Below are 288358 nucleotides of genomic sequence, written 5' to 3'. Positions count from 1 at the left end.
GCAAAGGCATTTCTAGCTTTAAGATTAAATAATTTTTAAGTGTATACTATGACCTGAAGCAGATAAAATTTAAAAATAAGATTATAAATTATGTCCTTGAAGGCTTGAGTGAAATTTAAAGTATCTAGATCTGGTGTCTATGGTCAAGATTGTAATTCTGATAATTTTCCGTGTTTTTTTCCTAGGGTCCATTAATATTTTATCTTTCTTATAAATACTTAAATTTGAAAATTTTTCTGAAAAGTCACCCATTAATTTGGATTGTCTAGGGTGCTATAGTTTTTATGTAATTTTCATTCTCATTTTTAAAACCTTTTATGTAAATGCTTTTGTGATGCCATTCTTATGACTAATATTTATGTATTTGTGTCTTCTTGTATATATCCATATTTTGGCCCTTTGGCAGACATACCAGAGTTTTAGTACTCTATCAGTCTTTATGACTGGATTTCATTTTTTATTTATTAATTCAACTATTTATTTCTTTTGGTGATAGATTTGTTTCTAATTTATTTCTTTCTCATTTCACGTAATCTAATCATTCCTTTGTGGGGAGAATTCATTTTTACTTTAGTTGAATTATAGAATAAAACAAAAGAATCTAGGCATCTATGTTTTAGAATGTGTTGAAATTTCCATGTGATGGAACATGCCCTATTTTGTAAATACTGATTTTATAAATGTTGCAGAGAACTTAAAGATCACATTTTATTTCTATTTATAATCAAGCTAGACATTATGAATGTCTTTTTAAGTTTTTGATATTACTTTAAATTAGTAATACAATCACATTTATTGTCTTTTATTTCCAACAATTTTTTGCTTACACATTCTTATGCCATGTGAACTAAAATGTAAAGATTTATGGCCGTTGCATGAGATTTATCTGCATCTGTGGTCATGATTGAGGCTGGCCTACATTTGTGTCCTTTTTATACTGCTTTTGTTGGTTTTTGGTAACAAGGTTATGTTGGTATCATAAAATAAGGAAAGATCAGAAAGAGCTCTGTCTTCTTTTTCCTGTTCTCTAGAAGGCTTTGTGTAACATTGGATTTTTAAAAATATATTGGATAGAACTTGCTGGAGAAGCTGTATGAAGTCATAGTTTTCTTTGTGGGAAAGGTTTTATTGCGCATTCAATTAATGAATTCAATTCCATTTCTAACTGTACTTTCTTAAATAAATGTTTATACTTGCTCTGGCTTCCAAAATCACTGTCAAGGTGTCAGTTATAGTCTATGCTGCTCCTATGAATTTAATCTGCTCCTCTGCTGCATTTAAGATTTTCTTGTTGTCTTTTCTCTTCTGCGGTTCCACTATCATGTGAATTTGTTTTTTTCATTCTGCAAGTGCTTTTTTAGAACTATTGAATAGGTACTGGTTTCTTTCATCAATCTGAGTTCAAATACCAGTTTTCTTAAGCATTGCTTCTGCCTCATTTCTCTTTCCTTTCCTTCTGAAACTCAACTTTAGTGTACATTGCGCTGTCTTTTGAGGTCTGTTATCCTCTCCCATATGTGTCCTATATTTTTGTTTCCTCATGCTTCATTCCACATGGATTCTTCTGAGAGATCATCTAGTTTATTAATTTTCTCTTCAGTAGTGTTAAACCCTATTAACACTATTGAGTTCTTAATTTTTATTATTAATTTAATTAAATCTATTGAGTTCTTAATTTTTATTATTGTATTTTTCAGTTCTATTATTTTTAGTTCATTGGTTTTTGAATCTTCAGTATCACATTTTACTTTCTCCACATTTGCTATAATCTTAAATCCAGCTGATATTTCATTGGTTGTAATAACTATAACTACAGTAGTTTCTACATTTGATGATTCACAAATATAGATTTTCTGTGTTTCTGTTTCTATTGACAATTGTTTGTACTGATTTGACTATTGTCCTCTTTTTATGTCTCTTATTGTCCTTATAGTCTTTCGTTGTTGCCTAAACATTTTGAGAAATTATTTATAAGAAATAATTTGAGACTTGGAATATACCTTCTTCCAGATATTCGGAAGAGGCTTGAATGACAGGTTAGATCATCTGAAAAAGAAATTTTCTTTTTTGTATTCCAGGTACCTAGGAGTGAAAGCAGTCCCAGATTAAGGCTTGAGGACTTTATGAGCTACCTAGATGATCTGCCAAAATACCTCAGTTTAAGAGTACAACTCCTGAGTGTCCCTACCACATTAGGGTATACGTTACATTAGGTTTTTACCTTTGTTGGGCATTACATTCTGACTTGTCCTTCCCGGTCCTGAAATTTACCCAAGAGGTCAGCTTGCCTTCAAGCTGTTTCCACAAGTATAAGCATGTCGGCCAGAGTAAGAATGACATCCAGGAAGAGGGGATATTCTTCAGGTTCTCTATTTCTGGTGCCTTCAGGACCTTGAACCTCACACCTTTTCACCTTAAAGAACTCCACCCCTCTCAGGTGCTTTTTCTACAAAGGCAATTACTCCCTGAAAAGGAGGGCTCTAGTTCATCTCTTTTCATTCTATTGTCTTCGCAAAAAATTCCCTAATATCTTAGGTCTTTGATGTTAAGTAAGATCTTTTCTGACTTTTAAATCAAGTTTTTCAGTCGTCTTCAGCAAAAGGGTTAGTGCAAATCACCTAGTATGCCATTATGACAGTGAAAGCCTATGTGTATGAATATGCATGTTTGTGTGTATAATTGGATTTTTTAAAAACTTCTGTTGTAGTAGGAGCTATTTCTTCGGTTATGCAACTTACTATTCTCTTTCTAAATTGTGAGTTTTCATCTTATATCTGATAATTTTTCATTGGCTTCTCATATAACAGACTAATCCGGATAGTTGTGTACAGGTAAAAGATCATCTCCTTTTTTTTTTTTTTTTTTTTTTTTTGAGATGTAATCTTGCTCTGTTGCCAGACTGGAGTACAGTGACACAATCTCTGCTCACTGTAATCTCCGACTGCCTGATTCAAGTGATTCTCCTGCCTCAGCATCCCGAGTAGTTGGAATTAAAGGCATGCATCACCATGTCCATCTAATTTTTGTATTTTTTAGTAGAGGTGGGGTTTCACCATGTTGACCAGGATGGTCTCGATCTCCTGACCTCATGATCCACCCACCTTGGCCTCCCAAAGTGCTGGGATTGTAGGCGTGAGTCACCGCGCCTGGCCAATCATCTCAATTTTTGATGTTGTTGACCTTCACCCCTGTACGGGTGAAATCTTCCTGTGTGTATCAGATTAAAACAGACAGACTTTCCAGCCTCTGGAGCTGTGTAAATTTCTGTTGTTTAAGCTACCCAGTCTGTAGGATTTTGTTATGGTACCTTGAGCAGAGAAAGACAGTTGACAGGCTGGGTTCAAGTGATTATCCTGTCTCAGCCTCCTGAGTAGCTGGGATTACAGGCATGTGCCACCGCACCCAGCTAATTTTGTATTTTAGTAGAGAGAGGGTTTCTCTCCCTTGTCTAGAATTATACAGTAACTGGTGCTCCTACAGTCGGTAAGCTCAGAATCATCAGCCAGTCAGTGTTATATGCAGAAGATACCCATGGACAGAACCCTGGAGAATACCAAGGGCCAAAAGAGTAGAGGGAGAGGGTGAAAAGCCAGTTTAAAAGCAATTGTTCCAACCATTGTGGAAGACAGTGTGGTTATTCCTCAAGGATCTAGAAACATAAATACCATTTGACCCGGCAACCCCATGACTGGGTGTATACCCAAAGGATTATAAATCATTCTACTATGAAGACACATGTACACGTATGTTTATTATAGCACTATTTACAATAGCAAAGACTTGGAACCAACCCAAATGTCCATCAGTGATAGATTGGATAAAGAAAATGTGGCACATTTACACCAAGGAACACTATGCAGTTGTAAAAAAGGATGAGTTCATGTCCTTTGCAGCGACACGGATGAAGCTGGAAACTATCATCCTCAGCAAACTAACACAAGAACAGAAAATCAAGCATTGCATATTCTCACTCATAAGTGGGAGCTGAACAAGGAGAACACATGAACACATGGAGGGGAACAACACACACTGGGGTCTGTCGGGGCATGGGGAGCAAGGGGAGGGACAGCATTAGGAAAAATATTTAATGCATGTGGGGCTTAAAACCTAGATGATGGGTTGATGGGTGCAGTAAACCACCATGGCACATATATACCTATGTAACCTGCACATTCTGCAAATGTATCTCAGAACTTAAAGTAAAATAAAAAAAAAAAAAAAAAAGAAGAATACTCAGAGGGTAGGATGCTTTCTAACTAGAAAGGGTTCATGGTAAAGCACAAAACATTTAGACATCATCAACAAGTTTTCCTATGCTGTGTTTTATTCTGTTTTAGTTTTTCTCATTTGATGTAGATTATTATTTTATTTCTAAATTGAAGTTTTCTTTTTCTCTGAGTAATGGTTGCACAGAGATTTGAGGTAAAATCATACAATCAGCCAATCAATAAATGCAATTGTTCTTCACTATCCTCTCCCAATACTCCTTGGCACCCACTAACCTGCTTTCTGTCATTCTAGATATTTCATACAAACGATGTTATACAATGTGTGCTCTTTTGTGTCTGGCTTCCATTACCTAGCATAAGGTTTTCAAGGTTCATCCAAGTGAGAGCATATATCAGTACTTCATTCCTTTTTATGGAGTGAATAACATTTCATCCTGTGTATGTACCACAATTTGTTTAACATTTGGGTTGTTTCTACATTTTTGCTATTGCAAATAGTCCTGTTATAAACAAGTGTTTACATGTAATTGTTTGAATACCTCTTTTCAGCTATTTTCAGTATATACTTAGGAGTGGAATTGCTAGGTCATATGGAAATTCTGTGTTACACTTTTTGGGATTCACTAAACTGTTTTCCACAGACCAATTTTACATTCTCACCAGTAACATATGAGGGTTTCAATGTCTTGACATCTTTGCCATTACTTCATATATATATACACACACACACACACATATATGTCATAATATTTTTGATAGTGACACTTGTGGGTGTAAGATGGTATCTCATTGTGGTTTTGATCTTCATTTCTCTAATGACCAATAATATTATGCATATTTTCATGTGCTTGTTGTCAGTTGTATATTTTCTTTGGAGAAATTTCTACTCAAGTCCTTTGTTCATTTTTTAATTGCATTGTCTTTTTGTTATTGAGTTGTAAGTATCTTTATATTCTAGAGAGTAAACCCTTATTAGATATATGATTTGCAAATATTTTCACACATTCTGTAGGTTGTTTTTTCACCTTCTTAATAATGTCCATTGACACAGAAGACTTTATAAATTTGATGAAGTTCAGCTTATTTTTTTTCATTGCTTGTGCTTTTTGTGTCCTATCTAAGAATCTATTGCCAAAATCCATATTTACCCCTACATTTTTTCTGAGAGTTTTATGATTTTTGCCCCTTGCTTTGCTCATTGACCCATCTTGCGTTAATTTGTGCACGTGGTGTAAAGTAGAGGTACAACTTCATTCCCTTGAACGTGGATATACAGTTTTCCCAGCACCATTTGTTGAGAAGATTAATCTTTCCCCCCATCAAATGGTCTTAGTGCCCTTGTTGAAAATGTATTAGTCATAGAAGTATGGGTTTATTTCTGAACTCTTGGTTCTATTTCACTGGTCTGTATATTTATCCTTATGCCAGTACCACACAGTTTTGATTGCCATAATTTTATGTTTTGAAATCACAAGTACAGGTCCTCCAATTTTGTTCCTTTTCAAGATTATTTTGGCTGTTTGACTAGTTTCAAGATTGCTTAGCTTGCAATTCCATATGAATTTTAGAATCAACTTTTTTTTTTTTTTCTTTTGAGACAGAGTCTCACTCACTCTGTGACCCAAGCATGGAGTACAGTGGGGCAATCTCTCTGCTTAATTACCTCCGCCTCACGGATTCAGGTGAAACTCCTGCCTCAGCCTCCCAAGCAGCTGGAATTACAGGCGTGCACCACCACGCCTGGATAATTTTTGTATTTTCAGTCAAAATGGGGTTTCACCATGTTGGCCAGGGTGGTCTTAAACTCCTGTGCTCAAGTGATCTGCCCGCCTTGGCCTCTCAAACTGCTGGGATTACAAGAGTTAGCCACCGAACCTGGTCTGAATCAACTTTTCTATTTCTGAGAAAAGGACTGATGAAATTTTGATAAAATTGCATTGAATCTTTAAATTGCTTTGGCTAGTACTGCCATCTTAACAGAATTAATAGTAAATCATTAACATGGGAAGTATTCCATTTATTTAGATCTTTTAAAATTTCCTTCAGCACTGTCCTATAATTTTCAGTGTACAAGCCTTTCATTTTCTTGGTTAAATTCATTTCTAGGCATTTTACTCTTTTGTATACTATTGTAAATAGAATTATTTTTTAAACTTCCTTTTTTGGATTATTTATTGCTGGCATAAAAAACACAAGTGTGCTGTGTTTTGCTCTTGTACCCTGCAACTTTGCTGAATTAGTTTATTATTCTTAAAGGATATTGGCCTGTAGTCTTCTCTTCTTGTGGTATCTTTATCTGGACTTGGTATTGGTGTGGCCTCATAGAATGAGTTAGAAAATGTTCCCTCTTATTCTGTTAATTTGGAATAGTTTGGGAAAGATTGATGTTAAATCTTTTTTATAAGTTTGGTGGAATTCACCAGTGTAGTCTGGTGCTGCACTTTTCTTTATGGGAGGTTGGTTACTGATTACATCTCTAGTTGTTATAGGTGTGTTGAGATTCTCTATTTCTTCTCAAATCAGTTTAGTAATTTGTATATTTCCATTAATTTACACTCATACAGGTTATTATATATAATTTGTTGGCATATGATTTTTTATAGTATTATAATCCTTTTTATTCCTATAAGGTCAGTAGTTATATACCCAGCTTTCATTTCTGAATTTAGTTATTTGCATCTTCCCTCTTTTTTTCTTAGTCTAGCTAAAGGTTTATCAATTTTATTGATTTTTTTAAAGGATCAACTTTTAGTTTCATTTATTTTCTTCATGATTTTTCTTGTCACTATTTCATTTATCTCTAATCTTTATTATTTCTTTCTTCCTGTTAGCTTTGGCTTCAGTCTGCTCTTCATTTTCTAGTTCCTTAAGGTGGTAAGTTAGATTATTGATTTGTAATGTTTGTCTTTGTTAATGTAGGCATTTGTGAGCTACACATTTACCTCTGAACACTGCTTTTGCTGTATTCCGTAAGTTTCTTTAATGCTATGTTTTTGTTTACTTTTTTATCTCTAAATATCTTCTAATTTTCCTTGTGGTTTCTTTTCTAGCATATTGATTGTTTCAGAGTGTGTAGTTTAATTTCTACATGTTTGTGAACTTTTCGATTTTCCTTGTTACTGATGTCTAGTTTCATGAAGCTAGAACCATGTTTTATATGGTTGCAATCCTTTTAAACTTACTGAAACTTGTTTTGCAGCCTGACATATGGTTTATCCAGGAGAATGTTTCATGTACACTTGTGTATGTATTCCGCTAGAATTATGTTTTGTACATAAAATAAAGTATACAGGATTATAAAGGAAACTATGATAATAGAATAGGAAAATTATTACAAGGAAATGTAGTTATTAAACTATTTTAAAATGTGTGATATAGCAATATATGAGCTTTTAAATTAAAATTTGAAATAAGCTACCATAATCCCAAAGTAGTAATGTGCATAAACAGTATTTCAAGATTCCTGTATAACCTAAGGTGCTATGAAAATATCTATAATTTCTGTTGGTAATAGTCATAAGTACTACCAATACTACTGTGGTATTATCGGTATTAACAAAAATAAAGATGTCATTGTTTTCCCCACCTAAGCTCATAGATACACTGTATTCTATCCCCAGATTTTCTGGTGGTCTAAAAAACCTAGATTAAGAACCATTGTTTAATGAGTTTGTCCTTCGGTTTGAAAAACATTGTTCTAAGCCATTAGATAAATAAATAGATTTTCTGAGTTAAAGGAGGGAGAATAGGTAACCTCTTATAGCCTATCAGAAATCATCTCCAACCTGGAAAAGAGACTGATTGTCCCCTCCTGGTGGCAAACTGGTATCAAACAATGCGAGTTCATCCTCATGTCTGAAGACCATACTGATGGAAGGAAGAAGCTGGAATCTTGCCTCGGCTGCTGATGTCATTGCTTATGCTGAGAATATTGCTTTAGGGACAAACCCTTAGGCATTTTGTAAGACTAGAAGAGAAAATCTTATTTCTGAGGCTTAATTAGTATTTGTGAAACACCAAGAGGTCTCTGTAGAAATGGCCTTGGGTAACAGCAAATTAGTATTTTTAATTATTATCATTAAAAATGAATATTTACAAGAAATTGGGCTGAAGGCCATCTGGCCCAAACACATTCCTAAGGGAGGCCATAAGCACTAAAGGAGGGAGGCAGGAGCATGGTGCAGAATGGATGGAACTATTTATAGCTTCTCAAAGCTTTCGTTTAGGTCATCAACTAGAAAGGGCATTTAAAAGTTAAGCTAAGCACCAAGAGACCCAATGGAAAGAATAAGTAAATATTGTTTGTTTGTTTTTAATTTTTGAGAAACATCTTCATATTTTGACATTAAAATGTGACAATATATATTTCTTCCTTTTTCCCATGTATATATTCTTCACTGTTTCTCTTAATTGAAAGATACAAAGCAAACATTTAGACATAATTCTGTTTACATGCAGCCTTGGCAGGTCATTTTCTTTTAGGGGCTCTCTGTGAATATTTTCTCCTTAGCTGCTTGCTTGGTATTGTACTGATGAAAGAATGAGTATTTAAAAAGTTGTGTAGTATCTGAATTCTTTTAAAGTATAACTAATTTATTTCTGTAATTCAATATAATGTTTTAAATATAGGATTGAATTTTCAGGTATTAATTTTACTATTCAGATAATTTATTCTATCAATATTTTAAAACTGTGGCTGAACGTGGTGGCTCATGCCCATAATCCTAGCTACTAGGAGGCAAAGGTGGTAGAATCACTTGAGTCCAGGAGTTGGAGGTTACAGTGAGCTGTGATTGCACTACCGCACTGCAGCCTGGGTGACAGGGCAAGTCTCTGTCTCTCAAATAAAGAAATAATCTTTAAAAATAATTTATTAATTATAAAATATAAAAGCAAATCAGAGTTTTGTTATTGATTCAACATATTAATGAAACAATATATTGAATATTGCTCTTTATCATCGGTGACAGAGAAAAGAATGTTGTACTACTTGATGATAGTGACAGTTCAGTGAAAGAGGAATCTCTCCTACTTTACATTAGGTATGTAAATTGGTACATCACCTTTGAAAAGTAATTTGCAGTATAACCCAAGAGCTTTAAAATAGTCATACCACTAAACTTCATAATACTACTTCTGAGAATGTATCCCTCCCAAAACTGTAAATACAGAAAAATCTTTCTTTGCAAATATATTTACCACAGCATTATTTATTAAATAAAAGAGTGAAACAATCTAAATATTTCATAATAGAGGTTGGTTATATAAAGGATATAATATTGATTTAGTAATTAAAATAATATGTATTCAGAGTTTTAATAACATGAAAAATGTTCAAGAAATTATGTATTATATAATAAGTTTATAGTATATAACAAGGCTTGTAACACAGTGATAAAAGCCTAAGTTTCTTAGCTGTGTCCTTGGTCAAGTTATTTCACCTGTGTCTCAGTTTCCTTATATATAAAATAGAAATAATATTCCATTCCCTGAAAGAAAATGGAAAAACAAATAAATATAAAATGAAAATGATGGACTGTAAAATGACAGTACCTACTTTGTATAATTACCATGAAAATTAGAAGTTAGTGTATGTCAATTGCTTAAACGGTACCTGACACTGAGTAAGTGGTCCGTAGACGCTAGATGCTGTTATTATCATCATCCACTGTAGGGTTGTCACAACAGGTTCAGGAAAAGAAACCAGCAGACACTGGCAAAGAATATACGTTCTTTAATGTGGACAAAAGATACCACTTACTGCACAGAGATGACTCTGCTAGGAAAGGGACACAGAAGTACTCTCAGTTGGAGGACCAAACTTCTAGTGCCTTCTCCCTCCACAGGGGCACCCTGCTCCATAGATGCCACAGACAGTGTGAAGAACCACCAGGTCATTCAGCAGCCTGGTGGACCCTGCTGGCCCCTCCCCGCTCTTCTCATCAGTCAGCCAGGGCCTGCTGGCTCACCAGTTTCAACACTGGTGGCAATCCCAGCATACCCTAAGTGATCACCAGGAGATCAAAAACCAAAGTTAGGTCAGTTTTCCAGGCTTTAGGGTTTGGGAGTTTATTCCTACAACTGCTTGTTAGGTGAAAAAAATAGGATCCAAAATTAGGATATAAAATATCATCACAAATACTCTATAAGTAATAATCCTGAATAGAAACCTAGAATCAAATTAAGGAAGTCAAAATATACCCAGATGTTGCTTTGGGGTAGTAAAACCATGGGTGATTAATTTTGTTCTTTTTCAAATTTTCTGTTTTCCAAAATTCTAGAATTCAAATGCACTATTTTATAAACAAAAATGTAAACTAACAAGTAATAATGGTGGTGAGGTTTCTACATCATGTGTGATCACTCTCTTTTGGCTTCACTTCAGGTATAGTGTTTTTCATGGGGAATCTCTGTAACAGGCTGATAAGATATAGCCAAGGCAAATTTGATCACTATCAGTATACATTAGGAAATGCAGTTGAAGCTATCAGAAACACCTGACTAAACCTGAATAAAAAATAGAGAGAATTTATTAGTAATTAACCCAGCAGTGGGGCTGTTTTCAGGGTGGAGGTTAATTCAACAGTATAATAATGTCACTAAGAAACCCTTTCTCCCTAATCTCCCTCACTCCTTTTCTTTCTTCTTTCCTCTCATTCTTTCTTTGGTTTTCTTGTTCTTTCCATCTCTGCATCTATAAGGCTGGTTTTATCCTAAGCCTGCCTCCTCTATGTTTGTCAGCAGCACCAAGACTACAGGTCTTCTCATTCACACATACACAAATATCCTGTTTAGAGCAACTTAGGTCTGATGGTCATTCCTGAACCAATTACTTTGGCTCAGACAATGCCATACACTAGTGACTTAGGCTCGAATTTCAGGCTCATTTCTGAATCCATTACTGTGCTAAAAGAGGTAGGATTTTCCTTATCGGTGCTGAGTGCAGCCCTATTTCTAAATGTTCAAAAATTGTAAGCAAATATAAAATGTAAAGAGCTTAAACACAATTCTCGGAGTTCTCTCTTTTTCCCTCTTCCTCCTTCTACTCTTTCTTGGGATTCAGTTTCTTTCTGGGGGGATAGGTACTAATGTGTCCTACTATCCTCTGGAAAGGATGTAACATCTGTGTCGTCTGTCCTCAATGACCTCCATAGAGACACAGCCTGTCCCATCTAGTCCCATCCCTGGGCACTGGCAACCACTGCCGATAGCTCTAGTCTCAGCCAGTGCCTCCAGTCATGTGGTCCTTGTATTCTGTTGCAACTTCAGGTCCTTTGAGTCTTCCAGTTTATCCTCAGCCACCTCTGTGCTCCTTTGAGGAGGCCATGACAACCCAATTAGGTTATGTGGGACTTTGTGAAGGTATCTCTAGGTCTATCTACCCAGTCATCTACTACCCTCAGTCATTACTCCCTACACACAGGGTCCTATTGGAAATCACCTCCAGTATGAGATGCTGGTTACCTGGGCTATGCCCCAGAAAGTCTGGTGGTGATTCTTCCAAAAATGGTGTTTTTTGTCCACTCCTCCCGGGTACTCAACCCTCCTACTCTCTTCATAGTAAGACGCTCCTTCCCCTTCTTACAAAACTATGAATTCTTTAATATTTTATTTTTGGGGAAACTATGACCTCTTCCTTCAGGCTTTGGCTCTTGGTTTCCAAGCCAAGTTCTGAAAATTCCCCAAACCTTTTTACTCTTACCTCTTTCATAAAAGTTACTTTCAAGATTATTGTCTCTACTATATGTTTTTAAAAGTGTACTTTGGAGTTAAAAGCATGGAAATCAACTCTTTGTTCTCATTGAGTGCTTTTCTGTTTTTTTCTTTCCAGGGGCAATAGTCTCAGCCTCCAGACCTTATTTTAATTACAGAAGGGCTTTAGAGTAAAATACATAATTAAGGCAATTACATTGGAGAATATTTCAAAACGTTGTCTCGCTACTATAATAAATGTCAAGAATGATGCAGACATTAAACACTATAGAGGTCTAAGGAAAAGAGAAATTAAGTTATAGCAATGGAAGATCAGATATTATTCATAAAAGTAGTGAGACTTGAGGTAATTCTTAAAGAATAAGTAGAAGTTTGATAAGAAGAAGAAAAGGAAAAGAGAAATGGAGTTATTCTTGGTGATTTGCTTTTATTGTAAGGGATTATATTGTAGAATATTTTCTCTGATGAGCTGCTCCTTTCGCAAAGCTCTGACAGGAGTGGATCCACATATTGTTAAGCATAAATGTGGATTACAAATGACATTTCCCTTAAGAGGGTACTTCACATAATTCTCATCACCTTCAGAAAATACTTTAAAAGCACATATTTGCTGCTCTAAGGTCAATGAACTGTCCTGAATTTTAGTGCTATCCACATGACTGTGTTGGACTGGATCAGTGTCTCTCAAAATGGGGGATCACAAGAGTTTTATTTCATTTTCCTTTAGATGATGGTGTAAAAATACAAGCGAAAGCTAAAATTTATTATTTTTAGTGATGACTTTTTTGGAAAATATTTTCCAAAAAGTAAACTTTCCTTTATTAAATCTTTTTCTTTTTTTAATTTTACTTTGTTTTCTAACTGGGACCTATAGACTATTCTTGAGAGTCCTTACATTACTATATAAATAAGGTCTCCAATAGCACTGTTTTCTTCCAGGAGTGATTCTTGCTGGTTCCTAAAGTTTGAATTGCGGCTTTACTGTTTATTAGCTCTGTAACCTTGGACTTCTATTTAATCTTTGTCTTTGTATCCTTTTCTATAAAAGGGGAATGAAAAACTTTATCTCACTATTTCTTGTGAGGACTAAATAAAGAAAATTAAAACTGGATAGCTACCTTCATTATGGTTAGAATTATTATTTGATAACATAAATGTCCACATTGTCATGTCTCTCATCACATGCCTCTCTAGCACATGTTTCTTGGGTCTTTTCTCTGTATACAAAAAGCTCTCTTGTAATTTATTTCTACCCTAATGTTGGTGCCATGAAACACCCTTTTAGTGTCTGTGTCTGGACTTGCCATTCTCCCCATCTCCCTGGTGGTCACCTTTCTGGGAGGTGAGAGCTGTTTCCAGCTACCCACTCATATCTGCACTGAGGCTCTGGGAACAAGCCAGCATGGGAGCCAAACTGACATAATTTGCCCCATTGGCTCCAGGCAGCACTTCTGCCAGACAGGAGTCTGAGTCCTGGGTAGCCTTTTGGCTGAGAAGTTATGCAATAGAAACCTACAGAAGACTGTAGGATTAATCTACTCAGCACTGAACAGATTTGAGCCCATAGAGTAAGACAGGTTTTATGCTGTGTGAAACTACATTTGCTTATTTGACTAAATCAGTGTAACAGCTGAGGTTTGTTAAGTGGCCAGGAAATGTAAAATGCTTTACTTACATTATCTCTAATACCCCTTCAAAAAAAAATCTGTGCGAGATGTGAATTACTATCCTTATTTTAGATTTGAAAATGCCGATGCTTGGCATTAAATGACACCAAACCAAAGTACTGTCTGTGTCTGTCAAACTTGAGGCATAGTCTATTTCTACCATTTTGTTCTACCTTCCTAAAAATTGGAAAGTATCTATTAGAACTACTTTCGATAGAGGGTAGGCTGCTGATCAAAAGTAATCTTAGCTGGATTGCTGATCTCACCTACCATACCTTCTTTTCGTACTATTGAACTTATAATCATGCTTGACTTTGCATAGTTATTAACAGTACATTTGTAAATAACTTATGTCTCCACCTACAAGATAAATTCCTTGGGGATTAGCACAATACAATGAACATGTATTTGTTCATTCCAAAAACATTTATTTAGGACCTACTATATTCAAGGTACTGTATTAGATAGATGCTGCTGCAGAAAAAATATAGAAGCACAAGGTATCTAATCATAAGGAAATTCTCCATCTAGTAGGAGAGCTACCTGGAATAACAGTTATAATGGAAGAAATTGAAGAAAATGATAGTTATTAGAGTTTTGGAAGTAATTAGAAAAATGACAATGGTGGTTGGCAAAAGAAAGAAAGACAAAATAAAGAGCAATATTTTATTTTGTTTAACACTGCATCCCTCTTAGAGGAATAAAAATCAAAGAAGATTTTTCCTAGGTCTTGTGATACTACCCTTGAATTTGATAGTTCCGAGACAATTAGAAGTAGAGCATTCTGGAGAGCTTGGTGCCTTCTGGAATGAGACCATTGCAAACAATTTACAACCAGGCCTGGGTTTAGAACAAAGTTTCTCTGAAGTGCCTCAATAATATAGCTTCCATAAGAAGGCTGAATAAAGTACCCAAGCAGGTGTTACTCTGCATTTCAGGGGCATTATTTGTTGCACTTAGGTGAGAGATAATACAAGCCACTGTGGAATTTCAAATGTGAGAGAGAAAACTTCTGGTTGGAAAGGACCAGAAGAAGCTCCATAGACAAGAATATGAAGGCAGATAGAACAATCTTAGCAAAGCCCAGAGACAGTAAACTTGGATATATGTCAATGTACTGAAAACATTTTGCCAAGAAGACAATTCAATTTGGCATTCTTGCCATTGAGCAAGTTGACTTTGGAAAATTGGCCTGCTTCTGAAAGCAGGGATAAATATACATCTTGGGACAAATATAAAAAGGGAGAAGAAATCAGTAGACCATATTTATTGCTCTCCTACTAGGTATCAGAGACTCTACTTCATGTTTTATATGTATTATTTCACCTTTTCAGCAAGGCTTTATGGTACGTATTAATTATACTAATTTTTAGATGAGAAACGCTGAACATCACGGTCAATGCACAGTGCATAAAGGTGTGTCCCAAGATCTCAGTTACTTAGCTGAAGGGCTGCGATAGGAACACAAATTTACTTGGCTTTAACTCTCTGTAGTTTCTGCTTTAATACACAGCCCAAGTTTGTGTTGAAGTAGGAAGACTTTATGAAGGGAAATTGGTGAAAATTGGTTTATAAAGGCAGGTAGACGCCAGAGCTTGCATGCTAAACCAATGAGCTTGAACCTGACAGCTCGGAACCACTGATTCACTGGAAGAAACAGAATGACAGTACATTATGTGGGCTTTTTTTTTATATATATACTTTAAGTTCTAGGGTACATGTGCAAAACGTGCAGGTGTGTTACATATGTATACATGTGCCATGTTGGTGTCCTGCACCCATTAACTCATCATTTACATTAGGTATATCTCCTAATGCTATCCCTCCCACCTACCCCCTCCCCACAATAGGACCCAGTGTGTGATGATCCCCTTCCTGTGTCCAAGTGATCTCATTGTTCAATTCCCACCTATGAGTGAGAACATGCGGTATTTGGTTTTCTGTTCTTGCGATAGTTTGCTGAGAATGATGGTTTCCAGCTGCATTCATGTCCCCACAAAGGACACGAACTCATCCTTTTTTATGACTACATAGTATTCCCTGGTGTATATGTGCCACATTTTCTTAATCCAGTCTGTCACTGATGGACATTTGGGTTGATTCCAAGTCTTTGCTATTGTGAATGGTGCTGCAATAAACATATGTGTGCATGTGTCTTTATAGCAGCATGACTTATAATCCTTTGGGTTTTTTGAAAATAAATCTTATAATCATGTGCACAGGGTTAAGGAGACCACGTAAAAACCCATTGCAGTAGGTCCAGTAGCAATAAAAATATATTTAATAACTTAAGTTGTAATGCAAATATTAGAATAAAACAGATTTGAGAGAGGTAGAATGGCAGACAATAGGAATTAGGGATTGATTGGTGGTAGGGCACTAGAAAAAGAAATGAGATTGTAATGGAAGCATAACTACTGAGGAAGTTTGGAAGTTATTATAAAGAGTAGATTCAGAAGGAATGATGATATATTTCTGACATGTAGAATTCCTGGAATCAGTTGTATACACAGCAGAGATGTCCTCTTGGCAGGTGGACTTGCCCTTGGAAAAAGTTTTGGCTGGGATTGAATTTAGGAATCATTTACATAAAAAGAAATTAACTGTTATATACTTCATTTTGAATAAAATTACTTAGAGAGGGAAAGTATAGTTAGAAAACAGAGTTAGACTGAGCTCTGCCCACTGGAAGAATTTCCCTTCATTACTGTTCTTTAGGGCTACTCCTGGTGGGAAGGATATAGACAATAGCAACCTGTTTTGAGCTAGAGCCAACGTAGTGGGCCAACCCATCTGTGAAACAGGCTTGAGGTTTTTTTCCTCCATCAGTTGGTTATAAGACACTTTTCATGAGGCCATAGATGTAAATTATTGGAGGAGGGTTGGTGCAAAAAAGGTAGGTGTCATAGGATTCTGGGCCACCTTATCATGCAACTTCTTTAGGCCTTTTGGCCCCACTCAGACTGAACGTCAATGTACCATTTTTGCAGTGCAGTAGATTGCTACTGAGCCTACCCACCCTTATGATTTGGTGAATCTTATAATATCCAGCTCATGATAGGAACTTGGATCACACAGTCACTTGATGGTCCATCATCAAGTGCTTCATCTTAATCAGGGCAGACTAGTGTGCCGGAAGCTGTTTATCAAATGGCAAGTAGTTCTCTGCCTTAAAAGGTGTGGCCTTACTCCAGAATCCTAAGGGTCTGTGCTGCAATTCTCTTTTTAGGGTTGAGACTTCACATAGCATCCTCAGCCCTAATAGTAGAACTCCTGTCAGAATGGCAGACAGCTTGTACCACAACCTGAACCTGAAGCAGAACCCCTTCTTCTATGGAACCCCCTCAAAATTGAGAACTTTTCAAGTCTTCAGAAAAATAGATCAGAGAGATTTTCCCAAGTAGTGTACATGTTACCTTCAAAATCCAATGATATCTACCAAGTGCTGTGCTTGCTTTTGAGTGTTAAGGGTTTTGAGTTGCAACACTTTGTCTTCTACCTTGGAGAGGCTGACCCTGCCTGCCATTTGACCATTGGGCCTCTGAAGTATTTGCCAAAGTAACAGATTGCTGATTTTTTTTAAGATTGTATCAGTCAGGGTCTAATCGCAAGATGGAAACCACACAATAATTTGAACAGGAAAGTTTAATATTAGAAATTCTTGCTTGTAACAGGAGACTATAAATATTTAAAGAGAACTGTACAGGATAGCCTAGGGTTGAGGGAAAATATGCAAGGAAAAAATAATCTTGTTTGGTAGGAGCAGGGGGTAGTCTCCTCAGCAAGGCTGGGATTCAAATTCTCAGAAAAGGTGCAGTTAGTTGCAGCTTCCTGGATGGTAGAGAAATTCGCAGGCTTGCCTTGGCCAGAGGTGGTCTACAATCTCTGAGCAAACAGGAGATACCTCTCCGGGATGCAGGCAGGCCAAGGCAGGCTGGTGGGAGGGCTCATATAAAGTGTTAGGCTCAGGAGCCTGCTCAGCATGGAGTGGGGGTTCCTTCCTTGGGATGTATGTTATCTTTGTGGTGGGGTACCAAGAGAAATAAACCTCCAGGCTTTGGAAGGGTCAAGGGAGTCAGGGCATCAGGAGCTTGCTCACTCACAGGGTAGCACAGAGCCTGAGGTTCTGTGTGTACATCCAGAGGGCCTCAGCCACATGGTCTCTGGGCCATGGCTAGGGCTGGGGCTGCAAGTTCCCAAAGGGATTGTGTGTACTGGGGGTGCTGCTATGGCAAGGCACTGCTGGGTATGCACACATACATACACACACACTCTCTTCTGCTAGTTGCACAGTAGGAACAAAAAGAAGCAAAACAGCAGCACAACTGGACCAGGAAGAGAAACCCCTTTCTCCTGAAATGTCCCTCCAGTGCCCTCTGTCAACAAAGATTAACATGCTTACTGCAAAGGAGAGATTCTTAAATGTTTCCAGTCCACTACCACAAAATAGGTTTATAGGTCTAAAAGGGTAGATAAAGCAATATACTTGTAAGTGACAGAGGGATTCAAACACTACCCTGTAGCATGCATATTTTTTATTGGTGTAATTTTTGTTTGCTGATCATCAGGTCTAATAATGATGTCATCAACTGTAGTGAAACAGCATAATATTCTTTGGGATTTCAAATTGATCAAGGTCTCTATAGATTGCATTATGACAGAGAGAAGTAGAGTTGTCATAGCCCTGGAGCAACATGGTGAATTTGAACTGGTATCTTTACTGCATAAAAGCAAACCGCTTTTGATTTCCTTTACTGATGGTGATTAAGAAAGATACATTCACCAGCTATATAGCATTCACCAGATCTATGGCTGCCTGCCAAGTGCCAGAGTCTATGTTGATCTCTCCAATGAGGATAGCACATTCAGCACAGCAGCTGTGACTGGGGCTACTGCTTGGTTAACTTTATGGGTGCCCGCTATCATGTATCATGCTCTAGCTGGTTTTGCAGAGGCCAAACAGACAAATTGAATTAAAGTCCTTGATAGTGATACTAATCTCTGCAATTCTGGAACATGACATTGTTTCTAATTTTCTATGTAATTGGGGGTGGGGTGGTTATAAGGCTCACGTTTGGCTCTTTCTACAAACATGGTTCATGCTTTACTGGTCCGAGAACAAACGTAAGAGTTCTGCTAGATACTAATGATATGTAGTTCAATTATACTTTTAGGGACCAGGAAAATAACCACAGGATGGGTCTGAGGACCCAGTGGAAATGTATTTAGGGTAGAAATACATTTACTACCCACCTTTCATCAGTTCACACTTAACTGTTTTTTGTTGTTGTTGTTGTTGTTGTTGTTGTTGTTGTTGTTTTTGAGACCGAATCTTGCTCTGTCAACTGGCTGGAGTGCAGTGGCACAATCTCAACTCACTGCAACTTCTGCCTTCCAGGTTCAAGTGATTGTCCTGCCTCAGCCTCCTGAGAAGCTGGGACTACAGGCACACGCCATTATTCCCAGCTAATTTTTTTGTATTTTTTTAGTAGAGACGAGTTTTTGTCATGTTAGCCAGGCTGGTCTCGAACTCCTAACTAGCCAGGTGACCCAGCCGCCTCGGCCTCCCAAAATGCTGGGATTACAGGCATGAACCACCACGCCTGATCCATTCACACTTTAATAAAGGGACGGTGTTCATGTTTTGGTTCCCGTAGTATCAGTGTTATACCCTGTGTTCCATAGTCCTTGCAAAATCTGTATATTATCTTTGACCCAGTGCAGTTATCTGTAAGTGACTTTAGGTGTTTTCAAGGAAGGATAATGATAATATTTATTTACGCATTTATGGTGTCATTGTGTTATCTCAAGTTTTCCCAGCCTCCTCATCAGTCAGTGGGTTCTCAGTCTGTGAACTAACTAAGATCTGGAGACTGAATGAGGAATCCTGATTAATTCCACTGCAGCAACTGACATTATAATTCTGCTCACCAACCCCTGGTTTAAAAGAAATAAGCAACACACTAGTTATGTATGTTTATATATGTATTGCTCCTACTAATGCTAGGTCCCATGGATCTTATTGCTATTCTGGTCTGGCCTTGTTGCCCATTATGATAATTCTATCAACCTTTCCTCTGATGCTTAAGTGTCACCCACCTTACTTTTGCCATTCTAGAATATATCCTCATTGATACTGCAAAACCCATTCCCATGGTCACATCTCTTATAGTAAACTGTGTCCTATAAGGGACAGCTCTCACTGGGGTCTCAAAGATGTCAGTGTTCTTTCACCAGTGCATTCCTGATGACCTTAATGAAAGGACAGTTCTCCAGACCTTTCTGGAAATAGTCAGGGGTGAGTTCTCTGATTGTATATAATAAATTCATTCTAACACCTCTACCTCCTCAAGCCATCTACCCTCAGTAATCTGCCAAGACAGTTTCAGCATCTCCACCTTATTTAATATTGACCATCACTGAGGCCAAGCTTCAGTGAACCATCCAGCAGCATATTAGGACTGGATCCATGGGTGCCTGCCAGGACATTAAACATCAACTTGATTCCTCCCCATACCCCAATCTAAAATCCTCATGATCCCCTCCCATACATAATCTACTCATTCCTTCTGATACGTACTTACACATACACATACACATATATATGTATATGTGCATATGTCAGCCAGTCTCTTTGTTGTGTAAATTATTTACTCCTAGAGAAGGAACTGTGATTTTCCTATCAGGCTTTGCTAAAGTTTCTCCTATCTATCCCATCTCAGTTTATTACAGCTGAGAAGAATTGTGATGCCACCACATACTGGGTATTACCACCACCCACTGACCACCAACAATGTGATCCGCATTGCTATTTGACTGGTAGGGGATCTAGCTCCAAAAGCCCGTTGTCATATCTTTATACAGCCAATGCTGATACCTGGTATTTTTTCCTTGGTGTCCCTTAAAGTCCAGCTTGAGATGAAGACTTGTATACAAGCGGTTTAATTTGGAAGTGATTCTAAAGAGTGGGAATGAAGGAGTTGGGAAGTGAAGCAGAGAAGAAGAGAGACTATACAATATTGCATTATCAAGTTGGCCATGTTGCAGGTGACTGATGCTTGATCTGTATTTGTCAAAAGTAGCCTCATGGTCATTTATTCTCTTGAACTTCTAGGTTACATATGTGTATCAAGAGTGTTACCACACCTCAGTGTCAGAGAACCACTGGAACAGGAAGCAGTAGCACACAGTTCGGGTTGAGGTACTGTCATAGCATGTGTGAAGCTGGCCGAAGCCAGTGTGGAATGGGTGGTAATGGTGATGAGTATAGTGAGAGTTGGAGCTGAAAGATGCTAAATGTTGCATAATAGTTGTGCAAGTCACCAAGAGAGCCCACAGCTAATGGCTCACACCAGGATGGATGGACAGATGGATGGATTAGGACTAAATGAAAAATTTAAAAATCCCAATTTCTCTGTTTCAAGTCTTGATTTATAAAACCAAAACGTTATGCTACATTATTCCTTTCTGAAAAGTGAAATTTTGCTAATTATAATTTATAGAAAACTTACTTTTGTGTTCTAACAACTCTCTGTCAAAGGAATTGGTTATTGTACAGCTTTATTTACTCCATGACTCAAAATTATTAAAGAAATTGGAATGTTTAATTCCAACACTTGATTTAGGCCTGAAGGAGCTGAAAATTAAATTAATCTTATTGTCTGATTTATATTCTTATCACAAGTGAACTAGCTGCAAATCTATTTAATTTGAAGAATGTTAGTAATTATATTTATTAACATGTGTATTTGAGAGCTTGTGTATTACCTTTTAAATGCTTCATATGGGCCAACCGTTTTACCCAAGGCAGACAAAATTGGGACAATATTTTTCAGAGGTAAATAGCAATTCAAAATTCAATTCAAGGTCCATAACATTACTAGGCTCAATTATCAAGGCCAATTCCAGCATTCAGCTTTACTGCTCACGAGAAGCACTGTAGTAACACAACAGCAGGTTTTTAAGACTGGATTTTCCTTACAAATTATATATTACCCTGTAAGAAACCAGCATGTAAATTACAAAGCTCATGCCCTGAGTCCAAATTGCTTTGTGTATATGGTGAGTTTTATACATTTTCCTCAAATATTAGAAGATGAGGCAACAATTGTTTGGGTCATTCCTCTATAGGAAGGGCAGGCAAGTGACACTACAGGCCTGTGGATGTAATGAAGACAAAGGCAGAGAAAGTTATTAATTCATTTGTCAGAGAGACCCACTGGGGGCCTATCATTCATGCCAGGCTAGGTGCTAACAGGGATATGGAAAGTGGGGAAGAACTAGCTGTCTAGGAGAGTCAACCATAAAACACACAGACAGGTGTAATACAAGTATGATGGATGCCATAGTGAAGTGCAAAGTGACTCCTGGCTCAAAGAGTGAAAAGACAATATGAACAGGTACAGGTGTGACATTGGGAATGGATTTACAGATAGCCTAGAGTCCAAGCTGAACCCTGAAGGGATAGGTTGGATTTTGAAAGATGAAAATAGAGGTGGAACGGCAACAGGTGGAGAGCACAACTCTGCTATCCTTCAAGTTTCAACCCAAATGCAGCTTCTTTCACAAAAGACTTTCCTTACTCCTCTCAAGTTACAGGACCTCACCCCTCTTAAAACTTTTTGTGCCTCTTCTCTAGCACATACAGCTTACACTCATAGGTTATTGTTGCATGCATATCATAGTGCACATTTTGCAAATTCATATTCTCTTCACCTTGTGAGATTTTTTCCACCAGTGAAGTCCTTTCCACCTCTTGCCAAAGTGCCCTTCTGTGTTTCCATACCAACACAACAGAGAAAGAAGGAGAGAGAGGGGGAGAGACCGAAAGAGAGAGAGATGGAGCCGCCATGATGCACAGAAACCACAGTGCTCCCACCCCAGTGCTCCACATGGTAAGTGGAGTGACCCACGCAAACACAAGGCTGCCTTTCAAAAGTGCCTTTGTGAAAGAGCAGGTTAGCAGTGCAGAAGCAGTGCATTTAATTTCCTTTTCTCTACTGAAAAAAATTTAAACACATTAAACTGAGGACCAGATAAACTAAAAGTATCTGTTACTTGAATAATAAACAGAGGATAGCTCATATTTGTAGAATGTGTCATTTTCTTAGAAACACAGTTCCAGGGGACTGTGCAGGATCCCCACTGAAGTACTCCAAAGGTTATTTTTTTTTCAAATGACCATTTATTAAAATATGTTCAGAGAATACTGGGAACTTATGAACAGAGAGATAGGACATAGTAACTGAGACATGAATATTTCATAATTTATAAGTTCTTAGGAAGGTGACACTTGGTATGAAAATGGGCAGATAAAATTGCACTTTCCTGTGTATTAAGCACAGTTGGAAGCTGAGGGCGAAGTGGGCCATATGAAATGGGAGTCTGTGTTCAACTCTGTTCCATGTGTCTAGTAAAATGTTCTGTTTTTAAAAGCAAAACTCATTTCCCTTTCTCTGGGAACGAGTGTGTACCAGGAAATGAGGTACAGCACTATCTGAGGTACAATATATCCTGATGATTTGGGTTTATTCATCAAAGTCTACCCTCTTTTGCTGCCTCTTGATAGTTTCCTGCCTCATACAAGCCTAGAAACAGGGGCACTTTCTGGTGGAAAAATCTGGCTTTCTGCAAGTTTGGGCAGTGACTTGGTGAGATAAGCTTATATTAACGTGAAACCTAAGTGAACTTTGTTTAAGCTGACCTTGTGTCTCTTTGCATCAAGCTTATTTTTTTTTTTTAATATTAGGTGTTGGTAAATTTCCTCCTAAAAAGATAGTGGTACTGGCTCAAAGTGACTTAGTCCAGACATATTTTTCGTACTTGAAGAAAGAGTTAAAAATGTAAATAAAATAGCCCTTCATTTACTGTCTCATTTGTGTTTGATGAAGCTACTCTTTAGATTCTGGAAATTAAAGTGATTCTACTAGCAATGACTACTTTATAAAATAAGAAGCTCAGCAGTTTAATAGCCATGACCATGAATGTGGAACCTATCCAGCGAACGGCTGCATTTGGCTACTGCCCCTTGGCAGAGTCTTTTTCTTTTATAGTTGGATGAAATTATAATTTTCCTTTTAAAAAGTTCATTTTCATTGTTTTTGGCAGGTTCCCTCTCTCTCAGAAAATTATTCTCGTGTTATCTCTTTCTACCTTGTGCCTTGCATTGATCTGAAGATTTCTCTTTTCTGTTACTTTGGTTTTATCAAGCTTTTTTGTGCAGGCTACCTAGCACAGAGCTAGGTGCCATTTACCTAGCCATTTACTAGACGCTCAGTTTATTGTTGTTGTAACTAATAAGGTCTTTCTGCATGGATTAGAGATGAACCTTTGGTTTCATTTTCAGTACATTCAATTTGGGTTTTCGAGTTCTTGCTTTGCCACTTACTGTATTTGAAAGGTTGGACCAGTTACAATTTCTCTGAGCCTGAGTTCCTCATCTATAAATGAGAAAACTCATGCCATCTATGTGGCGTCATGAGGCTTAATACAATGATGAATGCAGTAATGCTTTGGATTCTGAAAGTGCAGTACACACAGTAGCTATTAGTATGGAAAGAAAATCCAAACCTCAGTATGAATTATTTACGTGTGTTATCCACTTCTTTACATATCAGTGAATCAGGGATCTACCTCTAATGGGTGGATAGAATAAATGGAAAGGAAGCTCTTAGAAGACTTGGTAAGAGAAATCTCTCTGGCTTTCTGAGCCTCCTGATGAGTAGGGCCATTGTAATGCTAATTCACAAGAGGGGTGCTGCCCCAGCTCTCTTCTTGCTTCTTGGCATGAGTTTTTGGAACAATCTCTTTTCTTCCTGCTGCTGGCTTTTTGAACAGGCTGTCCAGGCATTTTCAATTTGGCAACAAATGCAATAAATCACTTCTCTTAAAATAACTCAAATCACTTGATTTGGCTTGCCCCTAAGCCTTTTCTCCTTTGATTCATCCTGTCAAATAAAAAAGGAGATACACACACACACACACACACACACACACACACACATATATATGTGGATCCAGCCTAGTCCATCTTCTCTTGTACAAACCCCCATATGGTCAAGAACCCAAGTGTTGCCTTTTTCCAGAACAGCTTACTCTGCCCAAAATTCTTAGCAGTAATGTCTAAGCCCTTCTAAGGATTGAATGCAACCCCTGGAAAATTTTTATTTGCAGAGGTATGTAAGCTATCCTTGTGTAAATTCCTCTAGGGGTTAAGCCCTAATGATTGTGGAAGAAATAAAATGGAAAAATCAGACATAACTAGAGAAGATTGCACTTGACATAATTTCCTAGCAACCTCCCAGTTTTCAAGGCAATGTTTATTTTATGTGCTGCTTTTCAAAGTGATGTCTTTAATGTTATTGCTATGTAACATGGCTAATTTTCTCAGTAACATATGTAGCCCAAGGAAGATCTATGGTAAGTCTGGAAAACACAAGTTGTCAGTAATTGCATAGTGCCTAGTTAATTACATTTTAAGCTAGAAACATGTTTTTCTCATTTGCTGTATTGCTATTATATTTATAAGCTACCCTGCCTCTCTGGAATCTTGTTCTGATCTCTTTAGAAAAGGAATATTAGTCTGAGTCTCTGTTATGTTTTCCCTTTGTTTTTGTTCATTTGGCTCCCACTTACATGGCTCCTGTACATTTAGCTTCATCATTCAAACATTTATTCTGAAAGCCATAGATTTTTCATTTCCCTGTTTCCTTCTGCTGGAACATTGAAGATTGTCACCTCCTTCAAATTAAAGTAGACCTTTTCATTCACAAGGGAATCTTCCCAAGGTCTTCAAGAATCCTCAGTTGATTAACTTCAAGGAACATTTAATTCCCCCCTCCACAAAACAGTTAACTATAGCTGAAAATTTTAATTGAACTCTTAAGACCTTTAATAATTCTAGATATACAAGCTCAAGTCATGTGTATGTATATAACTGTAGAAACAAAGCCAGGAACTAAAATAAGCTCAATCCTGTATTACATTATATTCTTTTGCTAGTAACTTAAACCAGCAAAACTGCTACAGTGATGATAAAAATGTGCTGACGTGTGGACGAAGATGAAGATGAAATGTACTCACAGAAGCATGAAGTTCGGTCACAGCAGCTCACTCGGGAAGGTGACCCTGAGATCTGGGCCAATCTACAAGATATCCAAGGAGATGTTCTGCCTTCAGCCTCTTTAGACTATAAATCATCTTTTTCCTTCTTGGATAAGCACATTTGCAAAAGGCATCTTCCCTTTAATATATGTCTGTTTCCTCTCTTTAACTCTGAAGACAGGCTTTGCAGCTAAGTGGTTTTCTCCTATTAATTTCATAGTATGGAATACCTCCTAAAGTTTACTCATGGAAAAGGTCAGTGTAATTCATAAGAATCAGTCTCAAAGTCTCACTGGTTGCTTCATGAAATATTTTTACAGGCTTTTTGCTTCTTCTAAAATCACTTTTTAGTTAAAAAGTGTTTTTTTGTTGTTGACAAAACCAAATAACTGATCAACTTTGATGAACATTTCTTTTTCTGTTTGATCAACATCTTTGGCACAGGCAGTAGCACTCCCTAAAATGATTTCATGGATCACTTTTCTTGTTTCTACAGTTTTTGTGTAGCTGTTCATGTTGTATCAGACATGAACAAAATGAGGTGGGAGCCATCTCCTAACAACTTTTTAATAAAATTAATAGACTTTATTTTTGGAGCAATTTTAGGTCATTAAAAAATTGAGCAGAAAATACATACAGAGTTCCTATGTACCACTCTGCCCCTGCATAGTTTCGCTATTAACATCTTGCATTGGCATGGAACATTTGTTACAATTGATGATCTGATATTGATGCACTTTGGTTAGCTAAAATCCATATTATGCGTGAGGGTTCTCTCTTTGTGTTGTACCGTTCTATGGCTTTTAACAAATACATAATGTCATATATCTACCATTGCAGTGTCATCCAGTTTTACTACCCTAAAAATGTCCTATGTTTTACCTATTCCTCTTTTCCCCACCCTTAAACCCTGGCAACCACTGATCTTTTTAATCTTCTCTATAGTTTTGCCATTTCTTGCATAACTTTTCACTTTTAAAATTTTTTACTTTCTGGCTGAGAAGCATGCTTTTTACTTATGTTATTTTCCCTTCATTTTCCTCACTGAACTAGCAGAAGATTTTCTCTTCAGAAAGAATATGAATTTTACCACCAAAAAGTTATTGTACAGGCAGCCAAAGTGTAGAACAATGATAGCCAGCCTAAAGTGTAGGTGTTTAGAGACAACCCAGGCCCACTCACTTGCCAAGTGACTCCTTCTTGCACATTACACTCTGAAGCATAAGATTCAAACTAATTCCTTTACAAAACAAAAAATTGCTACATGGCATGGACCTTCAGGTGCTCTTGAGGACCCTCTAAACCATGAGGGTTAAATCCACAAATGCCAAAATGAACTAAAACCAGTATATTTGAGCATGCCACTGAGGCTAGTTCCTCTAACAAGATCACAGAGGTTTGATTACTGCCTCCTCACTCACAGCTGAGCTTGATTCATAGGCTACTAAATCAACAGCATCTGATGGTAATGGTGACTCCAACCTAGGTTTCTTATATTGGGAGCAAACAGGAACCAGAATCTATGCTTCACTGCTCTCAACCATCCTTGTCCCAGGAAGACTTGAGCACCTTCCATTCTTCTGTTCTTCTGTGGCCTTGTATGCTGTATTGTGGGTTATGTTTCTCATAAACTATTATACCTGGCGAATTCAATTAATTCAAGCAACATTCTCACTAGTTACAGGTACTTAATAGTTTGAGTTCTTTGGATATCTGGTCAAATATAGGGCTCACATTTATTTTATAGAGATATCAAAGAGACAGGTTTAATGCATAGCATGAAAACACACTAAAATAAACAGCCTTAGAGTGTACCACTCATGGAAGGCAGAAACTATATATATATAAAATATATATGTAACTTTTGTTTTAAAATGGGCTGTTCTTATTATTTGTGATTCATGTTCATATTTTATTACTTATTTTAGTGGTTTTAAAATAAATTTACTATATTTTCCCATTTCACAAAATCAGTAACATTGATTAAATATAGGCATAGTTGTCATCTCACATTACCGAAAATTCAGAGAACTATCCAGATTTCTTTATTTTGTTGGATTTGTTGGATTTGAGCTAATCAAATATTGTGCTTATTGAAATGATGGGTTTATTGAAATAGACTAACCCTGTTAACATACTTTTTAAAGGTTGTATCAAGGAAGATATAATAGAAACAGATAAAAAGCACTTTGGAGTTCTCTGAGTCCTTGATAGAGAAGACTTTCTGTGGAGTGACCTTATTGGAACATTCAAATCCTAGCAGCAGAGTTACCTAAGTTATGCTGATATTTAGAGCAGGGAAGCTGTCAGGAATCAGGTATTGTCCTGAGGATGGGAGTTGGAAGGAGGCAAAAAAACCATTTGGCCTGGGCCTTATATTTACCAAGGAACCTCAAATTGAGAGACTATCTTGAAATAAGTTTACTCATGCAGCAATAAGAAACATGGCACTGAAAGATATCCATCACACACGTATATAGTGTGTGTTTTGTAACCTGTTTTGGCATATCTTCCATCTATCAGGAGCCCCAAAATTGAATGGCCAGGAGCTCTTCTGAGTTATAGGAGATGCAGCATGGTACATTATAAAATTAATAGGTATGGATTGTTATAAATTTATTTTTAGTAATAATTTTTCCCATGACATTCTGTACGGAGTCCCAAAATATAAGACAGATAGAAGCAGAACTATTCTGTTAGAATCAAAGGTCATTGGAGCCCCCTCCTGGCCCCTGAGGTTGTATCTAAGATACATCTGAGGAAACTTAGGACTTCAGAAAACAAGATTTCGAAACCACTAGACTGACCTAACCCCCTTGATTTACAGATACCAACATGTACGCTCAAAGAAGGTAGGTATTGTACTCAACCTTGCCCAGCTGGGGAGAAGCAGACCTGCAGATACACAATTATTGGGTACTTTTCCAGCAGTAGGAATTGCTGAATAATAGTTTCACTTTGATCCTGTGTTATTCTGGATTCAGAAACCCAGAGTCCTCAGAAATAATGATAGATGAAAAGCAGTTATCATGGGCCCCAAAATAAATCCATATGAAAAATGTAACCTAACCAGTCATATTACAAAACCATATGTCTAAATAGTTAATACATATCACTATCTAGTTCAGCCATCATTTAAAACATACTCTAATTCAATTATAATGTTAAACCATATATGTGTGTGTACGGACTCAGGTCTGGTCATCTATACTCATCTGTGAATATAAGCATAGGTAGTCACACCTGAGTCCACATGCACAAGAAAAAGGCAAGGAAAGGAACAGTCCAGGGTGTTCTTTGAAAACTGCAGTCATTTGGTAAATGTTTATGGAATAAATTCCAAATCCTGAGTTCATGCTAAGGCTCTTTGAGATCATCTAATGCTTTCCAGAAGGGGCTTTTCAGCAAAGTGACATCCTTGCAGCTTTTTCTCAGATTTTTTTTTTCATTTCCTTCAATTCCTTCATCTGTCTTCCTAGTGAACTTCTACTGGCCCTATGCTATTACTATAACTTTCTGCTTTTGAGCCATGGGCCCTTGAGATCTTGGAAAAAGAAAAAGAAAATAGAGGCTTCTCTGGACTATAGAAATTTGGAAGCTTATTGATCTGATTTTTTTTTTTTTCCCTCAGGAAGCCAGTTGTGTAATGTCTCAAGCCTAGCTTAAGGAAATACACTTTTTTACAAAGCTTGTATCATCAGACCTGCAGTGTCTTGTTAACTTGCCTTTTAGTTTAGGCAACCCCTCACAAGGTAATTTTGACTTCAGAGATCCCAGCTTCTTAATCAAAATAGCGGAAATAGCTCATGCCGATTACATTATTCATTGTTTAAAGTGTGCAATGATAGCAAAAATCATCCATTCTCCCTTAGACTATAATTACTGATCTCAAATCTGTTTTACCTGGAAATTAACCTCTTTCTGACTTACATTTTTTGGGGGATTTTCTGATTCCATTCCCTCTTCTGTTTTTGGCTTTAGCTTTCCCATGGTGGTGTTGACCATTCTGAAGAGTCCTGCCTCTCCGTGAGTTATGTGCTACAGAAAGTCTTAGAGTGAGTGGGAATTTTGGAAGTAGGTCCTATGTCACAGGAGAACTCAGGTGACGATTCAGAGCAAAGAGGTGAAATACCAGTGGAAATAAAAGTAGCTTACATATTAGCCATTATACTAAATTCTACAATACTCACATATTTAGCAAAGTGGGCACGATATGTTTCTTAGCAACTGCCTGCCGCAGGCAATGTGCCTGCCCATCTTCACGGCAGCACAAGTATGACTATGAAATGAGTTGTAAAGCACTGAAGAGAGAAGAGATAAGGGACTAGGAGGGGGCAGGGATAATGAGCAAATGAAAGCAACAGACCAACAGTACATGTGGATGTTTATTATGGTGTACTAGAAGGATAAGTCCATGCGCGCTCCCTGTGTTTTTTTGTTCCATCTCTGCACTATACTGATTGTCTGCTCTTCACCTGACAATGTCCTGCTCATTTCCTGTCTGCTCCTCAGTTGGACTCTTTGTATTTCTACTTTCTGGAGATGCTTATTAGTTTAGTTTCCTTTTTGCCTAGGCAGGATAATGCTGTGTTTTAAGGAAAAGGTAATACAGTTTAAAGATAGGTTCTCTAAGTGCCCTACCTTCAGATTTTTCCCGTAATTTATTTTGGAATATTTTCAAATCCTTATTACCACTGTCAAATCCTTATTACCACTCATTGTTGTTTGTTTGATGTTCTCATCAAAAATATTTTATTTCTTAGTAAAATCTGAAGGATGGCCACTTACATATGTATTGATAGAGTATGTATCTTGTTTAAGGTATGTATTTATAACCCCAGATCTGAAAAAGTTGAAACTTCTGATAATGTATAAACTGTAGCTATATTGTACTATATTATAATACCACTATATATAATAATACACTTATCATAACAATGAATATCATAATGTAATTTTGCATATATAAGAATACATAATTATGTATAATTCATATATAATTATTGTGCATAATTTATTATACTATATTATCGTTCACAAGTTGGCAGGCACTGTAATTACATTCTTTCTGTAATCTAGATTTACTCAGGGTTCACTGACTAAATTTATACACTGTGAGTATAAATCATGGTTATAGTTTAGATTATCTTCCTTTATAAATGTTCTTCCATAATCCTTGGATTATGCTTCTGGGAAAGTCTTGTTTCCTATATAAGCATCTATTATGTTCATGTTTTGATTGTGTTCCTTTTAATTATTCTCACTGAACTATTTAAGTATTACAGCTGAAAAAGACATTGGACAGTGGTGATTGAACTGTGGGTAAACTGAGGCTCAAAGATACTGAGTGAGACATCAGCCATTCCACTCTGTGATTTTATCATTTCATTTTTCTTTCCTCTGTGCCCCCAACATACACAGACCTCTGTATAAATCCTGAGGCTAAGGGGTATATTCAGGAATATCCTCATTCCCGCCCAGAGAATGAGTGATTGCCAAGAATAGGGGAGACAAAATAGATTAAGGATGACCTTCATATTCTGAGCAGGAAAGCAGCTAAGCCCACTGGCCCCTTCTTCCAGTCAGTCTCCCACCTCTGGTCTTCTCTGCACACTGAGGACTTCCAGCCCTCTCCATTGTTGTGTCTACCCTGAATCTCCCTGCAGAGAGGCTTCTTAAGGGGATGAGCTATTTCCCTGAAGAGCCCTGTGAAGACAGAGAAAGCAGAAGCTACACTGGTATGTCTCCGTGCAGTTCAGACCCAGCCTTTAGTACTGCCTTTCTGTCATCAGTTGGCTGTTTGCCTCAGCACAGTGGAAATTCATCGTAGAAATGAACTCTGTCATACATAGCAATTTAGAATACAGCCTGAAGCTCAGAGTGATAAAGGAGATGGTTTTATGCCCATAAATATATTTAAAGCTGAGGTGAGTTGCTACTAGAAAATCATTGTTTTATATGTAAATCTCTACTCCTTTATCATGATTATTATAAATAAATCTTTATATATTCAGGCAAAAATCTGACTTAAGTTGCACATCCAGGTTAATCTGAATGTAGTATAACACAATTGCTCCTCGCTTCTAAATCAAACACTGTAAGATATAATGCTTGATAATGTTTCATTATTATGTCAAAATGTCCATTTTTTTTCTTTTATTAAGGTAAATTTAAACCAAAGATGCTTTGTCCCATCACACACTGTCTCATTCTATAATATTTTTATGTGCTAATTGTGACTCTCATAATCTGCTTACAGAAACTCTCCATTTTCTTCCTGGTTGTTAGTCAAAGGAAGGAATCCAGTGTTTCTTTGATACAGAGCTTTGAGAAAGACTTCTATTTTCAGTTGTGTATTTCCCTTCCTTGAAGCTCATGGGAATTGTGGAGAAAATGTTTACCCATTGTTACTCCACCATCTTTTTTTTAAATGGAAGTTTTAACACGTAAATAGAAACAGATCCCCTTCTTCATGCCCCAAAACATGAATGAGTAACCATAAAACAGGAAAAGATTCAAGGACGGTCATATAACTGATGTATTAAATGGGCGAATTTCATAGAGTAAAATCAGCATACCCTGTCCTTCTTTCTTCCTTGGATCTGGATGTTATCACAGCCATGTCCCAGATCTTTTTTTGGTTCTATAGGGTATTAGATTAGTGAAAGTTAAAACAAAATTCAGTCCAATTTAAATGAAATATTCATCCAGGCTGGGTACATTGGCTCACGCCTGTAATCCCAGCACTTTGGGAGGCTGAGGCAGCTGGATCACGAGGTCAGGAGATCGAGACCATCCTGGCTAACATAGTGAAACCCTGTCTACTAAAAATACAAAAAATTAGCCGGGTGTGGTGGCAGGCTCCTGTAGTCCCAGCTACTGGGGAGGCTGAGGCAGGAGAATGGCATGAACCTGGGAGGCAGAGCTTGCAGTGAGCTGAGATTGTACCACTGCACTCTAGCCTGGACAACACAGCAAGACTGTATTAAAAAAAAAAAGTTCATCCAGTCCCAAGCGCCTCCCTCTCCACCAGATCTGGCCCCAACTAGTTATCCCACAAGCAGGTTTGGAAGGGTAGGGTGCATGGTTTGTTCCTCTCTATCCTTCATGTATCTCCTTCTCCATTCATTCCAGAGAAAGCATAAGGATAGAGATAGTGACAGGTAAAAGAATAGTGTTGTTTGTTTGTTTGTTTTTAGTTGATGCTATCTTTTTCAGTTCATTTAGCTGTCAAGTATCTTCTGTCATGGAAATCATTGAAATGTTAGCTTTTTCATGAGGTTCAAGAGGAAATACCCCATCCACAGATCTCTGATGTCCCCACATTGCACAGATCTCTGATGGAGTGCGAAAGGCTCCAGCTGAGCCCTTTAGAATCCTCCCATGCTCCTGCTGTCCCTGTGGGTAGAAATAAAAGTAGCTTACACATTAGCCATTTCACTCAATTCTACAATTGTTTCCCACATCTTTGCATAGGGAGATCCTTTTAGGATGCCTTTGAATCTAGATACCTTCTTTAGCATTGAGTTGATTGCTGGGAAAATCTTGCTTTTCCAAACCATAGAAGTGCAATTTACCCTCATTGTTCTTCTTTCTCCTCACCTTATATTGAAGGTTTGTTCTACTCAATTTTTCACCTTAATCTTCTCTATATAAGGAGTCTTGTGTTCATGTGTGCCCCCAAATTCCAAGACTGCCAAGTGATGCTAAGAACTCTTTTGTGCCCTTCATCTTCTGGTAGTAGCATGGGCAGGTCGCAGGTCTACATGTTTCTAAAAGCTCAGGAACTGTGGTACAGGTTGGGGGTTAAAGGATATACAGATCTCCTTATCTGGAATACAGCTCTACTGTCTATGAGTACCTCTCTTGGAGCCTCCTCACTTGACTTGGTGGCAGGGAATGAAAGCATAGGGACGGAAGGGTAAATTCCAGTGTTCTTAGCCATGAAAAATCCTTCATTGTTCTCTCTGTAATGGACCTCTTGCCCTCTCTTACATCAGTTCTCAGGTATAATGGTCACTGGATTTGTTTTTTTGTTTGTTTGTTTTGAGAGGGAGTCTTGCTCTGTTCCCCAGGCTGGAGTGCAATGGCGTGATCTCGGCTCACTGAACCCTCCTGGGTTCAAGTGATTCTCCCATCTCAACCTCCTGAGTAGCTGGGATTACAGGTGTGTGCCACCATGCCCGCCTAATTTTTATATTTTTAGTAGAGATGGGGTTTCACCACATTGGTGACCTCAGGTGATCCGCCCGTCTCGGCCTCCCAAAGTGCTAGGATTATAGGTGTGAGCTACCGCGCCCGGTCGTCACTGGATATTTTACAGAAGCTGTGAAGATGTATTTAGCTTCTGTCTTCAGAATGTGGTAGAAATTATTACCCAGTTTCCTCAGCTTAGAAGTTTTCAATAACATTCTAAGACAACTGGAAGTTCTCTCCCATATTCTGTTACAGTAAAACTCACAAGCTGCAAATAACATAAAGACACCAGTTTAAATTTTCAATTTCTTGGCTGTATTTCAAAATTAGTTCATTTGTAGAATCTACTGGAATCTACTGTAGTAAGAATTCCTCAACCAGAAAATGACAGAATGTTGGGGCTTAAAGAGACATTAAAATTCTTCTAGACCAACCATTTCACTTATCGGAAGACAAATAATGTCTAGTAAGTAGAAAAATAAAGGCTTGGAATTGTTTGTAATGATCTTCGACTAAAAACTAGGATTCTTCTTAATGTATTATCTGAAGTCTATTTAGAAGGTAAATTTTCAGAACCTGATGGAGACTTAAATCTCATGTAGTCATATCTATTTATTTTATAAGTGAAAACACTAATTACAATTCAGAGATTATAAATAAAATATTTTCATTCCCAGTACTCTTTTCGTTGAACTTCAGGACATATTGCATGCATACACATGCACATATGCACACACTCCCCTGTATACACACACACACACACACACACACACACACACACACACAATTTGATTCCAGGACAGCTGAGTAACAGAGTATTTTAATTGATGCTGCAGCTAAGCATGTGAAAGGTTTGAAAGTGACAGAAACTGATCTCAATGAACTTTTATGGTCTTGTACAGTCTCTCCCTTGTTATTTATTTGAGAGGTTAAGTATAACTTTATGTTTTGACGGTAATATATTCTAAAACATAAAATGCTTCTTTTTTAACTTTTATTATAGGTTTGAGGGTACATGTAAAGGTGTGTTATATAGGTAAGCTCATGTTACAGGAGGTATTGTACAAATTATTTCATCACCCAGGTATTAAGCCCAATACCCAGTAGTTATCTTTTCTGCTCCTCTTCTCTTCCCACCCTCCCCTTCAAGTGGACTCCAGTGTCTTTTGTTTCCTTCTTTGTGTTCATAAGTTCTTATCATTTAGCTCCCGCTAATGAGTGAGAACATGCAGTATTTGGTTTTCTGTTTCTCCATTAGTTTGCTAAAAATAAAATGCCTATGCTTAAGTGAGTCCATGCTCCTACTGGAAAATGAGGAACCCCAGTTTATGTTAGAGTTACCTAATTTTAAAGCTACCATAAACAGTAAAGCTCCTCAGTAGGAAACTGCAAAGCGCAGTGGTTAAGAGCATTGTCTCTGGAGTCACATTTCCTGAGTTTAAACCTGTGTTTGTTACTACCCAGCTGTGAAACTTCAATAAAGTTGCTTGATGTCTCTGTGCCAGTGTTTTCTCATCTATAAATTAGAAATAATAAGAGTGTACTCATTTCATTTTGGTACCATCATAAGCACCAAATCCTGCACTTATCATGAGTTCACATTTCAAGTTCAGCCACTTAAGCTCTTAAATTTTCAAAGGTAATAAAACTTAAAAAGTAATGAGAAAAAATGTTTATTTTGTTATGTATAGTATAAATTGCATTAATTTAATAAAAATTCACATCTACTGTAAGACATGGTATGATTTGTTCTTTTCTGTTTGGAAAACATGACAGAAACCATGTTTAGTATAGAGAATAAGTATCATGATATAAACAATCAATTTTTTAATTTTTTATTTATTATTTTCCTTTTCTTTCTTTCTTTCTTTTTTTTTTTTTTTTTTTGCTTGGGAGATGGAATCTCGCTCTGTCACCAGGCTGGAGTGCAGTGGCCCGATCTTGGCTCACTGCAACCTCCACCTCCCCGGTTCAAGCGATTCTTCTGCCTCAGCCTCCCGAGTAGCTGGGACTACAGGCACATGCCACCAGCTAATTTTTGTAGTTTTAGTAGAGATGGGGTTTCACCATGTTGGCCAGGATGGTCTTAATCTCTTGACCTTGTGATCTGCCCGCCTTGGCCTCCCAAAGTGCTGGGATTACAGGTATGAGCCACTGCACCCAGTCTATCAAATATTTTAATATGTGAAAATCTGAAAGCACATTGTGTTCTATAAGGTCTTATAAAATGTTAAATGTTATCACTATTACTATAAACCCAATCTTCCTAGAATCTAACAGATTAACTAACAGGTATTCACAGAGTATGAGCTAAAAAGCAATACATCAAAATAATTGTTAATTTGACCATCTTTTTGTCATCTTCATTAAAGAACAACTTTTATTATGATGTATTCTTCATATGTTGTACCAACACCTATGAAATATAAAGTAAATAGTATTGTGGTAAGCCGAATAATGCCCCCCTCCCTGTCCTAATCATGAGAACATATGGGTATGTTACTTTATATGAAAAAAAAGGTCTTTGCAGATATGATTAAAATTAAGAACCTTGAGATATTGGGCTTATCCTAAATTACATGGGTAGGCCTAATTTAATCATACACATCCTTAAAAATAGAGAACCTTACTGGCCATGGTCAGAATCAAAAGCAGATGTGACTATGGAAGAAGGAAAAAATAATGTCATCTTGCAGGCTTTGAAGATGAAAGAGGGGAATCAGAGCCAAGGAATATGGATGGCCTCTAGAAGGGTGGAAAAAGGCAAGGAAACAGATTCTCCATGTCAGCCCTGCTAACATCTCGATTTTAGCCCAGTGAAACCCATTTTGGACTTCTACAGACTTTTACTATAAGAAGCCACTAAGTTTGTGATAATTTGGTACAGTAGCAGTAGACAAGAATCCAGATTTTGGTACCCAGAAGTAGGATGCTTCTATAACAAATCCTTGAAATGTGGAAGTGACTCTGGAATTGGGCAGTAGGCAGAAGCTGGAATAATTTTCATGAGTGTTACAGAAAAAGCCTAGATTGCTTTTAACAGGCTGTTAGCAGAAATATGAATGTTAATGGCTCTGCTAGTGAGAACTTAGAAATAAGTGAAGTACAGGGTAAAGAAAACATAAATGGCCTTAGAGAATACCTAAGTCATCATGAACAGACTGTTAGTAAAAATATGGATGTTACAAGCACTGTTGGTGATAGCTCAAAAAGAAATAAGGAACTTGTCATTGCAAGCTGAAGGAAAGAGGATTGTTCATATATAGTGTCATAAAACTAAGCAGAATTGTGTCCTACAGTTACGTGGAAGGCAGATTTTTTAAATGATGAGATTTCCAAATAAAATGTTGAAGGTACAGCTTTTTTGTTACTTATAGTAAAATGCAAGAAAGATAAATGAAGAAAGGAAAAGGAGTCAGGATGTGATGATTTGGGAAATTCACAGTGTTGAATGTATAGCCTGGGTTCTTTTTGCTGCTTACAGTAACATGTAAGAAAAGAGATATAAAGTGAGGGAATAAAAAAGAACCAGGATGTGATGATTTGGAAAATTCTCAACCTATCCAGATTGCAAAAGATGATAAAATTAAATTATTTACTGTCAGAAAAGCATCCATTAGAGAAAAAGCTGAGAGTGTGGCTGCACAGCCTTTTGCTAATAGTTCAGAAACTATTCAGACTAAGAGTATTCAGTCACACAAAAGGCACTTGAAAGGGTTTAAGAGTGTGACTTACAGATACCCTCAATTAAACCAGGAGTGTCTAGGAAGCTTAAAAGCCTTAATCATCAGCCATCTCAGCAAAAGCCAAAAACAGAGATGGAATTATCTTGGAAAGACCTGTGGACAAGCTTCTTCTCTAATGGAGTAAATTCCTATGACATACACCGACATAGACACCATCTGGTAATTCTACAGTGCTTCAAAGGAGAGAAACAGGAAGCAAAGTTCATGTGAGTCTGGATCTGTGCCCGGGTCTGGCATGCACCTGAATTCCCCACTGGAATTGCATCCCATCTGGTTCTGTGAACTCAAAGGAGGAGGAATAGAGTAAATTTACAGGAGTACTTCTGGTTCCTGGAGTCCACGTGGGTCTTATGGCAGTACTATATACATCAAATGTTGTCTGATACTTCCAGTGAGGTCTGGGTCTGTGGTCAAACACTTCAGGTTTTTGGTTTTTGCAGTTAAATGCATGAATTCTCATATTAGTGATATAAATCAAAATTACAAAGTAACTTCAGTTTGGGATTTTCTGCCAAATGAATTATGAAAAATATTAACACTTTCAGCTTTCAGAATTTGGAAGATTTTGAAATTTGGGGATTGCAGACAGGTGTGTGTGGTGTTTTTGAGAAGGAGTGGGAGTTTGATACAGACTGAGGAAGAGGGTGAGAATATTTTAGAGGGATGGATTAATTCTGCCTAGGTACATGTGAGGTTAGACCTAAAGTAGTGGGTACATTTTCACAGAGGCCACGGGGATAGGGAACATTCCAGATTGAGGAAACATCATGGACAACGGGGCAGAAGGCTGAGAGTGGAAGGTGCGATCTGAGGACAATAAGAAGGATGAAGTGGCTGGACCTTGGGTGCTCAGGCATGAGTAGTAAGTGATGGAGTTTCTGCTGGATTGGGAAGGCAAAAGAGTGTGACTTTTACTCTATACCAACATGAGCCCTCAGAGGCTTCCAGATAGGGAGTGCCATGGCCAGTTCTGCCTATGGGCCCATGTTCAAGGCTGAGTGCCTCTAGAAAACTGCTTCTCCACAATCCCTCTGAAAGCCTGTGAAAGACCAAACCTTGCCACACCATAGTTAGAATTTCCTTTATGGACCCTGATTTCAATTCAGCTTTCTCCATACATCGGGTTGCCTTCGTAGACTTCTGGACACACTGAAGCATTCCAATAAAGGATTTTTATGAGAAAGTTCCATTTTAAAAGAAATTTTAAATTTTTTTCAATCTATTGTATATTCCAAATCCTTGGTCCTGTTTTTGCTTTTCCATTTACTATAAGAGAATATGGCTATAGCAGCCATTTTTCAGGGATACACCACATTCTGTTCTGTTGCTAATAGTGGATTCTGACTTGGAATAGAGAAGATGCTTTTTAAAGGCTAAAGGAAAACACAGCCAAAAATGAGGTACTTTACTACCTCCTCCACCTGGCTCCTCCTATCAAATATTGTTCAAAAAGCAGACAGATTAAAGGTGCTGTGAACAAATCACTGTCTCTAACACACAGACGTAAATGAGAGGTGAAGTGTGATGAAAACAGGAAACAAAAACAATGTTTTACATCAATAAAATGCCACATTTTCCCTGATCCCAAATGAAAACAATTCTTAGTTTTGATACTGTGAGAAGTAGAGAAATGATCCCAGGACTTACCCTGCAAGACAGATTGTGAGCATTCAATTGAAACAAAGTCTTAGTGTGTACTAGAGTATCACTGGTTTTAATTTTCTCATCTGCCTCACTCAAAATCAATATTTAGAAATTGGTCTTCTTCAGATCAACCTATGCGGCAGCAGAGTGCCACCCACAGATTCCCTGAACCAAGCTGCCCTTCTGGAATGTCCTTCACTAGACAATGGGATTTGGATAAACACTTTCGGTGCATTGCTTTTTGATCTGTTAACATAGATGTCATAATTACATCACTTCAAAGCACAGACAAAAGTCAAATGTCTTTTCTGAAAAGAAAAAAAATGCTGAGTTAATTTTAACTATATCATAAGAGCTGAGAAATAACTGGCCAGAAAAAAATTGTGTAGGACACAGAAGGTTAGAATTAGATAAATTATTTAAATCCATATCAAACTAAATTTGTAAAATGAAAGGCAATTTTCTGATATTGGCAGTGAGTCAGTCATCATTGCATTCTAAGTGTTTCAGTCTGTGCTTTCTCCTTCTGTGTTATGTCCTCTTTGGGACCAAAGATGAGACATAACTTGGGCAAAGGCATTTTTGATATTCACTTTTAAATAGAGTGTTCAGGTAGTCCGATTTAGTAAATCAAACAGATATATGTAAATATACAATGAGGACATGACAAGCAGTTAGTACTCTTTTAATTCTCTTCTAGAAATACTACTATCTAAATCAGCTACTCTATTAGTATGTGCTTGACATATTTATGCTCACTCTACTTTCACCAGAAAACCTGTGGTTATTACTAATTGAAGAGGCAAGTGGTCTTTTATATAGAGGTCGATCCTGAGGTCTTTGGGCACATTAATAAATGTTATGTACTTTATTAAGGCTCATATTGGTTTCTGTGGGAACTCTTAGAACCTTTTATTCTACATCACTGTCATGTAAAAGTCAATTTATGAGTGGGTGGCTTTTGTTTTTTTGGTGAGTCTGTGGTATAACCAGAATCCTAATTGTGTGGAGTGTTATGACTACAATTTATAACTCCAGGTATGCTAGCTGCTGCTGAATCATTCTTAAGGCTCTACCCTAGATCACGCTAGGTGGGTTCCTTAATGGGTCTCAGGCAGATCTACAGCAGCACACATACCATGGGTTAAGGAATAGATTTAACTGAGGACAGAAGAAACTGATAAAGCCATGAAGTAGCAGGAGAAGAGAAGGCAGAGCCTTTGCCCTACCACCCACCCCCACCCCCACTCATCTTCCTACTTTCCTGAGATGCTTTGCTAAATGTACAGGAAAGCTCATATTTCCATCTCTCCACTCTCATCCTCCTTTGTTACAGTACACACGTGAGTGCAACATTGTCAGTGGAGGGGATAAAGATTTTGGTACCAAGCAGTCTGTTCCAGTGATGGTTGTTTATAGGTATGGTCTGGGAAACCAGCTGCCCAGTGCCTGGTCACCTTGAGGCCCATGGGAAACTGCTTCCCCCTTCTTCAGGGAAGAAGCCACCTTTCCTGTGGGAAGCTGAACTTTGGGGCAGCCCTTCCTTAGGGAACACCTTCCTCAACCCCACAACTCATCCCAGCTAGATTGTTTAGGCAACCCTGAATGAGAACCAGGGGTCACTTTCAGATCCTTCTGATCATTGCTTCTCATACTGCCAGCCCTAGAATAGTGAATGCCAGAAGACAGTTATGAAAGGTCCCTTTAGCTGGCCAAAAAAGTGCATATTTCTGCTTTCTACAATCCTTAATTATGTTCTCACAGCCCTGTTCTCTGTTCATGCCTGCCCTCCTTACTTATTGCCTTCCTTATTCCTTACATTGAATGTTCCAACAGCCTTGTAACCAAAGTGTCTATGTCTCCTTCTTTATATTCCTAGGTATATGTTCTTTCTATAGCCTACATTTCCCTGATAACTCTCTTCTTCATGGATACAAATGGTATTTATCCTTGAACGGCCTTGGTACCTTACACTCATCAGCTGATGATGCGCAGCTCCCAGCCCCTTGCCAAGTCCAGCGTGATTGATGGTTAATATTGAGTGTGAATTTGATTGGATTAAAGGATGCAAAGCATTGTTCCTGGGTGTGTCTGTGAGGGTGTTGCCAAAGAAGATTCACATTTGAGTCAGTGGACTGGGAGAGGCCGACCCACCCTCAATCTGGGTGGGCACCATCTAATCAGCTGCCAGTGTGGCTAGAATAAAGCAGGCAGGAGAAAGTAGAAGGACTTGACTTGCCAAGTCTTCCAGTCTTCATCTTTCTACCGTGCTGATTGCTTTCTGCCCTCAAACATCAGACTCCAAATTCTTCAGCTTTTGGACTGTTGGACTTACACCAGCGGTTGGTCATGGGCTTTCGGGCCTTCAGCCACAGACTGAAGGCTGCACTGTTGGCTTCCTTACTTTTGTGGTTTGGGGACTCAGACTGGCTTCTCCACTCCTCAGCTTGCAGATGGCGTATTGTGGGACTTTACCTTGTAACCCTGTGAGTCAATACTCCTTAATAAATCTCCTTTATATATACATATATCCTGTTAGTTCTGTCCCTTTGGAGAACCCTGACTAATACACTCAGCTCCCTCAAGAACTTGGAATTCCCAGAAGTTCTCTTGCATCTGTTCTTCTTCCTCTGCCCCTACTTACTACTGCTTCTTTGCTGGGCCTGGTGGCCCTGATGCTGCTGTGTCCTGCACTTAGGGTGACATTATTCCTCCTGTTGCTCTGCTGTGCAGAATCTTTCTCGGCAGGCCACAACCCTGAGCCCCCAGGAGAGCACCACCCTCTAATCTAGGTTTGCAACAGTGAAGGGGAAACTCCCTTTCTTTCCCCTTTGAGCCTGGCTCTCTTAGACACCAAGGCCCCTGTGTGTTATAGAATGTGTTGAAATAGCCCATTCAACTGCTTTGTACCACTCATTCTCCTGTTACAACCTTGACCTTTTTCTAGTTGCCTGAAATAGAGGCAAGTTCCAGTATGAGATATAATGCTGATGCCGCACTCAGATTCCCCTCCAGCTAAGAAGTGGGCATTGTGTCAAGCTTACTGAGCTTAGTTCAGGAAGTTCCTAGGATGAGATCTGTCCTCAGGTACTTCCTGCCAACAACCTCCATAAGTCACATGCACACACTCACTCCTAACGGAGTGCTCCACGTGTTTTTCATTTATGCCCCAGACCATTTTTGAACCCCTAGCAATGCCCAGACTTAATTTAGATATTCATTACATTTCTGAAAGTTAGACTGTGTAACTTTTCATTTTAAAGACATTCAGTTGTATACAACATATCACTCAGAGCTTTTAAAATGGCTCCTATGATCATACAACATTTTTTTTTTTTTTTGGCCTATTTCCTGCCACCTTTAAACACTCCACCCACCCTCTAGGTAAGAGTCCAATGTGTGCCTTTCTCAACATGTTACACTTCTCATACCTCCAGGCCTCCACAAGGCTGTCCTCTTCCTGGAGCACACTGCTCTCAATCTATTTGACAAATTCCCACTCAACCTTTGGAGTGTAGTTCAAAAGCCAATTTTTGCAAAGAATTCTTCCACACCTGTAGTTCCGTTCTCCTCTGGCTCCTGTGGGCACAATACCACACTGAAGGACTTGCTACTTATGTGGTAATTGCCTGTGAGCAGAGTCTTTCTCATTAAACCATAGCTCCCTGCCAGATGGGATGACCTTGACTTATTCAATTCTATATCTCAACTGGATGTAAAGAAAATGAGCAGGGGTTCAATGTTTATTAAGTAGATGGCAAAGTGTGAAGAGAACAACTACACATGCATCTTTAGTTACAAAGCAGATCCACCTTATCACTGTGAATGAACTTCTCGCTACATTTTCAGGTTCTCTAGTGGACCGTTTGTTCTCCATCACTGGTTGAAGCACTGCAGAGCCAAGAGGAATTCTGACAGCTCTGTTGCAACGGTTGAAGGAATAGTCAAGTTTCTAAGTATAAGCGGATCATAAGGCAGAATTTTGAGCCATAGATAAGAACAAAAGGTAGGGTTGGAAGGAAGAAAATGAAAAATGAATGAAGAAGTTTGAGAGGAAAAAAGAGCCAGTAGAGCTCACAGTTTGGAGACGTGAGAAGAAAGAACTGAAAGTAGAAGATGTGGTGGCCACAGGAAGGGGCTGCTGCTCTATGAAAGTTCTGTTTTCCCCTCTTAGTGTGAAGAAGGCAATGTGGCTTGGGGTAAGCTTCACATAGCAGTGCATCAGCCACATGCAGGCCATGGGGACATGTTGGCATTTTCTTACTATTAACATCAGGAAACAAAGAAGCCTCATTAATTTGGATTTTGCTAACATAGAATTTGTAGTGTTAAGGGGATGTGATAAAATGTAGCTTTACACTCTATGCAGAATGCCCTATGCAAATTCATAGTATAAATAATCTACTTAAGAAAATCAACTGCTTTCAAGTACCCTTAAGTACTTTTGAAGCACTGATTACATAAAAACAGTGATTAATTTTCCTCATTAACAAGTGACCAAGTATGTTCTCTATAAACATATCATCAGTCTATTGTTGGTTAACTTATTTTAAATTATAAATATATCTGTAAGTAACAGGACTGATTTTCTTGAAAAATATTCATTTTTTCCTCAAATGCAACATGATCTTCTACTCAGATAATGCCCTTTGATGGATTTACCCTGTTCATTTTTAAATATGTATTGAGCATCTGCACCTGAAAGGCTTGTGCAACCAGCTGGGGCTGTAAGAGAACCAAGCTCAGACCTTCCCTCAAGATGTGCAGAGTTTAGCTGGAAATTTCGATGTATCCAAAATATCTATAATATAAAAGATAAAAACCAAAAGGTTCCATGAAGGAGACATAGATGTGAATTATTTGGGACTTCAGAAAAGACAAATATTACAGTAATTTATTCATTTGTTTATTCTTTTAAGTCTAGAATTTTTAATTTCAAATGCCACGTAGATTAAAAGTATAGAATGTTCTCTGTCCTCAAGGAGTTTACAGTTAGTATCAGGGTTGAGTAGAAAAGGATGTGTGACAGACACAGACTGATAATTAATTAGTGCAGAAAGCGGATGGCCCACAGCCTGCATGGGAGGTGCCAATGCCCACACTAGCAACAAGCTGTGTCTTGAGAGACAGTTAGGAGTTTATTAGACAAAAGAGAACTCCCCTCCACTAACCTCAACCCTTGCAAGGTATTAGAACTAAGTGAAAGGAAGTAGCATTAAAGATTCTGGGAAAATTTAGCAACTGGCAAGGTTAAATGATAGAGAAATGCATAGAGCAGTGATTTGGCCAACAAAGCTGGGAATAGATTATGAACTGACTTAACTTTCACAGTAGAGCTTTGGTAGTTCATTTAGGGTTGATATTTAACCAAATCTGAAGAAATTAAGATCTTGAGGTGGTCCTGGGCTTCTGTCTGGCCACCCTGCAATTACAGAACTATCTGTATATGGACCCAGCAAGCCACGAGCACAAGCTGTTTGTTACCACACTTGCTGAAGTAACTACTCACACACTTTTTGTTGGTTATGGGGTGAGGACATCAGCTGAAAGCCAGGGAGGGGAACTAATACTTGTTTTAACTGCTTTAATATATTGAATTAAACAGTCCCAGAGTTCAAAGAATTATTCTTTCCTACCTCTCCACCTGCTTATTCAAATGCTACTCTTTTTTGCCTACTTTCGCTGGTGTTTAACCCAAAATATAACCTGGGAAGGAGTCCTCTCAGTGTCAGTTCACCTAATTGCTCCTCGGGGAAATTCCATTTCTTCCTGCCTGGATTTACACAATACCTGGTTCCACCTCACAATAGTCTAGGCATTGTTAACCTTAGTGGATGCATTTTTACCAATAAAAATCATGTTTATTTGGCAACATACAGTGATTCATGCCCTCTAAAAGTTTACAATCAGAAAGAATAAATGCCGATATAGAGCACATGAAAGAAGTGGCATAATTGTTTGTTTTAAACTGAGTAACAAAAAAGGAAGAATGGAATGTGAAGATAAAACACGGGAGTTGGGAAGGCAGAAACATGGCAAACCTGCCACCAAATGAAAATAGGACAGGCTAAAACCTTACAAGACGATAAGGTTGATGTGAACACAAATGAGTTTTCTTTATCCTTTTGTTTGTTTATATATGACTTATGTTCTGCATTTCATTCTGCCATTTTCTCTCTTGTTGTTTATATTGAAGGTCATTTTAAAAATAATGTTTCTTGTAAAACTTACAAACAGACATCCTTTGTTGTTTTGGGCAATTTATTACGTACAAGCAAAGTCTATTTGATTTGTCTGGGGTGTCATAGGGACTGGCTTCCAATATTTTCTATGTAGGTGACTTTATGAAGAGTCACCAGCTAATGTAGTTCTACATTTCTGTAGATGGCAGTTACTGTTGTTATAATGTTAGTAAAAAAAATTGAATTTACCAAAAATCATTCAAAGAATTTCTTGAAATGTTCTTATTTTAAATAGTTTTCTAGATTTATAAATAAAATAAGAAATAAAATGTTTATAAGTTTAAGGGGTTAAGGAAAACTACATTTTAAAAGTTCTAAGTTAATAAATTCAACATGAATTTCAAATTCAAGGAACAAAAAAGTTTTTTAATAGACAAAAGTTCGCCTTACACATAAAAATGCCATTATGCTTAACTTTAGTTATCTACTCATAACTGTCAACTATACTCAACTGAAACTGAGCCCATTGTTTTTTTCTTCACCTTCTTTAAATTACCTTAATTTTATCCCAGTCATTTAGGGTGGATAACTTGGAATCCTAATTGATATCACTCTTCTTATCCAGTAATGCAGCAATCAAGATTTCTTCACATGTTTTGTGGGTTCAATTCTTTCTATTTCCAAAACTTCTGCTATATTTAAAGCACTTATTATTTCATACCTAAATCAGGGAATAATCTGTGGATTCTGGGCCAGTCTTTTTACCAACTCTTAACAGGTTAGTTATTATTTTATTATTTCCCTTCTCAAATGAAGAAAGCTTACCTCCTAGAGACCTCCCCAGACAACTCTGACCCACTGTGTGGTATCTACTCCAGATGCCTGATATATATGTATGTGTGTATGTATATATATAGGTATATATACACATATATATACACATGTATATACACACATGCATATATATAATGCCCTTTATTACATGTTCATAATTTTAATAAATTTAGTCATTTTATGACTTTCAACTTAAAGTCAGAAGTATAAAATCACTTTTACATTTTATACTCTATTTTATGGTTAAACTTAAATTTTTAACATTACTGAAGTTTCTCATACATTCCAAACACTTAAAAAATCAAATATAAAAATGTTCTTGTCCTGAATACTAAAGTACTAATACTATACATTTAATTGTTTTCATTTCTGTGTTTCTAAACTATTCCATGAGTAAAAACTACCGATTAAGAAACAAAATTGACCCATGTGAATTATGTAAGGTTGATTATTAACCAGCGATGTTTGAAGAGGACAAATGCCCTGAAATTCATGTGTTTCAAGGGTGATTCCACTTGTGCCACTTATGGGCACATTGCATATTTTTTATGCCCAATATGACCACTGGGGACTCAGATTTCCTCCCCTTCAGCTGTCTGTTTTCTCCCAGATTCCAGTTCCCCTTATGCACAGCTGTATTCCTACAAAGGTTGTAACAAACATCCTTTACTACTAGATAGGATTCTGCCTCTCTTTAGCTTTCAGGACACGTAAAGGCCGTAAAATACTACCTACTCCTTTGCAGAGGGAAGCCTGCATTTCTTGCATGATGACAGCTTACTGCCTCACAAAGCTAAATGCTTTCTGAATTCCCTATTTTTAACTTACTTTCTTACATCGTTTCTGTTGTGTTAGGCCCTAATTCTGAGAATATTAATGTCATCCATTGGGTTGTACATACTCCACGTGCCATCATTTGACTCAGCAATCTAAAAAATACAGACCGACTACTGACAAATCTAGAGAGAGATTTGGGCTGGTCTTCATAAAATGTGCAGTTTTCATCTATTAGAATGAATGCATGTGGAAATAAGCAGAACAAACAGTAGAGTCTGAGTGTTGCCAAAGTTCAGGGCTCAAGAGAAATAGAGAGAAAAACATATAGAAAGAGTGGTTAGAAATATGGGAAGAGGTACAGAATCACATGGAGCCCTAAGAAGCAAGAATGAAAAGAGTTTAAAGAAATAGAGTATGATGGATAGTTTCAAAAACTATGAGGTCACGTGAGATTAAGAATGAGAAAAAATCTTCAAGATTGACTGGAAGAAACCTAGTTGAGCCTGGTTTTGATTCAAGTTATGTTTCTAGTATTACTGTCAATCTACTCCCTCAAAAACTAAATGATGAAAGTGATTGAAAATTGATCCCTTGAAGACATTCTAAAGCAACTAATTGATGTGGTTCAAAGCTGAAAGATGGTCATAACTGCCTTTAAGTACATGCATAAGGAAGATTAGTTGTTTACCTTGTTTTGCAAAGTGCTTAATGGAAACAAACATGTTTAAAACACAGGACTACAAAAAATAATCATTAAACAAAAAAAAACATGTTGGGATCTGACAGAGTATCTGGCCTTGGACATCTTCAAGAAGAACATAGGAAATTATTATAAACATATGTATGTATGATTTGTTCAGGAAAGCAGAAAAGTGAAATGATATCTAGGTTTTTGAAAAAGCTTTGTTATGAATTCTCTTGTAAAGGAATTGAGTATTATATTTGAGATGCCTACTAGAATAGCTAGAACATGAACAGTGCTCAAATAATAGTCATCTTGTCGCCAGTTGTACTTATTCATTCATTCATTTCTAAGTTTATGTGCATCACTCTACTAGGAATGCAACATTGAACAAGATACTACACCAGCACTCACAAACCTTGCATTCTAGTAGAAGAGGCAAATGGAAAAGATAAACACGTATGAATACAATAATTAAAATTTGTTTATCGTTATGAAGAACCCAAATAAGGGACAGTAGTGCAGAACACCTGAATGGGGTGCTGGGGATGGCTATTGCAGAAACAAATACCTCTTTGAGAATGTAATATTAAGCTCAGGGCTGAATGATGAGGATGTGGCAACCATTCAGAGTAACAGAAAGCACTTTCCATGAAAAGGAAATAGCTTGTCCAGTGATCCTGATACTAGAATGAAGTTGGAGTTTTTAAGGGGCTTGTGTAGTAAAGGTACACAGAGCCAGGGGAAGAGAGGCACAAGAAAAGACTCAGAACCCAGACCATGGAGAACTTTCTGGGCCATGATAAGAACTTTTGGATTTATTCTAAGTTTGATAGGAAGCTGTGGAAAGATTTTAAACAATGGAGTAATATGATCTGATTTTTGACATTTTTTTAAAAACACCTCATCTTCTGTGTAGTGAATATATTGGAGGATGGCAGGAGTGGAAGCAAGAAAACTACAAAGCTAATGCAGTGGTAAGAGCAAGAGGGGATGATCACTGGAACAAAGATGGAGATATCTGAGGTAGATTTTGTGGACAGTGTTGATAGGACCTGTTGAAATATTGGATATGATGGGTGAGGAAATGTATCCCATAAGTAAGTGGGGGTTATAAATAGACATAGAAAATTTAGGAGGTAGGTCAGGTCTAAGAGGGGTATGGGATGAACAGCTGAGACAGTATTTGAACTTATTGAGGTTGAGGTTCCTAGAAGACATTCAAGTGGTGATACCAAAATAAAAGAAAGGTGTCCCATGTAGCTGGTGAAAAGAACATTTACACGCAACTTGCAGTTATTTACAGTACAACCTGTTGACATATGAAAAACTGAATCCAACCTATTTAAATGTCAAGAGCACAAAGTTTCTTTACTGGGCTTAATCAGGAAAGGTTTCTTATCTTGCATTCTCTATGGCAGTATAGCTAATGGTTACTTTGAATGAATATTCAAAGTTCAAGAATGTAGCCAAAGTTGTTCTTATTCTTCGTCTTGCCACAGGCTGGCTGATTTGTGATAATTTCAAGTTGGTCTTGGTGAATGACCACAGTCAACAGTGTTTTCATCCAAGAAAAAATTCCCACTCTTGGCTTGTCTTGAATTTTTACCCTGTAGAACTCAGTATGAACTCATAACTTCAGTCCAACTAGATTTGTCTTTCTGGGACAAATAATCTCACATATTAAAAGTTTTCAACGTTTTTGCCTGCTGTTAGTCATTAGGCAAAAAAACATAATGCTATATGTCTGGATTGTACCTTTGATAAAGCTAGTCATTGGGCATAAAATACTAAATGCACTGAATTTGTTTCAGCTAGAGAGGCTGGTTATATTTTCATTTTTTGTCAAAAGCTTTGAAGTCATTTCCTTGAGCAAAATCAACCAGCTATGCACTTTGAGTACCTTTTGCAGGACATTTTATGAGTAGGGTTTTTTAAGGTGCATTAAGCCAACATTGTGCTTTAACGACTATATTTTAAGTCATGCTTTCCTTTTTATTTTTCAAGCCCAATTTGGTAGGTGAATACAAATTATTCAAATGCTATTTCTGTCTTAAATCTTAATACTGAAAACTGGTTGGAGCTAAGAGTACTTGAATTAGTAATAAGCACAGGGACGTGATGATAAAGATCTAAGCTGCCACTGATTTCTTCTAAATATGTACACATATGTAGGGACAAATAAATAGAGTATTCTTATTGCACATGTAAAAAATTTTGAATATCTGGGGGCACGTCAAACTTGTGTTCCAAAAGTCCTTTCAATATCCTTTAGTAAGTACCAAATATAGGTCATTCTCATGACACTCCAGAGAGGTATGCACCATCCTCACTTTATAGATAAAAATGTTGAAACTTAGAAAACATAGGTAATATGCCAAGAAAATGGATGGATCAAGATTTAAATTCAGGTCTTCCTTCCTACGTAGCTCTTCCTATTATTCTGCATCACCATATGGGGAGGTTTGGTACCAGAATCAGCCCACAGAAGTGGATACAATCCATGAGCAGGGTAAAGAATAGCACTGCAATGATAGCTTTGGAAAACTCAGCATTATTCTTGGGTTTAGGGTTTCCCTATGGGAGTGGAAGCCTGTATTGCCCTGTCCCCAAGCCCTGCAGCCTGATCTTAGCAGCCTGGGACAGCACCTATACTAGGCTGAAGATGGGGTGGCTAATGAGGTAAGAAGTAGATATCTGTTGATTTTCAGTGCACCCTGTCTTAGAAGTTACTGAAGGATGTGTTCCAGCAAAATGAGAGAGAAAACCCAGAAAAAGAAAAATGTGAATTCCTGGAATCAAAGAGGGTCTCTTTGACCTTGGGCCATTAAAGAACCCTGGGAATTATGTGGTCAGTCATTGGTGGCAGCCTTCGCTGTTGCTCTGTGCTTAAGACCGTTGGCCTACTAAGAGGTAGACAACTCCTTTGGTGGTTTTTCTCTTTCTTTGCCAAATGCACATAAGAGGAATCATCACAAAGGTTCCCTAAACAACAATACTTGATGTGGTTCCTCAGGGTCACCTCGACAACCATCTCAAGCTGGGGAGTTGCGGCCCCCTAGTACCATGTTTGTGAAGGCCAAGGTCTTGTCCACACAGAAAACCCTGGCCCCCTTTCCAGGCTTCATTTCTGGTTACTGTCAACCTCTACACCCTTGCTGGATAATGCAGTTTCAGTTCCTCATGGTCCTGGCCAGAAGATGCAAACTAGTGTTATTAGATGAGCTCTGAGCAGCAGACATGCCCTACCCACACTTCCTTGTATTAAAAATGAAAAAAACTACAAATATTTAACAACTGGGAGAGTTTAACATAAAATACTGGATTTCATGATTCTCTTTAAAATGCAGGAGATGGGCTGAGTGGTGTGGCTCACGTTTGCAATCTCAGCACTTTGGGAGGCTGAGGTGGGCGGATTGCTTTGGCTCTAGAGTTCGAGACCACCTTAGGCAACATGGAGAAACCCTGTCTCTACAAAGAATACAAAAATTAGCCAGGCATGGTGGTGTATGCCTATAGTCCCAGCTACTTGGAAGGTTGAGGTGGGAGGATGGCTTGAGCCCAGGAAGTGGAGGTTGCTGTGGGCCAAGATCATGCTACTGCACTTCAGCCTCGGCAATAAAGCCAGACCTTGTCTCAAACAAACAAACAAACAAACAAACAAACATAAAATGCATGATATATGGCAATATTGAGCCCATAGACCTCCATGACAACAGAAGGATGGTGCTGAATTGGGCCAGTTTCCTTTACGAAGAGTGAAAACAACAGGCAAGTTAATTTCTCACTCATCCTGCCACAGATAGCAGAACTTTAGCTTGGAAAAATGAAAAACTTGCCTATGGATCTATGACTCAAGTCAGGATTTGAATTCAGGACTTTCTGTCTCTAAAGTCCAAACGCTTTCTATTGCATAATGAAAGACTGTTTAAAAATAAAGTAGAAGCCAATTTTTTTTTTTTACCAAAAAGGTTAAAAATGTTAATTGAGTCTATCAATTTTGTTGATTCCATCTCCCAACATTTTTCACCTATAAAAAGAGAACTCCAAATAATGACTTGCGTAAACATGAAGCAGATTGTCATTGTTTAATTGTATTCTATTTAAGTCTCCCCAATCTTCCCCTTGACAACCAAATTACAATGTACTGTATAAATATTTTCATAATTTGTAGCCCACTGACTATGTGCCAAATGGCTGTGATCTAAAAATTGTTATAAAATATATGTGTGTATATACTATAGATTATATATATACATTCATACACACATAGACATGCACATTTCCCTTGCCTAATTTTCTTTTTCAAGTAGCTGTCTTCCATTAAAATTATCAATAGCCAGAATATAATCTAGATTTCTAGAAGTAAAAATGGTATATATTTAAGGTATAGAACATGATATTTTGACATATGTATACATTATGAAATAGTTACAGCAGTAAAGCGAATTAACATTCCATCACCTCAAACCACTATGTGTGTGTGCATGTGTGATAGGAACACTTAATATCCACTCTCTTAGCAAACTTCAAGTACACTATACAATATTAATATCAGTAGTCACTGTGCTGTAGTCTCCAGAAGTTATTCACCCTGCATAACTGAACTTTGCACCGTTTGACCAATATCTCCCTGTTTTCCCTTGCTTCAGCCTCTAGCAACTGCCATTCTACTTTCTGTTTATGAGTTTGACATTTTTGATTCCACATATAAATAAGGTCATGCATTGTTTGTTTTTCTGTGTCTGGATTATTTCACTTGGCATAATGTTCCCCAGAGTCATTCTTGTCAAAAAGGGCAATATTTCCTTCTTTTTAAAGGATGAATATGATATTTCATCATCTATATGTATATACCACATTTTCTTTATCTGGTCATCCATTGGCAGACACTTAGGTTGTTTCTGTATTGTGGCTGTTATGAGTAATGCCTTCATAAAGCTGGAAAAATATTTACTATTAAAAAGACTGACTCTATATGTTAGTATAATCAAAGACAGCTAACTGTAAATCTCCAGTATTTGAAGTGCTATCCATAGGAATGTAAAAGTTGTTCAGTGTGCTGTCAAGAAGGGAAATTGGTACATAGACATTAAATTCATGGAAGATGAATCTCATGCAAGCCATATGGTGTGTGTGTATTAGAGGTAGGGTTGATGATTATTTGTGGATTGTAGAGGAAAGATTCCCTCCAGAAAGATTTCATAGACTTTAGGTCACTAACATTTGTGACCTGAAAGTAGGCTTCCCACAGTAAAGCCTTAACAAAATCAATTACAATAAATTCTTAGAAATCTAGAATTGTTCATAGAAAACCAACATTCTAAGATAAAGGTTATGGCCCAATAATTTTTTAAAAATAATTTTGAAGGTAAATTCTTCTTGAATATCATATTATAAGTATGTTCTTTCTTAATAGACTATGGTATACATAATTTAGTTTTCTTGATCACTTAGGATCACCATTGAAACATATATTAGCCTCATCTTGAATTCAAGGATGGCACTGGGGCTTATTCAAGTATAAATGACCACTTGCCCCGATGTGGTTTTTTCCCCCAAACTTTTAAGTTTAGGGGTACATGTGCAGGATGTGTAGGTTTGTTACATAGGTAAACACATGCCATTGTGGTTTGTGGTACAGATCATTCCATCACCCAGGTCTTAAGCCCAGCATCCATTAGCTATTCTTCCTGATCCTCTCCCAATGTGGTGTGTTTTTTTTTTTTTTTTTTTTTTTTTGAGCTCTTATGCTGTGTTAAGTTCTGTTTATAAATACACCGTTAGTTTCTCAAGGAATCAATTGTCACATTTTCATTTCTTGCTACCTTTAATTTATCAAATTCAATAAGCCTTTCTTCTTAGTCTTAAAGTTTTGATATGTAGTGGGTCAGGAAATCAATCAGGATTACTGAAAGTCTGAAGGCTTGCTTATGAATAGCCAACACAGGCTTCTTGACATTGATTTTGTCTCCAAAGAGCTGTGGTTTGTTCTGTCTTTGGCTAAATTATGGAATGATGGGATGCTTGGTGAGAGAGTGCTATATAACTGAGTTCTTGTCTATATCTGATTATTGAGATATACTATTTTCCAAGTTCTAATAAATATTAAAGCATAAATGAACATAGGTAGAAATGAATGAAAGGTAGCTTGTGGCCTGAATACATCTTTCAACTATGACTTAATTAAAATAAGAGGTAGGATTTAGAGGGAATTTTAGGTGCATGTAAGACCCTCAAGTTTTCCATAAAAAATAATACATATAGAGTTTTAGGGTCTACTTTACTGGGGGTTGGATACAGAAAGGAGAGAGGGGCAAAAGAATGAAGTCAGAGTGGCAGAAAGAAAGCTCATCTCTCCAAGTGGGCTTTGGACAAAGACTCAAATACCATGGCTACTAGGGGACAAAGATGCATGGTGTGGGGGAACAGCAGGGTGTGGTGAGGGAATGAGTGGTACAATCCTAAAGACAGCAGTGAATCCCTGTGGTGGGTAGAGTATTTATAACCATCTGCTTTTTGTATAAAGTGCTTTGAGAAGCTGTCTGACCCCTCTGATGTCTGATGTGCAGGGATGCCTGATAGTTTGAGTTTCTCCTATTTATGTGATCCTAGGGGATTTTCTCTTCCTCACCTATACCTGGAGACATCTGAGAACAGAGCCTTTCTCTTCACTCTTTGGTAAAGGATTCTAGTTTATATTTAATTCTTTAAACATCCACTGGAACTGAAACTAACATTATCTTCCAGTTCTCTCTCTGTTAACCCAGAGATCTTGAGTTTAGCCTGCAGAAGTGCTGAACCATCCAGAGTTGTTAGCCAAAGTGTGAGGTTGAGGGCATGGTCTTCAAGACTGCCAGGTTGGCCCAAACTTCTGACAGCAACTGCAAGGAGTGTGGGTCTAACTACAAAGTAAGGAGCCCAGTCACCAAGACTTCCCTCACTTCTGACATCAACTGCAAGTATGAGGGGTTCCCAAAACCATCCTCAGGTTCAATAATTTGCTAGAAGGACTGACAGAACTCCCTGTAGACTGTATACTCACAGAAAAGGATGCAGATGGAAAGGAAGAGTGGAGGGCAAGGTCTGGGAGGGCAGCAAGTGTCTTCTGTGTCCTCTGGATGTGTTACCCTTTACAGCATCCATGTGTGACCATATGCATGGAGTATCAACAACCTGGGAAGCTCTTCCAAGCTTCAGTGTCCAGAGTTATTGGGGCATCATTACATAGACATGATTGATGGATTTATTTTCCATGTGGCTGAACTCAGTCTCAGCTGCCCCCTTCCCAGGAGTCAGCTGATATGTGACCCAAGGGACTGACTGTGAGTCATCTCTTTAGCCCAGACAATAAGGTATGGTCTGAGGAGTCCATCATGAATAACAAAAACACTCCTATCACTTGAGAGAGTCTACGGGTTTAGAGGTTACCTCCTTGGAGCCAAGGACAAAGGTCAGACCTTTCTTGGCCAAGGCTAAATTCTTTACTACACATGAAAAAACCCAGATTGTAAATTGCCACAGAAAAATTACAGCCCATTTAATTTTGATTAATTGAAAAGGAAAGTCAGGGTAATCTATTAGACTAGGTGCTGCTTATTTAGGCAGAACTTAATCAAGAGACAATACATATACACTTACATTTTGACCTAGAAATATCCCTGCTAGGATTTTACCCCGAAGATACACGTTCATCAATTTGAAAACACATATGCACAAAGTTACTCATTTCAGCATTTTTTGTTCTGCAAAACATTGGAAACAACTTGAATGTCCCAAAATAAGAGAGTGTTTGAATAAACAATGCTACATCCACACAGTGATGTACTGTGTAACTCTAAGAGTGAGAAAGATCTCTACGGATTCATATAGATACATTTCCAAAACATCTTGTTAAGTGAAAAAAATAAAGGGTAAAAGAATACACTACTCTTTGTGGAAAAAAATATACACGTGTCAACTTCCTGGTACAAAAGAAATACAAGCAGGATAAAACAGAAACTAATAAAATTGGTTTTCTACAAGGCATGGATGGGAAAAGGGCAAAAAGAATAACAGAATGGCAATGGATTAGGGACCTTCCTGAATTCAGATTTCTCTGAGTATACCTGTTTGCATAACTCTGACACTTAGAATCATTGCACTGTTTCACAAACCCCAAAAGACAAATGAATGCTAATTAAAATCAACCAGGATGTAGGTGAAATAAAAATAGAATACAAATAGCAGCAAATGAAACTAGCTGTATTACAGATAAGAACAACACTGAAGGAGTTGGGGGGAAGAAAAAACCTACCTACCTAACTTTGAAAAACATTAATTATGACGTGTGTTAGTCTGTTCTTGCATTGTTATAAAGAAATAACTGAGACTGCATAATTTCTAAAGAAAAGAGGTTTAATGGACTCACAGTTCTGCAGGCTATACAAGCATGGAGGTAGCATCTGCTTGGCTTCTGGCAAGACCTCAGGGAGCTTTTATTTTTTATTTTTCTTGAGATGGAGTTTCGCTCTGTCACCCAGGTTGGACTGCAGTGGTGCGATCTCAGTTCACTGCAACCTCCACCTCCCGCATTCAAGCGTTTCTCCTGCCTCAGCATCCTGAGTAGTAGCTGAGACTATTGGCATGTGCCACTGCACCTGGTTAATTTTTGTATTTTTTTTTTTAGTAGAGACAGGGTTTCACCATGTTGGCCAGGCTTGTCTCCAATTCCTGACCTCAAGTGATATCCTACCACAGCCTCCCAAAGTGTTGGGATTACAGGAATGAGCCACTGTGCTCAGCCCTCAGGGAACTTTTAATCAGAAGGCAAAGACAGAGCAGGCACATCACATGGCCAAAGCAGGAGTTGGGGGCGGGGCGCATAAACTTAAATAAACACAGATCTCTTTAACGCTCACTCACTATTGTGAGGACAGAACCAAGCCATGCAATGACAACACCAAGCCATGAGCAATTTGCCCTCATGATGCAAACACCTCCCACTAGGCCCCACCTCCAACACTGGGGATTACATCTCAGTATAAGATTTGGCAGGGACATAGATCCAAACTCTGTCAACATGTACTATAAGGTTAAGGACAAACAGAACTGGACACAAACATCATTTGCTAGTAAGTAAATGTGTTTTCTGTCTGGGAATGTACTAACTATTCCGTAACTAAGATTGAGCAAATAAATAAATATATTGTGAGTAAAGAGGGCCAGATTTTTCGTTGTTAAAGAGTAACAAGGAAAAGAAAAAAGCAAAACTGAACTCTGTGGTATTACATTAGAATTGGGTGTATGAATATGAATTTACTTCTAAATATATATATACATAGATAGGCATAGATATTAAATATAGTTGTGTGTGTATGGGTTCATATACATGAATATATTTGTATCTCTGATAGCTGAAAGGGCCTGTAAAAATGACATGGCAGTAACAATGAGTATACCTTTGTATGCATATCTTGGTTTTTAAATTCATTCTCCAAAAAAAAAAAAAAAAAAGAAAGAAAGAAACTAAGCATACCTGGAAAAATAGTTGACTCCAGGGCTGGGACAGAAAAAATACTAAGTTAAGCCTTGAACATCTTGTGATGCCAGAGGATGATGAACTGCTCAACAAATAATGGGGCCATGCCAAAACGACACAGGGGCCAACCTGAAGGAGCTCTTAATGACCAAGGCTGGAATCATTTGAGAAAAAAATAAATAATGATAATGGATTATCACTCATAGAATAAAACACCCATTACCTTTACACTGTTATAATAATATTTCATTGAATAAATAAGTACATTAGGAAGTAGGGACATGTCTTTCTTTAAATATAATTTAGCTAATCAACATAGAAGATACTATTAAAGGAGGACATCACCATTAGGTAAAAAACCATAGTTATAATTGTTACAGAAAATAATCATTGATTGGTGCTAAAATTACTGGGTGAAATTATGATGAGTAATGGTATGTTTGCATAATCTCAAAGAATCTAATAAGATATTTATTAACTGTGGAGGGAGAAACAGTAACTTTACAGTGGAGAAATCTGGAAGACACCATCATCACCAAGTGATCAAGGTTAACATCACCAGTATTAAGAAAACCCTAGAATGGTACTCATCAATTGCATCAGATTCCACCACTTATGGGGAAAGCCCACTTACTAGGCTGCCTGCTTTATGTGTTCTCCAAAGTCCAGATCGTGGGATAATCAAAATATTGAAATCTAGACAAGGAAATATGAGTTCTTCATCATGGAACTATGTTTAATAACCTAGACAAAACTTTCATTAATCTTATTTCAATGGTTTGGTATACTTCACATAATTTATCTTTGGGAACCAAGTATTTTGTTTTCTATGTCTTTTTCCATTGCCTATGTGACCACTAAAAACAGTGTTTTTTTAAATTCTTAATAAAATATGTAATATATTTAAATAAAAACATTACCTTTACCTTGGCTAAAAACACAAACCAAAAGAAAAACCCCATGAGTAAATTAGTTCTTCATAATAATGGGAAATAGTCAGGGATTATATGTACTGCTTCAAAGCTATCCTCACCTCTAAGTGACCCTAGATAACCATCTATGAGACAGTGTTGAACTATTGGCTCAGCTTTCCCAAGAGAGTGGGAAGCCTCCCACTCCCTTAGCTTCTCTTTTGAAGTGAGCACTCAAGTAAGTCTGATCCTAGTATTACAACCACCTGTTAATATCAAGTGAGACCCTTGCTAACTACACAGTGCCTGCCCATGTATGTCTTCTTGACTACTGAGTCCTTTCAGATGTGTGCTTCAAACAAGCCAAACCATATGCAGCAGATTGGGTATTGAGTGCACTTTTGCTGCTGACTCTCAAAACTGAGAACATATATTTTCTAAATTACCACCGACAACCTCTACAAAAGGCTCGGTCTCACGATGCTGTATGTATATGTCTGAGATACCAAAGGGTGTTAGGAGAGCTAAGAGGTTACAAAGAAAATTAATTAATGGCCACAAGTAGCCAGTACCAGTCATCTTCAGAGAATGCTTTAGTCCCACTTTTTTCTCACTGTTAGGATCATTTCATGACAGTGATTTTTAACTGCAGAATTCAGTACAAACTATACTTGATCCTCTCCTTACATATCATTAAGAGAAATCTAAATTCCACAATTAAAATGCCACAGCTTATTCATATACTAAAATTCTTATTAGGACATTCATTGAACCATGATACTATTTGGATTTACAAACCCTCTGGATAGAGACTGACAAGAAAAAATCTTGAATCCTCAATTATCTTAAAATACATAGATGATAGTCACTTACACCACCTCGAAAAACTTTTTCTTGTTCTTCCTAATCTTATAGGTCAAAGGTTGCCTAACCAATATTCATTTTAGATTGATACTTTCATTTTAGCATTCAGTTTTATTTGGGCATTGCTTGCATCCATTTTTAACCATTTTCTTAAGATATAATTTATATACACCATACAATCTACCTATTTAAAGTGTATAAATCAATGGTTTTTAGTGTGTTCCCAGAGTTACATAACCATCACCACACTCCAATTTTAAAATATTTTTGATCACATCAGGAAGAAACACTGTACCTATTATTACTTACTCCAATTTGCTGCTTTCCTTCCCCCCAAGCCCAAGGCAACCGATTTTGTAACTTTTGTCTTTAGTTTTGCCTGTTCTGGACATGTCCTATATATGGAATCATGTAACGTGTGTTTTGTGACTGGCTTTCCTTTATGTGTTTTCAAGGTTCATCCGTGTTGTATCATGTATCAAGACTTCGTTGGTTTTTACTGATGAATAATATTCCATTTTAAGGGTATACAGGTGGAGTATCCCTAATCTGAAAATACAACATTTGGAATGTGCCACAATTTGAAACTTTTTGAGCACCAACATGACACCACAAGGAAAATTCCACACCTGATACCTTTGTTTTCTGATGGTTCAGTGTATACAAACTTTGTTCCATGCACAAAATTACTTATTGTATAAAATTACCTTCAGGCTGTGTATATAAGGTATATATGAAACAACAATGAATTATGTGTTTAGACTTGGGTCTCATCCCCAAGATCTCTCATTATGTATATGAAAATATTCTAAAATTCAAAAAAATAAAAAATCAGAACCATTTCTGATCCCAAGCATTCTGGATAAAGGATACTCAACCTGTACCACATGGTAGTTACATACTTATCAGTTGATGGATTTTGAATTGTTTCTACTTTTTGATTATTATGGATTATGCTGCAGGGAACATTTATGTAAAAGTTTTTGTATGGATGTACATTTTCATTTCTCTTGAGTACTTACCTAGAAGTAAACTGCTGAGTAAAATGGTATGTTTACATTTAATATTTTGAGGAGTTGCTAAACCGTTTTCCAAAGCACCTGTCCCATTTTATATTCCCACTAGCAGTGTATCAACCTTCAAATTTCATCACATCCTTGACAACACTTGTTATTGTCTGTCTTTTTAAATGTAGGCATCCTAGTGGGTGTGAAGTATCTAATTGTGGTTTCAATTTGCATTTCTTTAGTGGCCGATGATGTTGTGCCTATGCTTTTCATGTGCCCATTGACCATTTTTATGTCTTCTTTGGAGAAATGTCTATTCAGAGATTTTGCCTTTGGCTTATCTATTCTTTAAAAATAATTTGCGGGGCGCGGTGGCTCAAGCCTGTAATCCCAGCACTTTGGGAGGCCGAGACGGTCGGATCACGAGGTCAGGAGATCGAGACCATCCTGGCTAACATGGTGAAACCCCATCTCTACTAAAAAAATACAAAAAACTAGCCGGGCGAGGTGTTGGGCGCCTGTAGTCCCAGCTACTCAGGAGGCTGAGGCAGGAGAATGGTGTGAACCCAGGAGGCAGAGCTTGCAGTGAGCTGAGATCTGGCCACTGCACTCCAGCCTGGGCGACAGAGCGAGACTCCGTCTCATAATAATAATAATAATAATAATTTTTAAATTATTTTTATTTGTGTTTGACACAGAATTGTACGTATTTATAGCGTACAGTGTGATGTTTCGATGCATGTATACGCTGTATTATGATCACATCAGGATAATTACCATATCCATCACTTTAACATTTATTATTTCTTTGTGGTGGTAACATTCAAAATCTTTTAGTTATCTTGAAATACATATTACATATTTATTAGTTTTATAATTGAGTTATAAGAGTTCTTTATATACTATGGATACCAGTCCTTTTTCACATCTGTGATTTGCAAATACTTTCTCCCATTCTGTAGGTGGTCTTTTCACTTTCCTGATGGTATCCTTTGAAGCACAAGTTTTTATTTTGATTAAGCCCAATTTGTCTATGTTTTTCTATTGTAGCTTATGCTTTTAGTGTTATATTTAAAATACCATTGCTGAGGTCACAGGTTCACAGTGATTCACTCAAATGCTTTAAGAGTTTTACAGTTTATTCCTTACGTTTAAGCCTTTGATCTATTTTGAGTTAATTTTTTTGCATGGTGTAAGGAAAGCGTCCAGGTTCATGTATTCGCATGTGAATATTCAGTTTTCCTGGCACTTTTTGTGGAAAAGATTGTTCTATCCCCCAGTGAATTATCTAGGCACCCTTATTAAAGGTCAATCTGTCATAAATGTAAAGGTTTATTTCTGAACTCTCAATTCTGTTTCATTGGTCCTACATATCTGTATTATGCCATTACCACACTATCTTGATTACTGTCCCTTTGTAGTAACTTTCAACTCAACAAGTGTGCATCCTCCAACTTTATTCTATTTAAAGATTGTTTTGTCTATTCTTGGCTACTTGCATTTTTACATGAATGTTGGGGTCAGTTTGCCAATTTCTCCCAAACCCTATCGGCTAGGATTTTGATAGGGATTTGATTGTATCTATGGGTCAATTTAGAGACTACTGCCATTTTAACAATGTTAAGTATTTTGCCTTGGGAACATAGATTGTATCTTCATTAATTTGTGCATTCTTTATTTAAAATTTTTTTTTTTAGTTTCAGAGTATCAGTTTTGTAATTTTATTGTTACATTTCTAATTACTGTTTTCTTTTTCATAACTTTACAAATGCAATCATTTTTACATTTCATTTTTAGATTGTTCATTACTGGTGTATACAAATACAGTTGGTTTGTATTGATGTTGACCTTATAACTAGAAACCTGTTGACCCTGTTTATTAGTTCTAAGAGCATTTTAGTGAATTCCTTTTGATTTTCTAGATCCACAGTCATGTCCTGTATGAAGAGATAGTTCAATTACTGCTTATCTATCTGAATACCTTTTGTTTCTTTTTCTTACCTAACTGTACGGACTAGAATTTCTAATATAATGTTTAACAAAAGTGGGAAGAACAGATATTGTTCTCTCATTTCGATCTTAAGGGAAAAGCCATTTAGTCTCTCACCAGTAAGTATGATAGTAGTAGTAGATTTCTTCAAGGATGTCTTCTATCAGGCTAGGGAAGTCCTATTCAACCTCTTCCTGGTATTCCTACTTTGTTGAGTGTGCTTATCATGAAAGAGTTTTGGATTTTGTCAAATATTTTTTCTGTGTCCATTGAGATGATTATATGGTTATTTTGCTTTATTGTATTGATAGTTTGTATTACACTAATTGATTTTATGACACTAAACTATGTGTTGTTATGATAATTCCAACTTGGTCATGGTATATAATAACTTTTTATGTTGCTATATATGGATTGGTTGTATTTTGTTGAAAATTTTTGCATCTATATACATAAATGCAGTTTTCTTGTCTTTCTTTTTTTTTTTTTTTTTTTTTTGAGACGGAGTCTCGCTTTGTCGCCCAGGCTGGAGTGCAGTGGCCAGATCTCTGCTCCGGCTCCCGGGTTCACGCCATTCTCCTGCCTCAGCCTCCCGTAGCTGGGACTACAGGCACCCACCACCTCGCCCAGCTAGTTTTTTGTATTTTTTTAGTAGAGATGGGGTTTCACCGTGTTAGCCAGGATGGTCTCGATCTCCTGACCTCGTGATCCACCCGTCTCGGCCTCCCAAAGTGCTGGGATTACAGGCTTGAGCCACTGCTCCCAGCCTGTGATGTCTTTCATTTTGATATTAGGTTAATACTAGCCTTTTAAAATGGGTTGGGAAGTGTTTTTCCTCCTCTATACTTTGGGAAATGTTTGTGAAAAATTACTATTAATTATGTGTTAAGTATACTATAGATTCACCAGTGAAGCCAACAGGGCCTGGCCATTTCTTCATAGAAAGTTAAAAAATTTCTAATACAATTACTTTACTTTGTACAGGCCTATTCAAATTTCTACTTAATCATGGGTCAGTTTTGGTATTTTCTAGGAATTTTCTCATTTTATTTAAGTCATCAATTTGTTGGCATATACTGGTTTACCTCATTCTCTTATAATCCTTTTCATTTCTGTAAGGTCAGTAGTGATGCCCTCTATTTATTTCCAGATTTTAGTAATATGCTCTTCTCTCTCTTTCTCTTTCTTTTTTTTTTTTTTTTTCTGGTCAGTCTACTAAAGGTTCATCAATTTTATTGATCTTTTCAAAAACTAATTTTTATTTTCAATGATATGTTCTGTTTTTTATTGTCATTGTTAACTTCTAGTCTTTATGATTCTTTCTGCCTTGTTCTCTTCTTTTTTCAGTTTCTTAAAGTAATATATTAGCTTATTGATTTGACATATTTTATCTTTTTCCAATTTACATATTTCTGGCTAAGAATTTCCCTTTATGCATGGCTTTAGGTGCATCTTGTAGGTTTTTGCATGTTGTGATTTTGTTTTCATTTATCTTTAAATATTTTCTAATTCCCATTGTGATTTCTTCTTTGATTCTTATTTAGGAGTGTGCTGTTTAATATTTACATATTTCTGAATTTCCCAAGATTTTGAAAAATCTGTATAAATATATGAGGTACAAGTGCAATTTTGTTACATGCATAGATTGCATAATGGTCAAGTCAGTCTATTTTGGAGAATGTTCCTTGCGTATGTGAGAAAAATGTGTGTTCTGCTGTTGCTGAGGAGAGTGTTCTGTAAATGTCTGTGAGGTACAGTTGGTTTATACTGCTGTTAACATTTTCTGTATTCTTGTTAATCTTCTGCACAGCTGTTCTAACCATTATTAAAAGTAGAGTATTAAAGTCTGTAACTATTATTATTGAATTGACTAATTGTGCTTTCAATTCTGTCAGTTTGCTTAATGTATCTTGAGATTCTGTTTTTATGCACATATGTATTTAAAACTGTTGTATTTTACTGATGGACTGGCATTTTGTCCTTATAAAATTGTCTTCTTTGTCTCCAGTTACATTTTTTTTTTTTTCTTAAAGTCCATTTTGGCTGATACTAATGTAGCCACTCCAGTACTTATATGGTTGTTGTTTGCATGGTATAACAGACAGTAGATATGTATTTATAGAACTTATTATACTAACCTATTTACCTTTTCTGGTCCTCTTCATTTCTTCCTGTGATTTCAAATTACCATCTGGTGTCATTTCTGTACTTCAATATGTCTTTCTCCTACCTCAATCCTTTGTGCTGTTATTGTCAAATATGTTAAATTTCTATATTATAGACCAAACAGTATAATTATACATTCATTATTTTAAGGTATTTCATTTAATCAGTTAGGAGAAATTAAAAAATATGAAATTGTATTGTTTTTTGTAGTTACCCACATAATTACCACTGGCACTCTTTTTCTGTGTGTGTATAGATTCAAATTGCTATCCGATGTTATCTGCTTTCAGCCTGAAAGTTTTCTTTAGCATTTCTGGAAAGGCAAGTCTGTTAGCATTACATTCTCTCAGTTTTTATTTCTCTGGGAAAATATATATGTTGTCTTCATGTTTGTTAATGTTATTAAATATTTTCTTAATTGACAGATTTTCTTTTTTCTTTCAGTGCTTTGAGTATACCATCCCGCTGGCTTCTGGTCACTATCGTTTAATGAAGAGAAGTCAGTAGTGGATCTTACTGGGGTTCTCTTGTACTTGGCATGTTATTTTTCTTTACCTATTCCAAAATTTTCCCTTTTTGACTATGATGTTTCTGGGTATGGATTGCTTTATGCTTATCCTAAAGTTTGTTGAATTTCTTGGAGGTGTAGATGAATTTTTTTTTTTATAAAATTTGGAAAGTTTTCAGCTATTATTTCTTTGAATATTTTTTCTGTCTTTTTTCTCTTTTTTCTTTTGGTCTTCCATTTCATGTCTCTTGGTGCATTTAGAGGTGTCTCACATTTCTCTGAGGTGCTGGGGGTTTTCTTATTATTATGCTTTCTTTTCTTATTCTTCAGATTGCATAATCTTCATCAGTGTATTTTTCAGTTCATTGATTCTTTTTCTGCTGGCTCAAATCTATCATGGAATTTTTCATATGGTTATTCTGCTTTTCAACTCCAAAATTTCAATTAGATTCTTTTAAATAATTTCAGTTTATTTATCAATATTCTCTGTTTGATGAGTCATTCCCATCATACCTCCCTTTAACCATTCTTTATAGTTCAGAGTTGGGTATGGAGGCAGGTTCAATTAGATATACTAGAAAATTATTTGAAAAGTTGGGGCAGAGGATGACCTCCTACCCTCTGAATGATTTGGGTATGGATATGAGGCCTAAAACTGCTACAGCTCTTTTTGCTACCATGAGGTAAGTTAACCTGAGGATTAAGCCAATATATATGAAGGAGGAGAATAATAAAATACCTAAGGAAACTGAAACACTGGTTGAAACACTGATGATGTCTTAACCTCTGAATCAAATAGCATTGAAGTTTTACCTAATAATACTTTCAGTTATATGAGCTAGGAAATATTCCTTGTTAAGATAATTTAACTTGTGAAAGTATCCAGTAGTTTCAACTAATTAAACAGGTTTTAGGAAGGACTCATCCTAAGTAGTGAGAGAAACACATTGTATTAAATAGTAAGTTTTGTCATTAAATTTGTCTAGCATATATCTGTTGTGCTTTTCCCCTGATATTTTACTTAATGTATATTGTTTTGTATGACCTAATTATTGTACATTAATAATTAAAACAGTAGAACAAAAGTGTTAATGGATTTACAGCCATAAGACAAAAGAGCAATAATCTGGAATTAAACTCATTTTTAAGACAACCCTGGCTTAGAAGATAAATATGAATATGCAAACCTTGTTAATTTATTTATCAAGTTATCTAGAGTGTTTGGTTGCTGGTGACATTGTTATGTTTAATTTAACTTAGCAAATTGTGGTTCTTTCCCTTTGTATGAGTAGGCACAAACTCTTGGCACTAAAACAATTATTAGGGGACTGGGATTTACAAATTTTCCCAGAAAGAGAGAGAATAATATAAAGTTAGATGGAGAGTAGTAGATTTTTTGAGCCTGTTTGGCAAGAGGTAGATAAGAATAAGGCAAATATAGGAAGAGGGAGTTCATGAGGAACACATGGAAAGAGAATTTACAGGGCTGTGATCAGGAAACGAAAAAAATGAGTCAATATATCTCGTGCCCTAACCCTGTATGGAAGAAGAAAATAATTATGAAAATATACACTGGATTTCAGAGAGAAAATAAACCTTCAGTTTTTAGCCTCCCTATGTTTTAGCACTGAGAAACCAGAGAACTTTTGAGATTACCAAGTGTAAGCTTTGACCTCAATATTTAGGGCTAGTTTTAATATCTTTGGTTCCACTTTTGCTAACTCTTTAAGCCAGCTGTGGGGCACACTGGTTTTTCTCTCCTTGTGGCGTGCAGCCTGGCCTCCTTTCTCTGGTTCTCTCACTCTTTGGCATAAAAGGAGAAGCAATGAGAGGACCAGTCTGCCAGAGTAGGAGCCAAGGAACCAAGCTGGATGTCTGCAAGACTGCAGACAAGTTCCTCTGAGCTGCAGGGTGAAGAATTTGAGCCTGCTCCTTCTCCCTTATTATTTGAAATAACTAAATGGCATTTGCCAGTGTCAATATTACCAAAAAATAAGAATCTACAGGCTGACAGCAAAGTAGATAGAAGAGTGTGTCTGAATACATCAGTATCTCTGTTTTTTTAACACATTTTAATTAGGTACCTTGGACCTGCAGGCATACAGCACTGCTATTTCATCTACATTTGGATTATATCTTCACAAATTATTCTGTTGATCAAGTGAAGTCAACAAGAGGACAATAGTTAAGAATCACAGAAACCAAAAAGCCAGTGAGGAGATGTCTGTGAGGCCCTTCACAGGCAGTTTCTAGTAATTAGAGGCTACTATAGTCTTTGGCTGTGAAGAAGAGCTAGCAGCGTGTAAAACAGACTCACTGAAAAATTCAGAAGATTGTATTTGAAGTCTGGCCTCTCTTTGCTACTCACTAGCTGTATCACCTTGGATAGGGCAGGCACTGAATTTCAGATATTATCTTTACTTGTAAAATGGAGATGATGATAAAACCTTTTCCTGCCTTCCATGTGGTTTGTTGTGAGATGCAAATAAAATAAACACCTGAGAAACTACTTTATAAAGTAGAATGTGCTGTCTGCTAAGTTTTATGACTTTCCAGATGCGAGCGATGTGTTTCTAGCCGCCAAAGGATATTTGTTCATGAAATCCACAGATTATTTTAATAAGACTTAGCATACACAATGATTTCTACCTGTTCACCCATTTAATTAACATAAGTTAAGTTCTAGCAAACTCAGTGTGAGTTTTACCTTTGTCTTTTTTTGCTGGCATTGCGGAGACTTTTATAGATATACTAACTATCTAAGAAACTGTAGGAGACGAGGGTGAGAATAGGAAAAATTGAAAATTTAGGAAGTGAATGGATAGGCCCTAACACAATAATCAGCCCCTAAAAAATAGAGGTATTGCTAAAAATTTATAAGACCCTCACCAATACGCTCATTCATATCTTGATACTTTATAATCATAATGCGGAAGTATGAAGAACCACATATAATAATTATGATGTTTATGTTTTCTTCAAATTAGTAGATTTCTTATGAAGTGGGGCAATGTGTGATTTAAAAATAATAGTGTTTTTAGGGCCTTTTGTTATGTTTCCAGAAACATGGAATTGTTATTGTGCTAAGGAAATAATTGATACTATCCTGATTTCCCACTTGCATTTATTGCTAAGGACAGTAATTCAGAGTGGCAGTGTGTCGTCACAACCTCTGTGTTTGGCACCACCAAATATTGTAGTTGACTTACCCAGGCAAAGAAAAAAATAATTATCAGAAAAACATTTACTTTGTAGGTCAAAATTTTCCTTCAGACCACATAATGTGGGAAACAGATGCCAGGGACCCCTGGTCTGATTGCCTTTGGAAATATGCCAAAAACACCCAAAGTCAAGAGAACCCTGCTTTTTAAGGTACAACAAAAAGACATAGCATAGACAGTCCTATAAAGAAGAGAATTATAAACAATGGCCTAATATAAATTTGAGTAAAATAAGGGATTGGAGTACAAACAACATGAAGTTTTTTCCCAAGCTCTTGTGGTCTGAAAAAAGACATTCTTCTAAGAAAATGTGTGTGTTTGTGGGATGGGTGTTTGTGTGTGTGTGTTCACAAGCTTGAAATTCAACAAATATGGGAAAGCAATTGTTGTAAGCCATAAGAAAAAAATAGGCAATTTTTATTAAAAAGTGATGCTGGAAATAGATTTAATTGATTAGATTTCAAATACATTTTGTGGATGAGTATGACCTCTGGTGTTAATCTAGGGAAATTCTCTCACTTATATGCCTTAATGGAACAAAAAAGCAAATTTAATTTTCTGAAAGCTTATCACTGGAAGTCATGGCCCTTGATCTGCGTCTTTTTATACCCCCAATGTTTCTTCATTTCCTTCCTCTCTTCTCTCTATAGTCACAAGTATAAATAAGTATCTCCTATGTGCAAAGGACTATCCATGTGGAAGAATATTGCCTTTGTTGCTTCATTTAACTTTACATGTTACATGTATCTCTACAATCCTGTATAGGAAAAAAAAAAGAAAAAATTATGTCATATACATTTTAAATGTCTACATATAAACATAAAATTTGTTGACTTTATTAAAAGAGAAATGATGAAAATAAGAACTTCTTAAATGTGCCTGTTATAACCTAATAGTGTAAAATGTCTTAAACAATGAAGTTATGATTCAGACTAAAAATGAAACACAAAATTATCTTGTGTTTTTTCATCATAGTAATACAGGTCTATCACACTCTCAATATACAGATATTTATTAGCAAGATGGCTTTTCGAGTGTGTGTAATCAGTTGATTTCTTAACAGAAAGCCGATAAATGTCTAATTGATTTGCTGTCTGTCCAATCACAGTGAGTTTTACATTATTAAATTATTTTATGAGCTTTTTCAAAAAAGTGGCTAGCCGGAAGTACTATTAGTCTGAGTTTTGGTGTTCCGACAGTCCCTCATGTTGTGGATCAAATTTCCACTGTCTTCTGAATTTGGTGCATTCTGTCCTCCTGTGTACCCCCTTGGAGAGAAATGAGAACTCCATGCAACCTTGTAATAAATCTCAGTAGGCAATTTCTGAGATGATTATTTCTACATGATTTCTACATGATTAATGGCACTGCAACTAATCCCATGCTAAAGCATAGAGAGATACATGGCAAAAGATATATTTTTGCCTATTATTTTGTTTTTGGAGCCTCTGTTGAAGCACTGAATTTGCTATTTGACAAAGTCAGTTTGACACAAGGGATGCAGCCATTATTTTTCTTATGACAGTTCAGAAACTGTAGAACTTTGTATCTAATTTAATGCTGGCAACAACAATTGTGGTATTTCGGGGGTGGAGGCTATGTAATCTTTTTTCTAAATTTATGCATCGCTAATAAAAATATTTATTAATTTATCATAATGTTCCTTTGAAGTATTTAGATTTCTAAGGATGAATCAAACATTTTCACTCAATTGCTACTCGTAGCAACTGGAAAGCTATATAATTTGTTGAAAAGGGTCCTAATACATGTTTGATGGATTTTCTGCATGAGTTGAATTTCTTTTTCAGACCAGAAGGTTAGTAACTTTTCATAGGGAAACTTCTATTTTAATTCAAATTACTTCTCAGAATTGTTTTTAATAGTTATGCTTTCCACACAATTCATGCAGTATCTACTCAGCTGCCTCGAAGACTCAATTAGCTTCGTGATCCTAAACAAGTTTTACTGAATTGTCATTTTGAAGATACAGAACAAAAATAACAATAGGTGATAAAAACAAAATGCTGTCTCTGATTGTTAGCCACTAAATTATATTCTTGACGAAGACCATTGAGAAATTCAAGTCCGGACAGTATTCATTATCTCAAGTCCAGGGCGATGGGACTAACAGCAGCTCTGCGCCCCCCACCCCTTTTTTTCTGCTGAATGTTTATTTGCACGTACAAAAAAATTAAAATTGTTTAACATGTGTCCAAAGAATATCATAAAATGAATTATTCACTCCGTGACACTGAAAGCACACGCACGCACACTCTTACAAGCAGATACACCAGGTAAGCAACTTTAGGGCAGCTGCCGAGTAGAATATCAAGACATCGGATCCAGCTGAGAATTCCAATTACCTAATGACCTAATAAGGGTGATCCGCTTTCACTCTAATTTCTAGGTCTAATTCGTTGTAATAGTCTCTATCATAAAAATCAGGCTTTAAAATAATTTAAAATGGAAACAAATATTCAACGGGCCAATTTCTTTCATCTTCTTTAGGGGGAGACGGGAATTTGAATTCACAAAGAAATGCCAATGTAAAGACTTAAGATGGAGCAGAAACAAAGAACCTTCAAAAGGATCACCATGGTGTTGCTGCATCTCCTAGAAGAACACAGCGCAGGGAGTTTGTGAGACACCAAGTGCAATTTGTGTTAGTTTATTAGGGAGTAAATAAAAAATGATACCGAACTCCAACAAAACTCCAGCACTGTCCGTGGGCAGCGATTATTCAGCCCAAGCTATCATTCTTAATAATTTCTCTGCCAGGCTGCGACTACCGGGGTGAATCAGCCCGTCCCAGGCCCCTTTCCCACCCGCCGCTGCAGTTAGGACTTGGCAAAGATGCTCGATGTTTGCGTTATTTGTGACCGGTCTTTGCTTTGTGTCTGCGCTGCAGGTGAGGAGGAGGAAGAGGAGCAGAAGAGGAGCTGGAGGCCGGCGGTGACTGAGCAGCCCCCACACCTTTGAGCGAGCCGCCTGCTTCTCCACCGCCTGGAAAGCCCTCGGACCTCCGGATTCGGGCTGCCGGAGGGCCTGAGCGCCAGAGCCCAGCACCCGGCGGCCGGGGGCGCCAGCCCCTCATGTTCCGGAGAAGGCGCAAATGTGAGCTGGCTGTAGCGGGGAAAGCCCTCCGCCCCCGCCAGGGGGACCCGGGAAACCCTGCCGGCTCTGCTGGCTGACTGCGGGGATCCCCTCCTCCGGCCCCGCCCCCACCCTCCCCCAGCCCGGGTGCCGAGGCTGTTAACCCTACCCGCGCCGCAGCGCACTCGGGCTAGAGCGCCGCGCACCCAATCCAGACTCCAGAGCCCGCCGGCGGGGAAAGATCCGGGCGCGGGGTCGGCTGTGATCCCGCAGCGGCCAAGGCAGGGCTCAGGCCCCGGGATTCTCCCCACACGCTACCGCACTGGCGTAGCCGGCCGCCAAACTTTTTCTTCCCAAAGCCAGTGCCCCCGCAGTTACTTGGCGGGCAGCCGGCAGCCCACTCTCGGCGGGATGATCTGGGAGAAGCGGGCGTGGGACGAGGGGGCTGCTGTTTTGCAGCCCTACGAGGCATGCAGGCGGAGAAGTGGTCGGGGTTCCACACCGTCCCTGCCCCTGCCCCCTGGCCAGGATGGCCCGACGTGCTGCAGTGGCTGGCGCAGGTGATCCGGGCAGCGCATCCGGCACTAGTCAGGGGGGCAGCGGCATGGGAGGGAGGGGCGCCTTTCTCTTTTCTCCTCCTCCTGCAGCCCAGCTGCACTGCGTGGGGGCTCGCCATCTCCGGCAGGGCTGAGGGGCGCAGGCAAACAGCAGGTGGAATCCCTGCCCTGGAGCGCCCTGGCTCTGGACTGCACCCCCCAGGGTTTCTGTCCTGCAGATTCCCATCCCCATCTTTCTCTGCCACACACGCTTCCCTAAGCCGCGCGCGCCGCAAACTCAGTCTCGGTCCCCGCAGGTGATGTCATGCCCATTGTTTTGGTGCGCCCAACCAATCGGACTCGCCGCCTGGATTCTACCGGAGCCGGCATGGGCCCTTCCTCGCACCAGCAGCAGGAGTCCCCGCTCCCGACCATAACGCATTGCGCAGGGTGCACCACCGCTTGGTCTCCCTGCAGCTTTAACAGCCCTGACATGGAAACCCCATTGCAGTTCCAGCGCGGCTTCTTCCCAGAGCAGCCGCCGCCGCCGCCGCGCTCCTCACACCTGCATTGCCAGCAGCAGCAACAGAGCCAGGACAAGCCGTGCCCGCCCTTCGCGCCCCTCCCGCACCCTCACCACCACCCGCACCTCGCGCACCAGCAGCCGGCCAGCGGCGGCAGCAGCCCATGCCTCCGGTGCAACAGCTGCTCCTCCTCCGGTGCCCCGGCGGCGGGGGCGGGGGATAACCTGTCCCTGCTGCTCCGCACCTCCTCTCCCGGCGGCGCCTTCCGGACCCGCACCTCCTCGCCGCTGTCGGGCTCGTCGTGCTGCTGCTGCTGCTGCTCGTCGCGCCGGGGCAGCCAGCTCAATGTGAGCGAGCTGACGCCGTCCAGCCATGCCAGTGCGCTCCGGCAGCAGTACGCGCAGCAGCCCGCGTCCGCCTCCCAGTACCACCAGTGCCACAGCCTGCAGCCCGCCGCCAGCCCCACGGGCAGCCTTGGCAGCCTGGGCTCCGGGCCCCCGCTCTCGCACCACCACCACCACCCGCACCCGGCGCACCACCAGCACCACCAGCCCCAGGCGCGCCGCGAGAGCAACCCCTTCACCGAAATAGCCATGAGCAGCTGCAGGTACAACGGGGGCGTCATGCGGCCGCTCAGCAACTTGAGCGCGTCCCGCCGGAACCTGCACGAGATGGACTCAGAGGCGCAGCCCCTGCAGCCCCCTGCGTCTGTCGGAGGAGGTGGCGGCGCGTCCTCCCCGTCTGCAGCCGCTGCTGCCGCCGCCGCCGCTGCCGCCGCTTCGTCCTCAGCCCCCGAGATCGTGGTGTCTAAGCCCGAGCACAACAACTCCAACAACCTGGCGCTCTATGGAACCGGCGGCGGAGGCAGCACCGGAGGAGGCGGCGGCGGTGGCGGGAGCGGCCACGGCAGCAGCAGTGGCACCAAGTCCAGCAAAAAGAAAAACCAGAACATCGGCTACAAGCTGGGCCACCGGCGCGCCCTGTTCGAAAAGCGCAAGCGGCTCAGCGACTACGCGCTCATCTTCGGCATGTTCGGCATCGTGGTCATGGTCATCGAGACCGAGCTGTCGTGGGGCGCCTACGACAAGGTACCGGCTTGAACCCTTGCCCACGCTACTGGAGTCGGGCACTGGGTGGTTGGGATGGGCACTGGCGGGGACCTTCTGCCTGCGGGTCCCAGCCACCCCAGAACTATCAAGGGAGACAGCCAGGACAGCGGGCGCGTCTAGGACGCGCATCCCTAGTCAGCTAAACAACTCAGAGATGAACCCTTTCCGCGTGCAGCCAAAGTTCTCGAGGCAGTTAAGAGTGCCCAGCGCATTCGCGCACCTTTAGTAAGTGGTTCTGGGAGTCGGTGGAAACCATCTGTGTTCATCCCCTGGTGAATTATGTTTAGGAGGGCCCTTTCAACCCGCTCTCTTGAACTCAGGAGTAAGTTCCTCTCTGGTTTTGCTAGCCTGGAGCAGCAGCGCTTCGTTCCTCTGTGGCGTGGACCCGGCAGCCCAGCCACGCGTCTTTCCAGTCTTTCCAGGTCTACTCTCATCTCTTTTGGTTTTGAGGCTGAATGATCTGACAGATCACAGAGCCAAGACAGGTGCACCCCTCTCCCCTTATCTTCCTTCTGTGAGTTCAGGTCCACCTACGGGGGACTGACTGACTCTGGGGGCCTGGAAGGTGGTTAAAAGTGCTTCTTTCTTAAAAGTGCTTCTGTCTGTGTTGCAGGCGTCGCTGTATTCCTTAGCTCTGAAATGCCTTATCAGTCTCTCCACGATCATCCTGCTCGGTCTGATCATCGTGTACCACGCCAGGGAAATACAGGTAACTTAGGTCCTGCTGTTTATGAATGACCCAAAGCCCTGCAGTCAGCCTAGAGAAACGCGAGGCAGCAGAGGCTTTTTCCAAGCCGTCATGTCCTTGCTTGAGGTTACAGAAGACACACGCTGTATTGTTGTGTTAGCACCTGACCTGTGCTTTCAGGAAGTGGAAAACAACACAAGGCAGGGTAGCATATAAGCATGCACCATTTTCGGAGATGTATTTGTTGGACTCAAGATTTTTACTTCCCCTCAATAGGTGGATCCTTTTCTCCAGATCAGTCACATTTTGTTCCTTAAGGCCAGTTATGCTCTAGTTTTAATCTAGAATGAACTTTTGTTCTTGTCTGAGATACCTCTTCCTAGTGGGTGCGTCATTATGGGAGATTGTATCTATATAATCTTCTATAATTTAGCATAGAGAAGAAAATTGAGTGATGAGTTGCTGACTAATTTATTAAATGAGATATGGGAAAAGATCTAACCATTTCCTAAATCCCCCACCATTAAAAAAAACTGTTGTAAGTTTAGAATGCAAATTGTGTATATCCAATCATTAAGTATTTTTTAAAATGTAATTTAACAGTTAAGGCCACTGTCCTTGTGAGTTTTTTTTTTTTCCCCCTAATATTTATTTTGTTTAAATGCAGCCAGGAGCTCTATATTTGGCTGTTAGTATCCATATCAGAATGCTCTATCAAACTTATGGGTCATCTTGTCAGTTGTTAGCCTACAAAGGAATATTAAGGCTTTTAAATTAAATTAAGTATAGAGTTTTTGAAAATTAGATTGGGATTTTTTTCAGCTTAGAATTTGCACTGTGTGGGAGGCGTGGTGGCTCAGGCCTGTGGTCCTGGTGCGTGAGAATTTGCACTATGTATTTTCTGATTTTTTTTTCTTTTTGAGCAGTTGTTAGACATTTGGTGGTACTATGAGACCCTTAATTTAGGCCATCTTCCTTTAGACTGCCTCAGTTTTAAGCTGCCTTTCAATTTAAAACCTTATATAGGATTCGCCATTGAAGTCATTTAGTATTAATTTAAATTGAATTAATTTTAAATTAGTAACTAGCAAACACAAAGTAAATATGGGAGAAATCATTTTTAATGATTGCCCAGACAAAATAATGATGCACATTACTCCAAGTGCGGAGGGAGAAATTACTTCGCCTTGCCTTTATATTTGTAAAACTTTGAAAAATGTGTTTTTGAAGGGATGAGGTTGGAGAATGATAATTAGAAAGAGTGAGACTACTCGGGAAATAAATAACAAAACTGCACTGCCAAAATGAGATGAACACATTTAAATTTTTTAAAGTTTTAACAGTTTACATAGATTCATCTTTAATTCAATACTTGGGATGGTGGGCTTTTGAGATTCTTTTTGAAGATTTTAAAGAGATACTAAAATATAACTTAAACATTAGAAATTTGTCTTTTCATTTTGACTTGAAGAGTAGACAATTAGAGCTGGAAGGAACAAAATAGGTTTAATGGTCCTTTGACTCAGTTTACAGATAAGGAATCTGAAATCAGCAGAGGTAGCTTGCCGGGCCACACAGCTAGACAGTGCACAGTGAGAACCAGCCCTGTCCTAGCTTCCAGGCCATAATGCTTCCCTCTGCGATCTGCTGCTACATGCCAAAAACCCTGAAACATGGATATTTCTTTTTCTGCAGTTTCCCTCTAAATCCAAAAGTTAGGTATATAAATTCACTTAAACTTAAAAGATTATTCCAAAACGTTCTTACATATTTTTAAAAATCAAGTTAACTTGAAAAATGTTTTGCTTAGTGATTCTGAAATGAGAGACCTTGCTGGGTTTTATTAAATATCACCTTTGTGTTATTGCCTGTTCCTTGTGAAAATCACACAGCTAAACAAACATTCATGGGGGAGGACATTTGCTGGTATTAACATCAAGAACAAAGTGTCTTGAAAACACTGACTCTTTAAGAATCACTGGGAGATTTTTTGAAGTAATTCATAGGAGTCTAAGAAGAGCTACGAAATGTTAACTATTTATTTAAAGAAATTGATATCATATTAGAACGCTTGAAATTTACGGAAGTTAATAAAAAAGCATCATATTTTTATAGATTAATGCTTGAAAGCATTCCACTCATTGAGTAATTTTGAGGATGATTTCAGTTATGCATGTGCACATGTATTTTGATTAGGGTATGTATTGCATGGGTGAGAAAAATGACATGGAATGACCCTCCACGGCAAATATGCACAGTGAACTTCCTTACTGTTGGGCAACATAAACGTTATAGAATGTTATATGTTTTAAAATTGGGTTTATTTTATATGATATGTGGCTTCTATTAAACTCACTACACTTAAGATAATTTCAAAATAGATGCTTGGGTCATATCATTTAATTATTTTGGATGTAGATTTTCTACTCGGTATATTATGTAGAGGGATTTCTCCTTTAAGCTGAAACTCCAAATTCTTATATGAGATACTTTTATTTAAAAAATAAAATAAAATGGAGAAGGGTCAAATAAATGTGAAGACCCTGAAATAGAAGTCAAGAACCAGAAAAAAGTAGAGATGTTCTAATTCGTCCAGAGAAGAGCGTCAACAGGGCTGTCAAATACCTTACTCTGAAACGCAATGAAACCAACTGCCCAGGCTTATGTATATGCGTGGAAAATGATGAATTACGCCTCCCTCCTTGTTTATTTATTGATGTCACTGCTGTGCGTGTATTTTTTTCATAAAAAGTTTTAAGCTAATGAGCACTTCCCAACTCATGCTAAATGATTCCAAATATATCAATTAACTTTGAGTTAAGAAACTAAATGCAAGGTTATGCTGCCATTCATCGCATGTCCTTGGATGTAGCATATAATCTAAAAGAACAGTTTTGCTTTTTCTTTTTAGCATATCAGTATGATAATCAGATAGTTAAAGCTAGCCAGTGTAGATTTCTGGTGCATGATATGATTTCTCACTGCATTCAGGAAAAGTAAGTGTTATAACTGACTTTCTGGCTCTATGTCCTCTGGAATTGCTTAATGAAGCAAGAGGAGGCCCTGACATTTTCATGGAGAACCTTGGAAAGCAAGTCTGTGTGACCTTTTATAAAATGTTTATACACACTCTGGCAAAATAAGATGGTTCAGGTGAGTCATGGACGGAAGTGCTTGAATTAAAACAGTATGATGGGGAGGCTTTGTAAGATACCAGCTCAGTAAATTTCAGCTTTGGTGTCATTTTTCAGTACCACAGACAGCTCAGTGCACCGGGCAACAATTTTGTTCATTTTACTAATTACTTTTATACCTCCCTACCAAAAATGAAATCACATTTTTGGTCGTAATACTTATAAAATATCAGATTTAGTAGTAGTAGTTTTTAGCTAAGGAGATACTAGACTTTTTCAGGTGATAATGAACTTGTTTTCTCTATCAGTAAAGCTAAAAAATAAATGAATGAACGCATAAAGAAATTGTAATAAATGCCTATGTATCATGACCTTCTGACAAAAGAAAACATAATAGGGATTATTTTTATACAGTTTGGAAAGGTCCCTTGATATTAAGTAAGTAGCCTCCCTACCTCAAGTCTCAAGGTCAAATTATAGGTAAAACAGAAACATGCTTTTCAGTGACTTTTTTTTTCCCCCACCCCGCAGCGGGGTTGGGGATATGTCTCTGACAGAATAAGTACAAAACGAAGTTCAACTATTCTTTGAGATCTTCAACATCAGAAATTTTCAGTGTAGCTTCCATGTCATCTTTTCAGCTTTAGTATACTATTATTTTTCTTATAGAGGTAATTTTAGATGAAAGAGTTGTTTAGTATTTTGAGGTAGGCAAACATAAGATTCTAAGCGGGGACAGAAAACCCACTGGACTAGTGCCTGATCTGTCTGGATCTCATGGGTCTTGGAAGAATGGCAGATGATATACTTTGAATTGGAAAACATTTTCATTTGTTTTTGTAATATACAGCTGACTTTTGAACAACATGGGTGAACTGTGTGGATCCACTTATACACAGATTTTTTTTCAGTAAATATAGTGGGCCCTCCATATCCGTGGGTTCTGTATCAGCAAAAGTACAGTATTCACTGGCTGTAAAACCGTCATACAGAGGGTTGACTTTTCATTTATGTGGGTTGCAAAGTGCTGAAAGACTTAAGTATACCGGATTTTGGTGTCTGTGGGGTTCCTAGAACTAATCCCCGGTGGTTACCAAGGGACAACTGTAATTATATAATAAATAGCGTAGGGAAAGCAGTGATTTTATTTGTTATGTTTTATGATGGAATAATGCTTTTCATCATCTTTCAAGTTAGCTTTTCAGAGATGGACTCTATAGCTCTATAATCGGAAGAACAGAAATGAAAATTTCTCTTCATTCATGCACCAAGGCCACAGAAAAGAGGAAACAGTGAGTGAAGGTGGGGGTCTCACCTGGACTGGTTGGGGGAGAGGTGGTCCCTGTCTACTAGTAGGCTCTGTGGTTTGCTATATGAAGGCTCAAGTCTGAAGAAGAAGGAAAGAATGTTCCCTTTTCTACTTCTACAGAGAGCAAACAGGTGTTTGCAGACCATGCAGGAAATACTGCATATAGTTACTATTTTTATTAATGAAATAACCAATACACATAATAAAAGTAATTCAAACAGTACAGCAGAGTTTGGAATAAAAAGTGAAAGTCATATTCTCTCAGTCATGTTTCTCAGAGGTAACCACTTTTAAGTTATATATGTATATGCCTTCAGAACTTCAATACAGAATATTTAGGTATACACTCATAGCTTGCTTATATTCTGTAGTGTATCTTGGAGGTTTATCCTCAGCAGCAGTGGGGACCTATTTCTTTTTTTTTTTAGCAGGTACATAAGATCCTATTCTATGGAGGTACTGTGGTTTACTATCTGAGAGCTGATAGGCAATTTGGAGTTTTCTAAGTTTTTGCTGTTACAAGTAATATTGCAGTGAACATCCTTATATATTTATTTTAATCTATTTAGAGTATGTACATATGGTAAATTTTCAGCAGTGAGACTGCTGAATCAAAGGGAGTTTGCATTTTAAATGGAAAGGTATGGCCCGCTAGTCCTCTAGAAAGGCCGTCAGAGTTTATGTCTCTGCTTTCTCACACATTATTCCTCCACAGCATTGTCAACACTGGATGCTATAAAAAGATTTATTAAAGAAATCTAGAAAGTTTACCATTTTCTTGCAAAACATTTTTTGGTGACAGATTGTTTAAGGACAAAGCTCAAGGTCTCAGGCTTCTTTGCATCTATTTTGTAGTATCTAGCAGTGCGTTATCTAATCTGCTGGCAAATGGAGTTATCAGAAGCAAATGTTTGTCAAAGTTTTATTATTTCAGTTAAAAAAAATTGCATCCTGGCTAACACGGTGAAACCCTGTCTCCACTAAAAATGCCAAAAAAATCAGCCGGGCATGATGGTGGCATGCACCTGTAATCCCAGCTACTCAGGAGGCTGAGGCAGAGAATGGCTTGAACCTGGGAGGCGGAGCTTGCAGTGAGCCAAGATTGTGCCACTGCACTCCAGCCTGGGTGACAGAGCAAGACTCTGTCTCAAAATAAATAAATAAAATAAAATAAGAGGAGGTTGTTGAAGATGAAGGAAGCTAAAGAAGTAGAAGAAATTATCTTGGATTGGTCTTAAGTTTTCTGCTATGGTAGTTTCATGTGCCTATGAGGTAGATAAAAATTATAGCAACAGGTTGAAGGTAAGACTCCAAAAGATAGTGAGGTAGAAAACTTGCCTGAATTCCTTGTTGAGTGGTTTTCAGCTCAGTGACTGATGTCTATATTGCCAGCAACCTCTACATCAGAAGTAATGAGATGCTCAGTCCCTTTGACTTTGTGTATACACTGTAGTAACGAAATCACTCAGGACTAATTTTCTCTGCCTGCCTGTGTAAAGATCTCTGCATTATTAATGGGTGTAACACTAAATAAAGCGATCCTGATGTGTTTACAGAGCAGCATCACAAATGAATGAAGAGTGGAACTTTAGGTTTACCACAAATGGGTTTTCTAGAGCATCCAACCTGTTTCTGGGCCATGTTTTGTACAGTTCAGAGATAAAGGCACTGTGGACTGTCATCATCCCAAACCACACTTGGCAGGGAGCACCATGGCAGCCTGCACTGATTTAACTTCAGAGAAGTTATATTCAGTTAGGATAGGAAGTGGTTTTGTGGGGTTGTTTTAGAGAGAGTTTCTACTCATTAAGAAATAATGTAATATTTGCTACTTTGGGAGTATATTTTCAACCTGAAAGTCCTTAAGAATTCTATTTATAAAACTAGAAAACACACAGAGGGATCTTAATTATTATTGAACCCAGTATCCCACCCAGCACGAGAATGTCCTTTATGTCATTTTTAATAAAAGTGAGTCACCAGTTCCTGCTTAAACTCTTTTCCCGAGATTGTCAGTTCATACACATACAAGGCTGTTTCATTCTTAGCTCTTATTTTTAGTAAGATTTTATGTTCAAGTGAAGTCTCATTTTTATTTATTCCGTAATCAACATTTTAAAAGTTTTCGAGGTCTGCAAATGCAATGAGGAATAAGACAGGAGGGGCCCTTTCCTCTTGGAGCTGATATTCCAAGGAGGAGGGGTTAAAGAGAAACAAAAATCAATAATAAACAAAATTTTTGGAAGTTGTGATAAATTCCCTAGAGGAGAGACCAAGAGATGAGATAGAAAGTTGGGAGACAAGGGTTGCATACATCAGACAGGACCATCAAGGGAGGACTGTCTGAGGAAGTGACATTTAAACTGAGACATAAAGGGAAAGGAGTAGCCAGTATTGCCAGAGTCTGGGAACTACCTGTGTGAAGGTCTCATGACCAGGAATTTACTGTGCTTAAGCAAATGAGAGCAAACCAGCATAGCGTAGCCCAAGCAGGAGCAGAATGGTACCAAATAGAGTAGGAGGGGAGAAAGGGACCTGGTTTTCAAGGATCTTGAGGCAATGGTAAGGATTTATGGATTTTTTTCTTTTTCCCCGACCTGCAGGAGGGAAGTCGGTTAAGAGTTTAAAGCAGGCAAGGCTCATGATCCAGCTTAATGTTTAAGCAGGCCTTATTTTGATGCTGTCAGAGTTGGCCTGGATACTATTAGGAAGTTGTTGGCAAGCTGTTTCATAGAGAGAGATGATGCTCACCTGGCTTAATAGCATTCTTGCTTGTAGCAGCCATAAAGATGAGAAGTGGGCTGATTGGAGGCCTGTGTTAGAGGTAGAACAGACTTAACCATTGGACAGAATGTGGCAGGTAAGGGCAAGGGTCAATACAAAGATGATTGATGGGGTTCTGGCTGGAGCAGCTGAATGTATTGTGCTGAGAAGGGAAGACTCAAATTGAGGAGTAGGGTGTAGAATCAGGAATTTCTTTTGGCATAATATATTTGAAATTCTGCTGATTGTATATGAGAGTCTGGAGTGCAGAGGAAGTCTGTACCGGATATTTAAATTTGGGAGTTATCAGCACAGAGACTATTTAAACCCACAGGAATTGATGAAATCACTGAGAGAGAATAGAAAAATGAGAAGGTTGAGAGTAGATCATTCTCTGACATCTAGAGGTTGAGTAAAGTAAGAACTAGAAAGAGGAGACAAGAATGAATTGTCCCTGAGGTGAACGAGTCTAAGAGATAGGAGTGTTTTAAGGAGGGAATAGCACTCTATATTGAATGCTACCAAGGTCTGTTAATATGGGGTAGAGAAGTGCTTTTTGGATTTGGAAAATTGAAGGTCATTGCTGACCTTGATGAGCCATGTCTGTGGAGTGGTAGAGACAGAAATAGACTGTAAGTTCTAGCATAAAAGAATAAGTTGATTTCCCTTTTCACAGGATCACAGAGCAAACATTTTAACATTAGATCCATTTAAATGCCCTCCTAGTTAAATAGTCCCAATTTCTTTGAATATTCCTTCTCAGACATTGAATGTACCTGATCACAACCTTCTGGATTTACTTAGTTATGTTGAATTTCCTCTTCAAATGAGAAGGTCAGAAATATACCCAACACTTTCAGATAGGATCTTCCAGTGGGGTTAACTCTCTTCATCAAAAATGCTATATTATACTGACTCTTATTAGTCTAAAATGGTCATTGCTTCACAGAAATTTGCCCAGTGGCACTTGTAAAATTGTTATTGAGCTAAATGCTCAGCTTTACGTTTACTAACCCTTTTAAATAGTACCTTGATTTCAGACCAACATGTCAGCCTGTCAGAGCTAATGTTTATTTGAAAATCCTGTGTATGGATGATCTATAGAATTGGAAGACTCCAGAGTTTAAACTGGTGCTAGATTCTGTTCCAGAAACGTGGTCAATATTGGTGGCTCTTACTTGGTTTGGATACCTGTCATTGACGTATTTGACTCTTCTTTCCTACTTTTGTGCTAGCTATGAGTCTGAAAAGTGAACCTTTGGACAAGACAAGGTCAGAGTTTAGAAGTAGGCCCTTTGTGTTGTTGTGAGCCGTCTGCTCATCCATGATGCTTGAACTCTGTGAACTCTGTTAGCCACCTCACATTTCTCTAGTTTGTTTACAAGAATTGTATGAGGACTGTCTGATCCCTTGTTAAAATCCACATTTTCTGTGTATACTGCAGTGTCAGGATCTTTCAGTCTATTAGTGATATCCAAGAAGGAAGTAAGACTGATTTGCTTGTAATTTTAGTGTATAATATAGGCTTCATGACCTAATCCCTTTACTCTTAAAAATTTTATTTTTTCCCTTCAGATTATAAAATTAATAACTATTCCTGTTAGGAAATTTGTGAAACATAAGAAAATATGAAAAGTAATATAAATTAGTCTAATCTTACCACCCAGTGATGACTATTATTTATGATATTGTGTATTTATATAAAGTATATGGACATGCTATTTGATATGTTGCTGTATAAGGAAATTTTATATTCTCTTCATATAACTTTTTATTGTTTTTTCCTCATGTTTAAACATTCTTAATATTGTAGGTGCAAGTTTTCTTTCATTATGTAGATGTTATCAATTTATTTTCCCTATTTTGGACACTTAAAAATTAGAAATAACATATTTTAAACATTTTTATAACAAATACCCTTGCAGATTAACTTTTGTGAGCATCTCTGGTGATTTCCTAAGGATAAACTGCCAAGAGAGAAATTACTGAATTAAAGGGTATTATTTAAGACAACTGATAGCTTGTAAAATTATTCTCCCAAAAGTTTTTATCAGTCCTTTTATTTTTAAAGTGCTTTCAAACCACTTTATGAAATGTGGTTTATTGAACTAATGTAGCGATTTCTGCAGTAGCTAGGCTCAAGAGTGCCAGGTAGCATTGAGTACCGTGATGTGTAAATCTGGCAATTTGCTTCCCTGTGGTCTCCTATACTTTTCTAATTCTCCATGATCTTGGTTTTGAAATATTGGCTAAAAAGGCTTCTAAAAGGGTATCCCTTTTGAATAGTTAAAAACAATTATATAGAAACAATGGGAAAGTAATATTGGAAGATAACTTTGTCTCCAAATATTCCCAATTGTTTTCATTATGGGAAGCTTTAAAAACCATGATTTCTGACAATTTTTCTCTCTAAACTTTCCTGCTGAGCAGAGCAATAGGACTCTCCTTTGTGTTGATTGTTTTTACAACACAGTCTTGTGGCTTTGTGCATTCATTCTCAGCTCTGCCACTAATCAGCTGTGTGACCATGGACAAGTTACTTAATCTCTCTGAACTTCAATTTCCTTCTCTGTAAAATGGGGAATACAGAGTACCTCTCTCATGGGGTTGTTATGAAGATTAAGTTTTATATATATAAAACTTAGAACACTGCCTGGCATGTGGTAAGGGCTATTTACATGTCAACAGTTGGTTATTGTTCACTATTTTGGAGTTTGTTGGGGTGGAAGGGGTGGAATTGGAGCCCAGCTTCTCTGGGCTTTAGAAAACAGTGATTTTTTTTTTTTTCCATACGAAACTTATGAGAGAGAACAGGAAAAAAAAAAGGGGGCCATTCAAGCAGTGTTTATTAGTTTATTAACACTTAATCTAGGGTGTGTGTGTGCAAGCACGTGCGTATTTTTAAATGAAAGCTTTTGCTGTCTATTAAGGACAGCCATTTGTTTTTTTAAACAGATTTGGTTCTGAGTCTTCCTGTGAGGAGGTTGACTATCTTAGGAGAGAAGTAATAATTTTGTCCGTTAGGTTTCAGATCTGTAATGAGTGTTCAGGTACTGTGATGTTAGGCTAACAGTTTTTACTAAAATGGCCATTTTCCACATAAACTTACCATGGGTGTGGCTTCATCTTGGAATCAAGGCCCTTTCTATGCTACATTAACTTCTTTTTTTTTTTTTTTTTTTTTTTTTGAGACGGAGTCTGGCTCAGTCGCCCAGGCTGGAGTGCAGTGGCGCGATCTCGGCTCACTGCAAGCTCCGCCTCCCGGGTTCACGCCATTCTCCTGCCTCAGCCTCCCGGGTAGCCGGGACTACAGGCGCCCGCCACCTCGCCCGGCTAATTTTTTGCATTTTTAGTAGAGACGGGGTTTCACCGTGTTAGCCAGGATGGTCTCGATCTCCTGACCTCGTGATCCGCCCGCCTCGGCCTCTCAAAGTGCTGGGATTACAGGCGTGAGCCACCGCGCCCGGCCTATGCTACATTAACTTCTTCAGGCATCAAAGCTGACTGCCTCTCCTCACCACTAATTAGGACCCTGGTGACTTAAAAGAATTAAGTGAAGCACTCCGGAAAGTAAGCAAAGGGAATAATTTGGATGATGGAAAATTCTGGTATTAAACTCCTGCTGAAAGGGGATAAGAGGTAGTAAACAGCCTAAGGCATACATGCAAATGACTGTAGTTGGCAGTATTTCTGTCTGTATTCTTTGTAGGTCTACAGGATGTTTAAATAAAAAGTGTTTTTTTCTTTTTCTGGACTGGGTTTATTTCTGGTGAGAGTTTTGTTTTCTTTGCTACCCTCAAACACAGTGCTTGGAGTACAGTGGTCTGAAAGAACTGGGAAGAATTTCTTTGTGTAAATATGACAAATAACATCTCGAAATATTCTGGGTACAGTGATTGTTTTGCTTTTTATCAGGGAGCTTGTATCTTTTCTGTTTTATTTCAAACAATCATTAATTGAATCTACATTCTGTCCGTCCTTTGTTTAGAATAATGTGTTATCATTGAGTGAGTTTTGGACTTTGCTTTTCGAATTTATAGGACACATTGGGATTTATACATTGTAAACTTGGAATGAATTATGTAGACCATTCTAACGACTGATATTCTATATCAATAATGTGTCCTTTGCTTTCTTTAATATTCTGGGCATTTTTGCCTGATTATGTAACTATCTGTAGTGATTATCTGGTTTTAAGATGGGATTGTTTTCAGGTAATTTGGCTGCTGAGACTTTATTGTCTAGTTACTGAGTTAGTTGTCTTCTGTCAGGAAGCTTTCGTGTTCCAGGGAAAATTCTATGTGATATTTGCATATTAGTTTTGACAAAGACATACCGATTTTTCAGGAGAAAGCATAAAACACTATAGTATGCTTATCAAGCTTTTCACCTTGGATAGTACTTTTCTTAGAATAGTGTCTCCTGTCACAGGGTTAAAAATTGCATGGGTGCTAATTCATGAACTGTTTAATTTTTAACTGTGTGGCTAAGGGAAACTATACCCTAGCTTTGGATGGTAGAGTATTTAAGAAATTGATAGTAGAGTGTTTAAGAAATTAAAAAGTGCTAATGAGACTGAGTATTGAGGTTGTATGCATATAATGTGACGTAAAAGTGATGGCTGTGGGATGTATAATAGTAATCTCATGCTTTTTCAAAGATACATCTAATACTTTTAGGTATGTACCCAAGCAAAAGTATTGACTGAAAACTTTGTTTTATTTATGTGGAATTAGCTATGAAGTTTTTAAGACTTAAAAGTCTTAGCTTTTAGAAACTTGCTGTAAGTCAATTTTCATAAAGGTAAATCTAATCCCTCACTTGGAAAAAGTCATGTCAGTTTGTCTCTTGAGGTAAGAATACCTGAAGATATGTTTATTTAGTTTTACATGTCATTGGTTTAAAACCTTTAGCTTACTGCTTGAAACTCTTGGCAATGTTGCAAATGTATTAGTGTTGTTGAAAAATGTTTTGAGTTATAATTTTACTTCATCAGTAGTATTTTAGTCAAGATTTTACTAGTTGTTCTTATTTGTCAACATCAAAGAGAATATTTGATGAAAATGCGTTGGAGCAGGTGTCTACAATTTAAGCATGGGTGATACAAAGAGAAATCTCCAGTAGGCTTATTATTATTATATTGCAAAAAGAAAGCAACAACAACACAATTTGGGGATGAACACTATTTTTTAAAACTGTTTTTGATTTTATATTCACTGGTTCTTGTGGAGTTTTTATATCATTTGAAAAAAAGACTCACAGTGTATATATGTATCTTTCCTTTAGCATATCTATTTCACACAGTCTCTTTTATCTTTTTTCACAACTGTACCTATTTTTCAGTTGTTAAGTTTTGACCAAATTCTGCTTCATGTCTGAAACGTGTCCTTTGGGTGTTTCTTACACTGGGGAATGAAGATCCAGCCCACTCACTGTCATGTTCACTGTCTCAGTCTGATGCTGTGTGTACAGATTGCTTCAGTGGCAGCTATTTAGAAGTAATGTATCCATCAAATGTGTCTTATACAAGTAGCCACAGAAGGAAAGGGGACATGTGTTTAGGACTTAGTCCCTCAAGCCCATGTCAGAACATCCTTCCTGCACAGAGACTGCACAGAGCACTCAGTGGGCGAGCATCTGCTCTGCAGCATTTACCCAGCAACAAGAGGTCTCCTCTGCACTAGTGTGCAAGAATGCAGGTGGCCGCAGCGAGGTGATCAGTGTGATGGAAGGTGAACAGAAGCCTCATCTTCAAAACCCCAGTTATGACCTGCTGCCATATGGGAACACAGTTCAGCAAATGAAAAGCAATAGGATGGGGAGGCTGATGGTGAGAAACGATAGGCTCAGATGCCCTTGCGACATATGCTGTAGCTGCATTTCCAGGCTGAATGCAAATTTTCATGAATTTTCTCACATTTCCTCTCTCCTCTGTTGTGTGAATGATGACTTGTGCATTCAATGGGGTCCAAGTCGTTGATGATTTTTAACCTTTTTCTTAAACACAATGGGGGAAATTACAATGAAGTGTTACAAGGTACAAGTGTACTTTCCCTTACTGAGGAGATAGAGAGAACAGGTTTTAAAATCATCTCATTGGCCAGCCATGGTGACTCATACGTGTAATCTCAATGCTTTGGGAGGCTGAGGAGAGACGATTGCTTGAAGGAAGCCAGGAATTGGAGACCAGCCTGGGCAACATAGCAAGACCCCATCTGTGCAAAAATAAATAAATGAAATACTTAGCTGGGCGTGGTAGTGCATGCCTGTAGTCCTGGCTACTTGGGAAGATGGCTTGAGCCCAGGAGTTCAGGGCTGCAGTGAATCATGATTGTACCACCACCCTCCAGACTGGGCAGAAGAGTGAGCCGCTGTCTCCTAAAAAAAAATTTTAAAAATTATCTCATTGACTTTATTTTAAATTTGCCTATTGGATCCTTTTGAGGAGCAACTCTCCCTACCCAGTGCTCACTGAGACCACCACTGGCTGTGTGTACATAATCTCTCCCTTTTTCGGCTTCCCCAGCCTTGTTTTCATTTGGGAATATTCCTGGGAACATCTGCTGTGTTTTGAGAATACCAGCCATGTCAGGATTCCCACTCTGATCCCGAGGGACATACTGAGGATCCCTGATGCTCTCTAATCCCCCTATGTGCATCATTATGATGGGAGGGTGGAAAAATAAGCCTAAGTGTAACATTTTCCAGTCATGCTGGATGGTATCTGTTGCTTGTACTCGTGTTTATGTTGAATGTTAAAAGCTTGTGAAAAGCAGAAGAGCTGCTGCTTGAAGGTGATAGATGCCACCTGGCTGGGCCTGTCACTGTCCAGCAGGGTGTGGGTGGCAGCACAGAGTGTAGACCCCAAGAGGACAGTATAAGGGGAGAAGCCCGAGGGATGCCTTCTATCTAGACAGACATTTGTGCCTCTGAAAGCAGCCCAGACACCAGTTAAGAACTTTGGCTCTGGATCCAGACAGATTTGAATTAGAACTCAGTTTTACTCTGTGTGACCATAAGAAGACAGTATTACCCCTCCCAGGCTCAATGTTTCATCTGTAAAATGGAAATGATCATTGTACCTATCTCATTAGATTGTTTTTGGGATTCAGTGAGACAGTGTTTATGAAGAATCTAGCGTGATACCTGCCACATCATAAATGCTCAATAAGTCTTAACTTCTGTTATTATTATTCTGTCATTGTTACTGCTCTGTCATTATTATTATTAAGTAAATACTGTAGCCTTCACAAGGAAGCAGAGCCTAGAGTCTAGAAGGATCTCAAGGTGGGAGGAGGGAAAGGCAATAATGACCACGTTTCAAGGTACCTGAAAGTTTTGGTAAGAGGGACATTGGGCAGAGAAGGCAAATATTTGCTTAGTTAGAACAGGGATTGGCAAACTGCGGCCCATGGGCCAAATCCGCTCCCTGAACAAATCTGGCCTACATGTTTGTATATGAAAAAACTTTTATTGGAACACAGCCATGCTCACTTGTTCAGGTATTGATTATTGCCACTTTTGTGCTACAGTGGCAGGGTTGAGTAGTTGCAACAGAGGCCATATGGCTGGCAAAATGAAAAATATTTGCTTTCTGGGCCTTTTACAGAAAAAGTTTGCCAACCTCTGAGTTAGAGAAGAGGATGGTCAGCAAAGGCAAGAAGAAACATGCCTGAAAGTGTTTGTTCTGCCTTTGCATCAAAAGCTATTCTTGGTTCTGATTTTTACTAAGGAAAGTGTGTGGTGGGCAGAGGTTCAGGTAGATGCTGATTGGGAAGTGCAGATTTTTGTAGGTAATAGACTTTCTGTTACGGCCCATATCTCAGTCTTCTGTGTAGGAGTTTGTACCCCTGGGATTGAGGTGGAATCGTGTGTTGAATTAGATTGACATCATCACATGCAAGTGGAATGGCTGTAGTTGAAACTTCTGGTGCCTCTGGGTTGGGAGTCATTTTTGGGAGGGGCTGTAAGGAGAGAATGGCCTTGTTTGACCCTTGGTGCTGCGTAACTTAGTCTCAGAAAAGCGAGGCATCTCACTGTGGCTTATGATGTTCCATGACACTGTCGGTGTGGCTTGCCTCAATCATGAAGTGAGACTCATTTGTTTTATGTTGTGAAGAAAATATTTTATAGCTAACTGTTCTCTAACTCTGTGTTTTGCCATAAGAAAGCCACAAATTAAGGTGGGAAGCAGTAAAGAGTGTTTGTTATTTTCTTTTGGTCTGAAGTTCTGGCAGCATGTATAATTTATTAATTTCCTTATTGCTGTTTCTAGTGATTAAAGTTATATTTCATGCAAATAATCTCCATTCTGAGCTGCCTACGGGCAACTCCCCTTGGAAGTCCCTCAGGGCTGCAGCTCAGCACCTCCCAGCCTTGTCATTCCTCTTAGGCCTCCTAGTGGTAGCTGACATTTGCTGTCTTAGAGAAGGGCACCACGGTCCACCTGGGGCCCCAGGGAGGACCCTTGCCATCCCTTTCCTTCTGCCCATCTCCCCACACACTTGCAAGAGTCATCAGGATACTATGGCCGTTCCCTCCTTAGTGTCCTTGGCATTACCTTTGCTCTCTGCTGACAGTCTTGTGCCTTCGTTCTGATTTCCAAACTTACTGACTCTTCCCAGGTCCTCCTGCAATCTCTTCTATGAATATACTTACTGAATATTTTATAAATATTAGATAGCATATTATATATTTATAGCGCATATTATATAGCTTATATATTATATAGCATATTAATATTTTATAACTGTTATATAGCATAATTATATTGTGACGGTATAATGAATAACAATATATACCATCTATATTATATGTAAAGTGTAAAAATATATAAGTATAGAAAAGTAATGTGTTATACATGCCATTTACATAATTTATTTTTCAATTTATATCATTTTATTTTTAGCTTAGACTTAGTATGTTTTTTAACTCACTTATTTTAGTCCCATCTTAAGTAACAGTTTCCATGAGATTATGAGTTGTAGTACAATTACCTGTGTTTTCTAATACACAATACAGTAAAACTGTAAATAAACAACATGCAGCCTGGACTCATCCCAAGGATTCCTTTTGGGAATTTCTGTCAGTTGTTGCTGATTAATATAGTCTCCTGCTTCTCTCCCCCTGCTTCTTTCTGCTGGTCCATCTCTGCTGTTGCAGAAATTTCTGCCACAGACACAAACATGGTGCTGTCACAACAATTCTAAAATGATGCCCTGGCTCTCTCTCTTGTTTCATGGCAATGGTCTGTAATGTAGATTCCTGCAGTTCAATACAGAGCTACAGAGCATCAAAGAGAAAGGGATTGTGATTCAGTCCCAGGTTTTCCTAACTTCTCACCAGTGATTTCCCATGACCTGTTAATAGGTGTGAGCTTCAGTTTGTCATCTGGAAAATAGGGTAATAGGGCCCATCTCATGAGCTACTGTGAGAATTCTACTATACTTAGCCCATTGCTAGACACATAATAATCACACACACTGTAACATTAGTATTTTCATTGTTGTGTTCACCATCATGACCTCTGTAATCCTTAGTTTCTCATATGTAACTGGGGATGAGGCATCATGAGGTTTTTGTTAGGATTGCATGACTGGTTTGGGGGGCAGTTAGGGTGGGAGAGAGTAGTAAAGTGCCTGGTATGACATGTGGCCTTTGGGGTGCACTAATGCAGGCCATTATTACCATAGCACTTATCAGACTCTGTCTCTCAGTTGAGAGGGCAGTTCCCTGGGGGGAGGCATCATGTTCAATTCTGCTAGACATTCTCAGGGCTGAGCAGCCTAGTGAACACTCCTGAAGTGGATAAATCCAAGGTTTTCACATCTTGTGTGTCGTGCCATTTAAATTGCCACTATGTTTTCATCTGTGGTGTGGGGGCAGCCTTCCTTGTTCCTTCTTCTTGGTTTACCAAAAGCTAATTAAGAATGTGGATAAAATAACCTATCTTAGAGGAGGTGGTATGGCAATCTAATAAGCTAATAATAGTCTAATTAATGTCCTTTTTCTTAGCATAAAATTTGTCTGCTCTTTTTCTGCCATAATGTTCTGTATCACTAAAGAAATTTAGCTTTTAACACTAGTTGTATTGTCTGACTTTAAATTATTAAAATAGATAATGAAATGACTGGCAGTACAGTCAGAGATCATTGGTTGAAATCACTGCAGTGAATTCGTTTCTATTTTTTATAACTGTATTGAAAGAGACAGATTTCATAGTTTGGTTGTAAGACTTGGCTGAAAGAAATACAAAAACAAATGTGTCTAGATGCAGTAGTGCTGTGCTTACAATGCAGTGGTAATTTTAGGAGAGCCATGAGAATCTAAGGGCTCCAATAGTGACAGATTAGCTTTAGGTATCTCACTGGTATAATAAGACACAGAGACACTTCTTTGGGCTCCCTTGTGTCCCTCCAAGAGGATCACAGTATGTCCTACTGTATTCGTCCTCTTCTAATTCTTGATTTTACAAAATACCCTCTCATTTTTCAGCTCATCTCTAACGTCACCTCCTTTGTGAAGCCTTCTCATTATTTCAGACGTTTCATTCTCTTCCTTTCCTGAGCAACATTTGTGTTTGGTACTGGTTTTTAAGCCTCCTCGAGTGGTTTTCTGTGGCTATGCTTTACCTTCTCAAGGGCAGTTACACATCTTTTTGCTCAGAAGCAACATAAGCTATGCCAGTGTATGCTGCCATCCAGTGTTGCTGTGGAACTGCGCTAGGAGAGGGGCAGGACAGGAGCCAGTCCTCATCATAGTGCTGGGTGATGCAGGGATGGGGCGTTGGATACCTATCTGTTGATGGTTCAGATTCTTTTTTAACCTGGAATAATATGACAGTATTCATCGATCTGGACAATTGTACTTCCAAGAGAATGACAGATTGTTATCCTGTTAATGGATTAACCATAAGGTTAATGTTCTCTCCTGTATATGTTTCCTATATTTTAATTATGGATCAGAAATAGGCTTTAAAATGGTTGCACAGAGGGTAGCAACATAGAAGACCTGGCATATGTTTTCTTTTTGTTTACCATTACTATTCTGCAGTGCAATCCATGCTTTCAGGAGCTGTTAAAATGGGATTTCCAGCTTTATCAGTTAGTCTTAAAAGTGACCATCCCTGGCATCCATCGTCTCTAACTCCCTTCAGTGTCACCTCTGTTCCTTTCTGTGATATACAACCATTGGAGAGGTTTACTAAATAAAAGTAAATTTTTGTCTGTAGTGGATATTCCCCAGCCTGAACTTGAGTCCTAATTGTTCGACGTGTAGATATCTATGTGAGGTTATTGCTTCTTTTGGGAAAATAGTTAATCTCTAATCTCATTTTTACTCATATATTGGCATTTATATTCTGTGTGCCATGTGATTACATTAGGAGATGCAAGTAACTCTGCTTTGAAGCGTTAGACGTAGATGGTCTCTTTCTGTGGGTGCTGGAGACAGAGAAAGAGTGTTAATGGAGAAAAGCCACCCAAGACAATACTACTTTTCCTCTCAGGAGTCAGTAGTTCTCTTGTCTTAGAGGAGACTTTTATTCCATTTTTCCATTTGTGCCACAAAATAAACTTTCTACTGCAAAATAAATGGATGCGTGGCATTTGCTCTCACAACTCCAGTCATATGCCCAACCCTGGAAATTGGCCACTCCAAGGATTAGCAGCTTGCTTCAGTTAAATCCGGGTGATTGGGCCTGTCTGCTCATGTTCAGAATTTCTGTCTGGGTTGTTGGTGTTTAATGTCACACCTAGTTTACAAAATTGTTTCAGTGAACTTTTTATCAATGTGTGAACCGTCTTGAGTATAGCAGATGAAGTTAATAGAACAGATTAGTATCTTAGTTAATATGTGTCAATTAAGAATCACTCTAAAGACTCAAGGGAGGGGGGTACAAATTAGTAGCTAAGAAAAGTGTTTTCTAGTTTGCCCAGGTACTAAGCTATGATAACTTAACCACTCTGTGACCTTTAGTGGAAGAACTGTTTAGCTGGGTTTTGTGAAGTTATCTGATGGGTTTGCATAAGTGTTTCTTAGTTTAAGTCCCCTGTTTCCAAATTTGACCCTCCTCCTGACAGTGTACTCTGTGTGTGTAGACCCCGTACTTTTTTATTGCTCTCTCATTCATACAGTATTTGGTGATTCTCTCAAATATTAGATGTGGCTGTAAAGCTAACAAGAGGAAAGTGATATTCCTCAAGGAATATGCTAAAAGATTGACTGTCTGGGTGTGAATATGGTCTTAGAGGGGAAGGTGAGGCAAAGGGAAGATACTCGAAGACATACTAAGCCCCAACTATGCAAGAAAATGCTGTCAGTCTTGAATCAGGAGGTTAAGATGGGAATCCCAGAGTGAAGCACACTTATGGCACAGACTCAGATAACATCAAGATTTTATTACAGTCATCAGCATTCTTTCCCATCTTCCACTTCACTTTCATGGGTAATTGAGTATTGGCTTCTATTCTATCACTGTGGCTCTTTCTGAACAACCCCTAGAGTCAAATGAAAAAGAATAAATAATACATATTTCATGGAACAACTAATTATGGATAAAGATTGTTCTACAAGTCTCCTTAAATCAACTGTGGTGAATTGAAGGTAGCATAATGTAAAATTCAGAGGAAACTATCTCCCTCATCTGTATTAAAGTAAATCAAGTGTTTGAATACCACAAGTTTTTAAGAGGTATTTAGTTTGTTTTATGATTACAACTGACAGGAAAAAGTGGTACAACTTTTCTCATACATTCCAGATAAAACCACACCTAACAGTAAAGGCCCTACTGCACAAAGAAAAGAAAAGAACCTTTAAAGTCACAGATCTGAATTTGATTCTCAACTTTGCTACTCACTGGCTGAATAAGAATTACAATGTAGATGAAATGAGACGATGTGTGTAATGTACCCAGCACAGTGCTTGCTCCCAGTAGGCACATGATACATATTAGTTAGCTATTTTAGCTTTCTAAAAAATAGCCATAAAGCATGAAGCAAACACCTCCTGACTTCTTTTATACTGCACCACAATTTTCCTCATTAGTCATGTTGGTGGCCTTTGTTCCTGTGCCACATGCATTTAAAAGCATTAAGTGGGCCAGGCGTGGTGCTCACGCCTGTAATCCCAGCACTTTGGGAGAGGTGGGCAGATCACTTGACGTCAGGAGTTTAAGACCAGCCTGGCCAACATGGTGAAACCCTGTCCCTACTAAAAATACAAAAATTAGCCAGAGTGGCTGTGCACGCCTGTAATCCCAGCTACTTGGGAAGCTGAGGCAGGAGAATGGCGTGAACCCAGGAGGCGGAGGTTGCAGTGAGCCGAGACCATACCACTGTACTCCAGCCTGGGTGACAGAGCAAGACTCCGTCTCAATTAAAGAAAATAAAAAAATAAAGAAAACGTAATAAAAATTAAAGTTATTCAGTTTCAAAAATAATCATTAAGAAACTGGTCTTAATTATGTTTTTTCTACATGTACAGATCCGTCCCTGTCTAAGAAAGTTTATTTTAATAAATGTGAGATGAATGTGGTGAGTTGAAATGCTCTATCTTATAACATTAAAGGTATGCAAATGTGTTGCCCTATTTTGTTTCTGTTAAAATTAGTGAGTCTGAAGTGTTAATAAACTGTCAGGTCACCAATTTCTCTCTTTCCTGCCTATATTTACTTCCTTCCTTCATTTCCTTCCATCTTCCTCTTTTTTCTCTTGCTTTCTTCCTTCCCTCCCTTTTGCTCTTTCTCTCCCTTTCTCCCTTCCTTCATAACATTGCAGAAGTTAGTCCCCAGCCACCAAACCTTAAATTTTTGTTGTACTGTTGTATGTTTCAAATTTACAAATACTTCATTTACATAACTGACGTCAACCGTAGGCATCATCATCAATGCCTATAGTGTTGCATACTGTGAAAGAAAAGCCAAATTCTTTCTTGTGGCATATAATGTTCTTTGTGATCTTACCTCTCCCATTCCTTCAGCCTCATTGTTTATTTACAGCATGCACACACACACACACACACACACACACACACACATTATTGGAATCATGTTGACTTGTTTGGAGAGCTAGAGCCAAAACTGTGCCATTCTTTCTGCTTTCTGTGCCTTTTACCTAGAATATACTACTTTCACCCAGGTGCCTTTGGGCTCAGCTCAGGTCTCCCTCTTCTGGCAAGCTTTTCATGACCCCAAAGGCTGACTTAGTTGTGCTTCTTCTGTATTAGTATCCTGTAATAATAATGTAATGTATGATAAATAATAATGATGATGCACATGGGTAATTGTTCAGCCTTTTTTTTTGCTAAGAGCAATACCTGGATTATCTTGTAATTATACAACAGTTTCATAAAGTAGGTATTATTATCTTATTGAGAAAAGTGAAGCGTAGAGTGTTTAAGTGACTTGCTCACATTGCTTAAGAGTGGTGGAAACTTTTCAAATGAAATAGTGATTGTGTATTTACACAGATTTTGCTTTCCTTGTATTTTGAGTTCTTAGACATCATGGACCATTTCATTGATTACTGTGTGTCCAACAGGGGCTGGCATATGATACAGGTAGAAAAAAACAATTGTTCAATCACATTTGATTGAATTATTATTTATAATGGATATAACCAGTCTTTCTATCACTTCCCCAAAATTTGGTATGTAGAAATATGTAGTAAAATGGCTTTCTTTTTAAAAATTTACTTCATATCTTTTATCTTGTTTGCCATTTAAAAATCAGGCAGCCTCAAATCCCAACTTTTTAGTAGTATCCTTAGTTTTGAATTTAATGTGATACAAAAATACAGAATTTAAAAACTCCCGCTATCTGAAAGGTTGAGCCAGGATTTATTTCTCTCATTCTTATTGTATGTGTTTGTAATATAAGCACCTATGGAGGAATATAAGGAGGGGCAAGGGTTGCTGTAAGTTAAGGGAGTAGTTGACCAACATGTCAGCAGATATTCTGTCTGCCTCTCAGAATTCTGAGAGATTTCGGTCTCTATTTGCTACCCTCCCATTTATCAACAGGTTGGTTATTCTTCTTTTTGATGGAGAACCCTCATTAAGACGTGTGTAGATTTTTGCTGTCTACTGTCCTTACTTTCTTCATCCTACCTTTAGGATGCCGTACTTTTATGTTAGGCCAGTTCGCAATCTTGAAATACTTCCTGGATATGTGTCATTCCCCATAGCATTTACGGTAGAGAAAAATGGAGCCTAACTTGTGTTCTAGAGAAAACCTAACTTCATTGTGGCCACTTCATTATTTTTTCTTTAATCAAGATATAGCATTGAGAAAGAATATTTGTCTAATTCTGAAGCCAAGTGATACAAATGGATAATCTTTATTAAAAATCATCAAAACCAGCCGTGACCAACAGGTCTTACCATGTGAGTATTCAGAGCTAGTCCCATGATTTGTGCTTAATCATTGGCGTGGCTGCTTGTGACAGACTTGCCACTTAATGTCTATTTTGTCATGTTATTTTAAAATCAGGGAAGTAACTATTAATGTAACAACATATGGCAGCCATTACATGGTAAAGTAGAATGTTTTAAAAAGGAAGTTTTTGGAATTAAACACTGAGCTACAGCTTAATGCATTTTTGCTTAACCTTGACTGTTATCAAACTGAGTTTAATGTGTTTCATAATACTCTATTCTAACTAAGTTTGAGAGCTTCAGTTAGAAAAAAATTTAAAAACTGCTAAAAAAAAAATTCCCTGTGGTTTTTGTTCTTAGACTTTGGGCTCATGTATCACATGCTTCTGGCATGTGTTCCCAGTTGCTAAGGCTCTGAGCAGTTGAGCCTGAAGAATCATTCTGGTGACTTTCTTCTTTGGTAGCTTCTTCATTGGTTTCAGCTCCAATAGAGCCTCTTTGTTGTACATTAGAAAGGACGGAAGAAAGGCCCTCCATCCTGTAGCTCTGAGGGAGACTCAGACTAGACTTCCTGACATTTCAGAGCTGTTCATTCTCAGAGGCTCTCTAGCTTTTTGCCAGTTGGCAGTAGAGGGCTTTGCTCTCCCGCTCTGTTCCCACCCAGATAATATTTATCATAGGAGAAAAAGAATATTACAGTTGAAATAGCCTTCATTTTCTTCCTAGTCTCTTTACCCTCCTTCTGTCTGTAGAGGCAACTGCCATTCAGAAACTCATGTGTATCCTTCTAGTCCATGCTCTTATGTGTTCACTAAATAGAATCGTATTTATAAACAATATAGTATTTGCATTCTTTCAATTTCATAGATGCTATACTGTACCTGTTATTTTACAACTTGCTTTTTTCTACTCAACATTATATTTTGGATGTATAGTTTAGTTCATTTGCATTTTTATGGCAACTGTTATTTTTGTACCTATTTCTGACATTATTTTGGGTTCGTAATGTTTTCACTGCTTCTATCTTTCGCCTTTCTTTCCTTATTCTGGGTGATGTGAAATATTTAAACATTCATTTCTTTCTCTGGCACTTTAGATGTTATGCAATTTATTTCCCCTCTTCTAGTGGTTACTCTTAAATTTTTAGCATATATGTATATTTAACAATGTTTAAGGTTGATCAGAATTTCTGTTCTTCTGTACAGTGTGACAACCCTTGGAGGCCTTCATTCTTGTCTCCCTTCCTCCTTCCATCATACTATTGATGTCCAGCATTGTATTCATTACCTTGCTTTTTTGACTTCCTCCAAATTAATCATATGGTTATGTTGATAATTATAATTATATATGGCCAATTTGTGTTTAGACGTACTAGCATGGTTACTTGTTTCTTTCTTTAGCTCTTTCTTTGTGGTTTTTGTTTACTTCTTGCTGCACGCAGAGCACTCCTTAGCAGTCACTTCTGTTCTCAATCTGAGTGTGTCTCAAAATGGCTTTCACCCTTTCCCCCCGAGAGATAGTTAATTCTGTATAGACTTCTAGACTGACCATGATTTTGTTTTAGTACTTTGAAGTTTACAGTGACTTACTCTGTATCAATTTTTTTTTTTTATTTAACAATCTGGATAGGAATAGTTCTAAAATTTAGACATAATTTAAATAATGATTTTACACCCAACCCCCCTACCCCGCATTCAAAAAGAGAATCAGTTAGGTCCCAGAGAGTCTTTGTTGAGGTCAACACTGTTATTTGGAATATGAGGCTTTGCATTGTGTTGTAATACAGTGATGTTCTCTGGTAATTGAGGTATGTAAGAATGTTTGATTTTTCATTAGATGAGCTAAGACTGTTGGATTTTTTGAGACCTTGTATCTGCTTTTTAGTGGTGTGGGGTGTGTGTGCGTGTGTGTGTGTATGCGCACGTGCGTGTGTCTTTCCTCTCCGTCAGTGCTTACTGCTATACCTCATTTACTTAATGTAATAATTGTTTTCCTTTAAGCACTTGATTTTTTTCCCCATTGTATATGTTTGTTTCTCCTTTGCTGAAAGCAAGGGCCTTAGATAACCAAACTGGTCAAGAATATATGGGTTCATTTGATGTTGTCATTGGCATTGTCTCTGTGTTCTTCCTAAAAAGATTTTATACTGGCTAAGTATGTGACAAGTCGCAGTGTGCTTATTATGGACACAGGCTCTGAAACCAGATTGCTTGGGTTCATATGCTAGCCCTGTACCATGTAACCCTGGCAAGTTCCTTAACCTCTGAGCTTCAGTTTTCTCTTCTCCAAGATGGAGATAATTACAGTATACATCTTCTGGAATTGCTTTGTGTTTTATATGAGTTAATAGACACAACAGGCTAGAACGGTACCTGGTCCTGTTAACATGTGATGAGTTAAGCATACTTTAAAACAGCCTTACAAGTTTCATCCCAAATACCACGTGGACTCTGAGGTTCTATACAACTGAAGTTAAAAAAGTTTTCAGAATGAAAAATATCTTTACTTGGAAAAAGACTAAACTAGGACGTACTCTATTTCTGTTACCATGGGGCATTGAATGTAATGTGCAAGTTTATTTAAATATTTGCTTTTGCCGGAAAGCAGGAGGTCATCTAAGACCAGCGATGAAGATGTGACATTGGAGAAATCATAATGTAAATTAGTGGGTAAGCATTTTTTTGCTTTATAAATATTGATTTGCTTCCAACTTTTCAGTACAGCCTGATGCCCCCATCAAATGATGTGAATGCTGGAAGACCTGAACTTTAGCTTCAGGTTTTTCAATAACTCACACTGTGACCATGACCAAATTCTTTCAATTGCCTGGGCTTTAATTGGACTCTTCTAAGGGCAAATGAGATAATAATGGTGACCTAGCTTTTAGCCAGCTTTTTAGGTGCTTAAAATAACTAAGATGATGCTAATACATTTTAGCAATGTAGCAATATTACTATAATGCTTCAAATGAAAATGTAGTTTTTATCATTTCAGATTAAACTTTTAGAATCAAACACATTGGCTTATATTTAATTATTTCTTGGTTTGAGGCCTTGCCAGGCTTATTTTATTTATGACTGGTTCCCCATCTTCTTGCAGAAATGATTTGATGATACATACCAAAATTTATAAACCATTAAAATAAGTAAAAAACTGACCTTGGAGGAGCTTTGAATTTCTCATTTCATCTAACCTTGATTTTCATCCTTTCCAGTAGCTACAATCAGTGATGTTTTTCTTTGTGTTCATCCCTCCTTATTCTACCTGTAGATAGTTAAGGTTACATTGATTGGAGGCCAGATTTTGACACAGTGCTGAAGTGAACTATTATGAAAGAAAATAACATTTGTTGAGCACTATTCTAGTAGTCCTATGACGAGGCATCCTTAACAGATGAAACTGGAGCTCAGAAAGTTTGAGTAACTTTCTGCAGTTACAGAGCTCGTCAATTGTGGCATGTCAAAATCAACTCTAGATCTGCTTAACTCAATTAGAGTGCAGGCACATAATCCATACAACACAGTGCTTTCTGTGATGTCAGTTCTGTTGAGAGAACCAAAAAGGGGAAAATGATTATCTTAACAGTTAAGTTCAAAAGTAATTTTTAGAGGCAACTTACATAAATTCCAAAGTAATGTGAATGTGAACATAATTGCATGATAATATGTCAACATGCATGTAGTGCCTTTTGTGGGACCACAGAAGGTGTGGTAGCTGTAAGAAACATGTGAAAGGGGAGTAAGTTTCTGATTAAGTCTTAAGGGCAGCAGAACATGGATTTATTATACATAACCTTAACTATCACTGCATCCTGGTGGATGATTCTAGGATTTTTGACCTGTAGATAAAGCTCTTGCCTAAGTCAGGAGAAGACAATTTCAGAAACTCATTATTTTAGCAAATGGCAAGAATACTTCTTTCAAAAATAGGTGCAGCTGGAGTTTCTAGAGCTTTTCCCAATACTGATGTTGGTCTAGATCTGTCTTTCCTTGCCAATTTCCCTTCTTCCTCTTCCATGGCTAATTTTCCTGTCTTTATATCACAAGTTATTTAATTCATCTACTTGTCCCTCTTTGAAGGTCCATGGAATGCTAATAGTTATTCATTTGGTCACTTTTACTAGGGACAGCAGAGCTGGTGTTAACACATACTAATCATGTAAGGTTGATATTATTTTTATTTTTATTTTTTTTGTAGCGGAAGAAACTGAAGTTTAGAGAGATTAAATATATTGCCCCAAACCACTCAGCTAGTAAGTGGTCAAGCCAGAAATTAAATCCAAGCTTCTCTGGCTCCAAAATGTATATGTGTGTGTGTGTGTGTGTGTGTGTGTGTGTGTGTTTCCTGTGAGTCACACTACCAGATATTCAGAGCAGTTGGTTGATATTTAAAAGGCATGAACAAAAGCCACCCACCCCAGAAATAACTCTACCACTCAATGGTTATTGTACTTTAAATTTCAGTATTTGAGATGCGTTTCTTTTGCATTGTTGGCTGCTCTCTCCATAAAGTGTTTTAAGTTAATAAATGTTATTTTTCTTTTATAAATCTTTACATAGCACTTTAATGACTATTAAATTAAATGCAGGCATACTTTCAGCTGCTCAAGTAATAGAAAATCCACCTGATGGTGACTTTAACAAATGGGATAGGTGGCTGCTGGTTCAGTGGCTTAAGATATCAGGGCTGGAATTACTGTGACTCTTTTGTCTCTTTTTCACGGTCACAGGGTGGCTACTGCAGATCCAAGTATCACCTCTATTTAAGGCTGGAGGAAAGGAAGGAAGAGTTCTGTGTCAGCCATGTCTGTCTTTTTTTAATCCAGAAAAGCAAATATATTCTACTAAGTTCTCAAGCAACCTTTCGCTTATGATTTCAGATTGGAACTGCATCACATGGCTACACATAACTGCAAAGGAGTCTGGGAAAACTGATATTTCTGTAGTGGAGATAGGCAAAAGAGAAGGATGGGAATACCTCTGGGTTAGCCACTTCATAGTGTTGCCTACAACATATGATATATGTTCATTTTGTTATTAAAATGGCTTTATGAAACAGCAAATAGCATCTCCATTTTTACAGATAGCAGAAATAAGGTCAGCAAAGTTTGAATGACAAACTTTGTTACAAGCATATCCTAGATATGCTACTAACTTGTCACAAGGTCATATAACAAGTTAGTAGCATATCTAGGATCTAAGCCTTAGTTTTCTGCATTCCAACAAGTTTTTTCTTCATACTTTTCTCCCAGAGAGGAGTTGACAGTTCAGTGATGAATACTTAATTAGTTTCACATTCATCCTCCTTGGATGCAGAGAAGTTTCAGGGTGGCAAGAGTGAACAGGGTTGCTGGAAGGGACATGAGGCTTCAAGAGAGAGGAAGGTTCCAGGATGGATGGTAAGGGAATGACAAACATCAGCTTTGCTTGTTTCTTTTGAGTTTTGCTCAGAATTGGTGATTTCTGAACATAGCTCTTCTATTTCTTTCCCTCCTGCAGTTCTGGGCTGACGATCTTGGACGAAATCTCAGTGAGACCATTGAAAAGTCATCTCTCCCTTTCTGTTGGTCTTTTGACATGGTCGGTGATGGGCAACTGTAGTCTCACTTCTTTGTTAACTGAATCCTAGCAACACATTAATAAAGAAAACCTCATTATTTGGCTTTCTTCTGTAGTGTTTTTTCTTTTGTGTGTGTGTGTGTCTGTGTGTGTGTGTGTGTGTGTGTTTCACTTTGTTACATCCAAATGCTAGTTTCTAAGGAAGGAGGCTTTTTTGCTTTTTTGAATGAATACATTTCTGTGCATTTTTGTTTAGGGTCATGATCCCAAAAATATCCTAAAAATGATATTGAAAGTTCCTTGTCATGGGTTATGTGAAGATTCTGGTGGAAAAAGCACCATACACTGTTCCATGATGGAGCCTCCTCTGACCTCCTCTGTATTTCCTCAGCACTTTCTTTGTTTCTCTGTTGTAGTACTTACCACAAGGAAACATTTGAATGTAAATTTAAATATAAATCTTTCATGTATATTGCTCTTCCGCATCAAAAACTGAGAGGCTTTTTAATCCTTGTATCCACAGAACCTTACAAATAGAAGCATTCAGTAAGTGAATGAAAAAAAGAGAGCTTGGTTTTATTGAATATTTGGCTTAAAGGTTAACCAAGAAATCTTATTTATTTTTGTTCATGCTGTTGAAAACAGTTATGTAACATAATGGCTCAAGGTTTTGTCTTAGTAAGCAGAATATTTTAGATGTAAGTTTGATTCAGTGTGTTTGGCTGTGTACACTGTCATTTAGAAAGTCGATGATTACTTTCTAGTTTTGAAGTTGTGTACATGTATACTGTTAGGATTTATTTGGATGTCTGACAACCTCGTTTATTCTCATTCTTCCATCCTCTGTTTTTTAACCATAAAAACTGCTTTTATTATTAACTAACTTATATTCATTTACTCACATCTGCAAAGTAAAAAAAAAAAAAAAAACATTAAATATTACATAATTAAAAGTCTCCCATCCATTTCTAGTGCCCAACCACTCAGTTCACCTCCCCTAAGTGACTTTTATCATTAATTTCTGGAGTATGCTTTCAGAGGTACTTTTTGCACATACAAATACAAATATACCATCTCCCCTTTAACAGATCTGCACAGATAATAGCATCTACTTTGCTTAAAAAAAAAAAACTCAGTACTTACCTCATATCTCTTTTTAATAGCGTATAACACCTTTCTTCATCTTTTGTTTAATGGCATACTATTCATTTTTTGGCCATTCATAATTCATTTAACCCATTTCCCTGCTAGATTATTCATATTATTTCCAGTTTTTTGCTAATATACAAGCAATGCTGCAACAAATAATCATGTACATTCACTATTTTTCATTCTTGCAAATATATTGATATGACAGATTTTATTCTAAGGAAATTGAATTACATTATAAAAGAGAATGTATGCTTATAGCCTGATAAATTGCTCTCCTCAGATTGTACCAATTTACACTTCTGCCTGAGATATATGCGAGTACTGTTTCCTCATACATTCAATGGTATAACATGTTATAAAACTTTTACTGCCTATTCAGTCTGACAGGTCAAAAAATGGTATCTCATTTTCTTCTTATGATTGAGGTTGGGCATCTGTTTCCATAAGTTTAAGAGCCCTTTTTATCTCATTTTCCATGACCTAAGGCTTGTATCCTGCATTCATTTTTCTACTGTGCTGCTTGTCTCTTCCTTAATGTTTAGGAACTTCTGCGTATTAGAGAGATTAGTCCCTTGTGATAGGTGTTGTGAACGTTTTCCCCATGGTTTGGTGTTTGTCTTTTTACTCTCTTTATTGTAGCTTTAGTTAGTTGCAGAAAACAAAAGTTTAATGCAGTCAAATGCATTAAATACATTAAAAGATAAAATGCAGTATTTTATCTTAAGTCTCTGAAGTTTGTAACCTTCCTTTCTCCAAGGTTACAGCATAATTCTTACCTGATTTCTTTTAATATGTTAGTATTTTCATTTTCATATCTAGATCTTTCAAACACTTAGAATTTTTTTGGGGTGTGGGTATGAGACATGGGTTTAACTCTGCCTTTCTCTAGGTGGTTACTTAGTTGTCTCTGAATCATTTTTCCATAAGCTATATTTTCCCCACTGATTGAGAGTCTACCTTTGTATTATTATGAAATTCCCAGTATATTGGGTCTATTTTAGACTTTCTGTTCTGTTCCATCGGGCTTTCAGTTATATTAAGTGCCAGTACCACCTGGTTTTAATTATTAATTTGTTTTAAAATTTATGTGGCTGCTTCTCCCTTGTTACTCTTCCTTTTCAGAATTTTTCTGGCTATTCTACTTACTTTCCTAACAAATACATGACTACAATTTTTTTTTTCAGTGTGTAATTTTTAAGCCCCAGTTTTATGCTGAGCAATGCCCTGGATTATTTTTTAGAAAGTAAACCCAATGTTTAATGAATTGTCCCAGACTGCAAGAGCTTGCAGTTACATTGCAGAGGAAAAGCACATGCAGAAGGTAGATAGGAGAGGGGTTCTGCAGCCGAGCTCCTTCTGGTGCACACAGGTTACCTCTTTGTGGACAGGCCCCTCCTGCTAAACTCCAGCCCCTCTTCATTGATGGCTGGTCAGTGCTCACTAATCTGTGATGATGAGCTTGAAGTATATTATATTTGGTTATCTGAGCAAATACAAAACAGTTGCACTGTAAAGTTCGTGCTCGTAGTGGGACATATTCTGAGGTCATATTCAGCATTATGCCTTCAAGTTACTTTAGACCTCTGGCCAAGACTGTTAACCATCCCCTAGAATTAAGGTAGATTAAACTGTTCTTTTGACCTAAAATCTTTCTTCTCTTAACAGCCTCAGAATTGAAAATGACTATAGAATAACTAAATAAGATTAGTTCTTCTCATTACTTTAACTCCCCTAGAAGTGAACTTAGATCATATATATTCCAAAGATTATATGGAATATAATGAGAATATTTCTACAGTTAGATTTTCATACTTGACATTGTATGAGTGTTGAACACCTGCGATGTTGAGAATGTTTTCGTTTTCTTTATAGAATTGAGTGCATTAACGTCTCTCTCAACCTGGTAAATACCACTGTACAGTTTTTAATTGACAGCACTTACCCTTGTCTCCTAGGACAGTTCTTTCCTTCCTGCTTCACTGCCTGCTGCTTTTCAGATCCTGTTAGGTCCTGACCTTCCAAATATCCTCCGCATTTGGGCTTCCTCAGGACTTGGCCTTGAGTACGGTTTTGTTCTTTTCACTTTGTCTGATTTTTCCTTTGATCTCATAAAATTACCCAAATAACAATTTTCTGAAATTTACTTCAATAGTTCAGACTTCTCTTCTGAGTGACCTGCACTTGGCGTATATACTCGGATGTAAGTGGCCAAAATGAAACCTTTTATTTATTACATTCCTGGTCTCCCTCCGGCCCTGGGCCCATTGTACCTAGGAAATGGCACTACCATCCGCTGTGTTTCTCAGGGTAGAAACACAATAGCCATGTTTGCATCTTCTCTTTTATTGCTCCCACATTCAGTCCATCAGCAAGTTCTGACAAGATTTCTACTTTTGTTGTTGTTGTTTAGATGGTAGTCCGTATTTTATTATTTGGTGAATCAGAAGAAAGGGCTTTTGTTTTCTTAAGGGAGACTAGGAAAACTAATTAAGAGGGAGAAACTGAGAACCTTACTTAGGTGTTTTTCTATGCCATACAGCAGTTTTCTTTGTGGAAGAATTGAAAATTTTATGTGTGCCTCTATGAAATGGATTTTTAAAAACTTTTTTTTTTTTTTTTTTTTTTTTTTTTTTTTTTTTTTGAGACGGAGTCTTGCTCTGTGCCCCAGGCTGGAGTGCAGTGGCGCTATCTCGGCTCACTGCAAGCTCCGCCCCCCGGGTTCACGCTATTCTCCTGCCTCAGCCTCCCGAGTAGCCGGGACTACAGGCGCCGCCACCTCGCCCGGCTGGTTTTTCGTATTTTTTTTTTTTTTAGTAGAGACGGGGTTTCACGGTGTTAGCCAGGATGTTCTCGATCTCCTGACCTTGTGATCCGCCCGCCTCGGCCTCCCAAAGTGCTGGGATTACAGGCTTGAGCCACCGCGCCCGGCTTAAAAACTTTTATTTTAGGTTCAAGGGTACATGTACGTCTTTGTTATATAGATAAATTGTGTCTCCGGGGGTTTGGGTTATATCATGTAGGTAATAAGCATATAAACATAGTATCCAATAGGTAGTCTTTTCTTTTTTTTCTTTTTTTTTTGAGATGGAGTCTTGCTCTGTTGCCCAGGCTGGAGTACATTGGCGTAATTTTGACTCACTGCAACCTCTGTCTCCTAGGTTCAGGCGATTCTCCTGCCTCAGCCTCCAGAGTAGCTGGGACTACAGGCATGCGTCCCCACACCCGGCTAATTTTTGTATTTTTAGTAAAGATGGGGTTTCATCATGTTGGCCAGGCTGGTCTCGAACTCCTGACCTCGTGATCCACCCACCTTGGCCTCCCAAAGTGCTGGGATTTCAGGCATGAGCCACCACGCCCAGCCTAGGTAGTCTTTTGATCCTCACCTTCCTCCCACCCTCTACCCTCAGGTAGGCCCTGGTGTCTATCATTTCCTTCTTTGTGTCCAAGCGTACTCCCTGTTAAGCTCCCACTTAGAAGTAAGAATATGTGGTATTTGATTTTCTATTCTTGGCATTGGTTCATTTAAGATAATGGCCTCCAGTCCCATCCACGCTGCTGCAAATGATATGATCTTATTCTTTTTATGGCTGTGCAGTATTCCATGGTGTATACATACCATATGTTCTTTATCCACTCTACCAATGAAGGGCATTTAGGTTGATTTCATGTCTTTGCTATTGTGAATACTGCTGCAGTGAATATATGCATGCGTGTGTCTTTATGGTGGAATGATTTATGATCCTTTGGGTATGTACTCAATAATGGGATTGCTGGGTCTACTGGTAATTCTATTTTAAGTTCTTTGAGAAATCCATCAAATTGCTTTCCACAGTGGCTGAATTCATTTACATTCCTACCAGAAGTGTGTAAGTATTCCCTTTTCTCTGCAACTTCACCAGCATCTGTTAATTTTTTATTTTTTTGAAACAGAGTTTTGCTCTTGTGCCCAGGCTAGAGCGCAGTGGTGCAATCTTGGCTCACTGCAGCCTCCACTTCCTGGGTTCAAGTGATTCTTCTGATTCAGCCTCCTGAGTAGCTGGGATTACAGGCATACACCATAACACCTGGCTAATTTTTATATTTTTAGTAGAGATGGGGTTTCACCATGTTGGCCAGGCTGGTCTCGAACTCGTGACCTCAGGTGATCTGCCCATCTCAGCCACACAAAGTGCTGGGATTACAGGCGCGAGCCACCATGCCTGGCCACATCTGTTATTTTTTGACTTTGTAATAATGGCCATTCTGACTGGTGTGAAATAGTATCTCATTGTGGTTTTGATTTGCCTTTCTCTGATGATTAGCGATGATGAGCATTTTTTTCATATGCTTGTTGGCTGCATGTATGTCTTATTTTTGAATAGAGTCTGTTCATGTCTTAGCCTACTTTTTAATGGGGTTGTTTGTTTCTTGTAAATTTGTTTAAGTTTGTTATAGATGCTGGATATTAGAACTTTGTCAGAGGCACAGTTTGCATATATGTTCTTCCTTTTTATAGGTTGTCTGTTTACTGTATTCAGTTTCCTTTGCTGTGCAGAAACTCTTTAGTTTAATTAGGTCCCATTTGTCAATTTTTGTTTTTGTTGCAGTTGCTTTTGGTGTCTTCATCATGAAAGATTTTCCAGGTCCTATGTCCAGAATTATATTTCTTACGTTATAGTTCAGGGTTTTTATTGTTTGGGGTTTTACATTTAAGTCTATAACACATCTAGAGTTGATTTTTGTATATTGTATAAAGAAGGGATCCAGTTTCAGTCTTCTGCATGTGGCTAGCCAGTTTTCCCAGTACCATGTATCAAATAGGGCATTCTTTCTTCATTGCTAGGTTTTGTCAATTTTGTTGAAGGTTGTAGATGTGTAGCATTATGTCTGCACTGTGTAGAACTCTGTATTTCTGCTCCATTGAACTTTATATCTGTTTTTGTACCAGTGCCATGTTGTGTGGTTTCTGTAGCCTTGTAGTCTAGTTTGAAATTGGGTAATGTGATGCCTCTAGTATTGGTTGGGTTTTTTGTTTCTTTGTTTTGTTTTGTTTTGTTTTTTGCTTAGGATTGCTTTGGCTATTCAACTTTTTTTTTTTTTTTTTTTTTTTTTTTTGGTTCCATGTGAATTTTAAAATAGTTTTTTCTATTTCTGTGAGAATGTCATTGACAGTTTGATACAAATAGCACTGATTCCGTAAATTGCTTTGGGCAATGTGGCCGTTTTAACAATACTGATTCTTCCTATCCATGAGCATGGAATGCTTTTCCATTTGTTTATGTAATCTCTGATTTCTTTGGGCAGTGTTTTGTAATTTTCATCACAGAGATCTTTCACTTTCTTGTTTGGTTGTATTCCTAGCTATTTTATTCTTTTTGTGGTTATTATGAATGGGATTGTGTTCTTGATTTGCCTCTCACCTTGAATGTTGTTGGGGTATAGGAATGCTACTGATTTTTACAGAGTAATTTTGTTTCCTGAAACTTTACTGAAGTTGTTTATTAAATCATTGAACTTTTGTGCAGAGACTATGGAGTTTTCTAAGTATAAAATCCTATCACCTGCAAACAGGGATAGTTTGACTTCCTCTCTTCCTGTTGGGATTCCTTTTATTTCTTTCTCTTATATGAATGCTCTGGCTAAGACTTCCTGTACTATGCTGAATAGGAGTGGTAAGAGAGGACATCTTTGTTTTGTACCAGTTTTCTAGGGGAATGCTTCCAGCTTTAGCCTATTCAGCATGATGTTGGCTAGGGGTTTGTCATAGATTGCTCGTATTATTTTGAAGTATGTTTCCTCAATGTCTAGTTTGTTGAGGGTTTTTAACATGATGGCCTATTGAGTTTTACCAAAAACTTTTTCTGCATGTATTGATGAGATTGTGTGTGTTCGGGGTGGTATGGCCGTAGACCTTTTCTGCATCTATTGAGATGATCATGTGATTTTTGTTTTTACCTCTGTTTATGTGATAAATCATGTTGAATGATTTACATGTGTTGAACCAACCTTGCATCGGAGAGATAAAGCATATTTGATTGTGTTGGATTACTTTTTGATATGCTGCTGGATTCTGGTTGCTAGTATTTTGTTGAGAATTTTTGCATCAACGTTCACCAAGGATATTTACCTGAAGTTTTATGTTTTTGTTGTGTCTCTGCCGGGTTTTGGTATCAGGTTGATGCTAGCCTCCTAAAATGAAATAGGGAGAAGTCCCTCCGTCTCAATTTTTTGAAATAGTTTCAGTAGGAATGGTATCAGCTCTTACTTACATTAATACATCTGATAGAATTTGGCTGTGAATTCCTCTGGTCCTGCACTTTTTCTGGTTGATAGGCTTTTTATTACTGATTTTATTTTGGAACTTGTTATTGGTCTGTTCAGGCATTTTATTTCTTCCTGGTTCAATCTTGGGAGATTGTATATTTCCAGGAATTTTTCTATTTCCTCTGAGTTTTGTAGCTTTTGTGCGTAGAGATGTACATAGTAGCCTTTGAGGGTTTGCATTTTTTAATTTATTTCTGTGTGGTTGGTGGTAATATCCCCTTTGTCATTTCTGATTGTGTTTATTTGGATCTTCTCTATTTTCTTTATTAGCCTAGCTAGTGGTCTATCTTATTTATTCTTGAAAATAGCCAACTCCTTGACTTGTTGATCTTTTATATGGTTTTTTGCTTCTGAGTTTCCTTCAGTTCAGCTCTGATTTTGGTTATTTCTTGTCTTCTATTAGCTTTTGGGTTCGTTTCCTCTTGTTTCTCTAGTTTCTGTAGGTATGATGTTATGTTTTAAATTTGAGATCTTTCTAACTTTTTCACATGGGCATTTAGTGCTATAAACTTTTCTCTTAACACTGCTTTAGCTGTGACCTAGAGAATTTGGGATGTTGTAAGATCTCCAAACTTTATGTCCAATGCACTTATTGTCTGCATTTCCATGACAGTCCCCCATTTTAGGTGATAAGGTACCACAACCAATCAAATGAGTAGAGCTTCCTAACTTTTATCCTTCCTTCCACACTTGCCCCTCTTCACCCTATTTTCCCCGGAGCAGTATGGATGAGCTCTTCAGGCTATAAATCAGATGACATCATTCCTCTGCCTAATACCCTTCAGTGGGTTCCCGCTGGGCTTAGATTGAAATCCTGTCTGGATACTATGGTCAACAAAGGCCTGCTTATATGGTCCCAGTTGGTCTCTTCAAACTTATTTGCAAACTGATCTCCTTTCATGCTGCCCCTTGATCATTAAGTTTCAGCCACTCTGATGTTCCTTCATTTCTTTATGCATGCTAGGGCTTTTATAAAGCCCAGGGTGTTTACATATGCTGTTTCCTGTGCCTAGAATATTATTCCCCTGGTTGTTTACATGACTGGCTTTTCTCTTAGTCCAGATCTTACATCAAATGGTACTTATCCAGAGGTTTTCCCTGATGACCACATCTACTGTCATCTCTAATATATTATTCTCTGTTTCATCTCTTGTTTCTTTCCTTCATAACAGTGTCCAAAAGCATAATTACTTTATTCAATTTCTTTAAGTCAGCTTTCTTGATTATGTTGTTTTTCTTTCGTTCTTTTTTTTTTTTTTTTTCTCCTAGCAAAAGTTAGTTTCAATGGGCAGATTCTCTGTTTGTCATAAATGCTGCTGTATGGCTGGTATGTAGACCAATACCTGCCACATAGTATTTAGTATACTGGATAAATAAATGAATAAACAAGCAACATTGAGGGTCAGGATTATTTAGAAAATACAAGTAAATTTTTTCCTCAATTTCAGCATTAAAATATATGCTATGATAAAATAAAAAAATAAAATCATTTCAGGTGTTAAGACCTTTGATAGTAGAAAACAACTATGTAATAGAACATTTTTCTGCAGAAGTTACCAAAGAGGAAAGTTATCTGGACTCTATGGAACTGCAAAATTATGCTGCTGCAATGACTTATTATTTAGGTGAATGTGTCGTACATTCACTTGCATTATGCTTTGATATTCTCAGCTTCCACAAGCACATTTAATTGATATTAGGACCTATCTAGTGATTAGGATAGTCACTGTTAACTAAGAAATAACAAGGAAATTTATTTATCCAGCATTTCTTATCCTCCACTAGTTAGACATGGAGTCTCACTAACACGTAGGGTAGACAATCTTATGAAGAAGTTTTTTATTGTCCTTTATGTGATAGCATCAATAAGAGGCACATATGAAGATCATGGTGGAACAAAGGAGGGAGTTTCCAGATGTTTATAGGGCATCTACTGCATGCTAGAGGAGGTGATGTGGAGTGTGATCTTGAAGGAATGCAAATTTGCTAGATGGAGGCTTTCCAGGCCATGGGACAGAATGTACAAAGACCCAGAAGTGTGATTAGGTGGTGTGTTCTAGAATCTCCAACCATAGGAAGATGTAAATAGAATAGTAGGCAATGAAGTTGGAGAGATAAGCAAAACCAGATTGCAGAATGGCTTGTATGCTATGGGTATAGATTAGATATTACCTATCAGGCCATGGTGGGCCTTTGAATGGTGTTAATCTTGAATTACATTTTAAAAAGGTTATTAGAAAATGGAAGATGTTCTCCAGTAGGAGGAATCTGGTAATGGAGAGTGAAGGATCAGACCACCCAGGGAAGTAGAGAGTGAGAGAACAGTCAGAGAGGGACTCCAGTAGTGTGATGGTTAATATTGTGGGGACACATCCAAACCATACCAAGTAGGGACACAGAATGGAGAGAAAGACAGTGACATCCTTAAGAGTTGCAGCAGATGGAAAAAGCAACATGTCACAGAAGCCAAGGAAAGAGATCATTTTTAGGGAAGCAGGAATGACAGGACAAATAAGATGATAATTAAGATGGAAGGATCGGATTTCATAATGAAGATGTCTTTAGTGACCTTAGCAAGAGTAGTCTTGATAGGCTGATGGGAGCAAGATCTGCCTGGAAGTTGTTTGAGAATGAAGTGAGAAAACAAACACAACCTAGGCTAGGCATGGAGCCAGCTCTGGTTCTCTTTGTTTGGGTGTTTTGTTTTTAGTAAACAGTAGAAGTTTGACTTTGTAGACTCTGCTGAGAGAAAAGAGGTATAGGAACTAGACTATAGGCTATTGATGCAGGAGAACTGGATTTTAGTGAAACATTGCTTTAGACACATGAAGCAAAAGAGAGGGGAAATAAGGAGGAAAGAGTGTGGCTGTAGGTAAGATTGTGGCTAAAGTATCAAATAGAGGGTGTTTCCTCTGATAGTGTGGGGAATGTGCGTGCTGAGAGAAAGGGGAACAGTGGTGGCCCTCAAGGAAAACAACCCATGGTGGATGTGGGAATGATCACAAGGTGATTCTAAGGGTTCAACTGAGCTTGAAGACACAGGTGGGTGGTGGCCATAGGCCACCTGCAGCAGCCTGGATATCAGGTTCCAGACTGGGAGTTACCTGGACAGGATCACCTAAAGGTAAAGGATGATGCTGCTGAGAATGGCAGTAGGATTATGGTTGAAGGAGTGAGACTCAACAGAGAGAACCAGCCTGGTTAGGGAAGTGAGCAGAGGGGTAATGAAAAGGGGGCTAAAAAAAAAGAGAGTCGAGTGAGGTGAGAGGAGCAAGTGCATTGGGGAGAATGGAAGGAGGGCCAGTCCTAGAAGGAGGAGGCTATTTGTAAGCAGTATATCAGAGTGATACATCCAGATTGACATTTCTTTATCAGATAAATACCTTGAAAGGTATTTATCCTGAGTTTGCAGTGTTGTCCAGAACATTATGGGGAATACCTTTATTGGAACTCAACTGAGACTTTGCGACACAGCTTTTGACTATTTGGAGTCTTGGTGATTCTTAGCCCATTTGGAAGTGGATTTGATTTTTGCACACTGCCGGGTCATTCAGGGCCAAGTTTGGTGAAGAAAGTAGACAATGAAGCTGGATAATAACATTTTTGGTAAGAATGGAAATGTGGATTTAAAGAACAGTACTATTTTATTTATGTGACTTGTAATAGTCCCTGATAGTAATTTCCAAGGACAGCAATGACAGTATCTTTGGAATATGTATAGCTTCTCAAAACAAAGGTCTTCCTAATTCATGGGACTCTCAGCATTGCAGCATGGTTGGCACCCCTGGCTTCTGGGACCTAAATGTCAGTATCCCTTGCAAGTCCTTGTGGCAGTCAGAAAAGCCACGACACATTTCCAAATGCTTCTGGTTGTCTCTAGACTGCCAGGGCCTGGAGGACTTGTTTACAGAGAGCCAGGGAAGAGAGGAAGATACTCTTTTCTGTCCCTTTTACTCTTTATCTATATATCTATTTATTTACTTTGCTTTCTGTCTGGTTTTTTCTTCTTAAAAATTTTTGTTTGTTTTCATTGATTGTAGTGTGAGGAAGGACAGAAACAGGAGGAAAAGGGGATCTTTATTAAATGAAGATTGGAAATAAATGAATAATTCAAGGGAAGGCTATGGACGAATAGAAGAAAAGAGACAGAAAATAGAGTAGTCATGGGGAAACTGGAAGAAATGTTTCTGCCACATTTGTCTGTGGTCTCTTGTGATTTTCTCTGAAGCCAAGAATAAGATTTCCTGTAAGAACGCTCATGTGTTGTTGCATTATAGGGTATAACTGATTGCAGAGGCACCCTAAATAGATTTCACTGAGAATATAGTTAGAGTTGTGTAAGGCTTTAAATCCAGACTGAAAGAGGAAAACAACTTGTTATAAGGCGAGTCCATTTCAACTTCATCTGAGGGGGTTTTCATAACTGATAGGTCCAAGCGCCTGTTTTAAAATGATGTTGTTTGTATGATTGTCCAAGAACGTGAACTTCAAAACAGTTTTAGCTCCTGAGTACCAAGTTTTTAATTTTATTTGTACAAAATGAATACCAATACGCTTTACTAAAAATAGTGTACCTGGCTAGCATTTAAAAGTTATAACCTTTAGCTTGCCATGATTGCTAAAAGTCATCTGTTGTGTGTTTTTAAAATCTGCACTAACACTTGTGGACCATTCATGCCATACTGAAGCTGATTTTCTACTTTATTTTTTCAGTTGTTCATGGTGGACAATGGAGCAGATGACTGGAGAATAGCCATGACTTATGAGCGTATTTTCTTCATCTGCTTGGAAATACTGGTGTGTGCTATTCATCCCATACCTGGGAATTATACGTTCACATGGACGGCCCGGCTTGCCTTCTCCTATGCCCCATCCACAACCACCGCTGATGTGGATATTATTTTATCTATACCAATGTTCTTAAGACTCTATCTGATTGCCAGAGTCATGCTTTTACATAGCAAACTTTTCACTGATGCCTCCTCTAGAAGCATTGGAGCACTTAATAAGATAAACTTCAATACACGTTTTGTTATGAAGACTTTAATGACTATATGCCCAGGAACTGTACTCTTGGTTTTTAGTATCTCATTATGGATAATTGCCGCATGGACTGTCCGAGCTTGTGAAAGGTAAGTTTGTTTCTTTTCCTGAGAACATAATTTACCATATGGTATCTTCACAAGTAAGAAAAAAAAAAAAATTTTAGACTTGAGATGCGTAGTGACTCACTCTTGAAAATTTTGGATTTTCTGACAGGCTTCTTTGAAATGACTGTGATAAAAGTTTTCTGTAGATTTTTTTCATAGAGCAAATGCTTTCATGCTTGTGTGTTTTCTTTCTAATTTGTTCAGTTTTCAGTAGAGGGCTGCCTTTATAATTTTGTGCCAAAATTTGGAGACCTAGAAATTGTATAGGACACTTTTATTGGAAATATGAGTTTAATGGTAATATTGATTCATTTTCGTGCCTGATTGCTTATGAGCGTTGTTTGTTGTTGAGACAGAAATCCTGTGAAACAGTGTTGATGCAAGATGCCTGGGCTTTAGGGAACATCTTAAAGTGGTTTGTTTGTTTTGGTGCCTGTTTGTAATAGTGTTCAAATGATTACTTGATAAGGAGGTTATGGGTATACATACTAGTTTTTATTGAACTTTGAACAATTAGTAAGAAGAGGCAATGTGTATTCATGTTAATGTCTCAAGCGCTCTGGTGGTCTAGATCTAGGCATATATTCTCAGATTTCAGGAGTGGCTCAGTGATCTTAATCAGTTATACACTAAAATTGTTAACTTTGCCATTTAAGAAAAATACACTTATGACAAACAGGAAGAGTTGTATCATAATGGTTTACGGCGTACCCTCACATGATCTTGGTTAAGAAAATTCAAGTTGAAATTAACAATAGAGATACAGGAATGATTTAGAAATTTCTAGGAGTGTTGAAAGTTCAGATGTTAGTCTTTGTAGAATTTTTTCTTTTTTTTTTTTTGAGACGGAGTCTCGCTCTGTCACCCAGGCTGGAGTGCAGTGGCGTAATCTCGGCTCACTGCAAGCTCCGCCTCCCAGGTTCACACCATTCTCCTGCCTCAGCCTCCCAAGTAACTGGGACTACAGGCACCCGCCACAATGCCCAGCTAATTTTTTGTATTTTTAGTAGAGACGGGGTTTCACTGTGTTAGCCAGGATGGTCTTGATCTCCTGACCTTCTGATCCTCCTACCTCAGCCTCCCAAAGTGCTGGGATTACAGGCGCCAGCCACCGTGCCCAGCCAAATTTTTTTTTTTTTTTTTAATTTGGCTTTTGAAAGTCAAGGTTATACACTCAGATAGTTTAAGGAAGAAAAACTTCTGTATGAGAGTTGCTGCAAAAAAAAAAAAATCTATATATTTATACATAGTGAACCTCGAACACCCCCCAGCCCATTCCAGCTTTCCAGAAGCATTCACTTTAAATCTTTTTAGCCATTCTCTTGGTAACTGCTTTTCATATTTTTAAATAAAATTGCTTATGTTGCTGCATCTAGATTTTTTGTTGTTGTTTTGGAGCTATTAACTTCCTTCTGGGGAAGTCGGAGATTTTGCTTTTTTCACGTATATAAACACACTCTTTTCACAACTTCACCCCTCCCCGGAAAAGTGATTTTTGTCTCCCTATCTGACAGGAAGATATATAAACCCTAAAATCTATATTCTATATTTACATTGTTGTTACTGTATAAACTGCATTTGTAGATGAACAAGATAATATATCATAATCATTTTTCCTTTCCTGCACATTTTTTTTATTTTTTCTGGAAGAAACAGTTGCCTCATTTTTTATTTGCTTAGTTTTCTGTATACTTATCACTAAATCATCTCTAAATTCTCTGACATTATATAAATACCTTTTACTCTTTTCAAATATATTCAGCAATTTGTCAATTTCACCTTGAAGAAATGACTCTCAGAACATTCTGACTTGCACCTCTATCATATTGGGGACTTTCTTTGCCTTTTTTGTATGCTGAGTAGCCCCTTTCTTCAACCCCATTTCACCTTCTTTCTTCATTCTTTATTTTGGTAGAATCTGTCTTCCAGTAGTTTTGAAGCAAAGGTAGTGTGTAAGAGAGATATTTTTGAGATCTTGCAGATATGGGAGTCTTTAGTCTTCTCTCATGCTTAATTGGTAATCAGCGGGATATAAAACTCTAGATTGGAAATCACTTTCCTTCAGAATATTAAAGGCTCCATTTTCTTCTGTATTCAGGGTCTAGCAGTCTGATGCCATGCTCCTTTTTTATTTATTTATTTTTTTTCTGGAGGCTTTTAGTATTGGTATTCTAAAATTACACAAGGATGTATCTTGGCATGTGTCTATTTTAATCCATGGTACTGGGAACTTGGTGGACCTGTTCAATCTCGAAATTTCATGTCTTTCCATTTTTGGAGATTTTTCTGAATTGTTTAATGATTTTTGTTCCTATTTTCTGTTGTGTGGATAATGACCCTCCTATATTATTCCCTAATTTTTTTATTATTTGTTTATAGTTTTCCGTTTGTTTTTGCTCTATATATGGAAGATAACTCAAATTTATCTTTCAGACTTTCAATTGGAATTTTATTTCTTCCATATTGAGTATTAATTTCCAGTGTCTAACTTTTGATCCCTGAATGCCTTTTTTTAAATAGCATCATGCTTTTCTTTCACAGAAACTTTTCTCTGGAGATGTTAGTCATAACTTTTTGAAGTTTTTTTCTCTTTGCATTTTGTTTCCTCAAAGGTGCATTTTTCTTTTGTTTTGGCTTCTGTTTTAGGAGCTTTTCGTACACATTTCAAATTTGTCAACTGCAGGCTTCATTAAAGGGTGATTTGGTTGGGAGACATAGAACACCAATTTCAGTACCTTTACATATTTTGTGTCTTCTCTGACCATCTGACCAGTGCATCAGAAGTCTTTTCTGCTCTCCTGCCATGAAAGGAGAAGTCTGAGGTGACAGCGTCTTGGGAATTGAAACACAGGGCAAAGAAGAGGTCTCAACAGTTACTGTGCAAGCATTTGCTTGTTTTCCTGATATCGGTACAGTAGCTTGCTACCTGCAGTGTCTGATGTCCTGCAGTAGGTCCACAGACCTTGTGTTTTACTGTCTCCAGATAATAGATTTTCAGACTTCTGCCAGGTTGCCAAAGAACAGTTAGTGTTTCTACAAAGCAGAAGAGGACACCTATGTGTCTAACTGCTTCTATGCCTTTTTTGAACCTATCATCCCATTCGAAGCTCTATGGTTATCCCCACCTGCAGAGGTACTGGTGCCAACAGTGCCTGAGTCATGGGTGAGGGGGTTGGTTCTCAGTGCATGTGCGGTTGCCTCTTGGTTTTTCACCACTATTGCCATAGAATTCTGCATTCTTATGTCAGGTAAGTCAGTGGCCATCTGTGGATTGGCTGTCTAGCTTGGTTTTTTTTTTTCTTACTACTCTTTTGTCATTCATTCTTGTTGTCCTTATGGGTTTATGTTGCTTTGCTGTCCGCTTGTTTTAGTATTATTTATAATCATTTTAAGGTTGTTAAGGGAAGGAGCTGAGGCCAGCATGTTTGTTGAGCCCACCTGCTTATAACAGAAATTTTGTAGTGACTAGTTTTTAATATCATGTCTCTAAACCTTTTTTAGAACTCCTCCAGATAACTATGCCATTTGAGGGATTAACGTTTTCTTTTTAAAGAAAGGTAGACTCCTTATGGTAATGCTTTGTTTCCTAGCAATCATGGTATTTAGAGGCTTATGATATTTTCTGAAGCAGATGTACCTTATGATGGTTGAAGAATAAATATGCAAAACTCTAGTTGACATACCTATTTATTTAATAAAGATAAGCCCTAATTAAAAATTTTGCATAACAATGTAACAATGAGGGAAACAGCCAGGTCTAACAATATAGACACCTCCATGGGTGGTCTCTAGTGCATCTGCTTCCAAAGGCCAGTTAAGAAAGCCTCAAAATTGTGCACATGCCATACATTTTCTTTTCAAAAACAGTTCATCTTAGCTGTTTTAACCCATTATCACTAAATACAGAATGCCAAAGGCAAGCTGTGACACATTTGCCTAGCAGCCCCAAGTGTCTGTGTTTTTTAATATGCTCAGATTGTGAGGTGATGACCATTCCTGTTTCCATGTAAAGAGGCAATCAGAGGTGAAAACTGTTCATTTCATAGCAAGAATGAGAGTGTGTAGCCAGCAGTTACATAAAGGAAACAAATCTGTGACAGCGTGGTGGGGAAGAGACAGAGGCCAAAACTCTGGATTGGGACACTGGGATTTAGTCCCAGTTGTGTAATTTAGGGGCTGAATGACCTCAGGCCAAACATCTCCGGTCGTTTTGCCTTAGTTTATTCATTTGCCAACTAAATGACTTGTTAAGACTTCTTCCCAAGGTAATGTTTTATCATTACACAAATGTGTAAAAGAAAAAAAAATTATTAACCGGCATTTTGTTAATAGGAGATTTTCCACATTTGGTTTTTATTAAACTTCCCATTTTACTGCACAAATTCTCCAGATTGTGATTTGTAAGATACAAAGATAAAAAAAAAATTTGTTTTTCCATAAATTTACAATTTGGAACATGATGTCATCAGCATCTTACACTTCCTTGATGATTGTTTTCTGACCCCTTTTTTCCCCTGTTATGTGAAGTTTGCAATACTAAATATAACACACAGCTTTTCTATTTATTTGGTTTAGGATTTGGATTTGAATGAATCCTACCAGTTCCATCTTTGGTCCATCCAAGCATCCTCTCCATGTAAAAAGGGGAGACTCACATCTGATAGAAATTTATATTTTTAGTTAATTAGAATCTAAAAAGAGACTTAGAGTTTTGGATTTTTTTAAAAGGAAAGAGCTAGAGAAAAAGAGAAACAGCTTTCTAGAGAAGTTTGCATTAAAAACCTATTCCTGTCCTTCTAGGAGCACAAGATTCAGGATTTCTAGAAGTTTCTAGATATTATTGTTCTGTACTAATGGGGACAGCATCCTATGGGAGGAGGTATTTATTCCTTGTAGTATTATATTCCCTGGCATATCAGGCATCTCTGAAATTTTTTACCTGTAGGTAATAAAAATTCTCTCTTTTTTTTTTTTTTTTTTTTTTTTTGGTGAATGATAGGAGGAAGCAGAGAAGCAAGGATCTAGCATTATTTCTGTAGCCTATATTTGTTAATAAGCAGCTTCCCCACACCAGACCACAGTAATCTACTCTTTCTCTGGTTATGATTTGGCTTTGTGCTAAGGTAGGCATTAGTCCTAGGAAAAACACTGTCCCCTGAAGCAGCCCGAGAAGTGTGGCCTAGTGCTGCTAAGCGATCTCATGTTCATGGGGTCCCAGGCCAAGGCATTTAATCAGAATGTATTAGCAGAAATTTCAGGAGCATTTATGTTTTAGAAGAAACCTGAAACACAGAGCTTGGGGTCCTGAAAATTGGGAATTATCCAATCCTGACTTGTACCTTTTGAGACTTCTCTAAGATAGCATAAATAGGCAGCTATTCACACCGAAGTGTGTTTTACTGGGCACAGTTTCTGAGCAAGAATAGTAGCTATTTTGCAAGAGGTAGAACTGGATATTGTGGGTCAGTGCTGTGTTACACAAAGGAGTTTGGTTTCTTTTTCACTGTAAAAGTTCTCAGAGCATTTAATGTATGTATATGCATTAGAAATACCCAAGAGGGGAAAGAAGTATTTATTTGGCCATGCTCTCTGGGAAACATACTTGACATATGACGATACTGAAGTTTTGGAGATAGAAAGGAATTGAACTTTCTGATGACAGTTTGGAAATTCAAAATAATGTTTCTGTGTTCAATGGAATCTTTTCCTTTTTGACATAGTTTTGTAATGCTGGTAGGGGGCCAAATTGGGGATGGAAAGGAAAAGAGCAAAGGTGAGTTAGGAATTTAGGTGGTAGTGTTCCCAAGCAGAAAGGCAAACATTGTGATAATACGTAATAAATTGGAGATTCCAGGTAATGTTTGGAATGGAAAAGGGTCATTTGGTTAAAAAAGTGGCCAATAATTGTCCTTTCTTTTCCCATTATTTTATCTCTCAGGGCACTTAAATATTTATTAACCAGGTATCATTTGTTACGAGGGAACGTTTTCTAAAAATGACAACAATAGATTGCTCTTTTTGAAAGTAGACAAACTGGAGAAGCATAACGCAACTTTTGAATAGCTCTGGATAATCTAAACTGCATTTTAGATTAATAAAGAATAAATTCTCATCATCACTGAAAACTAATAGATGAAGATAAATTTGCATAGAGAACCTGAGGAATAGAGACTTCAATTTCAGTTGTGTTTAGAATCTACTCTTCAGTGTCTTAAAAGTATATTTTGTTCTTTCATTAGAATAATCCAGGTAGATTTCACTCTGTTTTGTTGTCACCCTGTCACTAATACTCTCCTGTGTTGTATTATTTTGTTTTCGTTTTTAATTTCCTGGAAGATGATTCCTGAAATGCAGTTGAAACATACTTTATTATTATATGATCTGTTAGAGAAGCAGAACCAAGAGGATATAGATATAAATATATGAGAGGGGATTTATTAGGGGAATTGGCTCACAGGATTATGGAGACTGAGAAGTCCCAAGGAGAGGCCATCTGCAAGCTGGAGACAGGGGATGCTGGTATTGTGGTTCAGTCCAAGTCCAAAAGCCTCAGATCCAAGGAAGCCGGTGGTGCAACTCTCAGTCCAAAGCTGAAGGCCTGTGAATCCAAAGAGATGCAGGTCCAAGTTCTGGAGTCCAAAGGCTGGAATGCCTGAAGTTCTGATGTCCAAGGACAAGAGAGGAAGAATGTCCCAGCTCCAGGAGAGAAAGAAAGAGGAACTCACCTTTTCTCTGCCTTTTTTGTTCTCTCCTAGCCCGCAGCCAGGATGGTGCTCACCCACATTGAGGGTGGATCTTCCCCACTCAGTTCACTGACTCACACACCCATCTCCTTTGGAAACACCCTCACAGACACTCAGAAATAATGCTTTACCAGTTATCTAGGTATTCCTTAATCTAGTTAAGTTGACACCTAAAATTAACCATCACATATGGTATATTGTGGAATATTACAGTCAAATCATGCCCCATAATAAAACTACATACAACATAAGTTTTATATAAAATAACTACTTTTAGCACAAGGGTTGGTTATGTCTTCTGACATCAGTAGTATGAAGGAGTTGCTAAGGGGAAGCTCCTGTGGGATGAGAGAATATCCCGTTTTGTAACTAGACAGATTTCTAGTCTCTTAGCACTATTTTATAGAGGATATGAGATGTGGGGTCCCAGTTTCTCTATATCCCTATAGAGAATATGTAATTTGGGGTCCCTCTTGCATATGGAATATGGACATTGAATATAATTTTGTACATACTGGTTAAAATGAATACCCTTGTCTCTGAGCACCAATAAAACAAAAAATTGGATGGTAGTTGTTTACATCTGGTAAATTAATTTAGCATTGCAGTGGATGTCTTTTAGTAACTCAGTATTAGTCTGTTGCCCTAACACCATGTGTGTTCATTACTTCTCTTTGTAGAACATGCTTTTAAATGAACTAAGTTTCAATATGTGATCAACTCTGTATAGAGTTCTTAAATGATCTGTGTTCTAATTTTCAAGTTTTCCATTTCAAAACAGTTTCAGTTGGTTTTTATCTGTTTATATAACATAAGCCAGTTGTCATGGAGGAAGGGATGAATGGCATCTGAAAGTTTCACTTGTTCTATTTGTGGTTTTTTATTATTTACATAGGATGAATGTGAAATAGGGAGCTACATATTAAAGTGCTAGCTCATTATCCTGGTCTGCCAGCCATGATTTTATTTTGTATTTTCAGGAGAATCACCCAGAGGCCTACTCTTTTTCTAGCACTGGCCATTACAGGTGCCAATTTCCTGATGATTTACTTGAATTTGAAACATGTTACTTGGGATCAAGTTTCTTTAATAGTTGTAAAAGTAGTCATAAAATATGCATTGCAATGTTGGGAAAACATATCCACCTTGATTTATTACGGAATATTGGATAATTATTGGATAATGAGATTATTTCTTACCACTTGAAGACTCAGCTGTTGCCAAGTAAACCCTAAGCATTTCATCAATGGATTTGTAATTTGTGGTTGATGGCAATGTAATACTTTGTAAACTTATACTTCCAAGTGGGTCTGATTCATACATACAGATATAGCATTTTCAGGCTCATAAATGAGTCATAACTTTAAAATGGGCCCTTTCAAGTTATAAAAGTTGGCAGTTTGAAAGCATTCATCCTGCATCTGTGACTTGCAAAACATCAATGCTAAGTATAATGTTTGCCAAATAAATTGGTCATTAAAGTCTTATGGAGAGAAAATCCAGTACTCTCTCAAATTCAATTTTCTCTTCTTTCTTATGTAGATGTGCTTTTTGTTTTGTTTTGTTTTGTTTGTTTTTTGTAGTTTTATTTTTTGAGTTAGAGTCTTGCTCTTGTGACTCAGACCGGAGTGCAGTGGCGCAATCTCGGCCCACTGTAACCTCTGCCTCCTGGATTCAAGCGATTCTCCTGCCTCAGCCTCCCAATAGATGGGACTACAGGTGCCCACCACCATGCCTGGCTAATTTTTAATGTATTTGAAGTAGAGATGGAGTTTCACCATGTTTGCCAGGCTGGTCTTGAACTCTTGACCTCGGGTGATCATCCGCCCACCTCGGCCTCTCAAAGTGCTGGGATTACAGGCGTGAGCCACCACGGCCGGCCTTGTTTTTATTTTTTAACTTTTTTGGTCTACCTCCTGAGAGAATAATGAGGAGTAATATTTGTTGGCAAGGGGCTTTGAGATCCTGGTTTAAAGCATGCAGATTGAAAATACCAGCAGGGTTAAATTCACGTAGAAAAAAAACATGAAAAGCTCTGCAGCTCAGGAATTCAACCTCAGTGATCTCATAGTCAGTTCATTATGGTCCTCCTCATCCTGTCACCCATGCTGATGTACAGATTTCGTGGAATAGAGATCCTAAGTGTCTTCTGACTTTGAAAATTCCTGTAATTATCTATATAGTACATTAGACAGCATGCATGTGTGCACTTCTGGGCAGCATTCTAATGTGATTCAGCTTCAGAACGACTGGGCCAGATAAAAAGAAGGAACATAAAGTCTAAATGAAAACATGCTGACATTCAAGCCATTTTGTCTTTAAGAAAATTAATACATTTCTTGGACATAAATCGGGCTTGGTTGGAGAAAATGCAAGAGTTTCCTACTTCCTGCTGGATTTTCTGCATTGTATTTTTTTAAATTTTTTACCCTTTATTTTAAAATGTTTCTTTAATTGTATTAAAATAACCATAGAAATGCAAGACAAAAGTGTCTTTACATGCCATAAAATGTACAAGTTTTAAACATTTGCTGAGCTTGGACAGATCTGCCTTCTATTATAATGTTAAGCTTTTATAACCTTAGGCCATGTTAATGGACTCACTTACTATTATGAGAATTGAATGGAGAATGGGGTAGATTTTAGTACTGTATCCCCAAGCTGGTGTCAGGTAATAAAGCACCTACTGTCTTTCAAGGGAGCCTCTTGGCTTGAGTCTCTTAGGAGGGACTATGTGAACTGTTTCTCCACTGCTTGCTGACTAGTAGAGCGATGTCTAGTCTATGGATGGTTCCTGAGGCACTGCGGAGAGGGGCATCAGTCTGTCCCACCTTGCTTGTTCCAGTGCTGTTTTGTCTCTCATTCAGAATCCCATGGGTCAATAAACAGTCTGATCACTGTCAAATAATTAGGGATACTGAAAAAGGCCCAGTCATCAGATATTTAAACCATAGTGTGGTGGTAAAGTCAAAGCCATTTTGAGTTTGTGGCCATTATTCAGTGATTGATTGGTGAATAAATATTAGAATTTAAAAACAGTCATCAGATATTTAAACCATAGTGTGGTGGTAAAGTCAAAGCCATTTTGAGTTTGTGGCCATTATTCAGTGATTGATTGGTGAATAAATATTAGAATTTAAAAACTTTATGTAGAATTTTATCATGATTTTTGGCTACAGTGTAAAAAGAAAAAAAGGATCTTTGTCATTTTTTGAAACAATTTTATTGAGGTATAATTTATGCATCATAAACTCCACCTATTTAAAGTGTACAAGCCAATAATTTTAGGGGCTATGCAGCCGTCACTACAATTCAGTTTTAGAACAGTTCTATCACCCTCCAAAACTTTCATCATCCCTGTGCCCAATTGCAATAAATCCCTGCTCCCTCCTGCAGTCTTCCAGGTGACCACTAATATGCTATCTGTCTCCATAGATTTGCCTTTCTGAGGCTGTTATATAAATTGAATCAAATGATATATAGTCTTTTACATCTGCTCTTTTTTACTTAATGATTTTGATGTTTGCCTATGTTGTAGTATGTATTGAAGTTTGTTCCTTTTTATTGATGAATACTATTCTGTTGTAAGAATATGCTACAATTTGGTCACTCATTCACCAGTTGATCTACATTTAGTTTGTGATTTGTTTTTGGCTACTAAGAATAGGGTTGCTGTGAACTTGTGCACACAATTCTCTGGGTGAACATGTTTTTTTTTTTTTTTCTCTTAGGTAGCCATCTAAGAATATTTAATTTTACAAACCCACCAGCAATCAGCAATGTATGAAGGTTCCAGTTTTATCATATCCTTGACAACATTGTCAGTTGTGTGTGTGTGTGTATATTAGATCATATATATGTCATATCTGGATATGGATATATAGAATGCCAGTGTGTCTGTTTATACCCATATGCATATGTCTTGATGTGTATATATAAACATACAGAAATATGTGGTCTTAATATACATTTATTTATAGTCTTATAACCATTCTACTGAGTATAAAGTGGTATCTTATTGTGGTTGTACTTTGCAATCCTCTAATGACTAATAATAATGGTGAATATCTTTTATGTGATCATTAGTTCTTTGTGTATCTTCTTTGGCAAAATGGCAATTCAAATTGCCCATTTTTAAACTGGGGCATTTGTCTTATTAAATTTTAAGAGTTCTTTGTATATTCTGATTATATTTTATCAAATATATGATTTGCAAATATTTTCCATGGCTTGTGTTTTAATTTTCATTCTCATTGTTTTTGAATGTGTTGAGGCTATGTACACTTGGCTTTCTCTAAGTCAGTCTTGCCTTGCCTCCCAAAGCCATGCAGGCAAAAAGCCAGCTACACGCGCACAGCTGTCTGTGAGCTCTTTGAAGAGGCTTAACTCCCTTGTTCAGTTCTGTGCTTCACATGCCACTCCTTGCTGCCCTTTTCCTACCCTGAACTCTTTCTTTTCAAGTAACCACTATTTTCTAGTAACAGCAAAGAGAGGAAAGAGCAAAAAAAGACTGTTTTTCAATCCTGCTTTAAAAGTCTTTCCAGTTCTTGCATTGCTTTGATGGTTATAGTAGCTATGAAAAATGAAGCCCAGAGAATATCTGTCATTTTTTCACTTAGGATTAAGTGTTCCTGAATTGCCTCCAATGGGAATTTTAAGATTCTTTTTATTTTCTCTCCTAGTTGAGGTAGTAATTTGTTTTGATTGATCCACAGCTTTCTTGATGACCAAAAGCAAACATATGTAATGTGTGTGACCCTGTTTTAGGGATGTAGCTAGACATTGTGAAAAACCAAGCTCCTCCCTCCCTTTTAGGTAACCTTGCTGGGTTTTGTGACCGTCCACAGTCATGACTTTGGAAGGACGATGCTCTAGCCACAGGCTGCTTGACCAAATGATCACTCTGTGACCGTGACCATTCTTTGTACTGTGCTTTGTATCACAGTGACAGGATATTATAGTACAGCTCATAGGGATGTGGCAATTGATTTTGACATACGATATTCTCAATACCGCAGGAGCAAAAGATGTTTGAGTGACTACTGTCTAATATCTTTGCCTTCACATCTCTGCTCATGATTTAGTCTTCTAAAAGCTTTCTGTGTCATATGAAATATACTGTTTCAGTTTATTAAATTGTATTTAATATTCTAACAGAAGATATAATTTAAAAATAAGATTTTGCAGACTTTTGGTATTTAATGTTGTGGTTTTAGAACTCTATATAAAACCTCATGTAAGAATAATGGTTTGTAAATATGAAAGCCACAAAATAAGGCGCATATTATTTAGAACCAAGTTATTAGCAGAAAATATCTTTTATATCAGTGATCATGGGGAAAATTAAATTTAGTGACTTTCTTGCTTTAAAGAAATGGTTGTGATTGAGCATATTAGTAATTATAAGCTCCTATTTTTGAACAAAACTGGGTTATACTAGGCATATGTGGAGAATCATCCTAAATGCCCACTTGGTATTATTTGGAATAACAACTTTTATACCAGAGGGCACCTTACGAAATGAAACGTCCAGTAGAGAAAGATCAGTAATTTTAATCTGGTTTAAATATTCATCTGCTTTTGTCCTAGAGGACATAATGTTATCAAATGAAATACCCAATATAAAAAGATCAGCTTTGGTCATTAGTTTTAATCTAATTTAATGGTGATCAGCCTTAGAATTTCTGGCTTACTACATGACTAGAAGGGAATGAGTATTCTTATATTTATTGTCATTATGATAATCTGCCTACTGTGCTTTCTACTATTTAGTAAGGTGTTTTTGTTGTTTTGTTTTATTTTGTTTTGCTTTTAAGATGGGTTCTGAGAAGTTTGGAGGTGTCAGTGTGGAGTGAAAAGCCACTCTGCTAGGTTTTTTTAATCCCTGTTTAAAGATTCCATTTTTGAAATATCACACTGATACCTTTTGTTCCTCCTCTTATCCATCATTCACCTACTGTATCATCTAGATCTCTGTTCTTTCAGTCCTACCAAGGTCACTGGCATTTATTGTGATGTAGGTGCCTGATAGATAGTTGGGTGGTAAAAGGGATGAATGTGCCACAGTAGGCAGGTTTGATGCGGTCAGAAAAAGAACCAGGGAGACTGTAGTCAGTAGTCAGTGGTGTAGTTGCTTGAAACTTTTGTCTGGCTCTGATTAGGTTAGGAGATGAGTTCTCTCTGCAGGTCAAAGGTGTTCATTAAGTGCTTATGGTATTCTATACCATGTAAAAATGGGGTACAAAAGCCTTATCTGAACCAAGCTCCTCAATGGTAGAAGGGGTATTTGATACCATCTGAATAGCCACAGAGCCCAGAGCCTTTTAATATCTGGGTCAGATAAAACCTTACAAGTCATCTAATCCTATCAGGCCAAGAGGAACACCAACTGCTGTCATTCCATGAGGACTTGTTGGGTAAATGTTTCTGCACAGATGTGTACCTATCAGTTATAGCAATAGAAGAATGCTAATTAACACTTAATGAGGGACTTAAAGTGTTAAAATTTAACCCTACAAAGGGTCGTTATGAAGAGGATTACTAATGGGAATATTATCTATTAAATGTGAAAATAATTCTTACATCTTTATTTTAACTGGTTCATTTGCAAGTACTTAGGGTTTTACCATTTAATAAGTTAACAAAGGTTAATAAGGAAATCTGCGTTAATTTAAAATTTCTGTGATTCAGGAGCAAAAATAGCACTTACTGCATATCTGAAAGACTGCAGACAAATTGGTCTTGGAAATCTAAAGCCTGTCTTATGTGCTGGACTGACAAGAGGAGGGCTTCACAGAAATGTGACAGGCATGGTTCAGCACTGCTTGAAACCCTTCTCTGTGTTCAGCCTGGAAGTATTTCCATTTACTCTGCTGGAGCACACAGACTTCAGAGTTTTCTTCGTCTTTTATCTTGGATGTTGCCTTACGAGCTCTCAGCAACTATGCAGCTGCCATCATTGTCTGAGATTTGCAATGGGGCAAGTGGGGCTGGTGTGGATTGGGGGGGCCTTGGCAAGCAAGGGAACCCTGTTCTGAGGCAACAGTAGTGACAGAGCTCCAAGTTTTCGTGACTGTTGTGAGTAACCCTTAAAGCAGCATTTCAACTTTCCTTTCATGAAACTGTCCATGTGCTAAGATCACTGCCACTCAGCTTAGGTCTGCTGTGCATTTAATTTCTTGGGTATTTCCTAAAAGCCCCACTAATAGGAATAGCAATCTAGCATTTCTCCTTTTGGAAATGCACTCTGCAAATGCTGCTCACTAAGGTCTGCAGAACTTCTGCTAATCCCCACCACTGCCTCTGGGAAAAAAAGGATCATGAGTTTTAAACCCCCATGTTTCACTTCCTCATACAAGCATATCTTCAAGTAACCACATAACTGAATGTGTCTGAGTAGACTAAATTTGAAAGTCAAGAACATAAGAATTTTTTTTCATAGCTCTTTATCCAGTTTAACTTTTTATTAGAGATTTTATCTGGTTTAGACTTTGTCTTAATTTGTGCTTCTTATTGATAATGTTTTGTAGGGAAAAATAGCAGCAAGAATTAAGAAAATGAAAATATTCTTTTTAGTGTGGTACGCTAGTTAAAGCAAGGGTTGGTAAACCATGGCCCTTGGGCCAAATCTGGCCCACCACTTGTTTTTGTAAAGCCTAAGAGCTAAGAATAGTTTTTACATTGTTTTTATTGTTTTGGGGAAAAAGAGAATATGTGATAAAGACTATATGTAGTCTACAAAACCTAAAATATGTATTACCTAGCCTTATGCTGAACACGTTTGCCAACCTCTTATCTAAAGTAGCATCATTTTGTCAAATTTGTTTTAAGTACAGTGTGATATTTTAAATTACAAGGCATTTTAAAATTTTTACTTTGGGGTCAGACAATGGATTTCTATTTGTTATAGCTTAAATCTGGAGGTACCACCCCCTGCCAAATAATCACTATAATATCTTTAGGACTAAATATAAACTACTTTTGGTACCAATGATCTAACATTGACATTAGTTCCAGTGATGATAGGTGCAAGTAGCATACTCAGTAACTTAAGTCTTTCTGACTAGTACTAGCTAGATGCATGAGTAGTTTATTTTTACATATACTAAATAAAAACTACCTGATTGGCCTGTGCGGTGGCTCATGCCTGTTATCCCAGCAATTGGGAGGCCAAGGTGGGAGGATTGCTTTAGGCAAGGAACTCAAGAACAGACTCCCATCTCTGCAAAAGTTAAAAAATAAAAAATTAGCTGGGTGTGGTGGCATGTGCCTACAGGCCCAAGTACTTAAGAAGCCGAGGCAGCAGGATCTTTTGAGCCCAGGAGTTTGAGACTGCAATGAGCTATGATCGTGAGTCTATACTCCAGCCTGGGAGACAGAGTGAGACCTTGTCTCAAAACAAAGCCACCTTCTCCATTCATCTACAGAGAATGCAGTTAGATATGAAGGAATTGCTCTGATCTCTTGAGGAATCTGTTCTCCTAGATTTTAACTTCATTGACCTTGGGTAACATCAGTACAACACTGAGTCATTAAGAAATCTAATCTGAAAGCTGTGGAGGAGCAGGTCTTGGGATGGACTTGGAACAGAAGCCTCCAAAACGTAGTCTTTGGACATTGGTAGAATGCCTTTCCTTTGACTAGGGAAATAATGTAAAATCTTTTTGCAGTGTCTCTCCCTGCAGCATGTAAACTGAGCTATGCAAAAAGCAGTGGCTCCAGGCTAGTTATTCTTAGGGCAGTTTTAAGGATAAAATAACCTTTATTGCTACTGTTTAGTGGAGTACTATAATAAAATACCCTGGTTGCCTTTGTCCCCTGGTCTCTGCTTCCAAATGCAGGACTGCTTCTACCAAGTAAAGCCTACGTTACTTAACATGGGAGAAATTGACCAGCAAAAGATTAAAATAATTCCTGTTTGATTTTGTAATAGAAATCTCTACTAAGACCTCTTATGAAGTTTGCCTGTTATCTGTCTTAAGCAATCCTACCTTTTCCATAAACAATGTTCATTCCTTAGAAAAGTATAAAAGAAGAAGCTATAATTTGTCTAAGATAGCAGATATCAGAGACAATGTCATGTTTGTGATAACATTTTTACTTTAAATTAAGAAAGCATTCACAGAACATGTTTTATAGGCAATCCAGAACTTTAATAGCATGATAAGAATTCTTTATTATGTTCAGATTGTAGCTTGCCTCTCCCCACTTCTTCATTCTATTTGATCTTTCAGACAGGCTGTAGGTCTGGCTCATTTTGGCTGGGCCTGCTGTGGGCCAAAGGACTATCATTTTATAGCAATTTTCAAGCTAGGTAAAAATAATATTCCCCTTCCACATTATTTTTGATGGCCATATTTTTCGTATTTAAGACAGTTTGGGATATGACTAAAAATTGCAGTGGTGATTCTTTCTCAAAACAAGTTGATTTCTTGAATGCTACAGATTTTTGTATCTTTCCAAAACAGTCTAATTTGTCTTAGCTACTTTTTCATCTATTTTGCACATAGCCTTGGCTATTCTTGATTTTAGTATATGTTTCCTTTTTATAGAATGGTCTTTGCTAGGAAGGAATAAATCCTGATGTATGGTTTTTAGTGACCCAACATACATGAAATTTTACAAAAACAAAAAAAGCCAACATGTTGGTTAGGTGTTCTTAAGATAAATTTAATTAATTAATTTTATTTTTAAAATTTTTTGAGACAGAGTCTCGCTCTGTTGCCCAAGCTGGAATGCAGTAGCACGATCTCAGCTCACTGTAACCTCCACCTCTTGGGTTCAAGTTATTCTCCTGCCTCAGCCTCCCGAGTAGCTGGGATTATAGGTGCCTGCCACCACGCCAGGCTAATGTTTGTATTTTTAGTAGAGATGGTGTTTCACCATGTTGGTCACACTGGTTTCGAACTCCTGACCTTGGGTGATTTGCCTGCCTAGTTTACATTCCTACCAGAAGTGTATAAGTATTCCCTTTTTTCTGCAACCTCCCCAGCATCTGTTTTTTGTTTGTTTGTTTTTTTCCGAGATGGAGTTTTGCTCTTGTTACTCAGGCTAGAGTGCAATGGCATGATCTCGGCTCTCTGCAACCTCTGCTTCCCAGGTTCAAGTGATTCTGTTGCCTCAGCCTCCTGAGTAGCTGGGGTTACAGGCACCCGCCACCATGCCCGGTACTATGCCCGGCTAATTTTTGTATTTTTAGTAGAGACAGAGTTTCACCATGTTATCCAGGCTGGTCTCGAACTCCTGACCTCAGGTTATCCACCTGCCTCAGCCTCCCAAAGTGTTTACAGGCGTGGTTACAGGCGTGAGCCACTGCACCTGGCCATAAATTAAAAAGATTGTATCTGTAGTTTGGCCACCTTGATTCAAAGTCAAATTAATCTTTTTGGTCTTTCTTCTAAGAAGCCAAGGCATTTGAACCACCCTTATGTTTACCAGTTTTTTATTGTCAGTAGTCACTGGTATTCTACTAAAACCATTCTGCTAATTAGTTTTTTCCAACATCACTGCTAGGCACAAAGAGAGAATGTGAGTCAATCAGAAAGAGAACTTGTGCTGCTACAGGAGGTGTCTCCAAATCAAGGGGGCTATTTTAGACATGTCTTACTGCTATAGAATAAATTTTTATGTTCCCCCAAAATTCATGTTGAAACCTAATTTCCAGTGTGATGATATTTTTGCAACTGGGAGCTTCCATAGATGATTGGGTCATGAGGGTGGAGCCTTCATGAATGGGATTAGTGTCCTTATAAAAGGAGACCCCAGAGAGCTCCCTAGCCCCTTGCTCTTTGAGGACACAGAGAGAAGATGATTGTCTAGGAACCATGAAATGGGTCCTCACCCGACACTGAATCTTCCTGTGAATTGATCTTGGACTCCCAGCCTTCAGAACTGTGAGAAAGAAATGTCTGTTTTATATAAGCCAGTCAGCTTATGGTATTCTGATATAGCAGCTCAAACAGACTAAGACAATTACTCTTCCCTAAAAAGAGAAAAAAGACTGAATGTACAAGTCTGTTATGTATTAGAAATGACTAGGCATTCCAAAATAAAACCAATAAAAAAAAAAAAAACCAGGATCATGTATTATTTAAGTGTCATCTTTTAAATACCCTTCAGTAAGTCTGACCATGTGGTCTCCTGGATTTGCTTTGTGTACAGCTGTGGGCTGTTTTCTTTGGGCAAATGTGGGCAGACCATCGTCAGAGACTTATAGATGACTGGCACTAATCTGACTGTAATTTCTCAGAAAGCACATTCTGTTAAAGTTGGTTGTCCTATTGCCAGACAAATGATTAGCACTTTTATAATAAGTTTTATCAGTCTTGTGGCTATTCTTTGGCCAGATACAGTCTTAGAAGGTAAAAGTTACAATTCATGTTATGTGGCAAGTAAAGTTAAAAGATAGAAGTATCCACATCTCCCAGCACATAAGCTGGCACAGAGCTGGTATTCAGTTAATGCATTGTCTCTTAAGCATTACCTGAAGTAAAACAAGGAATATTTTCCCAAATTTTCATGGAGTACTATACCGCTGATTCACAGCTTGACTCCTTTAGGGCAGTGATGATAGCTCTTATTTTCTCTGTGCCTGGCACCAAGCACTAAACTTGGAACAGAACCAGTGATCAGAAAATAGTTGTTGGATAAGAGAATCAGGGACTAATTTGGGATATTTTGCTGATTTTTAAGGTTCATTCCTCATCATGTCCTCAGATTTAATTAAATTGGAATATAGGTTCCCATTCACCACCATATCCCCCAAAAAAGACACAAGAAGAAAAGCAGGGTGGTATGATATGAGCCTAAATAAAGAGGCTAATCAAAAGCTTACTTCCCCAGGGACTTAGGAAGTGTTTCATAAGTTGCATTCCAATCAGTAAGTTAGATTTGCCCTTATTTATATTAAGACCTATTTCTAAAGGTATTCATTTATTAGGAGAGGAAAAAACCCTGCAAACAGGTCCAGAGGTAGGCAATGAAAAGAGATATAAAATTTCTTACCATTATCTTATTTACAAATATATATATTGGCATTTCTACTTGGTTGTGGGGAGCATAAATATAAAAAATGGCATAGTGTTTGCCCTGTAGGAGCTTACAATATAATAGGTATATGCATGTGTAAACAAATTGTCATTTGAGAGAGAAGCAGTCACTATAATCAAGGGACAAGCAAACAGGTCATTAAATCATAATTTCAAAACTCAGGGGAAGACTTTCTAGAAAGAAAACTTGATTTGAGGCTTCAGAATAAATCCAATTTCAAAAGGCCAAAAAGCGAGGCAGGATATCCCAGACAGAAGGAACAGCATAAATACAGGCATGGAGAAAAGGAAGGTGCAGGGCAATTTCAAGGGTCAGAGAAGTATCTGTGTCCAAGTGAAGAATTTATGAAGAAGGGTTGCAGTTGGAAATTAAGCTAAATTGGAACTGATGCATGGGAAAATATGGAGTCTGGATTTTAGTCCATAGGTATGTTCCCAAATTCTTTCTTAGTGATGTTTATGCCAATGGCATTGTTATTTATTGGAACTTTTATTATATTGACATTTTTCTTGAATACTTTGACTTACCATAACTACGGATAATAATAAACCTGTATTGCTTGCTCTGAATAAATTCAGAAAGCCAAAACTTACAACATTTTAATTTGACACTGTTCCTTCACTAATGCTCTGAGCTGAACCTTGCAGGCTTGTTAAAAAGGGAGATGAGCACATATCAGAAGCATCATCCTGACCTGTGAGCACTGAACTGACACCTGTTCTTAGCTATACTGAAAGAATAAAAGGAGGATCAAAATGAAAATAAATTCCTAAGAGATATTATATTTTTAAATATTGAGGCTCTATGCTACTGAAATTCATCTCAAATACCTCCTAAAAATTTGGCCTGTGCCACTGCCTACATCTTATGCCTTCAGAAACTCGGCTAGAGGCACTAGAGCAGGCCTAAAGTGTTTTAGCTATCTGAGGAATATAAATGCTGCTCATATTTTAGAAGGAAAACCCTGGCAGCATTGTGAAAGGCAGTTGGAAGAGGCTAAGCCCTGGAAAAAGGAAAGCCAGCTGAGAGGCTATCATGTAGCCTAGGCTAGTGGGAAGAGGTCTCCATTAAAGGGTGGATCGTGACCCAGACGGAGGACAGAGAGAAAGTTTGAAGAGGAATCTTAAGATTTCTAACATATGTTAAGTAGCAAATGTAGTAGGTACTTACAATATATACTGAACACAGGAAGAGAGAGTTGAAGAAGGGGCAGTGATGGATTTTATCTTGTAGATGCCCAGTTGTTGAAAGGTAGAAGAGAAGAAGGTGGTCAAGACAAGCCTGAGTATACCTCCATCTAAAGACACTTTATATAATGGGAGAGGAAGAAAGGACAAATACGTCAAGGCTCAAGTCACAGGAAGGGAAGTTAGGAGAATTCACATCAGATGGCCCTGGGCGTCTGTGAAATGAAAGATAAAGTTATGTATGGAAGGCAAGCCTGGTGAAGAAATGATGAAAATTCTAAATTCAGTAAATGAAAGATAACTACAATTTGTTCTACCCAAGGCCATGGTGTGAATAAGGGGCGTAAGTGTCATGCTTTTAAATGTTACAGATTCTGCATAAATCCCAAAATACTGCCACTTCCAATTCACATGGCAATTACTAGGGAAATTCAGCTAGGGGCTAATATAGTATGATTCTTGTGCATGTCTGAAGGGTCCTACATTGCTAATTCCACAGGACCTACACCAGCAGTCACAAAATGCACACATTCTCTGCGTCAGAGTCACAGGATTTTGGAAGTTATGGATGGGAGGGATTTTCAAGGTTACCTTGTTCAACTATTAATTTAATTCTTGAATCCTATCAACCACACAAAGGGTCATTCCCACTTGAAATCTTAAAGAATGCACTTACCAACTCCTGAGAAAACCTGTTATATTCTTGGGTCAATTTATTTTATTTTTAAATATATACAAATTCCCTCAGAGGAAATAATAATAATAGTTGTGCCTTTACTGGCTAGTTAAACCTGAATTTCTTGGCTTACCCGTGACCCTGCAGCCCCCAGTCTTACCAGAACAAGAAGTAAGAATCAGGCTGATGCCTTGTTTCATGGCACCAGAATTTACTTGATGCAAATGTGGGGCTCCTTCTGTTTAAGATATTTGGAACAGTTTAATTTTTAAATGCATTGTGTTTCCTCTCCAGAGCTTCAAAATGCTCACTAACCTACTTAAGAATCTCTCCTTGCTGTCGTTCTGGAATTATGTTACTATGGCCATTCACGTTGGATCCACCTGACCATAAGCTCCCTAATGCAGAGTCCACTTCTCATTCATACATTGCTTCGTTTAACCATCTGTCAGCTGCATATTGAGTGCTTGCTTGATGCCAGGCTCTATTCTAGGTCCAGGGAGAGAACACTGGCGGGTTATTTACATTCCACTGAATTCCACTGACTCCTGTGTAGATAAGTCATAGGGCCTCACCCAATGCTCTGCACACTGTAACTGATCCATGAAGAGCTGATAAGTCAATGAAATACATTAGATAGTGGGCTGGAGGATAACTCCTGCTGCTGTCTGAGAGGGGTGAGGCCGAAGCCACATGCAGCCCCAGCTCAGATCTCAAACCTCACAGGATTTGGGGGTTTTGACATGCATTCAAAAACAAGTATACAAAAAAAGGTGCCCTGTATCTAGTCTAGGGGAAATTTGAGCTCAACAGAGATGAGGAGGTGGACAGGGGAGCAGGATTAAAGGAACAAACACTGATTGCCTCTCTCTTCTCCATCCTCCCCAAGAGTTACCTGCCCTTTCTAGTTTAGCCCATTATCTGCCTGATGAGTGCATGCTTTCTGCTAGAGGTAGCCTTGACTGGCAGCACAGTTGATGTTACTAAAAAGAAACACTAGTGGTAAGACATTTATTTTCTAAAAACATTTGAATCACAGCTGAACTTGAGGTGCATGTGTGAATGTGGGCTGTGTTTGAACTTTCTACCCGCCTCCCTCATGTGAAGCTACAAAAGCTGATACACCAAGTGACCTGTCACAGCCCCTTGTCATTTCTCTCTGCTGCTGCTGCTTACATACCGTTGGCAGCTCCAAGAGACACATTCTTGGGCTGGATTGTATGTTCTCTCTAACAATAGCATCTGTTCAGCCCTGAAAGATAGGTCCCCTTTCCTGCTCTGTGCTGCCTTCCCTCTTCGTTGTCCTAGCAGCAATCTGTTCTGTCTTTTCGCTCCTTGGGGCAGGGTTTTGTGTTCTTTCACATAGGGAGGAAATGACTTGCAGTGCTATAAGAATGAGTCTTCTATGAACTCATTCAGCCTCTGTAAAAATTAGGAAATGAGGTTTTTTCCTAAAAGCAACTGGAAAACAATGATTTAATTATTTTTCATTTAAGGACAACTAACCCTGAACTTTGATTTGCAGGGTTAAAAAGAGAGGGTAACATTCCTTTCAGTTATGTCCATGAAATGACTATATGACTATATATGCTAGCTTTCATTTCTTTAGTGTCTATAGCTCCATACTTCGTTGAAAAGTTCAGAAATAAGGAACTGTGTGAAAAGGAATAAGGCTTGTTTCCTCAATATTTCTACATGTATAAGACTCTTATACTAGAATTTTTAAAAATTATTCTTGAATTATATATCATCAAGGTAAAGCACGGTTTAATTTTTATGATTTGTCTTTCTTTCATTATAGTTTAACATTTTAAAAAGGACATAAACATGTTTATAAAGGGTTTATCTGGAGATTCTGCCTGTCAGCATCCTAAATAATGCTTGTAGCTTTATTGTAGGCTTCCTTCCTGAGAACTGAAGTGAAAAAACACACACACTCAAATTGAAAAGTGGACCTGGTTTACTAATTAATTTGCAAAATGAAAGAGGTAGACTAGCTAGTTGGTTTTTTTCCAGCCTGAACTTCTATGCCTTTGTGATGTTGCAATGATTTGGCAGTTGTCAGGAGGCACTCTGGAGATGTATCTTCAGTAGGTGATCACATTTTGTTGATCCATGTACATTATTTTGCACAATCAAGTAATGTGTAGTGCAGCGATGCATTATAATAAAGGATAACTGTTCTCATGTTCTCAGGGATCCATGAATATATTTCTGTAAACCACTCAGATATCAGCTCCAAGACAGAAAAGATCCAGACTATGTCTGGTGCCTCCTAGTGCTCACTAACTCTTTGCTGAGCTACTTTGAAAAACAGACATCAGTATCTCATTCATTCTAGGGTGATATTGCCTGTAAGAGGGCAGACATTGGTTCTGGCTGGGGAGTGGTGAACAAATTTTACTTTTTACATCTAAAATATAAATAGTCATAAAGTACCAAATCAGACCTGTTAGTATCCTGTGGTGTTAGAATATCATGGAGGGCAATTAGGGAAACAGGTGTCTAAAAAGTCTTCTTAGAGGAGTAATAATGAAAAAAAAAAGTCGAGAAATACAGATTATCCTAATGTCTCTGCTAGAGGGTCTGAGATTTAGAGAGTTAAGGTAGCCTATCAGGTTGCCTGGCAGGTAAGTGATGGGGCCGGCTGGGCTCTTCAGGCTTGGCTGACCATAAAGACCCAATGCAGCATTAACCTGTTAGCTGACGTTGTTGGCTGGCCTGGTAGGAGTCAGCTGTGCAGGCTTTAGTGAGTTTGAGGTTATATAATAAGTGCATAAAGTTTAGCCAAACATTAGTGGAGGCACTGGGGAAGTAGACAGGGTTATGCTCACCATGTTTCTTTTTTTTTATTTTTTCTTTTTTTATTTTTTATTTATTTATTTTTTTTATTTTTTTTTTGAGACGGAGTCTTGCTCTGTCGCCCAGGCTGGAGTGCAGTGGCCGGATCTCAGCTCACTGCAAGCTCCGCCTCCCGGGTTTACGCCATTCTCCTGCCTCAGCCTCCCAAGTAGTTGGGACTACAGGCGCCCGCCACCTCGCCCGGCTAGTTTTTTGTATTTTTTAGTAGAGACGGGGTTTCACCGTGTTAGCCAGGATGGTCTCGATCTCCTGACCTCGTGATCCGCCCGTCTCGGCCTCCCAAAGTGCTGGGATTACAGGCCTGAGCCACCGCGTCCGGCCTTGCTCACCATGTTTCTAAGTAGTCCATTGTGTTATGCAGATGAGTGTCTTGGAATAGTGCTGTGCTAAATTCATTTTACTTTTTTATTTGATAGCCAAGATGGATATTCAAATGTTTTAAAGGAATTTCAGGTACTCCAAAAGATATTACATTGTAAATTTAAGACCCCGGCATAGGCTATAATCCACATGGGCAGGTCATTGCACACACTTGCTTTCTTCTGGTAATTCGTAAGCTCTCAGCTCCTGAGACACTCAGTGTACCCAGACATAGGAGCTGCTGAATTCTTATTGTATTACCGTGATTACTGCATGGGTTCTGGTCATTGCTAGTGTAATGACACAGGTGGAGGTGACTGTTTGCCACTGGCAAAGAGTCTGCGGCCTAAGGCACCATTCTCCATGTATACATACTTAGCCAGGATCTCTGGGTTGTGTTTACTGAGAATGAGGCCCAAGAACAGCACATCTCCTTGGAGCTTGTCCTCAAAGCCTCACTATGGAGGTTTATTTTTCCATTCAAGTCACATAATGATGCTCCCACCATACCTTGTGATGTTCCTGACTGCTGATCCTCCAAGTTAAGAAAAGATTAGGACGGAAATCACAGTTAGTGAGTTTTAGACATAGTCTAATGAATATAATGATTCAGCCACAGGAAATTTCTAGGATATGAAAGGGGGAAAAAAAAAAGGAAGGAGGAAAGTGTTGCTGAAATGAAATAGATTTAAAATTTCAGGGTCTCACAGGCTGGCCTTCAGAGATCCGCAAAAGGAAAACGGGCTTAAATTGCAACAGCAATGTTTCATTCAGGTTAAGCATAAGAAGGAATATCTTGGTAGTTGGAAGTCTTTGACACACGAACCAGTTATTAAGGGAAGAAATGACGTGGACTTTTCTATGGCTCTTTAAAAATAAGATTGATTTCCTGTCTGTCTGGAATGAAGTTGAGATAGGTCTACCTTGGAAGTAAACGTAATTTGTTTAAGGTTTCTTGTGCCCAAAAAGCCTCTGAGTGATACAAAAAAAGTAATTTTAAAAAGTTGTGTGTGTTTTTTTTTTTTTCCGAAGCAACTTTTCTATATGGAGTAGAAGAGAGGCAGCCAGTGGCAAAGAGCATAGCCCCCGTCCTGGAGCTGGACAGCCTGACTTTGATCCCAGCCCCACTGCCTACCAGCTTGGGGATTTTGTAGAACTTTCCCTGACTCCTGTCCCTCTATGTACTCATCTGCAAAGCAGGGCTACCATAGTACCTACCTCATATGGGTACTACAAGGATTCAAATAAGTTAATATTTTTAAAATTCTATATAAGGGTTTATTTAAAGTCTTAAAAGTCATTATGTAAAGACTTTGTATCATTTTTATTTTACAAGACTCTTTTATACATCTTTGCGGTTGCATGCATATATTGCTGTCTCATATCCACGCGGACATTATGTAAATAAACTTTTGCCTGCATTTAAAGCATTTCCTGTTTAGAGATTCAGATATTTGTAAAGCGTATTGGAACTGTTAAGAGAACCCAAAGCAACAAAACCTGCCCGCTATGATGCTTTTGGCGCCTTGACAGCAGTGGGTCAGATGGTGTGTTACTGTTACAGTCTGTAACCCAAACTGGCTGCCTCTGAGGACACCGCTTTTCCAGAAGCTTTCTCAGGTGGTGGTGGTTTTCACCAGAACACCTTGATTACCTCCTCACTGGAGGTGCTGCTGGTGTCTTTCTTGCTCCTGGTTTCTGCTTCCAGACCAATGACCCTCTCTCCTTGCTCCTTAAAAGACCGCCTGCTCATGCTCCTTAAAAGGACAGCACTTTTGCAACACATGCTTTAGATGCTCTTTCTTGTTGCAGTGCTCCACGTATTTTCCTCCTGGCTGCTCCACCTGAAGACTTACCAACTTTCTTCACCACCTCAGCAGTCATCGTCTTGATGCCGTCAGTACCCACAGAGACAGCATGTCCTAGACTCCCAGGTTCTTGGCTTTCTTGCTCTTGGCCTCTATTCCACCTCAGCCACCCATTCCTATAGTGCTACCCTAGACTAGTGATTCACAACCTTTACTGTGCGTCGAAGTCACTTGGAAGTCCTGTTAAAATGCAGTTAGATTCAGCAGTAGGCCTGGTATGGGGGCTTAGTTCCACATTTCTTATAGGCTCCCAGGTGAAGCTGATGCTTCTGGTCCAAGAACCATTTTTTGAGTAATAAAACTCTACACTTTCAAAATCTTCATCTCAAGCATCCTAATTTTTGGACACCTCCTGTTACTTAAAAAATATTTACACCTCTGTGTCAAATGCCAGTCTGTTGACCTTACCAGTTTACATGGTCCATAGTGATTGACAATCCCTCCTTTGCACACATCCTCAATAACCTTTCATCCTCTCCGTTCACCGTACCTACCTGGAAAAACCAGCCTTGGTTAAATCAGATGCTCCACCTGCTCTGCCTGGACCCAACCTCAGATCATAGCTGCAGGAAAAACACACAAACAGGCTGACAGACTCACTTTACATTTTTGTCTATCTGCAAATCCTGCTGGCTCTCCCTTAAAAATTATGTTCTGAATTCAACAACTTCTTAGGACCTCCTCAGCTGCCATTGTAGTCCAAGTCACCACCATTCTCATTATTAAGGGAAAATAGGTTGTCAAGCATTTCTCCTGTAATTGCCTTCCCTGTGGCCACCCCTGCACCCATGCTCAGGTCCCCACCAGCAGCCAAAGATCCTTTTAAAACATGTGAAAAAAGGTCAGGTGCAGTGTGGCTCATACCTGTAATCCTGGCACTTTGGGAGGCCGAGGCGGGTGAATGACTTGAGCTCAGGAGTTTGGGACCAGCCTGGGCAACATGACAAAACCCCATCTCTACCAAAAAAAACCCAAAACAAAACAAAACAAAATTAGCTGGGCATGGTGGCACATACCTGTAGTCCCAGCTACTTGGGGAGCGGAGGCAGGAGGGTTGCTTGGCCCAGGACGTTGAGATTGCAGTAAGCCGAGATCATGCTACTGCCCTCCATCCTGTCTCAAAAACAAAACAAAACAAAAAAAATGAAAATGATCATATAACCTTCCTAATCACAAGCCTCTAGTGGCTTCCGAATTAGACTTTGAACAAATCCAAAGGGTGGTGGATTTTGTCAAATACTTTTCTTGTGTCTATCAAGATGCTTATATGTTTTTCAGATGTTAATCCAAGCTTGCATTCCTGTCATAAATCCCACTCAGTCATTTTGTATAATTCTTTTTACCTGTATGTGTTGCTGAATTTGGTTTGCTAGTATTTTGTTGAGTTTTTTTAAATCTATATTCATAAAAGATATTGTTGTATAGGTTTTTTTTTTTGGGGTGATGTCTTTGATTTAATCTCAGGTTAATATTGACTCACAGAATTAATTAAATGAAGTGTTCCTTCCATTTTTTGCAAGTATTTGTGAAGTGTGAGTATTAATTCTTCTTTAAACGTATGGTAGAATTCATTGATGATTTTATAGGCCTCGCCTCATTTTTAAAATTTGTGCTGAATGTGAATATCTAGAACATTTGTGGTCATTTGAACTAAGTTTTGAAACTGTAGTCATTTTTACTGCTGTTAGAGAATGAAGAATAACAGCCAACTGAGAGTTCTTTTTAGAGGTTTGTATTGGTATCATATAGGGAAGGGGAAAGGATCACGTGGACTGCTCATAGTATATCACGTCTTACAGGATAACCTTTGTGATTGTAGTTTTATCTTTCCAATCATTTCCCTCAGCTTTTAGTCAGATTCTCTAATGGAAGCATATAAAATTAACTTTCTGAATTGTTCCATAGGATGAAGCATTACACACTCATAGAGGAAAGGAAAGTTTCACATTTTGTAGACTACAAGAAAAGTTTGCTTATTGTGGAATGGGGAACTTTTTAATGATCCCATCTAAACTGAACCAAGTGGGAACATGCCTGTCGCCAGCCACCCACCTGTGCCCGGAGTCATCTCCGTCCTGCCACAGCACTCACCATATTTCCTTTATTTGTTCTCTTCTCCCCCTGTACCTTCTCCTCTTCCGAGAGCAAACTTGTCCTGGAACTTCCCTGACTTCTAGCTCACCAAGTTCTCTATTTTCTGCTCACCTGGTATTTTAAGAATCTTGCCATTTCTTTGAAATATGTTCCAATTAACAATAACAAAAAATTTGTGACATGTGGTTTTGATGGGAGTATTCAGACTGCAGGGGAGAAAGAAGACGAAGGGGGAACATTCACTAGGACCTTGGACCAACTGAGCGGAGCGGGACTGGCCGCTGTGGGGACAATCCCATAGGTGGAGCTAATGGGTGATAGATGTCACAAACAGCCCAAGTGGCTGTTTGGGTATTTGGTTGGCTTCTAAATTCCCATCAAACCAATCCTACTCTTGTTTATTATAGAGTCCTATTATGTTAATATTGGTCCCAGTGTTTATAGAATTTGTACCCTGGAGCAGTTTACTCCATTTGGTGATAAAAGCACTATACAGGAATATTCTTCACATATGTGCTGATTTTTCCTGGAACATTTCCTTGCAGCTGTCAGTAAATGGGGCCTTCCCCAGATAAAGGAAATTTCTTTCTTGGAAAATCTTTGAAAATAAGTTTGGAATGCTAATTTATTAATAAGGTGGGGAATAAATGAAATGACCCATAGGCCTTTGGAAGCTAAGTGTTTTATTCTGCTTAATATTTTAATGATGGCTTTGGGCCTTCTTAGCACTGCATTATAACAGAGTCAACCCATTATAGATAAATTGGTACCATTAATCTAAAAGTGCTAATTCAGACTTACATTTACTGTGCCTCTATCTCTTGTGAGATAAAAACACATCATAATGGGCATTTACTCCTAGGAAAGGGCGTTATATGTATGAGAAGGTAAAGGAGAAAAATCGTAATACCTCGGGCCTGTTCTGTCTCAAGTTAAGGGTAGAGCTGTACTTGTTTCAGTTCATTTAAGAGCTGGTCAAGGATTCTTCTCTCTTCCTCTGTTTCTTTATATCTTTCATATTTATTCAATGAAAAGTTGATAGCTCTTTAATCTGTATTAGGTGTCAATTTTACAAAGTAATTTTGTTAGACTGTAGTTTTTCATTTCACTCTCTGTTTTATGAGGAGTTTCTCATTAGAATAATGAATGTATGTGTTTTAATAACAAATAGAATAAATAAAAATCCCTTAAAGGGACAAGTATTAAATGAATCTGCTCTGTCATTTAATGGGAATTGCTAGTTACTCAGATATATTTGCTGTACCTTATTATGCTAATGGAATAGTTGATGCCTCCTAAAGTATAATCCTATTCCTTATATCTAGAAAATACTAGTTTTGAACTCTGTAGAAAAACATGTTTTAAGCCTAACTTATTTTTTTGCATATTTGCATAAAAAGTATGCATATTTATTATAAAAGCATTTTGAAAACATAGGTAAAGATCAAATAAACTAATTTCATTGAGATATATTCTATTTTAATACTACTGTGTGAAAATTATGTAAAAATGTATTTATTTGTTGGTTTTTAATTTCTCAAGAAATGATCTTTTAATGCAATGAATATATCTACTGCCCTAAAAAAATCCCATCAGTCTACCTGTTAATCCCTTTTTTCTCTATTCTGTCCCCGTAATCCCCTGGCAATCACTGATCTTTTCACTGTCTTCATAGTTTTATCTATTTTAACATGTCATGTAGTTGAATTCATAGAGTATGTGCCCCTTTCAGATTGGCTTCTTTCACTTAGCAATATGCATTTAAGATTCTTCCATATCTTTTTGTGGCTTGATAGCTCATTTCTTTTTAATGCTAAATAATCCATTGCCTGAATGCACTACAGTTTATTCATTTACCCATTAGAAGGCATCTTGGTGGCTTCCCAGTTTGGGCAATTATAAATATAACGGTTACAAACATTTCATGTGTAGGTTTTTGAGTGGACGTAAGTTTTCAAGTCATTTAGGTTAATACCTGGGAGCATGATTGATGGATCATATGGAAAGAATATGTTTAGTTTTGTAAGGAACTGAAAACCTATCTTCCAAAGTGACATACCATTTTGTAGTTCCACCAGCAATGAATGAGAGTTCCTTTTCTCCATATCTTTATCAACATTTGTTTTTGCAACAACAAATGCTGGTAAATACAAATCAAAACAACAATGAGATACCACTCTGTCTGTATTAGAATGGCCAAAATCTAAAAAGAATAGAAAGAATCAATTTTGGCTATTCTAGTATGTATGTAGTGGTATCTCATTGTTGTTTTGATTTGTATTTCCCTAATGACAGATGATGTGGCGCATCTTTTCATTTGCTCATTTGCCATCTGTATATCTCGTTTGATGTGGTGTCTTTCAGATCTTTTGCCCATTTTCTAAATCGGGTTGTTCATTTTCTCATTGTAGAGTTTTAAGTGTTCTTCGTATCTCTTGGATATTCCTAGTCTGTGGCTAGTACTTTGTGTCCTTAGTAGAGAAGCTTTTAATTTTAATGAAGTCCAGCACAATCAATGTTTTCTTCCATGGATTGTGCCTTTGGAGTTGTATCTAAAAAGTTCTTGGCGAACCTAGATTTTCTCCTAATATATTTTCTAGGATTTTTATAGTTTTCCTTTTTATATTTGAGTCTATGATCCATTTTGAGGGTTTGGGGGTTTTCTTTGTGAGTAGAAAGGTGTAAGGTCTGTATCTAGCTGGTTTTTTAATATATATATGTGTATATATATATTTTTTTTTAACATGTCGATGCCCTGTTGTTCTAGCATCATTTGTGGAAAAGACTGTCCTTTCTCTGTTGATTTGCCGATATCAATGATCAGTTGATTATACTTGTATAAGTGTATTTTCTACCCCACCTATTCTGTTACATTGGTCTATTTGTATATTCTTTCACTATTACCACACTGTCTTGATTAATGTCACACTATACTAGGCCTTGAAGTCAAATAGTATTATTTCTCTAAACTTACTCTTCTTCAAATTATGTTAGTTATTCTGGGTTCTTTGTTTCTCCATATAAACTTTAGAATCAATTTTTTGATATCCACAAAATAAGTTGCTGTAATTTTGGTTGAGATTGCATTGAATCTTTAGATCAAGTTAGAAGAACTGAAATCTCAACAATTGTTAGTTTTTCTATCTATGAACATGGAATATTTGTTTAGCTCTTCTTGGATTTCTTAGTGTTTTGAAGTGTTCGTCATAGAGCTTGTACATATTTTGTTAGATGTATAACTATTATTTATTTATTTGGTGCTAGTGTAAGTGGTATTGTGTTTTTTAAATTCTATTTCATTGCTGATACATAGAAAAGTAAGAGACTTGGATATTATATTTATATGCTTCAACCTTGCAATACTTACTTATTAGTTCCAGTGTTCTTGTCCCTTCCTTGGGATTTACAGAGAAAATCGTTTATCTGTGAAAAAGATGGTTTTATTTCTTCCTTCTCAGTCTGTGTACTATTTTTTCTTGTCTTTATTAGCTAGGACTTTCAGTACAAAGTTGAATAGGAATGATGAGAACAGACATCCTTGCCTTGTTCCTGATCTTAGCAGGAAAGCATCTAGTTTCTTAAGTGTGATATTAACTAATTATAGCTGTAGGTTTTTTGTAGATGTTTTTTACTAAGTTGAGGAAATTCCCCTCTATTCTTAGTTTCCTGGTAGATTTTACCATGAATGGGTGTTAGATTTTTGTCAAGTGCCTTTTCTACATCTATTGATATGATTATGTAATTTTTCTTTTTTAACCTGGTGATGTGATTAATGGATTACATTGATTTTCAAATGTTGAACCAACCTTGTATGCACAGAATACTTTATCTAAGTAAATTTGCTAACATTTTTTGAGGATTTTTGCATCTACATTTATGAGATATATTGGTCTATAGTCTTATGTCCTTATCATGTCTTTGGTTTTGGTATTAGGGTAATCCTGGCTTTATACAATGAGTTAGAAACTTAACCTCCCACCCCTGCTTCTGTCTCTAGAAGACATTGTAGAGAATTAGTATGATTTCCTCTTTAAATGTTTGGGAGAATTCACCAGTGAACCCATCTTGTTCTGGGACTTTCTATTTTGGAAAGTTATTAGTAGTTTTTTGTATTTCTTTAATAGATATGGGCCTCTTCAGGTTATTTTTTTTTTCTTGTGTGATTTTTGGCAGATTGTGTCATTCAAGGAATTGTTCCATTTTATCTAGGTTGTCAAATGTGTGGGCAGAATGTTGTTCATAATATTACTTTGCTATCTTTTAAACCTTATGGAATCAGCAGTGATGCCCCCTCTTTCATTTCTGATGTTTGTAATTTTTGTCTTTTTTCCTTCATTTGCTTGTCATGAAATTTATCAATTTTATTAATCTTTTCCAAAAACTAGCTTTTGATTTTTCTGATTTTCTCCATTGACTTCCTGTTTTCCACTTCATTGATATCTACTCTATTTTTTATTTTTATTTTTTTCCTTTTGCTTACTTTGGGGTTAACTTCTCTTTTTCTCATTTTCTAAGGTGGAAGCTTGAATGATTTTAAAAGTTTTTTCTTTTCTAATATATGTATTCAGTGCTATAAATTTCCTTCCAAGTACTGCTTTTGGTGTATCTCACAAATTTTGATACATTGTATTTTCAATTTCATTTACTTTAAAATATTTTTAAATTTCTCTTCAGAATTGTTCTGGGACCCATGTACTATTTCAGAGTTTATTGTTTAGTGTCCAGGTATTTGGGGTTTTCCAGTTATCTTTGTGTTTTTGATTTATAGTTTAATTCCATTTTGGTCTGAGAGCACATATTGTATGATTTCTATTCTTTAAAAATTTTTAAGTTATCTTTCATGGCCCAGAATGTGTCTATTTTAGTGAATATGTGGGCTTAAGCAAGTGTATTCTGCTGTTGTTGTGTAAAGTATTCTATAAATGTCAGCTAGATCCAATTGATTGATGGTGGTCCTCAATTCAACTACGTCGTTACTGATTTTTTGCCTGTTGGATCTGTGAATTACTAATAGAGAGATGTTGAAATCTCCAACTATAATAGTGGATTTGTTCTTTTCTCCTTGCAGTTGCATCAGCTTTTGCTTTATAGATTTTGATGCTCCGTTGTTAGGCCCACACCCAATCAGGATTGTTATGTCTCCTTGGAAGACTGACCTTTTAACATTATGTAATACCCCTCTTTATCTCTGAAAGGCTTTTTTGCTCTGAAATTTGCTTTCTCTGAAATTAATATAGCTACTCCAACTTTCTTTTGATTAGTATTACCATGGTAAATCATTCTCTGTTGCCTTACTTTTAATTCATATGTGTCTTTATTATTAAAGTGGATTTCTTGCAGACAACACATGGTTGGGTCTTGTTTTTATTCACTCTTTTGACTGATGTATTCAGACCATTGGTGTTTAATGTGATTATTAGTATAGCTGTATTATTATTTATCATATTTTTCTTTATTTTCTATTCATTGCCCTTGTTCTGTTATTTTTTGTCTTCTGCTCTTTTTCTGCTTTCTGTAGTATTAATTGAGCATTATACGTGATTTCACTTTCTGTCCTTGTTAGTAAATCAATTATACTTTTATTTTTTTTTCTGTTTGGGAGGTTTCTATTGAAATATCTTCAAGCTCAGAGATTTTTTTTTTTCCTTAGCTATGTCCAGTCTACTAATAAGCCCATCAAGACATTCTTTATTTTTGATACAGTGTTTTGATCTCTAGCATTTCTTTTTGTTTTTTTCTTACAATTTCTATCTCTCTGTTTACATTACCCATTTATTCTTGTGTGCTGCCTCTTTTTCCTTTAGATCCCTTAGCATACTAATCATAGTTATTTTAAATCCCAGTCTGATAACCCCAACATTCCTACCATATCTGAGTCTTGCTCTGTCTTCAAACTTTTTTATTTGGAATGCCTTGTAATTTTGTGTTGAAAGCCAGACATGAGATACTGGGTAAAAGGAGCAGGGATAAACCGGTTTGTTGTAATCCCCTGGTATTATACAAGAGCCCTATTGATGTAGTGGTTAGCTGTGAGAAGAAAGGAGTCGTTCTGTAGTCCGGTGATTAGTTCTCAGTCGTTTAGTAAGTACAGGTCCGTGGGCTGTGACTTGCATCAATGCTTCTCAGGTTTTTTTTCCCTCTCCCATTTAGATGTAACAGGAAGGCTAGAAGGGGCTGCAGTGGGGTGTTTTCCTTCCCTCAAATGCCAGATCACTCCGGTGGGGAGATGGGGAGTTAGGTGTCTGTAATTGAGTATTTCCCTTTTCCCAAGTGTTTAGGCTCTGGTGAAACCCAAGGTGGTTAGAGTCTGGTAAAATAATTTCCTATGAGGGCAAGCTATTGTTAAGAACAAAATGTTGTGGGCTTATAAAATGGTTACTTTTCCCTTTTCTCTGCTGGAAGCAGGAGGGGGTTTTTCTGTGATCTTTATCCTAAGATCCTATTGGAACTCCTGCAAATTAAACTTAGAAAAGTGTGATGCCACTCTCTACCCATCACTCCCCACCCCTCACCCCTCACCCCAGGATCAGGCCTTCCTAAGTTTGTTTTCTCTCTCAAGCTGGTGAGAGCACAGTCTCTAGCAATTATAGTCAATTACCTTTTAAGTATCATTACCTGAGGCTGGCTTCAGAGGTGGTTTCTGGGTGGTTTTTGTTCCAGGTAAGCTGCGGGTTTTCTTTACTTACCTGTGTCCCTAGTTTTGAGGGTGGTGGCTTGTCTTGTGACCTTAGTTCTCTGCTAGATCTAAGAAAATGTTGGTTTTTAGTTTTTCACTTTTTTTTTTTTTTCTTGTGAGTATAGGAGCGGTGACTCTCAGACTCCTTTGGGCCAGAAACTGGTAGTCTAGAAACATTATTTTTCATTACTTCATAGTATTCTATCAGGTGGATGGTGTCTCACTCTAAACAAAACTCCTTTGGAAAGCAGGAGAAAATCTTTTAGTTCGATCAAAGAGCCAAGTATAGGCATCACAGAATTTGCTTTATTTTTACTCTAAAAAAATTAGATGATTTAGATATTTTTAAGATCATTATAATGTTATTTGGATGATTATAATTTTATATATTAAGTTATACATTTTACATTCTTTTCATTTAAGCATTCTACATCATGAGTAAACGTGAGCTGTTAAGTGATAATCATTTTAAAGTATTTTTATATTTTTACATGAATATGAAAACAGTTTAGTCACTGCTTCTACAGTGAAATCATATTTTGGGTTATCTTCAAGAAGGCACAATTCCTTAAGTAGATAAGTTAATGAGCATTTGGACTTTTACTTTTGGTCATTACATTTCTTTGTAAGGATGCCTTAAATTTGGCTAGTTTCTGTTTTCTCTCAAGTAGGGGTTTTTATCTCTGACAACCTGGAACTGGTTTGCATTGTAACTTGTTTGTCTTAATCTTTTTGCATTTGCTCTACAAAGCTGCATTTCACACCACCTACTGTAATGGATCAGTCACGGTCATTTCATTTTACTTGAAATATGAAATGACACCCTGTAGGTCATCATCACCCTGCATGTCTGCCAGAAATGAGAAATTGTCCTTAAGAATATACTCTGTCAGCTTGGAGTTACAAGTACCAAAGTGGTTACAATATTTTACATTGGGTTTTGTAGTACTTTTTAGGTTTTAGGTGTTTAATCACTGTAACAGATTTAGGAATGGTTTCCTATCAACTGTGAGATAGTCTGTAACACAGTATTTTGTATTTTAGTGTATAATCAGTTCAGGTGATTCTTTTTGTTCCCCTTACGGAATCATTAAACGAAAGTAAAATTAGGAGGGCAACAAATGCCTCAACTTAAACAATCTTGGTTTACTTGTATGCCATTTGGTCAGATGAATAAGGCCTTAGAAAATCAACTAAAGTCAGCATTCAGAGTCCTGACTTTGGCCTTGCTGTTTATTATGAAATTCCACGTAGACATACATGCTGGAGGGTTGTTTGGTTTTTTCCTCATGATACTTTGTTTCCTTATCTTTTGTACTATGTGTAACATTGACATTTAATGAAACATATCTGTACATTTTTAATTTGGCTAAATAAAGGCATACAATTATGAAAGGGAAAAAAATCAATGAATGAATCATGCAGTTCAGCTTCCTAGCATTTTTTCTAAAATCTACAGAAACTTTGAAACAGTGCTATCCAATAGAACTCTCTGCAGTGATGGCAGTGCTCTTTTACACTATCCAATGTGATAGCCACTAGCCAAATGAGGTTATTGAGCCTTTGAAATGTGGCTGGCATTATTGAGGAATTGAATTTTTTATTTTATTTAATTTTACTTAAGTGGCATTTTGAGCTAGTGGCTACCATATTGGACAGCACAGATTTAGGTTTTTGTGAGATTTTTTTTCTTATTTATAAAATGGGTGTGTGTGTGTGTGTGTGTGTGTGTATGTGTGTATGCATGCATGTGTTGCAAGAAAAGCTGAGCTTTAAGTACAAGTCTTTCATTCAAGGAAAGGTATCAAGAAGAGAAATTGGCACCAAAACAGTATAATTGGATATATGTATATAGAATCTGTCCAAGAAATCATTTAAAACATAGTAAATTTGGTACACAGAATTAAATGGACTTCTTCCCAGAACAATGGAACAACAGTTGAGGAATTGAAAACAGTGCCTGCTAGAGAAAGAGACAGTGGGAACAGAGAGAAGTGGAGGAAGAGAGGATGTGAATGAATGCAGGGGTTATTTATTGACATTTTAGCAATTTTAATTGAGGTGATATTACTGTACTGGCTTTGTAATATAGTAGGAGGAAAAGCTAATTTAGTCTAGCTTCTTTTTGTAGTGAAGACTCAGTAGTTAAATAAACAGTGCTCTGCAGAATCTGTTTATTCCTTCAACACAGTTAATCTTCTTTCAGATTAAATATGGCAAGAGCTAAAAGTAGAAAATAAAAATGTTAAATTGACAAGTTTGGGGACTATTGAAAGTGTTACATAATTCAAATCCTTCTGATTAACTTGAGTGTTCCAACTACATGTGATCCCATAATATACAATAGTTTAAAATTAAAGAACCAACATTTTTGTAGGACTCTTTGGTGTAAGAGGATCTTCATTCTGCTGGGAAGGTAGCAAATCAGGAGTCTGGGGAAGAGGACATTGAGAAGCAGTCATGTATCTATTTGCCTGGGTGATATTTGAGTAAGATTTTTTCTGGGTCATCAGTAAATTTGTTTTTGGCTTTTCTAAACTTTCTTTCTTAGTTCTTTTTCTTAAATATTTCTTTTTCTCTTGGTTTTTACCTATTCCAGAAGATTGTCATCCAGTTCTAGGAGCATAATAACATGTTTAAATGTTGTGACCAGTTAAAACAAAACACAAAGCCCCACCTTATCTATACCAATCTGTTAATATAATTCCTTTCACCTTTATCTCCTTCTCAGTCTTTCTAAAGCAACTGTACAGCTTTTACTTCCTTGGAGAAAGAAAACAGATTGCCAGCAATCTGCCACATTTGAGTGTTGTGGTCTGGGTGTGACATTTCTGAGCATAGTGATTCCAGTAAAACACGCTTACTATATTTACAGTTTAAAATGTAGGAGTGCCAGATAGTAACATAAAGGGAGGTTGAAAGTTTTACATAATGAGATGCTTAGCATCAGCTCGGTTTGGATGAACTGCTGTATGGACACTAATTCCCATCACTCTGTGTAACTAGATGGAATTTTGGCTGGGTCATTGGCATTTGGGAGGATTATAATAGAGGAAAGTGTAGAATTCCAGAGATGGGACATAGTGGTATTAGAGAAAAAATATTTCTGTTGCATCTTTTGATCTTTTGAGGACAGGATAGAAAAGGGGCTTAGCAGCTAGAATATCTAATCTCACGCTTCTCTTAAAAAAAAAAATATTTATCTAGAAGATCTTTGGGAAGGTGCCCTAATGCTCCCAGGGGTAGTTTAGCCATGCCAACAACAGTAACAACAACAAATAGTCTCTATGATGCTTCCTCCTGTCCCCATTTGTTGGGGAAAATGGTGATGTCACCATGCTTCAGACATTCCCCTAGCATGTTGTCACTATGCCTACCAGCCATCTTACCTTAGCACTTGGTCAAAAATAAATGCTGCCCTGGTGCCTCTTTAAGTTCTATTTTCTCTTATTTGCCTGTCTGAAAACTCCTGTTGCTCTTATGAACTGAACAACTAAAGCTGCAAAACCCTAATGTTAGAGAATCTCTTTCTACAGATAAATGTGACAGCCTTGGTACAGCAACAAGTGCATTGGAAAGCACATTTAATAACTTTCTGTAGTGTCATTATAAAATATGTTAATATTAATAGAGTGTAATTACAATATATTTTAACTGTAAATTTTACTTAGACATTATAGTGCATGCATTCAGATAAAATTCAAAGGAAAAAAGTACGGTATATGAAGAAATCTGAAATTTCATATTCCGTAAAATGATAGACTTGATATTCTCATAACCTTTTACGTAACATCTAGAGAAGCTGGACAAATGGACGCCCAGAGCTAAATGTCCAAGAAAGGAAGGGAAATCTTCACATGCCTACACATATGTATGTAAACATATCAGCAGAAATGCAAGTACTAAGCTGGCTCCCACGCTTCAGCTACTCTGAGGACCACTTCTAATCTTGGTAATCAAGAGCCTTAACCTTTTTAGGTTCTTTTTTTAAAGAGAAAACCACAGTAAGAATATAATTTATATTAGAAGATGGTATATAGTCTCTCTCTCACACCACACTGAATAGCAGATTTTGTAGCAATGTGCACAGTTCTTACTAAGGATCAATGTTAACTACTCTTTTTTCTGTTGTACTCCGTTCTGTTTTATTACGAAATGCTAGTCATGATGGTGGTTCTCAGTCTTGACACCTAGAAGCCATAAGAATATATATGCCGGGGTCCTATCCTCAAGTGATTCTGATTTCATTGGTCTTGGGTTGTGGCCCAGGAGTCAGGGTTTTAAAAGTTCCCTGGGTGATTCTAATGCACCACCAAGATTAAGAACCACAACACTAAATTGATTTCACTATGTACTAATAGAACTTGACAGCATATTTCAAAACCACTGCTCTAAAGGGATATACCTATAATGAAAGAATAGACTAAATATAAAATCTCCCACCACAGAAAGAAAGCTAAACAACAAACATAAAAACACCCTTGATTCCCAGGCTGGGTGGTGTGTGTGCTTGGTGAGGTTATAGGGGTAGAAAGTGGTCTACCCTAAAGAATATGTAACCAAAGGCCTACTCACACATGCTTTTGAAATTATATTACTTCAAGTTCAGAAATCAGCATTTAAATCCTTGGTGGGTAACACCTTGAATTGCATGGCAGAAGCAAACACAAATCTCTCTGAAGGGACACACCTTGACTCAGGTTCAACTGGGTGTTTTTTCTGACATAAGACGTAAGCCTCCCTCCACCCAACCACCCAAGGCTGCAAGCTGCAACCACCATGAGAGTGAGCGAGCAGAAACACCAAACAGAAAAATGGAATACTGTGACCCCCAGAACTTCATATATGTAGAGGAGGAAACAAGTTCTGTCTAAACTGATTAAAGAAAGATAAAATGAAAAGCGTAAGACAGAGGTATGCTACGAAGGAAAAAAAAAAAAAAAATAGGACAAAAATTAAAAGAACCAAAGAGGAATCTCAGTGGAAGGCAAAGTATTAATAACAGATTGGACACAGCTAATTTATAGAGATGTAGTAAACTCGACGATGGAACTGAACAAATATTTGTCAAATTTTGCATATTCCTTATCTTTGTAGAAGTAGATAGAAAACATGAGAGATGAAGAAACACATGGGCACAATGAGATGTTTTAAGTACCTCAAATTGGATTTCCAGAAGAAGAAAATAACAAAAAAGGAAGCATGGCCTGGAATTTTTTAAAAGAATAAGATACGAATTCTCTGTTTCTGGAAGCCTAACAGATCCAAAGCCAAGTAAAGAAAAAAGAAATCTACATGTAGACACACGAACTTAAAAGGAGTCAGAAAAAGAAAAGAAAAAACTTGCCACAATGATTGTTGATGCTAGAACATCCTAACATAAAAAACTAGAGCTGGAGTATACTGCCATATTTCTAAACTGCTGAAATAAGTTAACTCCTAACCAAGACTTCTATGCCTTCGTAAATTTAATTTAAAAACAAAGGCAAAATAAACGCATTAGATAATTAAAAAGTGAGAGTATTTACCACCAGGTCCTGACTAAAATGACTTCTAAAGTATTTCCCTCAAAAAGAGGGATGAGATTCCCAGAAAGGATTTTTGACATCTGAAATGTGAGAAGGAATAGGGAGAAAAGAAAAAATAGCCCTCTGGATAAATGTAAACAAACAGGGTCTACAAATAACAAAACAACACTAAAAATGAGTACTTGGGAGGGTGAAGAAGGTTGAACTGAGGAGTTGGGTGACATGGTACAGGCGTGATTAGATTTAAAGCCTTCTAAGGGCCATGCACCTGCACTACTCAGGGGAAGCTGGGCGGGGGGTGGGGGGACTTTGAATTTTAAGTCTACAATCAAGTATGTCTTGTTAAAAGTTGTAAGTATAACCTGTAAAGTAATAAAAATAGAATGTATAACATCTAAGCAAATAGAGAATAGAAAAATGTGTGGTATGAAGGGAGCATATAACAAACAGGGAATCTTTAATAGAAATTTGAACAGAATGTGATGGCTAAAACTCACAGATGTTAGTGACCACAACAAATGATATTATTCATTTTTTTTTAAATTCTAACTGTATAAAGCTTACAAGAGTTATCTCTAAACAATATGTCAGTGGGTTGAAAATAAAAGACTGGAAAAGATATAACAGGTAAATACTTACCAAAACGAGTTTGGTGTCACTATGTTAATATCTGATAAAAATAGTGTTAAAAGCAAAAACTAGTAGGAATAAAAAAAATCATTACATAATGTAAGCTACAATTAACTGCAAAGTTGTAATAATTCTAAACTTGTTTGTATATATTTAATTATATAGCCTCAAAATATATAAAATAAAACAGCAAACTAGAGAAATTAACACATTTACTATTATAGTGCAATGTTAATACAACTCAGTATTTAATGAGTCGTACAGATGAAAAAGATTATAGTTGATTTGAATAACACAGTTTTAACAAGCTTGATCTAGCATACATATATTAAACCCTGTAGCCAACAACTAGTAGATACATTCCTTTCCAGCACACATAGACTGTTTCAGTAATTGACCATATGTGATGCCATAAAATACGTCTCAATAGATTTCATAGAATTAGCATCAATGTGTAATTCATGTTCTCAGAGAATAATGCAGAAAAATTAGAAATCAAAACTCCAGAAGTAACTAAACTAAAAACATACCGTTAAGTCTTCCCTCCTCCCTAGCAATAAATACTATTTTCCTAGGAAAAATGTCACGATACTATGAGGGTGGCATCCTTTCAAACTGTATATAAATGTAGATTTTTTTTTCAAAACAGGGACTATTCATATGATAATATAATTCTGTTTCTGTTTGTTTTTAACTCAGCAGGCTATTACAGATATGCTGCCATGGCATACATAGATCGCTGATATATGTATCTAAAACAAGAGCTTAGTAAATGAGGCATTTGACTTCGGGTCACCTCAATTTGGTCCTAGAAATCTATTATCCCACATCCTGTCCCTCCAGAATTCAAACTGAGAAAGAAACAAGACTTCCACTGAGTAGCCAAAAATGCATGTTTTAAAGCTTATCTACTTTATTCATAGAAAAAATAATTGGTGGACTCAGGGATAGCTTTCTGCCTTTCATTGGATACTATTTTAGTGTAGCTCAGAATCCCATTTCTCAAAGAAATGCAAATTAAAAAGAGAAGCCACTGGAGTGAGGATAACAGAAGTTAGTGACAACCTGGTAAGGAACAGAATAAACAAAACACTACAAAAGTGACATTATTAGAAACCACAATCTAGAGTGATTTCACATGGAGGATAGACATCCCTCTCAGTGTGTCTCTATTACAGCAAAACAAATTATATATATATACATATATATATATAATTTTCATATATTGACTGTATATATAGAGAAGAGAGTCAATATTTGTCAATATAAGAAAAGAATAACTTCTGTTCATTCAAGTTTGGAGGACACGGACATTTATGGAGTGATTTTAAGGAAAAATGATGCATTTAAAAGTGGAGTTGATGCAGAAAGTTACCTTTCTGCATTATAGGGGCTGAAATCATAAGGAATTTACCTACATGGGTTGAACCTTGGCAAGTCCCTTCACCAGGCTGAACCTCAGTTTCCTCAATGATATGACAAACTGCTCCCATGGTTCTGTCCTGGGATACAGTTGTCTCCTTCCTGCCCTCATGCAGTAAATCTCTATGAACACCTCCTCTTTGAAGTATGCCTCGCCAGATACTATTAGGGCTTATGACTGGCAAACCACAGAAGACTCAGACCATAAATCCTGCCCCTAGGGTTTACAGTCTAGGAGGAAAGATGAGAGATGTGCACCAGTAATAGCAGTGCAGGGCCTAAAGGATATGTGCCCGAGAGAGGGATGGAAAACACTGTGGCATATAAAATAAGTGTCATCAGAACAGGACCTTCTGAATATGAAACACTTATGAACTGAGGGAGAGATGTGGGCAAGGGGGAGGAGAGGACACACAGTTAGTAGTTCTGTTTAAGAACATAGTGCATGAGCATGGTCAGAAGGGTAAATTGGAACGTCATTTAGAGGGACCTCATGCCAGCACAAGAGATTTTAAAGATTTTTTTTTTTTTTACAAAGGAGTGACTAGTTATTTAAATGCTTAAGGTCGAGTGCGGTGGCTCACACCTGTAATCCCAGCACTTTGGGAGGCTGAGTCGGGCAGATCACAAGGTCAGGAGTTCGAGACCACCCTGACCAACATGGTGAAACCCTGTCTCTGCTAAAAATACAAAAATTAACCAGGTGTGGTAGCACAGGCCTGTAATCCCAGCTACTCAGGAGGCTAAGGCAGGAGAATTGCGAACCGGGGAGGCGAGGCGGAGGTTGCAGTAAGCCGAAATCATGCCACTGCACTCCATCCAGCCTGGCGACAGAGAGAGACTCTGTCTCAAAAAAAAAAAAAAAAAAAAAAAAAAAAAAGGCTTAAGAACATGGGGTTCATTAATACAACTAACAGTTGATTTAAATTTTCTGCTTCAGTGGAAGACTTGTAGGTTATTTTCAGCATTTGGTCACATAATGTTCATTGTTCTTATGTAGAAAGAACTTTAGAATCATTAGGCACTGCTTCATTGGGATTATGTAAGGAATGTCTTGCTTCCGGAGTCTAAATCAGATTGAAGAGTTAAAAGGGAACAAGAACACAAGGATCTCAAGTTATCCATTGCATGAAATATTTAATTTCCTATGAATAAGTGGATTTTACTAAAATTATTTTTCTGCCCTCAGGGGCTCTCAGGAAAGCAGTTTAATGAAGGGTACTGATTTTAGAAGCTCTTAAAATTTTTATAGTAGAAATAATCTGTGAAGGCACGTGAAATAGATCCATGGGTGGCAAGTATTGAAATCTATATTCCAGTGCGTGAACCTCAGATTTACTAAAAAGAAGCCTGAACGTGTGTTTGGAAGAGATCTGGGTTATCGCTCTTCTCTGCTCATAATTAGCCTTGTGATCTTGCACAAGTTTCACATTTCTGGGCCTCAGTATCTTAGGCTATTACATGAGAAAGTTGAACTGGATGGCTTCTGAGATCCACTTGTCATTCATAAATGTAGATAAATAGACAATGAATATGCAGAGAAAGGACTCAGGGAGAAGGAATGTAGGTTTAAGTACTTTACAGTTTTCTTTCTCTAAACTGAAAGTGATAGAGTGATACTGAGTTTTATATTGTTGTTTTTTCCCCCAGTATGTGCTATTTTTCTATTGTGCATACATTTTATTTTATTTAGAGTTATTCTGTTGATTTCCATTAAAATCAGGCAAATATATTACCTCCCAGCCTTATCAACTTATTTATGCAGAGTTCTGTGTCACCTTTTGTCTTGTGAGTATTGTAATCATTAGAACCTTTGGAATTGAGGCATGTTCCTCTTATCTGTGATTACACATGCATGGTAATAACTCGGGGTGTTCAGTACAGTAGCAGTAGTTTAAAAATTTGTTTTTTGCTTCAGGATGTATGTCTGGGAGGCAGTTTCCAGCATTTTGTCATATAGTCTTCATTGTTCACATGGGGAAAGAACTTTAGAATCATTAAGTGAATCATTAAGTGCTGCTACATTGGGATAATATAAGGAATATCTTTCTTCTAGAGTCAAAATTCCAACTGAAGAGTTAAAAAAAAAAAAGCAAAACCACAAGGATCACAAATTAGCAAATGCTTAAAACACAGAGTATCCTACATATTGAGGAGGTTGTTCTTTTATCTTGGGGAGAGAGGTTAATAATTCTAAGCTAATTTAATAGGTTTAGAATTAATGAATCAAAATTAATATAAAATCCAAGTTTTCTCTGAATTTGTTAAATTTTGTTAATTTGTTCAAGTTGAGACTTACATGAGCAATCATCAAATTGCAACAGATGACAATACAAAACTCTAAAAACCTATAAATAAGTATGAGCATAAATATTCTATGTAATATATTCTGTTGGCTCCAAGATAAAAACAGCTGTATTAATTTTGATTTATTCTGCTTTTATATTCCTAGTTAAAGCAATTTCTTTAGTGATTAGGCTTATAGAATTTTGGCTTCTTGTAATTGATTATAAAAAACATTTATTGGGCTCCTACTGGGAGCCAAATATTGAGCTAGTAAATGGGATTTCAGACATAGCCCACCTTTGGATGCTCAGTGACCACTGGAAAAGACAGACAAATAGCAAAATAAAATTATAATTTAGGCCAGGCGCAGTGGCTTACACCTGTAATCCCAGCACTTTGGGAGGCCGGGGCAGGCGGATCACTTGAGGTTGGGAGTTTGAGACCAGCCTGTCCAACATGGTGAAACCCCCTCTCTACTAAAAATACAAAAATTAGCCAGGCATGATGGCACATGCCTGTAATCCCAGCTAGCCAGGAGGCTGAGGCAGGTGAATCACTTGAGCCTGGGAGGCAGAGGTTGCAGTGAGCCAAGATCATGCCACTGCACTCCACCCTGGGCAACAGAATGAGACTTTGTCTCAAAAACAAACAAAAAACAGAGCACAAAAATTACAATTTAACACAAGTGTTGTAATGTATATATAGACTTGAGTCTAAGAGAAGTAGGATATTACTTTTTAGATGGGATGGGTGTTGAAAATGGAGAAGTGAGGCAGACATTTAGAAGCCAGGGGACAAAGGCAGCAGAATTTGGCATGTGGCTGGTGCTAAGAAGAAATGTCAGGAAATGTGGGTTGCCACTCAATTATTAATGACTTGGGGTGTATGCTAAAGCAATTGGGCTTTTCATTCTAAGCAGTGGGGAACCATCTTGTTTTAGAAAGATAACTCACATAACAATGAGAAGAATGATAGAGAGAGGCTGGAGTCAAGGAAAGAGGTAGACTGGTTAAGATGCCTGTTACAATGGACTAAGCCTTTGTCTTCTCATCACTAGAATAAGGCAGTGGAAATGGGAATTCTCCCACTTACTCATTCACTAAGACTCTCTTTTTTATCTACCATGTAACAGGCATGGCTCTAACCAGCACTGGGCATATTGCCTTGAGCAAGACACAGAGACCACTCCTCAGGACAAGTAGTGGTAATTCCAGGTGCCATGGGCCATACAGCAAGGGATATGTAACCCCTTCTTAGGAGGAGGAGGGGTTAGAGTATGAAGAAATGACTGACTTCGGAATGTGAAGGACCAAAATACAGGCCAAAGTGGGGATTAAGATATAAGAAAAAAAAGACAGCATATGAGAATCCTGGAGGGGTAAGAGCAGTATATGCCCCATGAATTGAAATTACTTCAGCTGGAGCTTAGGGTGCAAGTTCAGGACAAGCAAAAATTAAGATTGGAGTGGCAAGCAGAGGCCAGGCCAAAAAAAAAAAAAAAAAAAAGCTCAATTTGAGAGTGTTTTAAAGTGGATGCCCTAGAACATCAGGGTTCCTTGATTTGAGGGATGAGACATAGGCAAAGGTGATTCCAACTTGTCTGACTTGATTTCAGGCACCTTGGTATTTGAAGATACCATCTTAATAGATGAAAGAAATATGGAGCGAGGACAGCTGTGTGCTATATAAATGGCACTGATGAGAGAGCACCATTTGGGTGTCTGGGTACTGTGCTGACCTGAAGCTTCACAAAAACACCTTCTTGTCTCACCAAATGAGTCTGGGGATTGGACACAGCTGAAGAAAGCCTGCTGCTCTTCCTAGAACCTCCCCTCACCCAAATAGCCTCTGAAAAAGTTTTTCTCCTTGCACCCCACATTGCGTCAAGTCTACAGTGTGGGTCTTCATTGTATTATTTTTCTAAACCAGCATGTTGTTTATTTAGAACACAAAGTTTAGATCGTTCATGATTTGTGTATGATGGGAAGTCACAATTCTGAATACAGTAGTAATATATGTGCTTGCATGTATATGTGTGTGTCTATACATGTATATGTATATATGCAATGTGGGGAGCAAAGAGAAAAACTATTTCAGGGACTCTGGGGAATTTCTAGGAAGAGCAGCAGGCCTTCTTCAGCTGTGCCCAAGTGGTTTCAGGATAAGCACCTTTTATGATAATGTGTATGTAAATTGGATCAGATAAATCTTTAATATGATAAAAGCAAAAATGCCCTACAGCATACCTTATCTCCATTTACTAAGAAAAAAATGGGTGGCAGTTATTATGAGACCCCTTTTCAATTGTAGATGTCAACATTTTAATAAAGTGTTCAGCTGCCTTTGTATCCGTGAGACACTTTACAGAAATGCTACTTATAAGTAAAATACACAAGTTAAGAAACAAACATGTTAATTAAATTGCACAGAGCAAAAGAAAGCTTTAGTTGGCTGCATTACTCTTCACACTGTGTTTTAAAACTATTTCTATGTAAGCTAAGTAGCTACACAAGTAGTCACACCATTGGAAGCATCTGTTTTAAAATGTTTGACATGCATCAAAAGACACAAAGTAATAAAAAGATCATCTCTATAGCGATTCCATGACTTTTTCCCTGTAGTTTGCTATCAATATACATATCACTAAACAATATATAAAATTATCTTGTAAATGTGTAAGTTAAGACTTGCTTCTGTTATTTCTTCAGTACCTGCCAGATGAGCAGAATCTCAATACTGGGTAATGAGAGATACACTCTTTTATTCTAGTTGTTTGATTTGGAAAGCAGTGAATCCCAAAAGCATCTAACCTGCAATAATCTTTTTGTGGATCCCAACTTGGGCACCAGCTGTTTCCCACAGTATGGGCAGGATCACGGGAAGTGACCAACATGGGCTTAATAGAAAGAACAGGGGTGCTTTGCAAGCCTGTGGAGACTAGGATAATTCTTCACTTCTTGTGGATGTCAGAATTATTGGATAGAGGTTCCTGGCCTCCTCCCCGGCCCCAGTATTTGGTACAGTCTTCCTATGAACTAGGGGAGTACTACATGTCTGAATAAACTAATCTATAAAAATAAGTCTAAATTCATTTCTTAAGAAGCATCACAACAAAATAAGTAACCAAATGACAGAAAAGCATAGAATATTGTGTCAAATATGTATACATAAAGTCTTGGAAGTTGGGGCAAGTATTATATCTTCTGTGTCCTATTTTACTTTGGCAAAGAGGAAGTTCGGGGTGAATCTTAATGGCTAAATTGAAATAGCCATGTTATCAAAGCATTTATATATGTGTTCTGTGGATCTCACAACTTGGCTCTCTGGTCCTTGCTATCCAACATGGCAGCCAGTAACATCATATGGCTATTTAAATTTAATTTATATTTTATTTTTTGAGACAGAGTCTCACCTTGTCACCCAGGCTGAAGTGCAGTGGCGTGATCTCAGCTCACTGCCACCTCCGCCTCCCAGGTTCAAGCTATTCTCCTGCCTCAGCCTCCCAAGTAGCTGGAATTACAGGCATGCAACTCTGCACCTGACTAATTTTTGTAATTTTTTTGGTAGAGACAGGGTTTTGCCATGTTGGCTAGGCTGGTCTCGAACTCCTGACCTCAAGTGATCCGCCTGCCTCAGCCTCCCAAATTTCTGAGATTATAGGCGTGAGTCACCACACCTGGCCTTTAAATTTAATTTTAATTGCCTGTAATCTACTTGGGAGGCTGAAGCAGGAGAATCACTTGAACCTGGGAGGTGGAAGTTGAAGTGAGCCGAGATCACACCACTGCGCTCCAGACTGGGTGACAGAGCAAGACTGTCTCTAAATCAATCAATCAATAAAAATTTAAATTTATTAAAATGACATAAAAATTTAGTTCCTCATTTGACACTATTCATCTTCAGGTGCTCAATAGACAACATGTGGCTAGTGGCCACTGTGTTACACAGCACAGATATTGAATAATTTCATTATTTTTGCAGAAACTTATTTTGAACAATGCTGCAGTGCATCTGCTATTTCCTATTCTAATATGCTTCCAGGTCAGATATTTCCTATAAGCTTCCTCAAAGCCTATGTAGAACACATACAAATACTTATTTATATCCTCTAGAGCACCCCTGTGGTTACCAAGCTGGGCACATAGTAATTCTTAGCCTGATTGGTAGAATGGAGGAGAAAGCTGGTTTTGATCCTTTTGGCTTTTACCTGTCTAGTAGCCCTTTATCATTTAAGTTCACTGCACTGAGAACTGAATGCTTTTAGATCCAGCTATCGTATTTGGCTAAGAGTTTGACTATCAGTCTAATTTTGTTATTCGAATAGAAGGAAGTGTCTGTGGGTTTGATAGGTTCATGTTTGGGAAGTATAGTTTAATGGAAGTGGAATTTAAGAAGATGCCCTGTGCTTGTTTTGAAGAGAGATAACTGACACATATTGCACAACTGAGCTCAAACTCATGGGTTTGTTTGATTTAATTCTGATCCTTGATGGCCTTTGGTTAACTGCAAAACAGTCAAAGTGCAGAGGCTATTCTCTCTCCAAGCTTCCCTTTGCAGTATTCCATTCTGTTGATTCCTGCATTACCTATGGGGAAAAAAAGTTCATCACACCAATTTGGTGAGCCAAAATTGTGATTCTGTTTGGGAAAATGTCTGCTGTATTTGTCATTGCTAGTCATTTTACAAAAGTATATTTTGATGAGCCGAGTATGTAGCACACTTTATGAAGGCACACTTTTTCCTCTTTGCTTCTACAGGTGAAAACCTTCAACCAGGAAGCATTTTAAATCACTTTAAATTCCAAGAATATTAATATTTAAGAATAATGAAATAATTTTGAATTGCCTTTTTATTTTCACCTTTTTTTTCTGGATTAGTTGGAAACTTTATAGGAACTAGTGAAAGCTACATGATCTATTTGTGGATAGTGCTGGAAAACAAGGCTGACTTTTAAAGTAATTAGTAGGCTGGCTAGCATTGAAAGTTTTGGGGTTTTCATGATTTATGTAGTGATTTTTCTCCAACCATTTATATGTTTACAAAACTTTATTTGCAGTTATCTTCACTCTTTCATTCACTTTCTCACTTTCAGCTCCCCATCTCTTCCTTTCTTGTTACCCAACTCTTTTCTTCCCTTCATTTTTTCTTTTATTTTCTGCCTGTATAAAAATATTTTTCTGGCTTTAACACAACATATTATGTCAGTTGCAGATCTCTACAAGGGTATTCTGAAGCGTTTATGTAGTAGGGGACTGGTGGGTCTTAGTGGTGATGGTTTGAGTTTGAGACGGCTTCGTTCACTACACTGTGCTCCTCCTGCATGAACCTAGACCTGTGTTTTAACTCAGTTCCTGACATTTTGGCATTGAAGTCTATATTTTAGCTGCCCATGCTGAATCAAGCAAGGTGCAATTAGGAGGCCTTCTAAGACTAATTTTTAGAATTGAAGTGGGAAAATTTAACTGGTATACCTTGAAAATGACCTTCCCAGAAAATCTGTGCTCATTCCCCTCAGCCTCTCTGGAATCATCTTCATCTGAGAACTCTCTCGGCTCACTGGGTTTGGTGGCTCGGTTTTCTGACTCCCTGCTGCTTCTCTCTCTCTGAGGAATAATGCAATGACATTCAGGAATGTTCTGCTTCCCTAGAAGCATAGCTTGAAACTATGAAGTGCTGGAGGCTAAGACTTCTTGTCATTGTTTGTTCTATGTAGGAATTTTCATTTGCTGTATTTTGAGAATTAAAAATTTCTAATCAATTTGTGGTCATTGCCTACTGTAGATGGGCCACCTTAAGCCGGTTGATTTGGATCAGTGGTGCATATTTTTTTTCTCAGTTGACTGACAGCCCTAAACAGAAGCCCTGTCAAAAAATTCTCAGGAATACGTGACTGATACTAGACACAGAGATGTACGTCCTCCCTCGGCCTGCCACCCTGGGGATTGAAGTGCTAGCGTTGGTAGGAGGAGAGGCAGCTGAGGGGGCCCAAGAATGAAATGGCACAGAACGATCATGAGCTTTCTTTTTGCATTTAGACTTCTTGTCGCTGAACTTCCCACTTTCTTCCTGCCTTCATTTTGTGGCCTGCTGTACCCTCACCCCATGTTGCTTCTGCCTTTCCAAGGGACCTTTGGACTAACCTCTTCCTCTCCCTCGTCTCCTTCTGCAGTCCTCTTTTCGCTCTTTGTGATATTAGTCATTGTGCTCATTGGCAGTGGCAGCAACATAGTGTAGGGTAGAAGGGAGCAAAACCAAAGCTGCACATGCTCTGAGCAGCCCTCAGGTATGTCACCTCGCCTCTGTGCAAAAAGGCTCGCTTCCAAAAGTAATGACTTTTCTTTGTATCTACTTTTTCGTAAATAGAGAACTTGCTGAATGTGGAGCACACAGTCTGTACACTGATGAGGATTTGGATAGTGCTTTGTTATCTCTGGGCTCACAGCCACCTGATGAGGTAGACGGTCTGTTCTTCTCTTAGAGAAAAGTGAGGCTCAGACGTTAGGATGCACTGCTGTGGGTCACACAGAACAAGAGGTGGGACAGCACCTCTGAACCCAGCTCAGTCCCTCCTTGCCTCTATCTCAGAGCAAGTGAACAAGACCCTGACTTTTATATCTTCAAATGCAGGTTCATTTCCAACATTGCCTAGTTAAAAATATCCACAGCGGGTTTTTTTTTTTTTTTTTTTTTTTTTTTTTTTTTTTTTTTCCCCTACAGATTTAGGAGATAAGATCTGGTCTTTGATCTTGAGAATCTGAGGGGTGAAATGTACAGATGCTGCCTCCTCAGATCTGCTACCTTAGATTGGATTTAGAATAGACTAAGCATCCATCCAGAGACACACACACACACACACACACACACTTCCCTTAGGAGAGCCCTTAACCCTTAAAATTCTTGGTTAACACCCCAGGGCTGCTGGGCATAGGAATGGCCTGAGACTTGTTTGCTTCAGCCATGACTTCTGTTTCCCATGTTGAACACCATCTCCAGGTGCCCAGGATGGGGGCTTTCCCTGCAGGGTATTCCCACAACATCCCCTCACAGCCCTCCTCTGGCACCGATCTGGCTGAACTCTACAGAGCAGCCGTGGGGATAAACTGGTGTGGCACTGCCACCTAGTGACTGCCCGCCATGCTGTTCTTTGACTCTGAGGTGCTGTGCATCAACTGGCTGCTACCCATCATGGAAAATCATGGTGGGGGCTTCTAAAAATGGAATCCGCCAGGCCAGTGTCGACATGCTCTCTCTGCTATCAGCAGAGCCTGGCACGCATCAGACATGGATTAGATGAAGTGTTTTTGAAAAAGTGGCTTTTTGGGTAAGGGAATCTTTGGGCCTGGTCGAGCGTGGCTCCATCTGTCTGCTGGGGTTCCAGTTTCCTCTTGGAGGAGCTCACAGTGTGCACAGGATGCCTGGCATGCAGCAGGAACTGAGTGAATAGAGGTTGCCCCGCAAGATTTAAATACCCACTGGTCTGGAAGTTAGAAAAGGAACAGGAGGAAAGAGAAACTTGGTCAGAAATGCTAGTCCTGGTTAAAACATTGTTCTGGATTTTGATATTTTTTGATTTCCCGGAAAGTATCAGGGTCTTGAGAATATAATTCTCTTCAGACTTTTTTGCCAAATTCCAAGATTTTCTAGTAGTGAATACTTTCCAGATGTGTTGATATGAAGCCAGCTCCAGATTTTCTGATGGCCGTTACTAGAGTCCCAGCTGCCCCGAAGCTCTAGGCCAGTGGTTCAGAACAGGAGTAATTAGCACCCCCAGGGGAGTTATGGAAATTAGTGGAGAATTTTTTTTCTTGTTGCTGCCTTGGGGTTAGGGACGCTGTGTATGTGTTACGCATTTAACAAAACACTGTTCTGTATCCCACTTGACTTCAGATTGACCTACTGGATATTGTATGTATCAAAAAACTGTTTATAATTTTCTTAGCTTAGACCTAAATTCATTTTAAATAAGGACATATTTTTGCTCAGTAGTAATCAACATTTAATTTTCAAATGTAATTTTCTAATAATATATAAATTGGAGGAAATTATTGATACCATCTGTGTTCTTATAGGTTTTTAACATAGTAGAGAAAGATAGGTGTGAGATTTGAGACTTTTATTGACAGATGAGTCATTGCTGAAGTCATTTATTCCAATATGAAATGTAAATGTATAGTGAATAATAGAGTTAGAAAACAAAACCTCTTTGTCATCTTAGGGAACATATCAGGGAAACATGATAAATGTAATTCTTCAAGTTTGAAAATTTGTGTATATTCGATTATTCCCTTCTTTTTCACTGGGACTTTGAACTTTATTTTAAAGTAAGCTTATGCTTTTAGAACATAGCCACTGATGGTCTGGAGACAAAAAAGTAAGTTGTCTATATCCCAAGTGTGAATGAAACGCTTATTAGCCAAGGTTAATGCATGAAAAGAAACCGGACCTTTTACAGAACCATGCCGCTCCAAATATACGCGCGCGCACACACACACAGACACACACAGTGAGAGAGAAAAGTGGTTAGTTTTTACATTTTTCTCAATGAAAAGAAGAGAGGAAAACATTCCAAAAGTGCAAAGTTAAAGGAGCAAAATAAAATCAAGGTAAAAATACTCACTTTGGCATTTTAGAGTCAATAAAGAATTACATAATTTATAAAAATTCAAGGCCAGGCGTGGTGGCTCAAGCCTGTAATCCCAGCACTTTGGGAGGCTGAGGCAGGCGGATCATGAGGTCAGGAGATTGAGACCATCCTGGCTAACACGGTGAAACCCCGTCTCTACTAAAAAAATACAAAACAATAGTCGGGCGTGGTGGCCTGTAGTCTCAGCTACTTGGGAGGCTGAGGCAGGAGAATGGCGTGAACCCGGGTGGCGGAGCTTGCAGTGAGCCGAGATCGCGCCACTGCACTCCAGCCTGGGTGACAGAGCAAGATTCTGTCTCAAAAAAAAAAAAAAAAAAAATTAAATGGAATCTTGCCTAAATTAAAGCTGGGCTTTAGATGTATCAGCATTATACTGCCTGTTGCCGCCGCTGCTTCTGTTTACTTACTGATATTAAAGGAAGTCTATATTGAAATCCTCAAGATCCTAAACCCATGTTTAAGTTTTCATAACTCAGTTATAGGGAAGGCATAGGAGTGCAAGGAGAGGACTATGAGAACGTCAGATAGATTGGGGGCAGTTTACATTCTCATATGTTCTATAAATTAGTTCAAGAGAGAGTAGTTTCATACATAAAACTACAGCATTTATACTTCAGAGCACCCTCACTTAGGGAGGTTTTTATTGAAGTGTTTGGGCTTATTGGATTTTACATTTTATTTGAATTTAGAACTGTAATTTTAGGTGTCAGTGTTGGAACATTATTAGACACTCATGTCATCATTCTCAATCTGTTACATACATATATTTTTTACATATATTTTTTCTTGATAGGTCTTTACATCTGGTGTTCGCATTTATTACAGCTTGCATATTACCTTATTCCTTGCAACCAGTTTTCTCCCTTACTAAATTTTAAGCTTCTCATGAACACTTACTATTTTTACTCATTTACATATTCTCAGTACCTCCAAAAGTTTCTTTACGTGTAGATAGATGTTCACCATGTTATTGAATGAGAAACTCCTCCTGAAATAAAGCTAATTGATGGTTCTCAGACTAGATAGCAATTTAAAATCATCTGGGGAGCTTTTAAAAAATCCCTGTGCCATGGCTTCACCCCCGGTGACCTCGGCTTCATTGTTTATGGATGGGGCTTTGCACAGGATTCCTTTTAACCCTTCCCAGGTGACTTCAATATGCAGCCATGGGTGAATATGCAGCTACAGTGAATAGCTATGCATGAATATCAGCAACAAGTAAGAGATACATGTTAGCTCTTCTTTCTAGTCATTGGCATTCAGCTCTTTTCCTTTTGAACTTAGATATGTGCCTTCTTTGAATTCCTTTTTATGCTTATATGTTCTAATTAATTGAAGCACTTATTTTATTTGCCCTTACTTTAAATCAAAACTACATGCACATAGTTGCAATTTGGAAGGAGACCTTTTATCATACTCCTTTCACTTCTCTGAGCCAGCAGCCGGTGGACATGGAAATACCAGCTTTGTTACTGAAATTAAACAGATTTGGACACCACCACTTGCCCTACAGCAACATGGGCTTTCTAATGTTCTGCTGACTTACCACTGAATTTGAAAAAAGTCATAGGTGTACCCTCACACTGAGGGAGTCACTCTGTGTCCGCGGTGAGCTTACCACATGGAAAACCCCATACGCCTGCTTTGCAGGCAAGCCAAAGACAAAGAGGGCCTGATCTATGCCTGCTCAGTTCCTACTCCCAGATTTTTCATCACTCCCCTCTACAAAACAAGGAGAGATGCATTGCCTACCTCTTTTCCTCCCAACACACATGCACACTACTTGAAACACATAATGTTAGAGGCAAGCATTTGAATGTTTAGCTCAGTCTATTTTTCTCCTCTTAGAAACTTTTTAAGATCTTCTCTTTATTCCTGGTATTTTAAAATTTACAGTGATCTGCCTTGACTTAGGTCATTTCTTATTTCATATACATATTCTCAGTAGAATCTTCCCTTTAGAGATAGATGCATACCTTCCGGTTTTCCTGTCAAAGAAATAGAAGAACATTTTTATTTCTTTTCTTCCACTGTCCATATTATCCTTCTGGAAAGATAGTTGTTGGAACCTCTATTTTAATTCTCTGAGAATGTATCCTTTTTGTTCTCCTCTTTCGTTCTCTTTTTGTCTTTTTGTTCTACTTTCCGGGAAATTTCTGTCGACTTACATCTAACTGTATTATGGTTACTTTTTCATTATAACTTGAAGTTGTATAGTTGTATTCCGCTTTTCCTTTTCCTATCAATGCAATTTTTTTTTTTAACTTTCAGTTCCTGTGATACATGTGCTGAACGTGTAGGTTTGTTACGTAGGTATACATGTGCCATGGTGGTTTGCTGCACCTGTCAACCCATCATCTAGGTTTTAAGCCCCACATGCATTAGGTATTTGTCCTAATGCCCTCCCCCTCCTTTCTCACCAGCCCCCAACCCATGTCCATGTGTTCTCATTGTTCAACTCCCACTTATGAGTAAGAACATGTGGTGTTTGGTTTTCTGTTCCTGTGTTAGTTTGCTGAGAACGATGGTTTCCAGCTTCATGTCCCTGCAAAGGACATGAACTCATTCTTTTTTATGGCTGCATAGTAAGGTTTTTATTTAGCTTTTTTGTAGTATAATTTACATACTTCAGGAGTCCTGTCCCCTCATCACTCTACATCATCTCAGGTTTGTTCTGTTTCTTCCCTTCCCTTCCTGTTTTTCTTTCTTCCTCCCTCCTTTTTGTATCTTTTCTATAGAAACCAGATTCAAGTGTGTGCTGATCATTTGCCATTCTTTTGTGTTAAGAGTGGCAGTTGGAAGCCAGTTGGAAGCTCAGTAAGGGCTGTTTGATGACAATCACTGTGGGGTGATAGCTAAGTTTTTCATTAAGGAATTCTTGATATTAATACATTAATGTCTTTTCTGAGAAGTCCTGTTTCTCCAGGGAAAAATATTCTTTCTCTGTAGTATCACATCCTAATATTAGGGTCAGGTATGGGAAGTGAAGGAGAGAGACTAGAAATGCTACTGTTCAGCTTATAGACTTGAACTTAAGGCCCCAAACACTACTTCTGCCCTTGGCTAGGCCCTGAGTCTCTGAGTATCCAGTCTGTCCCCAGAGAATGAACCTATCTCCTGTGAGGTGCCTGTTGGTACCAGGCAGGGCAGGCACATGAGTGTTCATCATTCTCTATACTTAGGCTTAATCAGTTCCCCTCTTTTTAGCTTCAGACTTTATCCACACATTTTGTGATACTTGGTTTCTCCAAGTTGTGACACTTCCATGGGTTCTGTGACAATTTGTGCCTTCAAATTGGGGGTACACAGACCATTTATATTTAATGTGGTTACAGATAGGCTTATGTAAATCTCTCCTCTTGCTATTTGTTTCCTATTTTCTCCATCTCTGTCCCTTTTTTCCCCTTTATTTCTGGCTCTCTTGGGATTTTTTTAATATTCAATTTTTTATCCTTTATTGAGTTTTCAGCTATTCTTTTTCAGTGTATTATTTCAGTGGTTCCTTTGGGGTTTATAGCACACAGTCTTACCTCATTTTATTGTGCTTCACTTTATTGTGTTTCACAGATATTGCATTTTTTACAAACTGAAGGACGTGTCAATGTTGCATCGAGCAAGTCGATCAGCATCATTTTTTCCATAGCACCTGCTCACTTGGTGTCTTTGTGTCACATTTTGGTAATTCTTATAGTTTTTCAAACTTTTTCATTATTATTATACCTCTTATGGTGATTTATGATCAGGGATCTTTGATATTACAATTGTAATTATCTTGGGGTTCCATGAACCAAGCCCATAAGGGAAGGCAAACCTAATTGATAAATGTTGTGTGTGTTGACTGTTTCACCAACTATCTGTTCCCCCATCTCTCTCACCTTTCTCTGGCTTTCCTATTCCCTGAAACACAATGATACTGAAATGAGGTCAACTAGACCTACAATGGCGTCCAAGTGTTCACGTGACGGGAAGGATTGCATCTCTCTCACTTTCAATCAAAAGCTAGACATAATTAAGCTTAATGAGGAAGGCATTTCAAAAGCTGGGATAAGCTGAATGCTAGGCTTCTTATACCAAACATTTATCCAGGTTGTGAATGCAAAGGTAAATAAAAGTGCTACTCCAGTGAACACATGAATAATAGCAAACGAAACAGCTTTAATGTGGTTATGGAGAAAGTTTGAGTAGTCTGGATAGAAGATCAAACCAGTTGCAACATTTCCTCAAATCAAAGCCTAATCCAGACAAGGTCCTAACTCTCTTCAATTCTTTGAAGGCTGAGAGAGGTGAAGAAGCTGCAGAAGAAAAGCTTGAAGCTAGCAGAGGTTGGTTCATTAGGTTTAAGGAAAGAAACCATCTTTATAACATAAAAGCAAGGTGAAACAGGAAGTGCTGATGTGGCAACAGCAAGGTGTCCAGAAGATCTAGCTAAGATCATTGTTGGAGGTGGCTACAATAAACAATAGATTTTCAGTGTAGATGAAACAGGCTTCTATTGGAAAAATATGTCATCTAGGAATTCTATAGCTAGAGTGGAGTAGTTAATGCCTGGCTTCAAAGGACACGTGAACTGTCTTGTTAGGTACTAATGCTACTAGTGACTCTTAAGTTGAAGCCACTGCTTATTTACCATGCTGAAAATCCTAAGGCCCTTAAGAATTATACTAAATCTACTTTGCCTGTGCCCAGTAAATGGAACAACAAAGCCTGGATGACAGCACATCTGATTGAATTTCTGCAATCTCATGATCAAACTTGAATGTATGGGGAGTTTACTTTGCTTCTTATGGATCAGCAAATAAACTGTTTCTTGAGATGGAATCTACTACTGGAGAAGATGTTGTGAACATTGTTGAAATGACAACAAAGGCTTTAGAAAATAACATAAACTTGGTTGATAAAGCTGTGTCAGGGTTTGGGAGGATTGATTCCAATTTTGAAGGAAGTTCTACTGTGGGTAAAATGCTATTTGATAGCATTATATGCTATAGATAAATCTTTCCTGAAAGAAAGAGTCTATTGATGTGGCAAAGATCATTGCTGTGTTATTTTAAGAAATTGCCACAGCCATCTCAACTTTCAGCAAGCACCACCCTGATCAGTCAGCAGCCATCAACGTCGAGGCAAGACCCTCCACCAGCACAAAGATTATGACTCACTGAAGACTTCAATCCTTAGAATTTTTGAGCAATACAGTACTCTTCAATTAAGGTATTACATTGTTTTTTAAAACATCATGCTATAACACACTTAACAGAACTAAAGTATAGACATAACATTTTTAGAAACCGGGAAACAAATTTGTGTGACTTGCTTTATTAAAATATTTGCATGATTGCAGGGATCTGCATCTGAATCTGCAATATCCCCCCAGGTATGACTGCACTTACACACTTAGGCATACTATACCTATGTTAGCACAATCTTTCTTCACCTGATAGTGTATCTTTTACCGCAGTCTATCTTGAAGCGATACTGCATCACTTCACATAGATGAGTTTTCAGCTGAATAACCAAGCAGAACCCTTTGAAGTTGTCTGCATGTGTCTCTGTACAGGTTTCTCCTTCTTGATTTTTGCCCTTTTGAATTCTTGACCTCCCTGGATTTCCAGCTCTGTCCTTCAACAGAGGGAGAGCTCCAGGCAGTGCCAGGTTTCCTTCTCTGAGCTGCACCTGGAAGATTCTCTTTAGTCATTAAAGTAGGGGCAATTGTATTTTTCAGTTTAGTTGTTTTCCATCTGAAGAATCACTGTCCTTTGTTGCTAGATAACCAATGTCTTGACAACCATTGTACCAATATTTATCTGCTTTTTTAGTAGTTTCAGGAGAGAGTATAAATCTAGTTCTCTGTTGCTCCATCTTGGCTGAAAGCAAGATACACACTAATTCACATAAGAATGTGTTTCTTCTTCTCTGATGTCTCTTTTCATTTCCCTTTGTTCTTGTTGGTTTACACCTTTAAAAAAAATGCATTGCTGTCACTTCAATGGTATTTCAGGAGAGAGGTGGATTCCAGAAAGAGAACTGATGGTGGATTGATCACATGCATTTTCATCTCCATAATACTTCTCACTAACTAAGGTTGACATTTGAGACCAGAGCTGACATTTGAGATGAGATATTTTTGCCATTTTTAGTATTACTGGTAAGTTTAATAGAAAAGGATTAATGAACACAGTTTGTTAGCTATTAACCTCCATGACTGAATTATTTTTACAGGTATAAAAATACCTTATAAGTTGCACACAGATCTTGGAACGTAACATGACAAATCCAATTTATGTTCACTGATGAGCAAGAATTATTTTTATCCACTTTTTGAATGTCTATGTATATGATCCTAAAAATCAAGCCTATGGCCTAGGGCAAGTCAAGTTGAGGACATGTTTCCCTTTGTCACACTAATTACTTCGAATATTAATTCCCTGCTATATTTTTGTAAGCATCTGTGACTATACCATGATGAATAAGGCATAGTCTTTGTCTTCCAGTTCTTCATAATTTCTATTCTAAGGGCATGTTAGATGAGCAAATTCCACATTACCTGTCTTATGACCCAAAGTAACATCGAATGGTGCTAGAGATATCTACAAGATGTTCCTGGGATACAGTGAGGGAACCAGGCTTGGAGTATCATGCTGACCAAAAGCTACAGGGAGTCTGGAGAAGGGGACCCACAGATAGATCATCAAAGTACAAACGAGGGTTAGAGAGAAGGGGGAACGTGTTTCCCAGCAGAAGGAAACACACCTGCAGAGAAAGAGAGCTGTAAAGGAGAACAGCATAACTGCCGGCCATTAGTGTGTGGGTGCTGAGGCTAGGCAGGAGCGCAGGCCAGAGGCCGCCGCTCTCCTGGGGAAGAAGGCACTGATTCCCTGGGAAAGATAACTTCTGTGAACTCTCACAAACGTTATAGAAGGCTGTCATATTTGTAATCTAAGACAGAGTGTGAGACCCTCAGTCAGCAATGAAAAAAGAAATGAATTGGAATAGAAACTAAGAAAAGGAACATTTTGCTTCTTTTAAAACATTAAAGCTGATCTTACAATCTTTGTCTCTGAAGCATGCAGTTCATGCCAAAACTCCAAAGTCCTCATTTTAAAAGCTTGGGATTATCGGGCATTCCTTGCACTAATTTTAATCTTATTGAATGTGTTTTTATTAAATCAGTATTCATGTTGATCAAAACTTGAAATTTGTACAAGTCATTTCTTCATGCCTTTCTCAGAATAGTTCTTGTAGAGAAGAAGTTTGGAATTGTCTAAGTCTGTGAAGTGAACTTCTGTAAAAAATCTTTTGAATATTTTTAAACATATATATTAATCATTCACAATGGTGTGAATCTGTCATAGATTAAAAACCTGGGAATGTTCTAAATTATAATATCATCCTGTGAAAAGTCTAATATTTGTTTCTGAGTTGCTGAAAAACAAAATAGGAGATTATTCTTATAGTATCTAATTTGGTTCCTGATTACCTCATCTTGAATATTCACAATCATGTATGTCTGAGTGTAACATAAACATTAGTGTGAGATGTTATTTTTCTATTCTGAGCTATTTTTTAGGGCAGGTTTATTATTTTGTAAGCAAAAAGGATAACTTATCATTGAATCCCAAACCCTAAAATGCCAACTCCTAGAAAGATGCTTGTTTCTATGTAAAGCCCTTCAGGTGCAGGATGACAGTCTCTGATGCAGTGTAATGCACGCAGCATATAGTAAATATTCGCTGAGTGATTTAATGATATATTTCTTGAGAGTATTTGGCCAATAAGGATGGAAGAAATTTGTATATCTAAGATTTGAGCATTTATTAAAGGTGTCTAAAGAGTTAGCTTGCCTAAATGTTCCAGTGGATGCTTTTCATTGTAGTTTTTAGTCATTTACTGCCCCCAACTCTGAAACATATTTTTAATAAAAAGTGCTGCAGGAGGAAGAAATTAGAAACACTTTCACACCCATGCCAAAGTTGCAATTTCCCTGCAGCAACAGCCATGAAGGTACCCCCTAGAAAACTTTGTTTGTCATATGCTGTATGAAAACCACATGCCTAGGTAGGTTTTTGTTTGTTTTTGTTTTCTGACAAGGAGTCTCGCTCTGTCACCCAGGCTAGAGTGCAGTGGCAGTGCAATCTTGGCTCACTGCAACCTCTGCCTCCCAGGTTCAAGTGATTCCCCTGCCTCAGCCTCCCAAGTAGCTGGGACTACAGGTACACACTACTACACCTGGCTAATTTTTGTATTTTTATTAGAGATGGGGTTTAACGATGTTGGCCCAAGCTGGTCCTGAACTCCTGACCTCAGGAGATCCGCCCACCTTGGCCTCCCAAAGTGGAGTGATTCTAGGCATGAGCCACCGTGCCTGGCCAGCCTAGCTAGATATTAATAACAGTGTTCTGGTCACTCACTGTAGCAGTGAAAAAATAACTTGAAGATTTCACTGGGACCCAGGCACATTTTCTAAGTGTCTAGAAACTAAGTATCTAAGGACACTTTGCTGATACAGAGAAGGTCGAGAATATAACTGTTTCGCCAAAGATTGTCCATGCATGTGTCTAAAACATGTCAAATGAGAAAATGCAAGTTAAGCTCTGAGCACATAGTGGACACTCAGTAAGTATGGTATGTGCATACATATGCATCAGGGAACCAGAGCCATTAACTCTTAAGTGTATCACATCTGTGTAACAATCATGCTAAGAAGCTTTATCTCACAATTGAAAATTGACTAGGAAGTGAACTATTTTGCCTCCACTCTCTTTACAGCCCATACTTATGACAGGGTAATATATTTCCTGTTATAGGAAATTGCTTGGTGAGGAATATTTACTAGAGAGCCCCAATATTATTAATAGGTTATAATCCAGAGCTGATTTCTAGGGTTTTATTTTGAAAGGCAAACCCCGTCCTCCCATTGAAGCTCTGTTACATATGCATAGCAGGCTCCCAGAGCAGTCCATAGAATCCTGCTTAGCTCATCTTGTGGCTGAGCATAACACTGATCACATAGCATCTCCCAGGTATGTAACAAAGATAACAAAGATTCTCAGGGGAAATGCACTCAGCCGTCTTCCTGGAATGCTAGGAATACATTTTATTTTCCTTTTGACAATGACAGTCTCTACACCAAGACCTTCTGGGGAGAGGGGACTCTACAGCTAGGTCATGGAGGCTGTTTGTTTGGGGGTGAGAAACAGTGGTGATTTCTGCACCTCTGCCACCAGAAACTTGCAGGATGCTCCTAACCAGGCTGGCTGTCTGTTCATATGCCCTTCCTTTTGATTCCAGGAGATCAGTGATTGCCCTTTCTCTAGGGTTCCACTCACTCTAGCCCGGAGCCTCTTTCCTTAGTCCACAGTAAAAGGAAACAATTTCTCAGCTTCTCTCTTCTTTGGAAGAAGGCAAAGGGACAGATGTGATAAGAATAGGTCTCTTGTATGTCCAAAGATAGAGTGTAAGATCTACTGATATTGTGGAGAAAAGCTTATACCCTATGATATAAGATAAATCTGCATTTTTTAATTTTTGAAGCAGGAAGCTTGGCATGGGATGAGGGACAGGAAAAAGAAAAAAGCATAGAGAATGCCATGGCCCAGTGTAGGTTGCATATAGGGTTAATCCTGGGGCTCTGATAATCCTGGGGCTCTGGCTAGGAGCAGCCTCCTTGCCACCACAGCCCTGGCAGCACAGACACAGATGGGGAATTGAGTTGAAAGGCAGGACTGAGTGAGCAAAGCAGGAGATGATGAGTACAATGCAAATACCAGTATATTTTGCAGAACAAGAAATGAGGAAAGGAAAGCCCTCCGAGTGTTATCTGAGAGATGGGAAGGAGTGGTAGTCTTTTCCAGTGGTGGTTGAAAAGCAAGGAAGTCCTCTAGTGACCAGAGTCTGGGGCCTGACTGTCATAGAAATCAGAGCAGGGCCTCTCTGCCCCATGACCACACAGAATGTGCATCCAGAGCAAATTCTTCTAGGGTGACAACTCTCATGGCCTTGCTGTCGTATGCATATATGCTGTTGTATGAAACCAGTATCCAGATCATGGGCACAGAGAGTTACTGTTTAGTACTGTTAATTCAGCCAAAATGTGATAGGATACCTGTTTCTGATATAAAAGCTTTCTTCCTTACCAGTAAAATTTGACACCTCAAAGAATGATTAGGATACTTTGTATCCCTCTCCCTCTTTTCCACTATAAGTTCTTTGTGTGTAACTGGTAAGACAACTTCTATTAAGCTCTGGTTATGGGCAGGAACTCTGTGATCAGAAGTAGTTTCTGTGTTCAAGGATGAAGGACATCCAGGTAAATTGACCTATTATAATATGGTCCCGTGATCTAGGGATGTGCACGATACTCAGGGAGCACAGGGGAGGCACTGAGGGGAAGAGAAGACAGAAAAGGCTTCCACTTGAACTTACTTTGAAAGATGAAGAGGAGTTAGCTCATCTTCAGGAAATCAAGGTAGCAAAGGACAGTCCAAGCAAAGGGAACAGCATGATTCATTTTGCTTACAAAGAAGTGGAGTGAGATTGGGCAGCTGCATATTGTCTCCTAAGTCTGGCACATCAGCTGGGCAAGGAGTGACGAGACATGGGCAGAGGCCGGAGGAGTCTACAAGATAAATGTGCCTGTATCGTCTTACACCAGTGAGGAAATCTGTTTCATATTTTCCAGTCTCTTTCAGATGATTTATAAAGTTGAGGCAGTTTCTGATGTTGTGGATTGCTTAGATGGAACCTCAATTTTATTTATATTCACAAGCTTTGAAAACTTCTAAATATAGCAGTTTGTAGAAGATACAGTAAATTCATTGAATTGAACCAAACCACTCTTAACTATCATATTGGAGATTCATTATAAAGGACTGGCTTTGTTTGCTGTTTTTCAGGTACCATGATCAACAGGATGTTACTAGCAACTTCCTTGGAGCGATGTGGTTGATATCAATAACTTTTCTCTCCATTGGTTATGGTGACATGGTACCTAACACATACTGTGGAAAAGGAGTCTGCTTACTTACTGGAATTATGGTAAGTGTCTTTATACTTCACATCTCTTTTATTTACGCTCAAGAAGGCACTTAAACCACTCAGTCCACGTGCATAAGTCATTGTGAGCTACTTTTTTTCCCCATCAGCAGGAAATCAGTATAAATAATCAATTTTGTGTTGAGAGAGAATGTCAATAGTTTTCATCTTAATTCTTCTCATCATGAAATTCTGTTGAAGAGGTAGAGCTGTTCGTTTGCCCCTTGGGGGGGCATGCGCTAATTTGATGAACTAATTTGATGTTGGAGCTTTGGCTTCAGAGTCAGGAAGTCCTTTAAGTCTATGTCCTCCCCGTCTCCTACTAGCTGTGCAAATTTGAGTAAATTATAGAATATGACCCATAATAACTATCTTGAAATGTGTTGAGGGGTTAAAGATATATTAATTATAATATTTCATTTTCTTTTAACAAATGTTTGTTGAGTGCCAGGCACTGACCTAGGTTCTAGGAATACACCAAAAGAAGATAGAAACTTACTGCCCTGTCTTCATGGAGCTTACGAGGGAAGACTTACATTTTAAAAATAATGGTTCATTACATTTGTGAACTAGTAAAGCTTCTAACCTGTTTTGTGCCTAGGGGAGAGGGATGGGATCTACTCAGAGAAGTCATCACTAGAAAATTGACTTTTACGCTGAAGTGAGAAGGGTGCATACCCAGGAAGGGAGGTAGGAAGAGCATTCCAGGAAGAGGAAATGGTTTATTTGAAGGCAGTGAGGCAAGAAGGAGCTCAGTACATTGGAGTCAGGTCATTGGGCCAGGAGTACACAGAGCAAAAGGGGAAAGCGGCCTGGCATGAGGCAGGGACAGGAGGCCAGGTCTTGTAGAGCACTTGGGAAAGGTCTGCTTCTGACACACCATCATTCTTCTGGCTGGCATGCCTAACAGGCTCAGACATCTTTTTTGCCCCTCCACACATGACTAGCCAGGACCGCTTTTTTGCTCCATTTGTTTTAGATAGAGGAAGTCGGAGGCTAGCAAGCTATGATTATAATGTGGTATGAACTTCTAAATATTTAAGCCAGAGGTAGTTTCAAATTGTTGGTGCAATTTTCAATGACCTACGCTTGTCTGCATTCTTTACCTACTTTGTAATGTTTGCTTACAGCAAAGAGTGTCATCTTGATCCTTGTGAGGTTTCTGTCTACAAGAGGATGTGAACGAGTGTTGCAAGTTCCAAAATCTCAGAATTTCTGAAATCAGGCACCCTGTTCAACACCTCTAACTGTATTCACTCACAGGCTGGCAGGAGAGTGCAGAGGCTTGCCATTTGAGGGCCTCTCAGTGGTGGCCAGTGGAGGGTGCACACCCTTGTAGAAGCCGCCTGGGAAGACGGCTCTAAGAGTCACAGCTAAATGGGAAGGAAAGAGTGCCCTTGGCGTAGACAGGGAGGCAGCACCCTTCTCCGCCTCAGTAGTGTTCAACTGGGATAAGGCAGCTAACTTTGAACATAAAAATCTAGGGTCAATTTTAATGTCCCAGTAGTAACAAGATGGCCATTTCAAGTCCCAATTGTAGAAAATATAATTTGGGGGCATGTTTTAACATTATTCGCTTTTAAAAGAAAAATGATAGTTTTAATTATAGTGAACTTTTAAAAAAGTATAATACTTGGTATGCTGCATTATCTGTTTACTATTGGATCACTTCCCCTTTTTTCCTCAAATAATAGCATTTTATTATGTGGTATAATGCTTTGGGAAATGTAATTTGCATAAATGTATTTTTAGAAGGCCCATAACATTCCCACAAGGGATATAAATGATGCTGTTTTTAAAAACTGGTAATTGCAGAGTCTTTCCCCTAGTGCTTCTTAGAAACAACTTCCTTAGTGTTACTTTTTGTCAAGATGGTACCCTCTTTTATTCTCGAATCAGGTGTGACTCAAGGGTCATGTGTACAGGCTTATTCGCCATGGAATCTGAGTCAAATTTGAGGTTAACCTTGCCTGGTTTTTACAAAATGTTTATCGTTCCTTGATATTTTCTTGTTCCTCGTGTCTCACAAATTGTTCCTTCAGAGTCTCATCTGATAGTACAAATCTTTTATTTACCTTCTTGAACTGCCTCTTGCTTAGGTTTCACTATTGATCTTACTTTGCTTAAAAAAGAGAGGTTATGGCCTGGCACCGTGGCTCATGTCTGTAATCCCAACACTTTGGGAGGCCGAGGCAGGTGAATCACCTGAGGCTGGGAGTTCGAGACCAGCCTGACCAACATGGAGAAACCCCGTCTCTACTAAAAAATTAGCCGGGTGTGGTGGCACATGCCTGTAATCCCAGCTACTCGGGAGGCTGAGGCGGGAGAATCGCTTGAACCCAGGAGGCAGAGGTTGTGGTGAGCTGAGATTGCACCATTGCTCTCTAGCCTGGGCAACAAGAGCAAAACTCCGTCTCAAAAAAAAAAAAAAAAAAAAAAAAAAAAAAAAAAGAGAGAGAGAGGTTATAGTACCATTAAATATGTGGATACAAAAATGTTATATGTAATGGAATTTATGGTGACTTCGTTCCAGCCCTGTAAGCTCATGGTAAAAAGAGTCCCTCTATTCTGAGGCTGAGGAGCTCCATTTCCTCTCCTTCATAAGGATCAGACTTATTTCCTAATTGATTTGATCAAAATTGATTTACTTGCATACAGAGAAATTCACTAATATTTGAGTAACCTATTTGAGATGCTTTATAGAGTTGGATTATCTCTTCTTCTAGACTAAACAGATTCCCATGGAGTTAGGCTACAGGGCAGTCTTCCTGGGATTCACTTCTGGTAGTTGATTACATCTCATATCAGCTCCTCAGGGATCAAGAGCATATGGATGGAAGTGACCTAGACACTCCTATGGAGAATGTAGAAATCCAAGACCAATATGGGAATTAAACCTTAAGAGACCAAGATCTCTTTATTTTTATAAAAATAAGTCATGGGATTGCCTAATAGAAGCAAATCACTCAGTACTCTTCGAAAGAAAACCATTATGGTTGTAATTACTTATTTTCTCTTTATTCTTCTGCCCTTCTGCTATTTGAGGAAGTACTGAGGACCTGACTGTTTATTATTGTAAAGGTCATGATAAACAATGGGACGATTTCTAAGTAGCTTTGTACTTTTGGTTGATGGTGGTAGGCAGCTATCTTAGCTTTTGGACAGCACCAGTTAGTTTCTCAGTGTCTTTAATTTTTCCAATAAAGTAATTGTTTTACTTAGTGTTTACAAAGTTATCTTCCTAGACATACATATATATATACACGTATATATAAAAAACACATCCTGAAAGCTATGAATTCTCCCATTACTAAGAATATATATGATTGTTGCAAGAGTGAAAAATAGCCTTGTGGGTACGGGTATCTTTCATCTTATACTAGAATTAAGGTTGCTTATTTGTTCTTTTTGCTTCTCTATTTCTGTAAAATTATGGTGACTCTTGGTAGCCTTTTGACTACAGTATGGATGACTGGATTTTTTGGCTTAATTATCTTTAAATATCAAGTAATATCTGTTCATTCCTAGGGATGCAGGTGGTTATTCAATAAATGGTTCTCCAATAGTGATTTATAAACCGCTAGACTTTGACAACATCTAGCATGACTCTCTCAACAAAACTAAGAACACTTCAGACATGAGTGATTGAGGTTTCTTCCATCCCACTAGTAGTTCTATGCAAACAAAAGCACTGCGTAAAGCTTTTGCAGTTCATAGCAATTTGAAAATGACTATGCTAATTAAATTTTAAAATTTTATTCAAGGAGCAAAAAAACAAGTCAGTTCAGGACAGAAGTCTTTACACAGCCTTGCCTTTTCCTTAAGATTTGATAATAATCCTTTCCACATTAAATTTGCCCTGTGCCGAAGAAATCTTAATTTAACATCACATGGTGACTCCATCAGTTGTCAGTTAAACAGTTTGCATCCTGAAGAGCAATAACACTACCCTGTTAGGTCGGTAAGAGGGTGTTCCGAAACAGCATGAATTAGCTATAGCTCATAAAAAAGAAATGATTGGTATGAAAGAATGCGAAACCTAAGGTCCCATTATACTCCTCTTCCTGTAACTTTCTCTCTTTCCATTTGAGGATTTGTTTTCCCCTTCCAGTGTACATAGAAATAATGCGAAACTGATCTGAAGCCATTCCTTGGTGTTAAATGTTTGAGAGTGTGCAAAACACTCACATTTTTAAAAATGTCTTATACAATTTGACATTGGGTGTTTAGTATCAAATGATTTTGAAGAGGTTTTAACTTTCGATTTGCTTGCTTTTTGGTTCTTTCTAGTGTGTTCACTGAATCTCATCAAATAAAGCCCCAGTGAGAAGAATGTATCTTTAAATTCTTACAATAGTTTCTGTTTTGTGCAGAGCAGCTGGAGGGGATGATGGGCCTTTTCAGTCATAAGGCTAAATTCCCCACCAATGTCCTTTCTTGGGGATCTTCACTTCACCCCAAGAAATTTCATAAGTGGATTGCAAAAAAAAATTTCTTAAGAAATACAACAGCTGCTTTCTTCTGGGTACAGGAAAGTATAGCTGGAAGTTGTGATCTTTTAGTACACAGCTCACGGACTCCACAATTTCACCAAATTTTTCTAAACTATCAGCACTTTCAATTGGCAGAGCTGCCTTTCCTATCTCTGAAGTACCTGCAGTCACACTGGCACTGTTGTGATCAGGAGATTTAAACCGAGGGATGACTCGTTGTTGATGACCAGTTTTATGAGGTACTTCCTTCTTTCTGACCCTAAAAGTAGAAGAATGAGCTGAACAAGCAAATCACTATAAAGGAGGCTTGGGTTGTGCAGGCCCAGGCTTAATCACTGGGCTCAAACACCACACACTCTCCCCGCTTTCCTTGCAATGAGGACATTTGAAATTGACCTCCACCCTCTAGTAGCAAATATCAACTTGTATTTTAAGACACTCAGAGAGCATTTTTGATAGAATTTGTCTTCAAAACTTCCTTATTTATTTTCATGACCTGAGGAAACCTTGCAAAACTCCAGTGGGATATAATATTAAAGCAGAGTGGTTTATAACATGTTATTTGCCAGAATTGATTGTTTCACATATTTTTATGAAAGAATAATTATTTATGTCAGTCAAGTATAGTAAAAATGTTTTTATGGTTCTAGGACATTGAGTCAGTCAGCCCCAGGGATAGAAAAACAGGCAATGTGTTGAGGTATTTGTTTTACCTTACTTTTGGAGGGCAAGCTGATTTGTGAAAGATCTTAAAGCTGTTTTATTTTTACATAAAAGCGTGATTTTTTTTCAAATTAACTATTTTGATAAATTTTAATTATAGGCTAATAAACTATCAAACTGAATTTTGAACTTTTAGGAGCTATTATAAATCCCACAGGAGGATACTTTAAGACTAGAATATTTTGAATATTAGTGTTTTTTATCAGAGCCATTCTCTGTAGTGGTAAAGATTCTGGAATTTCTTTAAAAGGTATAAATTTCATTATTATGTTGAATCTTTTGAAGATGTCTTTTTCAAAGTTGCAATAATCAAAACCTTTCCCCAGTGTGCTACATGAAGGAATTTCTCTTTTTCATAGGCTTGTATCCTTGTGATTAAAGCTTGATCCCAAAATGGTTTTTCAAAATTATTCTTGCAAGTATTTGCAGGATCAGCATAGTAGATGATTTAGGGTAAAAATATGTCACTTATTTTAATTTTTCAAATATTATGTGATACATGATTTTGAGGGAAATGGGATACCTGAACTTCTTTTACATCCAAGGGCTTACAGTTTCTGTGCTGTAATGGAGAAGAATACAGTGGAGAAAAGCACTACATTTTAATTTTAACTTGGCAGCATCTAAGACTATCCCCACATGTTGGGATTTCCCTAGAGGTATATAGGTAATAGTAACTAATTGTCATTTGTCTTTTCAGTTTGATCTGGCTTGGCTTAGGGTAGTAAACATTAACAACACTTGTCATTACTTAACTTTTCTAAAGTCAAGTCCCTCCCCCTCTGCCCCTCTTAACTTACCCCTTTTTGTCTCTTTCAGCATCTTCTCTGTTAGAAGGAAAGATGATAAACACTCCAAGGGAAACCTAAACCTTTGCTTTTAATATATTGCTTTCCGAAATACACTGCATTTTCTTCATTTTGTTTTTAGATGCCCAAGCCTCTTGAAGTGGCAGTTAGTGATTTTGCTTAAGTTTTTTCCAAGAAGATAAATGAAATGAGAGAAAAGTAACCAGGATACATTTTCTGACTTTGGTGAAAGGAATATGACTCATCTTGTTAAATGCATACAGGGATTTTAATTTCAGAGAGTAACATATGTTAGTCCCAACTGTTTCTACATCGATTGTGGTGGTGACAAGCTTTGGAGAAAATGTTGTAAAATCATACTTATTTCCATTCTTATTCATTTTATGAAACAGAATCATCCTCGAAATAGACACTGGGTGGACAATAATATTATGCCATTACTTAAATTACCATAACCATGAATGTGTTGGCAGGAATTTACCTTGAACCTAGAAAGCTTTCGGAAGTGAGCCAGCTTCATCTTGCATAACTCTAAAAATTAAAAAATAAAGGTTACTTTTTTGAAATGTGATTCTATACATATCACATTATCTTATGACTTAATAATCTCGGGAGGTATAAGTTTATGGTTTTCCTCACTAAAATAAAACTTAAAGAGTTAAGGAGTTTGTATTTGAACAAGAAGTTTTCTAAGTGGTTCTGGAGGTATAACTTAAAGGGGCAGAGTTAATTACTAAATTAGTGGAGTAATGTCTTTTCCAATTTGCAACAGAGATACTCATTTTTAATGCCTATGTCTTAGACGACACCCGGTGAGGAACGGACCAGTAGCAGAAAAGAATGGAGCCTAAGAATAAACACAAATAAAAATCCACTGTCCAAGGCTCTTAATTCCAGTGATTTTCCATTCCCGTTAGGATTTTGATTTCTTTCCAGAAAGATCTCAGCAGAGGCCACCTGCCAGGGGAGAACAATATTCAACTTCTTATGCCAACTACCCTCTCATGGCTGTCTCTCTAGTAGTTAGGAGCCCCTCAGGTTTTTATGACCTCTGCTTATTAAAGAACCATTGCTGCCCTGAACCGCCAAGTTCCAATAGAACTTAGCGATTGAGGAGTGGTAACTAGGAGCATATCTGCAAAAGGCTAGCCTGTGTTTGTCCAGCGTATGCTATCATGGGTGGTCACTGATTTGGTCTCATCAGCCTGCTAGAACTCTTTAGACTTCACGGTAGATGTTTGAAAGTCAATAAAATGGGTAGAGGTGCTTCCAAAGGCTGTTCTTTTCTTTCATTAGTACCCATATCTAAAATACCTTGCTTTCATTGTCTGCATATGGCACAAAACATCAAAATAACATCACACCATCTGCCTTTACTTACCTTGTTTATCACTTCTTGAATGTCTTCATAAGTCAGTCAAATGACTTTTATAAGAATTTTGACCCTCTTATTTTAATAGAAGGTTAATGGAGCTTGTCATAGTCACTCCATATCCTCCTTTATCTAAAGCAATGACTGTATCTTGGGATCACCTGGAGAACTTTAAAAAAATATTCAGACACGTGGATTTTATCCCTGGAGATGAAGATTTGCTGTGAGGCACACAGTCTCAGCACTAGGAATTTTACAAACTCTCCAAGTGATTCTCGTTTATAGTCAAGGTTAAAAAGTACCAATTTAAAAGTTATGCCAATTACAAAAGAGGAACAATGTTGATTATTTTGATAATTAACCATATTGCTCGATTTTTAGACGTTCATACTTTATCATATAAAATAGGTGAATTTGAATTTCCTGTCTTGCTTTGAAATACAGTGCTTCATAATGCATCATGACTATGGAATAATCACAAATAAGAATATACAGTCATCCCTTAGTATTAATGGAGGTTCAGTTCCAGAACGCCACTTCCTGCCATGAATACCAAAATTCACGGATGCTCAAGTCCTTTATAAAATAGTATTACTTGCATGTAACCTAGGTACATCCTCCTGTGTGTTTTAATCTCTAGATTACTTATAATACTTCACACAGTGTACATGCTGTGCAAATAGTTGCTAAACAGTATTGTTATTGTTTAAGGAATAATTACAAAAGAAAACAGTCTATAATGTTCAGTACAGATGCAACCATCCATTTTTTTACCCAAATATTTTCAATCCAGTTGAATCAATGGATACGGAGATTCAACTGTATGTGATCCTAAATATAGAGATAGATATTAAGAGATGAAGTAAAGAGTAGGAAATATGTCAATGCTAATCAAGTTTTATAACTGAATAATAATTTACTCTGCTTTAGTTGTCTCTAAAATCAGAGGGCTAAATCAGAATGTCTAAATACTTGGCAACCTCTTTCTCTGATCATGTGATCAGTAGCACTTGCTTTCTGAGGATACTGATTTCTTCATAGAACAAGATGGAACAGGTTATTGAAGCCCTCTGGAAACATATTAAAGCAGTATTGGCTCATGATTGTGGCCATGTTTCCATGATCATAATGATCAGGTAGTGTATTTATTTTTTTCCTTTTCTCCTCAATCTTGTCCCTCCTGCCAGATTTGTTGCAGCAACTCATGCAGTAAGCCCAAAGATGCATTCTCTGGTCTGTAACTGAATAGCTAAATCACATCTACTTTCTGTGCTTCTCTCCAGTGGGCTCTGCCTGTGTCCTGCTATTTACATTGTTATCTGTTTGTTGAGACTAGCTGGGCAATGTCTATGGCTCTGTGGTCCTCTCAGGGTTGAGATTCTATCTGGAGGTGTGATTTCCCTTTCACAGACCCCTGAGGTAGTTCCTCACATGCCCCCTTCCCTGCTGGGAGGTTCCCCCTGCCGAGGACTGATGAAGTGGCTGCAGTACCTTGACTTTGCCTGGGCCCTCCAGTTGGTGGCCCCAGCAAGTAGTTGCTGGTCTTCCAGCAAAGAAAACTCTCACAACTTGGAATGAGCACAACTTGATCACAGAGCGGGAGTACCATACAGACTCTCTTTTTCAAGAGATCAGAACAATGGTCTGTAATTCAAAAAGGAACACTGTTGGTTTTTTCAAAATGAAGATGACCCGTGCCTTTCCTCATGTCATGTTAGTAAACTTATAAAATAGTATAATGGTTACCCCTTACCTTCAGCACTTCATATATCTCTATTGCCCAAGTTAAGATCACTGTGATCTTCCTGTTATCCTTCCTCTTGTGTGTGTGGAACACTCTGAAGCTGTGTATATGCTGAGATAATTTATTGCTTTTATTCCCGGTGCATTGCAGTTGATCACCTTGAAGGCCTACTGATCTCTTCTTAAGATTAGAGGTTTATTCTTTACAGAAAAATCCTTGTTTCTACTCCATATACATTTATGCTAATCTACTCATTTGTTATTTGTTTCTATTATAATTATAGGTATATAACTGATTTGCTCTGTTTTTTAAAAAGTCACCAAGTTGCTTTTAGGCCATTTATTTCTTGTAATGGAAATGTTTTTTCCAAATATGCTTTTGTTCTTAAAATATGTAAACTAAATTTTTAATCCCAGTTTAAGGCACATTGCTTACATTTGTTGATCACACATTTTCTGTAATACTTATTGAAGACTATTTTTTTAATCCTGAGAAACTTTTGCATTTGATGCAAAACATTTTCTAATGTGTCTGAGACACAAAGTAGTAACGCTTTGGATTTCTCTTCTCTCCTTATTTTCAGGGTGCTGGTTGCACAGCCCTGGTGGTAGCTGTAGTGGCAAGGAAGCTAGAACTTACCAAAGCAGAAAAACACGTGCACAATTTCATGATGGATACTCAGCTGACTAAAAGAGTAAGTTACTACCCATATATATTCAAAGAAAGAATATTATTGTGTTTTTTTCACTGTTAGGAAATATGGTTTTTATTTTGACATCTGAAGCTGAAATGACATGGTTTGAAAGTGTAGGCATTCTTGGAATCAATTCCATTTTATCACATTTTGAGAATAGACTATTTCTAACTTTAGGTCAGTTAGGAAGTAATTGGGCAGTCTTGGTATTTGGATGAAGGTGAGTCACATAAATGTTAGGTATGCCTGCTTCTTTAGATTTAAGTGTGGTATACAAGAAGAGACCAACTATGGATTGAGTAGGAAGGAACATACTATTAATGTAAAATAGTAATTTGATGGGAAGGTGATTGAAAATGTTTACTGAACTTCTAAGATCAAGTCACTGTTCTCAAGACAGGGTCACAAAGACAAATAAGAAACCACCACTAACTTTTAGAAGCCCAAGGCAGGGCCAAAAACAGGCTCTTTTCTTGACTTACAGGCCATAGAAGGGATGTTAAAAATAGTATACCATCCAGTTGGGCAACCACTGTCCAATTATTAGCAGAAGAACACAGTAATCACAGTGTTTAAGAGCACTTTCTGTGCCAGGAACTGCTCCAAGTGTGCCGTGTGTATAAACTCACTTCATCCTCATAACAGCTTTATGAGGGAAGTGCTATTATTCTGGCCATTTTATAAATGTGGAAACTAAGACACAAAGGAGTTAGGTAACTTGCTCAAAGTCACCAGATCAAGGTAGAAAACTGTGCAAGAAGAGAAAGGTTTTTATTAGACTCAATTTTTAGCCTTTCTTGATAGTCACTTGAGACAAATGCCAAAGTCAAAAATAACTAAAAATTATTTTATAGTAGACTCATCTTGCTGTGTAATAACTGCCCAATGTGGAATGCAATCAGGCTGTTGCTGAAATAACAAAATACATTGTCAACTTGGTAACTTTACCCATAAATGAATCAATAGATATTTCAAGCATAGTTCCAACATTCAGTGGTTTCACTCACTCTTGATTTTGGTTGTATATTTAAAAGTAATCTTGTTTAATTTGGTTAATACTTCCTAATAGGCCAGTCATTTTAATGCAAATATATATTTATAAAGATTATACTTAGGAAATGAAAACATGAATTGCAATTGACTGATCATGCTAAGTCTTACGTATCAGACACTACTGTGATACTTCATTGCAGTTAGTAGGTCCACATTTATAGTAGACAATCAGAGCCTCCCAGGTTCAGATGCTACATTTTCAGCCTACAGTTACCACTTTGGAATGTCTTCTACTCTCCATGATTTACTCTCGTTTTCTTCAAACTCCTAAATTTGTTCTCAAAACTTGTGAACATCCCTGTATGAGAGTGTGCAGGGAAAAAGGTCAATGAGGAGCTAAATAAAGGTCTGGGTTCCTTTTACTTTTTAAAGATCTACTAGAGATAAAAATATATGCATATGAAATTAGTCTACATCTAATCCATAAATTGGAGCAGCTGTTTTGTGTATTACATCATGTGCATGTTTGGTCCTTTCAGGGCTCTATGCTGGCACAGTTTGTGTTTAAAAGTCACAAGTTTTATCATATTCAAAAGAACACTTGCATTTAGACCCTTGTAATCCATATTATTTTACCATGAAGATTATGCATTTTCTCAGAAATTAAGTTAATGCTACACTTAAGATATTAGGCAGAAAAATACCGTGTCACCCATATGTTTGCCTGTAAATCTGAACAGAAAAAAAAAAAAAAAAGTGACAGAATCACAAATAAGAAAGCCAAGTTAGCATGTTTGGGCAGACTTCTCCATGTTTCATAAGCAGATTTTAATTTCCTCTTAAGAAGGAAGCATATAGTTTCTCTAAATATTATGTTGGAATATTGATATTCCATATCTTAATTATTAAAACATTTTAAGAGTTAAAAAGACAAAAAGACTTTGAGTACAAGATTTACAGTATCACACTGCCATCTACCACTGTTGATAAAAAATATTTTGTGAAGTTCACTGAGGCCAACCAGTTTCATTTGGGAGACATTCCAGGTTGGTTTTATAGTGTAGTTGCTGTATTCCAGGGCCTCTCAACCTTGGCACTCGTGACCTTTTTGGCTGAATAATTGTTTTTCATGTGGGGCTGTCCTGTGTGCTCTGGATGTTTATCACCATACTTGACTTCTACATACTAGATGCCAGTAGCACTGCCCCTAACTTGTGACAACCAAAAATCCCTCGAGACAAAATCACCTGGAGGAGAGAACCACCTTTTCATGTGCTGTTCCGCAAGGATTTGACATCTTAGAAAGGATAATCTCTCTTAAAAGATGTGGAGTCTACTGAATATATTGTAATTTCTTTTTTGGAATAACATATAAAAAATATACTGTATACTAAATATGGTTGGCAAGCTGTGTTAACTGTTGAGGATCGACAGCTAAAGTATCATATTCGAGTATTCCAAAGATTTTAAGCTTTTCCAGTACTGACCACTCAGCAAATCAGGTGAAATCTTAGATGCTTCCTGCTTGGCAGAAAAACGCACTTGTGCTCTTGCTCATGGGTCCCCTAAAGTCCAGTCAGAGGCCCCTTTAGAGAACTACGGATCCAGAATCTAGGTCTATGGATTTAGGTGATCTTTCTTCAGTTATTATGAATGAAAAGCATCTTCCCAGGCCAGGCGCGGTGGCTCACGCCTGTAATCCCAGCACCTTGGGAGGCCGAGGCAGGCAGATCACAAGGTCAGGAGATCTAGACCATCCTGGCCAACACGGTGAAAGCCCGTCTCTACTAAAAATACAAAAAATTATCCAGGCATGGTGGCAGGCACCTGTAGTCCCAGCTACTCAGGAGGCTGAGGCAGGAGAATGGTGTGAACCTGGGAGGCGGAGCTTGCAATAAACCGAGATTGCGCCACTGCACTCCAACCTGGGTGACAGAGCAAGACTCTGTCTCAAAAAAAAAGAAAAAGCATCTTCCCAAACTGACAGTTTTTCTGATGATGCTACAGCTTTTTTGTTATAAGTTCTTATATACTTTAAACTTCCTTTGGATAATATTGCCTGAATTGTCAGGTTATTACCTGTTGAAAGCTTTTCCATTAAGTACTGTTCTGGTTTCAAATTTTACATTTTTTATAATACTTATAAATTATGCTTTAATAATTCTGTTATTACTACTTTTTAAAAGTAGAACTACTTTGCAGTATTTCTTGAGACTGGAGTCTCTTATAGGTCTGAGAAAAATACTGTAGTAGGCTTGCTGACAGATCCATTTTTATAGGCAAGATGTCACTAAATAAAGATATAATAAAGATATAAATGTTAAAATGACACTAGAAGAAAACAAATTGCTTTCTTATGATACCCATTCCTTTACTATATATACTCAACATGGTTTATATATACTCAACATGGTATATGCAAATAATAGCCATTTTACAGTCCTTTCACTATTTTATACAAAGTCATCAATGTAATGAGTATCATTTACTTGGAACTTGATTCCATTTGCTTATTTATGGAAATTCCAAATGGACTCATTTATAATTTTAACTTTTAAAATAATTCTAAAATGCTGAATGAATTCTAAAAACCATACCTAGTAACTTATTAGAGAAAAATACAACTATTCCCTGAAACACTATCTAGAAAGAAATCATATTTTCTGATGCTTAACAGGAGTAATAGTCACAGATGTTCTGAAATCTGAATATGACTCTAAAGAAAAAAGCAATATGAATGCTAAAAGATAGGCTATTCTCCCAGGAAAAAATGTAACATTCCAAGTCTTCCAGTTTGTATCTTTAGTGAACTGAACAATTTCTATGAAAAATTATTCATGTACAGATTTTCAGGGGAACAATTTTATATAAAAGTCATTTCTCTGTATGACTACATTAACCAAGTAAAATACTGTATTTGAAAGTAGAACACTATTTATTGTACATCAGCACTGAGAAGATTGTTTTGTGTAATGCTAAAAATTTACATGACTTTCTACAATTCAAAAATGGCCAACAGGTACATGTATCTAGAATAAACTAATGATTTTGAAGTGAAAACATAATACGATTATGTTGTCTCCTAGTTTAGTAAGACAGGACCAGCTATTTAATAGATTTGCAGTTTATCACCTTACAGGGGCAATATATTTACCACGCTGTATCTTTTGGAAATATATTATTATTACGATTCATTCCATTCTGAGCAAACAGGAAATCTTTTAGTTTGATCCCCAGAATACCTTTTTGGAAAAGAAACTTGAAAACAAGCAATTCCAAAACCCAGACATAATTTTTAAAGTTGCTAGATAACCCACAAAGGATAATTATACATATTAATGTCCACTGTGGGTGTTGTTAATCTGTTAAGAATTTTCAATCAGATCCATAATAAGAACACTATTATGCAGTTATATAATTTTGTTTCCTGCATGTCTCTTAACAAGGAACAGAAATTCTAAAGGATTTATTCTGTGTAGCTTTCACATTGTCCTTGGCTCACAGCCCAGGGGGTTAACACATGAAATGAATGAATCACTTGGCTATGTCCTGTTCCACAGCCACAACATTCACCCAGGCCTCATACACCTGACCTAAAGGAAAACTGGAGAGAGGGTGAAGCATGAACAAATCTATCCCTGCTGCTGCAAGGGCGGCTGAGAGCATATGGCGCCCTGGTGCATTCCCCTTGAATTGGCGAGGAGTGGAAGTGTTATGCTAAAAAAGCCTCTGAGAAAGCAGCAGGAGATAAAAACAACAACAAAGAAATGGAAGTTGAAAATGAAGATCCAAAATAGCCTTTTAAACAATGTTGTCATTACCTATATGCTATAGGTTTGAACAAAGCAAAGTTTTAATAAAAAGAATGAATGAAAAAGAATGAACAAAACCTCCGAGAATATGGGATTGTATAAAGAGATCAAACCTACAACTGATTGGGGTACCTGAAAGAGATGAGGAGTATGGGACCAAGTTGGAAAACATACTTCCGGGTATCATACCGGAGAATTTCCTCAGCCTAGCAAGACAGGCCAACATTCAAATTCAGGAAATGCAGAGGATCCCCAGTAAGGTACTCCACAAGAAGGTTTACCCCAAGACACAAAATCTTCAGATTCTCCAAGGTCAAAATGAAAGAAAAAATGATAAGGGAAGCCAGAGAGAAAGGCCAGATCATTTATGAAAATAAATAAATAAATAAAACCCATCTGACTAACAGTAGACCCCTCAGCAGAAATCCTACAAGCCAGAAGAGATTGGGGGCCCATATTCAACATTCTTGAAGAATTTCCAACCTAGAATTTCATATCTGGCCAAACTAAGCTTCATAAGTGAATGAGAAATAAGATCCTTTTCAGACAAGCAAATGCTAAGGGAATTCATCATTACCAGGCCTGTCTTGCAAGAGCTCCTGAAGGAAGCACTAAATATGGAAAGGAAAAGCCATTACCAGCCACTACAAAAACATACCAAAGTACACAGACCACTGACACTATGAAGCAACCAAATAAGCAAGTCTGCAAAGTAACCAGCTAGCATCATGATGGCAGGATCAAATTCACACAAAGCACTAGTAACCTTCAATGTAAGTAGGCTAAATGCCCCAATTAAAAGACAGAGAATGGCAAACTGGATAGAGCCAAGACCCATCAGTATGCTGTCTTCAAGAGACTCTCTCATGTGCAGACACACACATAGGCTCAAAATAAAGGGATGAAGGAAAATTTACCAACCAAATGGAAACTGTAAGAAAAAAAGAAAAAAAAAAAACAAAAAAAAAAACAGGGGTTGAAATCCTACTTCCTGACAAAACAGACTTTAAACCAACAAAGATCAAAAAAGATGAAGAGCATTACATAATGGTAAAGGGTTCAATTCAACAAAAGAGCTAACTATTCTAAATATATATGTACCCAATACAGGAACACCCAGATTCATAAAGCAAGTACTTAGAGACCTACAAAGAGACATCAACTTCCACACAATAATAGTAGGAGACTTTAATACCTCACTGTCAGTGTTAGTCAGATAATTGAGATGGAAAATTAACAGAGATATTCAGGACCTGAACTCAGCTTTGGATCAAGTGGACCTGATAGCAACAGAATACACATTGTTCTCATCACCATGTGGCATTTACTGTAAAACTGATTACATAATCAGAAGTACAACACTCCTCACCAAATGCAAAAGAACCGAAATCATAACAAGCAGTTTCAGACTACAATGCAATCAAATTAGAACACAAGATTAAGAATTTAACTCAAGGCCGGGCACGGTGGCTTAAGCCTGTAATCCCAGCACTTTGGGAGGCCGAGACGGGCGGATCACAAGGTCAGGAGATCGAGACCATCCTGGCTAACACGGTGAAACCCTGTCTCTACTGAAAAATACAAAAAACTAGCCCGGCGAGGTGGCGGGCGCCTGTAGTCCCAGCTACTCAGGAGGCTGAGGCAGGAGAATGGCTAAACCCGGGAGGCGGAGCTTGTAGTAAGCTGAGATCCGGCCACTGCACTCCAGACTGGGCGACAGAGCAAGACTCCATCTCAAAAACAAAAAAAGAAAAAAAAAGAATTTAACTCAAAACCACACAACTACATGCAAATTGAACAGCCTTCTCCTGAATGACTCTTGGGTAAATAATGAAATTAAAGGCAGGCAGAAATCAAGAAGTTCTTTGAAACTAATGAGAACAAAGAGACAACGTAGCAACAACTACATGCAAATTGAACAGCCTTCTCCTGAATGACTCTTGGGTAAATAATGAAATTAAAGGCAGAAATCAAGAAGTTCTTTGAAACTAATGAGAACAAAGAGACAACGTAGCAGAATCTCTCGGATGCAGCTAAAGCAGTGTTAAGAGGGAAATTTATAGCACTCAATCCCCACACTAAAAAGCCAGAAAGATCTCAAGTTAACAACCTAACATCTCAACTTAAAAGAACTGGAGAACCAAGAACAAACAAATCCCAAAGATAGCAGAAGACAAGAAATAACCAAGATCAGAACTGGACTGAAGGAGACAGAGACACAAATAACCCTTCAAAAAAAAAATCAACAAATCCAGGAGCTGGCTCTTTGAAAAAATTAAAATAGACCACTAGATAGACAAAGAAGAAAAGAGCGAAGAGTCAAACACTATCAGAAATGATAAGGAGATATCACCACTGACCCCACAGAAACACAATCATCAGAGAATGCTATTAAACACCTCTGTGCACATAAACTAGAAAATCTAGAAGAAATGGATAAATTCCTGGACACCTATACCCTCCCAAGACCGAACCAAGAAGAAATTGAATTCCTGAATAGACCAATAATGAGTTCTGAAATTGAGGCAGGAATAAATTGCCTACCAACAGGACCAGATGCATTCACAACTGAATTCTACCAGAGGTACAAAGAAGAGCTGGTGCCATTTCTACAGAAACTATCCCAAAAAATCACAAAGGAGGGATTGCTCCCTAACTGCTTCTATGAGGCTAGTAGCATCATCCTGATACCAAAACCTGGCAGAGATAAAACAAAAAGAGAAAACTTCTAGTCAATATCCTTAATGAAGATTGATGAAAAAATCCTCAATAAAATACTGGCAAACCAAATTCAGCAACACATCAAAAGGCTTATCCACCATGATCAAGTTGGCTTCATCCCTGGGATCCAAGATTGGTTCAACATATGCAAATCAATAAATGTGATTCATCACAATAACAGAACTAAACATAAAACCCACATAATTATCTCAATAGATGCAGAAAAGACCATCGAAAAAATTCAACATCCCTGCATGTTAAATGCTCTCAATAAACTAGGTATTGAAGGAACATACCTCAAAATAATAAGAGCCATCTATGACAAATCCACTGCCAGTATCATAATGGGCAAAAGCCAGAAGCATTCCCCTTGAAAACCAGCACAAGACAAGGATGCCCTCTCTCACCACTCCTATTCAACATAGTATGGGAAGTTCTGGCCAGGGTAATCAGGTAAGAGAAAGAAAGAAAGGGTATTCAAATAGGAATAGAGGAAGTCAAATTACCTTTGCAGATGACATGATCCTATATCTAGAAAACCCCATCATCTCAACCCAAAAACTTCTTAAGCTGATAAACAACTTCAGAAAAATTTCAGGATACAAAATCAGTGTGCAAAAATCGCTAGCATTCCTATATACCACCAACAGGCAAGCAGAGAGCCAAATCATGAATGAACTGCCATTCACAATTGCTACAAAAAGAATAAAATATCTAGGAATACAGTTAACGAGGGAAGTGAAGGACCTCTTCAAGGAGAACTACAAACCAGTGCTCAAAGAAATCAGAAAGGACACAAACAAATTGAGAAACATTCCATGCTCATAGATAAGAATCAATATCATGAAAATAGCCATACTGCCCAAAGTAATTTAATAGTTTCAATGTTATTCCCATTAAACTACCATTGCCATTCTTCACAGATTTAGAAAAAAACTATTTTTAAATTTACATGGAACCAAACAAGAGTTGGAATTGCCAAGACAATCCTAAGCAAAAAGAACAAAGCTGGGGGCATCATGCTACCCAACTTCAAACTATATTTTAGGGCTACAGTAACTAAAACACCATGGTAAACTGGTACAAAAACAGACACATAAACCAATGGAACAGAAATGAAGACCACACATGTACAACCATCTGATCTTCAGCAAACCTGACAAAAACAAGCAATGCAGAAAGGAGTCCCTATTTAATAAATGATGCTGGGAGATCTGGCTGGCTATATGCAGAAAATTGAAACTGGATCCCTTCCTTACAGCTTATACAAAAATTAACCAAGGTGCATTAAATACTTAAATGTAAAACCCAAAACTATAAAAACCCTAGGAGAAAATCTAGGCAGTACCATTCAGGACATAGTCACAGGCAAAGATTTTATGACAGAAATGCCAAAAGCAATTGCAACAGGCAAAAATTGACAACTGGGATCTAATTAAACTAAAGAGTTTCTGCACAGCAAAAGAAGCTATTGACAAAGTGAACAGACAACCTACAGAATGGGAGAAAATTTTTGCAGTCTATCCATCTGACAAAGGTCTAATACTCAAAGTCTACATTGCGCACTGCTGTGTTCCATTGCTGTTTTTCTGACCCATTGGTTTTTACCCAGGGTTCTTACCTGGTTTTCCAGCGTCCTCACCAGGCAGGGATCTAGGCTTCTCCTCTATGCCTTGGACTGGTAAAATCAGAGAGAGAGCCTCCGTCAGGGCCCCTTGCCAATCTTCCAGGTATCTATAGTTGCTTAGAGATCTGAGACTCTCTCTTTCCTCACAGGGAAAGGCTATTCCAACCCCAGAGACTGCTGGCCAGTCACTTCCCACTCCTCTCTCCTTAAAAGCAAGGTCCTCAAATAACGACTACTCATGCTGCACCCATTTCCTTACCTTGGAAAGGACATGAGGATCAGATGCAAAAAGCTTCTAAAGGTGGCTCTCCCTGCTGTCTGAGGAAGTGGAAGTATGAAGATGGATCGAAGAATTGACTTGAACTCCTTTTAGCTTCACTGTGGATGGTGGTGGTTACTTATACGCATTGCTGGCACTTGGCTTCTGTGTTGATCATTTTTCTGTTGGTCTGAGGATTCTCTCCATGCACAGAGTCTAATGGATATCCAGAGGCAGTGCATTACAAACCAGTCACTCCTAAAAGAAGCTTTAGTGTAAAAAGACCACTCATTTTCTTAAAATGGGTCCCAGCAATATAATTTTGCTCAAAAAGAAAACTTTTTAGTTCCATGAAAAAGAATTCACCATCAGTTACCAAACCTGATGTTTTCTTTGCTAAAGTGAAAAATATAAATACAAACTTGGGCCCACAGTTTAGTGTAATTCTAAAGCTCATTCTTATTGTAAATCTAATGATTGAGGGAACTTTAATATTCATTATCTCTAACTTGCTGATGTTCAAGAAAACCGAAGTCCTATGATGTTAGCTAATCACTTCAACCTGACTTGGTTAGTACAAAGTCAAGTACTTAGAACCCAGTTATCAATCTCAGCTCATTGTTTTGTCTTCCCCACTACATTGCCTTTCTTAAAAAGTTACCTTCCTCCACCTAGCATCCCAGTAACCTGTGACTCTCTTTGTGAAATATCCTTTATCCATTACTCAAAAGAATTAAATGGAACGACTTCTTATAGTAAGTAATCCAAAAGCCCAAGTGAAAGCTGTGGGTCATCAGATCCCATAGTGTGAGCAAAGAAGAAGACAGAATCTGCCCTTGCTGGCCCTTTATCAGCTCCCAGGATTTGCTGAAGACTTTGATCAAGAAAGCAACTGATTGGATTAAGTATCCATGCCTTTCATCAGCTGCTGTAGGTCTTGGCAATGTTACTGCAATGCTTTCACCCATTTCATCTTTCCCATCCATTTGAAATGCAGTGTACCTAAATTTCCAACAAAATCATAACACAGACTCTGTCAGTTAATTAAAGTGTGCTAACAAGCATACAAATTGCTAAGTCACTCTGGGAGGCTATCAGTTCTGGGTGTACTTATACATTCAGCACTGGAAACATGCCTTTCCAGTAGTACACAGCCAGAAATACCAATATTTGATTGGTAATATTGATTGGGTTTGCAAAGGACAGGATTAACCTTGGCCTCATGGCATTTTGTCTTTCTCCAGGGAAAGGAAGAACATGGAGACAAGAATTGCAATACACAGTGGAGAACTCAACACCTCTTGATTTAAAAAAAAAAAAAAAATTGAATAAAAAAGAAGTTTTCTGAAGGAGTAGGATAGAATTTACTGCAGAAAGAAAGTGGTAGTATCTCTCTATTTCAATTTAAGTGTTGTTCCCAGGCAGATACAGGTACTTCTAAAAAGACATAGATTCAAGAAAAATAGTATTTTGAGTCATAGTTACTAAATGAAGCTACAGCTCACAATGATCCTTGGGATGAAGACTATGACCCCCAGCAAAGTTACAAAGGATTCTGCTCTGGAATTTATCAACTGCTTTGTTTGTTCTCTTAACAGGTAAAAAATGCAGCTGCCAATGTACTCAGGGAAACATGGCTAATTTACAAAAATACAAAGCTAGTAAAAAAGATAGATCATGCAAAAGTAAGAAAACATCAACGAAAATTCTTGCAAGCTATTCATCAGTAAGTATCATTTTTCATTTTTATCCTGCTTTTGTGTCCTTGGCTTTCAATTTTTGCACTTGGTTGTTCTTGTTTCCATAAGGAAAGAAAAAAGAAAACATTGTCATGTTTGCTTCCAGAAGATGTTATATGGCAAATTTAATCATTCCACAGTAAGATCCTGAGAATAACCTCAGTCCCTTTAATGGTTAAAAATCACTTATTAGTACTAGAATATTAATTAAAATGTCTTCTCAGTTTCTCTTTAGAATAACTTCTGCTAAGATGGTGTTTCTTAATTTAACCTATTTATTCAGATAGTTTGCTTTAGGATATTTTTAGCTTTATTTTCTAAACATAGCTTCAAACATATTTATATGAATGTAGTGCATATAACTGATTTAATACTTGAATTTTAAATTAGTTTTTAATCAGAAATTTTGCTGTGTTCATTTTAAATGTTCTAGTTTGTGTAGACCTTTTACTCTCTTATCATTATTTTAACTTTATCCAAACCACTATTGTTTAAGTCCTTTGTGCTGTTCCATTGTTATATAATTAACATAGACTTTTAAAGTAACAATCTACATCTAGTAAGATGCATTGATAATTTTAAAGCACAGGGTCTTTCTCCTCCAGGCTGGCAGCATCCTTACTGTAAGTATTATTCATGTGGGTATCGATTGTCATGCCATGCAGACTTGCTCTTAATACCATTTCTGTATGGAGAAGAGCAGATACGGTCACATTTGTGGCTCAGAACAGTGGCTTTCCTTATGAAACCTACCAGGGTAATAATGGAAAGGTGGGTAAATACAAGATGCTTTGGCTATCCATTGAGATTTGTCTCTCAGAGCCAACTAGTATAACAGACAAGAAAACTCAGAGGCTGCAATTTTTATTTTGCATGTTCAGGTAATTCATATGTAATACGGTACCACTAACATTTTGTAGGAAATTACTAAGCATTCATCTTCTACCCTAGAATACAAAACCTGTCCATTGAACTGCCCTGCTTAAATAGGTATCACTAAAAATGTAGAATATGTAATTATGGACAGATTCATACTTCCACAGAAATTAAAACTCAAGTATCCTGAGATTTATAGTAGAGGCAGGCTCTGCACATATGGTAGAGTATCTGGCCTTCATTGCTACTCACTCATGCTCTTTCCCCAGCTTTACTAACACACTTTCCTAAGATAGTGATGCTCTTTCCTCTGTAGCTCAGTGCCTTGACACACCACTATGGTTTTTCTCCCTTTGTAAGGAAAACACAAGGCTGTAGTTTTCAAATAATACTCTTAAAATAAGGAAAAACACAGAAAGGAACATTATACTCCATCCAACTCACAAGAGGGAACTTGCTGTAGACCTTACAGTTACACTTATAATCCAGAACCACCACCCAGGAGCACTTGCCTAGACATCTTGATTCCTTGAAGTTTAGATTGAAGAGAATGAGAACGCTTCCTGCCGCCCCACCCAGAGATGCTGAGCTTTTGCCTCCATGTTCCTCAACCTATTTTCCTGTCGAACAGGCATCTTCCTCAAGGGACTCATCTCGCACAACTCTCCTATTACAGTGATCTTCCCCTGCTAAAACCATACTACACAGTAACCCCGACATTCATACAGGAGGTCCACAGGCCATACCATGGCAAAATCATTTTTGTACCTTTAATATTTTGATATTAATCTCTATTTAGTATGTTAAAAAGAAACCTTACCTTAGTGCATGTGAGAAGATATGTATGTCCAGGGCGGAAGGGTGTGAGATGACACGGCAGTAAGCAAGTGTGGTCGGTCTATGTGTTGAGCAGCCACACATTCCATTGCCTCCAGGATCTTATCTGGGTCCTTTCCTGTCAGTCTGACCTATCAAATAGAAAATTACATGTAATTTACCTTTAATAATTTTTCATATAACAACAAATCCAAAAAAATGCTGTGATAGTTTTTGTAATACGGTTTTGTAGCCATGTGCAGTGGGAATTCGTATATACATCTTATAAGACTGTTCTGGACTATTATGTTCAGAATACATTCACATTCAAAAGCCTGGGGGAGAATTTAGGGGTTTTTACTGTAAAATGCTTTCAACTTTGCTGTAGGTTATTACATTTTTACATTAAAATATTACAAAAAAAAGTATCTGGGGAAGCTTAAAAACTGTCACTAAGCAAGTTGCAAATGCACCCTACAAGGCATGTCAGCCCTTTCTTAAGGGTGGGTACTGTGGAGTCGCTTGCACGGGGTCTCTTAGCATACTGTATTTGGACAGAATGACAGAGGAAGCTACTTGTGATTTTTCTGCTTCTGTCAGACATTTCTTATTCTGTTTCTTCTGTAGCAATGTGTACTTCTAAAGCAGATAAGCTTCAGGCAACTCAGAAATGCTCTGAATTGCTTTATAAATTTTTCTAGGGGTTACCGGGTTTCCGTTGAGGTGGGGGACATTTATACTTTGTAAAAGTGTAACTATGTTTATTCATACAAGCTTTGTTTGGCTAGATCATTCTAATCATGCATACTTACCTTTCATTTTAGCTTAGTGTTGGAAGTTAGGGAGTGAAGTCATAGGGAAAGCACATAGGGCTCGATTCCTACGGGCAAGGCTTCCATTGCCCACTGTGCAGATCCATTGAGACCCTCAGCCTTATCTGTCGGCACTGGGTACAATCAGACCTTACTAGCTGAAGAAAAATGTTAAAATTCATTCGATAGATCACTCCTGGCCTCCCCTACTCTCTGATTTGTCCTGAGTGCTTTTTCAGCAGCTCTCTGCTTCTACCAGTCCCTGCTGTCTCAACTCTGTTTCTCTTTTCCAAACTTCATAGCCTCTCTATCCTCTGTTGGATGCTGAACCGTCCAGGCCTGTGCCCTCTTTTCAGTAATTTTCTTTTTAGATTGTCACTTAGTGCCATGAAGTGTTCTCTTTCTCTTAACTTTTAACCCTTTTTCTGATAGCAACCTTACCTTTAAAGTTTATCATTCTTTTATTTCAACTATGGACCAACATGAATTTGTTTCAGAGCCAAGAAATCCAATCTACTTGATTTGTATATCATGAGAGTTGGATTACCTGCCTTTCAGAAACCCCAGGCTTCCGAGTTGTCCTAATTTGGAAAAGATGTACTCCCCGACAAAAAAAACAATTATAATGCCTTTGTTTCAAATATTGTTCTTTTAACCATATCCCATTCATATTAGGCAAAAATATTTCTTGTTGTTGACTTGAACATCAAATATCAAGAGGCCATGATGACTTTATGCATGCTCTTCCTTCTGAACTCTTATTCAGGAGGAAGCTGAGTGCTTTCAGATGGGAAAGTATAGTAGCAATGAAGAAGGATAATGGAATAGTGTTTCTCTTTGGCCAATATGTCAAAATCCTGCAGAACCATAACAGGATCTTCCAGCTAATGAATCGAGCCCCCTGTGCACAACTGAACACCACATTGTGTTATTTTGTTCCAGAATATTTTACAGTTTCTTTTCTTTTGTTTTGTCTTTTTATTTCAACAAAATGAAAATAGAGCTCGGAAGTAAGTTGTGTGAGCCGCTCCTTTCAACATTTGCAGAATTTTCTACTGGCTGCATGCACCCAGCAGATCCTTTATTTGTGAATTTTAGTAGTCTGATTGCTGCTATGGAAATGTGATCCAAAATCATGATATTTTCCTGTGATAAGTGAAGTTCACAAGGAAGAAATCAACATATGTTTCTTATTCTTCTTTTTTGGGGGGAAAAAAGTGTAATACACATCTGCATGTTACCTTTTATTCTGGCAGCTGCAGCTTGAGCAGGCTTTTTCTATCAGCTCTCCTACATTACAGGCAGTGTAAGAAACAAACAACAAGACAAGATGATTTCTGGAAGCTAAAGGAATTCCAATCGAATAGGGCTACTCTATGTCAGCTTTCCAGATTCGTAGAAAATAAAATGGGCAAAATTCTACTGTCAGACATAGTATAGTAATCCAAGAGAAGTAAATTCGGCCCCGTTGTTTCCAAGATGAAGTACCCACTTAAGATAAGAAACTGCCACTGGCTGTTCTAATCTGACTTGTAGAATTCAGGACTTTCTCTGTACTCATTACTTGCTGGAGGCATCTGGTCCAGAGCCCAAACTTCCGTCATTTCTGTGCCACCAATACTACAACTTAAATTTGAAAATGAAACTTTATACAAATTCCTTTATAGAAATTTTAATCCATTTTTATACAAATGGATTAAAAATATTACGAAGAAAGGTAAAGGTAATTGTCAATTGATAGTTGGAATACTGGTATTGAATTCTAGCCATAGGCTGTTGCCTGCAGAAAGCTCTGAGCTGAGATTCTGCTTTTTTTAAAAAAAAAAAAAGCAGGTGTGAGGAGACAAAGACAGAGTGGGACCAGCCTGTGACATTTTTCTTGCGGTAATGAAGAATTAGAAGAGAACTGAAAGGAATAACTGTTTTCCATCTTAAGTATCACTTAAAGTCATCTAGGATACCTCTGTTGGTATGAATCCAGCAGTGCAGAAACATTGTTCTAATCTAACACACTTCAATTCATATGTGAGGAAACTAAAGGTCCAGTTAGAGTCAGTGAGGATGGAATCCACTGTTGTACATTGCTCTTTCTTTAGTACACTTCTGTGTAATGACCCATAGATGTCTAAGTGTTCTTTTTAGGAGGTATAGGGTGGGGGTAGTTGCCTGTTTTTCAAAGGCACACATCAAAAATTGTAACCCTATTAATTACTGAGGGAAATTTTTCTCAACAATATATTGGATCTAAATACATGCTTGTAAATTTATTTTAGACTAGGACATATTCCATCTCTATAATAGCATAAAAAGGAGCCAGTTAACTTTGTTCCAGTGTTCTAATAAACAATAGTCGCAATGAGAAGTTATAACCTTCAACTGTTGTAGATTGGTAAAGATCGTGTTGTAGGTAGGTGTCCGCTAAACTTACTGGCAGAAGGCACTGCATCTTCACTGTAGAGCAGATTTGGTGACATATTGGATATCCTAGTTTCAGAACAAAATCACTGAACATTATGAACATATTACAGAAATCTCCCTGGCAGTAAAATCTTGCCCTGTGAGTTTTTATTCCTTCTACATAATTACCTTTCATTTCAATTGAAAAATAATACAAAATACTCTCTCTAGCATTAAAACTATACTTTGTAAAATGACTTGTCATCAAAGTAAAATAAGATTGGCATGACTGTTTGTTTGTTTGTTTTCATTAAATAGTTTAGAAGAACCTACTTCTCTTTTGGGAAAAAGCTTTTAGTTGTTAGCTTAAGGAACAATAAACCACATTTGTCTTATTGGAAAATCTTTCTTGGTACACAGTCAACACTGAATAAATATTTGTTGAAAAATAATATAGTAAATAAAGAATAGCAGAGTTCTTACTTAAAAATGTTTCCTAATACCATTTTTTGACTCTTAATTGACTCCTCATCAGGTACATACAATGATATTTAACAGTAGCTAAACATAATCTTACAAGTAGAGACTCCATCTGCCAGATACTATAATTGTCCTCTGACTTTTATCTACCCTGAAAATTAAGGGAAAATTTCCTAGGAAATGGTCTGGCCTCCCTTCAAATTTAATGGCACTTCAAGATAAAAGTTAAATGAAATACAGTGAAGAAAAAGATAATAATTTTGTGTTTTGTGTTATATTGCTGCTGGTTGAATAAAAGTTTTTTTTTTTTGTTAATAAGAATCTCACTTATCACTGTGTTTTCATCAGGTTCAAATACCTAACCCAATCCATTTCAGACTAAACAGGGCTAATACCTGTATCTAGTCATGTAGGCATAGGAAGGTGCTCATTGCTCCAACATCGATGAAATTCCAGTTGCTTTGCTTATTTCTTCCTATGTCTATTTGTCATGATACTGGGGCTTTAAGGAATGTTTTGGCTTTTTCTCATATGGTTAAATCCTTATGAGTCTTTCTGAATCCAACTTTACCTGGTAAATAGTTGTCCTAAGGACATGTCATCTATTGCTGTCTCTCTCCTTTCTTTTTTGCGGTGTTGGGGAAGCATGCTTCTCATTGAACCAGACACATAACCAGTTTGGACTTACCCCAAATATTCAAGGCATTGTCCATGCAGTTATTTGCTCTTGTCAATTTTGTGCATGCTCTTTGGAAGGCATAAGATTGCTGTAGAAAGAAGGGAACCTTTCTGATATCAGATTCTGTCTTTTAGATTAAGAAGTGTAAAAATGGAGCAGAGGAAACTGAATGACCAAGCAAACACCTTGGTGGACTTGGCAAAGGTAAGTCTGAGGTGCTTAGCCCTCATAGTTGCATCTGTTGAAATCAGCCACTGCACAGTCACTAATCATTCATGTTTCAAGAGGATCCCAACCCAAATTTAATTAGTAAATCAAACCAACCAAGCACCCTAAAATGATGGTCCAACTTAAAAGAATGTTTCTTTAACTCTCATTTAATGTACTCTTTCCCTGTTACGTTATTCAACCCCATTCTGAAAGTATTCCTAGTTACAGTGATTTGGAAGTACCATAAGAAGCTTAAGTGGAATAGGAGACAATACCTGTGAGATTTTTATTTGCATGTAAATCTCATCCCAATAAGAGCAGAACTGCATCTGAGGTGTGAGTGTGATATTCAGGAATGAATAGGACTCATCAATTAAATTTTGTTCTATGTATTTTAAGCAAACTCAAAAGAAAGCAAAGTTGAAATAAAAATAAAAGATACCACCTGTAATCCCAGCACTTTGGGAGGCCGAGACGGGTGGATCACAAGGTCAGGAGATCGAGACCATCCTGGCTAACCCAGTGAAACCCCGTCTCTACTAAAAAATACAAAAAACTAGCTGGGTGAGGTAGCGGGCGCCTGTAGTCCCAGCTACTCGAGAGGCTGAGGCAGGAGAATGGCGTGAACCCGGGAGGCGGAGCTTGCAGTGAGCTGAGATCCGGCCACTGCACTCCAGCCTGGGCGACAGAGCGAGACTCCATCTCAAAAAAATAATAAAAAATAAAAAAATAAAAGATACCAGAAATTACATCCTAAAATGAAAGTTATCACCCCAAAGTGATCTTTTTTTATGGTTCTTTCTCCATTTCATTATTTCAAAATCATACCACTTTTTAAAAAGTGTATTAACGGTTTCCAAATTATACTACCTTATTTGCAACATTTATCTGATCAATTTCTGGTTGTTTCTCCCCACATAAAACCCATCCTTAAAACACAAATATTTGTCAGCAATCAAAACATTGCATTTTCCTGGTTGACTTCTAAAGGTGGTATTAGAATAGCATTTATATAATTGTTCAGCCTTTTACCCAAATGCTTTGAAAGAGACAACTCTTAGTTGCATCTTACAAACTGTTTTTTTGTTTGAGAAATCAGCCATGATTTTACTAAAGCCTCAAGTATAATCCATAAAAATTACAAGTATTTGTTCTAGTCTCATTAAACAATGCATCTAAATTACATTCATTTCAATGTATATCAGTACCACATACTAGATGAAGATGCTAAGTATTTGATGATTTACCCTAGGAGAGCATATATCATGCATATAAACTGGACAGCACACATATATAAGGTATGAAGACATCCTCGATTAATGTGTATAAATGTGGCTGTTACTTGGACATATGAAAAAAAGATGGGCAAGCTCCTTCACTCCTAGGTTAAATGATTTTTAATGGATATTTTTATGGAAAAATGAACAGACCACATTGGAATATGATGCAGAGATGTAATTTTACTTCAAGAGTACCACTGTGAGGCAAGATGCTCTTTATTAATGTACTTATTATGACCACAGGACTGTACGTACCATAAAGGCTCAGTATTTTTGTAAATGAATGGATGCTGTTCACATATTCTCAAGACTGTGTAGTAAAATTAAGTGTATGCACTATGTCTCTGATCAAACTGAAACAAGGTGCCTATATTCTGAATGATAACTCCCTTATCAGTTCATTTACCATCTTTAAAAGATTGTCAAGCAGAAGAAGAGCATATGATAGAAGAAAAATGAAGTAGAAGGAAGGACAGCTTAAATGAAGGAATCTCAGACTTGGGAAAGTCTGCACTAAACTAAGATTAAAACCTTTTCTTCCCCTTCACTAGCCTTTCCCCTTTCTAGCTCTGAGCTGATCAGTCCTTTCTCTTTGTCTTTTGGCTACTCAGGAAATATACCTAGAAATCCGAGTTATGGATATCCTGTGATCAAGACAGTCAATTTCAAGGTTCACTAGGAATCCAGAAACATTTTCCTATTTTAACCACTTAGCTTTGATTAAACCTTAGCCAGTAGGTCAGAGCTACAGCCAACAAGGTAGACTGGTAACTTTAGTATCTCCCTCAACTAATATTCTCTCAATTATCTGTAAAATTTCCATTTGACCCAATGGAGAGAGGCCTATAATTTGAAACAAAGGATAACAAACAATATTTAGGAATTTATTGCTTTAAATTACAAAATTGTAAAACCAGTTAATCCTAAACTTCATTTATATTTTACCCTCAACATTTCTGCTACATCTCAATACTGATTCTGCCCATTTTTAAAAAATTACCCCTGCCCTAATGTTATGTGTTGCAAAATGAATTTGATGTGTACTAACCTTTGTGACAACCTTTAACATACATATATATATTAAATTGAAATGTTTTTGTCTATCCTGATACCTCCTACAATCATTGGGCATACCACCAGTAGCAGTACCTGCTCCACATTTTCTACAACTGAACCAAAGATCTTATATTTCTGTTATAAATCCTAGCATTGAACAGATACAATGAATTGACTTTGCAAGATGAGCTGTTCAGTTTGCTGACACCCCTGTTATACTGAATGCCACCAGCAAGAGACTGGAGCTAAACCTCTGAGAGGTGGACAGTTTGTGTTCAGGGTAAGTATAATTAACCTTCTCATTCCTGTTTTTCAGACCCAGAATATCATGTATGATATGATTTCTGACTTAAACGAAAGGAGTGAAGACTTCGAGAAGAGGATTGTTACCCTGGAAACAAAATTAGAGACTTTGATTGGTAGCATCCACGCCCTCCCTGGGCTCATAAGCCAGACCATCAGGCAGCAGCAGAGAGATTTCATTGAGGCTCAGATGGAGAGCTATGACAAGCATGTCACCTACAATGCTGAGCGGTCCCGGTCCTCGTCCAGGAGGCGGCGGTCCTCTTCCACAGCGCCACCAACTTCATCAGAGAGTAGCTAGAAGAGAATAAGTTAACCACAAAATAAGACTTTTTGCCATCATATGGTCAATATTTTAGCTTTTATTGTAAAGCCCCTATGGTTCTAATCAGCGTTATCCGGGTTCTGATGTCAGAATCCTGGGAACCTGAACACTAAGTTTTAGGCCAAAATGAGTGAAAACTCTTTTTTTTTTTCTTTCAGATGCACAGGGAATGCACCTATTATTGCTATATAGATTGTTCCTCCTGTAATTTCACTAACTTTTTATTCATGCACTTCAAACAAACTTTACTACTACATTATATGATATATAATAAAAAAAAGTTAATTTCTGCACATACTTGTTTGGTTACTTGACATTTCTAAAGCTTCACTTCTCACATTATTTTCAAGGTAAAATAGCTGATTATCATCTGATGCACACTGATAATTTTGATAGCCAAAAGTTTGGCTGTTTGGAAAAAAAGACTTTCAATTCCTCTATACCCTAAGATTTTTCTCTTGTTATGAATCATTTGCATCAATCATTTGAACCAGGATAGCTTACTAGTTTTTGGGTTGCATTGTCTCATTTTTAATTCAATTTTTTTTCAAAATGTAGAAAGTCAGTCTTTTATCAGAACATATACAAATAAGGAGTAGAGATGCTTTCAAGAATTTTTTAATTCCCAGTTTACTAGCGAATTTATAGGAACAAAGTATCAGGGTACATCACTGTCTATAAACAGATGGTGCAGAATTTTAGTTCTAAACTAGTTATTTCGTATCTTTCCATTTATTTATTATGAAAGGCCAAGCATGCACTTTAAGTGTTTGGGGCCTACATGTGTATATTCATAGATACATGTTTGCATACAACAGCATAATGAGCATACATAAGCCTAACTCCTAACATATCCTCTAGTAAGTGATCTCATCTTGGTCTGTACTTACATATTTAACACAAGTGAATAGCATCTAGTAAATTTCACGTGTTTTAGGACACTTGTTTCCTGGATGGTTAAGGTCAGTTTGTGTGAAAGAGAACTGAGTGGTTATTGCTACAAACCTAGCTGTTTGCAGATTTGCTCTAAAAATCCACTGGGTTTAGAAGAACCATGTGTGAGATGATAGCAATATGGAATTTCCTCATGTGGTGTTATTCCCAGGAGTTTACAAGAAAGTGGTGGTGGTAGGGATAATGCGTCATAAAAATAAGGCTTCGTTTGGACAGCTCTGAAAGCACCTGCTTGTGTCAGCCTAAACCTAAAAATATTCCATTTTCAGGGCAATCTGTTTCAGAAGCTTTTGTCCCCCCTCCACTTCATTTTATACCATACCCTTTGGTGTCAACCGTACAACATTCAAGTTGCTAGTATGTCTTTCCTTCTTTAGCACAAACTAGAGTGATATATTTGACCCACGCTACATAGTCCAATGGATAAAATAACATTTATAACATTCTGCATAAATAATTAAAAAACCAAACAGTTCCTTTCAATATCAAGGATATAAAACTATGATTGCTTTAAATTGCATGAGAACCACTTGCCATTTACTGTCTATCCAAAATGGCTGAAACTAAAGTCCATTCGTATAGCTTATATAGGCCTCTGTTGGATGAGAATGAGGCTTGAAATTTTTTTTTTTTTTTTTTTTTGATAATAAGTGAAAGGAAACAAGAACACTGGTTATAGAAACATACTGCCAAGTTAAATGAACATCAAGATCCTACTTCATCAAGATTTCTATTGCATGGATGAAATCAAATCTCATTTTATGTATTTTGGGTTACATACAAGAATATATCAAGCATTTGGTATAAACACCGGATGTAAGAAGGAGAAATTTTGGAAAAACATTAATTTGTTCTTACAATGTATATAGTTAATTCTTGTATCTTCTACCTTTGTTGTGACTAAAAGGCACAGTAGCAGCTGAAGTTTATCATCTTACAGATCAATGAACACTATCACCCCAGAACATTAGGGGACTAGGGAAAGAATAATGTATTGCTTCTCTTGTCAAAGATGAGAGAAGACAAAGATTTTAATTTATTATTCTCTTCTTTTTAACTGTAGCTCTTCTAGAATCAGTCACTCTCTTACCCTTCAAAATCAATTTTTCGTTTCCTATTCTATGTGGAGTATATGAAAACTGGTAAATATTAAATTTTTTATTTCTATTTTTTTAAATGCCAAATAACCACAGTTTTAAAAGGAGGAGGGGACCCATCGGTTACATAGACATTCTGGCCTGTGATTTGCTGAATCAACCCCACTTAGGCAGAGCTACCAAGTCTCCTCCCAAATGGCTTTGAATTAGGGAGAGTCCTCTGAGGGCTGCTTAGAGGACTGCTCTTGTGATAAATGCCCTGACTTGCATTTTGCTTTTCAGAATTCCCAATAATAATTAAGTTCTGTTTGTTTCATCTCAGCCTGCCACACCCTGGTCTGTTTCTCTACAGCCAGCACAAGCCATTTGGCTTCTGCAAATCATTTTAAATCACAATGGCACCACCTCCCTCAGTAATTTTCATTTCCTCCACTTACACTCAATGTCAAGGTTAGTCACTAGAAAGAAGACCCTGTGCTCTTACAGAAATGAGGATGAGCCAAATGCATAACAGATACTACATTTTAGAAATTTCATGTGTTTCTCTCTAGTTTCTCCTCCCTTTCTATTTGTTTTCTGAGAGTCTCTCCATCAAAACATCTATAGTAATCAAGTAATTATGCTCCAAAACAGAATTTGGAAATTCGGATAAAAAGCTAGGGGTTAGGGTTAATATGAACATCAAGCAATGGATTAAATAATGCAATCCTCCTATTTTTGAGCTTTGCTCAGTTTTGAGAAATAGCATGGCAAAGTGGAAGGAGTCAGACTTGGGTGTGGAACTTAGCCCTGCCACTCACTAATGCTGTGTACTTGAACATCATTGATTCTCAGAGACTTTTGTTTTCTCATTTGTAAAATGAGCCTAAAAAGACACAGCTATGGGGCGGCGGGGCAGGGGAAGTCTGCAAAGCCTGGCATCTATTTCATCAAACGATGGTAGTTACTTGTATTACTACTTACAGCAAAAGGCAGCAAATATTAAACACCTCCATTATCTGCTTCTAACTTTTAGCATATGACTGTGTGTGTATATATATAGGTGTGTGTGTGTGTGTATATATATGTGTATGTATATTCTCCCCCTCACTTGTCTAATTCATTCTTGAAACAAGTTACTGGACTCCAGATTAGCATATACATTTCCTTATCCTATCACTGTTTGTTTAATATAACCTAGAATATCAATATGTATGTATCCTTTTTGTGATTCTGACATACTCCCTTTCTGCTTCTTGGAATTCCACAAAATCTATTCATAAATATGATCCAGAAAAGTAGAGGGTGTTTGGTTAGGGAGTGCTGGGAAGGTCACCTGAGAGTTGAACCAAAGGGCTCATTTACTTTTCCAAACCCATCCCTGTAGGTCCTGAACCTCCACCCACTTCTCCTAGTCTGTGTAACACACCCTGATGCCATTTATGTGTTTTAACTTGGGGTCCCCAACCCTGGGGGCCTTGCCAGTTAGGAACTGAGCTGCACAGCAGGAGGTGAGCGATGATACAGCAAATAAAGCTTCATCTGTATGAACAACGGGTTGTTTGACAAATAAAATCCTAGGAGATGTTGAGAGTCCTGGATGACCCTGCAACAAGCAGTATAATACAAAGGACTTCTCTCCATCTCACTGTCACTACTGCTAGAGCCCTGATGAACACGATCTTTTTCAGCTTGTTAGACTAGGAAGGAAAAACATGCCCTGTCAATGCTGCTTTCTAGTTCTTCTGTTAAATGTGTCACGAGTCAGTGAACCCAGAAATAGAAAACATATAGTTTTACAGGTATTTTTAGAAATACTTAGAATTTGTTCCCCCCAGAAAAAGCCTTTTTCTCCAGTTATGGTTTCCTCTACCCCAAGTGGGTTCATGCTCCCTAGGTGGTAGTATGGAATGAAAGATGCTACTCAAGTGATTGGAAATTACTATGGCTGAGCTCATTGGTATGTAGCCTATAGTCCCAGCTACTCAGGAGGGTAAGGCAAGAGGATAGCTTGAGGCCACAAGTTAGAGACCAGCCTAAGAAATATAGCACCCCATTGCAGAGAGCAAAAGAGGGAGCGAGAGAGAAGAAAGAAAGGAGAGAAGGAGGAAAAGAAAAGGAAGACGAGAGGAGGAAGGAAAGGACTGAAGGAAGGGAGGGAGGAAGAAGACTTACTAGGGCTACAGTGTCAGGAGTACTATATTAACCTTCGGTAAGTAACTTACTTAACCTTAGGTCCAGCTAAAAGTTGCGTCTAAGAGTGGCTGTGGTCAGCAGATTGTGGCCAAGCAGAGTAGAACAGAGAGACACTTTGTTTCTCTACTCTGTTAATAACTTGCCTTTCCTGCCCCCTCTTAGTAGGAAAGCAGTCGCTCTCCATAACCCAACTCTTTTCATCTCTGTTGGAGACAGGTCTCATTTAATCCTTTAATTCCTTCATCAACCCTACATTTATTTCCATTTTACAGATGCAAATACTAAAGGGAGTATCTGTTTCTAAAACGAGTTAAAGGAAATAAGTTCCTTTCTCAAAAACTTAAATTATCAATTTCCCTGGGGTTTCCTTCCCTGCCCCCCACTCCCAAATAAAGAAGCCTATAAACCAGATAATATTTCTCGTTTGTCCATCCTGTCACTTATAAAAATATTTGAGGGTAGTGAAAATGCAGTGTCCTCTCCTAAGGTAAAATATATATATATATATTTGCAGACTCTGAACTGGTTCAGCTCAAAGGAAAAGTACACCTGCACAGTGGGAGATTATGTGGGTCTGAGTCATAAAAGAATCCAACAGATCACAGAACGTACTCGGTGTTGCAACCACATTTTGAGGTGACGCCACCTGTTACCTCTGCTGAACCTGGGTCGGGCAATGAACCCTCAGCCATCCAGGCCCATCACCTCCCCTGCTGAAGAGACTGTGGCCACCAGACCTCCTTAGGTGGTCGATGAGGGATGATATGAGATACTAAGAAGAAGTCTAAACTATATCTTCACTGTAAAGGAAAAATCAAAATGGCTTCAGTAAGAAAACATTTGGCATCATGTGTACCAAAATCCTTCTGGCCATAATATTCTAAGTCTACATTATTCTGCCTAATGATTCCCATACCATCCACCATCCCTTCAGAGTGGGTTGGAGTGGACCCACCTGCTCAAGCACATTTTATATGTAGAACCTGAAGAGACAGGCCTATTCTAGGTAGGCCTTCAGGTTCTACATATAAAATGTGCACAATTCCATGTTATACATGAACCCAATTCTTCCTCTATCTCATTTCCTCCCACTTTTGTCTTACTGCTTAAATGGAATTGTTAGGTTGAACATTCATATTTTTGTGGGCTTTGGGAATGCAAGGCTAAAATTAACCTGTCTTTCTGTTGGATAAGATCACACAGCCTCAGAGAGGAAACTAACAATGAATAGATAAAAGGACTTTAAATTAACCAACAGTTTTATTTTTGAGTTTATAGGAGGAAGTGATATGCTATGAAGAAATACTGGCATCACTTAAATATGATTGCGTAAGGAGTTTTTCCCTTTATTTTTCTAAAAACCTATTTATATGTGTTCTGAAACATATTTTAAGGGAGTTTGAAAATCATAAGTGTCTTTGACAGTGATCACTGATAGCAAGGGTCTTAAAACAGGTTGCTGTGGGGAATAAAAATATTAGGTGGACATTTCCTCATAAATGTGAAGCAGCCCAAGTGGAGAATCCTTTGTATGTTCATGAGATTCCTATCCCCTCTCTCTTTTAGAAAAAGCCACAGCAAGAGAATATTTCTTCTGTATAAATAATAGAGAGGACTTGAAAATTAGTAAAAAGCGGAATATTGCGTAAATAATTTAAATGATTAAATATTTAGAGGGAAAAAAAACCATCTGCAAAGGCATTTAATGAAAACTTATTTACATATAAAGGAGAATAAAGGTAATGACACATTCTTATTCTTGACTTTGATAATTTAAAAACTGTAAGTAGAAACTATTTTGGAAAGACAAAAAAGGCAAAAAAGCTTAAAAAATACAAAAGTGAGAAAGCACAAAGCAAGAAGATGAAACCTAATAGCCCAACAACAAGTACCAATAGTTTAACTCACCTGTTTAAAGGATAGAAAATACAAGCTTAGGTTAAAAATAAAATACATACATATGCTTTTTATGAAATAAAATAAAATGACAGGTCAAGCTGAAACCCAAGTTACAGGGGAGAATTCAGGCTGGTCCAAACAAAAACGTGATAGCAATGTTCATTCAGACTGAAGCAAATCAAATGAAAAGTATAAAATCACAAAAAGATGCCACGTTAGACTGATAAACATTCCATTGATACTGAAGAGAAAGCTGCATTAAGTGTATGCACTAAATAATAACACATATAAAACTCTCAGAAATAAAAGGAAAAGCATAATTGTGTGGGAGACTTTAAGATCTCCGCAGCCTATACAGATAAAAATGTAATAGACCAAAAATACAGTTTTTCCAAAAAAATTATCAAAATTGACTTAAGAACTAGTAGAAATATGAATAGAAAAATAACTATAAAAGAAATAGAAATGTAGTCAAAACTACAAGTCAAAAAGCACTCATACCAGTTGCTTTGAAAGAATACTTTGTGTTTTATATAAAATCTCCCTGAGAATTAAATAACATAAAGTTAGACAACTTATTTTACTAAGAATATGACCCGAAAGTCATAACTAGGCAAGGAAAACAGAAGATAAAGCTACAAAACCAATCAAAATGGAAAGTTGCATGTAAAAATCCTCAATATGATATTAGAAAACCATATCCAGGGCTGTATTAAGACAATAATACAGCATGACCAAGAAATTTTAATCAGCCTTTCAAAAATATTAAACCCTAATAATATAATCACAGCATGTAACAAAGACAATCACGTAATTACTTCAATGCTAAAGCTACATCTGATAAAATTCAACACTCATTCAAAAAATATTTATAGTAAACTAATAAGATACAGGCACTTATTTAATTTGATAAAGCGTATCTGCAAGATACTAAGTAACAGCAAAACTCTAGACATATCCTCCTTAATGACAGGAAGGAGGACGCCCAGCATCATCATTGCTGTTCAACACTATGCCAGAGCCCCAGCCAGTGCCGCTTCACACTGCTAAACTTCACACTGTTACTCTACCCCCAGATGATAACGATCCAAGCCTGACACACACACATACGCACACACACACAGTTCAGGAGGATTTTTTTATGACTTAACAGTGTGTGAGACCTTCTCACACAAGATAGAAAAAGCAAAAGTCACAAAGGAAAAAATTTAAACATTTGCTTTTGGCAAAATTAGAAAGTTTCTGAAATATAAGGTAAAATTACAGGAGAAAAAATATTTACAATACTATATGACAAAAAGGCATTTTTATTCAGAATATATACATGTAGATAGATATGGATGTAATAGTATTTTATAGTTATCTGTATCTAAAGATATAAAGATAGATCTATATCTCTCTATATGGACTATCCATAAGTAAAAGACAAAAATCTGGTAGGAAAACAGTAAAGTAAAGGATTTCCACAGGCTACTCACAAAAGTGGCAATAAACATGTGAAGAATACCAAACCGACTGATAATAAGAGAACTGTGCAGTAAGACACCAAGAAGATGTTATTTTTTCCCAGTAGACAAAGTGTTGACAGTATAACACATGTTAGTATGGAATAGGTAAGGGGAAATAGGTCCCTCATATACTACTAGTCTGAATATTCGTAAACTGGTTCAAAGCTATTTAAGACAACCTATTAAAATTTAAAATGCATATACCTGCTTTGGAAAATTCTCAAATTTCCTTTTTAAGACTGAAAAATAAATAAGTAATAGTGTTTCCCTTTCCTGAGAGAAAGACAAAACTCACAAACTTTGTTAGCAAGTGAGACAAGGTCTGTGTCTACTGCTCCCAGAAGATCAGTCTCTATCTGCCAACGAATGAAGCTGCCAGGCCCCTCATTATGGGGAGAGAGAGAAACATCAAAACGCTTCTCTATTTGGTGTCACTTGCATAGAGAGAAGAGTGCACGAGAGAGAGAGAGAGAGAGAGAGAGAGAGAGAGAGCGAAAGAGAGCGAGCGAGCGTGCGCTTCCAGACACTTGGACCAAGTGCAAAGTGTTTTTCTATTGCCGTATTACTTCATAATCAGAATACTATTAAATAGCATTCTCATATTTCCCACAGTCTTTTCAGACGTCTGGTGAAGATTCCTCTCAAGACTCCATGCAAGAGGAACCTGTGCTTTCAGCCTAGTGTTTGCATGGTTCTTGTATATCACACACAGTGAAACTTAGGAACATACCTCTTGATGTTATTCTCTTGAAACATTTTAAATAAAGTGTAGTAAAAATTCCATCAAATGATAATTTCAGTAGAGGAATTATTGTGCCAAATTATCCCTGTAATCCCAGGCCAGACTATAAAGACCTGGGGGCATAAACATGTATTCTGAGCTGGGAGGAGGGTGGAAGTGGACAGTTTTTTGTCCCTGGTAAACATCCACACAATCCCACCACTCAGTCTCTTCTTTAGAGTAACACCAGCACCTATAGCCATGCTGGAAAGTCTTTGAGCTTTTACTGCAACTGCACTTTTAATATCTTTTTAATTCCAAATGTCTTTAAATAGAGAAACTGCTGAATAAATTGTTACAAATACACAAATTAACAACTTTAAAGTATTTGGAAGATCTAAAGTTACTCACCTAGAAAGATCCTTAAGATATATTAATATTTGTTAGCAATAAATACAAACTTCAGAACATTACTAAGAGCAGAAATAAGGCACTATGCTGGAAGACTTAGATAATGTATTTAGGCAAATGTCATTAGAGCTATAAGAAAACTGTCAAAGCTTTATTTTCAAATATTATAGAACAATTTGACAACTCCACAGAATCAATAACAATAATTTAAATGAGACAAAAATTCAGCAAGTTAATGGGTATAAAAACAGTATGCAGAGATTGAAACCCCTTTCTTTACACTATATACAAAAATTAACTCAAAATGGATTAAAGATTTAAATGTAAAACCAAAAACTATAAAAAACTCTGGAAGGCAACCTAAGCAGTACCATTCTGGACACAGAAATCAGCAAATATTTCAAGAAGACACCAGAAGCAACTGAAACAAAAGCAAAAACTGATAAATGGGATCTAATTAAACCAAAGAGCTTCTTCACAGCAAAGGAAACTATCAACAGAGTAAACAGACAACCTATAGAATGGGGTAAATTTTCTGCAAGCTATGTATCTGAGGTCTGTGTCCAGCATCTATAAGGTCTGCTGTCCAGCATCTATAAAGAACTTAAACAAATTTACAAGAAAAAAAAAATCCCATTCAAAATTGGACAAAGTTCATGAACAGACACTTTACCAAAAGAAGACATACATGCAATCAACAATCATATGGTAAAAAGCTCAACATCACTGATCATTAGAGAAATGCAAATTAAAACCACAATGATATGCCACCTCTCACCAGTCAGAATGGCTATTAATAAAAAGTCAAAAAATAACAGATGCTGGTGAGGTTGTGGAGGAAAAGGAACACTTATATACTGTCAGTGGGAGTGTAAATTAGTTCAACCATTGTGAAATACAGTTTGACAATTCCTCAAAGACCTAAAGATGGAAATACCATTCACCCCAGCAATCCCATTACTGGGTATATACCCAAATAAACATACATCATTCCACTATAAAGACACATGCACATGTATGTTCATTGCAGCACCATTTGCAATAGCAAAGACATGGAATCAACCTAAATGCCCGTCAATGGTAGACTAGATAAAGAAAATGGGGTACATATATACTATGGACTACTGTGTAGTCATAATAAAGAACAAGATCATGTCCTTTGCAAGAATAAAGATGGAGCTGGAGGTCATTATCCTTATCAAACTAGCACAGGAACAGAAAACCAAATACTGCATGTTTCACCTATGAGTGGGAGCTAAACTATGAGAACACATGGACACAAAGGGTAGAACGCCACATGCTGGGGCCTATTTGAGGGTAGAAGGTGGGAGGGAGGCAGAGGATCAGGAAAAGTAGCTAATGAGTTTCTAGGCTTAATACATAAATGACGAAATCGTCTGTACAACAAACCCCTATGACACAAGTTTACCTATATGATACAAGTTTACCTATATATACCTGCACATGTATCCCTGAACTTAAAAGTTAAATTTAAAAAATAGCATGCCGAGGCTGGGCGTGGTGGCTCACACCTGTGATCCCAACACATTGGGAGTCCGAGGCAGGCGGATCACCTGAGGTCGGGAGTTCGAGCCCAGTCTGACCAATATGGAGAAACCCTGTCTGTACTAAAAACACAAAATTAGCTGGGCATGGTGGCGCATGCCTGTAATCCTAGCTACTTGGGAGGCTGAGACAGGACAACCACTTGAACCCGAGAGGCGGAGAGGTTGCAGTGAGCCAAGATCGTGCCATTGCACTCCAGCCTCGGCAACATGAGTGAAAACCCATGTCAAAAAAAAAAAAAAAAAAAAAAAAAAAAAAAAAATAGCATGCAGAAATCAATAGCTTTGATGTACACAACAGTAATCAATTGGTATATATAATGGTAGTGAGAAACACCCAATTTATTATTACCAAAAAAAATACTTAGGAATAAACTTAACAAGAAATGAGCAAAATCCTCATGACAAAACTTTAAAACATCCCTGAATGACATAAAAGTAGATTAGAAAACATCTCTTTTACTTGTATTGAATAGCTCAACATCAGAAAGATATAAGTTCTCCTCAGTTTTACAATTTAATGCAATCCCAATTTAAAATATATTAACAAGCTTTTTAAAATGAAGCTACACAGGTCGATACTGAAGTTCACATAGACAGAATAATAATAAAAATACTTATTTTTTAAAAGCTATGACTGGTGGTCTTTTTGCCAGAAAAAAATATAGCATGGTATAAAACATCTATATTTAAAATATCTTGGAACTAGCACAATAATACACAGAAAGAACAGTGAAATAGAACAGAAATTCTGGAAATAGAGCCAAGTATGTCTGGAAAGTTATTATATAATAAAGGTGGTATTTCAAATAATCGAGACAAAGATGTACTTTATAATAAATGGGCTGAAACAATTGGATAGCAATGTGGGAAAAAAAATGGTAAAACCAGAGCCATACTTCACATCATATGAAGATTAAACTCCAGTTGGATCCAAGAGTTACACACAAAAACTGAAACCACACAAGTAATAGAAGACAATATGGGTGAATTTTTCTAAAACTCAGGTAGAGTGAAGGGCTTTCTGGAATGCAGAGGCAATAAAATACATGACTGATAAATTTAACTACATAAAAACAAAAGAACTTTGAATAACAAAGGAGAACACCTCAACTAACCTCCTCGGACAAAGTCAAAAGCAGATGATACACTGGGGAAAATATTTGTAACACAACACAGATAAAGAACTGAAATCCCTAATATTATAAAAAATTATTATAATTGAGAGGAAAAAATTATAAAACCTGATAGAAAATAGGACAGTGGACAAAAGACAGATGATTTACAAAATATATATATAATTATAAACATTTAAAATATGTTCATTTTATTCATAATATGAGAAATGCAAATTAAAACTATACAAATATATTAATATCACTTTTCTCAGATTGGTAACAACTAAAAGCTTGACAACATTTTGTTGTTAACAAAAGGAACAGACACTTTCATACTTTTCTTATGAGAATGTAAAAGGGCACATTCCTCTGGAAGGAAATTTGACAGCATCTAACAACTTATTTTTTCACCCAGAAACCTGTCTTCTAGGTTTATACCCTGAAGATACAACTTCAACAAAGGTATATACCCATGAGATTCTTAGTTACATTACCGTAATTGCAAAACACTGGATGCAACATGAATGCCTTCATTTTTAAAATTTGTTCAAAATGAAGAACTTTGCAGCTGCACAAAAAAATGGGGAAGATATCTATGACCAGATACGGAATGACTTCCAGGATTTATTGATAAATGTAAAGAAAGCAAAAGTACAGAAAAGTGCAAAAGTGTATAAATAGTGTATTTGTGTAAAAAAACTATTTTTGCAAAAAAGAGACACACTGGAAGGATGAGGCAGAAAGGAATGAAATGGTATCTACAGAAGGTAGGTGGGAAGAGGATGGAAGGGAAGGGGGAGTAACTGACACTTGTCTAAGTATATTTTTAAGAATAATTTTTACTTTCTGAACTATGTTAATATTTTATATACTCAAAGCATTCTATCAGTGAGAATAGGGGGAAAACCCTAAAACAAAATACAAACAAAACTAAATGAACCAAATTGTATTCCAAATGAAAAAATAACCATATCAAGTGAGTGCACTGTGGGAGAAACAACATTAGTAATTCCTTTTTTATAGACAAGTTTCAGAAAACAATATAGAGCATTTCCTTATATCCCCTGTTCACTTTTCTTAATGTTAACATCATCAAGGATAAGAAATTCACATTGGTACAATATGAATTAATTAACCCTACTTAAACTAAATAACCTCAATCTAAATAACCTCAGTTGTCACTAAATAACCTAAGTCTAATAAATGCCAAGATATTTTTTAGGCTTATTTTTCGCAGTAGTGTTGGTTAGCAATTCTGAAATGACTTTCTGCATACTGAGTAAATGAATATATATACTGACAGTGGGAACAAGTTTCTCTCTCTTGAAGAAGGGACTTAGAATGTGGAATGCTGGCAGATAGGCTAGGAAGAATCCTGTGGTGTTGGATGGGAATTAGAGGCATCAGTATGAATTTATGGACATATAAATAGTTATAGAAATATGTTTGTATAATACTGCATGTTCTCACTTATAAGTGGGAGCTAAATGATGAGAACACATGGACACATAGAGAGGAGCAACACATACAGGGGCCTTTTAGGGAGTGGAAAGTGGGAAGAGGAAGATGATCAGGAAAAATAACTCATGAGTACTAGGCTTAATACTTGGGTGATGAAATAATCTGTACAACAAACCCCCACGACACAAGTTTACCTGTAAAACAAACCTGCACATGTACATCTGAACTGAAAAGTTAAGAGAGAGAGAGTGAGAGAAAGGAAATAAAGGGAAGAAAGGAAGAGAGAAAGAAGAGAGAGAGAGAACAAGAGAGGACAGAAACAAAATAAAAAGAAAGAAAGAAAGAGAGACAGATGAAAGAAAGAAAAGAAAGAAAAAGAAGAGAGAGAGAAGGCAAGAAAGTTAGATAGATTGATTTTGAGGATGAAACTCTGATTTTTCATCTTGCCCAAATTCCTATCTAAGGGATCTGGGGAATCATGCCCTCTAAACCATAATTTCTCATCAGATGGGTTTTTATTTGACCATGTATATTACGACTTACTTTCCAATATGACTCTGGCGTAACAAGGAAGAAAATCAAAATGTTTTACCCCAAAATGTATTTTGTTGCCATACCTTGAAATTGCCCTGCAAAGTCTCTTGTGGGAAAAATCCGCATTCTATAGGAATCCCCTTCCCCCTTTGCTTTCCTTCCTTCCTTCCCAGATCCAGGAGATAATCAGCTAAGAGCCAGGCATCCTTTTAGGTCTGACAAGGAACATTTTACAACCTGATCTCTTTCTCTTTCTCTCTCTCTCTCTCTCTCTCTCTCTCTCTCTCTCTCTCTCTCTCTCTCTCTCTCTCTGAAGTTTGCTGAGAGTTTCCTCTGTACAATAAAACTTGATCTCCACAATCCTTTACCTTAACCTGAACATTGCTTTTCATTTCATTCAGGTCTTCAGATCAACTCAACCAATTGTCAACCAGAAAATGTTTACAATTACCTATAGCCTGGAAACCCCTCTGACCCACCGCTTTGAGTTGTCCCACCTTTCTAAACCAAACCAATGTATTTCTTAAATGTATTTGTTTGATGTCTCACGCCTCCCTAAAATATATAAAACCAAGCGGTACCCAAACCATCTTAGGCACATGTTCTTAGGATCTCCTAATGGCTGTGTGACAGCCCATGGTCACTTATATTTGGCTCAGAATAAATCTTTTCAAATATTTTACAGAATTTGACTCTTTTCATCAACAATTTGTATGAATATATATTGGGTGTTCATTTCCTAATTCTGTCTGCTAAAAAGCCCTGGGAGCAATAAAATCTCAAATCTAGTGAGCAGATCTTGGATTCTTCAGACCATTATTCTTGGAGAAATAGCTCAGTCCAGGACAAGAACCAGAGAGTTCAACATAATCATGGAACATCTTCCTATACCAGAAGGTATGAAATGTTCAAAAATAGTGAGGACATATCAAAAGGAAATGAAGGCCAGCCTGAAGAAGTTTTCACTGGCCAAATCTGGCACAGTTTGGGCATCAAAAATAGTAATATTAGTTGTTGTTATCCACTGAATAAAATAAGAATCTATACTTCCATGTTTATATAAAAAAGGAAAACTCTTCTTACAGTGGGTGAAAGATTATAGGGAAGAGGATGGATATTTACATCATCTTGAAAGATCTTGCAATACATTTTTCACTAATTGTACAGGGTTAATGGTAATTTTATTGTTAAGAAACATAAAAGAAAAACCTAGTGAAAACTACCTTAACCAAAGAAATGAAGTAATACCGCCTATAATGGTACTGGCCAATATCATATGCCTCCTCATACTATGCAACAAGGAGGCTTATCACTGAAGTGTTATTCCTGCCAAAAAGCATAATATGAATCTAATAATGAAAAAGTACTGGACAATCCAATTGATAGAGCAAAACAACTAAACTGATGAAAAATAAATAAACTAGCCTATGTTCTTAAAAAATGTTACAAAAGAAAGTCTGAAGAAATATTCTACATTACAGGAGACAAAGTAACAACTAAATGCAAGTCATCTTTCTAGATTAGACTCTGGACCAGGAGAAAAACAACTCTAGGTGACATTACAGGGACAACTGGCAAAATTTGAATTTGTAGATTAGGTAATAGTTTTGTATCAATCTTAAATTTTCTTATTCCGCTAACTACACTGCGATTATAAAAGACAAGTCTTTGTTCTTATGAAATACACTTTCAAGAATTTGTCATAAAGGAGCATAATGCCTTCAACTTATCCTCTAATGATTGAGGAAATGGAGGGGTGGGAGAGAGAGAGAGGGAACAAGAGAAACTGATAAAGGAATATAGAAAAATGTTAACTATCAGTGAATTTAGGTGAAAGGCATACAGAAATTCTTTATATTTTTCCTACAACTTTTCTGCAAGTTTGAAATTATATCAAAATTTACAAAGAACCTAAAGGACCATCAATAGGGGACAGATTTAAAAAGAGTAGTTCTTATCAAAAGTACAAAGAATGAAACAGATCTACACACACTCATGGAAAGCTCTCCAAGAAATACTATTAAAGTTTTGTTTTATAAATAGTTGGAAAATAAATAATTAGCCCACATATCTAAAGCATAAACCTGTATACGTTTTTGCATTCATATTCACATGCACAAATTCATAGAAAACTTATGACAGAGGATATTCAAAAATATAATGTCAGTTACCTCTGCAAAGAAGTGAAAATGTCAGAATGGTCAAAGAAGATCTCTACTTTCATTTGAGTTTTCAGATTACTGACATTAATGAAAACAAAGGAAATAGAAAAACTTTTTAAAGCATACTAGAAGGTAAATAACTTATGAAATGGTAGAAAATGGGAAGGAAGGGATTGAAATGGTAGAAAATGGGAAGGAAGGGATTCAAAAACACTAAGGAAAGAATTAGCCTTGAATAAAGAGATTATGGTTTTTTCCAACATCCAGGAAAGGAAGGTTGTGAAGCTAGACGCAGGTATAGATTTACTTGGAGGTGCCGGTGGGAGAAGATGTTTCACATCTAATGGCCTCTGTTTTTCCATGAGATAGGATGCAAGGTTAACTACTAAGTTAAAGAGGAAGTTTTCAGAGTGAGTTTAGCCTGAGGAATGAAAACTAATAGGAGACATAATAGTTGTCTTCATGTACTTGGAAGACTAGAATGGATTCGTTCTATGTAGACAAGAACCATCAAGAGTAAGACCTAAAAAGGTAGATTTTCGATTCAAAATCATGGTTTTCCAACATGGAATGGGCTGCCTTTACACATAATGAGCCTGCTGACATTAGAACTGTTTAGAATGAGGTTGAAAATATTGGCTGAGCACGTTGGCTCACACGTGCAATCCCAGCACTTTGGAGGACCGAGGCAGGTGAATCACGAGGTCAGGATATCCATCTTGGCTAACACGGTGAAACCCCGTCTCTGCTAAAAAATTCAAAAATTAGCCGGGTGTGGTGGCGGGCACCTGTAGTCCCAGCTACTGGGGAGGCTGAGGCAGGAGAATCACTTGAACCTGGGAGGTGGAGGTTGCAGTGAGCCAAGATCACGCCACTGCACTCCAGCCTGGGCAACAGAGTGAGACTCCATCTCAAAAAAAAAAAAAAAAAAATATTAACAATTGTATTCTTTATATATCAACACATCTCAGGCCAGGCACAGTGGCTCACACCTGTGATCCCAGCACTTTGGGAGGCTGAGGCTGGTGGATCACTTGAGGCCAGGAGTTCGAGACCAGCCTGGCCAACATGGCAAGACCCCCGTGGCTACTAAAAATACAAAAATTAGCTAGGCATGGTGGTGCACAAGGTTGAGGCGTGAGAATCACTTGAACCCAGGAGAGGAAGGTTGCAGTGAGCCGACTTTATGCCACTGCACTCCAGCCTGAGCCATAGAGCAACACTGCGCCTTAAAAAAAAAAAAAAAAAAAAAAAAAAAAAAAAGACATCTCAAGTCTCTGCCTCTTGGCTAGGCTCCAACCACTCTGAATCATTTCTGTGATGGAGCTTTCTTTAGAACTCTCCTGTTGCCAAATTGGTTGGCTCTAGAACTTCTCTTACAAATTATTATAAATTATTTCTCATAATACTGAAATATCTAAACACAATACACTCATTTACCACCCAGCTTGATAAATAAAACTTGATAACTATATAAGAAATCCCTTATACTCTAGGATATCGCCTTTCCTTTTCACTTCCTTCCCTCTCCTCCCTATCATTATCCTGAACTTAGTATTTCTCTTCCTCATGCTTTTCTTTATACTTTTTATAACATGTATCCTCTATTTTTACATATGTCTAAATTTTATGTAATGCTTCACTATATGTATTTTCTGATAATTCCCTTTTGGGCTCAAAATTACGAGATTCATTTGTGTGTGTGTGTATATATGTGTGTGCGCGCACGTAGCTGGATGGTTTATTGTAATATATTCATTTTGCTGATGGGCATTTAAGTCAGTTTTGATATTTCCGTGGTTATTCACAGTACTGATATGAAAGTTCTTGCACACATCTTCTTGTGCATCTTCTTGTGTTGAGTATTGCTAGGGCAGAGCTCACCAAACGACATTATGCAGGTGCCTTTTTGCCATGACTGGCTTATTGGTGAGCTGAGGTGGTAACACCTCTTAGGCTTAAAGTTAGCCAACTGGAGTCTGGGAGTCCATAGAGTTATCTACAGACAAAAAGAGTACTATCCATTAACTCTAGTATGTCATAAATTATTAAATTGCCTCTCTCTCTCAAGTCACATGAGAATGTTCAGAACAGTTCTAGAACAATGCTTCTAAAACTATCAGGAGAGACCAGATTTTTATTTCCAATGGATCCTAGACTGATATGTTTGTATAACACAAAATAGGTGACATAGCAATATCAAATTATTATCAAAGTTTTAGCCTACTCTCAATATTTAGGCTCATTTCCTCATGGACTGGTCACAACAGTTCATAGAATGAAGCTTGCCTGAGGACCACACTTTAAGTAGCACTATTCTACATACCTAGGAGTGGAGTTGCTATACAATTTGCACATCTTGAAATTTACTAAATTGGTCAAATTGTTCTTCAAAACAATAGAACCTATTTACAACCTACCAACTCGGGAAAATTGTTTATACTGTATCATATAGTTGTCAACTATTAGTGTCAATACAGTTTTTAACTTTCGCTGTCTCATAGCTGTGAAGTTGTATCACCTAATGATTTTGAGTTGTAAAAACTTTTCATGTTTATTGGACATGTGGGTTTCTTCTTCCGTTAATTATCTATTCATTTCTTTGCCCATTTTATTCCTGCTGGGTGGCATTTTATTTACTAATTCTTCAAGCTTTCTTCACATGTTATGAAACATTCTTTGTATAAATTTGGTTATGATATTGTCAATATTTATTGATAATTTTAATTTGCTAGTAGTTTATTTAGGAGTTTTGCTTTGGTGTTCATACATGACAATGGCCTAAAATTTTAATTTGCTATATTGTACTAGCAGTATAAAAGTACCTATTGTAGTGCTACAGTGGTCCTTTTTATCAAAATTTAGGATTTTCTCTTTCTAGATTTATAAAATTGGAATTAACTATCACCTGAGAGTTTGCCTGAACTTGTCTGGAAAATCACCTGGCCTGTAGTTTTCCAAGGAAAGATATTTAACCACTGACTCACTGACTGATTTAAAACAGTTATGAGTTTATTGAAGAGGCCATTTTGCTGAGTCACTTAAAATCTTTTGTTTTCTAAGAACAATTCTATTGTTTTCAGTTCTATTGGAGTAAAATTACTCATGGTATCTTTTATCATAGTTTTAAAAACCTACTACACCCATTGTTATGACTTTCATTTAAATTTCTACAATTACTTATTTGTACTTTCTCTACAATTTTTACCTTGATGACATTTCCCAAAAGTTTATCTGTATTATTAGTCTTTCCAAGATCCAACGTTTTGCCTTACTCATCTTCTTTGTTCCTGTTTAAAATTTTACTAAATACTCCTCTTAGGTATTTCATTTTTTCCCTTAAAATTTATTTGGGCTTATTCTTTTCTAATATATATACTTCTTCTTTAATTCTTATTTCCTTTCATTCTCAGTTTTCGGTGTTAAACAGTATTCTTTTTCGAACTTTTTAAGTTAAACACTTAGTTCAATTTTTAACTTACGCTTTCCTTATTGTGAACTAAGTAAATACCTGTAAGCATTTTAAACATGTTTTCTGAAGTTCCATATGTTTGTGTATGGACAATATAGATATGCATACATGTACATAAGTTATATAGCCCAACACTTTACCAGGACCCCAGATGCTCCTATTATGACCTCTTCAGACATTTACCTCTGCTCCCCAAAGGTAACCATTGTTCTAACTGCTAACAACAAATACAGAGATTACTTCAGCTTATTTCGAACTTTATATATGTAAGATTATATAGTATGTGTTCGCATATTGCATTTTTCATAGCACATTATGTCCGTGAGATTCATCTATGTTAAACTAGTTACAGTGACTTTTTTCATTTCTATTACTGTATTTTCATCGTATACTTACATCACATTACTTATATTTTCTACCATTAATATTCATTTTTATTGCTTTAAATTTTGATTAACAAGAATAATATTACCACGAATATGCTTATACCTATATTTTAGGAGATATATTCATGCCTTTCTATTAGATATATACACAGGAGTGAAACTGATGAGGCATAGGGCATGTGAGTATATTCAACTTTAGTACTTAATTATTGCCAATTTTCCAAAGTGGTTGTACTTATTTGTATTCTTACATCTAATATCTGAGAGTTTCAATTGCTCTACATCATCAGCAATACTTAATACTGTTGGTCTTTTTAATATTAGCCATCCTGGTCAATGCCTAGTAGTAACTCAATGTAATTTTAATTTACATTTATCTGATCAATAGTGAAGTGAAACACCTTTTCATATACATATTGCTCATTTTCTTTATGATTTGTAAGAGTCCTTTTATGCATACTGGATAAGAGCCTGTGCCTTTTGGCTTATATTGTTATAATTGGAATGGAACTTTTTATTGGTTTTTCTTAAAATATACACATTTTTTCCTTTCTTATTAATTTTGAATCCTAATTGTATGATGATCTGTAGCTTCATTATGATTTGTCTAGATATTTATCTTTCTTGAGACTTACTATGCTTCCTGAATTTAGGAAATTATACATTTCATCAATTGTGAAAAATTATGTTTTATTTTTGAATGTAGTTTCTCCTACATCTCTCCACTCTCTTTTACTGTAATTAGAATTATTTTTACATTAGACTTCCTCATTCTATACTCCATGTCTCCTAACCTCAATTTATTACTTTGCATAGCATTCTGGGCATTCTCTTTTGGATGTATATTCTAGTTCATTAATTTTCTCAGCTTCTACTCTATGCTTTAGACAATATCCTTCTCTTTTCTTCATTAATATTAATCTTCCTCTACTTCTTGAACGTCACTGACCCTTTTTGGACCTCAGAGTATTTACATAGGCTGTTGCTTTTTGCTTGAAAGCTCTGTCTACTGGACACAGAACACAGGTCTGGGTACAGCTAACTCCTTATCATTTAGGCCTCAATTTAAGTGCAACCTCCTTAGAATTGACCAGCAATGAAAATACAACATCAAAACTGTGGTATGCAGTGAACGCCATACTTAGAGGGAAACATATAACTTTAAATACATATATAAGAAAGGCTGCATATCATAAAAAATGAAAGAAAAAACCCACAAAGTATAGAGGATCATCAGGGAGAAAAGTTGGTTCTTTGAACAGATTTATAAAATTAATAAACATTTGGCAAGTGTGCTCAAGATCAAAACCAAACCATACCAAACAGACAATGTGACGAATGATAAAAGAGACATCACACATGATACCATAGACATTAAAAGATACTAAGAGACTTTGGGAGGCCGAGATGGGTGGATCACGAGGTCAGGAGATCAAGACCATCCTGGCTAACACGGTGAAACCCCGTCTCTACTTAAAAAATACAAAAAACTAGCCGGGCGAGGTGGCGGGCGCCTGTAGTCCCAGCTACTCCGGAGGCTGAGGTAGGAGAATGGTGTAAACCCGGGAGGTGGAGCTTGCAGTGAGCTGAGATCCGGCCACTGCACTCCAGCCTGGGCAACAGAGCAAGACTCCCATCTCAAAAAAAAAAAAAAAAAAAAAAGATACTAAGAGAATATTATGAACAATTTACGAGCAATCAATTTGAAAATTTAGATAAAATGGATAATTTTCTAGAAAAATATAGCTTACGAAGACTGACAAAAGTAGAAATAGAAAAGATGAAGAGTTCTATATTACTAAATGAATTTATAATCTGAAACCTCATTACAGAAACTTCCCACATCAGATATACTTATCAATAAATTCCACCAAACATTTAAATAAATAATAACAAAAACAGAAATAGAGAAAAACTTCTCGATTCATTCTATGAGGATGCCAAAATCTCCATACAAAAACCTGAAAAGCATTATCACAAGGAAAAAATATTATCAGCCATTCTTTCCACATTTTGCAAATGTAAAATTAAGGAATATATTGGTACAAAAAATTCTGTGTATATATATGTATGTACATATGTATGCATGTATGTATCCATTCATTTATATGGTTTTATTCAAGAACTTCAAGACTGGTTTATCATTCAACATTCAATCAAAATAATTTGAAATTCAGTCAAAGCAACTGATCACATTAATGGAATAAAGAAAAAATATATAACTTCAACAGATTCGTGAAAAACATTTGATAAAATTAAATACCAATTTATTAGAGTAACTTTGGCAAACTAGAAAGAAAAAGGTACTTTCTTAATCTAATTTACGAAATGTACAGAAAACCTACAGTAGAAATCTTACTTAACAGTAAAATATTGAAAGTTCACACTCTAAGATCTTGAGGAGAACAACATTTTTCTAGAAGTTCTAGATAGAACAATAAAGAAAAATGGAATTAATTATAGGGACTCAAAAGGAATAATATTGTCAATACAGTATTATTCTAATAACATAATTATAATACAATTTGATGATATACATAGATATTTCAAAACAATTTACAAATCAATTATAAAATTAATAAGGGAGGTGCAAGTTTGAGGGGTAAAAGATCACAGAAAAATCAACTGTATTCTATATATCAGCAAAAAATAATTATAAATTAAAAATGTTTAAAAGATATAATTTGCAATAGCATAAAAAAATCAAATATCTAGGAGTAAATTTAGTGGAAGATATAAGACTCTTATATAGAAAATTATTTATTATAAAGATATTTTAAAAGACTAAAACAAAGGGATATATTATATTCATAGATTACATGATTCCATAATGTAAAGATGTTATTTCTCATCTATTTGATCTATAGAGTCAATATAATTCCTTCCAATATTCCAGCAGATCTTTTGGGGACATTGAAAAGATAGCTTAAACATTTTTAAAGAACTGCAAAAGGCCAAGAATGCCAGGACAATTTTAAAGAAAAAATGTTAAGATCTTTCACTTTCTGATCTCAAAACTTACTGTAAAGGTAGAATGAGTAACAACAGTGTAACACTGACAAAGGTATAGAGATGAAAGGAACAGAAGAGAAAGGCCTGAAGCAGACACTTATTTGGGAACATTTGATTCATAACACATGTAGCCTTCAGGAGACGTAGGGAAAATCAAGGCTTTTTCAATAGATAGTATTGTATCAATGGTCAGCTGGACTTCCATACGAAGTGGGGAAAAGGCAAAAAGGAAAAAAATATTGGTCCTAGTTTTATTGAACTCTATTTATGTCCTCTGCTGTGCACATTTACTTGGACCAATTAGAATAAGATTTTGTTAAAGTCCCCTGCAAGATTTGTGGGAGAAAAACTAGATGGAAACCAAGAAAGGTTAGACATAAAGGTTACTACAGAGGGCTACAGAGGGACTTGTAATCGGCATTACTGCAGACCAAGATGCAGGGAGGTCATGGTACCCTTAGGTAGACTTAGAGTTAGAATAGAATGCACTTGTGTCCCAATCCTCAGGAAGAACTCAGGGAGATGGTACATCCCCAGAATGGCTCACATCTGTGGTAGTGTAGAAGCAGACACAATGTTTGCATGTTATGTCTAAGCAGATAGAAAGACACAACCTCACAGTATTCTTCACACCATCATTTGGCAATGAAATTGCAATATGATCTATGTGCCAGACACAAGCAAAACTTACCAAAGTCATTCATGAAGGAGCAATAGAATGTTTCCCATGTGAAGGAGACAATGACACAGTACGGAAAGTTTGGAGGCCTGACGTCCTGAGGCTATAAACTATGGAGGATGCAAGTACCCGATATGGAACAATGAAAAGCCAGACAGGCCAGGCTCAGTGGGTCATGCCTGTAATCCCAGCACTTTGGGAGGCCGAGGCGGGTGAATTACCTGAGGTCACGAGTTCAAGACCTGCCAAGTCTGTCCTGCAGACTCTGGCCAAGCGACAGATGAAAGAAGTATGCAGACACAGGTATCTTATCTGACAGCATGGCTTGGGAACTGCACCACTTAGCACCACCACCGAGAGTGCAGCCCCGATAAGCCAGAGACACTCATATTTATTTTGGTACCAATTTAATGGCAAAGGCTCAGAGCAAACACAATTTGTGGGTAATTAACACTGTCAACCCCCCAGTAGAGAGCAATCCTGCACACAAATGAGTGAAGGTTGGTTTCTGGAGACATAAGTAAACAAATTTATCTCGATAAATTCCTTTACATTCCCTTGTTATCTACCCTTTGTTCTTAAGCTTTTACAAAACCTCCTGGCCTTCCAAGAAGGTTTGTGTCTTTCCCTATAAATTTTCCCACCACCCTGACGATCTCCTATAGAGACCAGCCTGGCCAACCTGGAGAAACCCCATTTCTACTAAAAATAGAAAAAATTAGCCAGGAGTGGTGGCAGATGCCTGTAATCATAGCTACTCAGAAGGCTGAGGCAGGAGAATTGTTTGATCCTGGGAGGAGTAGGTTGCAGTAGGTCAAGATCGTCCCATTGCACTCCAGCCTGGGCAACAAGAGCGAAACTCCATCTCAAAAAAAAACAAAGAAAAGAAAAGAAAAGAAAACCAAGACAAAAATGTGGCCAGTTCAACAGGTACCAGTTTGGATCATTACTCCAAGAAACAAATGCACGTGCCAGAGGCCTTATCGCTGAAGAAAGACCCCTGAAACTAAAACGTGACTGTGGTTAAATCCTAAGATACTTCAAACCAACTGAGATTATACTTCTGCAGGCTGAATTTTGTACTCACCACATGAGTTTGTCTGAATCTGGAAAACAACACTAAAAATGGGAACTGCCAAATAATTTCAGGGCCCACATTTACATTTGAGTTTGCAACTATATTCTGTCCAAAAAGTTCAAAAGATGCTATATAAAAGAATGTTTGTAATAGAGCAGAATACAATTTATCTACCACATGGCCAGCAAAAGCATAAATAAAGCAAAAACAATTTTTAAAAGATATTATGTGCAGTTATTGTTTGCAAATTATCTTTCCTGAGTACTAGTTCATTAGTAGTAATAATAGTAAATTAGCAATGAGGAATTTTGTTGTTTTTCTTATTCCAGCAATGATTGGATTAGAAATAAATATCAATTTCAATGTCACTGCAATGTTAATCTGATGTTCAATGAACAAAATAGTTCTGCAGTTATTCAGAACAGTAATAAAATTGGTACATCATGTTTGCTTATTGCCAGAGTATGTTATAGTGTGAGTTATAATTTTCCTCAACTGCCAACTAGTTGAAAATTTTAATGTCTTAGTAACATAATTTATGAATAGGCCAAAGTATAACTGAATTATTACATCTGTGTGAGTTTGTCCAAAGTAAACACAAAAAGCCAAATAAACAGACACAAATGTGTGACCCCAAAATTTTACTATTATATCTAACACCATTGTTGCAATTTCAGTATCATTTGTTATGTTTCCTTAATGTTTATAATTTGAGTTTTCCTGGCTTTATAGTTTTATTTATTTTGAAAATTTGCCCTAGATTTATATTTGTAAAAGAACTATAAACAGCTTATCTCTAGTTTTATGTTTATGTACATTTAGGTAACAATAAAAGGAGAATAATTAATTCAATACTAATGGTAATTTAAAAATTCAGTCCTTACTCAAATTTGAGAAATATTGCAGTAAACCATTAGCATCTCACAAATCTTATCCTAGAGCACTCCTGGCTTGGATCATAAAGAGAAATCACTACTGCAACACAAAAATATTTTATTTTTGTTATTTAAAACAAATGCTTCAGTTTTATTTAAACTGGTCCATCTTCATGGCAAATATTCATTTAACTATGTGAAGTAACATATATCATTTAATCCAAGAGCTAAGCCTAAGATATAGACGCTATTCTCTCCCTCTTACAGATTAGAAAAGACCTTTAAGAGGGCTAATGCCCATGGTCCTTTTTTGATAAGTGACCCAGGAAGGATCAAATCCAGTTGATTCTAAAGCCCATTCATCCAATAGCCATACTGTATTTTCTCGACTCTTAAACTTTCATAGAAATTCTTTACTCATTCTTGCTCCTTCTCTCACCCATGCCGAATCAACCAACCAAACAAGCAACTGGTCTCTAACTTTGATATTTCTTTAGTGAGATGGTTCCTGTTAGTACCTTCTTCACTTTCCCATAGCATCCAACCTGCCTAATCAGGCCATAACATTTTCCCAGCCTACTGTAAGTCTCTTCAATATTCTGCATATCCCAGTATCTTATCATCTCAGACACCTTGGTTCAAGCCCCAGACTCCACAGGGTGAGTGTGTTGCAGGATGCACATTGAAAAGCTGCCCATAGAATCAACCACAAAGTTTTGGCATAGCTCAAAATGTTCTTGGTACTTCACCAGTTTGTGTGTCCTAGTGTTAAACCTTTAATTCTCCAGTTTGATGCATTTTCCCATTGGATAACTTCAGGTCCTAAACCATTTCCTTTCAGGGATCCTTCCCCAGCTTCCTAGTCCTCTCTGGAGGATCTGTATATATGAGAGTCTTATACCAACTGCTGTTTGCCTTGATGCCACCACTACTTTGCTTTCCTCTTCAACCACATAAAGTATCACTGATCTTTTTCTTAGATTATTGTGGGTTGTCTTGTAACAATTCCCCTCTTTACCACTAACAGAAGCTATTGAAGTGACTAGAAAATACAAACTTCTACACTATTATTCTCTTAAAGGAGTCACTTTGTAGGGTTTTATAGGTTACAAGCTGTAAAAGTTTGGCAATCCTCTCCTTTCCACAGATACAAAGCTTTGAGGTCTCAGGTCTGTCACTCCTCTCTGACTCCTAGGCCCTTATTCTGAGTCTAATGCATTATGTGTAATTTCTTCCTTTTTGGAAGTTTCTCTTCCAGAGGCTCTGCAGTTTATTTTTACAATTTAGTTTATGGTCTCTCCAACCCCTTTACTCGGCACATTTATACAGATCAACCCTCAGTATACACAATAGGCTTTCCCACAAAATTCCTTTCCCACAAAGCTCTCAAATTCTCAAGCAAATCAGCAGATTCTGGGGTGTGGATACTAGCTAATAAAACACACCCTAAATGCATCTAAGATTCCACTCCAGTCCAGATAGGACCAGTCCAGATAGGACCATGACTTCACCCCAAATATTGCCCTTCATGTTCTTTCCTTTGCTTTCATTTAATGTATTTCCTGGGATTCCCTTTTTGTTCCTTAATCATGCTGTTAGAATCCTATCTGTCCTCTGCGGCTCAGCTCAAATGCAACTTCCGATGTAGCCTTCCCTGCTAATCTCAAATGAAAATGAAGGCTTCTTTCTCTGGGCTCTTGGACTGCTTCCATGGCTCTTACCTTGGGGCTTAACATACCTTGCCTTCTGCTTCAGCTGAGAATGGACAAGACCTCTTCTTCATAAACAGAGAAGAGGGCTGCATTTTTCTGGGCATTGCTAAAAAATTCAAAGCATATTGAATTATGCATGTTATATGCCCATGAGTATTTATTAATTGAACAGAAATTTATTGGCCTTGAAGTTAGTATCCTAGCAAGGATCCTTGGTCCCAATTAGAAGAAAAATCTCATTGTCTCCTGGCAGTCTCTTGAGTTCTTAGTGTTCTCCTGGTGGCATCTTGAGCAGTCAGTTGATCCTCACTTAGAAAACTTGATCCGGAGCTCCTGCTGCTTGGAGCCTACCAGTAGGCTGAACCACACTGTGGCTGAGCTCCAGAGATATTTGCTTTCAAACACTTAACATTTGCTTTGTGTTACCCTTTTATTAGGAAGATTAAAATTGAAAGGGAAGCAAGTGAGGCAGGGCTTTCTTCTTTTCTTTCTGCAAGAACAGCTTGTTTCCATGACATTTATACAGTGAGCTTTTTCTAAATGACAAGCAGATTGTCAGATGATGTTATTTTCTATTTCTTTGCTTTGGGTCTTCACTTTGTGGGTGTAATGTAAGAGAGACAGCCTCACTAGGAGGGTGACTGTCAGGTATTCGGATTCCAGGGGGGATTAGGTAGGGGTTTGTTGAATACTTTCTTTTAGGGTTGCTATAGCAGCAGCCTAACATATTCTGGCTAGAAGTTGTAAGATGTATTAGTGTTATTTTTTTACATGGAGTAACATTTCTACAGATATAAGTGTCTGCTCTTTTTAGTTCTCATAGTGAAGAAAGCTGAATGCTCACAGAAGCCCTCCATGGTGGCAGAAGGAAGTTGTGAGTACCAAGACTGAGATGAAATGGCTGAGTTTAGGCTTGCATCAGGGCTTGTTGTCTGCAGAAGAGAAGTCAGCCTCCGAGGGATCTAATCATAAATCTACTTACCCAGGCTGCTGATCATGAGGCTGTGACTAATGAAAGAAGAAAGCATCAGGCCCTCCAACACTGAACCCAGCCGTGCTCCATCTAAAAAGTCAGTATCACCTCATATCTGCTCACCTTGTACAGGACACAAATTGCTTTAACCCATATTATCTCTCAAAAAGAACTCCAAGGAGACAGGCTTAATTCTGTATCAGAAGTCTTTCCTTTAACCGGGTCTCACCCTTTACCATGCTCTCTTCATCCTCAGGTTACTTTCTTGATTTAGGACTCACGGGTGCCCACATGGATTTTTGCAACATGTCTCTGAGCTCTTGGCATCAAATCTCTCCTTGCTCTCCCAAGGGTAATAAATTACCCTAAGAACCACACCTTAATATGTCACTCCATCTAACAGAAGAACTCATTTCTTCCCTACTGTCTACAAGATAAATACCAAACTTGTAAGATCAATATAGAAAGCTCTTCACATTTAATTCCAAAAGTGCTCTCTCCCTTTGCTTCCCACTAACTCTGCTAGCTGCCTCTGCGCTACACCCCCAAGCATCCTAGCCTGGATTTCTCTCTTTTCCTCAAATACACTAAGCATGAAATTATCACTGTCAGAGGTTGAGAGGCAGAAAAGGCTTTTGATAAAATCCAACATCCACTCATGTTAAAAACTCTTAATAAACTAGGTATTGAAGGAACATACCTCAAAATAACAAGAGCCACCTATGACAAAGCCACAGCCAACATCATACTGAATGGTCAAAAGCTGAAAGCATTCCCTTTGAAAACCAGTACAAGACAAAGATTCCCTCTCTCACCACTCCTATTCAACATAGAGTTGGAAGTTCTGGCCAGGGTAATCAGGCAAGAGGAAGAAATAAAGAGAATTTAAATAGACAGGAAGTCAAATTATCCCTATTTGTATATAACATGTTCCTAGAAAACCTAGAAAATCCCATAGGCTCAACCCAAAAGCTTCTTAAGCTAATAAACAACTTCAGTGAAGTTTCAGCATACAAAATCTATGTACAAAAATCAGTAGCATTCCTATATACCAATGATAGTCAAGCTGAGAGCCAAATCACAAACAAACTCCCATTCACAATTGCCACAAAAAAAAATAAAATAAAATGTTTAGGAATACAGCTAACTAGGGAGGTGAAAGATCTCTCCAAGGAGAATTACAAAACAGTGTTCAAATAAATCAGAGATGGGACAAACAAATGGAAAAATATTCCATGCTCATGGATAAGAAGAATCAATATAGTTAAAATAGCCATACTGTCCAAAGCAATTTATAGATTCAATGTTATTCCTATTTAAACTACCACTGACATTTCTTAAAGAACTAGAGAAAACTATTTTAAAATACATGTGGAACCAAAAATGGGCCCCAATAGCCAAGGCAATCCTAAGAAACAAGAACAAAGCTGGAGGCATCATGCTACCTGACTTCAAAATATACTACAGGGCTATATTAATCAAAACAGCATGATACTCGTACAAAAAGAGACACAGAGACTAGTGCAACAGAATAGAGAACCCAGAAATAAGACCTACAACCATCAGATTTCTGACAAACTCGATGAAAACAAGCAAGGGGGAAAGAATTCCCTATTTATTATTATTAATAATAAATGGCACTGGAATAACTGATCATAGGCAAAAGATTGAAACTAGACACCTTCCTTATACTATATACAAAAAATAACTCAAGAGGGATTAAAGACTTAAATGTAAAACCCCAAACTATAAAAACCCTGGAACACAACCTAGACAATACCATCCTGGACAGAGGAACAGGAAAAGATTTCATGATTAAGATGCCAAAAGCAATTGCAACAAAAGCAAGAAGTGACAAATGGGATATAATTAAGGTAAAGAGCTCCTGCAAAGCAAAAGAAAGTATCAACAGAGTGAACAGACAACCTACAGAATGGGTGAAAATTTTTGCAAATTATGCATCTGACAAAGATCTAATATCCAGTAACTATAAGGAACTTAAACAAATTTATGAGGGAAAAAAAAAAAAAAACTAATCCAGTGTGGGCAAAGGACATGAACAGACACTTTTCAAAAGAACCCACACATGTGGCCAACAATCATCTGAAAGCAAAGCCAACATCACTGATCATCAAAGAAATGCAAATCAAACCACAATGAGATATGCCAGTCAGAATGACTATTATTAAAAAGTCAAAAAAATAACAGATGCCAGTAAGGTTGTGGAGAAAAACGAACACTTACACACTGTCAGTGGGTGTGTAAATTAGCTTAACCACTGAGAAAGACAGTGTGGTTGTTCCTCAAAGAGCTACAAACAGAAATAACCATTCAGCCCAGCAATCCCATTACTGGATATATACCCAAAGGAACATAAATTGTTCTATCATAAAGACACATGCACATGTAAATTCACTGCAGCACTATTCACAATAACAAAGAAGTGGAATCAACCTAAATGGCCATCAATAGTAGACTGGATAAAGAAAATTTGGTATATATACACCATAAAAAAGAATGAGATCGTGTCCTATGCAAGAATGGAGCTGGAGGCCATTATCCTTAGCAAACTAAAATAGGAACAGAAAACCAAATACTGCATGTTCTCACTTACACGTCGGAGCTAAATAATGAGAACACATGGACACATAGAAAGGAACAACATACACTGGGGCCTTTTCGAGGGTGGAGGGTGGGAGGAGGGAGAGGATCACGACAAATAACTAATGGGTACTAGGCTTAATATCCGGGTGATGAAATAAATTGTACAACAAACCCCCATGGTACAAGTTTACCTATATAGCAAACCTGTACATGTATCCCTGAACTTAAAAGTCAAGAAAAAGACAGTAGAATCTTATTTTACCTCAAGATACTTGTTTGTTTAATCAGAATAGTTTTAAATAATTTAAATAGCTTTAAACAGGCACATGTTCTCCAATTTGCCCCAGGGTCCTTTAATATTCCACCTCCCCCCCCCTTCACTTTGCATATTTATACCACTTGTCTACTCCTAAAGGCATTTGAATTTATGCTTCTTGAACAAAAACTACACTTCCTTTCTGGTAATAACATCTGAATCTTGTGTTATCTAGAACAAATATCACTACTAATTCAAAACACATTATGGTTTACCCAGAAAGAGTGTTGCTCCATTTGCTCTCCCACACTCTGTTCTTTCATCTACAATAACATTAAAGAGATTCTTATAATTACGTTTATAATATGTCTCTCTACCCAACCATACTGCCAGATTCCTCAGGAGAAGTCATCTACAAATTTCTATAAGCATACTGTCCATCAGGGAGCTAAGCTGGGTAAAAATTTGTTGCAAAAATGATCACTGTTTTACAGGTGACAAACCACTTTCAAGTTGGTTAAGCATATTCAATGGCATAGATTTTGTAAGGAACAATACCACAAGTAGAGTCCTGGTGTTGTAAGACTAGTATTTTCACAGATCCCCACACCACCAGGGTTTCAGAAGCAAAAGGCCCATCATTCCTTTGTTCTAGTAACCTTATTCACGCATGTAGCTGAGTCCTCATATCACAGAGCTACTGGAGCTGAACATCAGTTCACTCCAGATGACCTTTGTGGTGGAGACTACAGCAATGAAATATAACCATACTCTCCCTCACCTTCTAAGTAGGATCCTGTGAACAATTTGGCCTGGGTTCATTGTTGTACTTCCAAGGGCAATGGAGAGAAATGAAGAGGTAAGCCCCAAGAATGGGTAGATGGTTCTAAGAAAAGAACTAGGGGTACCTGGAGAAGAAAATATTTGGGAGTGAAGAAGTCAAAGGTTAGGAGGGGAAAAGGGGAAACAGAATCCACTGTGTCACATGGGACTTGGTGAGGAGCATGGCTCAAGAGAATTTTTAAGAAATTTTACTGTATGTGGAGCTGTTTAATTTTCTGCCTCACTCCTCCCCTGGAGAAGGCCTTTTTGTAGAAAACTCCATGAATCTTTCAAGCTTTAGGAGTCAGGTCTGTGTTTACGTTGTGTTTACATGTTGCAGTGTTATGTAAAGGAACAGCAGAAAGGCTCAGGGCCATTTGGTAGCGTATTTACTTATTTTCATGTTCAATCAAACTTAAGAATTATTGTATCAGATATTAAAGCAGAGGCCCAGAGAAACCACTTGATTTGTTGAGTTGCTTTCAAACCAGAGAAGTCACACTTTTTTTTTTCAGGTGTTAAACTAGAGCCCCATGAAAATAAAGAGAAAGAAGTAAGATCCTCCAAGATGTAAGAAATATGTTATAAACAAGGTAATTTAAGAAAAAAAATCTTTGAGTGGAAGTTGAAAATTTCAGCCATGAAGAAGAAAGTTGCTCTTCTGTATTGTGGAATTTATAATCCACGTTTCATCATCCCCTTATATCCATTCCCCTCAATCAAAAGGAAAAGCAAATTATGTAGATAATAAAACTCTTCATTGATACACTGAAGTATTTGTTTTACCAGCTTTCTCCAGTCCATCCATTTTTGAATCAAGTTAGGCTCATAGCAGAGACATACTGATACCAATATTTTTTGAAACCTTTCATTTGGTAAGTGATTTTCTTCCTTTTTTTTTTTTTTTTTTTTTTAGACAGAATCTCACTCTGTTGCCTAGGCTGGAGTGCAGTGGCAGAACATTGGCTCACTGCAATCTCCACCTCCTGGGTTCAAGCGATTCTCCTGCCTCAGCCTCCCGAGTAGCTGGGATTACAGGCATGCCCTACCATGCCCAGCTAATTTTTGTGTTTTTAGTAGAGACGGGGTTTCATCGTGTTGGTGGGGCTGGTCTCTAACTCCTGACCTCAAGTGATCTGCCCACCTAGTCCTCCCAAAATGTTGGGGTTACATGCATGAGCCACCACACCCGACTGATTTTCTTATTTTAAACATTAGAGACCATAGCGTGGCTGTGTAAAGAAAAAATATTTTTCCACAGTAACTGCATTTTTTTTTTTTTTTTTTTTTTGAGAGATGGAGCCTCGTTCTGTGGCCCAGACTGGAGTGCAGTGGTGCGATCTCAGCTCACTGCAAGCTCCGCCTCCTGAGTTCACACCATTCTCCTGCCTCAGCCTCCCGAGTAGCTGGGACTACAGGCGCTCGCCACCATGCCTGGCTAATTTTTTGTTTTTTAGTAGAGACAGGGTGTTAGCCAGGATGGTCTCAATCTCCTGACCTCGTGGTCCACCCACCTTAGCCTCCCAAAGTTCTGGGATTACAGGGGTGAGCCACCGCGCCCGGCCAATAATGTGTTTTTATAAGTGGTTCAAAGAGGTAAGGAGAAATACTCTAAGGAAGACAAGTACCCTCTGAAAGGCAGGAAGTGACCAAACATTTGAATCAGTCATGAACTAGCTGAAGGTATATTATGGTATGTATACATTTAAGGATAGTGGTCTAAAGTATTCATCAGTGTGTTGATCGTTATCTGTGTCTGACTTCCTCCATCTCTGCCATCAACTGTGTGACTGCTCAGGGCATTCAATCTTTTTGAGTCCCTAACTTTGCAAATATACTATGTTCATGCCTTGGAAGAGTCAATATTGTGCTGAGATATTAATTCTTCCTAAACTGTACTATAGATGTAATGCTATCCTATTAAAATCCCAGCAAGTATTCCTATAGAAATTGACCCGTTGAATAAAAAATGTGAATGGAAATGCAAAGGACCTAGTATAACCAAAACAACCTTGAAAACAAAGAACAGAGCTAGAGGAATCAAACTACCTGATTTCAAGGCTTAATTGTAATCGGGATAATACTGGTATAATTATATATTAAACAAAGAACAGAACATAGCTTATAAATATATATTCATAAAATATATAAATAGCAAGAACATTTATACTGTATACGTGTATGTGTACATCCATGAACATGCACCATGATAAATAAGAAAAGGATAATTTCTCAAAAACTGGAGCTGAACAATTAAATATCTATATTTAAAAAGTAAAACTGACCCTTACCTAACGCCATATGTAATAATTAACTAGCTATTGATCATATGTCAAAACATCTATTTCCAGAAGAAAATATAGTATAAAATCTTTCTGATCTTGTGGGAGGCAAAGATTTCACAGACAGGACATGAAAGACATGAACCACACAATTAAAAAATTGATAGAGTGGGTTTCATCAGTTTCTGGTACTCCAAAGACACTATTAATAAAATGAAAAGACAAGTCACAGATTAGGTGGGATTATATAACATATATATATACACACATATATAATACTAAATAAAATATATAAAGTAATACAATTATTTTAAAAACATATTGATACTTGATTAAAAAGTTAGACATGGACTTATCAAATAACCCAGAAGTTCCATTGTTAAATGTTTACCCAAGAAAGCTGAAAGCAATATATTGATATTTGGTATATTCATTAACAAGATATTAGCAAGAAAAAGAAATGAACTATACACACGTGGATGAATCTAAAAAATATTAGGCTTAGCAACAGAACCTAGCCACAAGAGAGTTCATATTGTGCCTCCATTTATATAAGGCAAAATTAATCCATAGTGATAAAATTAAACAGTGGTTGCCTGGGGTGAAGGGAAAGGAGAGGAACTGGCTGCAAAGGGGTATAAAAGAAACTTCTTGGGTAACAGAAATTTTCTATGTTTTGACTGAGATGGTGGCTACACGGGTATATCTATGTGTCAACTTATAAAACTGTACACTTAAATTGGTATATTTTGCTGCATACAAATTTTAATTTATTAAATTTTATGTTTAAAAATGTAGTTACACTGCATTTCAATCCAGTGAAACAGAGGAAATAAACTTATCACTACTAGACTTTCAGTCTTAAAGGTGAGTTGACTATGTCTTACACATTCTTGAACTCACTGTTAGTACCACTCAATGGATATTTGAACCAGACTCATGCTTAACTCAAGGTATTTCAGAGCAGTTGCCCTTTACTTTTATGGTGTTAAATGACGCTAGAGGAACTAGGATACTAGTTTTTAGTTTTCCAAAATGCCATGGGTTTTTGTAGGTCAAAGATTTATTTTTCATCATATGTTGTGCACGTTCTCTGATAGAGTCTCCAGGCTAGACTGTTCTGTTCAGGGTAAACTAACACCATCGCGAGTCTACCGTAATTCTTGGAGAAGCTATTTTCACTAGAAGTGTCAGTGGAGGTTTTACCTTTTATGCTGTATACTGTTTACTCTTAAGGATAAAGGAAAAATGTCACTTTTATTCAGAAAATATCCTTTGCAATTTCACAGACTCTGATTATTAAATTCACATTTGCTATCTATATATTCCTTCATTGAACTTTTAGCAAGAGCAAGGAGCCTTAGAGGTGTTTCATTACTTTTGTTACCTTCATGTAACTAGCAATTTAGGATACTTTCCCACCCAAGCAAACTGACAGCTGCTGGCATTGTGGACTTGATTTAAGAAATGTTGTACTTAGTGTAGTTAAAAATTATCCAAACAAGTTATTTTTGCTGAATGGCCATTCCTAATGTTGTGATGAACTATTCGAGCCATCAAGCTTCTTTATTGCTATAGTCCATCTGGAGAAAAAAAACTCTTCATTTATCCCTGGGGAAACTTAACTGACTTGTTAATTTTTATGTAAGGCAGTAAGATGTACCCTATAAATATACATACCTACTATGTATGCACAAAATTTTAAAAATTACAGAAAGAAAGAAAATATTGACAAAAGTTAACAACTTTTTATTGGGAACCCCTTCTATGTCTGATATTCTACTGGATGGCTGATCAATAAATGGGTATGACATGGCCCCATGTGTAGAAACCAGATCTGGGTCTCTACAGAGTTTAGGTAAAATATATTTGGATAATGTTTGATATACCCACATGACTTGAAGTCTGTATAGGAAATCTTACAATTAGATTAATTCTGTAATTACTCCTATTTTCTATTCAGGCTATCACAATGATACTGATCTGATATACAAATAACTGAACTGGGAATGAGATATTCCAAACAGTAGTTTGTATCACTTACTTGTCACATCACATACCTATCTCCCAAGCTAGAATGTGGGGTCTGTCATGGCACAAACTGCATCATTTATTTCTATATCAACAGCCTTTAACAAAGTATCTGGCAAGGAAATAGCATTAAACTAACATTGCTGAATCAATGAGTGCTTGATTTTAATTCTAATCCAAAACGTTATATATTGTAGTTCTTAATCTTTTCTAATTCATGGACTCCTTTGAGAACTGGAAGAAAACTGCATCTTTACCAGAGACAAATGCACAGTATTATTAAGGTTATTTTAGGGGGTACCCTGAATTCCATCTTTGATCTATATGCCTAGAATTTTATACAGAAATTTTAAAAGTCAGTATATTCCTGTCTGAGAACTAATAATCTAACTTTCTAATTTATATATTCATAGTTACCCTTCACCTGTTAAATCTTCAAAAATTTCTTTTGGAATAAAAAAATGCTCTTGAAGACTACTGTCCAAATTATACTAGTTCCATTGCCAGTTCTGCCGCTAGCCACCTGTATGACTTTGGATACATCCCATAAGTAATCTGGGCTTTAGTTCCAAACCTGTAAATTTAGGAAGTTGAACTAAAATGATTTCTAATGTTCCTTATGGCTCTGATATTCTCAGTTCCAAAGCATCGGAGTTCCTCTGATGAAGAAAGGAGTATGTGTAATGTAAATAATGATTTTACAATCTGCCATGAGGGGGAGGCATGAAGCATTAGATTTAATGATTCAAAATGACTTAAATCAACTCTTTGCAGATATCTGCAGGAGTCTAAGAATCAGATCTACAGCTTAGACATATACCAATTTTGAGGGCCCCCTAGATTTTCAGTTCTTAAGGAAGCAAACGGTCTTTCTCCCCATAGACCACTGGCTTTTAACATAATATAACTATTCAGAATATCCCATCACCCAAAATTACTTCTGATATCCAAGTGTAAAATAAATTAGCTGTTCCTAGGCAAGAACAGTTGAGCTGAGCTTTTGACATTCACAGCAAAAGAGAATTATGAATTTGAGTTTGGGGCAAGGCATGCAACAGAGAGAGGGAGACACCATTCCAAAAAGGGAGACTAGAAATCAACCCTGTTTCAGAGTTTCTAGAAAATAAAACTTGGGCAAGAACAGACACCAGAACCAAGGATGATATATTCTTTCTGTGAGACTAAATTCTCTTCTTGACCTCAGATATAATATTCTATGACATCAGTGCATGTAGGGCAGTATTCTGTTAATCTTTTAAAAATGCCTCTTAAATCATTTCATTCCTTGCTCCAAAATCCCAAGTGCTTTACCACTCACCAAAAGAATAACGTCTAAGCTTCTGTCTGTGTACATAAGGCCACCCCACCATCTGATCTCAACGGACATTAATTTTTCCTGTTATCCCCATACGAGTGACCTGTTTTAGACAAGTTAGTCATTCATGTTCTGCCAACATATCCAAACTTGACTTCTTCCATGTCATGTTCAGATCGCTGTCCTTTCCTTCAATATCCTCTTAAATGCAGAGTTCCAGTTCCAGTAACGGGAGACAAGGAATTATGATCAACCTTCTAGGTTAAAATATAGCTAGATAAAAGTATACGGGAACATCCATTTGAAGGTATCACTGAGTTTTTTTTTTTAAAAGAGTGAAGAATTACAGGCCAATATCTGGGAGACAAAGAAAAACCAGGTAACTGAACTTGCTTTTACCCAGGTTATCTGCCAGTTCTGCAAGACGCTGCTGAGACACTGAGCAGCTTTTCAGAGCTTTTGACAGTCAAAGCAAAAAGGAAATATGAATTTGAGTTCAGGGCATACAACAGAAGGAGAAGAGGGAGACTTATCAAAAGGGGTGGACTAGAAATCAACCCTGAAATCAACCACCTTATAAAAAGTGGTGGACTAGAAATCATCCCCGTTTATGAGCCTAAAGTCCAGGCATATCAATTCCAGTCCTAATTGGGTAAGATGATCTGATGACTGTAAGAAACAAAAACGAATCTTCTGCAAAGAAAGGTAAGACAGAAAACAAAATTTTATGTTCACATCATCTCTAAGTCTTTCATATACTATACCCTGAACCCAGTTTTAAAAATTACCAGCTACTGAGGAGCAAGAACATTTTACAAAGCCAAGAAAAACAACATATGATAGAAATAAACCCATAAGAGACCTTCATAATAGACTCATAAGACATAGATTTTAAGTTAACTATCTAAGTTAAAAAGATAGATTGGGATTTTCTCCAAAAATAGGAAAGGAGTACTCATTAAAATCCTAAAAATGAAAAATAAAGAAACTGATATTAAAGAGATAAAATTAAAAGCAGATTAGACAGAACAAAAGGGCAATTTAATGAATTTCAAGAAAGGTCAGAGAAAATATCAGTAATGAAGGATCAATATTTAAAAAGGCAAAAAACACAGAAAAAGATAGACAAAATGAATAGGAGGCAAAGGAGTATAAGAAGAATGCAGTGGGATAAAAATATAATGTATCTGTAATTACAACCCCAGAAAGAGAGATACAAGAAAATGTAATGTAAGCAGTATTTTAAAATCTAATGACTGAGAATTCTACAAAACTGAGGAAACGTATCATTACAAATTTACGAAAAGTATGAACTCTAAACATGATTAACGCTATGAAAACCCACTAAAACACATGTAGAAAGTTATCAAAAGAAAAAAACTTAGTGATTTCTTTTTTGCTTTAAGTTTAGGGGTACATGTGTGGGATATGCATGTTTGTTACATAGGTAAACTTGTGTCATGGGGGTTTGTTGTACAATTATTTCATCACTCAGGTACTAGGCCCCATACCCAATAGTTATTTTTTCTAATCCTTTCCCTCTTCCTATCCTCCACCCTCCAATAGGCCCCAGTGTCTGTTGTTCCCCTCTTTGAATCCATGTGTTCTAATCATTAGCTTCCACTTATAAGAACATGTGGCCTTTGGTTTTCTGTGCCTGCATTAGTTTGCTAAGGATAATGGCCTCCATCTGCATCCACATCCTTGCAAAGGACATGTTCTCATTCTTTTTTATGGCTGCATAGCATTCCATAGTGTATATGTACTACATTTTCTTTATCCAGTCTGCTATTGATGGGCATTTAGGTTGATTCCATGTCTTTGCTATTGTGAATAGTGCTGCAATGAATGTACGTGTGCATGTGTCTTTATGGTAGAAAGATGTATCCTTCTTTGGGTATATACCCAGTAATGGTGGGATTGATAGGCCTAATGGTAGTCCTGTTTGTTGCTCTTTGAGGAATCACCACACTGCATCCACAATGGTTGAAATGATTTATACTCCCATCAACAGTATATAAGCATTTGCTTTCTCTGCAACCTTCACAGCACCTTTTATTTATTTTTTAATAATAGCCATTCTGACTGGTGTGACATGGTATTTCATTGTGGTTTTGTTTTGCATTTCTCTAATGATTAGGGATGCTGAGCTTTTCTTTATATATGCTTTTTGATTGCCTGTATGTCTTCTTTTGAAAAGTGTCTGTTCATGTTCAAAGTGATTATTTTTAAAAGCTGAAGGAATAAAAGACAACTCAATTTCAAATAATCAAAAATAGAATTGAAGCTAAGTTAAACAGAATTAATCACAGATGCTATAATTGCCAATCTAATATTCTACAATCAGCAAATATTTTCCCTGAAAAAAAATAAATGTAAAAGAAAATATTTTTACACTCTATATGTTGAGAGGGAAATGTATGTATAGCACTAAATGCCCACATCAAATTTAGAAAAATAAAAACAGAAATGTTATTATCAAAGAAATAGTACAGGAATTTCCTTAGGCAGAAGAAAAAAATTATCCCAGGGAGAAGCTCAGAGATACAATAAATGAAGAGCAACCTAAAGAATAAGTGTATGGGAAATTGAAATAAATATTCTCAGTTACAAACATCAGCAGTAATGGATTGTGAGGCTTAAATATATTTTTAATTAATATACACCCCTAAACAATAGCGTAAGTCAGAAAGGAGGTAAAAAGACTTAAAGAATTTTAGGATTCTTAGTCTCAGGGAAGAGAGAAAAACAGAAACTTATAACAAACATTAAGTCAAGGACACATACTATGACAGCTATTAAAAAAAGTAAAATTATGTACAAATAATAAGCTAATAGAGGATGAAAGCATGTAATGAAAAATTAATCCAGGCAAAGAAAAGAGGGAAAATGTTGAACATCATCAAATATAGATTGAGGATGTGAAATTAAAACCACACATATCAGTATTTAGGTTAAATTTCAAGATGTTAAATTTCCAAATGTTAACACAATCACAATGTTTAAAATATTAAACTCAACTATATGCAGTTTCAAGAGACACCTCAAAGATATAAAGATACAGAACATGAAGGTAGAAGGGTTAAAAAATATCCTGAAGAAAACTAAACAAAAGGAAACAAAAGGAAGCTTGTATAGTTATAGTAAACAGGCAGACTGTTAGATAAAAAGCATTAATACAGATAAAGAAGATCATGTTATACAAGAAGACCTAACCATTCTAAATATATATTCACCTAATGCAGGAACACCCAGATTTAGAAAGCAAGTTCTTAGAGACCTTCAAAGAGATTTAGACTCCCATGCAATAATAGTGGAAGACTGTAACATTCCATTGACAATATTAGACAAATAATCAAGACAGGAAATTAACAAATATAATCAGGTCCTGAACTCAACACTGGGTCAAATGGACCTGACAGACATCTACGGAACTCTCCACCCAGAAACAACAGAATATACAAATTTTCTCATCGCCATATGGCACATACTCTAAAATCGATCACATAATCAGAAATAAAACTCTCTTCAGCTAAATGGAAAAAACCGAAATCCTATCAATCTATCTCTTAGACCACAGCATAATCAAATTAGAAATTAAGCGAAGAAATTCACTCAAAACCATACAATTACATGGAAACAAAATAATCTCCTCCTGAATTACTTCTGGGCAAATAATGAAATTAAGGCAAAATCAAGATGTTATTTGAAACTAATGATAACAAAGATACAACGTACCAGAATCTCTGGGACACAGCTAAGGCAATGTTGAGAGGGAAATTTATAGCACTAAATGCCCACATCAAAGTTACAGAATCTCAATTTAACAACCTAAGGTCACAATGAAAAGAAATAGAGAACCAAGAGCAAACCAACCCCAAGGCTAGAAGAAGATAAGAAATAACCAAAATCAGAGGTGAACTGAAGGAGACTGAGACATGTAAAATCATTCATAAGATCAATGAATCCAGGAGCTAGTTTTGTTTTGTTTTGTTTTGTTTTTAATTAAGAAAATAGATCACTAGCTAGACTAATAAGAAAAAAAAGAAGATTCGAATGAACGCAATCAGAAATGACAAGGGGGATAATACCACTGACCACATAGAAATACAAACACCAGAGAACATTATGAACACTTTTATGCACATAAACTAGAAAATCTAGAAGCAGTGGATAAATTCCTAGACACATACACCCTCTGACAACTGAAGAAGGAAGAAACTGAATCACGGGACAGACCTATGACAAGTTCTGAAATTGAGGCAGTAATAAATAGCCTACAAACCCAAAAAACTTCAGAACCAGACGACCTCACAACTGTGTTCTACCTGAGGTACAATGAAGACATGATACTATTCCTGCTGAAACTGTTCCAAAAATGTTAAGAAGAAGGGGCAGGGCCAAGATGGCCTACTAGAAACAGCGGGTGATCAGAGGCTGCTATGGAAAAGAACCATAATTAGCATGTGAATCCTTCACTAGCAACCAAGGTATCCAGGTTCTCTCATCAGAACTGACTAGGTGGTTGGCATGATCCATGGAGAGGAAGGAAAGGCAGTGTGGTACAGTGGCCCACCTGAGAGCCACACAGGGCAGGGGAGATCCCACCCCACAGCCCCCAGCCAAGGGAGGTGGTGCGGGAGCATGCTACCCAGCCAGGGAAACCGTGCTTTTTCCACAGAACTTTACAACCCACTCAAAAACCCATGCCAGCAGGTCCTAGGATCCCGAATGTGGAGCCCTGCAGCCTCTCAGCTGGAACCTGCCTAAGCCTCCTGAGCTCCTGAGGGTAGAGGAGACCAACACCATAGCTGCAGCTGCCTGCTAAGTCCTTTGAGCTCCCTGGGGGAGGGGCAGCAGCCAACACTTGGACTCATAAATGCCTAACATACTAAGCTCCCTGGGTGGGGAAAAGGCAGCGTCCATCTCTATAGCTCCAGGCCACGCATTTACCCTGCTGGAGACAGGAAGGCTAGATGGCTTGGTCCCAAGAGGTGTCCCCCACAGTCCAAAACACTGGTTGCGGCAGACTGCGGCCAGACTGCCTTTACAGGCCTGACCCTGACCCATCCTTCCTCACTGGGTGGGGCTTCCCTGCAGGAACTCCAACTCCAGCCACAAGCTTATGGACAGAACCTTGATCTCCAAGGGCCTGAGCCCCTAGAGGGAGGGGTGATCACAGACTCTGTGGACCAGCAGACTTACCCTTCCTCCTGGTAGTTCCAGACAAGAGGGTTTCACCCCCAGTGAAGCACACCCCCCTCCACCAAGAGATAGCCAAGTGCTTCATTAAATGGGTTCTGTTCCCCATACCACCCAGCTGGGTGAGACTCTCTGACAGGGGTTGTCAGACAGCCTATACAGGAATGATCCTACTAGCATCAGGTTGGTGCCACTTGAGGTCAGAGATCCCAGAAGGAGGAGGCACCCATCTTTGCTGTTCTCCAACCTCCTTGAGTGACATCTCCAGGCATGGCAGTGAGCCAGATGAATAGGGCCTGAAGTGAATCCTCAGAAAACATTAGCAGTCCTACAGAACAGAGACCTGACCCTTGAAAGAGAAACAAACAAAGCAACAACAACATCAACAAAAAAGTCCACACACAAAGCCCATCCAAAGCAGCAGTCTCAAAGATCAAAACTAGACAAACTCATGAAGCTAAGAAAGAATCAATGATTAAACGCTGAAAACCCAAAAGGTCAGCCTGCCTCTTCTCCAAATAATTGCAGTGCCTCTCTAGCAAGGATGCAGAACTGGAGGGAGTATGAGATGGATGAATTGATAGAAGTAAGTTTCAGAAGTTGGGTAATAAAAAACTCTGCTGAGGTAAAGGAGCATGTTCTAACCCAATGCAAAGAAGCAAAGAACCTTAATAAAAGGTTAGCGGAGCTACTAACTAGAATAATCAGTTTAGAGAGGAACACAAATAATCTGATAGAGCTGAAAAACACAGCATGAGAACTTCATGAAGCATACACAAGTATCAACAGCTGAATTGATTAAGCAGAAGAAAGTATATCAGAGATTGAAGATCAACTTACTGAAATAAGACATGCAGACAAGAATAGAGAAAAAAGAATTAAAAGAAATGAATAAAGCCTTCATTAAATATGGGACTTCATAAAAAGAACAAATCTATGATTGGTTAGAGTGCGTGGAGGAGATGGGGATATTGGAAAGATGGTAGAAAACACACTTCAGGATATTATCCAGGAGAACTTCCCCAACCTAGCAAGACAGGCCAACATGCAAGTTCAGAAAATACAGAGAATACCACTAAAATACTCCACAAGAAGATCAACACATAATCCTCAGATTCTCCAATATCAAAATGAAGAGAAAACTGTTAAAGGCAGCCAGAGAGAAAGGCCAGGTAACTTACAAAGGGAAACCCATCAGGCTAACAGCAGACCTCCCAGCAGAAATTCTACAAGCCAGAAGAGACCGGGGGCCAGAATTGAAAAATCTTAAAGAAAATAATTTTCAACCCAGAATTTCATATCCAGCCAAACTAAGTTTCATTCACAAACGAAAGAGAAACAAATTTCTTTCCAGACAAACAAATGTTGAGGGATTTTTTTACCAGCAGGTCTGCCTTGTAAGAGCTCCTGAATGAAGCACTAATATGGAAAGGAAAAACCAGTACCAACCACTGCAAAAACACACCCAAATATAAAGACCAATGACACTCTGAAGAAACTGCATCAACTACTATGCAAAATAACCAGACAGCATCATGATGACAGGATCAAATTCAAACATAACAATACTAACATTAAGTGTAAATGGGCTAAATATTCCAATTAAAAGACACAGACTGGCAAATTGGAAAGAGTCAAGACGCATCAATGTGCCATATTCAGGAGATCCATCTCATGTGCACAGACGTGCATGGGCTCAAAATAAAGGGATGGAGGAAAATTTACCAATTAAACAGAAACCAAAAGAAAGCAGGAGCTTCGATACTAGTCTCTGAAAAAACACACTTTAAACCAACAAAAATCAAAAAAGACAAAGACAGGCATTATATAATGGTAAAGGGAACAATTCAACAGGAAAAGCTAATTATTCTAAACATATATGCACCCAATACAGGAGCACCCAGACTCATAAAACAAGTTCTTAGAAACATACATAGACACTTAGACACACAATAATAGTGAGAGACTTTAACACCCTACTATCAATACTAGACAGATCAGAGAAAAAGAAAATTAAAAAGGATATTCAGGAATTGAACTCAACTCTTGATCAAGTGGACCTAATAGATATCTACAGAACTCTCCACCCCAAATCAACAGTCTATACATTCTTCTCAGTGCCACATGGCACTTATTTTAAAATTGACCACATAACGGGAAGTAAAACACTTCTCAGCAAATACAAAAGAAGTGAAATCATAACAGACTCTCACACCACAATGCAAACAAATTAGAACTCAGGATTAAGAAACTCACTCAAAATCACACAGTTACTTGGAAATTGAACAACCTGCCCCTCAATGACCCCTGGGTAAATAATGAATTTAAGGTAGAATCAAGAATTTCTTTGAAACCAATGAGAACAAAGAGACAATGTATCAGAATCTCTAGGACAGCACTAAAGCAGTGTTAAGTGGGAAATTGACACCACTAAATGCCCACATTAGAAAGCTAAAAGATTACAAATATACACCATAACATCACCAATTAAAAGAGCTAGAGAGGCAAGAGCAAACTAATCCAAAAACATCAGAAATAACTAAGATCAAAGCTAAACTGAAGGAGATAGAGACATGAAAAACTCTTCAAAGAAATCAATGAATCCAGGAGCAGTTTTTTTGAAAAAATTAATAAAATCAATGGCCAGCTAGGCTAATAAAGAAGAAAAGAGAGAAGAATCAAATAGACACAACAAATAAAAGATGAAAAAGGGGATATCATCACTGACCCCACAAAAATACAAGCTACCATCAGAGAATACTATAAACACCTCTACACAAATAAACTAGAAAATCTAGAAGAAATGGATAAATTCCTAGACACATACACCCTCCCAAGACAAAACCAGGAAGAAGTTGAATTCCTGAATAGATCAATAACAAGTTCTGAAACTGAAGCAGTAATTAATAGCCTACCAATCAAAAAGAGCACAGATTCAGATGGATTCACAGCCTAACTTTACCAGAAATACAAAGAGTAGCTGGAGTCATTTCTTCTAAAACTATTCCAAACAACTGAAAAAGAGGGACTCATTTTATGAAGCCATCATCATCCTGATACCAAAACTGGGCAAAGACAGCAACAACAACAAAAAAAGAAAACTCCAGGCCAATATCCCTGATGAACATTGATGCCAAAACCCTCAATAAAGTACTGGCAGACTGAATCCAACAGCACAACAAAAACTTCTCCACTACGATCAAGTCAACTTCATCCCTAGGATGCAAAGCTGATTCAACATATGCAAATCAATAAACACTGTCCATCACATAAACAGAACCAAAGACAAGAACCACACGATTGTCTCAATAGATGCAGAAAAGGCCTCTGACAAAATTCAACATCCCTTCACATTAAAAACTCTCAATAAACTAGGTATTGATGGAACATATCTCACAATAATGACAGCTATTTATGAAAAACCCACAGCCAATATAATATTGAATGGGCAAAAGCACTCCCTTTGAAAACCAGCACATCACAAGGCTGCCCTCTCTCACCACTCTTATTCAACATATTATTGGAAGTTCTGCCTAAGGCAATCAGGCAAGAGAAAGAAATAAAGGGTATTCAAGTAGGAAGAGAGGAATTCAAATTGTCTCTGTTTGCAGAGGACATGATTTTATATTTAGAAAATCCCCTCAGCCTAAAACGCCTTACACTTATAAGCAACTTCAGCAAAGTCTCAGGATACAAAATTAATATGCAAAAATCACAAGTATTATTTTACACCAACAACAGACATGCAGAGAGCCAAATCATGAATGAACTCCCATTCACAATCACTACAAAGAGAATAAAATATATAGGAATACAGCTAACAAGGGATATGAAGGACCTCTTCAAGGAGAACTACAAACCATTGCTCAAGGAAACAAGAGAAGACACAAACAAATGGAAAAACACTCCATCCTCATGGATAGGAAGAATCAATATTGTGAAAATGGCCATACTGCCCAAAGTAATTTATAGATTCAATACTATTTCCATCACACTACCATTGACATTCTTCAAATAATTAGAAAAACTACTTTAAATTTCATTCAGAATCAAAGACCCTGTATAGCCAAGACAATCCTAAGCAAAAAGAACAAAGCTGGAGGTATCACACTACCTGACTTCAAACTATATTACAAGGCACCAGTAAAAAAAAACAGCATGATACTGGCACCAAAACAGACATATAGACCAATGAAACAGAACAGAGACCTCAGAAATAACACTATACATCTACAACCATCTGATCTTTGACAAACCTGACCAAAGCAATGCAGAAAGAATCTCCTCTTCAACAAATGATGCTGGGAAAACTGGTTAGCCGTATGCAGAAAACTGAAACTGGATCGCCTTCCTTACACCTTATACAAAAATTAACTGAAGATGGAATAAAGACTTACATGTAAAACCCAAAACTATAAAAACCCTAGAAGAAAACCCAGGCAATGCCATTCAGGACATGGGCATGGGCAAAGACTTCATGATGAAAATGCCCAAAACAATTGCAACAAATGTCAAAACTGACAAATGAGATCTAATTACACTAAAGAGCTTCTGCACAACAATAGAAACTACCATCAGAGTGAACAGGCAGCATACAGAATGGGAGAAAATTTTTGCAATCTACCCATCTGACAAAGGGCTAATACCCAGAATCTACAAGGAACTTAAACAAATTTAAAAGAAAAAACTAACAACCCCATCAAAAAGTGAGCAAAAGATATCAACAGACCCTTCTCAAAAGAAGACATTTATGCAGCGAACAAACATATGAGAAAAAAGCTCAATATCACTGATTATTAGAGAAATGCAAATCAAAATCATAATGAGATACCATCTCATTCCAGTCAGAATGGGTATTAAAAAGTCAGTAAATAACAGATGCTGGCGATGCTGTAGAGAAATAGGAATGCTTTTACGCTGTTGATGGGAATGTAAATTAGTTCAACCACTGTGGAAGACAGTATGGGATTCCTCAAGGATCTAGAAACGGAAATACCATTCGACCCAGCAATCTCATTACTGGGAATATGTCCAAAGGAATATAAATCATTCTACTATAAAGACACATGGACATGTTTGTTTATTCCAACACTATTCACAGTAGCAAAGTCATGAAACCAACACAAATGCCCATCAATGATAGACTGGATAAAGAAAATGTGGTACACATACATCATGAAATACTACAAAGCCATAAAAAGGACTGAGATCATGTCCTTTGCAGGGACATGGATGAAGCTGGAAGCCATCATCCTCAGCAAACTAACACAGGAACAGAAAACCAACCACCAGATGTTCTTATTCATAAGTGGGAGTTGAAAAATGAGAACACATGGACACAGGAAGGGGAACGACACACCAGGACCTGTTGGGGATTGGGGAGCAAGGGAAGGGAAGTTGGAGGATGGATCAATAGGTGCAGCAAACCTCCATGGCACACGCATACCTATGTAACAAACCTGCATGTTCTGCACATGTATCCCAGAACTTAAAGTTTAAAAAAAAAAAAAAAAAAAACTAGGAAGTCCTCCCTAACTCATTCTGTGTGGCCAGAATCATCCTGATACCAAAGCCTGACAAACACACACACACAGGCGCATGCACATATACACACACAAACACACACAACATCAGGTCAATATCCTCAATGAACATCAATGCAAAAATCATCAACAAAATGCTGGCAAACCAAACCTAACAGCATATCAAAAACTTATCTACCACAATCAAATAGGCTTTATCCCTGGGATGAAATGTTGGTTAAACATACACAAAGCAATAAATGTGATTTATCACATGAACAGAACTAAAGACAAAAAGCACATAATTATCTTAATAGTTGCAGAAAAGACTTTACATTAAATTGAACACTTCTTCATGTTAAAAACTCTTTAAAACTCATGATAAACTAGGTATTGAGGGAACGTGCCTCAAAATAACAAGAGCCATATATGGCAAACCCACAGCTGATATCATACTGAATGGGCAAAAGCTGAAAGCATTCCCCTTGAAAACTGACACAAGACAAGAATGCACTCTCTCACTCCTACTATTCACATAGTATTAGAACCTAGAGAGAGCCATCAGACAAGAGAAAAAAATAATGGGCATCCAAACAGGAAGAGAGGAAGTCAAACTATTCCTGTTTGTAGTTGACACGATCCTATATCTAGAAAATCCCATAGTCTTGGCTCCAAAGATTCTTAAGCTAATAAACAACTTCTCCAAAGTCTCAGGATATAAAATCAATGCAAAAATCACTAGCACTCCTATACCCCCAAAATAGTAAAGCCAAGAGCCAAATCAGAAATGCAATCCCATTTAATTGCCAACAACAAAACAAGAAGAACAACAGCAACAACAACAACAAACACAAAAACCTTATGAACACGTCCAAGTAGGGAAATGAAATATCTCCACAAGGAGAGCTATGAAACACTGCTAAAAGAAATCAGAGATGATCCAAACAAACGGAAAAACATTCCATGCTCATGGATAGGAAGAATCAATATTGTAAAAATGGCTATACTGCCCAAAACTATTTATAGATTTAATGACATGTCTATTAAACTACCAATGACATTTTTAAAGGACTAGACAAAACTATTTTAAAATTCATGTGGAACCAAAAAAGAGCCCAAGGTAACCAAGACAATCCTTCCTAAGCAAAAAGAACAAAGCTGGAGGCATCATGCTACCCAACTGAAAACTATAATACAGGGATATAGTAACCAAAAAAGCATGGTACTGGTACAAGAACAGACACATAGACTAATGGAACAGAATAGAAAACCCAGACATAAGATCACACACCTAAAACCATAAGATATCTGACAAATGAGACAAAAACAAGCAATGGGGAAAGGATAGCCTATTTAATAAATAGTGCTTGGAAAACTGGCTAGCCATACGTAGGAAACTGAAACTGGACCCCTTCTTTTAGACCTTATAAAAAATTTACTCAAGAGGGATTAAAGACTTCACAGAACTAGGAAAAACTCTTTTAAAATTCTGATGGAACCAAAAAAGAGCCCAAATATCCAAGGCAATCCTATGCAGAAAGAACAAAGCTAGAGGCAGCATGCTACTCAACAATAAACTATACTACAAGGCTACAGTAATCAAAACAGCATGGTACTACTACCAGAACAGACACATAGACCAATGTAATGGAATTGATAACCCAGGAAAAGACCACACATTGACAACTACCTGATTCTTGACAAACCTTACAAAAAGAAGCAGTGAAAAAAAGATTCCCCATTCAATACATGGTGCTGGGATAACTGGCTAGCCATACACAGAAGATTGAAACACTAGACCCCTTCCTTACACAACATACAAAAATTAAGTCAAGATAGATTAAAGGCTTAAATGCAAAACCCAAAACTATAAAAACCCTGGAAGACAACCTAGGCAATACCATTAGGGACATAGGCCTGAGCAAATATTCCATGATAAAGATGCCAAGAGCAATTGTAACAATCAAAAACTGACAAATGGGATCTAATTAAACTAAAGAGCTTCTGTAAAGCTATGAACTATGAACAGCAAAAGAAACTATGAACAGAGTGAACAGACAACCTACAGAATGAGAGAAAAATATTTCAAATTATGCATCGGACAAAGTCCTAATATCCAGCATCTCTAAGTAGCTTAAACAAATATACAAGAGAAAAAAAAACCCATTAAAAATTAGGCAGAAGACATGAAGAGCCACTTTTCAAAAAATGACACACAGGCAGGCAACAATCATATACAAGCAAACTCAGCATCACTGATCATCAGTGAAATGCAAATCAAAAAGACAGTGAGATACCATCAGTCAGAATGGCTACTATTAAGTCTAAAAATAACAGATCCTGGTGAGGCTGTGGAGAAAAAGAAATGCATATGCACTGTTGGTGGAAGTGTAAATTAGTTCAGCCATTATTTAAGATAGTGTGGTGATTACCCAAAGACTTAAAAAAAAGAAATACCATTCGACCCACAATCTTATTACTGGGTATACACCCAAAGGAATATAAACTGTTCTACCATAAAGACACATGCACACGTATGTTCACTGCAACACTATTCACAATAGCAATGACATGAAATCAACCTAAATGCCCATCAATGATAGACTGGATAAAGAAAATGTGGTACATATACATCATGGAATACTATGCAGCTATAAAAAAGAGATCATGTCCATTGCAGGAAGATGGATGGAGCTGGAGTCCACTATCCTTAGCAAACCAGCACGAGAACAGAAAATGAAATACTGCATGTTCTCACTTACAAATGAGAGCTAAATGATGAGAACACATGAACACAGAGGTTAACAACACATGCTGTGGCCAATTTGAGGGTTGTTGGTGGGTAGGAAGAGGGAGATGATCAGGAAAAATAAGAAATGGGTACTATGCTTAATACCTGGGTGACAAAATAATCTGTACAACAAACCCCCATGATTCAAGTTTAACTACATAACAAACCTGCTGTATTAGTCTGTTTTCACACTCTTATAGATATACTACACAAGACTGGATAATTTATAAAGGAAAAATGTTTAACTGACTCCCAGTTACACATAACTGGGGAGGCCTCAGAAAAGTTGCAATCATGGCAGAAGGGAAAGCAGGTACCTTCTTGATAAGGCAGCAAGAGAGAGAAGTGCCAGCAGGAGAAATGCCAGACACTTATAAAACCATCAGATCTTGTGAGAACTCACTCACTATCATGAGAACAGTAGGGGGTAAACTGCCCCCATGATCTAATCACCTCCCTCCATCAACACATGGGGGGATTACAGATCCCTCCCTTACATACATGGATTAAAATTCAAGATGAGATTTGGGTGGGCTCACAGAGCCAAATCATATCATTCTGCACCCAGCCTCTCCTGAATCTCATGTCTTTTATACATTTCAAAACCAATCATGCCTTCTCAACAGTCCTCCAAAGTCTTAACTCATTCCAACATTAACTAAAAAGTCCAAGGCAAAGTCTCATCCAAGACAAGGGAAGTTTCAAAACCAATCATTCCTTCCCAACAATTCCTCAAGCCTTAACTCATTCCAGCATTAACTCAAAAGTCCAAGTTCAAAGTCTCAGCTGAGACAAGGCAGCCCCTTCCACCTATGACCCTTTAAATAGAAAACAAGTTAGTTACTTCCAAGATACAATGGGAGTACAGGCATTGGATAAATGTTCCCATTCCAAAAGGGAGAAAGTGGCCCAAAACAGGGGACAGGCCCCATGCAAGTCTGAAATCCAGTGGAAAAGTCATTAAATATTAAAGCTCCAAAATGCCCTCCTTTGCCTCGATGTCTCACATCCAGGACATGCTGATGTAAAGGGGTGGGCTCCCACGGCCTTGGGCAGCTCTTTCAAGGGCTGGCATTGAGTTCTTGCAGCTTTTCCAGGGGCACAATGCAAGCTCTTCATGAATCTACCATTCTGGGGTCTGGAGGACGGTGGCCTTCTTCTCACAACTCCACTAGGCAGCACCCCAGGGGTATTCTGTGTTGGGGTTCCAACCCTACATTTCCCTTCTGCACTGCCCTACCAGAGGTGCTCCATGGGGGCTCCACTTCTGCAGCAAACTTCTGCCTGGACATCAAGTGTTTCCATACATCCTCTTTTATCTAGGTGGAGGTTCCCAGACCTCAGTTTTTCACTTCTGTGCAACCACAGGCTCAACACCACATGGAAACCACCAAAGCTTGGGACTTGCACCCTCTGAAGCAATGGTCTGAGCTGTACCTTGGCCCCTTTTAGCCACAGCTGGAGTTGAAACCACTGGGACACAGGGCACCACGTTCTAAGGCTACACAGAGCAGGGGGCTGGGCCCTAGGCCCAGCCCACGAAACCATTTTTCCTTCCTAGGCCTCCAGACCTCTGATAGGAGGGGTTACTACCAAGATCTCTGACATGCCCTGGAGACATTTTCCCCCTTTGACTTGGCTATTAACATTCAGGTCATTACATATGCAAATTTCTGCAGCAGTTTTCAATTTCTCCCTAGAAAATGGGTTTTCTTTTCTATTACATCGTCAGGCTGCAAATTTTCCACAATGTTTTGCTCTACGTCTCTTTTGAACATAAGCTCCAATTTCAGATCATCTCTCTGAAGTTCAAAGTTCCACAGATCTCTAGGGCAAAGGTAAAATCCTTCCAGTCTCTTTGCTAAAGCATAGCAACAGTGACCTTTACTCCAGTTCCCAAGAAGTTCCTCATCTCCATCTGAGACTTCCTCAGCCTAGACTTCATTGTTTATACCACTATCAGAATTTTGGTCAAAACCATTCAACAAGTCTTTACCAGAGATTCTAACACACTTCTCTCAGTAGTTTCTAAGATCAAGCAGACCAAAAAATAATAATTCAACAATGTTTTAAAAGATTTAACCAACAAAATGAGTAAGTTAGACACAATTGAGTATATTAATCACTGAAAAATATGTATTATTTGTAAGTACAAACAGAACATTCACAAAAATTGACCTTATGCTGTCTACAAAGAGGGTCTCTAAAATTGGTAAATGATACAAATCAGACAGACTCTGCTCTGACCACAGTGGAATAAAGCTAGAAATAGCTCTTTAAAATGTAACTGAAAAAAATATCTAAATCTTTGGAGGTTAACCAGAACCCTGTTAAACAAACCAGGATTCAAAAAAGAAATAATGATAGAAACCAAACATATGTGAAATGAATTAAGATTAGAAAAAGAGCAAAATTTGTAGGATGCAGCTAAAGTTTCTTAGAAATGGAATCATAACTTATTTATTGCCTTACATTGTTTTCATATATTAATAGCTATTATTCAAAAAGAAAAAAGTCCATACAATGAATACTACCAGCAGCTATCCTATTAAGTTAGACAAAGGAATGCAAATCATACTTAAGGATTAAGGATAAAAAAAGGCAAGAATATAGATAGGAATAGAGAGAAATAGGAACCAAAATTACAATGATGAGAATCAGTTAAAGATTTTTTAAAAAACTAATCAAATTGATAAACCCATGGTGAAAATGATTTAAGGAATATGAGCAAAAGAAAAGATAAGCAATATCCAGAATGATAAGGGAGGTTCTAGGTCAGATATTACAAACAGCAAAAAGATAATAAAGATAATATTATGAGGATTTTCCTGTGAAAAATACACATCAGTGTTCAGTTGAAATAAAAAATTACTTGAAAAAATACTTCATCAAAACTGATATAAGATGTAAAAACACTAAAACCCTATAACTATTAGAAAATTAGAGTTAAATTTAACAGCATATCAATGAAAAAAAAATCCACATCAAGATGGCTTTATCAGTTAGTTCACCAAATAAGAAAAAAATTATCACCAGGTTTAAATTTTTCTGCACACTAGAATAAAAGGAAAAACATCCATGTTCATTTTATGAGATTTGCATAACTTTGATACCAAAACCTGTCAAGCATATTAGAGGGAAAGAAAATCATAGGATGATATAATAATCATAGGTGGAAAACATTTTAATGTTGAATTCAGCTATATATAAAAAAGATAATGTATCATGAAGAGTCTGGGCTTATTCTAGGAAAAAGAATGGTTCAAGGTTTGAAAACAGTCACTGAAATTCATGCCTCATTAACAGAATAAAGGAGAAAAACCATGATCATCTCAACCGATACAGACAAAGCATTTAATAAAATTCAATATTCATTCACATTAATTTTTAAAATAACTAATAGAAAGCTGGGAACAAAGGTAGATTTCTTGATTTGTCAAAAGAGAAAGCATGCACACACAGAAACCTACAGCAAAATTTTACTTGATAGAAAATGTTAAAATTTTTCCTTGAAACATCAGGAATGCTATAGGAATGCCCACTAATGCTATTTGTATTAAATACTACACTGGAGGTTATGCTCAGTGTAATAAGGGAAGAAACAACCCATAAAAGGAACGTTGGCTAAATTAAACTATACTAGAAAAATTCTATTCATTAAACATACCATTGAAATGAAATGAAAAGACAAGAGAGGGTGGAGAATGAACATTTTTTGTAACTATAAACAACAAAGAATGTTTTGAATTTGTAGATTTTTTACCAATGAATAACAAAGACTAACATTGCAATACAAAAAATAAAGAAGACCTACACATAGACACTCCACAAAAGAGAATATTCAAATGAACAATACGTATTTGGAAAGCTCCTAAACCTTATGATTCAACATGCAATAATATTACCACTACACACCAACAATAGTGGCAATAGTAAAAATTATTGACAACACCCAACGTTTTAGAACATGTACATCAATAGAACATTTATTCTTGGGAATATAAACTAGTACAACCACCTCAGAAAAGACACCATTATCTACGTAAGTTAAACATGATTGTTGCTTCAGGACCAAGTTATTTCTTTCCTAAGCATATGCGCAACAGAAATACATGCACATATGTACCAAAAAACGTTTGCAAGAATATGCATAGCAAAATTATTTATTCTAGTTTTAAGTTAGAAACAATCCAAATATCAACAGTAGAATGAATAAATTGTGCTATACCCATGCAATGAAATACTATAAAAAAAAAAACCCATAGCTACATGCAATGACACTGATGAAGCTCTAAAATTTGATAGTGAGCAAAAGATGGCAACCAAAACATAGTATGCAGTATATTACTGTTTTACATAAACTTTAAAAATAACCTATGGAAGTCATGATACTGCTTACCAGGAGGAGCTGTGTTTTAATGAGAAGGGGCATGAGGAGGGCTTCTGGGGTCAATATTCTATTCTTTATAACATCAACTGTGAAGACAGAAAAGGTTTCTCAGGGCCTGCTACATATTGAACACTGGTGTATGAATGGTCATTAGAACTGTTCACTGTATAACTCACAATTTAAAGGCAAAAGAATAGGGATACACAGCAAGGTATTTAAGCTGAAAGTCCCAGGTTTGGTTGCTTTCCTGTGCTGATATGATCCATTTGTGTCACTCTTTCATCAAATTTGTAACCAAAATGCCACCATGTGTGGTGATTTGGGTCATCAGAAGCTGCATCTGAGCACCTGAAGTCTCTGTGATGATGCTGCAGTTAGTCCTTGATCTGCATCGTTTTTTAAAGCTAAATACATTTGGTGCTGCATAAGCCTAATTGCGTTTTGAGAGTTTGATCGGGGATTCAAACCTACACGCCCCCTCCAGAAGCCTTGTAGATTGGGAAGTTGCATGCTTATGTCTCCTTTGTGGTAATTAACTGATTTGTGTACTTTTCTATGTGTGTTTTCACTTCAATGTAAAAGTATATGAAAATTAAGTAGTCTGCAGGTCCCAGGATGAACCTTTCCATTTCCATCTAGTGCTGTCTGATTACCACAAGAAAATCGGGGGTAGAGGAGTAAGAGTTTATGATGCAAGGTACATAGATACACACCCACTCAATATATACAGACATACATGTCTATATATCGCCACTGCTTAGAACAGTAGTTAGTCCCAAAAGATTAACCTCAAAATGTGTAACTAAAGATTTCTACAGTTTCTGCTTTTTTCTTTTCAGAGTTTTATATCTCCTTTGTCTATAACCATACTACAAGTTAGCCACTTTTTCAGATTTTCATTATGGAACTTTTGTCACTTGATGGACACTGTTTTATTGCAATGAAGCATTTTCCCAATTCACAGGAGTTAGAAATTAAAAAAGAAAAGATAATGGAGGCCGAGTTAAGTAGGAGATGCAAGACAGTTGGCAAGTCCCCCTCACTAAGTTATTAATTAAGGCAGACCAGACTTAAGACATAAGAAAGTCCAAGTCATGCCCCTACAGAATTTTAAATTTCTACCTGAAACAGACATGGTTGCCATAACAAGTTATAACACTGATTATAAAATCTACAAATGTCAATAGTCTAGACAATGATGACAGTTTTATCCATTTCTTGTCTTGCCTAAGCAAGTGCAAGTCACCTAAGGTCAGCTTTGTTCCTAGCAAGCATTGAATAAATTGCAACAAAATAAGTAAACTGAATTTTATTTATTTTTAACTTATTTAATTCTGGAACATCAAGAATTCTGCCAGGATGAACAGATGCTTAAGATAACACTTGTAAACTGGGACTGTCCTGTCTAAGCCAGAATGTATGGTCACTCTATACCCGACCCATGTAATTTTTAATAGTATCTCTTTTCCTTCCAAAATGTTCCAGATTGAACAGAAGTTTAGCTGGTTATTCTAGTCAAAGAAATGCTTTCCCATCAGTTAGCTATAACTATAATAATATCACACGTAACAAGCAACCATAATTTGTCAGTGGCATACAGTGAGTATTTGTTTAGCTCACAAGCATGTATATTGATTTGTAGGTAGCTAATTTAAGCTGGAGTGACTCAACTGCATCTCATTCTCATCCTCCTTAGACTCAGTGGTCTAAAATGGGCTGTTTCTTCTTATGGTGATGGCAGAGAGCAAGACCAAATGCACAACACTTCCCAAGCTTTTGATCACGTCTCACCCACTAATGTTCTGTTGACTAAAGCAAAACACATGGGACTTTCAAATTAAGAGACAGAAAAATATACCACACCTCTTTTGTGGAAGGAATTGCAGTTATACGGAAAAGAAACTACACCCAGGGAAGATGCAATCTACCACTGCACTTCTTAATTGCAAACAATTACCAACGTGTCTGAGAAGTCTATGAATGACACCACCCTCACTGCAAGCTGGTAAGATGATTTCACTTGTCACTTCATACTCCAGTGTCTTTCATAGAGCCACGTGAGAGGAAGTTTATCACCAGCTGAGGCTATCTGACTCTTAAAAAGCAGTTAAGCCCAATAGATAACAAGTGGAATCCCAATAGATAATGGTGGGATGTTGTGTGATGTTTTCTGCTGAGAACCCTGTCTCAAATGCAGTCCACTGACTACTCATGAGTGCACCTGAGAAGTCCTTGAACTAAGTGCAGGACAATTTTTCTTCTGATGTCTGTTACAGGACATTCACTCTCCACCCTGCCCCTCAGTGGACAGAAACAACAGAAACAAAGGCAGAAGCCACAGAGCACAGCCTGGGGTACACAAAGAAACACCCTGTCTTATAAACTCAACTAAACAGAACTGGACAGTTAGCAAATTTCTCCAAAGCTTTATGAATCATGCTCCTTTGATAACTGAGCAAAACCCAATGTTCACCTAACTGACATATACCAGAGATCAGCAACATGCCATCAGGACCTTGTACTCTTCATTCCCGATGTAAGGAGCTGGATTTACATGGTATTCCTATGCTCGCAGGCTGTATGATTTTTCCTTGGCCTTTCAAGGTAGAAACTGCCTGGCAGAGAGGAGCCTCTGTAGAAATGACTATCATCTTTTGCTCTTCTTATTTCTTATCCATGGGAAAGGTGAAAGGATGTATGTTTACATCTAAGAAGGTATCACTTTTCAAGGCTCCGGTACATTAGACAAGTACATACCGGGCCTCATAGCTGATCACTGTACTTTAATAGGCAGAAATAACTAACCAGAAATTGCCAGGTCAAATCAGATGGGATAATTGGAGCAAACAGATGAGTAATCAAGTTAGGTTCTACCATGGGGTTGAGTGAGACATGAGCCCACTGGGTTGTGTGTCCGTTTTCTCATCTGTATTAGATTATATTAGAGTCTTCATGACTCCTTTCAATAATTTCTGTGTTTATGAAGTCAGTAATAATAAACTCGCAATGCACTGCCAAATGTGAATGCCCTAGTTTCACTGGGAAACAAATATTCAGTTTCCATACAATCCTGGACAAGGAGAATGGTACTAATATTTCTTAGAATATTTTCTTCCTTCTTACCATCTTCCTATTAATGTCCTAAAGCCTGCTTACAACTCCCTGATTATGAACTTGTTTTCTGTCACCAAGGTGAAAATAGTAGCTCATCTTACATAAGCCCTTTTTGGAGCATGGAAAATGTAACAGAATGAATAAATGAGCAACATCATCTCAGTGCCATGGCAGAAACAAGAATATTGCACCAGACATCCTCCATCCTCTACTTTAACATTAATATATTCAAACATTTATGGAGCTAGGCATTCAAGCACAAGTTTCAGAGAATGCCAAGATGAACACAGAAAAAGAAATACTTGTTTCAAACAGTTCTGAATCTAATAGGCAGATACAGTCACACAAAAGAACATTCAGCTATAGTAGTGTCATACATGTTGTAGTAAAGATTCATTCAAAGGTCACAAAGACCCAAAGAATGGGAGACCTAACTGTAAATAACTTTTTGAACAATAATTAACACTCCTATATTGGGTAATGCTTTACAAAATCATTGATGTTAATTATTTGATTTTCCAAAGTCTTGTGATGAAGATATGCATTGTTTCATTACCATCCTCCTTTTATAGAAAAACAAAGGCTGAGAGATATTTAATACCCCACTTTCAGATGTTATTGGGATTATACAGATGATATACTATAAAAAACCCATAGAGACCTTCTTAACCTTTAACCCAGCAATTCCACTCCTAGGAATTCAGCTTACCTGGCCTCCTGAGTATATAGTATAATATCCTCGGTCAAGTGTATCAAACATTGGAGTGAAATTTCTAATGATCAGACTGATGACATATAAGCATGGAAATATCCTTGATTGTTTAAAAACTACAATCAGTTATCTCAATTCTGTTAACATATTAAACTCCCTGTAGACCAAAAAAAAGGTATATTATGTGTAATACAAATATTTTCCAACAAAGATAAACATAGGAATGGCTCCTTGTCATTAAGAAATGATTGCTGGGTGCAGTGGCTCACGCCTGAAATCCCGGCATTTTGGGAGGCCGATGCGGGTGGACCACGAGGTCAGGAGATCGAGACCACGGTGAAACTCCGTCTCTACTAAAAATACAAAAAATTAGCAGGGCACGATGTCGGGTGCCTGTAATCCCAGCTACTCAGGTGGCTGAGGCAGGAGAATGGCGTGAACCCGGGAGGCGGAGCTTGCAGTGAGCCAAGATCGCGCCACTGCACTCCAGCCTGGGCGACCAAAAAAAAAAAAAGAAAGAAAAGAAAAGAAATGATTGTGCTACTAAAAATAATGAACATAAAATGTCCTTATAAAAATGTATATTCCCCAACAGCCATTTTAATCACTTACTATACTCAATTACAAACAAAAATTAATATTTTAGATAACACTGTTTCCCAGCTGTACATATATTTTTCCCAACTTGTGTTTATGGTTTTTTTCAGATTCTTAGAAACTCATCTTCCACATATTTCACATGAGGAGCAATCACTTTATTGATCGTTTCCCATAAAATCATATTTAATTCCTTCCAGTTTATACTCCTCACTTTCCTACTCCAGGTTTTAATAATAATTTCTAAAATCTTTGAGAGAAAAATCACAACATTTGAAGGGAAGAAGGAAAAATATTATCTCCCTCACCTAAATGATATCATGCTAAGAAAACTATAAAAATCATTTTAAACACATTCATGTTCAATGCCACTGCTTTAATCATAACCTACAATAAAAGAAGCATTACTTTGTGACATGCAGTGCTGTGCTCTAGTAAATCTGGCAGATATAAAATAATAGTTTGCATTACAATAAAATTCTCTACTCTCAGTGAAAACTTCCTTATTTCACTGAAATGTTGGTACTCTAGATAATTAAGCACCAGACCAAAAAGGGGAGAAATGAGAAGATAAAAGCCACATTTTAATTAGTAAAAAAGATAAATATTCTTTAAAATTACACCATAAGTCAGTAATATCAAATTTACACATGCACACAGAAAAAACTTGCTTTACCTCAAGTTTTCAAATCTTTACTATATGAAATAAATTATAATTTTGTAAATATGTTAGTATTATTGTATATTTTTCAGTAATTTCACAGAAATATTAATTTTAATTGAGTATTTATGCCATCTATAGTACCAAATATTTTATGTATCATCTGATTTAATTTTCACAATTATTACTATAACAGAAGAGGAAATAATCACAAGTTAGTTGATATGTCCAAGATTATATAGCCAATAAGAAAAGGAGTGAGGATTTCAAGTCAGTCTTAACTAATTCTAAGTAGTGTGTCATTTTCACCACACCGAACAACTCCTATGTATGCAGGTACCGTATACAAGTGTCTGTGTGTGTTTTATGTATTTTTCCTTCATTTCTTTTATCAGAGGCTACAATTTTAGACTTGTGATTATTTAATTAATTTGTTATATTTCCAGAAGATTACAGGGGCAGGAATATTTTGCTTACTATTGTTTCCACCATCTAGGAAATGAGCATATAGCACATAGTAAGTGCTCAATAAATATTCTTTCATGATTTGTCCAAAAGATGCAGATGCAGGCCGGTATTCTTTCTTTTTCTTTTTCTTTTTTTTTTTTTTAAACACAGTCTCACTCTGTCTTCCAGGCTAGGGTGCAGTGGTTTGATCAGGTCTTGTTGCAGCTTCAGCCTCGACTTCCAAGACGCAGGTGATCCTCTCACCTGAGCACCCCCGCCCCCTTGGTGAGCCACCTCGCCTAGCCGTAGGCCAGTATTCTATCAACTATATTATGATCCTGCTGTTGGAATACCACTAAGGATTTAAGACCTTACAAAACTGCTAATTTACCTTCCGAAGGACCCAAAAGTTGCAAGAACAATGACAAAATAAATTAATACCATCATGCATTAGAGAGATAATTTGGCCGGTTTCAGAGGAATCGCATGGGAAAACACAGTTCCAGTACTTTTGCCATTTTAAGAAATAACATACTGACTTCTGAGTAAGCAAATTACTCCCCAGATTTCTAGACTGGAGAATTACATTCACTAGACATATTAAAACCTGAAAAATTAGAGTTTACAAGTTCAATGTGGCAGTTTCCCTGATGCATGTCCCCCTTTGGCATAACACAGCATTAGCTTCATGCTTTTCTCTTTTCTAGTCAGATTGGAAAGAAAAACGATCTTTTATTTAGCCATTAAATATAATGTCCACTGTCAGAGCAAGGGAAGCAACAAATGAGCACATGATTAAGTACTGGCAGCCCTTTTAACTCTGAAAGCCTCTTTCCAGGGGCTCATGTGGCCATAACTCTCCCAGTCTGGAACCACTTTGGCAATGATGATTTTTAAAGAGGGTTATTAATAATTCCTCAACTTTTGATGGTTTACCTCTTTGAAAAACCATATGTAAAGTTACTGGCCCTGACATAGTGAATAGCATTTTGGAAACTATCTGGCAATGCTCTCTGCAAGCGCAAATGAACATCTCTAAGAAAATGATTTGCATTCTGCTTACAAAGGTACTGGGTGATGGTGATAATTCTGTACAAAACTTATTTTCACTAAGATATGACCATATTATATTCAATAATACTGTATTTATTACTTTAATTCCTCCAACCATCCTGGCAGGCAAATAGAATAGGATCCTCTTTTATAGGTGAGGAAATGATGATTCAGAGAAGTGAAATAAATTTTTCCAGGACACAGAGCTATGTATCAGGAGAGCCCATATTCAAACAAATCGTGGTTCTTTCCATGATTCTGCCTACTCACTCTTCTGAATTGGGTTTGCAAACAGTATTATCCTCCCATCACATAGTACCCTTTGCTGTTGTCACTTTCATAGAAAGTTGTATTTTCTCAGACTCCATTCTGCCAGGCTGGAAGAATGTAAACTGCTTTTACAGGGCACATGGCAGGGTTTTTTTTCCATAAAAATCTTTATAGGGAGCATGAAACTCGGCAAACACGTTTACCACATTCTGTAGACACACGTAGTCAAACTGTGATGCTTTGGGAAGCTCTAACAGGATGTATTAGTCTGTTTTCACATTGCTCTAAAGAAATACCAGAGATTGGGTAATTTATAAGGGAAAGAAGCTTAACTTACTCATAGTTCCATATGGCTGAGGAGGCCTCAGGAAACTTACAATCATGGTGGAAAATGAAGCGGGCACATCTTACATGGTGGCAGGTGAGAGAGAGCATGTGAAAGTGCAGGAAAAACTCCTCTTTATGAAACCATCAGATCTGGTGAGAATTCACCATCATGAGAACAGCATGGAGACCACCCCCACGTTCCAATCACTTCCCTCCCTCCACACGTGGGGATTACAATTCAAGATGAGATTTGAGTGGGGACACAGAGCCAAAACATATCACAGGGATAACTGCAGTCTTTTTTTTTTTTTTTTTTTTTTTTTTTTTTTTGAGACGGAGTCTCGCTGTATCGCCCAGGCTGGAGTGCAGTGGCCGGATCTCAGCTCACTGCAAGCTCCGCCTCCCGGGTTTTTACGCCATTCTCCTGCCTCAGCCTCCCGAGTAGCTGGGACCACAGGCGCCCGCCACCTCGCCCGGCTAGTTTTTTGTATTTTTTAGTAGAGACGGGGTTTCACCGTGTTAGCCAGGATGGTCTCAAACTCCTGACCTCGTGATCCGCCCGTCTTAATTAGAAAAGAGGATCAGTTTGGGTCAGTTGCGACAGTATTGTTCATAATTGTAAAAAAATAAATAAAAACCAAACAGATATTCATCAATAGTAGAATGAATAAATAGTTTGAAGTGCATTTAATATAACAGAGGAATTTACGTGAAATTGCATTAAAATATTGCATTAAATTTATATGAAATTGCGTTAAAATATTCCAATGGCCTGAATATGTGATAATGCTAAGAAATAGTCCAAAATGCCACTGGGGTACCCAGATATTATTTTGTATCTGTCTGTGAGGGTGTTTTTGGATGAAATTAACATTTGAATAGTGTCTGTGTTGCCATGAAGAAGTACCCAAGGGGCTGGGTATTTTATAAATAAAAGAGGTTTATTTGGGTCACAGTTCTGAAGGCCGTACAAGAAGCATAGTGCCAGCATCTGCATCTGGTGAGAGCCTGGGAAGATTACACTCACGGCAGAAGGAGAAAGGGAGCATTACAAGGCGAGAGAAACAGCACAACATGAAGGAGGAGGTGCCAGGTTTCTCTAAACAACCAGATCTCACGTAAACTCACAGAGTGAGAATTCACTCATTACCACAAGGAGAGCACCAAGCCATTCATGAGGGATCTGCCCCATGACCCAAACACCTCCTATTAGGCACACTTCCAACAGTGGAAGTCACATTTCAACATGAAATTTGGAGGGTACAAAACATCCAAACCATAGGTATACTGACTAAAGCAGATTGCCCTCCCTAGTGTGGGGTGGGCCTTGTCCAATCCATTGAAAGCCTAAATAAAACAAAAAGGTAAGTGCAGGATAATTCATTTTTTTCTATTTCTCTGACTGACTGTCTTTGAGCCAGGACATTAGTCTTCTCCTGCCTTTGGACTCATACTATAACTTACAACATTGGCTCTTCTGCTTCTCAGGCCTTCGAACATGGACTGGAACTATATCATCTGCACTTGATCTTAGCCAAAAGGATGAGAAGCAATGAACTTATATCATCTGCTTTCCTGAGTGTCTCGCCTGCCAGCTGCAGATCTTGGGGTATCTCAGTCTCCATAATCACATTAGCCCATTTCTTATGATAAATCATTCACACACACACACACACACGCACACATTTATGATTTATGTCTGTGTGTATGTGTGTGTCTCCTATTGTCCTCACATAGAAGTTCTCTGGACAACTGTCAAAATCACTATCTAGAGAAGGAAGTAGGTTTTGAGCCCTGAGTTGGGGGAAATCACAGAGCTTTGAAGCACCTGATATCTAATCCCAGAAAAAAAAAAAAAAAAAAGGTCCAGAGGGAAAGCTTTCAGAAACAAGTGAAACAATCTCCAACAAGTAAGCTAAAATGAAATCAGCAAACATACTAAATCAGCGACAACAAAAAAGGTAATATAGAAAGAGTCAACCCCAGGAAATCAATCAAGCAAAAGTAGACTAACTGCAAAATCTTATTTCCTTCACTATAATGTTCAGTTTAAATGAACCATGAGCATGTTGCTATATTAGAAGATAAATGGAAGTTATGAGGGCCTTAATAAAGCATTCATTTGTCCACTCAACACACATTGAGTGTACATGAAGCAGAAGACTTCACTGATCCTGGAAATGTACCAGTGAACAAGGACAAACTGGAATTTGCTCTCAGACTTTGAACAAGATGGTCAGTGTGGTTTGAGATATATTTAATTTAAGGTCAATAATAGCATTCAGGGTAAAGTGTCCAGTATGTAGTTTGTAATTGTGATTGACATCTGGGAGAAAGGGAAAGGATACACATTTAGTTTCGAGTCTCAAAGAGATGAAAGTTGAAACTGAAACAGAAAAGATGAAGGATTCTGTGAAACAGGAGAATAAATTAGAAATGAGAACTAAACATTAGGAACAGAAACATAAAGAAGAAAAGGAGTCAAGAAGAAAAGAATCTACCAAAGACACAGAAGACCAGGGTGGGGAGGGCGGAATGGCAAATGAAGCAAAACGAGGAAAACTTTCAAAGGTCAGAGGAGGAAGACAGAGAGCTTCCTAAAAGGTAGATAAGGAGAGGAGATGGAAACAACAAGCACTAGATGCCACAGGGTCTTTGAAAGGCAGTGTTGCTCTCGTCATGATCTAAGTGGTGAGAAAGCCAACAAGCTAGCAGTTAAGTTTAGAAAATCCAGAGTGAAGGGAAACCTGTGCAGCAGTTCCTCTGAGGGGTCTGGAAGATAGCCAGCCTAGCAGGGTTGTCCAAGGTCTGCGCAGTGCAGAACAATAAAATGGAGGTGGGTATGAGAGGATTACACAGAGTTAGACCCCTGAGCCTCAGCAACAGACTGCTGCAAGGATGAGACACTGACAAGTGGCAGCCCGGAGTGACAGGATGTGCTGTAGATAGCAGTGTAGAGGGATAATAATGACCACAAACGTTCAGGATAATGTCCAACACGGGCATTAATTAGTGAAAATGAGAACCAGATGCTCACATTTCCCTTTGTGCCTTATTTTATGTAGGATCCCGTGGAACTTACTTGAAACCTAGAAGAGAAAGAGAAGATGGGGGAAAAGGTGTGTCTTGATTAAGAAATTATGAATTAACTTACCATAACTTACCTTTGATTCAGTTTCCTTGACTGAGCAGAATTTGACACAAAATAGAAATGAAGAAAAGAATCAGCGTAATATAGAGGACGAGAACACAGAATGTAAATAGTGACTGCACCAGTTCAAAGATCAGTCATGCTGTATGACATTTTTCTGCTTTTTTAAAAATTTTTCCATAAGTTATTGGGGAACAGGAGGTATTTGGTTACATGAATAAGTCCTTTAGTGGTGATTTGTGAGATTTTGGTGGCACCCATGACCCAAACAGTATACACTGCACCATATTTGTAGTATTTTATCCCTCACCCCACTCCCACTCTTTCCCCCAAGTCCCCAAAGTCCATTGTATCATGCTTACGCGTTTGTGTCCTCATAACCTAGATCCCATGTATCAGTGAAAACATATGATGTCTGGTTTTCCATTCCTGAATTATTTCACTTAGAATAATAGTCTCCAATCTCATCAAGGTCACTGCAAATGGAGTTCATTTATTTTATGGCTGCATGGTTTCCCATTGTGTATATATACCATGGTTTCTGTATCCATTCATTGACTGATGGGCATTTGAGTTGATTCCATGATGTTGCAATTGTGAATGGTGCTGCTATAAAAATGCGTGTGCAAGTATCTTTTTCAAATAGTGACTTATTTTCCTCTGAGTAGATACCCAGTAGTGAGATTTCTGGATCAAGTGGTAGTTCTACTTTTGGTTCTTTAAGGAATCTCCACACTGGTTTTCATAGTGACTGTCCTAGTTTGCATTCCCACCAGCAGTGTAGAAGTGTTCCCTGTTCACTGTATCCATGCCAACATCTACTGTTTTACAATTTCTTAATTTTGGACTTTTTAAATATTGTATTTTAAGTTCTATGATACATGTGCACAAAGTGAATGTTTGTTACATACGTATACACACGCCATGGTGGTTTCCTGCACCCACAACCCGTCATCTACATTAGGTATTTCTCCTAATGCTATCCCTTCCCTAGCTCCCCAACAAGCCCCAGTGTGTAATGTTCCACTCCCTGTGTCCATGTGTTCTCATTGTTCAACTCCCACTTATGAGTAAGAACATGTGATGTTTGGTTTTCTATTTCTGTATTAGTTTGCTGAGAATGATGGTTTCCAGCTTCATCCATATCCTTGCAAAGGACATGAACTCATGCTTCTTTATGGCTGCATAGTATTTATGCCTGCATAGTATATATGCCACATTTTCTTTATCCAGTCTGTCATTGATGGGCACTTGGGTTGGTTCCAAGTCTTTGCTATTGTAAATAGTGCCACAATAAACATACGTGCGCATGTGTCTTTATAGTAGAAAGATTTCTAATCCTTTGGGTATATACCCTGTAATGGGATTGCTGGGTCAAATGGTATTTTTGGCTCTAGATCCTTGAGGAATCACCACACTGTCTTCCACAATGGCTGAACTACTTTATATTCCTGTCAACAGTGTAAAAGCGTTCCTATTTCTCCACATCCTCTCTAGCACCTGTTGTTTCTGGAGTTTTTAATGATTGCCATTCTAACTGGCATGAGATGGTATCTCATTGGGGTTTTGATTTGCATTTCACTAATGACCAGTGATTTATGAGCTTTTTTCATGTTTGTTGGTTGCATAAATGTCTTCTTTTGAGAAATGTCTGCTCATATCATTCACCCACTTTTTGATGGTTTTTTTTTTTTTTCTTGTAAATTTGTTTCAGTTCTTCATAGATTCTGGATATTAGCCCCTTTTCAAGTGGATAGAATGCAAAAATATTCTCCTACTCTCTAGGTTGCCTGCCCTGGACCAGATGGATTCACAGCTGAATTCTATCAGAGGTACAAGGAGGAGCTGATGCCATTCCTTCTGAAACTATTCCAAACAATAGAAAAAGAGGGTCTGTTCCCTAACTCATTTTATGAGGCCAGCATCATACTGATATCAAAACTTGGCAGAGACACAACAAAAAAGAAAATTTCAGGCCAATATCCATGATGAACATCAATGTGAAAATTCTAAATAAAATACTGGCAAACTGAATCTAGCAGCACAGCAAAAAGCTTATCCACCATGATCAAGTCAGCTTCATCCCTGGGATGCAAGGCTGGTTCAATATATGCAAATCAATAACATAATCCATCACATAAACAGAACCAGTGACAATTGGTTATCAATAGATGATTATCTCAATAGATGCAGAAAAGGAATTCAATAAAATTCAACACCCCTTCATGCTAAAAATTCTCAATAAACTAGATATTGATGGAACGTATATCAAAATAATAAGAGTTATTTATGACAAACCCAAAGCCAATATCATACTGAATGGGCAAAAGCTGGAAGCATTCCCTTTGAAACAGGCACTAGACAAGGATGCCCTCTCCCACCACTCCTATTCAATATAGTATTGGAAGTTCTGGTCAGGGCAATCAGGCAAGAGAAAGCAATAAAGGGTATTCAAATAGGAAGAGAGGAAGTCAAATTATCTCTGTTTGCAGATGACATGATTGTATATTTAGAAAACCCCATCGTCTCAGACCAAAATCTCCTTAAGCTGATAAGCACCTTCAGCAAAGTCTCAGGATACAAAATCAATGTGCAAAAATCACAAGCATTCCCATACACCAATAATACACAAACAGTCAAATCATAAGTGAACTCCCATTCACAACTGCTACAAAGAAAATAAAATACCTAGGAATCCAACTTACAAGGACCTCTTTAAGGAGAACTACAAACCACTGCTCAAGGAAATAAGAGGACACAAACAAATGGAAAAACATTCCATGCTCATGGATAGGAAAAATCAGTGTTGTGAAAATGGCCATACTGCCCAAAGTAATGTATAGATTCAATGGTAGCTCCATCAAACTACCATTTTCTTTCTTCACAAATTAGAAAAAAACTACTTTAAATTTCATATGGAACCAAAAAAGAGCCTGTATAGCCAAGATAATCCTAAACAAAAAGAACAAAGCTGAGTTTATGACACTACCTGACTTCAAACTATACTACAAGGCTACAGTAACCAAAACAGCATTGTACTGGTACCAAAACAGATTATATAGACCAATGGAATAGAACAGAGGCCTCAGAAATAACACCACACATGTACAACTATCTAATCTTTGACAAACCTGACAAAAATGAGTAATGGAGAAAGGATTCCCTAGTTAATAAATGGTGTTGGGAAAACTGGCTAGTCACATGCAGAAAACTGAAACTGGCCCCCTTCCTTACACCTCACACAAAAATTAACCCAAGATGGATTCAAGACTTAAACGTAATACCTAAAACCATAAAAACCCTAGAAGAAAACCTAGGTGATACCATTCAGGACATAGGCATGGGCAAAGACTTCATTACAAAAACACCAAAAGCAATGGTAATAAAAGCCAAAATTGACAAATGGGATCTAATTAAAGAGGGTCTGCACAGCAAAAGATTATGGCTATTCTTGCAGGAATGAGGGAGTATTGCATTGTGGTTTTGATTTGCATTTCCCTGATCACTAGTGATGTTGAACATTTTTTCATACGTTTGTTGGCCATTTGTATATCTTCTTTGGAAAATTGTCTATTCATGTCCTTAGCCCACTTTTTGAAGGGATTGTTTTTTTCTTGCTGCCTTGTTTGAGTTCGTTGTAGTTTCTGGTTATTAGTCCTTTGTCATGTGTTTTGATTGTGAAGATTTCTCCTACTCTTCTGGGTTGTCTGTTTACTCTGCTGAGTCTGTTCCTTTTTCCATGCAAAAGCTCTTTAGATTAATTAAGTCCCAACTAGTTATCTTTGTTTTTATTGCATTTGCTTTCACACAACAAAATTGTCCAATGATGCATTTATCTGAATACATCCCTGTCACTAAGCAGTGCATGACTGAATATATAAAATGGCTTTGATACTGTTTTTCTCTAAATCATATGAAAATGCAATTCTAGTACAATTAAAACTAAGAATTTCTTCACACACAATGTGCTGATAGAGTTCACTCCCAGAGAATTAACTACCAGAAATATACTCAGTGAATTCCTTAGCATGACACCACCTACTTGCTAATAATGTATTTAGGTGTCCTACATAATATTTTGGAATCAGGTGCAACATTTACTATTTTGTAATTAGTTTACTAAATGTTATGAAGCTGAATCTTTTTTTTTGTATAAATTTATGGAATAGAAGTGGAATTTTATTACATGCATAGATTTCCTAGTGGTGAAGTCAGGGCTTTTAGTGTATCCATCACCTAAATAATGTACATTGTACCCTTTAAGTAAATTCTCATCTTCCAGCCCCCTCCCACACTTTCACCCTTCCGAGTCTCCATAGTCTATCTTTCCACACTCTGTGTATTTGCATACACATTATTTAGCTTCCACTTATGAGTGAGAACATACAATATTTGTCTTTCTGTATCTGGCTTGTTTCACTGAAGATAATAGCCTCCAGTTCCATCCATGCTGCTGTGAAAGACATAATTTCATTCTTTTTTATGGCTGAATAGTATCCCGTTGTGTATGTATACCACATTTTCGTTATTCAAGCGTCCAATGATAGACACATGTTGATTTCATATCTTTGTTATTGTGAAAAGTGCTGTGATAACATACAAGTGCAGATATCTATGTAATATAATAATTTATTTTCCTTTGAGTAGATACCCAGTAGTGAGATTGCTGGATCAAATGGTAGTTCTATTTTTAGTTCTTTTAGAAATCTCCATACTGTGTTCCACAGCAGTTGGACTAATTTACATTCTCACCAACACTGTATGAGTTCCCTTATCTCTGCATCCTCGCCAACATCTGTTATTTACTTTTTTATAATAGCCATTCTGACTGGGATGATATCTCACTGTGGTTTTAATTTGCCTCAGAGGATTAGTGATGTTAAGTATTATTTTTTCATATAACTGTCATTTGTATGTCTTCTTTTGAAAACTGTCTATTCATATATTTTGTCCACTTTTTAATGGTGTTATTTGAGGTTATTTTGTTGAGTTCTTTGAATTACTTGTATATTCTGGATATTAGATCCTTGCCAGGTACATAGTTTGCAAATATTTTCTCCCATTCTGCAGGTTGTCTGTTCGTTCTGGTATTTCCTTTGCTGTACAGAAGCTTTTTAGTTCAATTAAGTCCCATTTGTCTATTTTTGTTTTTGCTACTTGTGCTTTTGAGGTCTTAGCCATGAATTATTTGCCTAGGCCAATGTCCAGAAGAGTTCTTTCCCTAAGTTTTCTCCCAGTAATTTTATAGTTTCAAGTCTTATATTTAAGTCTTTAATCCATCTTGAGATGATTTTCATATATGATGAAGGATGGTGGTTCAATTTTATTCTTCTATATGTGGCAATCCAATTTTCTCAGCACCATCATTTATTAAAGAAACTGTACTTTCCCCAGTGTATGTTCTTGTCAACTTTGTCAAAGATCAGTTTGCTGTAGATAGGTGGATTTATTTTTGGAGTCACTATTCTTCCATTGTTCTATGTGTCTATTTTTATATCAGTACCATGCTGTTTTGGTTATTACAACTTTGTAGTATAATTTGACATCAGCTAACGTGATGCCTCTGGTTTTGTTCTTTTTGCTTAGGAATGCTTTGGCTAATCAGGTTCTTTTATGGTTCCATATGAATTTTAGAATAGTTATTTCTAATTCTGTGAAAAATGGCATTAGTATTTTAATAGAGATAGCTCTCAATCTTTAGATTGCTTTGGGCAGTATGGTCCTTTTTACAATATTAATTCTTGTAATCCATGAGCACGGGATGTTTTTACATTTGTGCCCTGTTCAATTTCTTTCATCAACGTTATGTAGTTTTCCTTGTAGGCAATGTTCCCCTTGTTGGTTAAATATATTCCCAGATATTTTTTGTAGCTATTGTAAGTGAGATTGCCTCCTTGATTTTGTTCTCAGATAGAATGTTATTGGTCTATGGAAATGCTACTGATTTTTATACATTGATTTGTATCCTGAAACTTTACTGAATTCATTTTATCAAATTTAAGAGCTTTTTGGTGCAGTCTTTAGGTTTTATAGATATAAGATCATATCCTCAGTAAACAGAGATTTATTTTTCTCAGATATTCCACTTCAGAGCTTCTTACAGTCTAAAAACAGTGTCAGCATATAAAGAAAGGGTATTTATTGAATCGCTGTTCACAGTGGTGAACAATCTGAATAGTCAATAACAAGTAAATGGTTACATAAATTATGATATATTTATTCTGCAGAATATAATACAGACATAGAAAAAGAACAAATTAGATGTATATTCACTCTCTAGATGGCTCTCTATTTTATATGAATAAATGAAGAATGCAAGCTTGAGAAAAACATACACTAAATATCATTTTTTAAAAACAATCCTATATCGGAATTTAAGCTTAAATGAGTAAAATTAACAGTACAAAGTGCACACTGGATTGTCTTGAGGAGGTCAAACAGAAGTTTATATAATTCTTCATACTTTTTTATCATTTTATATTATAAATAGCCATGTGTCTTTTGTACTTAAAAAATTGCCATGAAACATAATTATCTTTTGAAGAACAAGAAATAGCATAGTTATTACTTTAGGGTATGCCGTTTTACCTTTTTACTTGCTTTAAATTTTTTTTAATGAATACCGTTTTTATGCTAATCATATGCACACACCTATTTAGTATTTAATGTGTAATTTTTAAACATATTGATTTTTTAAATGCCACCATTTATAGGTGTACAACAAAAGGTGATAGACCTTTTGAACAAATGTAGATTTATACTCAAATTCATAACCCAGTTTAGAAAGACAGCCAACATACTGCCCATGAGTTCACTTCATCAAAGCTTCTTGTTGACTCCTAATCAATCTTGTTGAAACTAATTAAAACAACACTAGCTTTAATTGGTCTAAGGGGACCATAATTGGTGTTCTAATAACCTAGCATTTTAAGACAGAAATTCGAGGCCAACTTGGATCATTTTTTAACAATGCCAGAAGCCAGTTCAAGTTATGGCGTTTGTTGTAGATGGGTTGTTGCCCTGGGAATGTGATAAACATGAAAAAGAAAAAAAAAAAAAAAAAAAAAAGGCAATGCTTGAGATGAGGTAACTCTATTAGCCACACTCAGAAGTGCAGAAAACTATAAATGGGTCTGTGCACTTATAGTCACTTGGAGAAATAAGTATTCAGAAGGAGGACACGTTTGATAGATTTGGAATGCTATAGAAAAAAGCATACCTTCATTTGATTAGAACATCACATATCGAGAGCACAATATGTTCATTCATCTATTTATCCTACAAACATTTTTTTTCAAATTTCATTTTCATTGCCAAGCTCTGAACTGTCTCTAAGGACCAAGCAATAAAGAAGATTAACCCTGTCAGCAGCCCTAATGCTGACATTTTAAGAAACAAAGTGCCTCCCCTCCCTTAAGCTGTTTTACTGCCATCCACCTGAAAAGTGTTGTGAGAAATACACAAATTTAAGGTAACTACAAATGTGAATGGTTACCCTGGAGTTTTGCAGTGCCTGAAGATCACAAAATCCTAGGGACTGTGATATAATTTTGCTGTGTCTCCACCCAAATCTCATTTCAAATTGTAGTTCCCCTTATCTCAATGTGTTGTGTGAGGGACGTTGTGGGAGGTAATTGAATCACAGGGCCAGTTACCTACATGCTGTTCCCATGATAATGAGTGAGTGCTCACAAGATCTGATGGTTTTATAAGCGGCTTTTCCCCCAACCTCGCTCTGCACTTCTCCTTGCTGTCACCATGTGTAGAAGGACACGTTTGCTTCCCCTTCCACCATGATTATAAGTTTCCTGAGGCCTCCCCTGCCCTGTGGAACTGTGAGTCAATTAAAGCTCTTTCCTTTACAGATTACTCAGTCTTGGGTATGTCCTTATAGCAGCATGAGAATGAACTAATACAGACTGGGAATACAGAGATAGTAAACATATCAGATCATTTCAATAACACTATAGTATCTAAGGCAGAGGTATGTATCAGGGACTAGGGTGCCCAAAGAAGGGCCTGGCTAGAAAGTTTGACAAATGTTTTCTCAAAGAGATGACGGCCAAACTGTGTCTGGGCCAAATTTTCAGGTGTGATAATGCTTTTATCTGAATGTGAAGAAAAGGTGGATCTTTGATAGATCCTCACCAAGGCAGTGAAAGATCCTTGTAGAGGGCCTTTAGGTAGATAAATGAGAGAGGGAGTTACCATCACATCACCAAGATGTTATTTTCTCCAGTATAAAGAATAAGACTCAGTCACTTCTCTTCCTCTCTGTTCTCTTTCATAGCTATTCTCAGCTCTTTGGAGGCTACCTCGTGAAGACTCCCCTGATCTAAATTATTAAGACCATCTTCTTTGGGAATGACAGAGAAAAGAGGAAGAGGAAAGCAGTGTGCAAAGAATGAGAATTCTATGTGCCTCCAAAAAGAAAAAACTGCAACTACACATCAGCATTATGCAAATGACCTCTATTCTTAAAAGTTGGCTGAGAATGAGGAAATCCATTGCATTCACAGAGATATTCTGTGGGAGCAAAAAGGGAGAGAACAACAGTACTACTTTAAAAAGAAATGTACTATGTAATTTTCCCTAGCATTATCCAAATCAAACATTTTTGAAGCACCAAGCCTCTATCCACAGATCAGAAACTGAAAAAATATATATTACATTTTTCTTATACAGGTATACCTTGGATATATTGGAAGGTCAGTTTCAGATTATGGCAGTAATGCAAAATACCCTATTAAGCAAGTCACACCATAATTTTTGGTTTACCAATGCATATAAAGTTATGTTTATACTGTAATCTTTTCAGTGAGCAATAGGATTATGTCTCAAGAAATGCACATACCTTAATTAAAAATTTTTTGTTGCTAAAAAATTCTAACAATCATCTGAACCTTCAAAGAGTCATGATCTTTTTGCTGGTGGAGGGCCTTGACTCACTGTTGATGGCTGCTGCCTAATCAGGTTGGTGTTTCCTGAAGTTTGGGGTGGCTGTGGCAATTTATAAAAGTAAGACAATAAAGTCTGCATCTTCAATTAACTCTTCCTTTTACCAAAAAAAAAAAAAAAATCTCTGTAGCATTTTTTATAGCATTTACTTACCATAAAACTTCTTTCAAAATTGGAGTCCTTTCAAAAATTGTCCTTGCTTTATTAACTAAACTTATGTAATACTCTAAATCCTTTGTTGACATTTTGACAATGTTCACAGTATCTTCAGCAGGAGTGCAGTCCAGCTCGTGAAACTTTTTTCTATTTTCATCCATGAGAAACAACTGTTCATCAGTTCAAGTTTTACCATGAGATTGCAGCAATTCAATCGCATCTTCAGAACCCAATTTTAATTCTAGTTCTCTTGCTATTTCTACCACATCTGCAGTTACTTCCTTAACTCAGGTTTCTAGGAACTAATGCAGCTGGTGACTTTACATTGAACCCTTCAAAGTAAGGGGTTGGAATCCATTTCTTCCACACTCCTGTTAAGGTTGCTATTTTGACCTCCTGCCATGAATTATGAATATTCTTTATGTCATCTAGAATGGTGAATCATTTCCAGGAGGTTTTTAATTGCCATTAAAGGAATTGTTGTCTATATATATGGGAACTATAGTCTTACAAAGTATATTTTTCAAATAATAAGACTTGAAAATCAAAATTACTCTTTGATCCATGGGCTGCAGAATGGATATTGTGTTAGCAGCCATGAAAACAACATTAATCTCCTTGTACACCTCCATCAGAGCTCTTGGGTGAACAGGTGCATTGTCAATGCACAGTAATATTTTGAAAGGAATCTCTTTTTCTGAGCAGGTCTTAACAGTGGACTTAAAATGTTCAATAACTGTACTATAAACAGATGAGTTGTCATCTAGGCTTTGTAGTTCCACTTATAAAGCACAGGCAGAGTCCATATAGCATTCTTCTTAGGGGTTATAGGATTTTTGGTCCATCAGCATTGGCTTCAACTTAGTGTCTAATGCAGTTGATGACTTTAACAAGAGTCAGCCTGTCCTTTGAAGCTTCTAAGTCAGGTATCGACTTCCCCTCTGTAGCTATGAAAGCCTTAGATGATCATCTTACAATATAAGGCTGTTTCTTCTCCAGTGAAAGTCTACTATTTAGCATAGCCACCTTCATCAATCATTTTAGCTAGATCTTCTACATAACTTGCTGTAGCTTCTATATTAGAACTTCCTGCATCACCTTGAACTTTTATTTTATGGAGATGACTTCTTTCCTTAAGTCTCATGAACACATCTCTGCTAGATTCCCACTTTTCTTCTTCAGCTTCCCCACCTGTCTCAGCCCTCATAGAATTAAAGAGAGTTAGGGCTTTCTCTGGATTTAACTTTGGCTTAAGGAAACACTGTGGCTGGCTTGATCTTCTATCCAGACCACTAAAAATTTTTCTACTTTAGCAATAAATCTGCCGTTTTCTTATCACTTGGGTGTTCAGTGTGGTAGAAATTTAATTTTTTTTCAAGAATTTTCCTTTGCATTTACACATTGGTTAACTGTTTGGCACAATACGTCTAGGTTTTCTACATGCCTTCCTTGCTAAACAATCATTTCTAGCTTTTGATTTAAAGTGAGGGACATTTGACTCTTCCTTTCACTTAAATGCTTAGAGGCCATTGTAGGATTATTATGTTACCTACTTTCAATATTATTCTGTTTCATGTAATAGCCAGGCTTGAGGGGGGAGAGAGAGAGAGAGAGACAGAGAGAGAGTGAGTGAGTCAGGGGAATAGCCAGTTGTTAGTAAGAACACATGCCTTTGTCCTTTAAACACTGTCATCTTATAAGGGCAAAGCTGGTGGCATCCCCTCAAAATTACAATCATTACATCAAAGATCATTGATCACAGATCACCATAGCAAACATAATAATGATGGAAATATTGTAAATATTGTGAGAATTACCAAAATGTGACCCAGAGACGTGAAGTGAGCACATGCTGTTGGAAAAATGGCTCCAATAGACTTGTTCAACATAGGGCTGCTACCATTCTTGATGCATAAAAATACAGTATCTATGAAGTCCAATGAAGCCACGCGTAATGAAATGATATATGACATATACTTTCTAATTCAGGAGCATTTAAAATAATATGGTCCTCATTTTAATTACATCATTTATTTCTACTACTCAGCAGCACACATATAAACAAGGGGAAGAAAGGGGAGCAACTGCCTTGAGTGGGCTCAACCATACATAAATTGGTCAATGGCAAACACATTTACGCAGAATGTTGGGGTAGGGGGTATTTCCTTGGATTTTAGGCACTTAGGGCAAGAGTCTAACCAGGAACCAAGATAAAAATATTAAGAGTTGGGAAAGGAGCTAAGGTTTTGTTTCTACATCACTTTTCAAGTTACTCAAAGTGTTTGATTCAAAATACAGGATGATTTGGTGACATGCATGAAAGGATACTGCAGATGCTAAAAATGAAATACTCGAAAATAATTTAGTTTATTCACAGAGTGAAGAAATAACAAGAATATGTCTTTTTTCACCATAAAACCCCTTACATTCCTCCTCCCTCTTCTAGTCCCTGGATGATTCTATTTAAACATTTTATAAACAGTTTTAAATATTGGTGCAGGACTGAGTTGCTAGGAAAATGGGAGTCCTAATATACTTTGTAACTAGTAAACGTTTGGCCACCTTTTCCTCTTGTGAGCTAGGTAAACATTTCCATGTATTTTTCCAGCTCTTATCTATTCCATGGATGATCGTCAGCAACTGTATATATCAAGTCATAGATGAACAAAGATACTCAACATACTAAGGAAGTCATTTATCCAAGATTTTCTGTAGTTATTTTGATAAGCAGATTTTGGCCATAACACTACCAATTGTAAAATCTTGTACCATTCCAGGGAGAGGCCAAAAAACTCTCATGAAAGCACCAGTATCTGAGTGTTGACCACTGCAGGCTTCTGCGCTTACAGAGGAGCTGCCTCACAGATGAGAGAAATACAACCAAGACTTCAACTACGATTGAGCAGAAAGCCTCCCATAAACATGAAGACAATTCGTAACCAGAGTTTAAGTTTTCTAAAGTTGTCTAAAAATATCTTACTTTGAACCATGCAAAAGTGATCCAATATGGAAGCATTGTAAAAATAATGCTTCCTTCCCAGTCTGGGTACAGCTTGTAAAACCCTAGAGGCTAGAATTTTCCCAAGCCTGTTTTATCCTCTTTATTCTGGAGAAGAAAACACATCAAGACATCAAAACATTTGATCTTGGAATGGATCTCATCCTTTGTTACAGACTGGCTGACTCTGAATATATCAGGAATGTACTTCCCAGACCCCAGGACTCAAATATAACCAGAGTGACAGATAGGGCAAGTCTGAGAGAAGTAGCAAACATACTTCATCCTAGAGTCAGAAAGAAACACGCTGGTCTAATTCTAACTTAGAAAATAACGAGGTAAGGGGTCGTGTAAACTTCATACAACGCTGCTGCCTCTGAGTTATTAAAAAAATTACTAACAGGCTTCTCATCAACTAAAGGAATAAAATTAGGTTTTCAAAGGACATTTTTTAATGTCCTCATCTAGAATTATTTTCCCATTGTGATAGCACTGAATATAACCAGAAGCTGGACATATTTTTAAAAACCTTTTAGCTAGGCAGGTCTAAACCTTGAAAACATCAGTGATATAGAGAACCCACCATTGAGTGTGAGGTTTGAGAAATTGATCCTAAAGATTTAATTAATTGTCCCACATCAGTCTACCAATAGATTAATGCTTTTGTTCTTGGCTCCACTACCTTTATAAAAAATACATGGATGGAAAATGTGAAGAAATAAAAGAGAATGATGAATGCACTCACATTTAAAGATGGAAAGAAGAGAAGAGGAACCTTTTCAAATACCACATGGGAGAAGAACTTTGTGTCTTTAGCATTCAGAATACGCTCATAATTCCTGCCCATTTGCTCAACTATGTTTACTATTTTAGTTTTCACTGAACCTTAACACAAATCAATTTGGAACAAAGATACAAACAAGTTTTTTGATAATTTTTGCAATCTTGATAATTTCCTTTAAAAAATTTAACATAACAACATGGCCTTGTGCTACACATCAAGCTTTTCTTTTTTTTTAAATAGGCTTTTTAGAACAGTTTTAAGTCCACAGCACAATTGAGCAGAAAGTAGAGTTTCCATATACCTCCGACCTATCCCCTTCCCAAAGCCTCCCCACTATCCCACTGTCAATGTCCCCCACCAGAATGGTACATTCGTTATAGCTGATGAGCCTATACTGACATCATTATCACCCAAAGTTCATTGTTTACATTAGGGTTCACTCTCAGTGATGTACATTGTATGGATTTAAACAAATTTATAATGACATGTATCTACAATAGTAACATATGCACTAGTTTCACTGCCCTAAAAATCTTCTGTGCTCCGCCTATTCATTCCTCCCTCCCTTTAAACCCTAGATCTTTTTAATGTCTCCATAGTTAGCCTTTTCTAGAAGTCATACAGTTGGAATTATACAATGTGCAGTTGTTTTGAATTGGCTTCTTTCACTTAGTAATATACATTTAAGATTACTCTATGCCTTTCCATGCCTTGACAGTTTATTTCTTTTTAATACTGAATAATACTCAATTGCCTGGATGTACCACAGTTTATTTATCAATTCACCTACTAAGAGACATCTTGGTTGCTTCTAAGTTTTGGCAAATATGAACAAATCTGCTATACACAATCATGTGCAAAGTTTTAGCAAGACTTTTCAACTTCTGTGGATGTATATCAAGAAGTACAACGGCTGAATTGTGTGTTAAGAGTATAGCTAGTTTTGTTTTGTTTTAAGAAACTGCCAATCTTCCGAAGTACCACTTTACATTCCTATCAGCAATGAATGAGCTTTCCTGTTGGGTACTTCCAAGGCATCATTTTGCATTCCTAGCAGCACTGAATGAGAGTTCCTGTTATTCCACATTCTTGTCAGCATTGGGTAATGTGAGTTCCAGATTTGGGCCATCCTAATAGGTATGTAGTGGTATCTCACTGTTGTTTTAATGTGCAATTCCCTAATGATATAGGATGTTGTGCA

At 37.5% G+C, this 288358-nt stretch overlaps 1 protein-coding gene and 1 long non-coding RNA gene across 4 annotated transcripts; both read left to right on the top strand.

Moving 5' to 3' along the window:
• Positions 1–71791: 71791 nt before the first annotated feature.
• KCNN2 (potassium calcium-activated channel subfamily N member 2) lies at positions 71792–209215 on the top strand. Of its 3 annotated transcripts, none has more exons than XM_008014169.3 (8): positions 71792–73200; positions 73835–73930; positions 114214–114632; positions 178564–178705; positions 188427–188537; positions 199548–199675; positions 205883–205952; positions 208446–208604. In XM_008014169.3, exons 1-8 carry the CDS (start codon positions 71914–71916, stop codon positions 208449–208451), a joined length of 2259 nt encoding a protein of 752 aa, XP_008012360.2. In that variant the 5' UTR covers positions 71792–71913; the 3' UTR covers positions 208452–208604. The 3 variants fall into 3 exon arrangements, with proteins under 3 accessions (XP_008012360.2, XP_008012359.1, XP_072866853.1); XM_008014168.3 differs by lacking the exon at positions 208446–208604 and adding an exon at positions 208611–209215 and having other exon boundaries at positions 71796–73200; XM_073010752.1 differs by lacking the exons at positions 71792–73200; positions 73835–73930; positions 114214–114632; positions 208446–208604 and adding exons at positions 117881–117898; positions 208611–209215.
• A 73668-nt stretch (positions 209216–282883) lies between these two features.
• LOC119628052 (uncharacterized) lies at positions 282884–286818 on the top strand. Its single transcript, XR_005244345.2, has 2 exons — positions 282884–282969; positions 286153–286818. It is a non-coding gene; the product is annotated as an uncharacterized lncRNA (long non-coding RNA).
• Positions 286819–288358: the final 1540 nt, after the last annotated feature.

This window comes from Chlorocebus sabaeus, chromosome 23 (assembly GCF_047675955.1).
Source record: "Chlorocebus sabaeus isolate Y175 chromosome 23, mChlSab1.0.hap1, whole genome shotgun sequence".
In the NCBI taxonomy this organism is placed as follows: domain Eukaryota; kingdom Metazoa; phylum Chordata; class Mammalia; order Primates; family Cercopithecidae; genus Chlorocebus; species Chlorocebus sabaeus.
Note: the sequence above shows the minus strand (reverse complement) of the source record. Positions and strands in the feature narration are given on the sequence as shown.

Bases quoted from the DNA above. Each gene is read 5' to 3' on its own strand.
- KCNN2 (XM_008014168.3), top strand. From the start codon at position 71,914: ATGCCCATTGTTTTGGTGCGCCCAACCAATCGGACTCGCCGCCTGGAT. The intron at 73,931-114,213 runs GTAACTTAGGTC...TTATTTTTTCAG, and splicing joins ACCACGCCAGGGAAATACAG to TTGTTCATGGTGGACAATGG. The intron at 205,953-208,610 runs GTAAGTCTGAGG...CCTGTTTTTCAG, and splicing joins CCTTGGTGGACTTGGCAAAG to ACCCAGAATATCATGTATGA.